The sequence below is a fragment of the Chelmon rostratus genome, chromosome 8 (genome assembly GCF_017976325.1).
Source record: "Chelmon rostratus isolate fCheRos1 chromosome 8, fCheRos1.pri, whole genome shotgun sequence".
NCBI classification, from domain to species: domain Eukaryota; kingdom Metazoa; phylum Chordata; class Actinopteri; order Chaetodontiformes; family Chaetodontidae; genus Chelmon; species Chelmon rostratus.
The window spans coordinates 3,306,418-3,561,731 of NC_055665.1; the positions used below are offsets into that span (position 1 = coordinate 3,306,418).

A 255,314-nucleotide genomic window follows, 5' to 3' on the forward strand; every position below is an offset into this window, starting at 1 on the left:
TCAAGTTTAGCAAGTCGCTACCGAGGAGCCATCTCTATTTCATCTTGACCCAGGAAAAACCCTGAGAGAGGACGGATGTCAGAATTTAGGAAATTAATGTGAATGTTTGCAAATGCAAAGTGAACACACTTTGCATGTGTTTGGTCATGCATGCGGATGCTCGGTGACGCGTGGACGATGAGGCTGAAGTGTCAGACAGTGATTGAAAGAGTGTGAGCAGGGCCGACCGATCAGCGCGTCAAATCACATCTCCCACTGTGTCGGCTCCATTAAGCCTTTTGTTCGCTGTTATCTTCACGGGGCGGCCGATAGCCGAGGACAATGTGCTTTCTAAAAGAATAGAGCGTGCGTTCTTTTTTTTTTTGCACTCAGTTGCAGAAAGTTATAATCCTTCCTAGACTTGCTGCAACTTAAGGGAGCTTAAAGTGGAGACATTCAGAAAGCTTAGTCCTTTTCTTCCTGAAGTTCTGATGTTCATCGTGTGTCACGGCGGCACTTCACAATGAAACAATCACGGCAAAGTGCAGATCCAACATTTTCTCAAATGGACCAATTATAGTGCTGTAATCTACATTAGTCTTAAATTATAGCTTTAGCGGGAAGCCTGGACATTTGCTTGACATTAGAAAGAGGCTTCCAACTTGATGCATTGTACTTTTAAAGGCTGAATCATGTTCGCATGAACATGATTCATGCGAACATGACTGTACTGTCATGTTCGCATGTACTGTCAGGTCTTTGTTGAAAGACCTGAAGGACGGATCGATTTTGCGACGAGCGGGAGGTGAGAGAGTTGATTGTCGCCAGCGCGGCGAAGGCGTCTGACCTCGTCTGTCTTTTTGTTTCGGCTGATCCCACAGTGCAGCTCTGTGGAGCATCTTAAAGGGGCTCGCTGCTTTTATCCACAGACACTGAGTTAACGACCTGATGAAGTAGCTCCTCTCTGTAATGCCACACAGTTCTAGACTGTGATTACACATCAATGGTTTTTGTTGCACAAATACGTTGTGTTATGATTTCATTGGGCTTTTGTCACGGAAAAGTACAGCAGTAGTATTATGTAACATCCTGCGTCTTTGCACCACTTCCTCCCGTAAGCGCATTTAGTGGAATGAATGATCCATTTGTCTGCATAATGATATAATAATGATAATAATGTGTTATATGACAATAGGCTTGCAGGTTATGTAAGCCACCCTCTGGCAGCCATATTGGAGGTTCAGTTCAACAGCAACAGTGGCTGCAAACAGCTTATTGTATTGCTGCAGGTACAACTCTCAATTGCATTTGAATGCTAGTATCAACAGTTTCATCACATATGCAATAGTGTATACAAGTTCATATGTGTTTCTCAGCCTTACTAAGATGCTGTATGTTTGGTTTTTCCATTCCTCACACCTGTAAGCAAAGCCAATGCGGGTAGTGCTCGATTTTTAATGTCCAGTGCCTACATGACACAAAGGCCAAAATTTATAGCTTGCATCTTGTTGTTTTCTGAGGCCACGTTGTGTAGTTTTGTAGTGGTTCTCAGCTCTTGCGGGGAAAAAGACCAATTCTAGTCCCCAAGCAAAGGTATTTTGATTTGTAGCCATGCTAGTAGAATGGCTCTGGATAGTGCAATACCAGCTGTTTGGTTAATTAGCCATATTTGGTACAAATATTCACATATGTGTCAGCAAAGGATGCATCTTACTGTCTTTGGTGTTTTGCTAACTTTTCACCCAGCGCCAACATGAGTCTAACATTCATGGTTCTGAGTGAAACATCTCATCAGCCACCAAATATCTGCATAACTAATGAATTCTTCTTAGTTTGTGACTATATAGGACTCGTTCCCTATTTTCTTTTTTTCAGGTGACTATACACTAATGAAAATTATAAATACTATATCAAATGTATGCCTATAGATCCCCCTAAGGAATTAATAGACATCATGGAGTCCATCAATTCCTCATTATGGACACATTGAAAGACATTACCCAGCTTACACCATTAGTCACTTGCCAAGGGACAACAAAAATAAGTCTATTCACTGATATTTTTATGTATTTTGCAATGAAAATCTTAAGTTTCTCATGTTTCCATGGTGGGGTTTGACTAATATCTGGAACAATCATCATCATTGTCATTGAGCATGGACATGTCAACGAAATTTGCATTGCAACCCCCGTGTTAGAAACAAAGATAAAAAGAAAGGTAGGAAGATAGTAAAATAAAATAAAGATAATAGAATAAAAAAAGGTTCTTATGCAATGAAAACATTATTCGCTGCTTTAGTAAATAGGATGAGCCTTAGATATGATTTGGCGTCTGGACATATTTATAGTCCACTCAGCTCATAGAACTCTTTGGCTCAGCTTTGAGCCAGAAAGCTAACGTTATGCTAGCAAGACTCAAAGTCAATAACAGTGCATACGACTGACAAACATTAAATATATTTGACAGTACGTTTAATTACAAGATTAACTAGCTACCCAGTTTTGTCATTGTCCCCAAATAATATCAAGATTTTCATGAACAGATGATAGACCGCGTGTACTGTCAGCTGCAGCCTGAAGCGAATGAGATGTGAGATGATCACCTATGCGATGGAAAGAATCAGTAAGTTGAGAGGGGCAGTGTACTTCCTGCAGCTTCTGTGTTCCAGCCTGCAGTTTTCAGATGTCTGTTTTTTCCCAGGTCTGACTCAGGTGGACGCTGGTATCATCACTGCTGTGTCTGTGAGTTTAAGTGTGGCTTTAAACAGATTCAAGACCAGCAACACTGCCTTGCTGGTCTTGAATCTGGTGACTAATATCGGCCCCCAGACTCCTCAGCTGGCATCGCTAATCGTTTCTCCCTTTCCTTTCAGCTCTTCTTTCTTCAGCTGCATCCCAGTCATCAAAGTTGTCATGTTGAAGAAATTTTGAAGTCACTCATCGTTGTAATTAGGTGTTAGCTCGTTAACGTGCCGCAATAAATTGCAATTGGAGGCTATGACTGTGTCCCTGTTGCTATAGTTACTTATTTTAGATACAGGCTGCGCATTAATTTAGAACGGTGAACAGACAGTTTGTAGGTGTCTGTTATCAGGAATTAATAGACACCCTGCAGCCAATCAGAAACAAGTATCCACCCAGACCATAGCATAATTAAATTAAAGAGTTTCTGTGTAGTTTCACAATGTATTGCCTGTTTGCGGTAGTCTTTTTCTCCTTTGTGCTCCTTCTTTCCTTTGCCTCCGCTCGGCGTCCTTGCCCCGAGGTCGTGGCAGCGAATAGGACTCCATGGTGAGTACATGTGATGGGTCAGCAGACACAAAGCTGCAGTATTTTCTGCTCAGAGGAGACCAATTTTCAACTCGAGCTCCTAAAAGATGAGGATCCATTTGCTGCAAAAGTACACAAAAACATAGGGAAAACAATTATCAAGGCCTATGAACACGTCCTGGGTTTACAGAGTTCATGAAACTCTGCGTGCTGAGCACCTCAGCAGAGGAGATTCAGAAAGTTCATGTGATCTCTGTGACCACAAACATGCACATATGGTCTTATAGTCATATATTTTATATTCTTCCTGTCACAGTCACCATCCTGTGCTGTTGTCTTCATTTAAATAGATGTTAAATCTAAATTAGCAAATTTTAAGGCTTTACAGTGTGTCAACATAAGTTCTGACGTACAGCAAGAGTAAATACAAAAAAAAATCCTCAAATCTTTGTCTCCTTCAGATCCGTTTTGTACATACTTGGATTGTGGAACTGTGCCGTCTGTTTCAGATGTTAATTTCCGTCACTTTACTCCTCTGCACTCGTATCAGTCAGTCTTTTTTTCTTTTTTTTTTTAAGTTCCTTGACAGAAGCTAGATTACTGTGGGCAAAGCTAAATCCAGATGTGTCAGCAGCAGCTGAGCTGCTCCTCCAGCTCCTCGCTGAGCTCTCTGCTCGCCATATATTATGTCTCAGCCCCTGTGCAGTGTGGTATCATATAGAAAGAAGACTTTGATGTATCGTTTAAATTAGAAACCTTAAAATGTTATTATATCAGAACCATTTTAGATCCTCTTGTTTCATATTTGTGCGTTCTGTATTTGCCTGTCTGTGTCATTGCTACCATATTATTGTTGTATAAAAGACTCACTGGAACGACTTAGTATCGCTGAGTGTCGTCTTTATTTAAAGGACAAGAGAGCATGATGCAATAAATCCTCTGAGTCCATCTTGATGCACAGAGGAAACAGTTGCTGTTGTTCTGTCACAGTTCTGTACTGTTGTTCTGAGGAGAAGAAGAGAAGAATAAAAACAAGAACTACTTTCAAGCAATGTCCAACTTACAAGTGATGAACAACTTTCAAGTTCAGATCAACCTTCAAGTAAGAGGCAAAAATCCAATACAAAATACAAAATAACAATATAAGAAAAAATAGTGAAATAAAAATAAGAACTAAGCTATACAGGATAAACATCTGAACCACAGGATATCCATCTGAACTAAACATTCGAGCAGTTAAATATGTGCGCAGTAGTGCAGTTGTGCAAAGTAACAGTGTGCAATAGTCGAAGGAGAAGCTCGATGCCACACATGTAATTATAAAAGTGAACTGTGGGACGAGAATGCTGTATATGTTACTGTTAGCAGGAGTAACCACAAGCCAGCCAAGGCAAAAAGTTTGAATTCTAACCTTTATTATCTTATTATGCTGCTTTGTGAAGAGAACAAGTTAATGGTAAGAATACAAGAAAAAGTGAAGAACATATAGAAAACAAACCTGCAGCCAAACAATCATTCAGTAGGTTGTAAATCTGTTGTCGGTCACGAATCTGTGAATTACTTGCAAATGAGGTGTTATCTGATGCCGCAGCAGGGCGGCGGCTGTTGAGGGACCATCCTTCCTGCTCAGTCACTTTGCATACGCTGAGCAAAATCATTAGCCGGGTGTTTACAATGTAAATGCATGTCATCTGAAGGCTGTATGGATTACTGATGAGCTGCTCACTTACTGCACTGCGTGACACTCGAGAGTTATTTCACGCTGCCGGGGTTCAAACTGAGGCGCGCAACAGCACAAAAATGACAAAAGTTATGTCTCCCGTCTCACTTTTCCAAGTGCAGGTCAAGCAACGCTTAATCAGGAGATTAAATGAGCAGCAATGGTGCGACCCTGTGGCGCAGGTTCCCATTAGCAAGACTGACAGCAGTGTGAAATCTGCTGCAATAACAGCAACCTCCCCTGCTCTCTGCACATGTGCAGTTATTAGCCCATCCGCTTGTAATAGCTTAACGATTACTGGCATGTCGCCATTTGTTATTCAGGAGATTTGCTTTGTTGACTCATTTGGGAGGAAACCGATATGAGTTTTTGATGCAATTACTCATCATTAAGGATTTGGTTGCTGTTGTTGTTGACTCTTATGAAGGGCTTACCCAAGGGGAAGATTAGGGCGGAAATTGTTTTTGTTTTGTTTTTTCAGGACAAAAGCAATAAGTGTGATGGTGAAACAAGTCGGGGGGGCGTTGTTGCTGTAGTTTTGTTGACAGGTTGTGGGAGGTAATGACCCGTCTTTGGCCTGTAATAACAGGGGTATTAGAGGTAGTGGGAACTGTGGGAGGAGATATGACTTGGCTTCAGAAAGTTGTTGTTTTCTGCAGATTTTATCATCGAATGATACAAAATCCCGCAGAGCACAGGTGAATCTCAGAGGGTGCAGCACGAGATGATCTGACATTAATGGTGAGAGTTTAAAAAAAAAAAAAAAGATTTCACCGTTTTCTGGCTAAATGTCGTTATAACTGCCGTCTCTGAGAACATCTGTGGGGACTGCCGGCGGACAGCTGGCTGCTGACAGACATCCATCATAAGACCACTGTAAGTTAAAAGCATGAAGTCATCATTTAGAAGCAGAACAGCTGGGAAAAAAGGAATATTCTTTCCTAATACAGTCTTATTACTGCTCGCCAAATTATCATGAGTGTTTCAGATGTTTGTTCCAACTGATTTTGCAACATTTCAGTGAGCAACGGGTGCCATTTACACCCTGAAACACAGCCACTGACATGCTGATGAGATACTGGTTACGCCTTTGTAAAGTGAAAGTATTATTTACGGTAATATTCCTTTCTTCAGCTTGGATCTTTATAAGAAATCTTATGGCCATCAGTTCGAATTGTTTCTGTCAGTTTGGTATGCAAAGTGACTCTAAATACTACAATACCCATGAGCCTCAGCCACAGTTACAGAGCTGTGCATCATCCAGCACCATCGTGGCTATTCGGATTTCACAAAACTACAATCTGTAGCTTCATTTCACCACCACCCAGAATAAATCCTCCCACCTCATAACTCCATTTAAACCTCTAGAGAAAGTTTAATCTTTAAATCACCAAATCTGCCTTTGTATAATTGTACATACATACAGTCAGCTTTTATTTTGTATTTTATATTTCTCTATTTCTTTTGCTATTTTTTCCAAGGATTAATAAAGTGTATCTTATCTTTTCTTACCTTATCTTAAATCTTTGCTTACTGGCATTCTCTCTAAATAAATGTGTGTTTACCAACTTAAAGTATATTTATAATTGTGTGTGTGTGTGTGTGTTTTGGGGCGCATGTAGTACTAACGTTGAGGGGATGTAAATCTGTTTATGTGTAAATGTTAATTTTAGGGTGAAGACTTGGGTCTTTAGGTTAAGTCAGGGTTTGTGTGGAAACAAGTTGTTATGGTTACGTTTCAGGTAAGTCTCCAGAAAATGAATGTAAGTCTATGTAATGCCCCCAAAAGTGATGGAAACACGACTCTGTGTGTGTGCGTGTGTGTGTGTGTGTGTGTGTGCTTTGCAAGCCTCAGCACCATTCACACTACACATATAATTAGTACTTTAGTCACACCATGCACCCATTTAGATTGAATAATTGGAACTGAATAATTCTGAAATGCAGACAAAAAGCTGCGGTATGTAAAGGTTTATGAACGAATTATTCCCCCTTGCGCGCCCGTCGAGAAATACGCCGGAATGGAATCGTCGCAGAGAACAAACTTAAATGACTTTCCCCCAGGACAGCATTTCAACAATCCTCACTCATACTTTTCCTCCCTGTTCAACTGAGTTCGCCGCTTTCGCCAAATGAAGTCTCTGACTTTATTCCTCCCCCCGCCTCTCAGATGGCTGCCTGCGTCGCAGGCTGTGACAGAGCACACACGCTGCCAGCAGAATGTTAATACGGCCCCACATTACTGGTGAATAACGTCATAAAATCATTGCTCATATTTTTATAACCACATTCGACTGTTGCTGCAGTTATTAAGAAGTCAGCCTGGAGGCAGACATATTGCCTGAGCTGCAGGAAGAGGGGAATGATTGCTAATACAAATTTACTCCCCCAATGTCACCTGCTGTTTGGACAAATAATCCTTTTCCTGGTGGATGTGTCCCTGGTGGAATCATCTCCGATGGCTCGAGATGTTGAAGGAGGATGGAAAATGCCATGCATAACAAATATTGATCCAGCAGACGGGTGATCAATAAGCCGTGATTAGGGGAAGAAAAAGGCAGGTGAAGCACATGAAGGCTTGTCCACTCGCTGACGTGCCTGCAATCCGGAGCACGTCGGGCTATTTTTACTTCCGCGCGAGCAGCCGCGCACCGGCGGTGACCCTGGAAGATGAGATTACGGCGGCGCAAACACTGACGCAGCACGTGCACAGGTGCAAACAAAGGCAATTAAACACGCACGCCACAATCTGATAGATAAAAAACGGTGTACAAACAGGGGGAGCGGCCTCAGAGGCTCGGCTCCGTCCTTCGCAACGCCGCCGTGACCTTTCGGAACATTCCACGCCGACAGAAACAGAAGTAAATGATTAGCGGCTTCCCGGGATGAAGAGGGATTACGCGCTCAGAGCTGCTAATCAAATGAAAGAGCAGAAAAATTGTATTAGGTGGGAAAAATAATTGAGTTAGAGCCATTGAAGGACGCCGGCGGCTGCAGCTGAGTACAGTATCGCACAAACACGTCGTCCTTTGTCTCGACGCACAAACAGCTCTCGCTGGAGAAAACCTGTAGAGTCACAAAAGCAAATAAAAAAAGGAGCTGTCACATGTTTCTGATCCTTCATCAGTGCAGAATTTAAAGGAGACATTTACTTTTTTGGTCGATGAGAAGATCGATATCATTCTCATATCTGTCCGTTAAATATGAAGCTCCAGCCAGAGGGTGGTTAGCTTAGCTTAGCATGCAGACTGGACACAGGGGCAAACTAACCTGTTTCAGATCAAAGTGTGTGAACAGGAAGGTGTGGTTTTATGGGGGTTTACTGACGATTAAAGCCAACATGTGTAGTTCCCACAATGTGAAACTATCCCTTTAATGGGGGAATTGTTCTGTACAGCTTGTATTTTTTCATATTGACACTTACTCAAACTGAAGATTCAGCCTCGTGTTTCTTATGATTAGCTGGTGAACTGTTTTCTCCCAAGAGAAATGCATTCGACGTTCGAGTAAAATCCGTTTTAATGCATTCACACTTGATAGGAATGGTCGTGTTTCTGCCCACACATGCAAATTCTTTCGGCAATTAAGATAATTTGGAGTGTCGGATTAAGAGTGGGGGCATCATCCTCCTGTGCCCCCGTTCTTGAGCACCGTTGCTGCTTGTTTTTGTTGTCTGCAGTGTTAAGATAACTGTGTTAGCAGTGAGGGGGGCCAAGGGGCTGGAGGGAGATTAGGCTGGGAAAAAAAAAAAAAAACTGCAGTTCCTCAAACAGCCACTTGAGTCTGGCTCAATCCACAACTTTTATTAAAAATTCACTCATTTAAAATATAACAAGGCTTAAATTTATGCAGAATTATGTGCATGAACGCTTTGAGTGACAGCTAGCCGCTAGGTTTTAGCAACCAATCTTCATTCAATTCAGCCACCTGAGATCAGATCAGATCAGTCAGATGCTGCCAAGATGGCGCCGGCCGGAGTCACGGAGCTTCACAGCGACTCTTCGGGAACCTGTGGATGACGTCATGGAGACAACGTCTGTGTTTTGTGCAGTCTGTGATAAAATACTATTTAGCAATGTATTATGAAGTTTTCAAAGGTTTAGTCTTGTGCTCTCAGTATGAATTCTCACAAAAACTTTTCCATCCGAATGACAAACTGTTCATGAATAAAAGTAAACACAGCGAATGTTCACCCTGATGAATTCCTGAACAAGGCTTTCACACACAAAACCCTTTTCCTCCGCCGTCAGTTAATCACTCGTCACCCTTCCCCCTCTCCCTCGCTTCTTCCTCCTCGCGCTCCTCCTCCTCTCTCGCTGTCTTCTTCGCTTTCCTGTCCTCTTAATCTCCTCCTCGCCCTCTCCGCCGCTCCATCTCGCAGTCGCCCTCTCCGGGTTCGTAATGGCTCCTGTCATCTGAGAGGATGTGATGAGGGACGGGGGCAGGAAGGTGACGTTCCCCGCGGCACCGAGTCCACCCGGTTCCTCCTTTTTTAGCACCTGACAGGATGTGCTGCTGTTAAACTCCTGCTATAAGTTGATTTTTTTTTCTGTTCTGACGTTTATAGCCAGTCGAGTTCAGATCTTTAATGGCTTTTCAGTGGTTCAACGAGCCAAAAGCAGCAACAAAAGCCACATTAGTTAAAGCCTCCATAGCTGAAAGAAAAATAAAATTTAAATGGATTTGCAGTCACATACACAGTTTATTCAGTATGTAACTGATGCAGTTTACTGTTTTTGCTGTTTGCGATCATCTCCATAACTGAGCTGATGCACGACTCCCACGGGCCTCCGCAGAAGCTAAACACACCTCACAAGAAGCCGTGAAAACCTCCATGTCGTCACTCGTGATTTGACAGATTGCTGCATTGAGCCTCAACGTGACCTCCAACGAGGAGCCTCCGCCTTCGTCTCCTCTTGTCTGTTTTCCTCTGCAAAAGCTTCAGGACAGATTGTCCTTTAATGGGAAGCACTGAAACAAACCACCACTGAGGCTTTTCTTATGTTTAGCATATTTACATTAGCTTTATCATTCAGTATGCACAGAATAGAACAGAACGGTGGATTCAGTGCATGCATGTACATAATTTAAGGTTATATGAGCAACAATGGGCAGCTGCTGAAAAACAAGAGAACCTGCAGCACAGACACAAAGTGGCACAAAAAGTACACAAACACAGCAGTCAGCCACGAGTCAATCAAGTCCTCCGTCTTGTGATCACGCCGGTGGCGACGCCTGTCAACATGACGACTCTCCGCCTCGTGAGCACTCAGCACTCACATCCATCTTCAAACCCTGCCTTCATATTAACGTCAGCCACGCACCTGTAAAGCTTAGTGGCGTCTGGAGCATTATCCCGTTACCGACATCTGTCCACAGACGGGCGGGCAGGCATATAAACACCTGGAGAAGAACTCTGTCTGCAGGTGTCTCCAGCACTCACAGCCCTGCTGTCACGGTCCACATCCTCCAGGAAAACACGCGTGATCTTCTGATCCTACACCGCTACAGTTCGGGTTTGGTTAGCTTTCGGCACAAAAACAGCTTGGTTAGGATTAAGGAAATGTCACGGTTTGGATTAAGATGAGTGGCTCGTTAAGGTTAGAGGAACTTCGCCATCGCGGTCACGATAATCAGCAGTTAGGGAATGATCGCGGTCACGGTTAAAAGAAACCAGCGTCTATGTTTTGTTGTCCGGACTCTGTTCCTCTTAAATAAAGTCCGCCTTTGTTGTTGCTGTTGTTTTTGGGTAATTGCTGAAACGACTTACGATCTGGAGAATAATAAAGGAAAAAGAGGAACCACAAGCCATCGCCTCATTCCTCCCGCTCGATGGGAGCAGGTTCCTTCAGTTTAGAATTAAAAATGGAAAAGATCTGGCGCGTGCTGATGCTGCCTCGAAGCAGAGTTGTTTTCCTGCTTCTCACACACACACACACACACACACACACACACACACAGGTGAAACAGTTTATCTGATTGAAGTTGCCACAGTGTATTTGCTGTGAGTTTGGTTCACTCAGGTTTTGTTTGCCCTCAGGAAGGAGACAGTTCTCAGAGAACTCGTCGGCACAATAAACTTTATTGAGGAGGTCGAGCTGCCGACCTTCCGTGACACCACGAATATTGTTGCTTTGCTTTTTCATCAAATGTGTGCAGCACCAGACTGACTGACCAAGCAGCAGCGCCGCCGCCTCGGTGGTGGAGATCATGTCCAGCAGCTCAGACGCTGATGTTCACATCATACCGGGAGACGCCATGGTCTCCTGCGTCTGCTGACAAAGGTGCAGAATTCATTACACCAAATGGGAAAAAACAAAGCCAACAAAAAGCTCCCAGACTTTTTTTTCCCCCCTTTTCAAGCAGCTGACATCAAGAGTTTTCCCATTTGGCTGCCAGAATCAAAACGGTGCAACAGTTCACGATGAATTCTTTCCCTCCCTGTTTTCCCTTTGCGAACCAAATAACTGTAAGATGCTCTGAACATCATCAGGCCCGAGCTCAGCGCTGCAATCAATTGTTCTGACTGTAATCAAATCTCCTCACAGACGTCTCTTAGCACGACACAATCAAAGGTCCTTCACGGCTTGACGGAAGAGTCTTTGATGCAAACAATTAAAAACCCTTCTTTTGGCGACGTCTCTCAAGGACAGAGACCAGACGCTTCTTCTTACGTCTGGCAAAACCAGAGCTGCACGATGGCGAAACGGTGACTGTGTGTGTGTTAAATGGCTTGCTCCTTTGAGAGACATTAACAATCTTTGCTGGGTTTAAAAATATACAGCGGGGTAATTTCAGGAGATGAAAAGTGGCTCCCTAAAAGCCTCTTCCAGAGATCACAGAGACCTGCATTAATGACTAATTGTATTGTAAAACTGGTAATTGTAAAACTGAGTGGAAGGCAAGTTATTATGGGGCAGTAGCTTTGCATTTCTTAAATAAATGGAAATGATAAAATAAAAGCCAAAGGAAGTGGAGATGCGGTCTAAAAGGTGCTTTAACAGTGACGTCAGTTAGCGAGCGTTGAGAGGCCGAGGCGGCTGTGTGAGCTCGCCTGTTGTCAGATAAATGGAGCGAATCCAAACGCTCAACTAAACATTTAGTCAATGCTACAGTCAACAAGTTTGAGGTTTAACTGACAGACACATGAAGTTCAGATGAACTTAAACTGTTCCTGACACAAAGGCCCAGCTTCAGTGTAGAGACTGACGGTCGCTGTGAGCAGCAGGCTTGCAGTGACGACGGCTTTGCCAGATGTGTGTTTCTAGGAAGAAGCAGGTAGCTGCGCCTCTTCCGTTCAGGCAGCAGAAACTTTTAAAACCCAGTTTCCAAACAAGTCTGGACTGTCTGTGGAAGTCTGTGTAAGACACAAATAAAACAGAATGGGAGCATTTATCCATCCTTTTTTTTACATAAACTCAACTGAAAACAGCACAAAGACAATATATTTATACTTATTTACTTATTCTGAATCTGATGCAGCAACATGTTTCAAACACGTTGGGACAGGAGCAACAACAGACTGGGAACGATGTGGAACGCTCCAAAAACACCTGTTTGGAACACCACAGGTAAACAGGTTGATTGGTAACAGGTGATACACACCATGTGTATCACCAGGTGTGTGTGTCGTTGCTAGCTAGCACACAGCTAATGTATGGTAACGTAGGGTTGGCAGACCTGGGTTTGCATCCTGCACTCCACATTAAACAGTCTGTGCATTCCATCTCGTAAGCACTGACTTCTCCAATGCTCGACCATCCTCCCCTCACTGAAACCAAATGTTTTACTGTCTAACCGGCACCAAACGCATCAAACTTTCAGTAAACTGTAGCAGAAAACCTCATCAGTCTCAGCGTAAAGACCCTCTGATTTTCTAGTCCAAGGCTTTGGCTACAAGTACAGTTTACCTTTCCACGTCCACTTTTGTCTGATTTGTGAGAAGCCGTCGTGATTTTCCATTACAGGCTTGTCATTTCGTCCAGTCAGGTTTTATTGACTCTCAGCATCACAAAGCTCTTCAGTCTCTGTGCTGTCAGGCTGCTCCACAAACAGGCACCAACTCTGTTTACAGCCCAGACTCTGAATCAGCGTGGCATTAATCTTCTTTTGTTCTGTTATTGTGCAACACACACCTACACACACACACACACACATTAATGGTCAAAATGAAGTTTGATTCGTCCTCTTCCTCATTGCTTGTCTCCACTCAGACCGGAGCTTATAAAATCTCACTGCACCTCTGAGATCACACATAAATTTACATTCTTCCAGGCGAGATTTACTCCATTAATTTAGATGAAGTGTGCATGTAAAGTGCTCTCATAGCAATGGGTCAGAGCGTGGTTCACCGTGCTGCATCGATTTACTTTGTACATTTCATGCATTTTCATTTAGAGCAGTTGTTCCTAGTGGTGCTCCTTAACATTCAGAGCCCCGCTGTTTTTTTTGTCATTTTAGCCATTTGATCAGGAAACAGATTAACACCTGGGGTGCCAGGTGAATACAATTAAAGTGCAGCTAACGACCTGACAGCACAGAAAACCACATGAAGTCAGGATGGAGAGCTAAGCCACCAGAGGTTATTGGAATGATCACAGTTTGCCTGGGAGATATGTTGCATCTGCATGTGTGAACTTCTAAAAGCCAACCTCTGCATTGTTGGTCCAATCAAAATAATACATGTCAGTGATAAAACCACTATTCTGAAAAGCCATCATATCCAGTCAGTCTCTTTTGGCTGATCTGTCACTCAGCTGCTGTTTCCCGTGTCTCGTCTTTTCTTTTTATTATTGGTGCACGTGTCGTGAACAGGTGCATCAGTCCTGAAACACACACCCACTGGACGGTGGTGCGGTCAGCAGTGACCGCGGCGTCACTTGTCACTCTACGGGGTTTCTTTAAGAGCTGCTTTGGAAATGTGCAAACATTTAATCCTGTTTGCAGAAACACTCGTAAAAGAAGGTGCAGCGTTCTGGAATGAGAAGCTCATAACTCAAAATGCTCAAAGCTGCTAAGATCAGTTTTTATTGGGAACTGAGACGCAGGCTCTCACACGTCAACGCCTGATGCTAAGAAATGACTCCAGCACTCTGTACGTTAGCTTTATGCTAAATCCCGTGAACAGTTGCTTCTACATTGAGATAAAAGCCTTCAGCGTGTTATATGTGTCTGCAGAGTCTATGATCCTGCCTTTCCACGGCTTCGTCACTCACTGGGCTGCTCGTCTTTACTCCTCGGGTTCAGGCTTCGTTGCTGGAATATGTTTCAGTGCCGATCACTCACTCAAAAAGCAACCTGTCAGCAGAATTTTCATCATCTCAGAATATTAGCTGGCGGTGGATGTTTGTTCCTGAGAGTTCTGACAGCACAAAATATCACAGCTGATTGGTTGAACCGCTCATTGGAAGCGAACCTCATCAGCCTCCTACAGATGTAGTTTATTTTCAATTTGTGCTACAGTATGAAGTGGCGAGGATTACAAAGACTGGCTATTTGTAAAAAATGGTGGAAGCCAAACAAACACACAGATGACAAAGGCAAGAAAATCAGAACCTCCTGCGCAGACTGCAAGCCCAAACCTGATTTTGTAAAGAGCCAGACTGGAATCTGTGCGCTTTTATCAAATCTGGACAGTGGAAATCAAATTGTTGGCTTGTCTAGTAAAGTCTGTTCAGAAGAATGCCGTCACATTAGAAGTAGGCCTCGTTACAGACCACATGAAGGGGGTCCCTCAGATGACCTGAAGGCCTGAGTCTGCCCCTCCTTCAGCCAGTCCTCGTCCTCATCGGCTCATTAATTCAAAGATTTCCAAGGCCGTCTCTTGGAAGCTGTCTCCAAATGAAAACATGACAAAGGCGAGTGTTTAACAGAGAGAAGCTGCTTCCTGAGAATACTCACCCCCTGTCATAAAGAGCATGTCAAGGCCTCCGTGGCTTCATGTTTTTTATATAAGATTAGATAAGATATATAAGATATTATAAGAAATATAAATGTTCTGTCTTGAAGACAGACTTTAGATGTTGGTATATGTTTGAGTAATCTGTAGAAACGTAAGTGTGAGCAGTCACAGGATGACTGACAGCAACCTGTGATTTTATTTCTTATAATGCTGCTTAACTGTTTTAAGGTTTTAAAGCCTAAAATTGTGAACCAGAACTCAAAGTGACTCACAGCATCAAGCTATTTTCACCAGAAGTTCACCAAAACTGATTTTGCCTTTCAAAGCTCTGCATTGTCTCCGTTAGAACGAGCTGTCCCGGCTTCATTTACAACACAACAGCATCACCCGTGATTCACTGCACTGATTGGCGGGAGGTGTGGCCGATCGTGCCCCCTCTCGAGCCTCATTCAGACCGCCGTTAGACACTCGTCAAACACTCGCTGTGTGTTCGTGAATGTTCGCGCGTTTGAAAGCGTCACATTAACAGAGGTTGATGATGTGTTTACTGAGGTCAGGTAATTTGCAACTGCCAGCCTGAAGATGAGGTGTAAACATAAAAGAGATTTACAAGAGCCACAGGGAAGACTGTGCTAAAGAAAAGTAAAGTACATTAAATATATTATATAGATAATACTTATAGAACCCCCAACATACCTGAAAATCAGCTATTCATCAACACAATGCCTCATTTTCCAATTTGTGTTCATCAAACTGGAATTTGAGCCATCAGTGAACTGTGAGATCACTGAAATCCTTTATTTCAAAGTGGAAGTTTCACTTTAAAGAGTCACATTTTGTTCTTCTTCTGATAGAAATCACCTCTGAAGTGGACTCAGGAGGTCGTTACCAGCCGACCGCGTGACGAGCTGCTGCCTCAGGAAATCACATGGCGAAAACGACACAGATTTTCCTCCAAACGCGAAGAAAGCTGCACTTTTCTTATTAAATCTGGTCCCAAACGTCTGTTTCCCAGTCGTTCGAATGTCGGGCTAATGTTTCACCCGACAGGTGTTATTATAGTAGCTGCAGACCAGGTGACAGGTCAAGGCCCGTATCACACACAAACACACATTTACATTCACACAAACCAGTAACAACGACAAGGGCACAAACACACACACACACACACACCACCCTTCCATTCTTCATATCCCACAGCCTTTGATTCCTTCTATCTTCTGCTCCCATGTGCGACTGTTTCTCCCCAGAAGCTTTAGGGAGAAGAGAGAGAGAACTCCTCTTTATCTCTGACGCTTGCACAAAACTGGCTTATCATGTATGCATTGGAACAAGCCTCAGGTGTGATGGGGGCAATAAAAAAAAAGGCCACAGAGAAAAGGGGTAGAAGTCTATGAGGAGTTTTATTAAGCTGTCAGAAAATGAAGAGACGGGCCTGTGCACTGCCGTTGACCTTGGTCTGACAACAAAGTGCGATAACACCTGAAAAGCATATTTTTGAACGTGCTCCGCCTCATACAACACGTTCCCAAAGGCGGCGGTGTTGTGTGGACCGCCATGTGTGTGTGTGTGCGTGTGTGTTCAAGATGCATTTTTTATTGATCTTCAATAGACGAGAAACACAACAGCATGAAACCAAAGTCAAAGGCGTGAAGGAGACACGAAGATCCAACAGCATGAATGAGTCGAGATGCGTTCGCTTCCCCCTGATTTCTGGTTTACACGACTTTTCTCACTTAACAAAGTAACACTAGAAGACTCGTTAAAAGTAATAATTTGTTTGATGTAAGTCACTGAATTGTGCCGCTGCCATGATTCTATTCGTGTTCTTATCATGAGAAGAAAACGTCCTGATCCTTTTCTCATTACCACGAGATATTTTAAACCCTACTGACACATTACGGCCAATTACTTCCTTTAGAAACGAACAGTTGTTATATCGCAGAACTTTTCTCATCATGGCTTGATTATGTTGGATGATTTCCTTTACAGGAAACTCGCATGTGGTGTTAAAAAGAGGAAACGATCCAATCAAGGAGAGAAGAAGCGTCGCCTCCATCCATTATTTATATACCTGCTTATCATTATATGTCATTCAAACATGACAAATACCTTCGTAGTTCTGCTCACAACGCGTCTGACACGACGCCATGATTTCTCTTTGTGATAAATTTATGTTCAATAAAACTAAATGTTGTCAGTTTGGTTTATTGAGAGTAGAAGAGTCAGTTTGCTAAGTTAGAAAATACTAAAACAGTGAGAAATCCTGTCAGGTGGCGTCATTAAACTGCTGAACCTGCAGCAGGTCGGATCTCGATCTTTGGCGTGAATCAGAGTTTTTAGTTCGTTTCTGTTGGTCCGGTCAACATCAGACTGTTACTCAGTGGACTTCCTGGATGTTAAACTTCACACAGCTGTTAAATAAATCATCACATGAAGACTGTGATTGCAAAAAAACTAAAATGGTGCGTTTAAGGCCAGGTAGCAGGGTACCATGGTTGTATGTCAACCCCCCTCTCTCACCTCTGTAGTCACTGTCTCCTGTAGTAAAGACAGAAACACAAGTATTAGTATTACTGAAACAAAAGGTTTTTTTAAAAAAAGGTAACACATAAAGGTAATTCATTTTTGACTCTACCTCTTTTTTTTCTACCCCCTACCCGAACCAGGGTTTGTATTCCCACCCCGCTTTTATTGGTGCAGTTGGTGAGAGGCAGGTGTAGATGATGGTAGTGTGGCAATCGGCAGTTACATGTGGCATCTAGGCCTGTGGTAGCATTGTAGCAGCTAACAATAGCTAAAGCGGTGGTAGTATGATAGTATCTTAGCAGTTAGCATTGGCAGCTAGCAATTAACATTAACAGTATAGGTAAATCTAGCTGTATTGTCTTCTTCTGTTCCTCTTAGCAGGTAGCGGTTAGCACTTAACATTAGCTAAATGGTAGCATCGGAACTGTATTGTCTTCTTCTGTTCTTCTTAGCGGTTAGCATTAGCATTAGCATTAGCTAAATGGTAGCATCGGTACTGGCCACTACCTGGAGCATCTCTGGGTCAGTTGAACGTGGCGGTGCTGTTTGGATTGTGTAGGAGCAGTGTGAACTGGCACTGGGGGGGGGGGTGACTCTGGGACGCCGGAGTTCACCGCCTAGCCTCCTGGAGGTGTAGTGGGACTAAGTAGGCGAAACACTGTTGAAGGGAGGTTTCCACCTGATGACCCCCAGAGACATGTTAGGAGTCACTGCTCTTTGGCAGGTATAGAGGCAGATTAGAGCTCCAAGGTTCTTCACTGAGAATGAATCCTCTTTTTGAGCACAAGTATCTTGTGTTTAAATTAACTGGATACGTTAATATATTTGTACGTCTTTTATGATGCGATTTCTTTTTTCGGTGTTTACGACACTTTCTCACTTCGTTTGCTGTCTGAAAACATTCGGCTGTTTGTTCACATGACTCTGTTTTCTGATGTTTTCGTTCTTATTTTCTAATATGTCCTGAAGTGAGGCGCTGAATGTCTTCTCTGCCCTGATGAAGGTCAGCGCGCTGTGAAAGAACCACAACAACAATTAAATCAAGTCCAGGACGAAGTCTGATATGCTGCGTTCTATAGATGCATATATCAGTTGTCAACAAAAACAAGCCAGAAAGTTAAGATAATTAATAAAATCCTTGAAATAGATTAAACATTTTCAGTGAGAATCAAGCTAGAAATAAACATTTAATTATGCTGCTATATAAACAGATGACAAACCCCACAAAGGAAGCAGACTAAACCAACCAGCGTGTCCTTCCATTAATGCCACAGCGTTGCGGCGTCCTCCCACGAGCTCGAGCTGCAGCACACATCTGCGTCACATATAGAATCTGGCAGTACTTTTCTTTCGGGGCTGGAATCTACAGTATGTTTGTTTACCATCAGCATCGAACGAATCCAGACCTCCGATTTCTCCTCTGTCTTTGATCCGCGATGCTCCGCACCGAGAAATTCTGATGACGACGGCCGATGTTGTCGGGCCGCGCTAATTGTTTCAAGACCCCGGCTCGTCCTCGGCGCGGTTTGAAATCCGCTCTGCACGTCGACGGGGTGACTCAGACGGGCTGACTACTTATCTCTGCTTTCATCTGATCCCTCCGCTTTAAAGTTCTGGATATTTTAACGGGTAATTTCGCCCAAATCACCAAGCTGCAAACTAGGCCGCATTCCATCCCTCTGAATCAAATGTATATGATTCAGACGGATCTGGTGTCATCTTCCAACGCACAAACACAAAAAAAAAACCCGCTGGAACCACGACTGCAGCATCAGCGCCAAGTGAAAGTGATAAAATCAGCTACCAAGAACAGGATGTCAGGCTGAATTAATTAAGTGATTCAGTGCCGTTATCAGGCTGCACGAGCGGCATCAAGCCGCGAGGACACTCGGTTTTACTGCGTGTGCTGAAAGTTTCAGATATCAGTCTCAAAAATCAGAAATCTCAGTGGTAAATATCTGAAAGCCTTGAAACGCACCCTGAGAGCTGCCTGCATGGCTCAAAAGCACCAGCGTGAAAAGATGAACACGTGGTTTTGTGTCATGGATGACCTGACCTGTCACCACCTGACGACGTATCGTTTTATTTCTTGTGCAGGTTGAACTTATAGGCGACGTGTCTGCACACGATTCCTCCTGCAACATCGACGCAAAGTCAAAATGGTGCCCGGGAGGACCCCGGCCTCCCTTTCCAATTAAGAGTCGGGGCCATTATTCGGGACGGGAGGCTAATTTAAGTCCCCCCTCGGTGTGTCAGCACATGAGGGGCCGTCTTGTGTCGGGAAAAACTTCTCACCGGTTTCACTCCCACGCTGCTCGCCGTATTTAAACATTCACCCCCGCGGGGGCTCTGCCTCCCCCAAATAACTCTCAGACTTACTTGAGATCAAGTTATGAGCAAGCACCGCCCCTAGGTTCACGCACACACACACACACACACACACACACACACACACACACACACACACCTCTGACTGAACCACATGTTCTTCATTATATCGAACCTCACGCTGGCGAGCCTGGGGCAGCTGTGGGAGTCTGTGTGTGTGTGTGTGTGTGTGTGTGTGTGATAGAGAGTGTGGGGGTGAGGTAAAGTGGGGGAGATTAACTTGCATTGGGGGGCTTACTGAGGATGTGCTGAGAAACAGCCCGTACCTACAAATTATGTGTGCGTGTGTGTACGTGTGTGAAGGTGTGTGTGTGTGCTCGCATGTGTGTTTGTGTGTGTGTGTGCTCTTGTAGGCTTCTTCTATCTTTGTACAGACAAATTTGAGTTTTACACCTTGAATGTGAAACATTTTTCAGAAAGTTACGCCGTCTTCTTCACTTTCTTTTAATTTCTAGTTGCGGGTTCAGACTGTTTTGGCTTCAACGGATAAATTCACCCAAATACAAAAACTTTCCCACCTATGTCCAATCGTTTCGATCCTTTGTATTAATGTGTGAGTTCTCCGGCCAGTCGGTGGCCTGACGAGACCAGGAGAGACTGAGTTAATGTGCTCAGCAGGAGACGGAAATATCAAATAAGTTTCAAACTTTTAACTCTTGTGACTGATGAGCTGTTTCTGCTCTGAGAGAAGAACAAGACCAAAATATCGGATTTCACTCTTTTAATTACATCATCATTGCGCCCTCTTCTTCTGTGTTTCCCTACAGGAGAATCGTTGCCACCTACTGAACCAAATCCTAATAATCCTTGTGGGTGGAAACAAGCATTCATTTGCATTTTCATGATGCAGATTTTCTCTAAATTTGGTTAAAATTTGCTCGACATTTGGATGGAACCTCAGTTGGTGAGTGCTTTAACTGTTCATTTAAAAATATTAATTAGCGCCGCTTTAACTTGAACATTCGTCGCCATTTACAGAGCAACTTCCTGCTTCACCTTTGACCTTCTGTGCTTCTACCACAGTTTTACAGCTTTGATTATTTCTGACATTTCAGCTCTGACTTTTCGTTTTTCCCTCCAAATCGTGCAGCTTGGACGATCTGGATAAACTGTCGGCTCGCTTGCATTATCGTAACAGACAGAAACGACGGCTGAACCGACAGAAATAACATCCAGGCCGGGACGAAGCTGAATGAGGCTTCACAGTTATGGTTATGGGATGTGGAGCGCATTATGTCAATGAGGGTCCTCACTAGTATAGTTAAGTAAAAGCACATGTGTTCTTCATGTCTGCGTGTTCTCACGTGTCGCTGCGTGTGAGAACATATGGAGAACACAACATGTGGATACTCGTCAAAGCGTGTGTGCACTGTGCACATGCATGTGTGTGTGTGTGTGTGTGTGTGTGTGCAGAAGGTATCAGGTATGGCGTTTCAGGACTCTTACTGTATATTTTACAGCCTGCAGGCAGGAGGTTCCTGTTACGCAGAGCGCTGCTGCTTTTTATTTATTTACTTTCGTGATTCTGCCTTTTTTTTAACCAGGAAGTCTCCGCTGGGACTCGGGGGGTTGTTACTTCCAGTCGGCTAGCGGGCGAGAGGTCAAACTAAAGTGTTTTTACTCTGTCAGCTTTTGGTTTAATTACCCCTCTGCTGTGCCCAAAAAACCCCCAGAAGTTCTGGTCCTGGCTCAGACTCGCGATTAAAGACGCGTCGCCTCCAACGCACCACCTCCCATTGATAACGATCATCGTCAGCATTCGAGCTGCGAGCTGAAGCGATGGGATTAGTATTAATTATAGTAGCTTCTTTTTTCTGATCATATGGTCGGATGCTGTGGGTGATGAAGATAATGATAGGATTTTACTGCATGAACGTGGTCCACTTGAACCAGCCCAAACTTCAGTTAACGACTCACAGTGGGATGAAGACCCACAGAGGGGCTGAATATGCAAGAAGAAATATTAGATTTCATAATAGAGGGGAGGAAAGAGAGGAATCAGGTTCACAGAGGATTTTTAATCTGTATACAGTTCATACGGCAGGGAATGGTTTTAGTGTGGCTAAACAAGGTCAAGGTCAAGGTCAAGGTAACTTTATTGATACCCGTAGGTAGATTTGTTTTGCAGTCTGGAGAGGGCATCTCAAACATTATACACAACATTCAGAAACACAGGACACATACATAAGACAGATTAACAGCAGACATTGACAGGTACTCCCAGCATCTCACTGATCATGGTTAAAAGACTAAATAAAATAAATAAAAGTCATTAAATATCACTAAAAATGCCAATATAAGACCTGTTAAGAGCATGCTAAGAAAACGTAAGAGCATGATCCAAGGGACAGTAAAACAATGATAAATAAATAAGTAAATAAATAAGTAAGCAAGTTAAGACCACATTAAAATAGGACAGACCTCCTATTTAAAAGAGAAACCGCAGCAGGAACAAAGCTGTTCCTGTAGCGAGTGGTCCTAACTCTCGGGACTATGAATCTCCTTTTAGATGGTAGCAGCTGGAACTCACTTGCCAGGGGATGGGAGTCATCAGTGGAGATGGAGCTGGCCAGTCGCTGTACCTGCCTAGTATACAGCGACTGTAGGCACAGCTGTGACTCCCCAATGAGCCGACCAGACCATTTAATAATCTGGTTCAGTGAATTCCTTTCTTTTAAGGACAGGTTTCCAAACCATGACACAAGTGAAAAAGTTAAAACCAACTCAATAAAAGCACGATAAAAAAGTGTCATCATGGTCCTATCAATGTGGAAGCGGGACAACTTCCGCAGACAGAATAGACGCTGGTGTCCCTTCCTGCTCACAGCTTCACAGTTTAATTTAAAATTCAAAGTGGAGTCGATGATAGTCCTTCAACATTCATCAATAATCATATTTTACCTTCATGTCAGTGTAGCGGATGCTGAAAAAACAGAAAAGATATGATTTCTCTGGTAAAATAAAGGTGTAAAAGTGAAGAAGATATATATATTTAATTAATCTCAGATTAAGAAAACATCATCTTTCAAGATTTCATTTTAAAAACAAAATAGTGATAAAACACAGAGCAGAGTGTCAATCCTGCACACCGTTGTTTGAGGCTGCTTGGATGAATCTGTTTGAAACTGACATCTTTTCAAGTCGGCTGGACACCGGATGATTGACAGCTTTGTTCATCAATATGAATTCTCCGAACTGTAGTTGGTCTCTGCTTCAGATTTTCAAACTGGAAAAACACACAGCAGCTCTAGAAAATGAAGAGAAGTCTGAAGCAAAAAAAAAGTCTAAAGATGAAGATTTATGAGGGGCAGGTCGGAAAATTCCAAGATCAGAGTGAGATGAAATCAATACATAAATATAAAATACATTAGTTATATAATTAGATCAATATATGTAAATGGTCAAATGCATGTGTTGCTGAAACTTACTGCACTGCACTTGTGATTGTTTCTGCACATATGAAAACACAGTTATTATTATTATTTTGGAACATTGTTACATATTCCTGTTTTAATTTTCTGTACTTTTATTTTGGCGGGTTTAATATTCAGAATTAATGTCTATTTTACTTTAACTATATTCGTATGTGTATATTTACACTACGTCTTCACATAATTTCCCTTCCGGGTGAATATAAACTTATTTTATCCTACAAATGCTGATGTCAACAGATGTGTGATGAGCCGGTCTCAGCCGTTAATATCAACCCTGCCAATCAGACATCAGGTAAATAATATATTTGTAGTATTGATTGGCGATCGGCAGTATGTTTCCCTCACATTATTGCACCAAATTGAAAAAGCATCCATTCACCACAACCCTCAACACTTTATTTAACTGGATTTTTCTTAATAAGCCTGATTCTAATTGACAAACAAACAAAGTTTGCTGTCGATAAACTTGTTTTTCCCTTTAGGTCTCCCTATTTGTAGTGTTGTCATGTCCACCCACTGCAATGGCCCACTTCTGCTACTGTAGCCTTTAAAGTTTCATCTAATCTGACAGTGTTTTCCAGCTACTATTGCACATTCATGAATTCACGCCAACAGTCCCACCGCCATCTCCCCCCGGCTCTCAGTCAGGCTGGGTGGTTCAGTCGTGTCGTGTAATGCAGCTCTTTGAGGAATCTTAATTCACGCCACATTCCCTCCCAGTGACATGGGACGGCACCGGCGATGACAGAGGGGGGCCCGGAGCGGTGATGTGCGGCTTAAAGTAGCTGTCACGCCGATTTGCCGGTCAGGATTCAAGCCTGTGTGCTGCGTCACCGCTGCTGTTATTAGAGAGCTGCCTCCCAGCGGGGAGTAAGCTCCTTGAGCGCAATGAGGCCCAGAAAGTTTTAGCCGAGCTGATCAGTCTGACTGTACTGCCACACAGAGCCAAAGGGCAGCAACTGTGTCAAAGTAATGAAACAGAGAAAAATGACTTCAGAGTCCTTGCTTTTTTTTTTTTTTTTTTTGCTGTGTTTAAAGGATGAGGCTGTGATTATTCTAGATTTCTCCAATTTACATTTTCAGAGGCGGATTAATACAGTTTTGATGCTTTAGTGGATATTTCACACAGCTAGAAAGAGATGTGAGGCTGTATCAGAATTAAGGATTATTAAGATGTAGTTTTTGGACAACAGTTTGGAGAGGAAGCTACGTCAGGCTTTGCCCACATGTTAGACATTCATTGTTGCTTTGGGAGAAAAAACATGGAGCTTCACCAGTCTGATCCTCTCAGTCTAAATCCTAAATATGACCTTTTATCACACCACAAATATCACTTTTCATTAACTCTGTCCTCAAGATGTCTGTGTCAGCTGTGTCAGGTTGGACAGCCTTACAACCTTTGATATCCAGCTAATAAACAATTCTCTCTTGATGTTGGTGATAGTAAATGCACCCTGAGTAGCTCGAAATACAGAAACCATCCAAAACAAACAGCTCTGCGATGAATCTACATTTGAGGAATGCAATAAGTCATGAACTTGTGTTGGCACTGTGTCAGAGCGTGTTGATCTCTGTGACTGACATTTTCCAAACCAAAACTTTCCTGACAGTCATCAAGTCCTCGAGTGATAGCTGCCTGCACAACTCTGGAACTGCTGACGGCTAATTCAGCATGCTTTAATGCTGCCAATGTGCCAAAATGTCAACAAACACAGGCTAAAAGCAAGGCTAAAGTCTCAGCCCACGGTGTGAGTCCACGGCAGCATCGCACTTCCTGTTTACATCCCGGAGCATCATATGAACCGTAGTTCAAAACTGAAAGAAGCACAAGAAGAAGTAATAAAAACTGGAGTTACAAAACACTTTAATGTGACCTCTTTATTTAAAAACCGCAGTAGCAGAGTGACCAGCTATTCTGAAAAGAACAATCTGCGGCATATCTGGCTAATACGTGTAGCACACTGCAGGGCGATGTTTTAGCACAGCTGCTCCCCATCGGACAAAAAAAATACTAATTCATGTAGCGACTCTGCTAAAAGCTTGTGCAAATAGAGAGAAGAAACTACCAAGAAAGGCCGGAGGTTCAAAGAGTTCAGATTCTGTGTCTGAGTGAATTCAAGCAGTTTGTTCCTGACGTTTTCAGCCAGTAAAACAGAGCAATGTAACCTCTGTTAATAGAAGCACTCAGTGCTGCTCATGCTAATGTGCACATTAGCTGAGCTGAGGAGTGTGTGGACACCGCAGGAGGTTGTCGTGTCACCTGGAAGCTCTCTGAACTGACTGACAGCATCATGGTGGCCCCTGCAGGACTCACTTAAGGCCCTAATCCAGCCACTTTCAATGTAATTCTCTGCATATCGAGCTCTGTAGGTCCCAATCAGGAAGCAGTGGCTGCTCCGTCATTCTCAGACAACTTGAGTGCAGCAAGTGAACTGAGGACGGCTACTGGTCGAGTGTGATGAGACGCCTGAACCTCGCTCACACAGGTGAGGTGAACACAGAGAGAGGAAACCTGGAGCTGCACCAGCAAGTCAGTCCACTTGTTCACAACAAGCATCATCTCCTTAACAAACAGCTGCTTCACATTTCATCTTCACACTTGAGTATTTATCACACCGCATCACGTCACAGAGATACAGTCATGGTCCGGCAGTCAGACCCCGACTGGACTCAGGTGTGATCGTCTCGTGGTTGTCTCTGCTCACGTCAGAGGATGAACTTTCACAGCAGCATTGCTTAATAAGATGCACAATAAGACATCCCACGAGAGAGAAAGGACACCTTTTCACATAATCAATCACATTTCCTATAAAAACGTTTTTCGAGTGATGCAGCAGTGAGAGACGAGCGGGAGAGGATGAGAGGAGAACAGGCCAACAGCAGCATTGCCAAGTTCATCAAATGCAGAACAATCCTGCAAATGCATTCATTTTTAGTTCGGAGGGAGCTCAGATGAAGCCCACCGACTCACTCTGGGAGATTCTGTGTTCAGTGAGTTCAACAATCATCTGAACAATCAGACTTTCTCTCAAATCTCAGCGTTTTCGCCGTGAACGAGCTCCAAAAGCTGAGATGTTACAAGACGGGAGGAGTTAAAGGGAAACTTTCTCTACAGAAAACATTTGCTGCAGTCGGCTTGTCAGTCACAAACACATAAAGTTCAGAACACGACTGATATTGAACCAACTATAACATATTTTTTTTTAAAAATTGCATCGACTGCCACCGGCTGCCAGGACGAATCAGCAGCAACAAACTGGACAAATTTGGTTTAAACCTGTTTTTGTGTTGTTGTTGTGATATTTCTTATGCAAACCTGGAGGATCTTTTAGCCCAAACTGCAAAAGAACAAAGTAAAACAACTAAAACTTTGAATGAAGTGAAGCCTGTTAACCAGTTCAGGGAGTTTTTCTTTACATATATATAAAATAATGGTTTAAAAAAAAAAACAGCAGCATGGCTCGTGTACAACAGGTACGTCCAGGAAAAACTAAATCTGAGTTTAAAAATTCAATTTGTGATGGAACTTTCTCCTTTAAAACTCAGAAACATGCAATTTTTCAGATGCATGGGGACATAAACTTTGGGTGAAAGTCAATTTGCGATTTTAAAGAAATGGTCGTGGAAGCCAAATTTGACTGGCCTCATAAATACCCAACCCACCCTTTGCAATATGGCGGTCTATGTAAGCACCACCATCATCACTGTTGCTGCCCAAACTCCACCCGTCATCCACCTGCAGGCTCCAAATCCTTTGAGTGGAGGGAAATGTCTTATCGTCACTTTAATACAACTGCTGCGTGCGAGCAGGCCGATTAAAATAACTTATCTGGAAGAAATAAAATCTTTTCCCCAACCTTGAAGTACAACTTTATGTATGTAGTGAAAAGCTGCTTCAATCAAGGCGCGCCTGTTTAAAATTCACGCCTGTGGTGCACACGGCACCAAGCTGCCGCTCTGGTTTCAGGGGAGGCCAGTCGTTGCTGTAGCGCAGGGAGGGCTGAGACTTTTAACTAGATACTATGGGAGCTTCTTACCAGCACTTCCCCACCCCTGCAGTGTCTTACATACATAAAGATGTGCTCTTAATGACTGACTGAGTATTTTTAGACTTCCCTAGAAGAAGAATAGCATGTCTGCAGTCACAAACTGTGAGCCTGGAGTAGAGAGGAGGAGAAGGTACCAGAAGCAGTGAGCAAGTGATCTTTGCAACATCACCTCAGCACCGAATCAATGTGCAAACTCCACCTCGTTAGCGTGCGGCTAACTGAATCTCATTTGTACCTCAAACTCTTAGAAATTACTTTGTACCTCCATGTGGTGATGTGCGTGTGTGAAAAACGACTTTTTAAAGAAGACACATCAGGGGTCACAGGCTAAATTTTGTTAGCATCTCACGTAGCATGAGGGGAATTTTTGCAGCTTATTCTGAATTCAATGCAGCAGCATGCTTCAAAAACACCTGTCTGGAACATTCCACAGGTAAACAGGTTGATTGGTGACAGGTGATAATATCATGATTGGGTATGAAATATCATCATCACTGCAATATCATCATCCGTATCACTCAGCCCGTCCTTTATTTTCAGCCAGCTCTCAGCAAAAAAACAGCTGTCGACTTTGCAAGCAGCCCCTAGTGGCCACAGTAATTATGACGTGAACGGGTGATGTAGTATAATGAGCATGAAAGTCTGGATATGGAGGAATGTGAGGTGGATGGATGGGCCGAACAAACCCAGGATTTACTTTAACCCACATTTTTTTCCTAAACCTAACCAAGTAGTTTGGTGCCAAAACGTTCAGTTTCACAACGTTAATGATGTGAGGAAGGTCCGGTCGTTTAAGCTCTGCCGTTTGCTGTTGTGATCAGTGATCCATGTGGTATTTGGAGTCACTGTCCATCCAACCATTCAGTCGTTTACTCACGTACGACAACGTACTGCTTTTTATGAACATCAGATGTAAAATGTAAAATTCCTGGACTTGATCATGAACGTTACAGGGATGTTTCGACGCACCGACCTCTAGTTTAAACAGCAGTTCCCGGCTTCTTTGCCTTGCGGTTCCTTAAAGTAGTGATATATTTAATATTAACTGCACACGTGTTTGGCACGATGGCTGTCACAGGCAGGCCCCGTTTGTTCCGAGCGCTGGTGGTGACCCTGTTCGCATCAGAGCTGAACACATTCACGAGATGAAACCAAGCTTGAGCAGCGGAGGCGGTGGGCAGCGTGTCGGTGGAGGAAGAGGAGCTGCAGACATGGCCGACAGCTGCTTTTTCAGCGTTTTATCCCGCGATCTCACCACTTACAGAGTACAAGACGCCCGTGCATCACTTCTGGTCAGGCTGCATGTTTTTACTGTAGAGTTTTCACTGCGAAACTTCTCAGACTGTTGAGGCCAGAAGAGGTAAAACGATCAGGTGATTTACAAGACAAAGGCAAAGAATGAAGAAAAGTCAGGAGTAATTAAGATAAATCTGTGCAGCAGTTGAATGTTTTACCTTCTTTACCACCCCATTAATCATCGCGCGCCCCCTCTGAAGGGGTCTCGACCCCCATGTTGGGAATCACTAGTTAAAGCGCAAAGCTTACGGTGCATGTAGCGGAACTTGTTCATGGTCTTGTTCGACACTGCAAGCTCCAGTGTTTGCTGACTTTGGTTCAGCGGGTTTCTTTCAAACAACCCCGACATATACAAGAGTGCACGCTGGAAGCAGCTGCAGGTCCATTTGTATCTCCCTTCTATTTACATTCTTTAGGTTTAAGCTATAGCTCAATTACTGCACTCCTCTCATGTGTGCAAACTGCAAGTCACTAATAAGTCATCTTAAGTGTTGTTTAATGGCCTGTACATAGAATAAAGGCCATCGTTTCGGCCGATGCTGCCGTGTGTTAATTGTCCTCATGTCTCTGACACCGGATCAGACGGGCTTAGTTCAGGGTCGTGGTTTGCAGAATTACACCGCTACCAAAGTAATCTCTAGCTTTAAGCCCAGGAGATTTATTAAAATATTCCAGTGAATATAACCATTCTGCATTCAAGCTGGGCGATATGTGTTGAAATGTCAAAATATTCTATTCTGGCCTTTGGCTTTGTTCTTTCCCCAGAGTCTCGGCTCATTTAAATCATTACAAAAACCTAAGGCTACCTCTGCACACCGGCCTTGGACCCGCATGTTGCTGCGCATTTTCCCTCCCACATAACTAATTTCTGGCATTTACTTCTGCACTGTTATGATTCTACTGATTGTTTGCCTTCTGGTCTGTTTGTCTTTGTGTTTTTCTCATTGAAATGAGCAGTTAGCATGATTTTTACTGCCCTCATAACACCGAGCGATCATGTATCTGGACAGGCTTGATGTGTTGTCGATTAATTCCCGTGACTCGACCGTCACGGGGCCAAACTGCTGAGATTTCTGGCCTTAACTTTCTCTTTGGAACAAAAACTGCTACCAGTGGCAGCAGATGAGAGGTTTCATATGTGGGTCTATGTGTTTTCCAACTAGGACATTGCAGCAAACCTAACAGGGAGAACGGTGCAGCGAAGGTGGGGAAGCACACTGATGCCAGAGCTTGAGCAGCTGTTTCAGGTCCAGTAGCTTGTTGTCTGCAGCGTCTGGCTTCGCAGAGTGAAAACATGTTATTTTCACTGTTAATTGTGTTGAATTGGTCAAATACTTTATCAGTGTGACTGCTGCTGTGAGAGGTCTGTTACTGTATGTGCACAAAAACACTTGTTTCTTGGCTGTCAGTTGGTCAGAATTTGGTTTTCTACACTCAAACAGCTTAAAGATGACAAGCAGTTACATGTTTGCACCAAACAAACTGAGGGGACTGTGTCCAAGTCAAAGAAAATAAATTCATTCAAAGCACATTGGCATGCATCCTCAGAAACACTTGATTTTTGAGTGTTCTGCTCATTAACGCTGCTGTTCCACAATGCAATGCACAAATATCTATGAACTATATCATTTAGAATAAAAGCAGATGTTCAGAGATGCCGCCAGTGCTGGAAACTACTGCTAGTTAGCTGGACATGTAATGCAATAAGCTGGTGATGCTTAAGGCAAAGTGTTGTAGCTTGTTTCAGAGGGTGGTGTTGAGGGTGTTGGTGCAGTTCTGTGCATTAGAGTACTCAAATACTCGGATTACTTTTGTTACTGTTTTTTTTTTTTTTCATAATAGCTGATGGATTCACAGTGTTTCTGTCTCTTTCTGACCTGCAAATTAGTGGAAGGTATCCAGTCTTGCAATTGTGCTCACGTGGAGCTGAGCTAGCGAGATGGCAGAGAGGACAGCCTTTACATCATAACAGTATTTGCATTATTTTGAATTTGTTGGTGAACATCACAGTGAAAGAGAAAATGTGAGTCAGCTGCAAAGAGCTTGACTTCAGACCTGAAGAGGCAGCTGCAAGCTAAGGCCAGCTGCAGGACACTCAGGTACCCTCAGTCTCTGTTACTGACATGCATTATACACGAACAATGCAGAGACCCGTCTGTGAGAACTTGTGGTCAAAACTCCAGATGAGACCTGGCTCATGGACTGATCAGAATCCATTCCTTACATCTGAAACAACTTCTAATTTCAACATTCAACCCTTTTTATCTGAATCTCCTCATTGGAATAAGGGTTTCACTTTTCAAGATTAGCCAATAACCAGGATCATATAAAGAAGAATTCTGTCATATTGTTGGATGGATGCATCCTTGGACTGCTGAAAAACATATTGATCTACAATTGGCTTTTGAAACCTAACAGTTAAAAACTTCCAGAGCAATTCAAAGAAATGAAGATAATGAAATTGAGCTCGGAAGCTTCAGCAAACGGAGAGTGAAGGCGAGTCCTCCTGGACATTCACAGTCCAAATCCTTTCAGTTTCGGAGACGGATCATTGATTACCAGCATTTGAGACGTTCAGGTAAATACGTTTGTAAAGTAATACCAGCTGCTCTTAAAATAACTCCTGACCATGAAAAGAAAGGAGAAATATTCTCAGGGGAAACATTGCAGTCCATTTCTATTAAAGAAACAATATCTTGTGCTGCAGGCTTTAAGGTCAGAGACAGACTCCTGGAGGAAGTTAGAGCTGTGTCCTCTGCTGGGTGATTCCTCTCTTTAGTTTCTCCTTTGTTCTCTCAGACCTCTGACATTGTCTCAGTGCATCTCCTCCCTGCTTTGTCCCTCATGAAATTCAATTCACACACCCCCAACACACCCTCTGCATTCACCTCTTACTCTTTCCTTCTTTCTGTTATGAGTTTCTGCAGCTCTGCGTCCTCATCAAGCCGACTGCCTCATTAAATCCTCTGTCATACGAGTGTAAGAGGCTTGATGCTTCCAAAAAAAGGGCAGGCCACAGTTTGTTTTCCTCCCATAAACAGAGACCCTTCAGGCTGGCAGGAGCTGCAGGTCAGCAGCAAACACAGCGCTGCAGAGTGAGGACATTATTTGTGAGGATGCAGCCTGTGTGTGGGAGGGAAAGGTTACCAAATCCATACAGAATAAACACACAAGACCTTTAATGTATCTCAGTGTTTCAGCGCTCCGGTGAATCAGTGGTGTTTGTTACCAAAGTGGATGTTTTTCTCTGATTGAGACGGTGATGTTGTAATGTCACAGCGTCAAAGTGCTCTAATGCAAATGGTGTAAATATGACCCTAAGTTGTAGCAGTTAATGTGTTTTGTTACCAAAGGCAACGACTAAAAGCACGACGAGTAAAAGCGTCGTAATTCAGCAGTGTGACAGACTCAGCGGCTCACTCTTTTTTCAGGTCTCTGCTTAAAAACACACTTCTGTGGTTTTACTGGATACAAATCTGTCAAATTCTGAAACTTTACACTTTGTAGCAGCACTGCAGCTCAGACTCCTGCAGCACATAGCAGAATTATAGAGGCTTTCTAACACTTTTAGATGTGATCAACCAAAGCATCAACTACGGTGACAAAAACAACTCCCCTCAAGCTCCATCACTCTCTCAAAAAGACGTCTCAAAGTGCTTGATGGTAAAGTTACAGCAGAGAGATGTATGAAGGTTTCAGGTGTTTATTCTCAGTGAATGAAATCACATTCATGTTATATCAAAGTTAAATCTCAAAGGCCTTGAAGATTTGTTATATACTGTACAATACGTCTTATTTCATAGCCACGGAGAATACCTGATTACATCCAGTAGAAGACTGTGGATTAGACAGACAGAACAGAATCTGTAGGAATTATGTCCATATTGGACAATTGTGTGGCTCCAGATTTGAGTCCAGGTCCAGTACAGGAAGTGATGTTCACTGTCCTGTCCTTTATACAGTCATGGCACTAAGTGGTGAACCTCACTCCATCCTCGCAAAGGTGTGAAAAATCCAATATCTGCAAGCTTATCTAGATAATTGTAGAAACAAAAATGTCTTAAAAGGATTTTGGGTGTGATTTTATTAGCATGTTAGCTTGACTTAACAACTCCAGTGCAACAACTCTGCAGACAGCTCCGGCTGAACAGCAGCTAATGGGTTTTTGCTTCCAACGTTCACACTGGAAGAACACAAAGGCTGCTCTGCAAAGATTTCTGTCAGACTTCTCCTCAATTATTCACCAGAATTGGTTTCTGAATGCATTTAAGGCAGCAAATAGGCCGTAGTTGCTGAACCATCCTTCATTTTGTTGTTAAAAAGTCTGGTTTTAATAGTTGTTCTCGAGGTTTGGGAGCTTTAAGCCTCAGCTAATCACTCAGCTGAGCAGTTATAGGTAAATAATGCACAACTTGGAGGCTGCTAACTTGATGTGTGGTTGCTCTACGTACATATATGGAAGAGAAGATCACCAAACACTGAGCTCCAAGGATTTTACTGTAGAACAAACATGTTGACATGGTTATTAATTGTGCACACACACACACACACACACACACACACACACACACACTGATTATATATCCCTGATTTCAAAATGTCAGGACTCTGTCAAACATAAATAAAAACAGAATCAAACAGATTCAGTCACTAACAAACTGTTTCCTGACCACAGTTTCCTGAAGTGTTCCTGAGTCCAGGTATTAATCTCCTTCATCCAATCATGTGTTCACAAAGTGTTGAACCTCGCTCCATCCTCGCTGTGAACCACTGAGCCTTTCAATCATGACACTATCACCTGTTACCAATCAACCTGTTTACCTGTGGAATGATCCAAACAGGTGTTTTTGGAGCGTTCCACATCTTTCCCAGTCTGTTGTTGCTCCTGTCTCAACTTGTTTGAAACATGTTGCTGCATCAGATTCAGAATCAGCAGATATTTACAAAAATCAATGAAGCTGATGAGCTCAAATATTAAATATAATGTCTTTGTGCTGTTTTCAGAGGAGTAAATGCTCACGTTCTGGTGATTTTATGTTTTTTACGCGGCATGCCAACAGCCTTCAGTCAGCTTGAGCCTGTTGTCAGTCTGTGGGAAGAAGCTGGAAAATCCAGACTTTGCAGATTTTAAACCTGGAGCTTTGCTGCCGTGAGGAAACGGCTCTAAACCCTGAGTCACTGCGCCACCCAGGCTTTTAATGTGTTAGACAATACCGAATGATTCAACTGTTTGTCGACCGCGCCTGCCACCGCGGATCACAATAGAAATCCTTGCTCACAGCGTCAACAAACGCTGGAGCGCTTTGTCTCCGCGAAGAGAAGGCACAGACTTCCAAACTGAACCTCGACTGGTGCTCCAGCGTCATTGGCCATAGAAGTTTTCCTCCTTGGCTTTTTTAATCCTTGTGAATTTTTCAAAAAATGACTTACCATTTAAAAAGTAGAGTAGCAGTATTATGGGATATCCAGCGGTCTCTCTGTGCCGCTGCTGCAGAGTTAGCTCGAGATGATATGGATCCATAAAATCCTCTTGTTTAACACAAAAACAAAGATGAAACTCTTGTTAAGCATGCACCCGTGGGTGAGTTTCTGCACCGCTGAATTAAATATGAGTCCCCTCTCTCTCCTGGAGGAGCCTCGGTCGCGTCTCTTCCGCTCACATCCTCTTTGAAGCCGGTAATATTTGAGGAGGGCTAGTCGGGGTTGCAGGGGTTTGTATAAGATTCTCTCTGATCGCTTCCTCATCGGGGAGCTGAAACTTGTCACTTTCTGACAGGAGGTTAAACTCAGAGCACTCCTCATTTCGCTGGAGGCTCAGCTTCATTTGCAGGCGGGAGTCAGCTGATGTTGATAAACCGTTATGCAACTTCTCGCCGACCGTTCAGCAGAAGTGATTTCCAGTTTTCAGCAGTTAATGTCGGAAATTAATCAAATGAGCTGAGTTAGAAGGAAGAATTAGCCGCTCCGAGGGAAGTTTTCCCCTCTGGTGGTTATTTTCACTGTTTCTCGCTCAGCAGTCTCCTCATTCATTGTGATTACTTATTAGACTCGTCACAGAGGAGCTCGACTTGCTCAGACGTTGAGAGCAGAGCTGTTGGGGTTAATAGGTTTGGTTCAGTGAAAATGGACCTGATATGCTCAGACGGGCGTCACGACTGATGTTTTCCAGCTGCGCCTCTTCCTCTGTCTGAACGGATGAGGCTGGGCGGTGGATGACATGATCCCTGAAGCCACCGTGCTGCGTTCAGGCACCTGATCCCCTCCAGGCAACAATGGAGCCACATTCAGAGCATGATGCATCAAGAAAACCAATCAAGTATTGAGAAGCATCATAAAAGCATGGAAGCTCTTATTAGCAGAGACAAACTCAGACTAAAGGATAGAAAAATGCCTTTTATTGCTGCAGCTGTTTCGTGTTCACACTGGATATTAATACACATGAAGTCTTATGGACTGACAGGTTGCTCTCTCATTGGTCGTTCTGCTCACTTTTTTAATGAGGCACTAAAGAGTTTGATTGACAGCTTTCGCACCAACTTTAACAAAACAAACAGGCCAACTGGGTTAGAAAAAACTGTGAAATCGTTTTAAAAAGGTATTCATGGATAAACAGCACACACTAAGTTATATGTTTATGTATGAACTCATCGGTTATTATCTTTGCCAGTGCTGGAAAGTACATTTACTCAAATAAAATGCACTCACTGGTACTTGTATCTCACTTGAATATGTTGATTTTATGCTCCTTTATACTTCTACTGATTCATTCCACCACTTTTCTTTGATGGCTGTAGTTGGTTACTTTACATACATATGATCAATTTATGAAATGCAGTACTTCCAACAGACCTCGCTCAGCTAACATTAAAATGCCGTTCTGTGGTAATAATCCAATATGTGCACGCTGGCACTCGAGATTTACTCCCCCATCTCCCCTTCCCCTCATTCCTCTCATCATGTGCAGGAGCACATGATGAACACAGGAACAGTGTTGAGTGACCACTTTTGTTTCCCACTTACAGGTCTGTGAATGAAGTTTTTATCAAGCGTTGCTCAAACAGGAGTTCATTTCTTGGGAACTATTTTCAGCGGCGGATTAATACACGTTTGGTACATGGACAGGAACATATCAGTGCGGCTCACTGATGTGTTTTTAATCGTTTTTGGACAACAGTGGATAAACAGTATATTGTTCTTTAATAAAATCAAAGGATCTGAGTATTGTTCTACCTCTGGAAACTTTATCACCTCCTGTACAAACAGGACAACATGTAAAGGACATCAAACAACATTAAAGCACACAGAGGTGTTTTTACGAGCTTCATAGTGATATTTTTCAAATCAGCGTGCTGTGAGAGTCACAGGATATTCAGCAGGCTTCACCACAATTAAAGTGATGTTCTGTGTTGTTGTTGTTTTTCAGGATGAAGGACTCTCCAACATCTACAGATGCCTGCAGCAGAATCAGCAGACGTGTTCCTGAAAAGGTGCAAAAAGTCTATTATCTATAAGCCTGTCTAGATTATTAAAATGATCTGAAGAGGAATTATTAGAAGTACCACAGCAGCTTCAGTTTAAAGTGATCACTGTCTTCAAGAGGAATGTGTTTGCTTCACCACCGTCTTCTTGGCAGGCGTCAGATTTGTTTATTGCAGAAACAATAATGTCTTAAAATGATTGTGGGTGTGGTTTTATTAGCATGTTAGCTTGACCTAACTCCAGTGCAACAACTCTGCAGACAGCTCCGGCTGAACAGCAGCTAATGGGTTTTTGCTTCCAACATTCACACAGGAACAACACAAAGGCTGTTCTGAAAAGATTTCTGTCAGACTTCTCCTCAATTATTCACCAGAACTGGTTTCTGGATGCATGTAAGGCAGCAAATAGGCCATAGTTGCTGAACCGTCATTTACTTTATTGTTAAAAAGTCTGGTTTTAATAGCTGTCCTCAATGTTTGGGAGTTTTAAGACTGAGTGACTCTGCGCTGACTGGTCTGGCTTTCAGCTGCAGAACTGGTTCTGACCAATTCTCTAAGCCCGTTTTCCAGACCAGGAGTGAAGCCTGTTGGTGCTGAACACAGAGCGACCAGAACGAGGACGCTACGCTGTTTTCACACACGCCGACGATACTCGATACTCTTCAATATCAGCCTACACTGCACTCTCTCTCTCAGCTCGTCTGCGATCACTGCTTGATGTTTCTTTGTCTCCTGTGTGTTGAGTCCGGACTATAACATTGTTTTTTTAGTTCTAAAAGCCTGAAATGGGACTGACTTTGACTTCCTGAACACAGCTGACGAGTGAAGGTAAAGGAAGCTAATGTTTCTCCAAAAGTTCATATACTTTATACTAAAATTGTGAAATATACAGATGCTGGAATTGGGTTTGAAATTGTCGTTCCCTAAAACATCAGCAGTGAGCAGCAGGTTTTAAAGGCTCCAAGAGAAATGAATCGTCCTTATCCAGCGCATCACTTCCTTTGCTTCTGTTGTTTGTGTGGAAGAAGACTCTCTGGTTCATTTCTGATTCTGCACAGATTTATTTCAGTCATATTTTTATCATTGAATAAATAAAACTATCAAATCGTAATCACAGACAAACCAAATCACAATGTATCAGCTTTCAGTGGCAGTGCGTCGTGTTGTTTACATGTCTCTCTGTATTGCTTTTGTATTGATTGCGAGCCGTGTACGTACACGAGAATCGAACCGTCTAATGAAATGACATCTGCGCTTCTTCTGGTGATATCAGTGAAGGAGGCAGTTTGATTTGATAAGAGGGATAACTTGAAATACGTGTCAGTACTTCCAAGTGATGCTGTGTGGGCAACATGTCACTGGAAGTAAACCAGTTCATGGCTCCAGTGACTGGGAGGAGTCGGGGCCAGTTGGAAGTAGCCGCTGCTGCTCGTGTTGACCATCTTGTTAACAGCTGTATTCTGTGTTTTGAAGACTACAGATGTGATGTCAATACATCAGGCAGCAGCATAAACATCAGTTTCCTTCAGAGTAAAGTGTGGATGAAGTTATTTAGAGGTTGTTTTCGACATATTTTGTGCAAAATGGAGACACAAAGACAAACCTCTGCACCTGCAGGAGCTTCGACAGACTAACGTGAAGCTATGTGGCAGGAAATGTTTTCATTCTCACTTTCTCTCAATAAGCTGTCACTCCATTATCACTATCACTGTCGCTTCTGTATTCATAAAGCTGAATGCAACATGTTGGTGTTTGTTTTCTGGGGTGTGTTGCAAAGCATTCTGGGAAATGTAGGAAATCCCGAGCTGAAGGAAAGGTGGCACAACGAAAAGAAAATGACGAACGATTGTTATTCCTGGAATGTCACCATCAGATATGTGAACCCCGGGCTCCTCTGGGGCACCACGGAGCTGCCTAAACATCAAATCTCTGTGCATCTGTGAGCCTCTCCACAATAAATGCTGATCAATGGCGAACAGGTGGCTGACATACCCGACTTTATGAATATGGATATGAGTAATGTGTTGGTCTGGCTGCATTTTCTCGCTCCACAAAAAAGGGGAAAAAGAGCCCCGGAGTCGGGAAGAAAGACCACGGGAGACAGATTTCATTTCCCCACACAGAGGCGGTAAAGGTCAGTCAGAAGCCCGTAATCAAATGCATCATGTGCCACGTCCTTGTTTCACATATTCTACGTGAGTGGAAAGCTGATCTGGAGCTCTGTGGTTTGACAGCATGGAGCTGGTCATCCCTGTTTGAAGGTAAGGCCCCGATATGTGGCCATGTGGGGGAAACATTTTCAACATTTTACCTTTAAAGGAGGCGTCTGAGATTTCAGTCCCACTGCATGACACGCTTCTCCATCTTTGAATTAAACAGAAATCACATCCAGGTCCCTCACCAGGTGCAGCAAGGTGTCGGTGTCTGTTCACAGAGGTCTGACTTTCAGCCCAGTGTGAGACAGGCAGCCGTAACATTTTGGCCAAGGCCAGCAGGTCATTATCTTGTTCTCGGGTTGTCTTTGGAGAGTTTCAGGGCGGCAGTGATGTGTCCTCTCGGTCCACACACACACACACACATATTCACACTCAAACACACACAGATGCAACTCAGCAGGATGTTTTTTTCCTCCAGGACTGACCTGTCCTGCACTGCTGTGTTGTCCTCCGTCACCATGCTTCCTGCATCTGGTCATCACACAGATTTCTAGACTCGACCCTCCTTCATATAAGGCATTCTTTAAAGGGTCAGTGCAGTCAAATTGCTTTCTGTTGCCTGGCCATGTAGAAAGTTTTGTGATTTTGGTGTCTCAAACTCGTGCTGTCACCCCAGTGCAGAGGAGCTGAATGGAATTTTATTGGTGTGGTGAACAAAACAGAGAAAAGGACAGTGCAGACGTCACTGTCAGCAGTTTTCATAAGGATGATTTCTTCAAGCACAGCGTACACCACTCAGATCCTTTACTCTATTCTGAAATCTAACAATAACCATTCATTTCACAATTTGCACAACAGAAAGAAAAGACGTAATGTCCTTAACATGTCATCTCGACTGAAGAATCACACAGTGCAAAGCTTTAAGATATACAAGTTTGTGATGCTGCAAAATGATGATTTGTAATTTGCAGAAATCCCAATTTACTGGTCACAATAGAATAAAGAGCCCCATTTTCGTCATGCACCTGCTGTTCTGGTGCATGTATCATAAAGTGTGAATGTGCTGGCTGAAGTTTAACATGGATCAGATGGTGTGCTGGTTAATAAATATACTGTCAGTCAGTCACATCAGCGGTCTCATCGCTCTGAGCCAATCACAGCGATGCAGGATAGCAACAGCTCAACAAATGGAACGACCCCTCTGTATGAGTTCATATTGAAATCATAATGGTGAACACACAGCACCTCACATCTGCAGCCGGAGGCAGTGTGAGTTTTCACAGTTTATTAGCACAGAAATTATTGAACTGAATAATAAAAAAATGTATATTCCAATATCCATGTGTGTTCAGAACTGAATCTAGTAGACACATAACATTAAGGTCAAGCACCGAAACTCGCAGAAATGATGCTCCAAAGGAACGAAGACATCAGCGGGAAATGAAGGCAAATAGTAAAGTTATTTCTAAAAATGTTCCCATCACAGTTTAAAGAGCAACTGGGTTCAACTTTCACCTACTGTACTGTGCACCACCCTGTGTGCCTCGAAGGATTATCACCAATAGTTTCAGTTTTCCCTCCAAATAAAGTGGTTTAGATGCTGCAGCTAAATGGCTTGAATGATGGACAAAGAGACATGAAAATAAGATACAATCTGTAATAAATCATCGGCATGTTTCAGCCATAAAACAGCCTTTGCACAAGTGAGGGCTGGGCAGAATGTGCTCACTCTCCAACACTCAAACTGGTCCTCACAGATGTAGAAACACAAGAACACACAGACGGACACACACAACTCATAAGTCAGGATGTTTTCCCTCTGCCTCCTCGCCCACCACATTATAAATCCTCCGTCATCCCCCTCCTGTACCTGTTTACCACATCCACGAACTCCCAGCTGTGCACACATAAACACACAGCCCACCAGCTCATTAGCTGACCCAGGGCTTGACTCCTGGCCTGCTGTGAGTCTCTGTGGAGCAAAGGTTAAAAGGTAAAGGCTCAAGGTATCGCCGGTGTGTGGGACAGATCTTAATTCAACTCCCTCAAGAGCTGGCGTTTGTCCATCTGCGGCTGCCCCGACAGTCCGACTGCCTTAAAAAAAGAACGTAAAAAATGACTTCTGATGGTTGAATAATCTTCTGAGGGGAGACTGCGAAAAGAAAGATGTCGCCATCTAAGACATGCCACCATTTTGATATCTGCAGCCGTCTCACTTTGCTCCGCTGCTGCACCAGAGATTCACATTTCAAATGCCAGCAGGCACGCAGGAGTCAAGGGGGGAGCTGGCAGTGGGGGGATATTGCGGGAGGGCTGATTTGATCAAGCAGCAGGCGGCCACAGTTCACCCCCCTCGCTCCTCACCGCCCCATCTCTCTTCCACAGAGCGAGGGAATAAAAGTGACAGAGTGCAATCACTGTCTCTTATCTGCCAATGAGGAGAATGGGTAGGGATGAGATTGAGTGACCGGCCGGCTGTGGCGCGTCTGCCGTGTCAGCCTTATTGAATTATGAGTCGGCAGGAAGTGGCATGTTATGAGCCGCACGGGGGCCGTTGCGAGATATCACGGGCGTGGATTCGGTGTGAGGCGACGGGGCGGAAAAGCAGCAGAAATGAAACCTGTCTGCATGTAAAGTTCATGATGTCTTTTATGGGGTAATGGGATTTGAAAAGATATTGGATTGGGCGTGATGAAAAGATGAGCTACAGCAGGCTGCGGGTTGTTTTATACATACGGCGGCGGCTGTATTGGAGGTCCACGACTCCAATATGAGAAACAATAACCGTGAGAAGCTAATTGTGTGTTAAATTGCATTCAGCAGTATTTGAACAATAGAAAGACTGCTGAAGAGACACAGCAGTTTTAGCAATTAGTTGCTCATTTACACATCTAACAGACACGGAATAATAGAAACATCACACTGGAGTTATTCATCCAATGAATATCCAACCTTTTCTCCTTTTAGCTCGGGTTTGGTCTCCACCAGCACCTGAGAAAAGCATCTTTAGCTGCTAGCTGCTCTGTTGCCGTGTGTCTGCATGCAAATAGAAGATATGGGGAATTTCTAAGAATCACATTAACTGTGTCCAAGTCAAGTCTTGAGTCTTTAGCCAAACTGCAGGTCCAGATGGAAGACCTTCAAGTCTCTGAGTGCTGGAAATCTGCCTCTGGGACTTTACAAGTCCAGTCAAGTTTTTGGGCAGCCGAGTCAGTCAGGTCACAGCCGTAACTCAAGCGCTAAAGCTGCATGAATCAATATCTTTAGTTCAATAAATGGCTAATCGTGCAGTTAGCCTCGGCTCTGCAGAACATTTGAGCGTCTTTTAGCTCATTGGTTTGGTTTCACATGCCTCAGTTTTTCTGATGTATGCCTCATAATGCCTGCTCAGCACCAAACAGCAGACAGACAAAGCTGGGGAACACAGTGGAGCATTCGGCTGCCGAGGAGCCGTGCGTTCCCCTTAGGAGTTTCTGCAGACCAGAACAGTTAAAGGGGTCACGACTCCAGATGAATGTCAGCATTGCTCCGCGTCAGCTGGAGCAGAAGCATAAACAGACACATTTACCAGAGAAACTTTATGAGGTGATATCTGTGTCGTGTTTACGGCTTGTTCCACTGCAGCAAATTAGCAAAAACTCAATCAGTCCTAACTTTTATTACTTAAATCTGACTTATCTTTAAACTAATACAAGCCAGCACGTCATCAGCCCGACATAAAGGAGCTCTGCATTCGTCTGGTTTAACCAATTAATAAATATCTCCACATGTAACTTAATTAAAATAGCAAATTAAGGGATTTAGGCACATTTCCATTCATCAGGTATGATGGACAGCAATGAGGGCAGCCACGTAGAAATAATGTGTCGATGCCGAGGTCGTAACAATTAGACATTTTCCCATTCTTCCACCATGACATGAATGCATCATGAGCCTGGGTGAGATAAAGGAGGTAAAAAGCTGCACAGAGCTGCAGACTTGCTGTTTTTTATCAGTGGGTTTGGCACAATGCACAGACTGTCACGTTGCACTGAGTCACTTTATTCTATGCTAATATTTCAAAATATGCTCATTGCAGGTTTAAGTGCTGCCTTTACGTCTGGCTTTTTTAAACCCCTGCTTACATATTCAGATGTTATTTGTCAAGAGAGGCTGAAAGCTTTGTGTTACCGCTCTCCTTTTTTTCCTTCCCTCTGTCTTTTCCTCTCTCTTTTCCTTCCAATCCTTTTTCCATCTCCGTATTTCACGCTTCCGCTGTCTTCTCCATCTCAGCAGCTTAACTCATGTGACTGACCCTCATTTGAGCAAGGTAACATACAAGGGCAGCGATTATCAAAGGTGCATTGAAGCCGGCTCTGCGGCGCAGGCCTGGGATTTGCAGAAAATTACACAGCAATAAAACAGTCACCGTATTGCTATGCAGATATATATGGTACAGGGGACGAGGGCGGTATTATGGCTGTTGAGGTATTATATGAGGGAATAGGTCGACTACAACAGGGGCTGTGGCTGCGTGCTCTGCCTTGAAATGAGCTCTGAGTACAGGAGTCACAGCAGAGGGCAGGATACAGTAGAAAGGAGTCGATGACAGAGGCGTTTTCGCTCTGCTGTCGTGAAATCACAGATATCTGCTGTCTGCTCTAATAAACACACATCCAGAAGCATCATGAGTGTAATCCTCCAACATCAGCAGCTGAGAGGGAGCTGCTGTCACTGCTGGCATTCAGGCTTTATTCCCACAACTCTCCAAACTCTGTGCCAGCATGAATCATTACAGACGCAGAGGACGAGGACGCTCTTCACTTCTGTGTCATGATGTCTTTTTCCATTTTTCATTGTTCTAGCTGACATTTCTTTCTTTCTTTCTTTCTTTTTTTGTTGCAAATTATTCACTTACTCGCTCCGGTTCCCAACTAACGGATGAGACGAAACCTAACGAGACATTATGGATTTTTGAATATCAAATAGACCAGCAACAGCATTTATTATTAAATGAAGAGTGCTCTGATATCATTATAAAAAGCCTGACATCCAAACAGCGCTGTGCCCACCCAGAAATCACATTTCATGTGTACTCCCAAGCTGAGCGCTTTGAAGCGATCTTTGAAACGCAGAAACAGAGTAAAAGTGAAAATAAATCAGCCAGAATTGTCTAATTTTCCTTGTTGTATTATATCAGAAGCACAATTTTTAGACAACCGTCGGCTTTTTTTAGTTGATTTGCAGATCAGAGTCGCGCACTTACAAGAAGGCCAGAATCCTGCGATGACTGATGTGTTTCACTGCTGCTTTACTGCTGACAGTCATGTTATTATAATTTATGATCATCAAACGCAGCGTGTGGCAAGTTTCTGCTTTTTCTTGAAGTACAGATGTGTGGGAGAACTGTGCAGCTCAGTGTGAGAAAGTGCGACTGCAAAGATAATAATAAAGAGATATTAAGACAAATAAATAAATGAAGGTTAGACTGTGGGGACAAATGTGTCTGCAGCCTTTTAGCAGCCAGGAGGGAAACACGTTTAAAGTTGGAATGAAATGAAATTAATTTTCCACCTTGTTGCTAATTTTCCGTTCTATAATACAGACGTAGATAAGAGTAAATTAAAAAAATATATTTTCTTCAACTTTATTATCGAAGTCCTATTATAACCTATTATACCTGCACTCTGTCAGAGCTCTGTTAAGTTACTGTTAATGCAAACAGAAAATTCTTCTGCCACTTTTTCACATTAAAAGCATTCAGGTGGTGAAACAAAGGGTGGCTTTTATTGTGAAGGAGACACAGAAAATGCAGTTTATTTGTCACCACAGCTAGCGATCGTTCAGCAAAAATGTATCTGCTGTTTCTTCTCATTTATTTATTTATTTTGCAGTACATCAGTTTTAATATTAGAGGGAGTAACAGCCGCAGTGAGCTGTTAGATGAAGAGCTGCAGGTGACAGGCTGCACACATCCCACTTTCCAGCAAGGTAACCAGCTTTAACGGTGTCCTGCTGCTGCTCGCACCGTGTACAGCATGAAATCAGCTTGCAGTTGGGATTATTATGGGCTGCCTTCTTTATTAAAACAACACAAGTTTGTTTGGCTGCACCGTCCACAGACACACCAGCTGCTGCTGAGGTCAGTGTTTGCTGCACCCAGAGTTCTGCAAAGTGTTGCATTCAACAGCACTTCCTGTGTCACAAGAAGGGTTTCAACATAAAGATGCAGCCATGTCATCTGTCTGCATGACAAAGAATAGCAAAGAAGATTTATCTTACATGCAATTTAAGAGATTCATTTGCTGTCTTGATGAAAGTCAGATATGAAAATGTGATTCTCATATGTGGTAGCAGATGGTTAGCTTTGATTAGCATGAAGACTGGTAGCAGAGGGAAAGAGCTAACCTTGTTTTCACTGTTTTTGCACAAATTAAACAAACCATATACATGTTAATTAGTGAGCTTTAGAGATGCTTTGACAGTGGACAGTTAGCTGGTTCCCCCACCTCCAGGCTTTATGCTAAGCTAAGCTAACCATCACCTAACAGATGTGCATATGTGCCTTAATTGTCCAGCCATTCATTTGAAACAGTGAACGTGCGTTCTGCCCAGAGAACGATGGACTGTTTGGTTTCCTTCGGTTTAAAGCATCACACACTGAAGCCAAGTTGGTAGTTAAATCTCTGCTCTCAGAACAGCTGATTATGAGAAAAGTCGTCTGTGGCTACAGCGTTTTTATTGAGTACTTTGAAATGAAACACTTCATATGCTTAATAAGTAAAATAAATATGCGTGGCTCCAAAGCAAATCCACAGATGTGCTGAAAGTGACCCCTTTTTAAAGGACCTGGCACTTTACCTAAAAGACTGCCATTAGTGTTGGGTTCAGAGAGATTTATAGTGACTCATGGTCTATGCTGTTTTATGGGTCTTTCCACCAGCCAAGAACGGTTTCTGTGGGGAAACTCTGCTCTGTTAGATGCTCAGAGTCACTTCCTATTGGGTGGTATCATGTGTAGGCTTAACATGGAGCTGCCTCTATGTTTGTTTGACCCTTGACCACGATGTGCTTCTGACCCACCACCACCTTTCAAAGTTTACGTGGAGGTTTCAGTTTGATGTGGGCTTTTGTCTCACATGCTTCCTGTATGTCAACATGCTGTATGCTTCCATGGGTGTAAATCTGGTGGTGCTTTGTTGGACAGTGCTGCAGTGAAGAGAGAAGTATTGGTCCTTGTTCGTACAAAGGTCAGATATAAAATGACTGTCTCACCAACGGGAACAAGAGATTAAGAAACTCTCGTCTCTGCTGATTTTAGAGTTAAAAAAACTTTCAACAGCTTTCTTGGTTTGCTGCTGTTTTTCCCTTTAGATCAAATGTCGTGTTCAGCAGCGGACACAGTTACTGTTCTACCAACACGGCCTCCTTGCCTGACCTCCTAAACCCTCATGTAAAAGGTGCGATTAGAGTTGAAATTAAATTAAAAATTCACATTGTGTCATATTGTGCACCAATTTAACAATATGTGCTAGAGAAAATATGATGTGTGCTTACGTTAACTTGAACCAACCAGTTTCAACCAATAACATCCTGGCATCTGCCCTGTGATGGCTGCAACTGCTGCCACACAGCTGGTATAAATGTCGGTAACCCTCCTACACTCACCTTAGTTTTCTTTACATTTAATTACTCATTTAGTTAACCTTTTTGACCTCATGACATCCACATTGAACACACAGACAGGAAATACATTAAGGATGACACATAACTTTTGGTTTCATACAACACACACGTATTTATTTAGCATAAGTTGACAGTACAGTAGTTTCTATTTGTAGCGTGCACATTTAGCTTCTGTACAGTCACATTGCACTTTGTCTTGAGTACTGATGGTTTGTTTTTTACCAGTGTTGAGGTCTCGCTGCAGCTGGAGGGACATCGGGCCAGACCTGAGCAAAAGGCGCGACTGCCGGAGCAGACCTGTTAAAAGCAGGAAGTGGCCAGTTGGGCTAAACCAAGTGCCTGCAGCATCCGGATGTGATTTCGAATGTTTAGTTTAGGATTTTTCTTCAAATTATAGTAGAGGCTTTGGTGTTTTTGTATCAAAATATCCTTGCTGACAGACAAGGTGTCCTGTTGTGTGTTATTTGTAGTCTAGTTGGTAATGTTTGTTTCTTGTTTTCCCCTTTGTTTCTCAATGGTCTGATCAGCCACTATATATGTTCCCCTTTGTGTGCAGTTGGTTAGGTCTGTTCTTGCATTGGTTAGGTCAGTAGGTCTGTTTTTGTCTTTATTATGTTAGTTTGGCCTGTTCAGTTAAGTTCTGTTCAGTTGACCTCTTTTATGGGTCCAGGACTTTATGTATTGACTTTTTTTTCTCATAAATAAATCCTTTTTTTTTTTTTTTGGAAATCCACCTATGTCTCCTTATGCCTGCCTGTTTGGTCCCTCACACGCCCATCAATGCACCTTCGACTTTTAGCAGCACAGAGCTAAGATTCATTAGTTAGCTCGCTAGCAGCGCCATGGGGCAGGAACAGTAGCAGTGACTAACCCTCCACCTCCTTTAGTCTGAGGGGTTACGTCTCCGGTAACAGAGGTGATTAAGGAGGCGAGAAGTCCTCAATGATTGAATGGAGGCTTTAGCATCCAGCTCTGAATCACTGCAATGCTACGTGTTTGTTACGACACACCAACTTTCCACCATTCAAATGAGGTTTCTTCCAATATTACATGCCACCTGCCTGTTCTGCTGCCTCTGAATACGTCACGATACAGAAGATAGATGCGCTGGAAATGCTGATCTTTAAAGACACGGCAAAATTATTTTATGACAGTTCAAATAAAATAAAGTCTTGAATCTTTCCAGGGGAGCTTTTAATATAAAATTGTTTGGAATAGCCGGAAGAAGAAGTGTGCGCTCATGAGCAGCGTTGGAGAAGAGCGCCACCTGCACAAACGTCATGGACGGAGATTCAGCAGCCGCCACGTGCTGCCCACACTGTTTGATTGACAGCTGATTTCTGTGGAAAATAAGCAACAGAGATGGTGACAGGAAACGAAAAACAGCACAAATAAAGCAGGATGTCATGGATTACCTCTTCATAAAGGATCCTCATTTCAAACACATCCATTCTCATCAGTGTGACAGCTGCTGATCTAAGTGCGCCAAAGCCCGCCTGCCTCAATAAAGGTTAAAAAAAAAAAAGAAACACGCAATGTGCTTCACCCAATCATCACACTGCTGCCACTTCTCCTCCTGTGCTCACTTTTTTCCTGCTTGCTTGTTTGCTGTTTTTTTTTTCCTCCACAACAGCCTGAAGAAAGCGTCAGGCTGCCGTGATGTGTCAGTGCGCCTGTCACCTCGAGGTGGGGGGAGTGAGGCGGGGGCACTCACAGTCACATGCAATACTGCATTAATTGGTGTCACTTCAGCGGGGGGAGGGGGGTGGTGTTACATTAGCCCCTTCCCCTCTTTCTCCCTAACAGTCTAATTAGTCTGTCTGAGCTGCAAATACGCCTGCGTGTGTGTTCGAGCATGAACATAATTGTGTGTGTGTGTGTGTGTGTGTGTTTGTGTTGGGGGGGTTGTAAACTGGTGGGAGCATGAAGGACAGAGGGCTTTACAAGAGGGTGGCAACAGGGGCAGATGAAAAATGCCCTGATGAGTTCTGGGTCATCAACACCTTCTCTGCTGCTAATCAGCACCATGTTTCCTCCCCGCTCGTCCCCACCGCTGCCGCCGCCGCCATGGCTCCCTTCTGATAAACATCAGCAGATCCTTCAGATTCCAGCTCTTTGTGTTTCTATAAAATAAAATCATCTGATCATTTCAGAGCATGTCCACAGTGATGCGGATAAAATGTTTTAACATGTGAGCGAGCAGGAATTTGCAGCCCCGCAGCAGCAGCCAGCGTTTGGTTATTGCCTAGATGAATTCTGTAGCAGCCTGGAAGCTTTCAGTTGACCCGTCAGTACTTCAGAAAGGAGCTCTAGCAGCGACTTTTGGGAAGGATAGAAATATAGCTCAGGAATTAAAGAGGAAAAAGTTTCCTTTGATTGAAACGCAGTCCCCAAACTCCTAAATAGGTTCCTGTAAAAGTTCCTGCCATCAAAAAGCCATAAAAGTGCTTGTTTCCATCAAATCTGAAGACCTGTGAAGACGACAACACAGACGTTCTCTGTAGTTTTCTGTCCCCTGGAGATGAAAAGGTAAAAACACCAGGAGGACTGTGTCTTCATCTGATCTCGTTGTTTTTCTGCTTTAAACAGTAACCATGGTAACCACGTTAGCAAAGTTTCATCTTTTACTCTTGCTCAGCCGGACAGAAAACGTCTGAACATTTTCCAATTTTCCCACATTTCGGTGAACGTGTCAATAAGCTTCCAGGGGTGTGTTTTATGCAGATGTTTGCACATATTGTATTGAAGTCATTGCATTTATTATTTATGCAATCAAAGAGCGGGAAACATCCGGATGTTTTGCACAGAGCAGCCTGATTTATTGCTTTCTCCTGCAAACTAAAACTAAATTAAAAGGCAAGAAGCGGCGACATTGCCTCAACGTGAAGTCATGAAAATTAGCTTTTCAACATATTAATCTGAAGCACAAATAAAACGTAATTCAGAACTTCATGAATCACAACCTGACGGATGCGTATACAGATTAGATTAGAGCCTGCGCTCATGTATCAGCTTTACTCTGCTTCCTGTGTTTGTGGCGTAATTGCAGATAATTGGTTTTATTATTTCTTATCTGCAAACGTGTCTCTGCTCCTGGAAGACGATCTAATATCCCCGCAGGATTCACTCAGGCTTCACCTAAATCTGAATCAATAAATCAATTACTGCACTTTCCCTTTCAAGGTTAACAAAGTTTCTACGCAAAGATCCTTCATTCAGGAACAATCATTCAAAGAGCCAAGCAGTCATGTTTTATTGGCTCTGATATTATCTTGACATTTTCTTGACATTATTTTCTTGAAATTATTACCTTGACATTTTCTTGACAAACTACAACGGCTGCGTTCCGCTCATCAGCGCCGCTCCCCCTCCACAAATGGGAGCTTTGGGTTAACCTTTCACGGGGAAAACTGATATGGAGGGCTGGAAAGATTAGGCTTTTAATAACTAGGCCAATATTTGACACTAGACGTTCTTCGCAGTGCAAAAAAATATCGATACTGCTGGTCATTAAACAAATGGAGAACAAAAAAATATTGCTCTCGGACCAGTTCCCACTCGAGAGGTATGGCAGACGGACGCAGTAAAATATTTAATCACCGCTCTTTAAAAGCTCAGAGATTTATTCACCCTACACTGTAGAAGGCTGCAAATGGTGTGATCTGATCTGTTTAAAATACAGCCCTTGATCCACCCAGGGCAAGAGAGCTTTTCTGGCTCGTTTTGTAATGTGACTCGCTGTTTAACTGCCCACCAGTGATAGAGAGAGAGAGAGGGGGGGGGGGGGGGGGGGGTTAGGGAGCCAGCAGGCAGTGGAAGGTCAGCCCAATGTGAGCTGCCGAGCCTGGCTGGTAAACATCCCCGGGGAGAGGTGTAAGAGGCCGCTTACCCAGCCTCGACCCGGAGCCCACCAGGCACAGCTCTGCAGATGAGGCTGGGGCCGCGGAGCGAACCAGCCGAATCTCCCACTAACTCCCACTAAAAAATCATTCTCATTTGTTATTCACATGCCCTCAAGGGCCCAGCGCCTGCCTATCGACATCCACGCCAGCTTCTCTGTGTCTGTAGTACCTATCTGACTGCGGAGCTGGTGGGTGGACGAGGATGAGTTAATGCTTCTCTTTGAGGGACCTCGCATCACCTTTGATCAGGAATTTCACAACTTTTCATACGCAGAACAAAAGTGCTCCCAGTACGAAACGCACGCATTTTGTGGTGACCTCGCGAGGTGAGATGCATCATGTGTCGCCGCGGTGAACCCCCGGGCGCTCCGCAGCTGCCGCACCATGTGCTGTTTCTGCGATTGTTTACTCGGATTTGATGGATATGACGGCGTAATCCTCGTGACGAAGCAACCGCCGCAGCGAGCCCCGGGCGCTGCTCCTCGTGCAGCCCGCTTCGTTTGCGTGGCTGTAGTGATGTAAGCCGCTAAGACACAGCCCTGATGACGAGCACATGACGAGGTCGCCGGAAAACAACGTCTAGACGCGCTTCTTAACTGACAGCCGCTGTGAATGAGAGCCTTTGTTTACTTACATGAGACAAACCGCAGAGTTCTGTTTTCTGTCCTATCAAAGAAAAACTCCTCATTGTGATTATGATGATCGGACTGGAAACGAAACAGCTGAGCTAAAACCAAAAAGGTCGAGGTCCAGTCCCACAGATCTCATATCGAAGTTGTCTCAAGTACTTGATGCTGATGAATGACACTATAATTTGTGTTGTATCTAACATGTAAAATTAGTTAAATACATCACCGGTGAATATTTAGCAGATTCGCCCTGCCTTACATTTCTTCCGAAACACATTTCCTGTTGCTTTGGTCACATAAATGTGATCTGAGACAGGCCCGATGGAGAGCAATTTGTGTGATGATACCATGTTCACACTCCAGGACACGCCACTGTCCTACCCACAGTCAATTTTATCACATCAGGTCCCTGAATCTGCACATACCGCCAACTGTGCCTCATTAACACACACATATATATATGCACACAGACACACACACACACATTATATATAAAGAATAAAAAATCTCTCATTCACAGCTATTTGATAGATGCACTGTTATATCCACGTTAGACTATTTCTTTCCATGTATTGCATCAACTTCCTGTTCATTTTCCCATAGACACCTATGCGTCTATGTAATGTCGGCGAGTCAGCACCTCACGACTTGTACCTAATGCTGACTAACTCACAATGCTGGAAGTACTGTGTCCTCTATGTAGGCAGGTAGAAAATAAGGCCATTACTTTACACATGTGAGAGCCTGTGTTCAGCCTATATATGGCCCTGATGACTTGTTTTACATTTAAATTTAAAGGGAAAGTTTTATAGCGTCATCTGTAGCTTGTAACAAAAAGATGCTGCTGCTCCAAGTTTTACTATATTAACTGTTTTTATGTGTTTTTTTTTTTGTGAATGTGTTTCAACAGCAACCATTTCTACATGATAATCACACTGGATTGTGATTTCATTGCACTTTATTCTGTTTATTTAAACGTCACGTCTGAATATCTGATTCGCCACGGCAGTACACTGCTGACTGCCCTCTACTGTAAAAAACACACTGACTGTGGATCAATAAAACCCAAGCTATCCCTTTGACCACACCAAGCTGCCATGTGCAGATACTGCAGAAGGAAAACAGTTTGAAAACACTGGCACTGGATGTTAAAAAAGATTTGCATTGCACGAAATCTGAGATTTTGCAGATTCATCCAATATTTAAGTTGCTGTCTGATGATAGGGGTTGCTGTGACAACCCCCGCCAACTAAAAGAGGATAAGTTTCTTTGAATCACATCTCAAGTGTTCTTCCATTTTTCCTCAAGTTCTCGGAGATTTTTTAACTTATCGTTGGCCAAACACTCGGTAGCTGTTTCCATTTGTTCTGAGCACTTGAGGACTTCTCCTTCGTGCTGACTTCGACTTTGAGATAAAAAAGTTCATTCCTGACCTCGGAAACAGCATCTGGCAGAGCAGCCTCACCACAAGGTCCACTCAGACCAGCAGACGTTCTGGAGCGTTTGATTGCATCACACTACGGACTGAACCTTGTGGTGACTGCTATGACAACTGCTGTTTCCAAGGTCAAGAATCAGCTTTCAATCAAAGCATGAACGAGAATCATTGTGGGGCTGAGAAAAAAATGGAAAGAACATTGTGTGATACCATCGAAAGCTCCAGAAGAGCTGCTAAACGGACCTTATGTTGAGATCATTTTGTTCACGAGGACAAGAATCGTCAAGAACTTTCAGTTTCTTCACCTTGTTAGAGTGAGGTCAGAAACCCTCGCTGCTGTGGGCCTCTAAACCCCAAAGAGACCATTCAAAGCTGTGCATATAGAGTTGACTCGGACTGAATCTTCTGCTTCCCTTCTGTACAACACTGAAAGTCACCTGCTGTATATGGAAACCTGCATCCATTTGCGACAAGTTAGAATTGTGACTCGGATTTCCCAGTTCAGTGCCAGTTCAATGTGTGTGTGTGTGTATGTGTGTGTGTGTGTGTGTATGTGTGTGCGCTACATGAAAACTTTCTGCTGTGTGTGCAGGTGATCGGCTCTAAGCTCCTGTGAACTCTGGGCAATTCTCTGAGTAATAATCCCTGAAATCCTGGAAACCATCAGGCAGATCCACCAGCGCACACTAACAGAGGGGATGTGCAGACCGCTGCTCCTCTTCCTCTTCTTCCTCCGTGCCCCCGCCCCCCTCTGCAAGCTGGCTTTCTTCAGATGGGTAATGATGCTATTTGGGAGGACAGCCTTGATAACTCTGCTGAGATAATCTGTCGTTGTAATCCTCTCTTCTGTAAATTGGACCCTTCGACTGCCAAGGCAACGGTTCTGTGAAGTGCTTTTGAGAGACGCTCTCCCACAGATTACCCCACTCGTTTCCCATCTCATCCCCCATTTCAGCCACTTTCATGTTGTCATTTTCCTGTTTTGTGTATTGCTTTTTTTTTTTTTACAGAAAAGATTGTGATCATTTTTAAGCACAGCAGTTTTTTTTTTTTCCTCTAAAATCCAGTTTGAGTGTTTTACCCTTATCGTTTCATGAATGTCCACGAAGTTAGGGACACTGCATGAGGTGGCTGTTTGGAAGATTATGATTGCTCATAATAATCAGCATGCCTTCAGGCAAGACTGTGTTTTGTGATGTTTCATGTGCAACAGAGGGGTGAAAGGAAAGAGGCTGTATATTGTACTTTGAGATGATGATGGTAGAACTGCATAAAAGCAGCTCTCTTTGTCCTCCAATATCGTTCTGATCCTGCAAAAGAGAAAAATCTGAGAAGAACTGAATAATTGTGTTAAAAATATAAATACAAGCTGTTACATTCATTTTTCTGTTTTGTGGTTTTGTCAGAGGGTTTGTGTGTGTGTGTGCGTGTGTGTGCGTGCATACTGTATATACTGTGTATAAAGTATATACAGTGTATACTACTTGTATATATACACTCAACCAAATATGTGACACAAAATGTAGGCATAAAAAAACATCACTGACGGCCTTAAAATCCAAAACAGCTGATTTCAGGCTACAAAAATAAAATCATGATCCTCATTAGTCACCATCTTCATCCTCATCATCTTTATTCATATAGTACTTATACATGCTGACTTCTTCCCCTCCTACCAACTTCTTTGATAAAAATGTTTTCTTTTCCAAAACGAGCCACAGACTCAGTCGAGGAATTCACTTCTGGTTTTAGTCTTGTTGTATTAAAAACATATCAAGGCTCTGTTGAGGGGTGTTTGCTTTGATTGACAGACCGCCTCAGGCTCCACATTTAGATTTTACACATTTACATATAGACACGATATATCAGTGAGCAGTAACCACAAACTCCAGGCTTTACAATCTCAGTCGATACAGTCAGTCCTGGGGTTTGTGATCTGAAGGTCGCCGGTTCAATCCCCAGACCAGCACGATAAATCTGGACGTGAGAGTGAAAGCGTTTGCCCTTCCCTCGTTACCCCGGCGGAGAAAACATTAAGCAAGACACTGAACCCGCTCCAACAGACCGGACTGGGGTTGTACTGGGCAGCTTCCAGGTGTGAGTGTGTGCTGGCAGACACAAAAATCAGACAAATCATGGCCTGCTGCTTCAGACACCCATGAAATATGGAATATAATACAGGAAGTCCAGTGTGAGTAACAGATTGGCCACAGCAGCAACTTTTGTATCCTTCAGCCTGACAATCCATTAAAACATAGCAAACCATGGCTGGGCTGTTACTGCAGCATCTTGCCGGATGACAAAGTTGAGGCAGGTTCATCCATCTTTCTTTCCAGGTCACCCTGAGTCACCCTGAGTCCTGGGCATTGACACCGCAGCTGGATCGCCTGACAGACTCGTGCTCTGTCACAAAGGACTGCTGTTGGTCTGAACTATGTGAGCGAGTTCCTGAGAAAATCTAACAAATCTACCTGGTTAAGTAAAAGCATTTAAACAACCAGAGCCTTGTTGTGCTTTGCCCTGCTCAACACTCTACTTCTCACACCATTTCGATGCTACATCCTGCACGCCTTGCTTAGCCTGTGCCTGCTTCAGTTGCTGTTCAGTGTGCACACGTGCTGCAGTGAAAATCAAACAATGACTGTTGTCAGATCATGGAGAATCTCAACAGGCTGCAAGGGTTTGATACAGATTTTGGACTGAGATACATCAGTTATCTGCTGTTTGGTTGTTGACATCTCCAGATTAGTCATGTTCTGCTGATTCGTGTATGCAAATGATCATTTTAAGGGTATGAATTGCCAATCTGTGTGCATGTTACTCCATTGCCTGGTCAGGGTTAACTCTGACCTTTACCCACGTACCCTTTCAGTGCATGCTAAGAGACAACACACAGATCCATGTTCTGTATTCTGCCTCTCACTTGGCTCTCCGTTCCCGCACCTGCCTGGTTATTGATCCGCACAGGGTCGACTCCCTAATGGTGGAAAGACCTTCCTATTCTAGTGATAATAGAGGAGTCACTCCCCTCCTCTTTTGTAGACAAAAACTCATCTCTTCAAGAAGCACCTCACATCAACGTGTCCTCCAAACAGTGACTCATATCCCTTCACCACAGCTTTCTTCTTAGTTTATTCTCACATGTTCTCATCAGAAATCTCTCCATTTCCTTTCATCATCCTGTAGCAGCAGTGTTCTCAGGGTGCTGTGGTTGTGACCCTTCACCTTCTCAGCACTCGCTTCTTGTAATGATAGAGATCTACTGCAGGAAGCTCATTCAACTGCGGGCCCCGCTGGAATTTGTCAGCCATGGGCCATCACTGCAAGTGAAAGTGGATGACTGAAAAAAGAAAGGCCACAGGGGGAAAGTGTACAATATAGTATTTTATTAGGTGGAACATTGCAGCACAATAGTGATGTATAATGCAGGAGCACTTTGGAATGAAGGATATGCAGTGCAGACTTTATTCCTTTTAATGGAATTAAGAAAAACTAAGTGAATGAAGTGTACGCAGTATATCTGTCATTCTAATGTGCTCCCGCCTTTTACCTGAAGTTATAATAGTTTGTCACTATCCGGTGAAAACTACATATCACCAAATCTCCTTTTACTTTGGAGCACACCAACCTCACTGTACATTACATTATGGATTACTGTTTTGTCTGGTGCCACGGACCATTCGGGACTTTAAAACCAGCACTTTGCACATAAAAAATGTACTATTTCTTTCTCATTTCACCCAAAATATGTTCCTTTGCAGGCTGAATCAAAAATTAAAAAGGGCCAGAACCCTATTGTAGAAACAATCAAGGAGCCCAGTTCAGGAAAGACTTGCAACAAAATGCAGCTATTAATGGGGCAAACGCAAAGACTCAGCACGCTTCGAACTCATAACGTCCAAAGTATTAATACCAGTTATGAACAGCCACACTTTGGGGCCACAGTCATAACCTCCTCCTGGCTGAATCACACAGCCTGAGTTCTCCCAAAAAATTCTGTGTCTTTGTAATCTTGACAAAATGCTTTGCACAAACGCAGATAATGGTCCAAACTCTTCTTAAAAGCATGCATCAGGTTGAACTCAGTTGTGTGAATGAAAGGGAGAATTTGAGAGTTACTTTCACAGCTCTGTGCGCTTTGTCAGTCGTTGTATGAGGTGGGCATTATTACCCAGTTTGGGGAAGTAACAATTCAAAAAGCAGCAAAAGAGGATTTAACAGTACCTTCACTCTCAGGCTTTTTTCCCAACCATGCCTTAAGGTGTAGACCATTAACACTGACTATTTCTGCTGATGAGCTAGTTTTAGCTATCAATGTGACGCAATAGCAGCTATAGCAGGAAGTTAGATCAGAAATACCAGAAAACAGCAACAAAAGGGGTTTTGAGGACCTACAAGTGCTGCATATATGACTAATTCAAAAGCACAGTGGGAAAATTACAGCTGCAAGTTCTGTCCCTGCCTTCGCCGTCTGCTTTACATTACATACATTTACAGATTCCAGTGATCTGTCTCGACATCGGGGCATGCGGGTGACGCGTCCAGCGACCAGCTGAGGAGAAGCAGGGCAGAACAGCACATTTCCAGCCTCAAGGTGAAATCTGGGGATGTGTGTAGCTCAGTGTCACTGAAACCCATTCATCCAGGTAATGTTGGTGCGTGATGGTCAGGAGGCCAACAGCACCACGGGTCCCTCGGGGCAGAGAGTCACACTCCCACCCAATTAAACACTCATGTTATCTGTGCTTTATGAGATGCTGGTGGGCAAACTGTTACACTGAATTCATGTGCTAGAAACACCAGATAAACAGCTTGGACCATTTCTGATTTCAGTCATTGATACACCGATTGTCCCCAAAAAACACCCTTATTGGCAGCAAGGGAGCTCTCTGTCAGCCTGTGGCAGTTGCAGACTCAGGATGTCTGTGGGGCAGAGGTGAAAAAACAAAACAGGGCACCAGCTGCATGCAATGGGTCACCAGCATGCAGAAAACTGTGATGCATGTATGGTGAAACAGTTCCAAACCCTTTTCTGGCATGTAGGGCATCCAATGTATGACCCTGCATCACATTTTCTCCACTGGAAGGGGACCGTTCTCGCACACTGGGCCACTGTGGAGGGCAGTTTCATGTTATATTTACTATAAGGGCACCCAAGAGGGCACTTTTCCTGCATTTATTCCACCAGTATAAAAAAAAAACAGAAAAATTGTGTTTTTCATGTGGCGAAAAGAAAAAAAGAAAAAGCATTGACCACGTGCATCGGGCCAGCTCCTGGCTGAATGTCACAAGGTTCCTCAAGATGTGTTCACTGACACGAATGCTAACCACATGCTGGTGTTCTAGCCACAGAGCAGTGCAGCTCAGGGGCCTTGTGGTCAATGAGTGTGTCCTTCAGCCAGAGACTGGAGTTCAGACTGCAGTGTCAGCAAGTGTCCAGTCTGCTGGGTCCTGCTGGGGTGTCCTTGTGTCAAACAGCGAAGCTCTACCATGAACATAACATGGAGTGAATGACAGAAATAGTTTTGATCATTCACAAACAAATACTTTGGCGTTGGCTCCAGGTTTTTTTGTTATTTCCATGTTTGTGAAAGACACTACAGTCGAGCTGCGGTTTGCATTATGTTGGGGCGAAGCTGAAGCTAATTTTGAGGCAAATATCTGGCTCTTTAGCTGCCAAATGCTCCCATATATGTCCAAAAGCTAGCTGCTAACCTTGTTTATCTATAGCTTGGTGCTGAGCAGGAAGCATAAAGTTGGTTTAGTAGATTTTTTTCTGAAACATCAGCTGCATGCTGCTGGAAATAAGGTGAGTCTGTAACAGTAAAGCTGCAGGCCATAAAACCAAAACACTGAGCTGAAAGATGCTAAAAAGCTCTGAAGAGCTGCGGGAGGCTGGAGTCTGGTGATAATTCTCTGTGAATTTCACATGATTTGCTCCACATTGTTTGTATAAAGTAATTGATTTATTATTTTTGGCCTGTTTACGTTCAGTTTTTAATTTAAATTTTGTTTTAATTATCTTGTTATCTTGAGACGTTAAACCATCATGTTGTGACCAGGAGTTAATGGTGTCAATATCTAAAGATAACAAGAGATTGTTATAATATTATACGTAGGCTTCCTGCACTCTCAAATATCATTTCTGAGCTGTTCTCCTGTGGGATTTCTTCCCCAGCCATGAACGAAGCAGTCTCATCATCCTGCAATGATGAGATGTTTTAAGTCACCCGAAAACAATATTTGATACCTCAACATACCGTTATAATTAAACCGTTATCTTGAGATGCTGGCCTTTGTAAAATAAACACGAGCACCATTTGCTGTCTTGGGACAATAGAATAATGATGATGCGGTAACAGCTTGATATCTGGAGACAACAAGATAACTGAGTCATAACCTCCAGACAATGGACATAAAACATTACTAGCAATAGAAAGCACATATGCTCCGGGGATTCATTCATTTTCAGACCATTACTAAGATTATCAAAGTATTACTAGTCGTAGCTGTGGTAGTTTTGTTCAAACAGAAGGAGCTTAACGACCATCTCTTCCAACCATATGCTACTGTTTGATGACTTAACACAAAATCATTGGTATGCAACAGTGGCTACATCGACTGGAAGGGTATCACGAGAAAGCACCGACATCTGCGTGAGCTGGTGAGGTGCATCCAGCTGACGTTCTGTGACAGCAGAACATTTCAGTCTGAGGCTCAGTGTTTTGGCAGTGATGGGAGAAGTGGGAGAGAATTCCAGCTCCTCCTGTTCGGCTTCCATTTCTCCTGAAACTCACCTTTTGACATCAGCTCAGATGATAAACAAACAACCAAATCTCTCCTAAGCTTTGTTTAGTTGAAAAACCTGCTGGGGATTATGAATCCCAGTATTGGATTAAGATCACACAGACAGCGGATACACACAGCGTATCGCTAATACAGCCAAATGGCTAGACATGTTTCCAGCCTCTCCTTATGGCTGCTTGTGTAGTGAAGTCACCACTTCTTCATCCTCAGCTGTGAGTGATAAATACGGTCAACCAGATACTTGGATCAGGAGCATTAGGTATGTTTTACTTCCCCTCTAATGGAACTGGAAATGTAACCTCGACATCAGTGCTGCCGCATTTCTATATAATGTGACGACTACAAGATTTGATCTGTGTGCAGTCTGTAATGGGTATGTTTCAGCTGTTTTCATTTGAAATGAAACCATGAGGAGTACCTGTGGACTTTTAGCTTGAATGTAAGTGTGTTTACATTCACGTCAAGTGAACAGGACTTGTAGCTCTTTGTAAAACATATCCATCCAGGTTTAGGACAATGCAGCAAAGGAAGGATCTGTTATGTACAGACCAAGCAGCAACCACTGGGGCAACTTGAGGCTGGTTCCAAAAGCGAGTCATTCCCCATAGACCCCCATATTAAAATGACCAGCTTTACAGCAGAAATAAACATGTTTGCAGCCTGGTAAAAAAAAAAAAGATTTCGGTCTCTATAGCTAATTTCCATGTTCGTGATAACCTACAGGGGTGAATTTTCATGTAATTCACTAATTTAAATGACATTAAGGCTTAAACCTATGCATAATTATAGGCATGGCCGCTTTGAGTGACAGCTAGCTGCTTGGTTTCAGCTTCATGCAGCCTGCTTCAGCTCCACCCACCCTCCACCTCTTTGCCCATTTTTGGATTGGTTTCGTGGAGTCAGCAGCTGCTGTCACTGAGAAACCTGCGTCTAAAACTATGTCCGTGTTTCCTACAGTCTGTGGTGCAGACAAGGCAAACTATTAGTTTTTAGTGGCCACACATTTGAATGTCCTTGGCTGTCAGTCGCCTCTTTGACTCCAATGATCATGTGTCTCACTTGCCAAGGACGAGACAGCCCAGTATCCAGAGGATTTACACTGTGTTCATATTGGATGATTCTTCGGAGCACCACTTGTGTCCAATCTTCTGTACCAGTGCAGGGAGCAGTGTGTTCTTATTGTAAAGAAAAAAAAAAAAAGGTGAGAAATAAGAGTTTCGAGCTCAGGGTGGTGGAGAGGAGTCCGACTGTGCTGCTGACAGGAGTTTGCAACCCATGAGATGTTTTTATCCGACCATAAAAACACCTTTAAATGGGAAACATTTTACTCCACTCTGTCAACATTATATATATTTGTCTAACAACATGTTCAGGTTCTGCATTAAAGATATTTGAGGTTAATACTGACTAAAATGTTCAAAATCAAGACTCCATCTTTTTTTATTATTGTTATTTATCACCAACTAGAAATATTCCAGCTGTTTTGTGCATCATTTTCTACAAATCTCCCCAAAATTCTCCCTGAGATATTTGGCATCTTTGGAAATAAAGTTCTGTAGGTTTAAACAAGATCAACGCTCCTTCTCAAGCTTTACCCAAGGGTTTTGTTTGCCTGACCTCGTCCAACATCAACATCCTCACTGGCAATGGGGTCGAGACCAGACTGAGGGCATCACCAGATACCAGCTGCCTGCTCATTTCACACACTCATAAACTGCAAAGGAGTTAAAACCAAATATTAAAAAAGATGAGTGCATAGGTCAATCTGACTTTCTTTTACAACACAGTCCCACAAAACTGAGGAACAATATCGCCTCAGAATATTTTAATTATTGTACAGATCAGCTGGTGTAGATGTAAACACCCTCAAACTGAAGCTGACATTTACCATGAAACAGCAATTTGATTCTGCATATTTAAGTGTTTTCTGTAAATACAGGAAGCTCAGGAGGGACTTGTCAGGGATATTGATTAGTATTCACAGTAGCCAATAGCTCTGAATGTGCGTTACCCTCACCACAGGATGACAGTATTTACTAGTTCAACATAGAGAACAGCCATGAGGACAAACTCTTGTTCAGTGAGCTAATCCAGTAGCATAAAGGACACTCCCAGTCAGAGGTGAGCAGTAACTGCCAGACCAGGGAGCCAAATCAGGCGGAAAGATTTCCAAAGTTGCATTTTTGCTGACTTCTTCACTTGTGCGCATGAAATCGTACATTTTGTAGCATTTTCCAGGAAAAAACAAACTCTAAAATGCAATTCAGAATACCTCCAAAATGACCTCTTTGTCTTTAATGGGCCAGATACTAGCATAGAGGTGATGATCAGCGCGAGATGTATGTGATAAATAAAATGCTTCGCTCCAATGTCATCGTCATTTTAAATTGATTATGATAATTTCAAAAAGTGCATTGCTGTCTTCTTTCCTTCTACAGACTGCAAAAGAATTCAAATAAAAAGCTTAAATCTCCTTGCATGATAAGGAACACATGCACAACATTGCACCGCGGCAGAATAACAATGTCTCTCTGTCGGCTCAAGTTAGATACATTTACAAAGACACAAACAGGGATTACCACACAATATATGCATACCCTTCAGCCACATACACATATTGAAAAGTTCCAGAGTGGAGAAAGACAAATTGCACATAATTTCAGTCCATTTGCACACGCCATCAATCCAAGCTACCTCATATTGTATTCTATCCCGGTGGAATAGCATTAATACATTTACATATATTAATGATTGTTGACAGGCAGGGATATGCTCAGCTTCCTGGTAAATACAGGTAGATATTCCCTCTTGTTTATAGACGGTCTTTGCAGTCCTGTGAGAGGACGACACTAAAGCCTTGTGGAACATTGTCATCATTATGCTGGATTCAAAGCCCACACCTCTCCCTCTCTGTTCTTCAGATTTCAGTGCTTTGGCTCGCTCAAAGAGACCCATGGGACCAAACGCAAAATATATAGCTTGTGTGTGTTTCTCATAATTGCCTCTAAGGTGACGCAAGTCTTCGAGCCGTTCCAGCGGGCTCCAAAACAGGCTGTTTGAATTCAGCCATTGTGCTCACACGCTCCTCCCTCAGCACAGGCATTTGTTGATGTACTGCAGCGTGATTGTCAGTCCTGACTCACAGGAACATGTTATCATGTTTGGTGTTCAGGTTGCAGGCCGTGTGTTAGGGCATTCCACAAAACGTACTGAAGAAGTGGTTTGTCCAGTGATCGCATCAGCAGTTTATGGCAGGTTTATCATCATAATGATAACCTGCAAATAGCAATGATAATTCATGAGCAGTTAAAGATAATGTGAACGTAGATTAAAAGCCAGATATGATATAAATACTCACCGGAGCAGATAAATGAATACATAAATAAATAAATCGATTAATCCATTCTTTTGACATTTCTACCCATATTTTCTTGTTTTATAGTGTGTTTTTCCTGTTCCTGTACAGAATGAAGACACTTAATAGACACAATCTAGGTAATCCTCAGTGCAAAATGACCCATATAAGCATTTTAGAGTCATAATAATAGAAATAATTGTTATTATTATTATTGTTAAGTAGTCACATCCTGATAGCGTATGCCTCTGTCTCATAGAGCTTAATTTCCATCCAAAAAATGTAGCCCTAACCTTAACCCACTCCGATGATGTAGGCATTGTCATGCTATCACAACCGCATCAGAGCTGTAGATGCTGAATTCAAGATTCAAGATTCAAGATTCAAGAGTCTTTATTGTCATTGCGCATGGCAATGAAATTTTCATGCCAACAAGACAAATGTCACTGCACAGTGGTTAAAATAGTTATGTGATCATGTGTTATACAGTATAGTGCAGCACAATTTAACTCAAAATATGGACAGAAACCTCAGGAAGATGTTGAACTTTTTATATAAAAATGAGAGTGGAAGAGGAATTCTTTTAAGAAATCTGCTACCTGGCCGAGACTAGTGGAAGAGACTGAAATCATCACTAATATTCAGTCCTGATACTTTACCCAGTATCATAACCCTCCCGCTAACAACTCCTCAGATTTGGAATATCACAATATACTGGCCAGAAAATAATACAATATTAACCAATGTGAGCAACGTTTACAGAAAATTGTGTAAAAATATTGAATTAAAACATTGTGCACCAGAGGAATGCTCATTTCACCAGAGGGAGTCTCTAATATCCCTCAGTGTCTTGCAGGCTTACTGCTGCAACTTCCGTGTTCCCATGCAAACGAGTGAGCAGCAGTCTGAATGATGATGGAAACCCGCAGCATTGCTGCCCTTTTCTAACCAATTATTGTGTTCGAATTTTTCCACACCTCTGTTGTTTTTGCTGGATGCGTGCTTTTGTGAGATAAGACAGCAAGAGGAAGCGAGTTCACTCTCCTTTGTATGCTGACAGTCACAAAATAAAGTAGATGAGTCAAATCTTCATCACAAATGTAACTCCTTGAATAAGCATATAATAAAAAAATGAATGGAGAAGATGAGGTAAGATTTAAGGAGATTTATTGGCAGAATATTCAGAAATGTAATATAATATTCATAGTTATGATTTGGTAAGTGTATCTGTACCTGATCAATCATCTACAGAGGGAGCAGGTCCTTTTCCACAGATTCCACCATATTGCACCGCCGTGTTTCTAAAAAAGCCCAGAACAGACAAACACTGGATTTAAGTCATGTTTTTTGTGGCAACTGTAGTTTTTACTGCAGTCTTCAGTTGGCTGCAATCTGCAACCTCACCACTAGATGGCATTTCAACAAATATGCATATTCCCTTTGGTGCTGACAGTTAGTTGAGAAGACTGATATTGTCTGTATGGTAAATTTGATGCTAAAGCCACCAGGTCATTAGCTCAGCTAAGTATAAAGACCTTAACCTCTATAAAACCACAACTGGTCAGTTTTTTTCACTTTTATATGAAATAAACTTACAAGCTGTAACATATCAATCATTGAGCATGAGAGGTGCAGCCAGGAGAGCTGTTTCCCCACATTTTCTATCATAATGATCAATTGCCTGTAGCTTCATGTTTACCATGCAGACATGAGAGGGATAAATCAAACTCAGCAAAAAGTTTTCTTTAATAATACCAACCCAGAGTAGCTTTTCACATGTAGAGGTCTACAAGCACCCGACCCCCAGGCTCTTAAGGTGTTTGAATTCAGGATGCAACCACTACTCTGCTACTGTGAAGAAAAGGAAGAAAATTCAAAAGGAGAACAGCTTGTCAATATATCAAGCCGCCTTACTGCCAAAACCCATACTGGCAAAATATTGTGGTGAACTGAGGCTAGCCAAAGATTTAGCAAGTCCACGCGAATCATGGCACGCAAAGCTTGTGTCCTCTTCCTCCCCTCGAAAGAGCCTCACCACAACAGGCAGCATCGCGCTGCCAAGAGAAATGACTGGAGTAAATCTACTAGTGTTGAGTCAGAGCCGACCGAAACTCACAGCTATTTTCCTGCGGCTTGAGGCCAAAGAGGAATTTAATGAACAAGCATGACCTGAAAAGGAGGCCATCTTATTTATCTGACTACCAAAGTGGCTAACAGTATATGTATCATAACCAGTGCAGACAATTGCTGCAGGAGCCACTTGAACTGCTGCCCCCCCCCTTTTTTTATAACTTAGGAGCATTTTGACAAGAAAGACTGACTGAAATGGAAATGCAGTAGATGAAGGCTATGAATGAGTCAGTGAGTCCACGGCCATCTATTAGATTATCATCAAAGGCTGTTGCAGAGTCAGACCAAATGCTTCAGCACTGCCATCTCTGCACAGGTGTCTTATTAGTGTTTCTGGGAATAGACTGCGCACCACCATCACCGGCTGATTAACTGTTGTTGGTACACTTTGTCCCTGCTTTTCAAATTGTATTCAGCTTCAATTCTTCGTAGGTCATTCATAGTACACAGCAGCTTCCTACAGGAACATGATTGATTTGAGAGAGACAATGTAAGTATGCATCATATATATTCATCTGTACAGTTCACGTTGTTGTGTGCAGTGTCACAGTGATTTGTTGTTTAACCAATACCGTAAATTGATTGCCAGAAAATGAAAAATAAAAGACAATGAAATAAAAAATGAAATGAAAAATAATTTTTCAAACGAAGACGCCAAACTCTTCTGTAAATCAGATGTTTACCAAATAATACTAACTTCACTAATGATGAAAATAACAGTTAGTTGGAGTTCTAAAGGATTGATATGAATAATAATTATAATCGTTTTAATTATAATAATAAACTATTTGTACCTGTCATAAAGGAATTGCTGCTCAAAGTGCACTACAACGGAGAAATCAAATGCATCAAATCAAAGTATTTCACATGAAAAAGACATAGAATGAACATAAAAACAGGGATAGAAAATTGATAAAATAAGATAGAGGATAAAACCTGCTTGACAATAATAACAAAAACTGACAAACAATAAATAAACAACAGTTGACAAAAACTGAACGATGACTGAGAATATGAATAGCCAGATTTACAAATTACTTCAGCATAAAGTAAAGTGTAGTTGTTGTAATTCCATGTACTGTAAAGATAAAATAAAACTTTATTAATCCCATGACAGGCAAATTAAATTGGTACAGACAGCAATGTGGATTACAGACATAAAAAGATCAATAAGACAAATAAAAAAGACACAGAATTAGAAATAAAAATAAACTATATATGTATATGATATGCAAAATATGTACATTATATATAAATGAATATACTGAATTGAAAGTGTAAAAAAATATATTAGTATGCAAATACATGATACCATACACTTCCTAATATGGTATAATGCAATATAATTTACAAAAGAATAATGTGGTCAATGTAGTTTTGAATATTTCCTCCAATAAAGTCAAACTATGTGTGTTTAAATCCCCCGTCCTGCGCTCTGATTGGCTGGCTACAGGTACACGCGCCCTGATGTTCTGGCATTGAACATCTGGGAGAAAAGTGAGCCGAGCGGGGCGGGGCGCAACACAAAAACTGAACAATAAACCAATCGCAAACGACACGATCCTAACGTCGCTCCGTGATTGGGTGACGTGCCTGTCAAACTACCGCGTGGGGGCGTGGCTTGAGCGGCTGCCGAAGTGTTGTGATTTCAGTGTAGCTCCAGTCTGTCACAGCAGTGAGGGGCGCCTTTTCGCTGCTCTGGCGCTCTGGGATTACTAACCGTTTCACGATAAAAACTCTTAAACTAACTACTCTGCCTTCTTCACCGCGACTTTACCGCTTCGTCTCTGCTACAGTGTCTGCTCTGAGAGACAGCGACGGGTATTTTTTCCTCAACGGACCCACGAAGGAAACAATACGGTAAGAAGTGGTTCGCTTGCTAGTTGAGGACTTTAACGATGCTGCTGCAGCTGCGCTTACTTTGCTCATTAGGAGTCTGATGCTCCAAGTTTACCTCAGCGGAGAGATTATTTCACCGCGTAGAGGGCGTCCAAGCCTCTCCATTTAATTTAATCACGTCAAAACAACGTTTTTTGACACGTTTAATACGCCTGAACTCTGCCCAAGTTGCATTTGCGGTCCGGAGACACCGCTTGTTTTTCTCCCCTTGGCTGTTTCCGAGTCCTGAACAGCAGAAAATCTCAAACCAGGACCAGCGAGCTGCTGCGTTTGGACACAAATTCGCATGTTTATGTACGATTTCATGCTTCAGACCTGCAGCACTCACATCACGTTTCCGCTCTCTGCTGACTTGCTGCGAGAGTCCTCAGCAACTTGTCCCGCATTAGCGGCTGATAACGCGTCCCTCTGAGTGGCATCTTGCCCGGGACGCTAATTGAATTTGGATAGCCCGGTTTATTTTCCAGCGGAAACAGGCCAGGTCTGTTTGTGTGAAGAAAAGCGACTGGCTTTCTTTTACTGGCGGATAGCATTGGATCAAATTGATCTCGCCGATGCCTGGAAAAGAAACAACATCTGCGTTAGTGTGGGATCATATTAAAAGGACGCGTTAGATTTTACCTGCACAATAATGCTTACTTCATCTGCAGTTTTGTGTTGGTGCCAAACTCGGAGGGAAAGCGATGAGCTCATTGTTCTAACAGGTTTCTGTTTTGCACGCAGACTGCCAGCAGCAGCCTGCACGCTTGTGTTGCATACGATGCGCAAAGACATTAGAAAGCTGTGTTTTTTCTCCCGTAAGGTTCCCTGGAGCCGCTGGTGGTTATTTATGTTGGAATGGGTGCTCAGAGCTGCTCTTGAGCCATCCTCTGCTGAAGTGGGACCATGATTTGTCTCAGCCTGTTGTGCATTAGCCCTCTCATCGCCCCTCAGTGGGTGTTCAGTTTCAGCTGAGGCTAAGAACATTTCAACAATAAATAAATCTCCTCTACGCACAAACAGAGACAGATTACACCACTGCTTTTTCGATCTTGGCCTGCTGGCAATGTTACGCCTGACTCGAAGGCATCTTAGACCTTTTTTATTTCTCTCACATTTGGCCCTAACCTTGCAAAAGTTTTGCAGGCATTTTAAAAATGAATGTTCTGCTTAAGGGTGACTTTGTGTTGATCGAACAGCACAGGCAACTTTGGCTCGTTCAGAATGTGCTTCTTGTCTTGGCCGCTGTGGAGAAAACATCACGCACTCCTTGTTCCAGTCAGATGTTTAAGTGGAGGCTGTGTGGTCAGGTCTTGTGATTTTTCTTTTCCCTCGTCCCTGCACGTCTCAGCTGCTGCAGTGATATCACAGGATGGGGAGGCCGCTGATGGCTCGCGGTTTCCTACCACAGTTGTACAGTGACTTAGCACTCTGCGCTGCTCGGAGGACACTGCGATGTGGTTTCAGGTTATTTTATTTGACATGTTGCTGGTCTGCTGACAAGGAGAGGTGCTGCTGCCCTGCAGGAGAAGTGAGATGCTCCAGTCTCTGAGACCGTCTGATGCTCCCCACCGTGTCTGCCTGCACTCCTACTTACACTATATATAGTGCATACAAATCTATATTCAGCCCCCGTTTGTGGCCGTCTCCCACGCTCACAAACAATCAAGTCCTCTCTGTTGTTTTTACACAACGCCATTAGGAAAGTCACATTCTGCTGACGGGTGAGTTACAGTCCTAAATGTGAGAGAGTGCACAGTAGCAGCAGAGCATTCATTTCCCCGTCACCGCTGAAAATTGCTCGCTCTTCGTCCGGCTCTCATTTTCAGGCCCTGATAGGTCCGTCGCTCAGTTAGCATGGTTAATGGTGCATTTAGCCCAGTTTGTAATTTTATTTCCGATTTCCATTTCGGCACTTGCTTTTAGTTTGAAATGACAAGAGGCCTCGGCGGAGGGGCCCCGCGTGTGCAGATGGCATCTTCCTAATGGGTCCTCAGGGTAATGATGGTTGAAATAGGCTCCTAACCAGGGGCTGAGGACCGTGGCCCTTGGGGGACGTTCAGCAGGCCTATTTCCATTTACATCATCGAGATAAAGTGCTCAATATCAGGACATAGCTACATATAACAGCCCCACACACACACATATATACACACACTCAGTTTGGATTGGTCAGAGGAAAAAGCTGAATTTCAGTAGGAAATATGAAGACACGATTCATAAAATCCTCAGGTGAACCTGAAGTGGCTGAATTGCTACACTCACGCTCATTTCCCCCCATTTCAGGCTCAGCAGAACTTGAGAGCATTGGATAATATTTTTTGGGCTATTGTTGTGGCACCTTGACAACAGTGATTTGTCTGAAGTGTCTCAGACCTCGAGCACATGGCGGCATTGTGCAACTGCCGGCGTCTGAAGAATGGGCCGGTGCAGCGCCGTGCTTCAGGAAGCAACAGTTAATCTCAGCCCCTCATCCGCGACATATGGGACTTTGTTTGGCCCTGCACCTGAGAGAGGCACCGGTCTGTAGCACCTCATATTTCATTTTGATAATGGCTGGTTACCCGTGGCAACTGAGCAGCCAATAAGAACCCGGTTTCTTGAAGTGGATAGTGGAAAAAGGGGGAAGCGGGCGGGTTATAAGGATGTGAGCTCCAAGACCGTGTCCCTCCCCTTCACCCCCCCAGCCTTTTCCGACTGGTTGTGTTGTGTCCAGTGAAGGGTGTGGGACCCCTGGGGAGTGAATTATTACCTGTCAGCCCCGCAGGCTCCTTGTCATCCATAATCCAGGGCTGACACAGCACAGGCCGGTCCAGGCTATCTGTTGAGACCACCGGGCCTTGGCCTCCAGGTCTGGCCCCGTTTGGCCACCCCTAGCAAGAAATCACATTAACATGTTGCATCAAGCGTTACAAATGCACAGGTTGAGAATAGCAAGCGGACTTGCCTCTTACCTTGTGCAGCGTGGTTGAAGTGGGTCCTCCATCACTGTCCTGACTGCATGTGGCTTTTTTTTTTTTTTTTTTTTTCAGTCGCTCTACCAACTGAGCAGAAATAACTTCTTTCATGTGCTTAGAAGAAAAGTTTTCCCTTGTATTTTTGCTGATTCAGTGCACAATATCTCCCAGGTATAGTTGCCTAAATTGCATTTAAAGTTAATTTACAGATTGCCTGTGGCCGGCACATAAAGTTATAGTGCCAATTTAGTTACATCTGTTTCCCTATTATTGTTGCAGCCTTCTGGAAGTAAAGGTGAATACAGTGGATGTTTTCGCTGCTCACAACCTTTTCTGCCATTAGCCCAATCATCAGCTATTATATTTGAACCCTTGGCAGGCTTTGAATTACTTTTGATTCCAAAAACAGGCGTGCAGTGGCTTCCCTCCTGCGGTCCCGGTGTGGTTAGTGCAGGACTGGAAATTATAGCCAAGCTGATGAGTGTGTAAATTTTGGGAGGAAAAGCTTTGAGTTCAGTGAAAGGCTAGAGGGAAGGAGAGGGAGAAGAAGAAAAAGATGGCGGGAGGCGGCAGACCACAAACTGGACAAGTGACAGGCCTCGGCCCGTCCGTCCAGACTGGCTGTCTTCCTGTGGTTTTGTCGAGCTGCTCTTCAGAAACGTTAACCCCTTGTCGAACACGGGCTCGGGCTGCGCTTGCCAACCCGCCTCGGCCACAAGCGGCACTGGATGGCTGTCTTGTTGCGCTTCGTGAAGCACAGTGGATGGAGTCCAGCAATTAGAGGGAGAAATATAACCTGTAGCTCTCAATGTCAGCAAATTGCCTCAGATTTATATTTTTTGGCCAGAGAGCGTCCTCTGTCTCATGAAAGAATCTTTGTTAAGGAACCTCTGTTGCTGCATGTTTTCAGGACTTTTCTTCTCCTTTGTTTCATTTCCATGTAAAGTCATGCACCGAGGTTTCTGTGTGTTGTTTGTGGTCGTAATACTTGCAGATTCATGCTTCATGTCTCCGTCACTCCTGTATTAGTTGCCCTTTAGATGATGAAGAAGAGAGTAGCTTTTCATTCTATAGCATCCCAGACAAACACTCCTTGACTTGTGTAACAAGGGGGCTGTGCATGCTGCCCACCGGGCGGCTTGGAAGCTGCATGCACAACAAAAAGGATCTCTCTTGAAAGGGAAGAATATGAATCATCCAGAAATGAATCCTTGTCGTTTTTCATGCATATTTCATGTGAAGAAGTAGCTAATGCGGCTTCATATGTGCGTGGATTTTCAGCGTTTTAAAGGATTATTAGCTGATGACTAAGCGCAAAGATCCTCCAAAACTCCCATTCAGCTGCGTCACCCACAATCCCCAGAATCCTGTTTATTTTAAAAACCCGAACACTCAGTAGCATCATATTAACTCCTGAACGATTAAGATAATACAGACATCACAGCACTTTTCCTCTCGCCACCATGGAGACGAGAGAAACAGAACTTCCCCTCTAAATCCGCTTCGATTCTCCTCGCGCCTGTGTTTAATGGGAGGAAACGACTGAAATAAGGCCACGAGCGTCCCTGTAAATAGCATCTGGCCATACGTACCAGTTATTGATCGTTGAACTCTGAGTTGGGTGGGCTGGGGGGTGGCAAAAGTGCATTGGTTTGTTGCTCCAAATGATCTCTTAATCACTTCATAATGAGGGCAGACCTCCCGCATCATTGATTAGCCAGCCAGGCTGAAAGTGGAGCAAATCACCCCCCGGACTTCCCAATCTCCCGTCCCGCTTGCCGGTGGTGGAGAAATGAGACACGGCCGTAAAAGTTTGGGTTTTTTAGCAGGAAACATTACAATATTTAATGATCGTCACAGATTTTGCCAAATCGTTTGTGCCTGTAACTGCAATAAAACGTGAATTCACTGAAACTGATCGTAAAGCTCCTCATCAAACTAATTTATGTCACATGTGTACTCGGTAAATTTTAATCAATTATTTTTACTCAACTTGTGTGTCGTTATTCAGGAAGAGGAAAAGACTCGATGTTGGAGATATTGCAGCTCACAGAATGATCACTTATCACTGTGTCGATGCTATTTCTGATTTGTTTTGAGTGTTTAATTGATTTGCTAATTGCTTAATTTAGGTCACGTTTTTTTCTGTTTCTGTTTTTGTTTGAATTAGACAGCACTAGAGGCGCCTCATGCTGATACATGCAGACAGGTATAAGACCAGCACGCACCTGGCTGGGTCTGTTTTTTGCACTCGGAGCAGAGGAGGCAGCCGTAGCCGTGATTGCTTTGTTTGCTTGCCTGTCTTTGATAAATGAAGAACCGGAGGGACAGCAGGCTCCTCACCTGGGTGCAGTCGTAAGGTGCATCAGTTGCATTCTGATTTCAAGCTTGTTTGATTTTAATTATGACGAATGACCACTACGGATTGTGTTAGTTCATCGTTTGCAGTGTTGCAAATCAGGATTTTGGCATCAATGTGATGAAGTACCTTGATTTGCTTCCTGTTATTTTTTATCCATCTGCTTCTTATCTATAGTTGTGTACTGCGTTTCCATGCAACATCACCCTTTTCTCTCATCTTCATCTTCAGCTGTGTGTTGATGTGGGTTTTCTGTGCTTCGTTTCCTAGAGATTGGCTCTCAATCAAGTGGTGTGGGTGGCACCGTAGCGTCCTTTTCCTGGGATTTTCAATTTGTGAAGTTTTCTTTTCTGTTAGCGGAGTTATTTCTTTGCCTGTTCTGCCATGGCGGCTATCACAGCCTGTACTAACAGCCCAGTTACTCTCCTATTTCCTCCAAACAAACGGCTGTTGTTGCTGCAGGAAATGTAACCATCCATCTTTGTGCCAGAGGTTATTTCCCTGGAAAGACCCACCAGACACCCAGAGCCTCTCACCACCTCGCTCTGATTTGGTGTACAGTCTTAAAACGAACGTCAGGCACAGCATGTCCCCCTGAATCCGAGGGTCTCATCCCAGAAAAAAACATCACATAACAATAAAACAACCAGTGATGGAATGTAACTAAGTACATTTACTCAAGTACTGTACTTACGCACAATTTTGAGGTACTAATACTTGTACTCTACCATATTTTGGAAGCAAATACTGCACTTTTTACTCCACTACATTTATTTGATGACTTTAATTACAAGTTACTTTGTAGATTCAGATTATTAATATAAAATATAGATCAACTGGTTAATTTTGATGTATTGTTGTGCATCAATCATTGTAATCCTGCAATATGATATATGTTTTTCTGAAATTGGCCACCTTCAATGATATTTTGCTTAAGTAAGATTTGGAATGCAGGAGTTTTACCTGTAACTGAGTATTTTTACACTGTGGTTTTGCTACTTTTAAAGTAAAAGATCTGAGTACTTCTTCCACCACCGAAAGCAACACATATCCTGCCTTCAGTGACACAGACTGGAATCTCACAAGTGATGGAGTGATGAAATCGAGAGAAAATAAGTGAGCCAGACATGATAGAAAACCAGGTTGGCTTGATTTAAGTTGGCTGATGATGCCTCAGAATTCGCTGTCAGCCGCGTTTGTTTTGGCTCGATTTTCAGGCCGTTCGTTGGTCTGCTGTTTAAATGCGAGCGAGTTGGACAAACTTCTCTGCCAGACTGTTTTAGTTTAGGTTTGATTCAGGAGTCAGCCGCATGCCTAAGCTCCTGCTTTGTGCAAATTTAAGATAAGAAAACTTTTTTTATGTCGTTTTAATGCAGGTAGTCGTGTGAGGGCCGTCTGTAGAGGCTCTGAAAGTCGTGTGAAGTTGTGACACGGAACGATCCGCTGAAGTTTAGACGAGAGTCAGCTGATCATTTTCATTATTGATTGATATGTCAGTTACTTTTTGATCTATTGTTTGTCTATGAGGCGTCAAGAGCTAAATGTGCTGTCTAATAACTACGTTTTGATTGACCTGAAGCTGAAACACTCAGCTGATTTAATTGATTAGTCGATCTACAGAAAAAGAACAGCGTTATAGATGCACTGATTAGTCTGTCAATTGATAAATGAATCATTAGTTGCAGCCCTTTCTTCACCTGCCATGTACAGATTACAGTTAACATATAAAAAAAGCAAAGTTTGGCATTGATGATAATTGATTATTTGATTCTGATTATATTATAATTTGATTTCTGTGTGCTCGTAGGGTGAAATCCTGCAGAAACACACTGAACTGCACTGAACACATTGTGCATAAGTTTTGTGAAGAAGTGCTGTTGTTGGTAAACTAGTCCTCCTTCCTGAGGCCACAGAGCAGATCTGCACAACAGGTGATGCAAAGCACTGCGGGTGAAGAGTTTTTGGCAGAGTGCGACCGACGGACTGAATATCTGATCATACTTTTCTGGGTTTCTTTTTTGATAATCCCTTGCACAGCAATTGTCTGGCTTGTCACATCTTGGCTAAAGCAATTAGGCTGACTGCGGGAGGGAGGGGGTCTGCTGCTTGGATACTATAGAAGTAATTCTGAGTTATGATCATGTCTCATTGTTGCTTATTGCAGTTTTTCGAAATGAGAATTTTTATGGTCCTGAAACGTGAAATGAAGCAGGAAATTAAAAACCTAAGATAAGCCCTTTTTTTTCCTGTCCTCTTCATCCAAAGTTGCTGCCTTCACACAGTAATGCCCCATCAGAGCCCATTCCAGCTCTGCACACACTCCGAAGGTGACAGGTATTCACATATTTAATTTATTTAAGCGTTCAGAGGAAGTAAGCTACTTTTTCCCAGAGTTATCGCACGTCTTTTAAAAACCAAATGGGCTCTCCTCTCTTTCGTGTAATGTGACATGCGTGCCTTCAGTGGGGGACCGAACTGCATCTAATTCACAAACTTTCTAAAAATAGCAGCGCTGTTTGACCTTGTTCCTTGAAACGCCGGCCAGGTCTCCTGCACGGCACCGCTTTGAATGGACAGCATGAAGTTAAACTTTACAAGCACTGATTTCAAGTGAAAGGTTCATTGATGGTTCATGAAACTCAGATTGGATTCCCAACTCTTCTTCCTCAGGCTCTCTATCTGATTTCCTATGCTTGCACCCTGCGCTCTGCAGATAGGAACTGTCGTTGATTTTCCGCAAACCACAATCTGCATACCTCTGTGCTTAAATCTGAAAGGTGTTAAATTTAGAACATGCTGTGCTTCTTTTAAGCTTTAACCTGAATCCCTGCCTCGATGTGTATAAAGTGGTTAAGTGGGGGTTGGATGCAGGCTGTTTATAATCTATACTTTAGGTCTCACGCTATTATTTGTATATATTTTAGTGGTCACCATATGTGCAGTGAATGTTTGGCTTGGACACGGTGTAAGACAAGTCTGCTCGCCTACACTTAGCTTGGTCATTTTCCACAGTTTCTCAGAACTCCGGGCTTGTTTCCATCGAATCGAGGCTATTTTTAAACCGGTCTTTGGGGGGAGAGTGCGGGGGTTTATCGGGGGGTTTCAGTTAGTGTCATATGAATCCAAACCGGGCAGCGGTCCAGGGTGAGTAAAACACACCTCCTCCTCCCCAACAGTGCCCTGAACTCTTCTCATTGACAGACAGACACACACACAGAGAGAGAGAGATTATTAACCATGTGTTGACTCACTCCTGTGTGTGTGTGTGCGTGAGAGTGTGCGTGCGTGCGTGCGTGTGTGTGTGTGTGAGAGATTCCTCATAGATGCATCATGAGTGTGTCTTGAACGACTCAGCACCTTAATCAGATATTTTAAATGTATTGATTGTTAACTGAAATCTGAAACTGAATCTTTTAACTCTATTTATGGATAAATTTACAGATTATTTTTAGATTAATCTGTGTAAAAAAAAAAAAAAAAAGTGAAAAGTATTGACCATAATGTTTGACAAGCTGCTTCTTCAGAATGTTTGCTTTGGTCAACCAATACACACAAAAAAAATCAAAGATATTTAATTTGCTTATCTTCACAGAACTGGAATAATAAATGACTTATTTTATGTCTGTGGACTAATCTATTAATAGATTATTGTTTCAGTACTGAAGCTAACATATGTAAAAAAAAAAACTTTGAGGGCAATGATGCATGTTGTAAACAAACTGCTACCTGAGCCTGCCAGTTGTCGCACATCTGTCGTCTTTAGAAATGAATAAATATGTCCTTCCTCGTGGTGGATATGGACGATTATGTTCTGAGTGTGGTCAGTAAGGAAGCAGATGGAAATGATGATGCATGCTTGAGTGTATAATCCTGTCTTTATGTTGTCACAATAGAGATTTCCATATGTGATTGTCAGTATTGGCAGATCTGAAGCATGTTATTGCAGCGTGTTGAATATCTTCTGCAGATGAAAAGGGTCAAGTTGTTTGTCAGAAAATTGGATTCGAGTCAAACTGTGATCCTCCGAACGCGAGCACAATCCCAGAGTAATCGCTGATGATGAGTGTAGCCATAATTGTGCAGCACTGTCTGTGTATGTCTGTGTGTGTGTGTGCGTGCGCGCCCACAGTGATGTGGATGACTGCTTCAGGCTGGAAAAACATTTTCATTAATTTACTCGGAGCCTGTTAACTTATTTCCGCCAAAAGAGAGACACAAACACAACAAAACACCTCCCACTCAGTCACACGAGCCACTTCCCTGGTCCAGCGAATGAATCCTCATCTGCTGTTTGATCTCTCTTCATCACGTCCCTGCGTCTCCTCCCTGCCTCCGCCGTCTCTCCCCCCCGAGGGACGGCTCCCGGTGACTGACGGCATGAAAACCAACTCGGGGTAAACAAAGCACCCACCACCCAACCACGCTATTGCTTTAATGTCACAACTCCATGACAGGCGGCCGGGTGAAAGGAATGAGAGCACAGCACACACACACACTTTCACTCTCAGGACATGTGTGAGGCTGACAGTCGCCCCCCAGCAAAACACAGGCAGTCTGCGCTGGTGTGGCCTGTTGCTACAGGCACCACGAGGATGAAATGTCAGGAAGTCCAGTTTGAAGGTTATTGGACACGAAGACACTGCACAGCTGTTTATACTCCTTTAAGGCACGATTTTACAACTTTGCAAAGCAACAATTTTCTTGTGCATCTTGATGCTTGCAAGGTAAAAATAAACTAAACGTCACAGAGCTCACCTTGTATAGACCCGTGCTTGTGTTTGCTTTACCAGTGTAAATATGCCGATTACCTCTTTTGATCCGTCCGCTGCACGTACAGTCTATCCTCCTTCCTGCAATATTTCGGCCTGGTTCAGGAAGGCAGCAGCAGCCTGCGTCTAGCTGGTCCGTGGTGCATGTAAATATTAAGTAGCGAGTTATACATGGCCTTCACAGCGCGTCGGCACATGATGCTGCTCTCAAAACTTTTGCAAGGGCCAACTTTTTTTGCTGGGTGACCCATCGAGTTGCAAAAAGGTTCAAAAACTTGTTCAAGTGCAGCTCAGGCTGTTCTAAAAATAGGCTTTAAGAGTCCAGCACCAAGTCAGACTTTCACCTTCTTAAACACGTCACTCATTTGAAATCAGATATCTGCTTTACCGGCATGACAGAAAGTGTAACGAACAAACTTCAAAGTCACTCATTGTTTTTGTCAACCATTAAAACAAAGTCTGTGTAGATCTAAGCCGCTATATCAAATATAGATATATACACCTAATTATGACTCACCTGTAAATTAACATTATCAGATGATGAAATCCTGACCGACCTTGATTTTCCAATTTCCAAAACTGTGCTTACAGAATAATTGGTCGCAAAAACATGTGTGAGGGGAAAAAAGTTTTGTGCAAAGAGATGTGGAATTACATGTAATCAAATCTCTTGTGCAAGATTAATTGACAGTCTAATGGAAATCATGAGTCATTTAACAAGCACCAGCACCCCCACCATGATCAGGCGCACTTCCTGCAGCGTATGTTTGCTGCTCGTCAGTCAAAGCCCCTCTGATGTGCAAATTCAACGCGTAAGAAAGCGAGAGACGGACGGCTCTGTGTCCAACATGTGCAGGAGACGCAGGTCAGCTACTGCGTCAAGGCGGTCCATTCACCGGGAAGATCTTTCTAATTAGGCTATGTTCTTTTAATTAACCAGCCAGCATAATGTCTGTGTCCATTCGTCACCCCTGCTTTGCTCGGGCGGAGCCGGGTGAATATACCCTCTTTTGTCTCCTCGCAGTTCCAGAGGTCCCTGCTTCCTATTATACTTCCTCATTGACTGAAATGTATTTTTTCATCTTCTCTGTTAGATTAGCATGATAATACCCCATGGAGGGGAGGGAAAGTGGTGAAGAGCTATTGCGGGACTGCTCATCAGATTCACTGTGTGCAGGACCGTGGTTATTATCATACTGAATGCACCATCAGTTAAACTAACAGCCTGAATTCCGACATTTATCTCCAATATCATAGACCGACTGTCAATTGCATGGGGAGCACAATGGCAAATTATGGGTTATGTCTTGCTCCTTGGAGTCTGGATCTTTCCCCAGTGTAATTATGCTATGCTAATTCTGCCCCCCCATGCACCTCCCATGACAGAAACAAGGCTTCCCAACTGTTCGGATGTCACAGACCTGGGTGACGTGAAATATGAGTGAATAAATGTGTTGGTTTGCGTGCTGGCGGGTCCCACGACACTGGAGCGCTTCCGCTGTTTCTCCCCTCAGCTCTTGGGCTTTGAGCGGGGGGGCTGTGGCGGCTCAGCTGGAGCTTGTTGCTGCGTTTCCAGAGACGGGGTCGGATGCAGGTCAGGCCACCTTGAACTCCTCAGCTGGATTTATTGTGTCGGAGGTGGACAGGGTCAGGCCGCGCTCCCCCCCTCCCACCTCCTCAGCACGAGGAGTTTGTTAGCGTCGGACACGGAGCAGACGCCGGCAGCACAGACAAATCCCTGTCACGCTCTCTGAGGAGAACCTCGCCGGGGTCAGAGGTCATGTGTTAAGGGGGGCGTCCCTGTGGCATGACCTGAATACTGATTGATTTTCTTGAGTGGGTGTCAAGGGAGAGGGCCCCGCCCGGTGATAGCAGGGAGGGGGTCAAGCCACTTACCCCTACCCCATGTGGCGATGTGTAGGGAGGGAATGTGGCACAAAGGAAGGGGAAAGACACTCAGAGTCACAACATGCCCGACTCTTCTGCTTGACTGTTCACCTCAGATGTGGGGGTGTTTTCACTTTCCCTGAAACAAGACACGAGACCACATGTTTCCCCTTTAATAGACAGCTGAGTGGAGGGAGGGCAGCAGCGTGGCGTGTTTGCCAGATGATCGCTGGGCTGCTGGCACAGAAGAGGCCACACTCCCCCACTTTCTCTGCTAGATTTATTAGTTGTTGTTCAAAAATGCACAACCGTGGTGGCCACTGACTATTGACCAATCAGCCAGTTAGAGCGTTTCGCAGTACGTTTCTGTTGACTTAGGGCAGGCATCTCAAACCGGTTCCATAAAGGGCCGCGTGGCTGCAAGTTTTCATTCCAACCGAGGAGGAACACACCAGGCTGGAATCAATTAATCAGCTGAGTCTTCAGCTGATAACTAGGTGATCCCTTGATGTTGATTGGTTGGCCTGATGTGCTCCTCCTGGGTTGGAATGAAAACCTGCAGCGACGCGGCCCTTTATGGAACCGGTTTGAGATGCCTGACTTAGGGGCTAAAGGGAAATTCAATTTTCATACAAGCTGAGTCTTTTTTTTTCTAGTTTTGGCCACGTAATAACGATGTTTCAGGAAGATAATTGCTGGAACGCAGTGACAATGCTGAAAATAAGTTAGACAGGGTAAAAATTATTACCCAAACTTGACGGGTATGCCGGGATTGTGAGCAGTCTCAGTGTCTCGGTTACCTCCAGATTAAGTGCTTCAGATAATTTGGCTGAACTGTTTGCTTACAGCGTTGTTTTCTGTTTGTTTGTTTTTACCTTTTTTTTGATAGTGCCGCTGAAGAAAGACAGGAAACCTTTTTGTGGCTTTATTGTAGCGATTGTTGCTGTCTTGCTAGATCTAGTCATTACTCTGGTGAACACAATAGGATCCTATCCGATAGATATGACAGTCAAGACGACGAAAAAGGCTCAGAGCGGTAATAAAACTGAATTTTCCATTACACAAAGTCCAAAAGTAAGAAACATAGACAATAAAATAATGGCAGACTGCAATACACAAAAAGCAAAACCACAAAAATCCAAGGTTAAGATGTGATGTAAAAGTCTAAAATGTCAATAAAATGTGTTAAAAAACAGATAAAAGACAACATGCAGTACGTCACTGGTTTCAACCTCGACAGTAATATTTATTGTTGTTTCCTCCTATAAAACTGCATGCAGCATTGGACTGAAACCTTATCTTCTTCTTTCTGGGTCACTGTTTTGCTCTCAGACAATAAGTCTCTACATTTTAAAAGATGTTTTTTACCCCCAAATAGTGCTGAGAGGTTTGACTTCTTTCAGAACTGCTGACACGATATTTGAGCTGCAGGCTCGGGCTTTAGTCTAATTTTGATGAATTTCCAGAGGACAGCTGTAATTATGAATAAAAAGTTCCTCCTTATCCAGTATCTGCAATGGCATGATGCCATTTAAATGTCTCCCATCTCCTCAAGTGAAATAGAAAAAGGTCACAAATAAGTCTGAAACCGAGAACTCATCATCACACTCAAACCTGCGTTTTTCCCTTTCGGGGGCGGCAGTGATATTTGAAGCCGATTTGTTTCTGCTTGAAGAAGCACCAAACTTTACAGGAACATTGTGTCCTTTCGCTAAACCCCTGAATGAAGACATTAAAAAATCTGACATTAAGTCTGATCCAGACTGACTTGCATTGAATCCATAAAATAGCCCCACTTGTGTGTGTTTGCCTGATCAAGTTGTTGATTTCAGCCTCTAACAGCTTGCTTTCCAGCACTCAGTCCATCCTGTTCTGAGCTTCTGCAGCATTGCAGCGTAGTTTGTCCTCAAGCCAAAAAAGAAGCCTGAGACTTTTTCCTCTTGGATACAGATTGTTATAAGTCATGGGTGTCTTTTAAATTGATTGAACAAAAACGAAAATTTAAGAAAAACTAATCATTTATAAACCCTGTTTTTTTTTCTTTCTCTTCCTGAGTCTTTGGCAAGCGGCAGGAAGGTAGTCTCACACAGCCAGACCTTTGCTCTAACACTGTGCCCGTGCCGGAGAACGCTCTGGCTGAATCCATTATCACGCTGGTATAAGGGGGAGAAAACCCTTTAACTTGTTTGTATTTCTTTAAACCAATCATAATCATCTTGGGGGGCGCTAGGCCCAGCATGCAGCAACGGTGCCTTTGCAAAATAGCGTCAGGGAACTTGTTTTGGTGGAACGTTTGCATGTGAGGAGGTGAGCCCTGCAATTAAAACAGCAAAATCCCTGCAGAGGAAGCAAACAGGCCTTCCTTATTGTTCCATCCAAATTTTTGTTGAAACTTGACTTTTTCACGGCGCAGGTTGCCAGCTCGGAGGTTTTATTGTTTCACACGGCGGTAAACGGTACCGCGTCACGCAGATGGTGGAAGGGAAGGACTGGAATAGTCGACCGATTGTCGGCTTATGCCAACAGCTTTACTTCATGTGAGTCAGACGAGTAGAAAACAGAGCCAGAGTCACAGGACAAATTCTTTAAATACTGCTTGCCAGGAAAGAAAAAGAAGTATTAAGAAGTTTTTGTAAAGTGGCTGACCAGTTCATTGTCATGGTCCTGAGCTTTGGATGAGCCCAAAAAGCTTCTAAAGCTGATCCTCAGACCGGATCAGGCACCCTGGAGTTTTGATCTGGGCTGATGAGCGACAAAATCTTCCCACTGTGGGCTCAGTAGATGAATCAAACTGCCGTCAGGGTAGTATTAAGAGGCTGGGGAGGTGTGTGTGAGCGCAGGGGGAGATTTGTTTTGAAGATATCTCTCCCGCTAGCCCTTTTTTCCACGTAAACTCCACCCAGCTGGTGCATTTACTACATTGAAATGAACAGTCAACAGGTGTTGCTCAACACAGGGCTCGTCATTCCTCCCCGAAAAACACATGTTATCTATTCGTGCATTGTTAATGGGGGCTGACATAACCAGAGAGGCTGTGGTATCCCTCCGCCTTGTATCCATTTACCAAATCAATAGTCATTCCACAAGTGTGAGGTTTGAGGAGTCAGTGCCTCCATAAACAATTCTGCAGGTTACGTAGACTAAGAGCTCGCTAGCCCAAGCAAGAAAACAAGCAAAACAAACATCCGGTGCAGCGGTGCAGAGGCCAGGCGCTGATTTGATTATGCCCTCAGTTGTGGTTCCAAGTTGCAGATTTGAAGTTGTTCGCGTTGTGTCGAGTCGAGTTCGAGCCCGGACTGGTCAGCGAATCATTTCTACTTTTACATTCTTCTCACAGAACAGGTTAACTTAACACTATAAAAGATCATTTCTTTGGTCAAGACTTTTTATGCATAATTCAAAATCTAACTTAAGTGTCCTCTGTTTCCTGCCCTCTACCTGCTAAACTGCGAGTGGACGATGATGATGATGATGATGATGGAAGCCACGTTGGCACGACTCTAGCAGATGGCCAGCTGATCCTTCTTGGTTCTGCAATAAAGCACAAACGCACTCTGCTAAATTAATCAAGATGCATTTAGGGGCAATTTAGTGGTCTGGGAACTTTAAGTGCCTCAGAGATAGTCTGGAACCTCTGAGCCTGCGCTGGTATTTGTTTTCCACAAGCTCTTATCTGTCTTTTTTGATGTTTGCTGTTTTTCCCAGGCAGTACTGCAAATTGTGAGCACAGACCCATGTCCATCAACATTTCACTCTATAGCTCTGAAACAAGAAAATAATGACCATATGCCCAATGGTGTCACGCTACCCAAGATCTGGCTGTTATTGATACACAACACAGCAGTCGTACTTTCCATCCTGGGCTTGTGGTCCTTTTGTCAAAACAAAGAGAACTTGAGAGCCTGGAGGAGAACGCTAAGCGGGCGAGCCGGCTTTGCCGTAACCTTAACTGAACCTTCATCAGCATGTGGCTGCCAGCTGGTGTGCTCTGTAATCCAGAGGATGCTGCCTCTGCAAGTCTTCCCGGGCTCCACTGCTTGAAATGTGCTCAGTTTGAGGTCAAAACCTCCATCATCACCATTTGTCAGAATTAGTCTTTGAGCAGGTCAAGATCCAACTAGGTCATTTCATTCCAGAGCAATAAAGCTTAATAAATCATTATGGCCAGCTGCAGTATCTTCAGGTTCAGGTATGGAGAAGCTGCACAGGAAGTTGCCATTGCAGAGATTTTCCAGAACAGTGGCCAGGTTAATGATTTTTTTTTAATTCCAAAAAATCCTAATGCTTACTGTGAGCACAGAAACCTGTCTTTGATAATGCATGAAATTGAACCCATGATTGCTTTTTATGCTCAATGTTCAATTTAAAACTTATGAGCAGGAAATTAAATACATTTACTATATGTTCAGGACTCATTCAAAACCAGAGAAAATTGCTTATCAAGCCCAATGCGGTTGTCACTTATTCAGAAATGCACTTTTTTCATATCAGTTTGCAGATAAAAATGTTTTTTGTTTTTTTTTGTAATATTGTTTGAAGCTTAGTTGACGTTTGTGCTCTGGCAAGAAGGTGAAAACATTTTCCTGGGAGCAGATTGCCGGAGCAGATTGTGAGCGGAGATGCCATCAGCAGATTTGGCTAGTTTGAGCTCTGAGATTTGTCAAAAGATTCTGTTCACTTACTGCAAAAGCAACCTGTTGTCATGCAAACATCAGCAGCCATGTCTCCCCCCCAGAGTTCAAAGCAAATTGGTTCACGTTTCGATGTCACACTTTGGTGTGATGAAAGCGTGTATCCAGTATTAAACGTGTGTCGCAGTCTGTCATTGTTATTCATAGTTTGGACTTCTGAGGGAAGACGCAACACGATTTCTCTGACTGCTCTTAGAGGCTCAGGTTGCATCGCTGTCAGCTGTCCTGCATTATGTCACAGGCAGACACAGATGTAATAGTGATCTCTTATTTTTCCTTCACAGGTACACTGACAGCTGCTGTCTTAACCCGCCTGTATCAACCTGCTTTACTCAACCTGCTTGGTGGATCACTATTTGAAAGCTAAGGTACAGTACAAAAGCTTTTTTATTTCTTAAGTGGATCCAGTGTAATTAAAAGTTGAAACAGATTTGATTTGGGCAGACCCGGAGTCTCTGTTGACCCATCCATCGAATGCAGTATTTAGACTGAACTGGATGTAATGTGACAGAGCAAGGTCTGCTTTCAGGAGGCATCCACAGAGACCACTTCATTAATGGATACTTTGAGGAAACGCTGCTGCTGGAGCAGCTTTTTAAATTAGATATCGTCTACTCAATTACTTATCTGCTCATTTTAACCAAAAGTCAGGAATTGGCTTTTTAAATATTTGGCACACTTTTTTGAAGAACTTTTCCTGAGCCAAGGACAAACTTAGAGAGTTAATGTGACAGCATTATGCTCACTGTTTATTATGCGCCGTTATATTGTTGATTACCATTTTAAAGGCCCTGAAAGCTTGATTTTTGATGAGAAAGTTGTGGTTACTGCATGTGAGAGAGCTCTATGTTTGCGTATCTGTCTGAGCTGTTTTCTGTGGTTTGAAGTTGGCGAGGCTCGATTGATGACATCTGAAGAATCTGATGACAATTTTGGGGTTGTCGCCTCATGTTGCAAGTTTACTGTCGATCAAATCTTATCAAGCTTCATTTAATTCTTAATAAATAATATCTGAGCATGTGTTTGTCTGACTAACTGTTGCTGGTGATTATTTAATGTCATACAGAACTGCTTAAAGATACGCTGTCGTTGTTACTCTTCACACTTCAAACTTGGGCCCTCCTCTCTGTTTCGACACCATCAGAGCTTCTACGTACACTGCTAGCTGCTACTGTATCAGCAGTACATTCGTTGTAGTGCAAAAGCCGATACTTAGCAAGCTAAGCTAGCCATCGGCACCTGCTTGTCCAATAGAAAACACACCGCTTCTGCATTGCTCGTCATCCCCATCCGCCCCTTCAGTGCACAGAGGGCTTTCTCTGCTTGACGTTTGGCCTTCTTATATTTTCATTTTCTTGGGTCTGTGTCCGCCATCTTTGTAGCTTCCTCTTGGATGTGTGCTGCGTACGGTTTAGCACCTGGCCACTACCTTTTTATAAAGTCCCAACCTCACCTGGAAGATGTTATTGGCGAGGGGCTGCACAGCATAAACAAAAAACATATGCTGATATAAGTTTGCAGTCTTATCCCCCACCCTGACTTGTATTTCATAGTTATGTCTGATGTCTTTCTTTTTCTTGACATCACAATTCCACTGCAACATCTGTCTATATGTTGCATGTTGCAAACCAATGGTCTGAGGATGTAGGGTGTCATGCTGCACAGATAATAAGGTTCAAGACAAACATGTGATATTAGCTGTATGAACAGCCTTGACAACCTACGATGCTGAGTGATCGGTGAGCACATGGCATGCTAATGATGTGCACACACCCGGCCTGACCTCTGTCGTGATGTTGTCAGGAAGTCAAAGCGGGAACAACTGCAGAAATACATTCAGAAACCTGTAGAATCGCTGAGAGGCTATTGTGTCTGGCCGGGCATTTCCCCGGTGAGCTTGAATGCGGACAGTAGAGGACAGGGCCAAGGAGCGCCGATGACAGGACGCCTCATGGGATGGCTGCAAACAGATGGCTGGCCAGATGCAGGCCTGCTGTGACCTTGAAAGCATCTGAAGGTAACACCAGCAAAAATGTCTCAAAAACTAGCGACAGTAGACAACGCAGCGGACTGACGGTGCTCATGTTTGGTAATTTGCTTCTGTTGAGCTCTTCTGCTGTTAGACTTGTTAGAGTGCCAGTGGATGTTACTGTATTGCATCAGTGTGACCACGCATGCAGTTGATTCTCTTTGGTTTGCAGCTCATCAGAGAAGCCATTGTAGGCATGCTCTTATTCCATTTGTTTTGCCTCACACTGTTCAATCGCAAGTGAACCATGACTGTAAACATACAAAACAAACAAAAGTTCTGGCAACCTGTCGCGCCGCAAAGTTTGAGAGTTTGTTGTTGCAGGAATGTCGAGTTATTCAGGTTAATTGATAGAATTGTGGCGTATTATTTTTTTTTAATGATTAATCCACTGATTTGAATTTGAATGGCCTGAACATGTGTTCGGTCTCAGGTGTTGAGTTGATGGTCGTGGGAGAGTTTTCATGGCTGATCCTCTGATCTCCTCAGAATGTTTTGGGCCAGCCCCCGCTGGTTTGCACCTCACTCTCTTTATTTATTGGCTAATGTGACATTGACAGGTCACAGATTTGTTGAAGATGTAAATTCCTACAGGTAATTTCCTGAGTAAATATCACAAAATGAAGTGCTAATGGAAGCACTTGACCAGACGGGGTTCTTGGGTGGGTTGTTGGAAGAAGTGGGACTGTTTTGTTTTTTTTTTTTAAGTCGGTGAAGTTTACACAGTCACCGGCTGAACAGTAGTGATCTTTTGTCAATACTGGGAGAGATACATTCTTAATGCAATTTAGGCAGCAGACTGAAGCAAACGCCACCGGCAGCCTGATATTGTGCAGACCTCTGGGGCTTTGAGCCCAGCAAAGGGAGAGGCATGATCAGAGCTGGGAGCTGGATGGTGCAAGCGGGGGTGGGGGGGGGGGGGTTGCGGCTGTGAGAAATAAGAGGAGATGGAGGAGGGTAGAGGTGTCAGGCGTATAATTGGGGTGAGGAGATCTCTGGGGTGGATAGAGGGAAGCTTTATTAAGACCGCTCAAGTCTGATGTGCTTGCATGGCCGCCGAGCTCTTCCTCGCACACCCACGCCTATGGGCCAATCTTCCATTTCCACAAGAGACTCTGGAACAACAAAGGGATGAAGGGCAAAGTCCTCAAGCTCCTTTCAGTCACAGATAAGACAAAAGACCCCATTACTTGAAAAGCACTGATGGGGAGGCAGCAGTGTAGCACTGTTTTTCAAAATCAAGGCCTATTGTTCCTGTTCCTCGCTGGTGAGCTAAGTTGCTATTACTTATTGATCGTGCTGTCGTATTGCATCCTGAGATTCTGTAGATTTTGTGACTCGGTTGCACTTCAGTGAGACGCCTGCAGTTCGTTCAATAGTCTGCCCTAACTGGTGACTGCTTGATAACCTCCCTGAATTCACTGACTCTTTGTAAAAGAAGATGCTAAGAAAGGCCTTTTCTCTGTGCCTGTTTGCTTGAAATGAGACTTTCTTGCGTTCGCCGTTCCACTGGCACATTTAGACACTTGACAATCACACTGTAGCTTGCTTATATGATGTTTTAAATGAGGGCCAGCCAACGCATGGCTTGAATACGTATTGAGAGCAGTACATTTATTAAATATTTACAGCCTAAAGTGTCAGCAAATATTGGAGCTCGGGATGGATAAGAGAGGAGTAATCGCTCTTGTTTTGGCTCACAAGGGAAAACAAACTTTCCCGGGTGACTTCCCCCGTGACTGATCGTATCAAGCGTGATGCTGAGATTAGGAGCTTAACCGCTTTCTTTCCCGACTGAAATGCTACTTTGGAGTCAACGAAGTTCCCGAATCAATAATTGAGACCTTTGTCGATGCCTGCTTCCTTGACTTGGGAATCCTGAAAGCGTCTCACAAAAGCAGATTTTTTTGAGTGACACAACAAAGATTGTGAGTTGAAACAGGAGGCGGTTATGTGGAGAATTAGCGGCCCCCCTCAGTTCTCGGCCGTAAATTGGTTTCCTCGGAACTCATGAAAAAGGGGGCTGGAGGTCTGTTCTCTGCTTCCTTAGTAGCTTGTTAATCCCCCCCAGCTCTGGCCAGAGGGAGAGCTGCTTGCACATACACGGCCCCTGTGGAAATGGCGCTACTCCTCCTCCAGCCCTCTTCCGTCCTCTTTCCACTCGGTCCTGCAGGGCTTGGCTAATCCTCTGCCTGGTCATGGTGGAGAGATTGCAGGCTTTTTCAAAGCCCTTTGCTGGCCGGACTTCAAAGTTACAGGGATACGGGGACTAGGGGAGGTGGGAGAAAATGAGGTCCACCGCAAGCAAAGACTGCGAGGGGTTCACCTCAGCTTTTTCCAGTGCCATTCCTGAGGTCATCTTCGTGGTCTCGAGAGAAAGGCTTTGTTGATTAGAAAGACAGGTCTCTGAGGATCAACTGGTGGCGATGCATGCAAAGCTTTTGGGTCTTGCTGAGAATGTGCTTTGTTCTGTCAAAAACTACACTGCATGCACACATATTACACAATATGCTTGTGCAAAGACAAAAAAAACATATAAATAGCATGAAACACAAACAGGATGCAACACATAAAACTGAAGCATGGCTCAGGGTTAAACTCTGAAAACTTGCACATCTCTATAGTTTTTCCTTCCTGTTTGCAATGTTTGAACAGTAACAGGTCTGCAGCCATGTTTTTTTTTCACAAACTGCTGCCAAAATTCACAAGGCAAGGAGAGGTCGTTACCACTGTCAGAAAAGTTCATTCACTTCAAACATTATTCAGCCGAATGGCCGAGAGTCGACTTGTCCTCAGCGCTGATTTATCAATCCAGAATTTTTCTCTAATTTGATGGAAGTTTCTTTGGCTGCTGATATATTTCCAGATAAGACTGAGTAAGATTGCGAGTTCATGCCAGATGAAGAAAATTCTCTGGTATTACACTGACTGTTTGCTTGGTGCCACATTTACAAACACTAAGTGAGATCTGACTCTGGGAAGTGAGATAGGAACTGAATTTGGAGGCTTTGAGGCTTCAGTTATTAACGCAGACCTTGCGTTGTGAATTTCATCCGATGCTCGTCTTAATTTCACGTGCTGAAATGGTGCAGCATCGGCTGTGAGATGCGGCTCTTGCAGGTAATTAAAGTTCTTTAAAATCCTCAGCGCACGATTGCTGCAATTTGCATCAAAAGTCTTACTCCTTCTCCAAAGTTATCACATTATACACACCATTTCAGTTCCAGTTTGACTTAGACTTTCTGAGGATATCATTGCATATTGTGAATATTCTTCCATAAATAAGTCCTCCTCCTGAAGTGCTCTTTATAACTATCTTTTTCTTTCTCGCCATTTCTGCTCTTTGATGGTGCCAATTTACAATAGCAACAAAAAAGGAGCTGCAGCCTGAAGTCGGCTGTGATGGTGCCCCAGATAGAAGTGAGACAAAGAGTCGTAATGATAGAGGAGACAAAATCCATTAATATTAACTTTATATGAAGGTACATATATTCACCATTAACTAGCTGCTTATTAGTATCAAAATCATTCTTGATACTCACATTGATTGTTCAAACATAAGAATACAAAGTTACCTTTATAATTTTAGATGTTTTGTTAATAATTCACATTTCCATTATTGGACGGGCCAAGAATCTTCATCTCTCCTGTGGTCAGCTTTCTATCAGATATTGTGGAATGAAAATGTACATTTAATGGATTCCTCTGTTTCATTGTGTGCGTGCAAAGAGAGACTCAGAAATGACCTCCTGTCAAACATTTGATTTAGAACGAATAATGATTAGAAAGATTAGAAACTGTTCATAATGTAAATACGACCATTACTCCTGCTCTGTGTTTTTATATGTGCGAGTCTTGAACGCTATTATTCAACATGTAAGTGCAGTGTAATAAGTTCTTTGTAATGACTGATATTCTGCTGCTAATAAGCAGTTAGTTAATGGTGAATATGTGCGCCGTAATGTAACGTGTTACTCTTTTGAGTAACTGCTGCAGCGTGCTTCTCTTTTTACACTTTCTCTCACCATCTCAGCACAACTAATCAAGTGCGTTGATCAGTTTGACAATCCAAGAAGTTCGCTCATTTAAGTCTTGATTAGAGTGAGGCGGGATCGCACATTTCTGGGAGCTTTCGAACTTCCCATCTCACTAGTTCAACAGACTCATCTGCATATGCAAGGCGGTGATTGCTGTAAGTGGACTCCTGGGCTCTGGGATTATACATTATTCCCCCTCTTGATGTTCAGAGTGTGCCGTCGATAAAGGTGACTCAGACAGACAGTTGTGCACACACACACACACACACACATTGTAGCGTTTGAGCGTGAGTCAATAAGCTGTTTAAAGCTTCACCCTGGGGTAACCCTTCGTAAAGGTTAGTTAGCTGTAGCTCAAAAAAGGAGGATTATGACATTAACTATGGCTTCCTCAGCAGCAGCTGTTATTGACTTTTATCTTATTTCACTCAACTTAAGTTATTAGTGCCGCTTCCTTAAAATGGATTGCAGATGATATCGGTGCGCTCAGGGTGCAATCACACCTGCAGTTTGTTTGCCTCCGCCTGAACCGTAGCAGAAAAGTTTGCTTTGTTGTGAACGCTGACCAGCGGCTGGTAAACAAAAGTTGTGAACCTGCCTTTAAGCGCCGTCTCAAAAACGGGCTTTGAAGTGCTTTCTCCTTTTAAAAAAATAAAAAAGGAATTAGGGCTTTAGCTACTGATGATTTTCATAAATCTCTGGTTTAGTTTCTCCATTTATTGACTAATCATTTGGTCTAAGAAATAAAATAATAAAGCATGCATTACAGGTTCCCAGTGCTCCAGCTGAAGTCTTTTAGTCGCTTGTTTTGTCTGATGAACAGAATCCAAAGGTGATAGGAAATGAAGAAGAGCTGCAAACCTTCACTCTCATGTCTGCTCATTGATTAATTATCAACATCTGTCAGCTGATTAATGATCTTCTATCGCTGTCAGTCCATGTTGCAGTAGACTAGACTCAATCAAAAAGTTTTTCTGATCAACAATTACTTGTGTAAATCACTTTTTCAGCAAAAATGCCAAATATTTGGTGATTCCAGCTTCTCAAACGTGAGGATTTGCTGCTTTTCTTCATCATATATGATGATAAACTGAACGTATTTGCTTTTTCGATCTTTGATTAAACAAATTAAATACATGATCTTGGCCTTTTGGACATCATAGTGCACATTTTCCCCTAATTTCTGACCTTTTATAGACAAAACCGTTAATGGAGAAAATAATGGACAGATTAATCAATTGTTGTTAGTTGCAGCCCTGCAGCAGACTATTGAGTATTTCCTGTCCAGGCTGTCAGGCCACTTGTCTCATCCCCCACAGGGCAGTGAAGACGATGTTGAAGACTGACTCTATTGACCATAAAGCTGGTGGTTTACGGGTGCAGTTGATGCAGTATGTGGTTATTGACCACAAGCTGTTGCCATAATATAGATGGACCAGTCTGATTAGTCGCACTGACAGCAGAGCAGCGGAGCAGGGTGATCTCCTCATACCTTTTTTTTTTTTTTTTTTTTTATTAAACCAGTCAGGAAGAGCCAGGCGGATTTTTGCTGCATCCATTCAGGTAGTTTTCACACCCACCACCGCGATTTCTTTCACTCTGAAAACGATTTGATGGAGGTGGTTGTTGATTTGGAGATGTCACATTAGCTTCCAGTGAGATTTATCATTTCTTTTATTGCTAATAACATGCTGTGCCTGCTGCAGAGCACGAGGCTGTTTATCTGAGAGCTCCTCTTATTTCTTATAATTGATGTTTACAAATTCCCTAGGTGGGGCATTAAGGAAGATTGCTGTATTAATTGCCATCGAATGCCATCTTTAAACGGGTAATTGCAAGCTGTTTGCTGGAATGTAGATGTGCTCAATTTAGGTTTAATGGAGTTTGTTTATTGAGGTGCTGGCCGCTGACAAGTCAAGATGCTTAAATTGATGCCCTCTGCTTTTAAGGAATCAATGTGGCTTTTTCTGATTGTTGCAGGTATAACAGCCGCAGATTTATCTGCCCATTATTTTTTCAAACATAACACATCAGCCGGCGCTAAAATGACAAACAGCACCTGGATCAGATCTGACGTTCTGTGCACTACACTAAAGATGAGTTTAATTATTGATTATTCTGTGCATTATTTTTGGATTAATTATGCAGAATGCAGAAAAAGGCCCATCAGAAGTACAAAGACGCTAATGTGACATGTTCTACTCTTTTCTGCTCTATCAAACAGAGAAAATTTGAGAAGCTACAACCAATTTCTTGAAAAGTATTGATTTTCAATACCATCTCGATACCACAGGGAAACATTTACGTGACACTGAGGCTGTAGAATTTTAGATTTTTCATTAAAAGCTTCAACATGACACACGAGGTTTGACTTTTCCTGGTTAAGGAAACATTAGCAGCACTAAAACCTTTTTTAGATCAATGAAAACAATTTTCTGTGCACAAGTTCAGAAGGCATTTTTGAGTGCAAGTAAAAAACAAAACAGTGAAATCTAATGCAAGTAACAAATGTGAAAATTAACAGGCCATATGCAGACTTGCTCTACAGAAATGTGCAGCTGTAACCTAAACAACAGCAACACAAATTCAGGGAAAAGACAGTGTAATTAAGCAGAGTGAAAATCAAAGGAACAAAAGGTGGGTCACAGAGTCGGCACAACTTTTCTTTTCTTGGCTGTTAGCAGAGAGCAGCAACATTACTGCTGCAACCAACACTCAAGTGTTCTTACATTAATTTACATTATGGACAACTATATTCTTTTTGAGGTGCAATTACTCAAATTCAAAAGGCTCTTAAGTGAAAAGAAAAACAGTGCAAAGTAACAAATGACACTTGAATTAAGTCCACTTGAATTAATTGCTGTTCTTATATATGCAGACATGATGTACAGAGGTGAGTGAGAGCGACACCATTACTGCAGCCTGAACTTTCTTTGCAGCTTTCAGATTTTTTGCCGGGAACACCAGCATGTCAATGAGCTCCTCTGTAAGTCTGACTGCGAATGAGCGCCGACGTGCCGAAGACACGTTCTTAAAGCTGAGCCTGAAGTCGCAATGCACAAATACTTCTTAGCAACCTGTGCGAGGTGAGGTGAAGTTTCCTCTTTTGTCCTCCACCCTGTGAGTGGGTCCTCTTCTGCACTGAGTTCAGGCATCTTTTCATGTGCTGTGAACTCATTTTTGAGTTCTGCGTCTGCATCCTCTCCTCCGGATGACGCTTCCTCCCCATGTTCGCTCTGTTTTTTCTCCTTCAGATCTGTTTTAGTCCTCTCTGCTGGTTGTTTGGCACCTGGAGGAGGCGTTTGCTGGCTTTGGCCTCCTATTTCCTTTAAATGGACATTGTTCATAAGATTTTGTTCAACCTCCTCTCTTCAGGTAACAAAGCTGTCCTTGAGTCTTGGGTCAGGAAATGCGGCTGTGTTCAGTCCTCATATCTTTGTCTGAGATCTCCAGTATTTTCTTTCAGTTGATGTTTTACGTTGCTGTCACTTTCCTCAGCTCAAAGTAGAAAATATCTTCAAACTTAGGCTCAGGACAGAGGAGAGAGTGGTGTGTTTTTCACCACAAAGGGCTTCCATGAGAGAGCTGGAAGTCTAAATTTTTAGGCTTGAGGTTCCATTTCTTCCAATCATCGACCAGAACTGCACAGACCACTTTCTGCTGTTCTAGAAATCTGTCCATCATTTCATACGCTGAGTCCCAGCGTGTGGACTCGTCATGGATGATTCTGTGCTCGGGCAGTCCAAAACCTTTTTCTTTCTTCTTCAGCAGTTGGAACGTCTTTGGTGACCTGCTGAAAGCTGACACACGTCTTAATCCGGACTCTTGTGGGTGCAGGTTGTGCCCGAAGCCGGGGACCCAAGTGAAGTCCACCTGAAATGCTCTCTGTGCTGGTCCACAGGAAAAGAAAGGTTTCCCCTGAAGATGCTAATATGATATAATGATATAATATCTTTGTGTCATTGTGCAGGGCAGGGAGTTCTGTGTACATGAAATAATTCCTTGAAGGTAGGACATACCTGTTATTTCACTGCTGAAGAAGTTGTCTGAAGTCAGGTTTCTCAGCAGGACACACAGAGACCTGATCCAGCCATGCGCACTCTGCTACAGCACTTTCACTTTCTTTGCTTCATTTGAGTTTGCATCATACTTTCTCTGTTGTTCAAACACAGAAGGAAGGGCGGACTGTGAGAGTGTCAGCTCCCCTCAGCATCTCTCTGCTTATACAAGAGAAATATCACACTTTTATTTTAGAAACATTCATTTTTTCTGTTGAGATCGGGCCTTTAAAAATTGTTAAGTTATCTTTCTCATCTTAGAATTTAAGTTAATAGTACCATGTGTTATAAGAGCTTCTTAGTTACTGTACTGACCATAGTCAAAGTATTTTCCTATCACCTGAAACTCTGTTGGGCTGTTGGCCCGACAAGAGGACAGCACCCAGAACAGTTTACTGGACCAACTTAATGCTTCAGTGATGTAGAAATGGGAGCTGTCACTAACTTTCTTTGCAGAGGTCGGCGTGGTGGTCCTTTGCTAAATTTGTTGTGTTTGCACCTCTCGTTAGCACCGCTCTGTAGCATCGGGCTCGCTCATTTCCTTTGTCTTTCCTTGTTTGCTCACCTCAATGCAAACTGTTCCCCAACAGCGCTCCATCTGCTTTCAAAACCAGCTGTGGAGGCGCGACACTTGCCATCTTTAATGAGCTAACACCATCACAAAACTGAAATGACGAGTCAAGTGCAGTGTCAATACTGCAAAAGATTTGTATTGAAACAATTTAACATATTGAAAATCATTATATGTTGAAAAATTTATCCTTTTGACAACACAAGTTTCCTATCAGACAACTATTAATTAATTGGCTTAGTGTTTCATCACTAATTTTGTGTCTACCAGCATGCGTGCAGCCTAGCATGTGACTTATTTTACCCTTAGATGAGAGTTCAGCAGTGTGATTGTAAAGCATGCAATCAACTGCCATTCATGGGACTTAAGTGCATGGTAATACATTCTGAGCCTTGTGGGACCTTTTCCCCGCTAGAAGTGTATATTTATATCCGTATGAACCTATAAATAACCCCCTGGTTTTTCATTTCTGCTCTCGGAATGAATGCAATTATCTTGATGCCTTTTCAGAGCAGCCTGACTTGAATTAAGCGGCCCTTTATCATGACCACCCTTAGCCCGTGACCGCCGCTGTGACCGACCCGTGATAGATGACTTCAGTATGGTGGCCGACACAGGTGGACACGTTCACTAAATCTCCCTCTGTACCGAGCCCCCCTAACTCCCGCAATTTTCAATAATATCGACCGTGTCGTACCTCTACGCGTGTGTGGGTGTTTGAAATTTGTTCATCTTCATTCATGCCTTCTCAGCGGGCTTCGCCCCTGCACTCAATATCCAATTTCTGCCCGACTGTGGGATGAAGAAACAGACCGCCCTTCGTACCCTGAGTTTCCCGACGCGCCGGTGCACACCTTCAGCGGGGCTGATCCACGGAGGAGGAGGAGGAAGGGGGGGTTAAGCACTCTCCTCATAAGCACACACGTGTCTCAGAGATCAGGGGGATGAGAGTGGGCGGATGGGACGAGAACAGGAGGCGAGGATGAAGCAGTTGAGAGGGTGAAGAAGGTGATTACTGAGGGCCGGCTTCACAGAAAGTGACGCAGGGGAAGACGGATGATAGATTTTTTTTTTCTTTGCAGCAGAGCCTTTTCAGACACACACACACCTTTATCAGTCCTTTCTCCCCGTTTGCGGTTATTTTCAATCACTCCTTCTGCTGCCTCTTGGAGCCCATCGTCCTCCCCCATTATTTGTTCTGTCCCCTCTTGTATTTCTTTTCACCTGTCTTATCACTTCGCTCTCCACCTTCTTCAGCTGTGATTGGAGAACACTGAGCACCAATGATCCAATCTCATCCCTATTCATATACTCCAGTGCACTCTCTCGCCCCGGCCTCCACGTCACCCGGCACCGAGCCCGCCGCCTCTGCTTTTTACCTCTTTGTTTCACACATTTTGTTTAGCTTTTAAGTCCTCTTTTTACTTATCCCACTCACTTGCCTGCTGTAAAAAAAGTTGACATGGCATCACAAGCGAAAGGCTTGGTAAGCTTTTTAGAGCCAGTCACGGTGCAGCATTCCCCCGTCGTAATTACTGCTGAAACAAGCAGCTCTGGGAAGTTTCAGCGCTGGTGGACCCGTCATTACTGACAATCTCCCAGCCTTTATCTGCCATAGCTAAGACGCTCTCGCACCGCGGGGCTGTGATGATTGCCTTACTGAGCTGGGGGAGGAAGACGGGGGGGGAAAAAAGAGGATGATCAGAGAAAGGGAGCGGTGTGCAATTGGAGGTTATTCATAACCGTGAGAGAAGTAGCGCCGCAGCCGAAGCTCCTAAACTGAAAAAGTGTCTCAAACCAAAAGCCACTCAAATCTGCCAAACAGCCATCTCGGTTTCCATGGTGATTCGACACTCCCCAGCTCCAAGTGCAGAACTTCAAATCTATTGCACTCACGCTGCCCTGTGAAGCGTGCTTTTGCTGAGGTGGTGTCCGGCGCTCGGCTCCCTGCCTCCTGTCGACGGCGCATTGTTCCTGGCCTTCAGATCGAGTCGTCAACACTCTTTTCTGCTCAGTCGCTTACTTTCCTTAAGGAGTGTTTGCGTCTGCTGGAAGCTTTTTCCTGCTAAAACATGTGTTTTGTGCCACACCTCTGGGTAACCAGTGTCAAACCAGTTCTATGAAGCAACTTGTGCGCAAGACTGAATCTGTGACATTATATTGACACTGTGGTCACATGTTTGAGCTTAACTGTGCAGAATCATGTTTGTGCACAGTTTATGTGCTATCACAACGGGCTGGAAGCCAGTTCTAGGCCAATATGCAACTTGCACAGTTACTTTCAAGGGACAGCTTGTAGTTAACTTTTGAAATGAAAAATACTTGCATATTAATATCTTCCGGATTTGTCATTATTGACAACATTTTTGTCTCTTAGGCATGTCCGGAGGGGCAGTTTAAAGGCTTTTCTTATTCCTGTTCCTCTTTCTTTACAGTGTAAAAGGAAGGGTGACTCACATTGCTTTAAAAAGCTTTAAAGTCCTAACAGCAGAATTCTGGTCCCGTTTGTGGTCAAAATGCAGTTTTAAAAGGCATTTCTATCATTCAGAGGAAAAGATGAATTTATTTCTGCCATTGAAATGACTCACCAAATGTTAGCATAGTGGCTATCAGTCCATAGCAGTCGCCCAAAAGCTCCGGAAATGTTTTCTGCTCTAGACCAACCAACTGTTATCACTGGCCTCTCTGTAGCATACACTCTACCTTCTGTGCTCAGTGTTTGTGCTTCAGCGTTCCATGAAATAGCTTGGCTAAATTTTACAGGCCGGTGTGTGTGTGTGCGTGCATGCGCGTGTGCATGTAGATCCATTCGGCTCCAAACAGGCGTGGAAGTGTGCTAAAAAGGGAGAAGGGAGGAAACTGCTGGCAGGGAGCACCTTTGACGCAGCGGGTGGAAACAGGTGTCGTAAGCTACCTGCCTGCCCCAAGGTGGAAACAAACTGGTTCTTGAGAAAGCAACATGGGGAATGCATGGTTTCATTTTTCCATTCCCTCAGTTGGAAGAGGGTTTTTTGCTTCTCAAAAGCACCAATCTTTTATAATTTTGGCTTCATAAAAGCGCAAAATTCAATTTGAAGCCGAGTTTCAGCACAGTGGTCACAGACGGTGGTTTGGAAATGACCCGTCATTGCAGTTCCTCGGCTCATACCTGGACTGCAGGTGCAGGATTTTGTGTGAAGAAAGCACTCAGTAGTGTGCAACGGGTAGGAACCCAATGTTCTCTGTCCCTGAATAATAGTATGTAAACTAATATATAGTATAGGGACCAGAGTTTGTCTCATGCAGGTTATATGTGCAGTCAGAAGTGGCAGATTGGGAGTCTTTTCTGTTGTGTTGACTCTCTACTCCAGCACATTACAACATGAATTTGAACATTGTGAGCTTCAAACGTTGACTCCCAGCTTTAATTTGCAGAACATGCAGCCAGTGAAGTGAATTTAGCCCGTTTCAAACAAAGTCTCCCAACTTTACAGGCCATTAAGTTAATGAACAGTAACCTAAATGTAAGTAAAGTCATCATAGCTCACAGTCGGTTGCAAATCTGTCACATGTGTTCAACCCACGGGCGTCAGCAGAAACTCGTGTCTTCTCTGGCCCGTGTTGTCTTCACTTCTGGCTTGTTTTTGTGGCTTTGTCTGCAGTCTGGTCTCGCAGCAATGAAACACATCACCAGTCGGATTGAGGTCACGTGACTGACTCAGTCAGTGTTTGGCAATGAAAAATCCCTGTTTTGTCTTAAGTTTAGCATCGTTGTCCGGATGTGATTTGCTAATACTGTGGGAAAGTGTTTCAAAACGGGCTGCAAGTTCTACACTGTGCAGCCAAGATGGATGTAAACACCCTCAAATTAAAGCTCAAGCTCAGCACTTTAACCTCTTAGCCATGTTTTCATTTCAAATTCAATTTTCTGGTTTACAGAGCCATACAGTGAAAACACATCACTGTCCTGCTGCTCTCTCTGCGCTGTATACCCTCACTCACACTTATCGTATGTTTGTTGCTGCGTATTCCTTTGGGTCGTGCTACCAGTTTTAACATCCCTGGCCCTCTTCTAGCCCATAATCTCATCAATTAGTCATCACTTTCTTTCTATCCAAAGGTCATATGCATTATTCAGACAGTGGATCTAGTAGCAATAAAGGAATATTTTAAAATCCAAACGTTATTGCCATTTTGTCTCATTTTACTTTTGGTTAGGAGGAGTATGTAAAAGTGCAGCATGGGAGTTTTCTGTGGGAGGATTTCTTTCCCTAAAAGTTGCACTTACAGTTTCTTCTCCATTCCCAGCACGAACTCGGATACGCTCTCCAACTACCTACATAATACCGAGTCAGACCAGGCCGACGTTTTCTCAAGGGCAAAACCTGAATAGGGAGTAGCTCTAGTGTTCTGTTGACGAATGAAGCTCATCCATGCGCCAAGTTCAACAAGTCAGCCGCTCTTCCCTGGCCGCACTCCCCTTCAGCCTTTCTTTCTGCACGCTGGTCTATCTCCCCCCCCTGCTACTGCACTCATCTTCTCCCCTTTCAAATGGTAATGGCACTGAACCATGCTGGAGCTCTTCAGCAAGAAGTGAACTCTCTCTTCTGAGAAGAGAATTTATGGATTGTCATGCAGTGTTTTTAAGGTTTGGCCCAGCAGGCGCTGAGAATTTTTCCTTGTGGCCGAATCATTTTGGCCACAGTCTCAGCAGCTTACCGCAATACACCACGGGTCTCTGGCTTTTGTTATCATGCATAATGGAACAAAATCCAGCTTCAGTGCTCTCTCTGAACGCCAGCCCCCCCCCACTTTTTGCTCTACAAAAACCACTGATGATATGTGGGGGATGTTGCATGGCTCCTTCATGCTGGTGCACTTACGACCGTCCAAACTGTCACATAGTGAACGGATGAAATTTGCCTCTTGAGCAACATAAACAACTCAATCCTCAGTTGTTCACCCGCCCCCCTCATCAAAGCTCGTTCAGCGTTTAAAGACCAGACAATGACGATCAAAAGCTGAGCTCCGGCAAGTCCGCTCTCTTCACGTGTTTGGTTTGTGGGAAACGTGCGCATGATCAGCCATAAACTACAGAGAGAGAAGAGTCATAAATTTGCATGCGACTGTCTTCTATTGTTTCATAGTTCCTCAGCCATTCATCCCGCTGTCAGCGCGCCAGCCAGATATTAAAACGGGTGGTATTTTTCTAATATTCAATAATATTCACCACAGATTTTTAACATTTCTTTAAAAGGTTGTTTATGTGACATTTTTCCGTTCATAGTTCATTTAAAAACATATTCTTCACTTAAACATTAGGAAAGGGATGGCGGAGTGGAGGGGCGATGACGTGGCTGCTTTGAACGTGGTGCTTTCAGGGTACATGTTATACATCATACACCACTGTGCAACTGGGAAACTGCATGTTAAAAAGCTCTAAACTTTTTAGGGAGGAGGAGTCGTAATGATGCACACTCAGTCACAGTGTAACACTGTGACTGAGCATGAATCGCATCGAATGAAAGGAGGCATTTTAACTGAGCTTACAGCACAAGTGGAAAGCCTTACTCTATCACTGTTTTTAGTGCACTTAATGCTTTAATGGCTTTTTGTGTATCATAGTTATCAAATATTTGTGTGTGCTCGGCAGTCAAGGCTTTAAATCACTTCCAGGTGCTTGAAGATTTTCAATGATGCAGCAAAAGCAGTGGCTTCTCTCAGGACAGCAAATATGAGATGCATTCACTGTACGTTGGCGAAAGGTTTAAATCACAAAAGATTACAATAGTAAAACGCAAACACAACCGGTCAGCCAAAGAAAGTGATGTCTCTCTCATGGCACGATCTTGGCAACATTGATCCTAAAAACAGTTAGACCAGTTTGAGGGCGTGGGCCCACTCCATTAACATCAAAATGAAAAGCTTGTCGTGAGTCGTTGTCGAGCATAAATAACGAGTTTAGGCTTGTGTTGCGAGCCAGCAGTTAAAGCAGTTCTTGGCCAGTTACCAAAGCTATTCTAACATGCAGCACCTGAACGCCATCGATTGTCGGTTGATCGGTTTCAATCCCCACACTCAGATCAATTATACGGATTGATAATCAGCTTCTCCCAAGCAGCATTTCATAAACAAACTCCTACTTTATTTATTTGTTCTTGGGGTGTGAGAGAGGCCAAGACAACTATGAGTTCATGTAGAGGAAATGCAAAGTTCAACAATCCAGCGTTTATTCTTGGAAATAACTGAACTGAACAAATTGGGTACAGAGGCGGAGGCTGTTGGGAGAGGACGAGCCAGACTAGATGACCATCTGGCCCTCGCCGTGTCAATGACCCCAACTGATACGCTGTCAAGTTTTTTCCTGTAAATAACTCCCCTCTTTACGGGCAGACCCTTTGCAGAGCCTCAGATCTTGGTGGGAAAATGCTCGGTTGTAAACACTGCGTGCTTGATTGCAGTTGCACGCTTGTGTTAGCGTGTGCGCGTGAGTGGATTGCCTCTCCGCTGATTGTGTGCACGAGTTGATTGGCGGTGGTTTGTGTGAATTAGCGAGGGGAGGATGGAGCTACGCAACAAAACTGAGGCGGAGAGTGGAATCGTCGACTGCCAAGTTGTGGAGTAGCACTATATTTAAAAAGTGGACTGAAGCTTTCGACATCGCTGAGCTTTTCCTGAGGCCTTTCGCTGCACAAAAACAGGAAAAGACAGACAAGCACCAACACAGATCCTCTCAATACAGATCTACCCCAGTTTGGCACCTCTCTAAAATGATCCCCTCTCGCTCCAAACCTCTTCATTACTCTCTAACAAGCCTCTCGAGTTGAGAGTGTTGTGCGTTCTGGCAGTTTCAGGCATTTCTCAATAATTAAAGCACAGGGTTAAGCAGCACTAGCTCGCCTCTCAGCTATTTATTTTTTCCTGTCGGGGGAGTCCGTTGGGGCAGCAGCGTGTTCAGCCTCAGCCTCGTCTCCCGGGGCATTAAGGCTGCTGCAACAGCGTGTCACCCCCACTGCATTTCAACATGGCAAACACGGCTGCTCCTGCAGCCTCCAGGCGGATGATCAAAAACCTGGCAGCTGTACCATGCACCATGCCTGAATAACTTTTTTTTTTTTACCCCAGCTTTGCTCTTTTTTCATATTCATTGTGCATTAGCGGTGTATAAATAAGTAATTCAGGATCAATCAGCTGAAACTTGGCCATAAGGGAGGCTCTGGGACTTTATAATAGACTCATTTAAATAGGAGGGCGAGTGGCTTTGTTTTTTAAGGTTTTGTCAAAAAACATTCTCACTCAGGCTCCCAGTGGATTTGAGTCTTAATTGAATGCTGCCTTTAAGCAAATTGTTCATAATTCATGACTTCATGGTGATGAGAATGGAAGAAATCCTGTTTCTACAGCAGACGATGTTTGCTCGTCTGACTGTGCAACGCTGCATTCATCCGAACGTTGTCTTCTGCACTCGCCCCGACCCAGCTGTGTTTGTTGTAAGTCACTTCCTGTTATTTTTCCCTCTGCTCCTCTCCTTTGTACCCCTTCTTTTCGGCTTTGTTCTCTGCTCCCCCTGTCATTACTCTGGCAAAAACCGCCCCTGAAACACTTAATTGACTTTTCATTGACACGAGCTGTAATTGGCTTTTAATCACCGTTTTACATCTTGTTTTGATATTCAAATCAGCGGCTTAGAGAAAGGGGCCTCTTCAGTGCCGCGCTGTCATTCACTGTATGGAAACTCCAATAAGCTGCGTTTGTGCCACCTCTTGAGGTACAAATCTGAAGACTGACATTTTAACAAAAAGAAAATTACGTTGCACAATAACATACAGTTGCTCACTTCAATGGAGGAAGCTGTCAATGACCTTAGGAGCAGCTGGAAAAACAGTTTTTTTCTCTGCACACACACACAACTGGACTAAAATGAAGAAACTGATGAGACATGCGTGCGGTATAGGGTTACTAAAAAAACGAAATAACTTTCAAAAGAAGCATTAATGAGAAACAGTCGCCGGCAACAATATATATACAAAGACGAAGAAGGGAATGGATGTGTGGGTGATGTTTGCGGCAGAGTAAGACCTCTTACTTTCTCTGGGGTAAAGAACGGGTAGCCCAGGTCCAACAAACAGCCACCACGTCAGCTTCAGGACCTTCATCCTGATGGACAACGTGGTGAACGGACTCATTGACGATCAGGTACAGGTTAGCTGTGCTGGCTAGCTAGCAAGCAGCACAAAGTTTCATTTGGTTACAACCCTGATTTAAAAAAAAAAAAATAAAGAACAGAATGCTAACTGCTAATCCTCTTTGACATTTACTCAACTGAAAACAGCACAAATTTAATTAATTTATAATTGATTTGTTTATTTGAATGGGACAGTGCATATTGATGAACATGTTAAAACATGTAAAGATGACGCTAATTTCCATCCGCAGTCCCATATACATAAAAAACAAATTAAGACAGTACATTTCACAGTAAGAAAAAAGGTTGCAATATAAAACAAGTACTAACAGTGGAAAAAAAAATACAAAGGCAATATATTTAATGTCATCAGCTTCATTGATTTTTCTAAATATCTGCTTATTCTGAATCTGATGCAGCTACATGTTTCAAACAAGTCGGGACAGGAACAACAAAAGACTGGGAAAGATGTGGAACGCTCCAAAAACACCTGTTTGGATCATTCCACAGGTAAACAGGCTGATTGGTAACAGGTGATAGCATCATGATTGGGTATGAATCATCCTGGAAAGGCTCAGTGGTTCACAGCGAGGACGGAGCGAGGTTCACCACTTTGTGAACACATGATTGGCTAAAGCATTTTATTACATTATTACACATTAGCCAATCATCAGCATTACTAGACCTTGCTACAGGCATGCTGCATGCTTATTGGCTCATGACCTTTAAACCTTATTGAGATTTGGTACAGAATGTCGAGTTTCAATAGTCGTTAGTACAGTTCAGTCGCTGCCATTGAAGCACTGAAGTTTAGTTCCCAGCAGGACACTTGAGACACAAACATCTTGGCTCCCGGTGGCTCTTTGTAGCAGCCACCAGTATTGAGACGCTCACACCTTTTGGCTGAATGTGAATCAAGCTGAACTGCAGCCACCTGGACACAAACCCTTCACCCCATTTGATGTACATGACCTCAGAAATCACCCCCACCTCTGAAGCGTCACATTCTGCAGTGAAACGTATTCTTTCTGTTCAGTGACATCAGTTTCTCTGGTGGCTGTTGAAGATAAATGTTCACAGATGTGTTCTTAAATAAATCAGAGAAACAAGCTGCTCATAATAACTTCAGATCTTGCCTCATAATAATTACATTTTCCTCGGTATCAATTTTACAACATTCTTTCACACCAGAAAGTCTTCTAGACAAAACGCTGAGTATGAAGGAACCAAGAAATCCTGCACCATTGATCCCTCGTACTTATATTATTTACAATGTTTTGGTCCTCAGACCTTCGTCCGGTCCATCGTTTTCTACAAAGGTTAACCAGTGGATCGCTGCCTGTATGTTTCGAGCAGAAACAGGAACTCGTGAACACCAGTGAATGCATCATGACTGCACACATTTTAAAGGCCTTCAGCCAATGACTTCGTGGAAACATGGACACAAGCATGTGCCAAAATTCATGATAAATTGATCCTAAATGGAAATAACATAAAGAAAAACACACGGAAATTGCACTAAACACTTCTTTCACACAAACCATGGCATTACATGAATAGTACCACTGAACGGCCAAATGATGGACAGCCAGATTTTAAATAAGTACGTATGGCGTGCCAAGCGAAGACATGTAGTGATTATGCCATCAGTCTCGAAATAAAAGGAGTGAAAACTGAGCAAGAACAACTTCTGGTCCAAAGGCTCAAGATTAATGTTCTAATTTAGGAATGCATTGTGTTACGTAAACATTGCTTTTGTTCTTGTGGTTTCACTACTGGTGGGGAGAAATATGTATATAGGTTTATTTTAATCGATAGGGTGTTTTAAACACGCTGTGTTTGGCAGGTGGCCACATCAGGCATGAAGATGCGCGAGTGCTGGTCGATAAGTCAGGGTCAGTCTTCCGCCTCCGCTCGCTGCTCTGAAAGCGGTTCCCACGCTCTTTGCTACCAGCGGGGGAAAGATGAGCGTATGCATGCATGCATCCTGTAGACGCCATCAGTTTGACAGAAACAAACTTTTTTTTTCCTTTTCCTTTGTTCCGACTGCGAGCATGGCAGCAGAACCTGGGCACTGCTGTAAGATGTCCACAAACTCGTCGACTTCAGGACGGCCTGTTGTTGTTTGAGCTTCGCTCGGATGGCGAACACGTCCGATCCCTCGGCGCTCCCGAGCTCCGCAGCTCAGTAGCCTTTTCTCACATTAGACAGAGCGCCACAGGAGACGAGGATTAGCATGCATGAGTATTTTTTCACTTTCTGCCTCTCTTTCTACTTTTTACTCCCAAGTCTATACTTTTTTGTCATCCCACCATCAACCCCCTCTCCTTCCTCCCCCTCTTTGTCACTTTCCGTCACCGTCTCTGTATTTCCTTTCTTTCATTTTGTCCTTTTTTTTTACTCTCCTTTCGCTCCTCTGTTTACTCTCTCTGCTCTCCCTGGTGGCTGAATGATCGTGAGTGACGTTTAGCAACTCTTCAGCCGCCGGGGAGGCTTTGGGAGGGAGCCCGCTCTTTTTAGAGCGTCCGTGATGCTCCCCAACAAATTGTGACACTAAGACGAAACGTAAGCTGGCAGCCAGCGTGTAAACCATTCAACTCCCTAGACCTTAGACAGGTTTTTTTTCTCCGGCGCTCCATAAGACTCATTCCCCTCTCCTTTGACTCTCCCCTGGCATCCAGCTGGAGAATAAAAGTGTTTCTTTTTCACTCCTGGAAAAGGGAGGAGAAGCAACCTGAAGGCCTGCGAGTTATTGCACTGACAACGCCCACGACTACCCCTCCACCTTCCTCCAATACCTTTCCTTCTTTATAAGTAAGTCATTTAATTAAAGAATTGCACATGGACTCGTTTTTTTCACTCCTGGAATGAATGTGGCCGCACATAGATTATTAAAAACTTTCCTTCTTCAGTTTTCATATTAGCTGTCATGACCTGAACCGCCCTGAATCCTCACTTAAAATCACAGCTCTCTCCTCACCTGAGCAGGAAGGATTCATTTTCCAATCCACTCGTCCGATGTGATTAATTTTGGTTGAATTGTGAGGAAGGCAATTATTATTTCAAGTAATTTTAGGTATTGCTTAATATTCAATGGTTACCCGGGGCCATTCTTTATATACTATATTAACTATACAGTAAATCATGAAAAATAGCAAGGCTGGAACAAGCTCAGCCGGAGAACTGATTAAGAAAAGTGTTGCTCACAATGGAACGTCTTTTGATTCATGTTAGTGGTAACACCACACACCCTCTGCGCAATTTCACTGTTGCATTAACTCATTGGTTGAACAGCCTCTCATATTTAGCTTCAGCAGGTCTCCTGTCCAAGCCTTCATTACCGATGCCCCATTATCTGAGCGTCTGCCCCTCTGAGGCTACGAAACCAGGCCGATAACGAGGCCTGCCATTTAAAAGGCCACAGTATTCTCACTGTGTCATGTCTCATTACAAACCACCGCAAAATTTGTTTACACCCCTCCTCCGGCCTCCTAGCCCTCTTATCAAGACCTGTTTCTGCAAGAGCCATAGCAGTCTAAAAAGCCCTCATCAAAGAAATGGGTCTGAAAATTTCTACATTAGAGTGAAGTGCTGTTGCAGTCTATATTTTCCTTCCTCTGCTGCCCCCTCCACAATGTTTTTTAGCGAGATCAATCTTGTTTCCGCACAATTGCACAGATTGTAATCTATTCCAGCTAAAAGGAAAAAAAAGCTGAACTTGAAATAGAGCCATTCATCACAGAGTAAACAGCATAGCAGAAGGGCAGGGGGAAGGAGCAGGAGAATGTTAAGAGAAAACGCTCGGGGTAAAGAGAACAGAAAAGAAATCTCCACTGGAAAGGCAAACAAAACGGCAAGTCAACGAAAGCCGCCGCCGTTCCCCGCTCTCCTCACGAGGATGTGACATTTAAGAGGGAGGTGTCTTGTCTTTGCCGGCCTAATTAACATTCCACAATATGCCAGCTGGAGATGGACACCCCGCCAGTGCTGTTCCCCTTTTCACCCTCGGTCGTGTTTGCCCATGAAGTCTTTTACTCCCTCTAAATGTAACTCTCAGTTCCCTCGTGCCCCGAGGTCTTTATTGTGTGACGATGCACACGGGCTCTGCCAGTGTCGTCTCAAATGTTCCACTGTGGTCAGTCTATTTGCCGTTGCCAGAGGTGTCAGGCAGCGGTAACCATGGTGACAGTGTTAGGCCTGAATCGTCGGAGGTGTCGGAGCCCCGGGGGCACCGCAGATCTAACTACAAGAATCTGTCGTGCTCTGTGCACTTTCTTTGCCAGGTTGGTTGCAGTCCTTTGGCAAATGTCAAACAAATGTGTCACGAGCCCATAACCTGATCTCAGGACAGCAGGACAGCAGGACGATTAAAACCTTTCTCTTGTGGACATTGTCGTGGTGTTTTTGCACTGCACTTCCCAGAGATCCGTCCGACTGTGCTGGTGGTTGTGAGACGTCTTACTTGACTCACCGTTATCGTTGCTGCTCATGCTAACCACTCAATTGCGGTTAATTACTTCAAGCTCCACGCTGCTTTTGCTGCATCTCTGAACAAATGTACCAAAATGATTCAGAGAAGAAGAAGATGCTGAGAGCTGGAAATGGAAAACCTTTCATGAACTGGCTGCAGATCAACTTCCTATTATCACCTGTGGAAAATACAGTACAGGAGTCTGGCATTTAATTACTTGCCTGCCGCTATTTTCTACACTAGCCGACATCACCATAAAACACATTTCACATCCCACATGCCAAATTTCCACGCAAAATATTTCTAAAATTCCACACAGACAAGAACTGGCATGGCCGCTTCATGTTTTTATGTGTGCAGCCGTTTTTATTGCTGCATCTGAGAAACCAATAAAAACATCTGCATTCGCTCACTTCCCATCACCGCTGTCCGCAAGCAGCTGATAATTTTAGCGTGCGAGCACGAGGAGTTGCGTGACGAGCAGGACAGCGGGTGCAACCGGAGGGAAATTGCAGACAACAAAGGGAACGCGGCCGGTGGGTCTGTGGAGTGTATTATTGTTTTCTGCTGGTACGTGTGCTGCTCCGTGCAGTCACGACTTTAGCATAAAATGTATTAAAAGTAGAGAACCCTCACTGATACATGGAAAATTAGAAACTACATATATAGAAAGTGGGCAGGCAGCAGGGAAGAGAGGAGGAACTGAAAATAAGCCCTTTTGAGAGCACAGAAGGAGGTTCACTTTTTTCTCCTGTTAATAAAAAAAAATACACTGGAGTTGGTTTATGTATCTGAAATATGCTCATTATAGAACAGAAATTTGTCGCAGACTAAATATAAAAAGACCTTCCTTTTTTATTACATAAGCCTGTTGACACATCTCGCTTTGTTCGGCGTCTTTCTGTGAGGATAGCACTTCGGAAACGAGTGATGCACACATTGTTAGTGCCAGCCTTTTTTTCTAACCTCAATCAAATGATACAGCATGACGCTGTTCACCAGATTTGATTTAGAAGTCTCCAAAATAACCAGAAATGCACCGAATAAACAGGCTTCCTCCTGGTGTCAGTAAGTGTGTGTATGCTGTATTGTGATTTATTCATCACCTCGGTGTTTGGCTGCTTATCAGCAGTGCAGGCGAGTATTGAGCTCGCGGAGATGACAGAATTGCAGAGCTTGCTGTGCCGGGCTGAATCTCTGAGCCTGGAACAATAGACGATGAAAATGAGAGTGGCAGCGCGGGGTTGGGGGGGGGCGTTGTCACTCGTGTGAAAGATAGATGCCACACAGAGCTCGGGCTGAAAGTGGGACAGCTCTCAGAAGGACGGCCGAGAGACAGGGGGGCCAAGATACCACGTCTCTCTTTCTAGCTTGAGAATCGGCGGCCTGGGCAGATCTTTCAAGGACTGATTCAGCAGTCCTCCCTCTCTGCTTCAGCTCTCTGAATGTGCCAGTCTGATGAACGATAAGCATGAGTGGTTTGGTTTTGATATTTGAGGCCCCTCCCTTGCTGTCAGTTCAAATGCAACTCCAATTTAGACTGTGTGCCTCTGTGCGTGTGCGCCTCTTGCTGTAGGTGGAGATTTCCCCCACTGGTATAAAATCCCAGTGACATTTGACCGTCTTTGATATCCTTGATTGTGTACTCCACCTCAACTAAAACACAGCCTCTGAGTCTGTGCTGGTCTCTGTGGATTGTCTCCACTGATCAATTCCTCAGCCCATCTGTCTGCAAGGCTTATTCACAGGGCCGCACAGTAGGCGAGACGAACCCTCACGGCAGGAGTCTTCATTAAACCGATCCCCCCTCCTCCTCCTCCTCCTCCTCCTCCTCTTCCAGCTCTCTCCAGGCCCGGGCAAAGTTAATGAGAAGATTCGATCAGCTGGCACCCCCACCTTCCTTGGCTCCATCCCCTCATCCCGGCCATTGTCTTCCTCCCCCGTCAGCTTTGACTCATTCACATAGCTGAACGGTGGCCAGTCAATCCTGACCTCCAATCCTCCGTCTTTAATAGGAGCTGGACTCGTTAGTCGATGTACGTTTTGATCTGAGCTGCAGCCCTGCTTAATTGAAGAGTGTCCCGTTTTAATCTAAATGATGCAGAACGTTTTTCACCTCAACAAAGAACACAAATTCTGAATGCTAAGACGATTAAAGCTCCAAAACAAATGTCAAATACACAGGAAGCTCAAAAACCTCTGCATCGTCGCATAAAAGCCCGTATCAGTAGAACCCCATCTCTGCCGCTGTGCTGTTCTGTGTGTGGGAGGTTGGGGGGGGGGGGTGATGGTGGTGTGGCTCAGTTGTTCTGCCAGAGAAATGGATTTGCAGTGATGGATGGCATCAGTGGCACTGTACAGGTCTCAGCCTGTTGCTGAATCACAGCTTTAAACTAATTTCGTGGGCACAGCGGAGCCGTTGTGCTTTGTGCCCGAGCTCGGGACCTGGCTCATCTAACCACCCTGCCGGAGCTTGCATGCCAATTACCCCCACCAACTTGCCAAGAAGAGCAGGCAAAGCCAGAAAATAAAGAAGTATTTGCTCACTTGCTGAGACAAACACTTTGCTTTAGTGTCCTTGTTATTCAGTGCCGTAGGTAGCAGGGGCGATAAGGCGGTGTAGTGTCCTACAGACGACCCCTGAGTTAATTTGATTATACCCGTCGTGGTGATTTTCCTTTCCTGTCCTTATGTTAGCATAAGTGTTCCTCTTAAAGCAGCAATTTCTGCACGACTCACCGCATCTCTGACATCTTGACATCTTCCAGTGTTTTATAAGTAGTGTGTAGGCTTCAGATCTGTCTTCAAACTATCAGGCTCACTGCACAGTTTACCTTGTACGTGCTCCGCAGAGTGATGGAAGAACTAAACTGAAGGAATGTCAAGAAGTAGTTTCGAGGGGAAGAATTAATTTGGCTCGAGGCATTTTCTCATCACACCTTCATTTTTTTTTTTTTTTTTTTCATTTCTCGGAGAGTGTTGCACTTTGTACAGCTTTGGATTTGTCATTAGGAGTTGGGGAAATGTCTTGAATTGAAGTCTTGCTTTTAACCTTCTTTGTGACAGATGATACAGCTGATGAAAGGATCACGAGTTGTGTCTGGATTGCTCTTTTTAGTTGGCTATAATGGAGCATGCATGGACAGTATGTGTGAATGGAAAATTCCAATTCTCTAAGGTCGTAATTTGCTGTTTTTGCTGCAGCAACCTCAGATAATGAGCATAAATTTGATTTCATTCAAGCTGCTTTCAGTCATGCTGAGCACAAACAGCTTACAGGCGTGTTTGTTATGTTGTCGGCCACATACTGTACAATGCAGCCCTGTTGGACAGGGAAGCGACGGCGACGGCGACCGATTCTGCACGGCTCTCAGCAGAATCACATGGCAGTCTGCTCTGCGTCCAGCAGCAACACTCTGACATGGTCAAACCTGCAGCAGCAGTGAAAGAAAATGGGGAAAATCTGTGCTCCTTCATGGTTCTCCGCCCCCTGTCTGTTCTCTGGGCTGAGACGGCGTGCTGGAAAAATGGCAACGTGATGCCGTGTTGCTCATTCGCCTGCCGCAGCCGTAAAGGGTTGCAGCAGTGATTCAGTGTCACACTTGGAATCCTGACTTTTTAACCCCTGTGTGGTTCGAGCCCTACAAACACGTGATCCTGCGTTTCCTGTAGAAGCACCTCTTCATTCGACCCTCCCCTCATGGTACAGATCTGTCCAACTCCACTCCCCCAGCATTTTAACTTTCTGTTAGTCTAAGCCTAAACCGAGATAACTCTGATGATCCTGATCGTCTTCAGGCTTTAGAAAGCTCCTCTGTTATTCAGGCTGCTCCTTGTGACTAATAAGCTGATGTTTACGCGTAAAATCGCTCCCTTTTAATGCTTGAACACCACCTTACGACAAAGGTGTCTCAGGAATGTAAAGGTGCTGCCACTAGCTGTTTGTCACAGTGTTTTTAAGGTGGATTCATCGTTTAACATTGGTAAAACCTTCCGGTCTCTGAGGACAGGCTCTATTGATGACCTGTCCTGATGCAGGTTCTGTTCGTAAGGTGATACAAACGTTAAACTGACAGTATTGTTCTGCTCGTATCTCCCTGCGCTCCCCTCAAAAAATCCCCAGCGATCTCATCTCTCCTCCCCTTTTCGAGTCACGGCAGCAGTGTGTGACCTCGGACCTGTTTGGGTCTGCAACGCATTAAGATGAATGCAGCCGGCTCACTGTCAGATGATGAATTGCAGGCTCCAGGGGAGGCTCTCTGCTATGTAAAAGAGGCGCTTGCAGACATGGCACTTTCATCAATCAGAAGGGGGGGCCGCTGTAATGTTGTTACACTGCAGAAGGTGGAGCCTCTGTTCATATGCGGCAGACTGATCTGGAGACAGAGCCTTTTCTCTTTTTAAGTTATTTGGATAATGCTCGCCCCCCCTGTGTGGTATAAGAAACCTGACTTGGGAGTACATTCATGAAACGGGTTGGCAGATAAAGTCCTTGTTTTGGGCTTCATTCAGGGTTTCCCCACTGTAATCACCTGTCCTCACACTCAGGTAACATTGCCATACCTGCCCTACAATTTTCTCGTTTCACTCAGTTGGCAGCATCAAGGTCTCCATTAAAGTGACACCTGGGATCTCACGTTCACAATTCTGCACAAAAACCCAGCAGAGGTCCCTGACAGCGAGCCTGCCACTGCTTAGTCAGCGCTTCAGACGGCCTGGAGATGATTTTGGGCATGGTGCAATGCCCCCGGTGGAATGATGGTGTGTTGCAGCCGAGTTGATAGCCTCCAGTGAGGGTGGAGCAGAGAGCTTCACGGGGCAAATACGGATGAGCAAGGCTGGTGTCACTTCCAGGTGACAGGTAGAGAAAGCAGAAGAGGGCGGGGAGGTTTTTCCTGCTTTGTTTTCCCCCCTCTCTCCTGTCCTTCACACTTACAGAATTTTCTGAGCTTCCTGCCCAGCAGGTAACTCCCACCTGGTTTTCTCAATCGAATTTAGAGAAAAGCTGGATGCCGAGAGCTGCATGTCGGACCTCAGAACTTTTTGAAATGAAATGTGTTCATGTAATTGAAATAAATATAACTGCCTGGCTGCCAAGTATTGAAAGTCTAGTCAGGTTCTTCTTCAGTGTTGTTTATTCTTTGATCGGACATTTCTTGACCTAAATCGGAAAATTAACAGAGTTTGCCAATTTCAGTATTTCATTCAGGTTCGAGGTCTTGCATTGCTGCTTGTCTTTAGTCACGAAAACACATCAGAAGCAGAGTAATTGAAGCTAAATAGAAAAAAGGAGGTTTGTAGAAAAAACAATGTTTTTATTTTCAATTTTATATTGAAAGAAATAGAATCAGTACAGGAACAGCTTTCATATTGGAATGAGTATTGAAAATAATACCCAGCCTTAATCTTAATAAATATTGTTAGAACATAAAATGACATATACTGTGACGGGAGGCTCCAGCGTTCCTCTTTAAACACTTGCAGATCTCTCTCCTCTACGAACGGCGCCTTCTCTCCTGTTTTTTTTTTTTTTGTGTTAGTTGCTGATCTCCTCCCAGAACCCGCCGTATCTCCACCTCTCTGTTCTCCCGTCTCTCCCTTCCTGTTGCTACCCTCTCATTCTCTCTGCGTGTGGTCGTCGAGTCGTGGCAGTTCTTGCGGCGGGAGGTGTGGTGTAACCCCGGCTGCTTTGGCAGATAAGCCTCAGCCTGCCCACCTGCTTTCCCGCTGCTCATCAGCCAAATAGGACTTGCGCTGTCACAGGCATTCGCTCGGCGGCGGAAGGTTGCCACCTCGACGGATCCACCGCAACCGCCTCGCCGCCTCCAATTCTCATCCCTGGGAAGTATGGAGAGCATCCAAATCTCCTTGAAACAAACAGCAAATGTGAAAGTCTCCAAAGAATTGAACCATTGACAGGGAAAGTTGCTCCCTGTGTCAGTTTGTGTGAGATGTTGGAGTTTTTAATGGGTTTTCACTTAATTTCACCAGGATAGACTGCTGAGATCAGGATGTCGGAACAGATTATTTGACTAATTGTTTCAAACATTTCGGTGATCAATTTAATGGAATCAGCTTCTCAAACTTGACGATTTGCTTCCTTGTGTGTATAATTTTAAATGCACTCTTTTTGGATTTAGAAATATAAACTCTGTGATATAGACCACATCAAACCCGTACAACAGCATTTAAATTACATCGCATGGTCTAACCAGAGAGTGGCAGGGCAACAAATGATGCACTGAATAAAACATTTGTAATCTGCAATTTAAAGTTATCTAACGGTATAAAAACTGTAGTTTTAAGGAGTTGTGAACATAAAAGCTTTCTTTCCGAAACCTGCATTCGTTCTGGGAGTGGATGCAACTAAATATCCTGGGAACCGAGCTCGTATCTTGAATTTGATGGAAGTCAGCGGCCAAAAAACTAGTAATAGACTTATAAATAGAAGTGTGCAAGAGAGGCAGCCTATGTTTGGTCATGAAGCAGGTCAAACTGGGCCTTCTTGGTGTACTTTTACTTTCGAGGCCTTTGCATAGTGGCATTAAGTTTAATGCTTCACAGCCAAAAAGGGGATCCAGTCCAGGACTACGATCAGGTGTTGTGTTTTCAGGACAGCCTTTGTAGACGCACGCCTCTCAGGCACTCGTGTGCACGCAGGCCTTCAGTGCCGCGCTTCCCTTTAATTGATTTGTTACTGCTCTAATGACGGTTATAACATCAAGTTGTCTGCTCTGATGATCCAATCATCGTGGCTGTCAGAGAGGCGCTCCCTCCCCCAGGCACATCCTGACGTGGAGCCCGAGCTGCGGATGCAGGAAAGCCAGCTGCTCGGCGGTGGATTTGCGGCGCCGAGCCGAGCAGTCGGAGCTATATTTCTGTGCCCTGAGCCAAAGGAGCGATTGCCTGGTGAAAAGCGTCATGGTAAAGGTCAATAAACAGTGGCTCGGTTACTGCGTGGCAGATTGAAAAGGAAATTATTTTGTGGTGGAGGCAGAGAGGTGTGTGTGTTTGCATGTGTTGTGTTTATCTGTGTGTGTGTGTGTGTCGAGGCGCAGCCCCGTGTCCTGTTCTTTCCGTCGAGGGTTTCTCTTGGCAGCGAGTCTTCCAGCTGACCTGTCAGTGTTAGTCAGCCTACAGGGCTGTGAAATGACCCACCGCAGGGCTCACCTGGGGCCCTGCAACCTCTTTCAGCTGTTCCCTTCACACTGTTGCTCCCCAACTATGTTTTATTCCTTCTTCCATCTCCACTCCCCCCCCTGCTTTATATTCACTCGCCCTTTTCTGTCTCTCACGTAAGCAGAATCGCTCACTTTCTCTCTTTCCTCCAGAGACTTAATGTTTCCTGTTTGGATCCTGTTTGCAAGACTTCAATAAGAATCACTTAATGTAGTGAGAGAGGAGAGTCGGACCCCTGGTTTTTCATAGACCACTGAAAGCGTTCCAGGAACAGGAACAGCCTATCTCAACGGCTCGTCTTGCTTTCTGTGGTTTTTGGCCGTGTCTGATTCTCTTCTATTATGTACAAAATGAGAGTGCCAAGTTTTTCCTTTTCGTTTTGTCGCTTCAGTCCTGCAGTCCATGTGTTCCTTTATCCTCGCAGTACTCAGCTCCCGTCCAATCCTACCTGCAAGTTTAAAGCCCAAGTGTTTTGTCATTTGTGGAGTTTGATTCCGGAAGCACATCCGTGGCGCTCTGGCCCAGCACCCCAGAGCGCGGTACTTTCCTCTGATGGTGGAGAGATGGATGATGGAAAGAGATTGATCCTCATGGCTCAGACATCAGTCAGGCTGACAAATGGCAGCCCCAAACTTGGAAAGCCATTAGCAGACCGAGGCAGGAGTGAAGCTGGGCCAAGCCCCGCTGATTTCCATGAGTCTCCCTTCCAAAGCGCAGGCCCGTGCCAGGCCACGACACGGCGGCGGGTGTTAGCACCACCTCATGTCCGTGCTAGCCTTCGCCGCCACCAGCCAGCATGTTGACACAGGGCCGGGCCTCAGTCATTAATGAACAAACCCTCCAAAGAAACATGAAGGGTCGGCCCGTCTTTTCATTTCACTCGTATGACTCACGCAGCTGGCGGAGGGCTCTGGGAGTTGAAAATGCGTGCTTTGATTGGCATTATGAATTTACCGCCCAGTGTTTACAGTTTGTCAACGCTGATGTCATGATTCAGACTGGAGTTTGGACAAAGTGAAGCAGAGGTTTTGGAATAAGGCTCCTGACATGCACATGTGCCGAGTTAAAGCGCCCGTGAAGCCGAAGTTGTTGCCCTTTGATACCGAACGTTTTCTCCTCCAGCCTATATCTCCATGCTCTCCTTTGAACAGCTCGCCTTCTCTCGCTGGACGCGCGCCAATTTGGATTCATATTGATTCGGAATCTGATTTTCACCGCGTGGACTTGGGAAAAATAGCTTTTTTTGAGCTTCTCTTAGAAAACCAGGTGAGAGGTTAGCTTTTCTGCCTTTGACTGAGCTCCGCAGAGAAGAAAATGTGTTTGGTATACATCAGCCACTGCTGTGTTTCTCTCTTTGCGTCTTTGTTTTAGCAGCTGCTTTTGTAAAGGAAACATCTTTTTTTTTTTTTGTTCAAACAGAAATAAAGAGTCAGTCGGGAGGGAGGGCAGAGGGGGAGAGAAACATTAGCTCGTCTAAACGCTGTGCCAGAACTCCTCTCCTGCGATTACTGTAAAATAACACTGAATATGCTATGGCGTGTTTACAGGGAAAAGTGGTTCTGGAGCAAATCCTGAGAGAGAAGCCCGATTGTTGAATTTACCTTTTATCAACAAAGCAGTCGGAATTATATAGGCGACGATCGTTTGAAGACTTGAGCTGAGGCGGCGCTGCTCTTATCTGCGAGAGATTGGAGTGTGGGTGCGGAATGGACTGGTGCAGTGAAATGTTGAGCTGTAGATGAAGGGGACACTGGCGCCATTTCTTAGCGAGCTGGTGAACAAAGCAGATACTGACGTTGACTGGTGTTTGAGTTGAAAGTAGTTGCCTCTTCACGGCAAACATTGTGTGTGTGTGTAGCACTCCTGTGTTACACCACAGTGACACGCAGGTGGGGGGAGAGAATGCCGCCCTACAGGAAAAGTCACGACGCACATGTAGATGTAACATGTGGAATGTGGCCCCGACTCTTCCTCAAACCGGCCGCATTTGTTGACGAGTGATCGAGTGAGGCGCTTCAAACTCAAACCAGAGAGGAAAACCGCCTAATGTGGATTAACTTTGGGAATAAAAAAAACACTTTTGCGCCTTCACCACACGTGGAACGCTGGAAATGGTGCATCGAGTAAGTAATTATTTACCATTTCTGTCTTCTAAGTCTATGAGCTTCTGAGCCACCTTAACCTTTGACATTACCTGAAGTGTCAAACTTTTGTCTCTCATTGTAGATCTTTTAAAAACACCCTTGATTACAATCTGAAAAGTGCCACCATGGACTAATAGACCTACTGTAGACTTTTCTTCTTTCCACTGTGACCCTCAAGGAGGTATATGGACATAAAAAACAACAGAAATAACCAGAAAACAGTCACTGTTAATGCGCTGTGAAGAGCGAATACAATACAATAAAGAAGAAAATAATTAGAAAATACATATATAAACTGACCTAAAAGTAGTCTTCTTCATTTTAACAGACTTCATTTCAAGTTTTAACTCTTAACACAATCAAAGCAATGTGAAGTAAATAAGAATAAAGTCATCATCAGAACGAGGTTGTCATCTTGAACAAGACGTGCACAGTCTGGAGACGCAGTCACTTAAACATCTTTTATTAAACGTTGGCGGATTATAATCAACACACCTGACTTTACACAGATTACTTTTGTACACTAGAGTTAACAGAAACAGATATTTTAGTTTCAGACAGTCTGAAGCTGCTGCGCTGAGGTCGTTGCTGAGGCGTGACGTATACAGGTGGCGGATTACCCTGAACTTTATTCAACCAGGATGGTCTTTGAGATGGAAATCTCCTTTTTTGTGATAGTCTTGGCCTGAATGGCAGCACGTTTGTTACACAAATGAGCACATGCTCTATATGCTGAGAGAAGAGGACTGAGGACAGGAGGAAAGATGGGGAAGTTACTGAGGGAGAAGCATTTTAAAGGAACTGAACCACATATTAAACAGGAAAGAAATTTAAAAAAGTATTAAAACACCAGAGCTCCACTTCCTTTTCTGTCATTACAGCGTCCATGACTTTAATAATTTTCAAGGAGATGAAACGGCCGAGCTGACGGAAGAACTGAAAACATTCCTCAACTGTGAAATACAACTTTATTCCAAAGTTTTCGTAGCATTAAGTGGCTTCAGTGAGTCAATAAGGCCACGTGCGTCTGTGGTGCTTCAGACTCCCACTGATCAAAAATGAAGCCAAAACAAAGTGGACTCGGGCGCTGCCATCTTCAGGCTGGTGCTGTCACTGCACAGTAGTGACCGGGAGTTGTGGTATCAAGGACCCAGACTCGACCGCTGGTCAGACAGCTGTCAAATCATCACATCAACTTTTTATAGCATCAAATAACTCATTTAAACCAAGCATATCAGAAAAGTGAACATGCATAAGCATGGTAAGATCTGCTTGAAATGACAGAAAGCATCTCCAGGCAAAATTTATTTGATGCGTTCTTTGATTTTTTTTTTAGTTTGGCCTGTGTCCCACCCGCTAACGTGGAGACGGCCGGGTTTATGAACTAGAGCCAGACCCCCCGGGACAATCGAGATGTCATGTCGTCCATCTTTCTATGCAGCCGTCGCTTCGGACATTAACTCTCGCTGCAGTTATTACCGGCCTCTTACACGTGAACTTTGACCTCTATCTCATTAACCTTTAAAGATGTATTAAGTATCTTGTTAAAAATGAGAAACGGCATCATTCTACAAACGACTTGTGGCCGGATTGTCGCCTGTGGTCGCCCGTTGGAGGGATTTTAAGGCAATATGAAAGCTCATCCACCACCGAGATGCCTTGTTTACTGAAGAGCTCTACACACCTGGAAATGGGCAAACGGTAGTTTAAGAGTGCGGCTGTTGGGGGGGGGGGTTAGCGTTGACAAGGCAACGGGAGCTCATTATCTCGCCGTGTATGCTGGTCCACGGCGCGCCATTGATGGGTGCCAGAGAGTTTGGAGCAGACAGATGGGGTTGCACCCTACGTTTCACACAAAAGACGATTGAGCAGGAATAACACGTCCATGGAAATGACATGTCGGCGCTGTAATCCTGGATTACCTGTCTGCCTCGCTCTCCTCCTCCATGCGTGTCGCGCGTTCCACATCAGACAAGATAACAAACGGTGGCTCAGCCTCGACTGCTGCGAGACTTTGTTTGATCTGTATTGTCAAGATACAGAATGTGTGCAGCGGGAGCCCAGCTTCCTCACTCTGCCTCCGCTCATCCTCAGCTGGCCAGTTTCTGTGACAGGAAGTGTGATGCAGGGACAGGTGAGAGCGAACGGTTTAGGTAGAGGCTGAAGCCAATGTGTTCGAGGTCATGTGGTCGGCATCGTGATTGATACACGATTACTCCTCATATCTGGTTGAGTCAGTGATCGTATCTGCTGTACTCGGGTATGCAAACTAAGCCTGCTGCAGATATCATCTCCAGTGACGTAAAGAAGGCACGCATACGCAGAGCTGCAATAACAAAAGATCTGTTTTGTTTAAGGCGCATTTCAATATTACAGCAACAGTTGTTCTTCTGCACACCTGCATGAACATTTTGAGGAACACGTGCGTCCATAAATTACTCTGAAAGAAAAGGACAAGAGAAGATCCTGCACTGTGTAGAGGTCGTAACTACAACATTTTATTATGCAGACAGCCTTGGGGCAATCAAAAGATGTTCTGTACATTGAGAAGAAGTTTTAAATAACTTTATTTAATCATTAGTCACATCTTTGTCCAGAGAGGACAAAGAGACACATGCAAGAAACAATGACAGCAGTTCAATAAATGTTAAGTTAGCAAAGAATACAAGTTAAAAGTTTTAATGTGTGCAGGTCATTTTCTGTTTAAGTACTGGTTGAATTGAGGCACCAGCTCAGATACCAGCCAAGCTGCTTCTCTTGCTTTCTGTCTCCTGTTGGATCTTGTCGTCTTCCGTTCCAGCACTGGTTGTGCCGCGACAGCTGCCTCGGCTAATTGGCACGAGTTACAGTCGTGCCAACTTTCTTTTATGCAAACTTGAGTAGTAGTAGTGTGTAAGCTGTGTGCCTCAAGATCCAGTTTGGTGCCATTTATTCTCACGATCCCCTTTTAATTTAAAAATGTAATTCCACGTAGCTTCTTGCAGTTCACACTGATTAGAAAACATCTGATTCAAGTAAAGTTTGGAGGAAAAAAAGAATTGGACACCTTTAGCCTCAGTGTGAACGTGGCCGGAGAGATCTGCATCAGCAGCTCTGAGGGTGAGGACGCTCCTCTGAGATTGTCTTGGACTGCTGCCACTGGTCAGATTACAGCCACAGGAGTCTGGAGGAGAAAAACCTCCAACAAACAGACCTGACTCGTGCATTTGTTAAATCCCCATCCTCAGTGTTTTATTTCAAGAGTATAACAACTTCTTTCCTGAGAGTTTGCGTTGTTTACATTTCCGTCTCTCAGCAGCGAGGCTTTCTTTGCAGGATGTGTTCTGCTGCCGGTGTTTACTGAGGGGTACGTCTGTTTGCAAGAACTGAGTGGGAGAGAGGGATTTAGTGCTGTTCCTGTTCATGATTTGCATGATTTTGGTTGCGAGCGCTATGGCAGCCTGCAGAATTTTTAGTCGCATTTAGTTGGCACAAATAGTCGTGTAACTCAGAGAGCAGGCAGATATTTGACATCTTGAGTTCCTTCAAGAGGGTTTGTTCCTCACTTGAGTCTATCATAAGCAAATGTCAAATCTTTTGTGTAAGGTTACAAAAAACCTTGCAGGAGTTGATGAGCGGTGGTGCGCTAACAATAACACTGCGGCAGGCGAGACTTCCACCACTGAACCACCAATGCGACAATAACACTGTGATTACGGAAGACATTAATTAAATCTAATAGGAACAAAACATGGAAGGATTGACCTTGTAGCTTCAAAGACCGATCGAGAAAATATAACCTGACATCTGTAATTTGTCTTCTGATTGGTTCTATAGCACAAAGTAGTGGTGTGTTTATTTATATATTATTTATTGGATGGTGACAGCTGAAGAGAGACAGGAAAGGGGAGAGAGAGGGGATGGCATGCAGCGAAGGGATCAAACTTGGGCCGTGCCGATAAGGATTCAGCATTAGTACTCAGTGCACGCTCTCTACCAGGTGAGCTACTGGGGCGGAGTGTCATATTTTCTTTAGATGTGAGGAAAACAACCAGAGCTGCAGAACAGACAGAGCTGCAACCAATAAATAAATTCAGCCTAAGTGTAAAGTATGTACCTACAAAGACTGAGACCAGAACACTCACAAGCTGTTTTTATTGTTGGTGTGTTTAAAACTATCATCTGAAATCTGCAGACGTTTGTTTTTTTTGAGTTCACCTTAATGATCTATGTTAAGTTTGCTGAGGGCTGGACAGCTTCTGGAGGGCTTTCTGTTGCTCCTCCACAGTTGTTGTTGACAGTGGAGGGAAATTCAACTATTTCCCCTTTTGAGACACTGAAGGAAACACTTCTCAAGGTGTTAATTATCTCCAAGAGCACCTTTACGTCTTGTGTAATTCGCCACATGTGAAACCGATTGTGTGCTAAACGCAGAAACCGAGCACTCAAGGAAGTCTTGATACGAGCAAACTGAAAGGCAGAGCGTTTCCTCTCTGTCAACATATGGAGCCCATAGAGGTGCCGCATCTCACGGCTCTGCTGTTCCTGTGTCAGCTCACGTGACGTTTACTTTTGACATTTTCCAATTTAGCTGTCAAAGTGACGTGAAGGACGGAGAGAGAAAGCACAAATATATCAACAAAGCAGAGCGCGCGCACACACACACACACAGAGAAACAACTGCTTTGTGAACTATTTGGCCAATAGCATCTAAGAGATTCACCAAGGCAAATCAGATATGAATACACATTTATATTTATGTGTCTCTCACAGTGGGAGGTAGACAATTGCTGTAATTGTGAAGCAGGAGGGTGACAAGATATAAAAACAATGCCAGTCTGTCCACATCTCACTCATACACACACACACAAACACACACACACACTCAGAGAAATGTATTTGTGCCTGCAGAGGAAAGTATTTGTATCCTCGCGTTTGCATAAATTTAAGTTGAGGTGAGGGGAAAAAAAACGAGTCTTTCAGTATAATGTGCTCTTTAATAAAGACACAGGTTGGCAGATTGGGAGTGTCAGTGCATGTGGCATACAGCCTCTTCAGGTGATTTATGAGCGCGCTGCGAGGCTATTACATAATGGGCCCCGGTCCAACTCAGTGAGGGTGATAAGAGCGGCCCACCTCTATTGAAACACTGCAGGTACAAGCGTTTTGTTTTAGTGGAATATCACTGCTTTTTGATAAAGGAATTAAGTATGAGGGGAATCTAATCGTGTTGTCTGTGCTGCCGCTGTTGCTCATCTATTAGGTTAGTATTTGTGCTTTTGTCCTTCAGAGTTTGCAAGGAGCGTTCAAGGGAAGACAGCGTGGAATGTTTGCATCTTCACTGAGTTTCAACTTGTAGACCTCCCTTTATTGTGTAAACAATATTATGCATCAGTTATACTTGCATGAAGCAACCAAATGAAAAGCTTTGGAAAGTTTTTGAACCCCTTGAGGACCCCCTTCCTCCACCTGAATTATTCCTGCTGCACTCAGGAATCATACTGCAGAAAGAAAAGGTGCAAGGCTGCAGTTTCCTCCCACTCTTTGTGGCTTTGGACCTGGCCTTGTGTTTGCAGAGAGAGAGAGAGGGGAGAGGCCGACACCGCGAGGCCGGAGTTCGCGCCGCAGAGCGCCTCAGCCGAAAGGCCAGTTGTCAACCGCTGGCGGAGGGGAAACCGACGGGGCATCAGTCCGAGCGGTTTGGAAAAAGGACGAGTCAGGGTCGCTTTCAATTAGCACAGCATGTCGTCACTGCAGTGAGCCACCGGCTGAGAGGAGGGGGTAGGATGTGGCCGAGGGCTTAGGGAAGGAGAAAGGAAGGAAAGCAGGTACAGACCTTCACAGACAGAAGTGAAAACAGAAAGACAGAAAGTTTTATAGAATTGATGAGGAAGAGCTTGCCTTGTGTTAGCAGTTTGTCTGTATTGGAATTACAATCTAATTGCAGCCTGGACAGATCAGAGTGCATTAATTGATGCCATCTCTATTTGTGGTTATGTGTTCTTAACCCACTGGCAAACATTTGGGTGAAATCTGCAGGCTTCTTTGCTGCTTTATTTCACCTGCTTCAAAGTCTCTCTGCGACAATAGTGTTGAAGTTCATATTTTACAGCAAGCCAAACCTCGCAGTGTCAAACACAAACAACCTTCATCAGTTACTGTGTCACAAGCTGCACATGTGAGTCTAAAGCCGCGGGAACTTTGCCCAGCGATGAGGAACTCAGTGCATTTCCACCACTAGTAACAGTGTCTGGATTAAGTTTCAATGGATATTATTTTCCCCCAAGAAGTCCCTCCTCATTGGGTAGAACCTTTGGGGTGGGGCTTGCAGCACAGAAGAGTCCTGATTGGTCTCACAGCATTTTTATTGAGGCATTATTTTTAAGAATCTGCAGGCAGAACCCAGTCAATCATCTGTTCGTTGTGTGACAACGTGGAGTTACAGAAGAAAGCATTGACAGATGGAGTCCAGACCTTATTGTTGTGTAATAGTACGCAGAAATGGAGTGTTAAAAACAGCTGTTGCTTCATATGTCAGAGGACTGATTTGCCTAATCTTCGCGGGTCTTTAGACCACGTTGGAAATGCAGGCAACATCAGTTTTAGCCTGATTCTCCAAGTTCGATGCTATTGTGCTTTCTTCACAACCTTTTTGTCTTTCTGGTCACAGTCTTGAAGACATCTAAAGGCCAATGACAGCTCTTGACAGCTTCTGAATGCTGGATGAATGTCTTGGCTTCATTGTCCTTCGGGATGACGTGCCAACAGATTCCGGTCTTGGCAGTCCAACAAAACTCCATCTTTAGACAGTTATTGCTACAGCAGTAGAGTCGAGCAGATACGAACTTTGTCAGATGTGAGGGACTGACTCAGAGCTGCCTCCCAGCAGGATGGAAGAGCGGAGTAATTAATGGGTCTAATATTCCACTTCATCCTGACGGCCCCTCAAGAACTCATTTGTGACAAGAAAGCGTAAAGACCCAGCTCACTGTCAAAAGTACTGATAAAGACCAGTCTCCTTATGATTCATGACATGCGATAAGGGGTCCAGAAAAGCAGGCGCTGTGTTGGCGAAGCACTCCATCCCCCATTACTGATGACATCATTATGTCAGAGCTGTGAGATGGATATGGACGACAGACTGCAATGCGGCATGATAGGCCTTTCTTGTCATTTCTACAATTGGGCCAATCTGGTCTTTTTACGGGCTTCTTGGAAATAAATCAGTTGTTTCCAGAAGTTGAAGACAGCACATTTATTGCGCTAAACATACCAATGCATGCTGGGACTGCTCTCCCCCGAGGATGGCGAGAGCCAGCAGAGCAGGATGCGACTCGCCGTGGTCTGCTGGTGCAGAGGCAGGCTGAGACAAATAATGCAGCTCCCTATTTGGAAGGCATTATACCCTCTGAAGTGTGAGGCTATTTATGTTGAGTGTGGGTGTATGTAATGAGTGTGGCCATACCAATGTGCCAATTAGTCTCATACTCAGAGGCTCAAACATGCATGCCTGCCTCGCCACGTGTTGGGCATGAAGACGTGATTTTGACAGAAATAATTGTGTCTGTGACGTTGATTCAGGCCTTGAATGATTTTCCTTTTTGAGCGTAGTGCCAGTTTTGATAAAGTATTTCAAAAATGTCGATATCAGAATGGAAAATTCTCCAAAAAACTTTTTGACCATGAGACGCTTATGTTGTTAATTGAAATTTAAGTATAACAGCTTCCCACAGACTGCCAGTTTAGTCCTGATCAATTCTGCAATAAATATGTCCTTAAACTAAAATGCATCACATTTATCATGTTGGAGGTTAAACAATGACACTAAGTGGCCGGTAATTACCTTTTAATCAAAGGCAAGCATCAGTCTGGAATATTGGCAAACTAATTTCAGTCTAAACTGAGTTAGAACAATAATTAATATATTAGACATTTAAAGTTTAACAGCACTTTGTATGGAAGAAAGTATGTTGATGGATATATCTGCAGATTCATTTAGCAGCTTTACCTTTAAAGGTTTGGCCCTCAGACTCAAATGCCACAGCTCTGATGTGTGTTTTTATTAGTTTTATCTCCAAAGGACAGCGGGGAGATTAAATGGAGCTCAATCTCCCCCCACCTCTACACCCTTTAGCAAATGGTTGTGTTCACCAACACGGTCATTACGCACATTACATGAAACCTGGAGAATAGTGGTCCTTATCATGTCATGTTTTCCAGATAGGGATGGCTAACGAGGCAAATGTGGGAAGGGGAGGGGGAAATGGTCTCAAATGAAAATGGGAAATAACAACAGTGTCTTCTTCGGTTAGCAGTGCGGTCAGTGCGGCTGAGTTGTTTTTTGCTGTACACAGCTGCACTGCAGAACGAGGCCAGCAGAGAATTGAGCAATTTATTAGACATTTTTTAAAGTAATCGGTAGTCAGTTGGACTTTGATTGAATTCTTGTTTATTGCACGGATGCAGGCTATTCTTTCCTGAATTGTGCACTCCTCTCAGAGGAGGAACGTACAGTCCTAATCTGAAAAGTCCTTTTTTTGAAACAGTCTCTGTGGATATTTTTCAGCTGGCCTGGCTCCTCTACCCTCGCACTTGTCAGGCCCCCAGTCTATTACATTCTCCTCCTTTTCTAAAAGACGGCAATTAATCTAATTAGTAATCAATCAGCCGTTGGGCCTCCCGCCTCCTCTCTGCTAATGGAGGATATGACAGGCCTGGACCTTGCATTATTAATACCTCCATTCCTGGAGCCCAGGGCCCCCCTGACGCCTCCAGCCAGGGGCCATTGATCACTACCGCGACCCAGTGAGCACTGCAAGGCCTACAGGGAAACATGCAGAGCAGTGGGAGTGGAGATGGGAATGTAGCGTGTCAGTCTGTGTGGGATGAATCTGTTTACGGGGCTTTAGCGTAAATTTGGTCAGGGAAGGATTTTGCTAAAATTCCCCAGGGGAGGTTGAATAGATGCAAAAATCTGAAAAGTGAGATGTCGGCGTGGTGCTTCGACAAACAGTCTGTTTTATTCCACCAGCAGACAAACCAAGTCGCTGGCTCAGTAAGTGCAGTCCACAGTGAGGAGACAACAGTTAGCAGGCGAACCTCAAAACTCTGAAAAAATTAGCAATCCACAAACACAATTAGCAGTGTAATGCTGGACACTAAAAACTTGATTGTTGCTGAATTAAAACTGCTTCGGGCTGCGGGTAAAGCGAGACAAAAGGGCTTCATGTGTGTCACTTGATCCACTTTAATGTCCACTTCAACAGTAGGAAAACTGAGCACCGACAACAAAATGTGACGCATGCATTCTGGCTGATTAATCGACTATCAGCTTTTCCTGCTCCTCCGAAAAATCTGCTATCGGTCAACCTCCAGTCTGCAGGGAAGTGTACGTTGGAAGGAGATGAGGGATTATATGAGTGGCGTTAATAGGAATGTTGTGCTCCGAAAAGCTCGTTTGGTTAATGGGGCTCACCTCAAAACTATTATGGCAGGATAAGGGAGCCTCTCTGTGGGACTATTTCTAGAAAATTAGATTAGAAATTAACACTGGGGCACAATGATCGCAGTGTGGCAGTGAAACAATCACGGCAACATTATCCTTCATCTCCCATGCGTTATATGAGCACCCTTTCTAATAGCCCCAGCAGCTGAAGTTACCGAGCTTCATAACAATCCCACCAGCTGATCTCATTCACTAAAATCAATATGGAAGCTACTTTTTGCAGGCTGGAGAAAACAACAAAACCTCCTTGCTCGTGGTTTGGCTTTTACTTTTCGCAGGGCCCTCCTGTGTCCTCTGTAACTGAATCCGCTAATCATGTTAGTTATCCAGTCTGCATGTTGTGTTGGAGGACATGCTGTTAAGGATAATTCACAGCTTTCTGAGGAATCTAATCATGTCCAAAATCCAAGGTTTCAAGCAAATTTTGATGAAAAATAGCTTATATAGAGGTCCACATATTCACCTTTAACTAGTAGCATATTGACTCTTTATTAGTTTACGTGTTAGTTGCAGCCGTTCGTGTGCAGACAGGTGACAACTTCAAGGAAAAACCTAAATAAATGAGTAGAGAAGCACGGCAAATTCAGATGCTGTGAAGCATGAGGGATCATTGGATGTTTTTATCTGCATGAAATAATGCGAGTCATATGCTGCAAGTCTCACAGTCCCCCAGACCTCTACCTAAATGAACACCTATGTTAGATTTCAGGCCTAAATATTAGACAGCACCACCATCAAAACACCAAATAAAGGAGTATTTTTTTGGAAGAGCGGCGTTTGTCGCTCCAGTCTGTGGTTCATAAAATCTGTGGCAAGGAGCATGACAGCTGCTCTGGTGACTCAACACCTTACTGAGACACTCCAGGAGGTCTTTGCTTCAATTTTGCACCCGTCAGTGAGGCAGTAGTGTAAAAAGAAAAAACATTCGTATTAACAGTCTGATATTGATTTTGACCTTATCTCAGAGCCCATTTGATGGTGATGATTTTTGACAAGAGAAACAGCTGTGGCCTGTCCGCAATGTGACCGATGTGTGGGAAGGAGAAAGTACGCGGTCAGAAGTTGTGTGTAATGGAGCCTAGTAATCTTCAAATACAATTTCAGAGTTGACATCACTCCCTTTACTCCACCAGGCCACTTCCCATGACTAAGACGCGGTGTCATTTGGCACGGCGGCGCTAACCTTTCCACCGACCAGCCATGCATTCTGACTTTGGCGCCGCCCCTGTCTTTGCACCACACAGGTTAAGTCACCATGTGCCGGCGTGCCAAGGCTGTCACACCACTCTGCTTAATTTGCAGAAGGCTGGGCTTGTTAAGTGTTTACAGGCCTTCGGTGGCTTTATGAAGCCGCGGTGGGAGTCGGCGGCGATGCTGAGCTCACGGCAGCTGCAGTCAGCTGCTTCATTCAGGAGGGATTGGGAAAGCAATGCAGCTCATCTGCTGCGCTGTGCGAGTGAGTCAGTGAGCTGGACATGCTTTATCCAGAGCAATAGGATGTGAGGAATCACTCTGGTCACAACTGCCACCCACCCCCGCCTCATCAGTGTGGCAGGAGGGTGTAGATGTGTGTGTGTCTGCGTAAGAGGTGAGCTGGGTTGCAGAAAATCCGTGTTGATTGTGGTTTTTCTATAGGAAGGCTGGTTAATGGATGAGGGTACAGGAGGTGAGGGGAGCTAACAACAGAGCAGTGCTGCACAGACATGAGTCTACAGTTTACATGGGTGACGCTCGGGTAACTCAGACTGGGGCTGGAGATGTTTTAGGTTAAGATGTGTCAGAAATGAAACGAAAACATGCCGCTAATAGCTTTCTACCACGCTGGCTTTCATGCTCTTTCTTTTTTGAGCTTTTTCCTTTGCAGCAGACGTCCTGATGTACATTAGTCCTGCTCCTATACACGGTATTTTCTCCATATTGTCAGTTATGAAAACAAGTGTCCACGCAGTTTACTATCAGTGTAGGCAGGTTAAACCACACGGTGCCTTTGGTCTGCAGCACAACTGGTGACACTTGGTGTATATATACACAAAGAACGTAGGCGAAGTTTTGGAGATGGGAACTGAATAATCATGAACTCCTGGCTTGTCTATATTTGTTGTCAGCATATGGAGGCTTGAATGCACACTTTGGTATCATGTTTGTATATGTTTCAGCAAATGTACACTTAATGTTTGAAAAATCCCAGAGCCGTACTCCTCCCTGTCTTTCCCTATCGACGCCATGTTTGGGCCTTTAGCCCAGCACATCTGGCTCTATTTATGGCCTCCCTGCTTGTGTTAGCTGTGATGTTATGACAGCAGAGTGACTGAGGAGATTACACTAAGACCCCCTCTCCACTGGGGCTCCGCGGGTCAGCGGCCCCGTTTAAGCAAAAGAGACAAACGCCTGAGGTTCTTCAGCAGCATGCGTGCAGCGCAGCTGTTCCTCTTGTGTTGTTGTCCATTCTCATGCTTTCATGTCTGTTTGCTCTCACAGGAAGTTTTTTGTGAAGACTGAGAGTTCTTAGAGGGGGAACCTCAAAGGGGGTTTCAACCCCTGACACCCCACCAACCACCCCATTTTCAGACCTGCCCTGCTGAGGTCACTTCCTGACAGAAGTGGGAGGAGCTAAAGTCGGTGGATTGGAGGATCGTTGGTGACAAAACCTGTCTGTAAGTTAAATTTTGATTCCTTTTTTGTTTTTTATTTTTGGATTGTGCACACCTTACACGCCACCTTTTCAAACTCTTTGTTTTGTTTGTTTGATTTTTTTGACCTCATTGTGGTTTTGGGAAATGCAAAAACACTTTGATCAATACAGTATCTCAAAATACTATTAGTGTGCAACTCCAGGAATGATCCATATGTTCCCTGAGGAGGAAAAAAAGCACAAACAAAAACCAATAAGAACCGTCAACGAATATATATTTTATGTATGTGCATATATACACGAACACACACACAGGCATACATTGCTAACTCAGTCTGCTTCTCTGCAGCTGAAACACAACACACCGGCCAGTTACAGCAACCTCAAAGGGTCAAAACTCGAACTCAAAATTCCCAGTGGGTTTGAAACAGCCACCACGAAGCGCTTGCTGTGGCCAAAGACATTCGGCGCCGGACAGCCAAACAATGAGCTAAAGCTCGGTATAAAACTCTGTACAGCTGGAGGGAGGTCCAGATTCAGGCGCTAATTCTCTGCAGGTTTAACATGGTCTCTGTATACACTGTTAAATATCATTATGGCCACTGTAGGTTACCAATATGGTATTTTGTGCAATTTTAGTGTATCAGTCATTTTAATACCTTCACCAGTGATTTTTGTGTTGATGTGAACTTCATGTGCATGTTTTGTTCACACACTCAGACGCAGAAATTCCACTCAATACTGTGAGTCGTTGAGACGACTGTAGGAAATAATGACATATTTGTGTGCTACAATTTCAAGTTCACGCCCTACGAAGCTCAGATTTGCCACAATTATGGAGAGAAAGCTGCCTGCCAGTTAATGGCCTTCCCCTATTACACCCATACCTGATTGTGTAAGCCTGTGGAGGTCATGGTGTTGAAGTGTTTTTCCAAAGTGGCAAAAAGACTCTCGAGTGCTTTCGATCACAGATCTGCCTCACACACCCAGGTAGGCAAACAAACAAGCAGACATGCTTTATGGAACAAAAACGCATTGTTTTTACCAGGGCTAGCTGGGGCATTGTCCCCCTTGAGCCCTTATTTGCAGTGATTTGACAGTACAAATGCTCACGTTGGGCTATCTCTTTATTCATACCCCTTTCAAAGCACCGCTATTGTGCTGTGATCCCTCTTTTGGCTGGCCGTGCACATGTGCAACACGGGACCATTGTGGAGTATTGTGCGTCACTCAAAGTGAATGGAAGCCCACCACTTTTGCGCTGCCCTCTGCTGACAGCGGGGAAACAATACGTGATGGTTCGGTAAGACGATCGAGTGTGTAGGAATGAGGTGTTGAACTGCATCGCTGGCATCATGGCGGCATCGGGGGCCCCGATGTGGACAGCCGTTTTCCGCCTGTCATTATTGATGACAGAAAGATGTATCAAAGGGTGTGAAATGGGACAGAACGGCAGTCAATGCGGGTGCACAGGCGTGAAACATGATCAGACCGCCGTGTTGAATAGAGGTATTATCGTGCCAAAAATGTGAGAGAGGCGGAGGCAGAAAGAGACTGAGTGGCATTGCGTTCATATCTTGTCACCCACTCTCTTGACAATGCAGGCGCTGTGTCCTTCCCACTACAAGCGAGGCATAGTTTGATGCATATTTTGGATGCATGAACATTTGTTCATGGCCCACATGCTTTATAGGAAAATAAGATCTTTGTACGCCAAACCCAAACATCAGAAAGCTCTTTGTAAAACCTGCCTCTGTCTCAATTTGCTCAACTTTCTCTCAAACCTGCGCGATGTGATTGATGGCAACTCGTTTGTTAATATTTTGCACATTTTAGAAATTATTTTTCCATATTTTTTAACAGCACGTTTACTCTGTTCTGCATCTCCCCACCTCTCTGCAGGAGCCTAGTTTTAGCGCCTGTCTCTTCTGCAACCAAATTAAGGGAACATTCCTGCCACACTGAGAATGCATCTGTTTCCGTTTGATTTTGTCTCTTTTTTTTAACAAACTTTTTCCTTTTTTTGGATTTTGAGAGGCGGAGGGAGATTTCTGTCTTTGCATAAAAAGCCAGGATGAGAAAAAAGAGAGTAGACATGCAACACAAGTCCTGGTCCAGATTTGGATCCAGGGTGTTGCAGGCATGTGGTTTGTACCTGAGCCAGCTGAGTCACCAGGATGCCCCTGTGTATATTCCTTGTCTTTGCCCTCTGATAAACTCAAGTTGACCTTTTTCACTGTTCGCCCCAAGGGCTGCAGTCTTTGTCAGTGCCCTTATTTTCTCCTCCTTTCCTTTTCTTCCTCATGTTCCTCCCTGAGAGTTGCTCTTGCTCAATGTTAAATGAGGGCATGGCCACACTTGGATGTGCTGTGACAAATTGGCACAGAGGAGGCAGATGGTGATGGGGAGGAGACTGGTTGTCATGCCATTTGCTGCAGCGACATGAATTGATCTCCGTGCCGCAGAGCAGCCACACATGCTCCACTTGTGTAATCCTGACTTCGGTTACCCCCCGTACGCGCAAACACGCACGCCCCAGCGAACCCTGACACGCATGCCACCCTACACCAGCCTTCCGTCCCCATTAGTATCAATGATGTGTGCAGCGGAGGCGCTTGCTAACTGTCAGAGGCTCTCCGCTCGGCTCCGCTCTGAGAGGTGAAGAGGCGCTGAGGGATTGGACAGAGACACAGAGCTCAGACTAATGGTAGGCTGGTGGCGCTCTGGGAGTCACAACACGCAGCCTACCACAGAGGGACATACCATCACTGATGTACTGTACATGTCAGCAGGCTCCCCATGTAAGCAGGCTGCTGTATTTACAGAGCTGCTGTCTTAACAATGTTTACCCATGAGGCTTTGCTGCAGCTTGACTAAAATCCCCATGGGTGTTTTTCATTGCCGTGTGTCTTCTGGTAAGATCATAGTTTGTCTGACAGGACTGGCATTGCTCATTAGGCTGTGTCCCCGGGATGTAAAAATACTCCCCAATTGGGTTTTATTTACAGCTGAAATCATGTGGGGCTCTAACGGGAGGGGGAACAGCTTCTCAGCTCACAGGAGGCGAAAAAATTCAAAATGAGGAGACAAACTTTCTTAAAGGGCAACAAACAGAAAGAGCTTCACTTGCTAATGTTGGAGCTCTTGAGCTTTTGGCAGGAACCACCACAGGTCAGGCTGATCAAGGCGTAGCTGGATGTCATGGTGATGGATTCACATTTTCAGTTCCATTTGAACAGTGTGTGAAATCGCTTAAGTGAAAATCTACATTGATCTGAATCGCGCTCAGTTGTTTACCTGACAAATTAGCAAGTCGTCTCCTCAAGGCCTGGATTTTAAATCCGTTGTCAAGTCTACAGATAAGATCGCAATTAAATTAATAAGATCAAATTATGAATTAATAAAAAATAGTCAGTACTGATATAAAGATATGCAAATCGGAGTCATCCTCATGGCCCCTTCACAAACTGCAGCTTCATTTGACGATGCTAATAGTAACACTGGAGTCTCCTGTATTTGAATTTCACTGTTTATCCGTCAGTCTCTGCTTGCAGCTGACGTCTAACTGGTTGGTAATTGGCCAGAATTGTATTTTAACATCTCAGCTGTGATTTATGCTATATTCCCAGTAACTCTTTGCACTCTCAATACGAGTTTTCAAAGCCAAGCTTGCAAGATTTGGCCAAAAAACATTTGGTAGTATGTCTGAATATCTGTTGGCTGCCTCAGTAAAGCACCGCAGACGCTAATGTATTAAAAATCAACTTGCAACCAAGGGTTTCAAGTCGCTGCAGCAGTCTTGTGTAATTGGTTTATTTTCTACACGCAAATGTGAGCGATGGCAGCTTCTGTTTGTAGCTGAACAACACAGTCGTGAGTGAACGTCACCGACTAGTAAAATCATAGAGAAACGATCGGCCCGGTCCAATTATGCCTCCAAATGGAGTTAAGTGTAAAAATACAGGCTTTGGAATAAAGGGGTTTGTTAATGGTTCAGATTCTCTTTTCATTAAAAACCCGCGCCCGCTCTGTGGGCGGGAGGATGGGATAATTGCTGGCTTTAGCTCTCCTCACCTGGAACGTGACAGGATAACTTTCCCACGGTGCTTAATATTCAGCCGACCTGCGAGGCCTAAGCAGGGGATATCGATCAGCAGATGCGATGCATTCGCTGCCTTTCTAGCAGGCATCTGCGGAGTCATCTGTGTGGGAGCTGTGATGCCCCCTCAGCACCTCAGACCGCCAGAGAAAAGATAAAAGGTGCATGAAGAAAAGCGAGAGAACGCGAGAGCAACGTTCTCAAATGGTTGCCGCCCTTTCAGGATTTTCTTCTCAAGCAGTGAAAAGAATGATTTTGCTATTGATCACCATTTGAGCTGGTATTCAACAGTGATCTGATGAGCTTTATAACTGCAGGGAAAACCGTATCGACATTCCTCTCAAACATGCCTTTCAGACTAATATTCAGACTTCAAAGAAACTTTCTGCTGACTCTCACGTTTATCAGCGGCTAATTATCCTCACGTGGGCCAGCTGAAGTGATGCAACTTCCCGGGGCTGGTTAAACTAGCCAGCATAGCAAAAAAAAACCCACACAGCATGCAGTGTTTTATGATATGTCCACATGCTATTCGACGCTCCGAGATGCTGGACAGGAGCCAGTTTGTTGCAAGAACACACGCAAATGAATTGCGTGTCAATGCTCGAGCAGAGACAACAAGCTGCAAGGAGAAAAACAGCCCTCGGTTTGTGATAACAGCTCTTTCACTGTCAGCACAAATAATCTGCAGGCCTCACTCCCCAAAACCAGGACTCGTGTTTACATTCGCCATATTCATAGAGAAACAAAAAGCTCCCAGAACATGGAGTGCAAAAACAAATGTGCAGCCCAGTTTAAATAAATCATCTCCCTGTAATGGGAAAGAAATCCCTCTAAAAGAGCATAACTGCTTCTACAGCGTCAGCAAACATGGCTGCAGCGCTACTGCACAACACTCAGACTAAACATCTGTGTCAGGAGCAAGATTCAGGTGCTTTTCTTTAACCTCAGCCCCCTCGTCCCCAAGGAGATTCATCCCAGCGCTCAGGTTTGGAACATTTAGCAAATTTGGGTAATGAGGGCAGGATCGCTTGAAGCTGACGTGAAAGTCAGGAAGCGCTCCGAAGCCGACTCGAGGCTGTTTATAATTACAATTCAAATGAGCAAAGGGTCAACAGTTTAATCCATTTGTGTCTTAACCAGCACGTGAAGGTCAAAAAATAGTGAGTGTTATTGTAGGGTTGGTCTGGAATTAGGCTTAATTTATGGTAATGTTGTATGCTGTTGAATAATGTTTACTTTTGGGCGAAACCCAAATTAATTAAATTCTAATAAAGTTCCTATAATTACCCATTAAAGTTCTGTCAGTTTCACCCTTCAGATCACTCCTGTGCACATTAAAATTGATCTATTTGGACAGTTGGCTGGGATCCAAAATAGCTGCATGAGATGAAATCTGATCTCTTTTTAGCGTTTGGCTGTTTGCACAGACGCGCTCTCGCTGCACGTGCTTGCAGAAGCGTAGATTTATTTATTTGTTTTTATTTTTTTGTGCCAAACTGAGGTGGACTCCAATCAGCTTCAAATTATTATATAAAAGCAGCGGCTATGGGTTGATGAATACAGTTGTAGTTTGTCTACATCAGGCTTTATGCAGACACAATTTGAGGGCAGCAGAAGGGGACAGTCTTCCTGAATCACAGACTTGAGGGTGCGAGTCTTCTAAATGCACTCTTTATCCAAACAGAGTGAGAAAACTGTGTTATGGATAGTGTCGGGATCCAGCCGGCTTAAGTAGATCAGAAAGCCTCACGGTTGTGAACCTCAAATTTTTTTCGAAAGGCAGCAGTAGATGCAGCCATCTCAGGCCTGGCCCCAGCCAAAAGACCCGGAGGCGAGAGGCTCAAGCGAACCTCAAAGCCTCGTGTTTTTAATGACAGAATGTGCTCCGTCATTGGGAAGACTGATTAAAAAGCCTTTGTGTCAGGGTGCGGGCGGCAAGAGCATATGGCCAAAGGGCTTAAGCGCAGAGAGAAGACATCTGCATCCAAATCACCGAGACAGAAGCAAGGAAATGAAATCACAGCGATTAAAGTGAATCTCGTTCCTCTTCCGGAGAAAAGCCTCATTTGTGCATAACAGCAGTCGGAGTTTTTAATTGTGATATAATGGAACGCTGTTAAAGGACAGGTCACAGTCTTTTATGTCAGGTGTGACAAACAGGTGTGCTTGTTGTGATCACTGTTCCTGTTCATACTGGCCATGAGGAGATCTCTTCCTAACATGCTTCCAGAAGAAGCTACCGGAGCCTGTAGATTTAGACTCCCATCGCTTCCACTGGAGGCACATCAGGATGTGATCTATTCATGGCCAGTGTAAACAAGAAGAATGATTACAGTAGCATAAGCTTATTTTATCTGGCATTTAAAGGTCCAGTGTGTGTGGTTTAGGGTGATCTATGGGCAGAAATGGAATATAATATTCCTAATTATGTTTTCATTAGTTTATGATCTCCTGAAAATCAGGACTGTGTTTTTATTACCTTAGAATGAGCTCTTTACAAATGCAGAGGGAGCAGATCCTCTTCCACAGAGTCCGCCATGATGCACCGCCATGTTTCCACAGTGGTCCAGAACAGACAAACCAAACACTGGCTCTAGAGGCAGACACACGTTTTTCACCAAAGGTTCTCCCACGTGCTTGGAAAGGGAGTTGTGAGGCAAGGGGTTTTCAGTTGATTGCATTCTGCCACCTCACCACTAGATGGCACTAAATCCCACACACCGGTCCTTTAAATTGACTTCTTTGTTTTTGAACACTTTATACTCACCATGTTGTAAGATTAGTGTTACGACCCAGCCTAGAGGAGCAGGGATGCAACCTAAAAGAGTACAAAAAAAAGACCAAACCTTGTCTCCAAATCAAAATCACTTTCAACGAGGTACCAAAAATCAACCACAAATTTATTACTGAACAAAAAGAGGCCTGATTCACAGGTGAACAGCTACAATAAAGAAAAGAAAAAGAAACACAATAGTGCAAATATATTTACAGTGCAACAAAGTTAATAAAGTTCAAGTTAGTCAAAACACCACAAAGAGCTATACAACACACAAAGCTACAAAACGAGATGTGAGGACAAGGCTTGTAGTAGTCAGCGCCAGAATCAAACACCACTGCTGCCAACTCGAGGTTCCACCGGCAACTGGGGAAGACTCTGGTTTAAAAACTCAGATTACGCCATCAATCGGTGTTCGGAGGAGGCAGGACCAGCACAGCTGCTACAAAAAGAGAGAACACTCACTCTGACACAAAAACAGGGACCAAACAAAAAGGACAACATAGGGACAGCAACAAAGAACAGAACAATACGGCCAAGGCCGTAACAACTAGTCTCTCAAGAGTCACAATGTAATTTATTAAGACGCTCTACAAGGTTACAAATTAGCAAAACAGTAACAGGGTTGTGTTATTCTAGTTTAATAAATATCAGAGCACCTGATTCAAGTTACCAGTCGTCTTTCGTTGTGCCCAAGTGTGGATATATATTCACAGTGTAAATGGTGTGTATATTTAAAGTGTTCTTTTTCTTAAAGTCTTTCAGTTTCCTTTATTTCTGCTCAAAGTGAATATGGATTACTTCTGCAGTTCCTTTAAAAACACATTTGTTTTGATTTTGGATGGCGGCCAGGCCACAGGCCACGAAGCTGAACAACGTTCAGGGCACCAAAAACATTCACTCAGTTTAACAGTGTACATTGACGAGAGTGAGTGTTTATGGGTGTTGGATGTGTGCTATGATACTCTGTCAAACACTCGCACAAGCAAACATGAAAACGATAAGCTGCAAATGTTCTTCGACATGCAGTTCAGCGCCCAGGCAGACGGCTTTTTCTCGCTCTCTGAAGCTTTCAGATTTATTTCAGGGCACCGTTGCACAGTCCAAATGTAACACAGCAAAGTTTCTTAATTCTGAATGAAAGCTGGGTTATTCCAGCTTCATGGAGGATATTCAACACTTTTTTTTTTAATTATTTGTGTTAGCGGTGTTGCTTCAGACGTACCGTTGGGTAATAACTTTTTTAAGATCAGAGTGCAAATCCAAATGTACATTGATTTTGCTCGAGGTACAACAAGTGTTACCGCAAAATACATTCCTGACCAGCATTTAAAACTCTGCTGCTGATATATCTAAAAAACTGAATAAACAAACATGAATAAACTTAACAAACCAAGACGCTGTAGTGCATTAAGTGTACTTTTAAGCACTAAATCTTCATGAGGAATGCAGATTTATTCCTTTGCTGCTAACCTGCAAACCCTATCACTGTCCCTTTGGATACAGGACTGTTTTTTTTAGCCTAAATTAGCATGTGAAGACTTCTCAGAAACTTTACAGTCATAGGAGACCCCAGAGAGGTCGCAAAACAAACTCCAAGCAGTCTGTCTCACTACCTGTCTCTCTTTTTACCTTTCCATTTATTATCCTGACTCTCCGGTCTATGTAGACCAGCCTGAAAGCTTGGATCTCCGTCTCAGTTTGGCTTGTTTTTTGTGTCTTCTAGATTTTACAGCTCTCTGAACAACCTCATTGCTGTTCTTTTCAAGAACCACGGAGGCTCGTTCGCAGTGAAAAATATGCAGCGATTGAGCATCAAGGTCATTGTGGCGGAGGATTTCTCAAGAGGGCTGAAAAGTCATCTGCAGCGTGAGCAAATAAGGCCACCGGTGACAAATTAAAGTGTCGGCGGCTGCCCTACGTGGCATCACATTTCCTGTGTTGTTCAGTGATAAGCCCGCCGCTGATATGAACCAGCAGCACAGGGCCGTCTGAGAGGGCTGTGAGGACAGAGGTACAGTAACAGGAGACCCAGGCAGATACTTGTCTCTCTGTATTGATTGGGCCAGACGTCCAGACGACTGTAGCGGCCGTTGACACAGGCAGGCAGGGCTTGGCGGCCGCCTCATCCTTCATCCCCTTCGCTGCTGGAAGGAATTGTTGTGAAAATATGACATGACATACTGTAGCATGGCGCCAGCGGATAAAGGAATATGTTTCCGGGGTACATGCATCCTTTTGCTATCTCACATTTAAAGAAACCACGCTCCATCATGTCAGTCAGACATTCATGCAGCTTGAAAATGCACACAGTGTTTATGTTGGACAGCATGCGTCCTTGTTTTTTTTCCTCCTGGCAGCCACAGCTCGGCGGAGAACTGCACAGACAGAATGGCTACCTGCGTATGATTGCTGTGTCGTAGTGGTTTGTTTTTGCCATTGTCTGAACACACAGCTTGATGAATCACATAACTTAATAAAATAACTGATTTTACAGATAGAGGGTAGAAATCACTCCTGCTCTCCTTTCTGCCTTGCTGTCATGATGGTGGCCACTAGTTTTGCATTAATTCAATGGAATACCATTAGATATCCATCTACACAGACCTTATTTTGACTGGACTGGGCAACATGACCTTTGTGTTTTCTTTGTTACGATGGTGGTATTAGATCACTGTATAAAAAATAAAAGGGATACTCCACTCAACACGTTATTCTACCTCTCTTCACTCAATTAACACTGTACGGCGCCGTATCTTACCAGAGAAAAAACAGATGTTTATTGGCTCCAAATAGGAATGATAATGAGGTGTAGACTTACATGTGTTTTGGGAGCAGTAACCTGCCCCATAATGTAGGTTAATTAGTAAATGTAATGTGGTTCATTCTCAGACTTAAACAAAGGGTAGGATTGGACATCTCAACAGTATTTATTTGGCAGAAAACCCAAAGTATATTATGTAAGTACAATAGTCAGTGTTCCACGGGGCATGTCTATCCAGTACATTTACATACAGCAGTGACGGACACATACTGACGCAGCAGAGGAGGCTCTCCTGGAACAACAGGCCAGCTGAGCTTGTGTTGCACTATGAAGGGTGGAGATAACAGACTTCAATGAGGCTGAGCGTCCTCCAACATCGCTGCAGCACGTGGGTCTACAATAGATGCTACCGGCCACATTAGCGGCGGAATGTGCTAACACCAAATTCAACCGGCTGACAAGACAAATAAATAGCAAAGCGACATAAAGATGACAAAACTTTGAAGTTTGAAGTTGGCATTGATCCGTCCTGCAGCTTCAGTTTTGAAGTGACTCCTGTTTTGTATCGGCCCTCAAAGCAGTCCAAAGTAAAATGAAAGAGATTTCCAGTTGTTGTTGTGGCGGCGTTCCATCATCTTTCACATCTTCATGTTTTCGAAGTCTGAGTTATTCATCGCAGTAAAAACAGCTTTGCAAAATCCACGTCTTGGCAGAACGAGACACCGATGATGGTGACGAAACAGGTATACCTCCCGCCCCTAATGCAGCCAATGAAGTCCTGCATAAAGCAGTAACATCGGCTTTGTACCATTAGCAGAGCAGTGAGCTGAGCCAGACTGAACAACCCACATTAGGCCTCCTCTCCTTCTTAATCAAACCTCCACACGTATTGTCCTGCACCTTAGCTCGCGACCAAACAATCATTCACTGCGGGAAAGCGCACTGCTACTTATCAGTTTGCAGGCTAGATAGCTGATTAGCTGCTCAGGTGCATATAAACGCACCTGCAAATGTCACTTCATGTCTTACTCTTCAATCAGTTGTGAATAATTCAACCCTACAGCTGGTACAAACATCAGAGAAATGGCTGCAGACAATTTCATATATGTAATCAGAAACACCACATATACGGACCATGATATATATATATAAATATATCCCACGAGAAGCACACACTTTCTCTCGCTCATATACGCAGACACATTCAGCCTCTTGTCAAGCCAGCACAAGAGTAATGGCCCCAGGTCTCCTCCTGAACACAGACTAATGAGAATCTCAAACCCGACAAGCAGAGTGCATTTATCACGCACTCACACTTAATGACACCACCACCCAGGCTCAACAGTATGCTCATGCCAGTATCTCGCCCCATTATAGACGGCCCCGTTTGTCCTCTGGCTTTCCTGTTATTATTATTATTGTTATTATTAGAGCTGCTTGGTCAAACCTACCGGAAGGATGAAGAGAGAGGAGGAGGAGGAGGAGTGGGTGGGAAAGAGTAGAATCAGAGTCAGCGGTACGTCTGCTAGCCAAAGAGAGCTTTTGTTTTTCCTCCCCTGTCTTATTTCTTCCTGTCCATCTTTTTTTTCTTCCCCCCCCCCTCAGCCCTCCCGGTGTGAATTGGTCTATTCTCAACTCCTTTTATTCTCTTTGTGTCTGCTTCACTCATGTCTCTAAAAAACCTAAAATGCAGATGAGTGGAACACTTGGGCTCGGGAATGGCGACGAGTCGACAGATGAATACTACAAGCGCTGCTTTGATGTACCACTACGAAGGGTTGTTTTTTTATTTGTAGGGTGACATGGAGCTTTGCACGAGGACTCTACACTTTACAAAGTGTCTATCAAGGAAACATGGATTTTCAAAGGATTAGACATCTGGCAATGGATATTAAACAGTATATTGCTGATATTCAGTGATAGAGAGGGAAATGACTGCTTCAGGTAGGATTCATATATTAACATATAACTCTTTCTCATAATCTTAAATCAGAAACTCAAGCTGTGAGACATACAAGGGCTCAGTTCAGTAGTGACTCATGTCAAGGTAGAAGTAATGACATCTTAAATACAATAACCTTATAATCCTCAGTGTTCATTGCAGTGATCTTTATGTTGGAAGAAGGGAAGAATAATTTGAGCCCTAATTAGACGGACGTCTAAGCAGGCCCTGCCGCCTCTAATGACTGTTGGGGTTTTAGACAGAGATAAGAGCTTATCCTCCTTAAGTGCTGGAAAGGCTACATTATCTAAGCTGAGATCCGGGCCGTGCTTTAGCACACGACTCAGGCACACGCAGGCAGCCACAGCCAGCCAACAGTCTAACTTAGCAACACTTCAGTGCTGCTGAGGCGGCAAAAGCACCACGATGTCAGAAGAACAATGGACAACAACAGTGATTGATGCCTCTGATGCGGCCTCGCAGAGTGAGTCGGATTAGATCTGTCAGGCTGGCGACTGGGTCTCTTGATTCATCGTTTCATTTGTCAGTTCAGGAGATGGGTTTCTCCAACTCCTGACGCCGACATCCTTAGGCAACAGGTGCAAGCGCGAATGTTTATGAGCAAGATCTTGTCGATAGTTATCTAACAACTTTGTGCATCTGTCCAGATCATGTCAATGCTGTGTCTCTTTTATTTCATCAACCTAAAAAACTCATATCCCCCTCCACCAACATGGCTACGTATCGTGTGAACTTTACTGTTCATTAGCCCAAAACATCTTCTTACATTTATATAATATCCTTACTTACAGTCCCGTGTGTTGTGTTTACTGCCCCTGCAGAGGACTCAGTCTTTTTTGCACTTATCAGGCTTGCTAACACCACCAGCAGCTATGCAGTGTTACGTTATTTCTATTTGGTGCAGCAGCTGCTACCCCGTTCGAGTGGCCACCATCCGAGTCTTGCCTGTTTCCTCACAGTTAGAGAAGAACAAAATCATTCGGCTGAGTGATGCTTTCAAATCCAAGCAAACGTCAGTATTTGCAGCAGATTAATTTCAGTTCTTAAATCTTGAAAAATTTCAGTAAGGCTGCATTGACACACTTTTTGTTGGCAAATACAGGAAGTGCCGCATGAGGTTTTACAAACAATAAAATAGAAGATGGATAAACAGAATTGCACCACCATTTTTGTTGCCAGTTAATTTGTCCATAGCAACAGAATCTAAGATAGATTAAGTGTGCCAGTCACCGGAGGGCGGAGTTTTCATTTCTGTACGTCATATGTTTGTCTCATTTCACGAGTTTTACTCATCATTAAAGTTATTCAGGACTGTTGATAATTTGGTGCTGTCTGCGACGCTCTGCGCCGTTGAAGCAGGAGCTGCCAGCCTGACTCTGAGTGGTGGAATTGATTGTCTGGCTGCTTCCAGACCAGTGAGCTGTGAGACGCTGTCATTCCCGTCCTCCTCTTCCTTTTCCTCATTTGGATTTACTGTCTTTCCCACAGTCACTGTTCATGTCCCGTTTGTCTGTTTCATGCCCCAGCTCCTGCTCTCCTCCGCCATAGGTGGAGCCTTTGATGAGGTGAGAGGAGCCACGCACTCCTCGGTGTGTGTGCTTGCTCATGGCCGTTGCCTTTTCTTGGGAGAGATGGAGTTGTTGGAGCCATAAAATGAGATAAACTGAGCTTGAAGGCTTCTGGGTCTTTCGCTGTGTGTTTAGATGATATCATCAGTGTGAGACAGCGGTAATAAAAGTGAGGTCAGCTGCCACCGTGGGCTACTGCCCTGAAAGGTAGCGGTGTCCTGATAAGACCGCTGTCTCTTTTCATCTCTCCTCTTCAGGCTTCTGGTGTGTGATGAAGCTGACGTGTGGATGTCGGGCTTGAGCATAAAAGGCGTCTAATAATTGGATGCGTGCTCTATGCACGGAGACTGTTTGTCCCAAAGACAATGATAAAGTGTTTAATCTTCCCACGAACAGCGAACCACACAGGCATGATGGTGCCATTATCTCGGCGAGGCACTCTCGCCGAGAATCCTCACTCTTACCCTTGATTTATATTTCCCTTTATCAGCATCGACCACTCAGATTGCAAAAATCATTCATTTTTAAAAGCAGGGCTCGCTGCTTTTGTTCTTGTTCAACTGAAATTTGCCAAATGTACTTTTACGACACGTTCCCTCGTAGCTTTTCTCCCCCGTCTCCTCCTTATAGTCTTGTTGGGGTAATGTGACAGGGATGGATCTTCTGGGTGACGGCTGTTTGATTGCCTCTGCTAACAAGGCATAAAAGCAGAGGAAGAATCTTCACAGCTATTTATCTTCCTCTAATCAATTCTCAACTACTCTGCCTTCCTGTGTTTTTACATTTCGAGTAGAAAGCTCCATTTCGGCACACTCGAAACTGTGACCTCTTCTTTCGTCAGGGCTAACAGAAATAATCAGGAGGCCTCCTCATTGCATCATCGCGAAATAAAAGACTTCACAGTGAGTGAAGGCAGCGGTGATCAATGTGGGACCCCAGGTATCCAATGTCTTCTCCCTTCAGAGCATGTAGAGTTCCCTCATTTGAGCGAGCCAAACTTTGGAGATGCGCCACTCATAATTCACTTTTCGTCGAGGGGGAATAAAAGTTCCGGTAGATTGATAATTCATGCAGGATGTCTTTCAAAATGGGAAGTGCAAAAGAGTTTGAAATGCAAACGGTGCAGCAATCTAATTGGTACCACAGGGGAGATAGAGATCAAAGAGCCGCCGTGTTAATAGAGAAGTCTCACTCTCTTTTTGTCCGCTGCTGAGTGAACGGACACAAAGCCACCGTGAAGTCCTCAAAGCGGCGGTCCTCGGCTGAAGCATCCTCGGCAGCGGCAGAGAAAAGCTTCCACTGTTTAGCACCTGTCAGGCTTTGTATGGCTGCGTGTTCTTTGCATCTGCTGGCTCTGACCCTCACAGGGCTTTCTCTGCCCTCGTACAGTACAGTACAATATATATTTATTTTTTGGCACTTACTTTGAGAGTCCTCACTGTCCTGCTTTCTTATGTGATGAGACCCCCCCCCCACACACACACACACACACACACCATACGGTTTATTGGTTTTTATTTTAGTAATGAAGCTGCGGCACAGACAGCAGCTTCACAAGCGTTCTACGCCTCCAACTCCCTCTTCAAGGTTAGCTGTAAGGTCAGTACCCCGTGTTGCCATTTGAACAACAACAAGTCTAATTGTTGTTGTCATTTTGGCCGTCCTGGCGCCGTTCTGCTGACGGATGGCTTCTTTATGCCTCCCAGGACTCGTTTTGAGTGTTTTCCGCCTGCTGCACTGACAGCAGAACGAGGGTTTACCAAGTCGGTCCTCCAGAAACACTGTGTGATCAAAGTTTTAATTAGATATATTGGCGAGTATTCATGCATATACATATGTAGACACACAGAAAAACCCGATCTGATCAAAGGGCTGCAAACAAACCTCTCAGCTCTGTGCTCTTCCCGTCCCATGAGCTTGCTTCTACACCTGAGGGGATGCAGGGAGTCCAAGGGACTTCACCAAAGCCTGCTTTGCTTTGACTCAGAGCCCAAACTGAGTGTCGTCTCTTCGCTTTAGTTTGCTCTGAAAGCTCATCTCCTGGCAACAAGAAACATTCACATTCACTCTCCCTTTTTTTCTCCCTTTGCTATCATCACTTGCAGCTCTGCCATAAATATTTACACCTTGTATATGATTAAACATTTTATCACCATATTTTCATCCTGCCTTCAACTGTTGAATGTCCGCTGCATGCGGCTCGCAGTGTTGTCAAGGTAATGTAAGGTAAAGTAATCAGTTACTTTACCATATAATACCATGTAATACTCTACTTATTACAGGACTTTTGTGTTACTGTCACCAAAGTAACTGCAAAAATACAACTAATGTTTTATTTGGCTACATGTTACGGTTTTATTATGGTTTGTAATGATAGTAATATCTAACACGTCTTTATAAAAATATTTTTTCTTTATTTTTACAGATTTCTTACATATTTTCCAGAATTTTTGCACTTCCAAAGACATTCTTGTTTCCTTTTCTATATTTATTACTTTTGGGAGCAGCTGCTACTGACCCAAATTCCTCTCAGGGATCAATAAAGTGTTCTCTGATTCTGCAGATTCTGATGTTACACTGCCAACAGAGTGGAAAGAGTCTCCTTTGAGTGGAATATCCCTTTTATTTCTGTCATACTGTCATATAACACCGTCACCATAAAAAACAAAAAATATACACTGTTGTATAAATTTTAGGTCGTATCTCCCACCCCTCATTGACTGCAAACAGTCATATATTACTTTAACTAGTTGCTTTTTTCAGGCGTGCGCCTCAACGCTGGTGTCTAGCTGTGCCTCTCTTCATGCTCTTGTGGGGGTCAGCAGTTCTGTGTGAATCATGACAGGCTCAGGCAGCACAGTGCTGTGTAAAGCACGCTGGGACAGATTATATCAGCAGCGTTTTAGCATCAGAGCAGGCGACAGTGTGCAGCAGTAGAACAGGGGTGTTGTACTTCCATAACGTGCATGCAGATAAATCAGTTTACAGGGGAGAACAGGGGAAATACCTGTTCATGGTTTAACAGTTGTTGCACATCGTCCTTACTGATGTTTTTAACTCTTGCTGCTGTCTTTCGTTTTTCATGATGCATGAGATTGCACAATGTTGATTTTGATTTTTGTACACAGTTGTGTCATGTAGCCTCCCCAGCTAATGAAATGACACAGCTGCCCTCTGTTCAGCGATTCCTTTTGCAGCCCCACTCGGTGAAGTTAGGACACCTTCTTTCCCACCTCTAAACATTCCTGAGGGATCGTCCCCGAGTCGATAAGTTGGCTGACTTCGGCTGCCGGGTCAGATTGGAATCCCTTAAATAGAAAGGTGAAAATGGAAACACACAAAATACAGAAAACAACAACACTCGGCCTGCTTTCCCCTCCTGCTCTGCATTTCACAGCAGTAGCCTCTGGGGGTATCCAATTATGACGCCCTTGAGGGAATGACAGTGCTTGGATTTCTGTCAATACAGGGTTCAGGTAGTGTTTCTCAATAACATTCTGAATTATTGATGACAGAGAGATTGAGAGGAGAAGGGGGTAGTTAACATTCACTTTTATGTATGAAGAGGAGAAAGAGAGATGAGGGAGACGGGTTAGCACAATTGCTGCCCGGCATATTTTAAAGTGATCTGTTTGATTGGGTGACCCCGAGGTAAGACTCGTTTGAAAATGCCGCAAGAACCACCGACGACCGAAGGTGCATCCTGACTGACAGGGACGCTATAGCCAGGGAATTACTGCCCTCTCTGAAGATGAATCTAAATAATTAACAGACGGAAGCAGACGAATGAAGAGGACTCCACCGGCGTGCGCCTGATCCTTTTCCGCTGGTAGCCCTGTGGGCTCTTTTTCGGCCATTGCAAATAGACATGAAGACGATGGATGACGCCTGCAGCGTTTTAGCAGATCGATCAGAGAACCGACTCACTGTCTGAGTCCTGCATAGATCCCTCTGTGTGAAGTCTGGCCAACTCACTGTCTGTACAGAGAAGTCCTGAGAGTGGGCCTGACTGGAGGCAGTGCGACGTTCCTCTGAGAGCGATACCCAAACACAAAGCAGTGGGCGTTAGCCAGCGATTTCGATTTTTTATCCAATACTGGATGTTCAGTGAGAAACCAATATTTGCGTCCTGCCACATCGTATCAGCGCAGCGCCAAAACCATTTTCAGAAGTTTTGTTGGCTCTTGCTGTCATCTTAGTTTTACTTTGACATCAGTCCCTTGAAGATCTGCCTCGGAAAAGCTCAAGTACAAACCCGCGTCTAATCTGTGGGGATTCTTCGATGAGGACGGAGTAGAATAGTCTGACACGGGGTGACAATCGATGGCCTCTGCGACAGGACAACCCGTCACTTGTCTGAACTGTGTGGCCGCTGAGGTTAAAGTAGCATTCCCCTGGGAAGAGCCTGAGTGGCATTGATGGCGAGGAGGGTCCCAACCTCCCCTGACAGACACATCTCTTCCTGGTTGCCATCTTGCCCTCTCTCTGCCATGGCACAGTGCCGACACTGAGAATGAGACTACATTATCCTGACACCAGGCAGTTGACATACTAATCCAAGAACTAAAGGACTACAGGGACCATTGATTTTCTATTCTTGGTAAAAAGCAAGAAGCCAGCCATCACTCCTCTTCGACCAGGGATGCTAATGGACTTTTTAAAATGTTGCCACGGAGATCCCCTGGAGTCATTCTGTTTTTGCCACTGCAGGACCTTTGAAATACACCGAAATCCCCAGCTCCTTTATCTGACATGTTTGTATTCAACAGCCCTGCTTAGATGTCTCGGCTGTGTCAAGTGTTTATACACAGCATCTGCCTGGTCAGTGACAGGTAGCACTGGAAGTCTAAACTCTAACATCTGAATCACGAATGAAAGCAAAGTGACATATAACGCCATAAGGCTACTGATATTGTTTGTGCCTGTGGATGTAGAGGTGTTGAACTCGGAATTTATTTCTTACAGACCTTTTAACTTAGATACACGCAAGTAATTGGTGTTTTTAACAACCTTGTTTATCTCAAGTATACCAGGAAAAACTGTCTTTGGAATAATCCGCAGAACCCACAGAAAAGGTTTGAAGCAATGTTTTGAAAGAAAATTTGATTAATTTTTTTCCCATTTGGGGTCCTCGCTCTAAATGTTGAACACCGATCATTTCATTTATCATCATTTCACGGATATCATCAACTAGAAAAACCAAAAGCGCCGCAGGCGGCTGTGAAGGCGTCGTATCTTGATAAACTGTAGTGATCTTTTAGAGGTGCTTTTAAAGGCATTCTTAATTGAAGCCAGGTTGTAACTACACTAGAATGAACTCATTTGCGGCACATGTACTGCCCGTCTGAAAGCCGGCCCATACAATCCACCTCTGTCCTGTGAGGGTTGTTCTCTCAATTATTGCCCAATGCTCCTTGATCCCCGTTCCAATTTGCCGCGACAATGTCTACGTGGTTAGCCATTGGAAATCTAATTAGCAAAGTTTCTCCTGTCTGAGGGGGTTGAGTGCAGAGTTGAAATGACTGCTGGGTAAAGGAAAGAATGGCTGCAAACAGATGATATTTCTTGTGGAAAGACTATCGGTGGTCAGTATTCGCTAACGACTGAGGCGCATTCCTCAAGAAATTGTATTTTTTTTTTTACATCATCTGTTATGTTTGAATGTCAGCTATGGCTGTCGACTTTGGGAGGGATGTGAGTAGGGGGGAGGGAAGGGATAAACAGCTCTGCAGACCGTGATGTGCTGTGTGATTCATGTCATGGGACTGCAATGAGACTGGTGGTCTGATGGACCTTTCAAACGCAGTGTGGGGAGGGACAATACGACTCAGTCCTCTACAATGAAATGCTTGTCTCGCAACGCACCGTTCATATCATGTGTTGTTTTTCCTCCTGTCACATTCAAATTCCCGTGTGGTTGTTTTGACAATAACAACAAAATCATCAGGCAGGTTTGCACCGGACTGGAAGAGCCAGACAACCGGACACTGTGTTATTGTTGTCTAACGCAAATGGAAAATGAATTTTTAGTCCGAATCCTTGCAGTATTTCATTTTTGAATATGTGTGGTGTTATACACAGCACCTTTAAAGGTCTGTGCTTCTGTAAAGGCATTTTTACACCATAGTAAAGAAGAGTAATTGTTGTTCCGGTCAGCGGAGTAATAAATGGAAACAGTGATGTAAACCGATGTACCTATAAACACCACAAGCGACACCACAATGCTCCATCTGTTGATTTGCATGAATTATATAGCACCATTACCCTTCCAGTATATTCTACAACCAGGCTCTTTTTTTGTCCTGTTTTTTGCTCATGTACCTTTCTTGATTAGTACTGTCTGTGTTCCATTATTGCAATTATTAAACTTAAATATTGTGTCCTTAAACATACCTTACACTTACCACCTGGTTGCCATATTCATGGTGTTATTATAGCAACCAGCATAGGAAGCTGTTTTGTAATGGCTGCTGACCGAGGAGGCTAATGCGGCTAATTGTGTCTGAAATTGTCAAGGAGGCGAGGGACATGCTCACTCATTACGCCGGCCAGTGTGTACCACAAATATGTCAGAGTGGAGGGTAGTGGGGCTTCAACATTTTCCCAGCCGAGGGGCTGAGAGGTTTTTAAGTGTGCAGAGGTGTGAGGTGAAAGTTACACTCTAATCTGTAGCTACCAAAAGCAAGTGGATTAGCCTGACTACCAGTGAAGCGCTGATGAGGTCGAGCAATAGTGGAGCGTGATTCTGCATTATGCTTGTGCTCTGCTGTTTAGTTGTGTGCAGCAGGTGTTGCCAGAAAATAGACGTCCCAAGGGTGGACAGGTGCACGCTGTGCAGTGCGGTTGATTGAAGATAAAACTGGACTTTTCAGTGTGGCTTTTTGTGGGCCCTTTATTTATCCCCAGCCAAAGCCGATAAAGACCAAAACTGTTTTATTATTTAATCCCATTTCTGTATTAACGCAGTTGCAGACTCCATGTTACCAATCTGCAGACACAGCGCTGTTGGTTAATCCAAATGCATGTCAGATAATCAATGGAGCGCCCCAGAAACCCCTTTCCTCCAAAGAGACCCAACTGCCAATGTCTCCCAGATGGCTTAACGAGTCCAGTTCATTAAAAACAGAATGATCCGAGCCCTCCCGTCCAAACCCTAGAACACAGAGGGCAAACATAAGATGGGATAAGCGGTGGCTTATTTCCCTTCGACAGCTGTCAGCTCATCAGTCGTCCACTCTGTCCTCAGGCTGCACAGAAAGTCAGGAACTGATTTGACTTTAGGTTTAGGTTTAATTAAGAAAGCCCAGAATTCCAGAGGGGAGGTGCATTGTTGACACGTTTACACGGGAGCTCGGCGACAGCAGGTGCGTTTCCGCCGTGTCCATTTGTGTCGAAAAGGTCAAATTGGAAGAGCAGCCATTTTTAGTCCGGTTGTTCTCTCGGGATGATGCCAGAGCTTGAACAGAACTGAATCAGAGTCTTAACCTTTAATGCCGGTAATGTCACTCAGATGTCTGTTGCATGTTTGAGCCCAATTAAAATGTCAGGATTCTGCTGAATGTAGTTATTTACCAGCAGGTCAGTAAAATATCACAAAAGCAGAACTAGTGAGGCACCACGAAATGCTGTGTTGTAACTAGCACTGGGGGTCTAGAAGGTGTTTTTTTCCCTCCTTCCTTACCTCCCCTTTGCTGCATAACATCCTGTTTTAATGTCTCCACACAACTAATGGGATTATGTTGAACTAATAAGATTATCATTTAAAGTAGGTGGTATCTTATGAGCAAATAAACAAACAAAGAATCTGATGGAGCATTCAGTGGTTCTACCACCCGGTAACCCTCGTCAACGTCTTTTCTTAACCGTTAATGTAGCTCTGAAGGTGGAGGATCGCATTCTGACACAGCGTCTCTCTTCATTGTTAAAGTGTTTGACTGAGGGCTCGTTAAGTTGTTTTTACATCACCGCAGACCTTTACTCTGACTTGGCCGACTCTCCTTTTTGTCTCATTCCCCTCTGGAAAATGGCCGAGGGCCCCGGCCGTTCGGACTAACCGGTTCTTCAGCAGGAGGTTGTTTTTGTTGTTCACAGAGACGCCGTGTTCGTCTGCCTGCGTCTGTTTGGTCTGCTGCTCACTGACACGTGTTTCTAAGTGTTGTAATGAGATGGCAATTAATTCTTGAGTCCTGAATCTGATCTGGCCTCGAGGCAAACCCCCCCTGTTCTTCAGGCTTTCCCTCGTAGCTCGAGCGCACTCTGTTTCTGGTGGTACAGCTTTAACTGCTCTAAAGTTTGCTCAGGTTAATGATCCAGCCATCAAGAGACTGCAGCTCTGCATGATGTGTCTCTGCTTGCACTAGAAGTGAGTTTCAGGGTGTATGACTCTTTTTGCTTAAGCTGTTTTTGCATCATCATCATCATCATCATCACCACACTCTGCTGGCTGCCTTCCTTTAGCTAAGCACCGAGGTTGTTAATAAATGATCTCTGCCTTCCTTCCTCACGAGGATATACCGTTCGTTCCCTCGATGTGCTCCCTGATGTTCTTCGATGGCTGTCTGTACACGTTCATGTCAGGAGTGAACTAGTTATGCAGCTTGTTTGGCATGTGGGTCTCTTGCATGGTGTTTTTTAGCAGCTGTTTTGCGGGTAATTTAAGCTTTGACGTGACCAAAGTTTCTTTCTGCCCTGAATGTTTTTGACATTTTGAGGATTTTTCATGGATTTGTCTCTCGCAGCGATGTCCCTATAAAATAATCTGTTTGTTCAAACGGCTGTCCTCCTTGGCAGGGAAAAAAACATCCAAATCTCGCCGCATGAGGCTAATCCATCAGGTATATTGTCCTCATATATCGCCTCAGGCGGTCCACACAAGCTGTTGTAATTCACAAAGTAAACACAAGCAGACACCCGCCCACTCCCCTCGATTTATGGCATCGTGATCATCGCTTGACCTCATTGCTAAATGCAGCTTTCTCCTCTGCATGTAAATGAAACAGACGATTATCAATATTGATGACAGTTCGTGTCTCTGTTGAGTTAATTTTCTGCTCCCACTTAAAACCAAGTGGCCGAAGCCTCAGGCCAAGCGACACAGTGCGTAAACTTGGGACGGCGTGTGAGAACCTCTGTGGAGGTCAGTTGCTCTTAAGAAGTTGGAGGTGAGCGCAGACGAATCCCTCTGCCATCCATCCGTCCATCTGTCTCCTCCCTCAGACATCAAACAGATGTGGAACTTAACATGCGTGCACCTCAGCCTCCTCTTAATTATTCCCCATGTAAACTTTTTGTGGGAGAGCTGCTCTCAGGACTCCTTAGTCAAACCAGTGAAAAAGGTAATCTGTGACTTTGAATTCCTGCAGGTGGCTGTGGTTGCAGCATCTCCTCATCATAAGCTGTCCTTGCTGACTTTTGTTTGTTCTGCATTTCTGTGGCATCACTTGTGAAGGACGCTCTGCGGTATTGTCACATCTTTATCTTTGACTTTCCTGTTAACGAAGTTTGTTTTCAGCAGCGCTCTTTGTCTTTGTTCAGCTACTGTTATTATGCAAAGCAAACCTTTGGTGTCTTAATATTTCAGAATGAATGAGCCACTTCCTGTTTATCGACTTATTCCTGAAACCCTGGGTGCGGATTTGACGCCAGATGTCCAGAACAACAGATGCAGCGAATATAATAGCTGTTATAGAGTGCTGGCGTTTTCCTGTCATGGTTTAGTTCTTCAGAACAAGCTTGTCTGACGACGTGGCTTCGCTGTGTGTTTTCTTAGACGTGGGCTTGCTTGGCTCAATAAGTGAGTAATTGTTTTTACGGATAGGATAGAATATATCGGCTATTTTACGGCTGTGGATTTTAAAATGACTTCATCAGAAGGGCCCCTTGAGAATACTTTGCTGCCTCTGCGCTGAGACTCGTGTTTGTTGGTTTGTCTGATTTTATTAAATGTGCTGGAACACCTGGCCACGGTGCCGCACAACGGGTGATTAGATTTTGGATGAATTTTTTTTTTTTTTTCTTAAACCATGGCTTTCTCCGCTTCCTAGATTCAAAAGAACCTGGCTTATGCATCCCATGTGTAAATGAAAAATAATGTATTTTTCATTTATTAAATATTATAGCAACAATAATAAGAGAATACATTTATATGTCAGTTTTTTGTACATATTTTTTTTACTTGTGCTTTATTTTAGGTAATTTATTTTAGCAGTGTAGCTTAATGTGTCCATTCTACGTCAATTACGTTTTATTTCTAAACCACTTATCACGTGAAGGATCATGGAGAGCTGTAACTGATCCCAGCATGCACTGAGTGAGGGGCCATGCACACCTGATCCCCGTTCTATCGTAGGGCACAGAGAAGCCGGCCACGTTGTATCACAGTACAGGCAGTTTAGAGTTGTCTTTTGGCTGTGAGAGGACATTTTAGAGAGAAGCTAACCTGTGGATTCAAACCTCAGACCTTAATGCAGAAAAGATAAAGACGCTGTTTAAATACACACACGCAGGCCTTCAACCCGAGCGGTTAATGCTACCACCAGGGCCCGGTGTCGTGGCAAGTGGAGTGAGATGTTCTCCGCGGTGTAGTTGAAGGTTTAATTGTGCTAAGTCACCTGTGAAAGACATTGGTTGGTAGTAAATGAGGCAGTTGCTCTGGTGGTCAGGGCCCCAGCGGCCTGCCTCCTCTCCTGGCTGCTTCCTTTCTCATCTCTGGCTCTTTCTCTGACTCTATCGCCCTCTTTTTTTATGTGTGTGTGTCCTCACTCTGGCATCTGGGCGGTTCAGCGGACCCTCAATCACATCGCCGTATTCACATAAGGCATTGCATGCTAATAAGAACTTAGCTGCCAGCAGCTAGCAGCATGTATTCGCTGTGTGTTGGCTCAGACATGCTAGCCGTCCTAACCTTGATGACCTTGTCTGGTTTTAGGTGGGAGGTGGATCTGCTGTGGGCCATGTGTTTCTGGTGAGGCCTCATCTTCTGCCAAAATGAGGCTGACGCCCGGCTCGCCTCGACCCGTCCTGCCAGCCATCCTGGCTTTCACCTTAGCCGCCTTCTTACCTCAGCTGTCCTCAGGAGCCACGCCGTTCCCCCAAGACCTGGAACCAATCAGCACCGTGGGCAGCGAATGTAAGTTCGGTGATCCTTGTTGCAGGAGTAGATGTAAAAGTAAACCGAGGGTCACTAAGGCATGGGTATCTGATCACTGCTGAACACAGCTGAGAGAGGTGGATGTGCTTACCGGCATGTTCACAGCAAGCAAATGAGGTTTATTCAGCTGCTGGCATTTTAATTCCTTCAGTTCGGTTTTGTAGCCTTAGTGTGAAAAAGGGTTTAATCCAAAGCTTGACTTGGAAATTAAACTTTCTTCCCAATTTTCACTGTACAGGAAGACGAATTTAGGCTCATAGCTGCTGACCTGTAACTCTTAAACTTGTCAACACTAAAAATCTAAATCTATTTAAGTTGAAGACAAAAGGCACATTGATGTGGACCAAAGAAAACTGTCTTTACATATGACTTGAGGCCGGGCATACAGATGAAATCAGTGTCACAGTGTCAGTGTGCTTTCACTCCCAGCATCTTCGGTTCAGTTAAATCCAACTCCGACTTGTTTTCCCGCTTGTTGTTGTTGTCTTTTAGGCTGGCATGAAAACTGTTAATTAAACTCTGGAGGCGAACGAACAGCCACCAGAATGAGATTTTCCTCTGCAGGTCGATGAGCCGCTGACGATACAACAGTCGTCAATAAAGGCTCATATCTCCCTTTCCTGTATGTGACTGCAGCTTTAGAAGGTGAAGCTTCAGCGCCAGCCGTTAAGATACGGTTTTGACATCTGCGGCGCTCTCAAGACACTGCTACCTCGGACCGCCCTGGGGACCCATGAGTGGCACCCAATCACTGGGGAGGTCCACACAAGAGGTCCAGGCTACTAAATGTAATGGCCCATAATTGATTTAAGAGGTGGCTGAGACCATGGCCCACACACTGTAATTGATCTATCTGGAAGAGAGTAACGCAACCATTAGCAGAAATAGCTGCGCTAATAGTGCTATATGTGGAGCTCCGTCCCAGGTGTAATGAGAGCAATTTGTCACCTCTGGTTCCAGCAGGTGACAGTGTGGCACAAGGTCCCTCACAACTCCGTGAGACGTCTATTATGAATCATGGTACTTCATCAAGCTGAAGTCAATGAAATCATACCTTCTTTTGGGAAGCGGGCAGACGACTCACCTCGGCTTCTCGTCTTTTTCCGACAGACAGTGTGCTGAGTGCAGCGCGCCGAGCGGTTTAGCTTCTGAAGGCACGTAAAGATGTGATTATACTGGAGCTGCTTGGAGATGACACTGCCGCCTTATTCGACCTCACATATTCAGTATTCACTCTTCTCCCCAGAATTTAATCCTCGGCAGGATGCATATGCTTCATAAACCGTGTTCTGATCATTGGTGTCAAACAGTGTGATGTGGGGGGGGGGCAAAGTTATGCAGGTTTTTGCGGCAGCCGAGGACTGAATCAGACAATTTCACTCAACATGAACTTTTGATTTAGAACATAATAGGTCTCTAAAAATTTCCACCGATGGCAACACTTGTGAAATTCTCTCAATATTATTTCCTTTTTTGGGGGGGGGGGTTAACACACGATGGTCCATCTCATCTCTGTAGAAACTAAAACAGTAGTAGTTGCAGATGCATGCAGATTGCAATGAATTAATGACAGTGTTTTGTTTCATAGTAACCATATACAGTTTACAGACTGTTTCTCATGTGAATTAGTATATTGATTAGCACAATGAGAGGCCTGCATCGTTCTGTACCAGGAGCACAGGTGGCAAGTTGAGATCCAGGAAGTCCAGTTTGAGTAATACCGCCGTTATTTTACAGTTTGTGAGGTGGCAGAGCACAAAACAACAGTTTAAAATGCTGAAAGAAATGAATGACAAACCTCAATCAGTAGAATCTGACCGTTGTGACTGTCATATCGGCCAACAAAGTTGCAGGCTTACCTTGTATTCGGACCTGCAATGATTTGTTGCTGTTATTGATTAATCTTCTGATGATTTACTTAATAAAAAAAGGCCCCAGGTGATCAGATCTGACCGACAGTCCAAAACCTGATGATATATTTACTATAATTTTAAGACAAGGAAAGAAAGCTAATTGTCAAATTCGTCTTTTTTGCTTGAAAACTTATTAACAAAATAGTTGCAGATTAATATTCTGTCGATTGGCTAGCTAATTAATCGGCTAATCGTTGCAGCTCTGGTTGAAAGGTGCTTTGGTTGAGTTTGAGCTTTCGTTCAGGATGCATCTTATTGAAAAGCAGCGGGCTCATTAAAACCACTGACGAAGAGGAGCCCGTCTGACGAGCCAGGTTTTTCTGCAGCCTGAGGACGTGGGATCCCGCTTTGTTTCAGTCTTCGACCAGCAGCGTGCGTGTGCTCCCAGAGGCAGCCATCTTAAACAACTCTGGACACCGTCACCTGCTCCTGGATTTCACCCTGAGCTGTGCCCCCCCTGCTGCCCCCCCTCAAACTTTAGAGGATGTGAAAGTGCTGAAGAGTAATTAGAAATCCTCATTTGCCAGGGGGGAGGATAGCAAGGCGGGCCGTCGAGCCACTGGGAGTCTCTTCACTAGACAGCACAGCAAGGACCAGCGCTCAGCCAGACATTAGGCATTTAAATCTTTAAACAGTCGATCCGAGACCGGCGGTTAGGGGAATGTACGGCTCCCTGTAGAGAGACTAATTTCAGATTGTGGTGTATTTCTAGCGGGGATTGCTAATTCAGCAGCAGCCCGGGTCAGCTGGGAGGCTGGAGGGCACTTAATACAGTACTTTACAGATCCGGAGTGCCGTGGCCTTGAGCTGAATCTTTGCTTCGTTTAAAAAAGAGGAAGCAGCAGGGGAAGTGTTTGTGATGTGGAAGACAGCCTGGTGTCAGTATTGAGCCGGCCAATTTCATTTCTGCCTGGAGCATCCTTTTTTTTTTTTTTTTTTTATTGAACATTTGAAAGGCACGTCCATGTACTGACTGGCTGTCATTCTGTTATTTAAAGTGCTGGACACCATCTCCCATTGTTTAGACCGATAGTTCCCTCGAGTGAGTCAGGCTACTGTTTGAGTAGAAAAAGGCACGATGGAATTAAAATGCGCAGGAGGAGAAACGAAGCTCAGCTGACATTATATCACTCCCTCGTTCTGTTTGCGCCACATCTCTCAGTTCAGCCGATCAGCTTTTTTGTTGCTGCGTGCACACACCTTCATTTATGCATGAATATACCTGTCTTCTATTGAATGACATGATTAATGTATATCGCCTGCAGCAACAGACGTTATATATTTTTGTCCAACCACCTGCTATTATGTGTAATACAGGTTTTTCCGGGTGGTTTTGGTCAGGTTAGGGAGTTCAAGCTGCATTCACGACGATAATAAGTTGTACTTTTCGGACGTCAGAGACAGATGAGTGCTATTTAAATGTGGGTTGACCAGACAGGCAGATTTTCCAGCGAGATGGTTTTGATTCGCGTCCTTGTCCTCACTTGGCACAGTCCTCAGATGTATCCGCTAAGAACTGTTTACGAGGAAGGGTTTATTTAAATCAGACTGACTTCTGTGACATGATCAGCTAATTTGCAACTTTGGATGCTATTTTTTCCCTTGCTCGTCCACCTCCACAAGTGCACATTAGCATACCGTGTATGCTCTGGATTTTCAGAACAATAGGCCAGATTGCAACCTTGGTTGTTCTTAAACTGCAGAGATGTCAGGTTTTCCTGAGCCGCTGATTCGTTGTGAGACTGACAAACAGCACTGACATATGACAGCTACGAGTGAAATACATGTTTTGGCTGATATTTGCATTATTTTGGTATTATGAGTGAATATTTTCTTTTCCTCTCCGTCTCTCTACCCACGCAGCCTCCCACCTCTACCCCAGCTTCCAGGGACTCATGTCGGACAATGACACCGTCCGGCTGGGCCTGGACTTCCAGAGGATGCTGAGGATCAACCACATGCTCTACATCGCTGCCCGGTCAGTCGTCACCGCTCACCTGCTGATTTAAGATTACAAAGGATCTGATGTAGCTCCGAGTTTACTGAGGGTGACAATCTGACGTCAAGTCCAGTTTCAACATTTTCGCTCTGCATCAATCTTTCAATTATTGTTTAGTTCATTAATATTAAAATTTCTGATCATGAGTTCTCCAACCCCAAAACTTCATCTGAGTTCTTAAATAGCTTCATCAGCAGCCAAAAACCCCTGAAGTCCATTTGATTATATGACACAATGAGTTGTTTGCTTCATCTTTATTCAGTATCAGTATCAGTAAAGTCAGTTCAGCTGCTTCTCACACTGATAGCTGGGCGAGACGTGAGGGAGAGAAATGGACAAAAAGTAAAAAAAAAAAAAAAAGACACATGCTGATACCAGAAGCAATGAGAAGAGGTGATTTTAGTTTTTATTACAAATTAGAGGCTATTTGTCTGAGAAACGTTTGTACAGTTTCAATTTCTTTTGTGAAAACTCCTTTTCTTTCTGTTGTGAGCACTGGTCAAACCTCAAGTACCCAAACCTTTTTCACTGTGGAAGGTGTCCAAGGCAGTGCCTCCACGCCAAACTGCTTTCATGTTTCCGGCTTTTCTAGTGTGTCTCTCAGCCTAATTGCTCTTTGCTCCCCTCTCGATCAAGACGCCGAAGGTTAATTATCTAAAAAGTACGAGGTCGCACCTCCTCTGCCTATTTTCATTCTGCAAAATAAATTCTGCTCCACTCTTTGGCTCCGCGTCAAGCTCTGCAGTGCTCTCACTGCCAAGAACCCCATCCAGAAAGGTATGGAGCTTCGTAATGTACCTAAATGGACTTAATATTTTCCACAGCTGCACGCAACGAAGTGCATGCCTCGCTTCACAAAGTGATTCATGAGGGTTGCGTCGATAGGTGGGAAACTTTTGGAATTGGGAAACTTTTGTGAGGTTGAAAGTTGAAAAGCAAAATAAACATTGTCTGTTAATCCACCTTCCGGCTTCCTATTGAGGGACACAGAAGCTTTTTCTTGGGGAGCAGGTTTTGGTGAACTGGTTGGAAGAGGCTTATGGAGCTTTGCATTCAAAAACCATCATGGCTGACAAAAAGCATGTGCAGAAGACCCCACTAATGGTGCCTCGACTCTCCATCTCTTGCAGGGACCATGTGTTTGCCATCAATCTTGCCACTTCATCCGGGCAGATAATCCCACAGCAGGTAGGAAAGTCTGTCCTCAATCAATGTTTGAAGTCCCCCTCCACTCCAAAGTCTGTTTCTTCTTCTTGATCCTGCAGTTGGATGTTTGAGCTTCGCCGTGCAGAATGATGTATGTGCAGTGAGTTTGACACTGTTTTCACATTCATCTGCTGAAAGTGAAAAGTTTCTCCGTGCCCTCCGAAAGTCCACTTTTCAACAGTTGAATTTGATTTATGACATCACAAATAGTTTGGATGTGAGTCCAGGTTCAATATTCGGCTTAAACTGTCAGCCTGTACTGTCAACGCTGCTGCCGGTAAACCACACACACCCTGAACGCTGACAGGTTCACTCATGTGCAGCATCAGCGTCCACTGAAGTCTGCAACATGTGCAATAATGTGATTTCAACCACTGTCTGTTTTACTCTTTATATTGTTTCCTTAGTTATCATATCTTACTTTTTTTACTGATGCTTCTTACTATTAGACTGTCCCCTCTGCTGCTGTAACACTGTGGGATTCACAAAGGATTATTTTATTTTATGTTACACACACAAACACTGAGAATGGACTTTTCATTCAAGTCAGAGACATTTCCTGTGAAACTTTTGAAATACAAATATTTGCATGCTATTAATAGACTAGACAATTCCGGCACCGCCAAAATTTTGACAGTGGCACGAGGGGGCTGCCACTGTTTCTCAAGCCTGGTCCTGGAGTACCACTGTCCTGCATGTTGTAGATGTATCCCTGCTCCAGCACACCTGATTCAAATGAATTGCTCGTTATCAGGCCTCAGCAGAGCCCAGTAACGAGCAGCAGAGCAGGGCAGCTGGTGTAAAATCCCTCTTTATTTAAATTTTGTGGGGGCTAACCCTTTAAAACTGAAAAATAGAGGCGGGAAGAGACGTTTGTCTACAAAAGGATCCAAAAATTACGTGTCTCCTATTCACTGTTTGGAGTTTATGGCAATTAAAAAAAAAAATTTAGGCGATTTCTCACTGCCTCTCACACTCTAGCTGATGACATCACCCACTCTAGGGGCAGAAATTCTGAGCGTTTTTTGAGAGACTTTATGGTCTTCAGATGGTCAGGGATCGAAAACCGTAAGAGATATCAAAAAGTGAGCCGAGGTTCATTTTGAGCAGACAAATTTATCTACGTTTTAAAGTTTGAATGAAGTCTCTAGGAGAAAGTATGGCGAGGCAGCGGAGACTTGAAAAAGGCTGAAATTTGAGGAAATTTCCCCATTCATTTCTTATTGGAAATTTTTCACAGTTTTTTGCGAATAACTTTGTGAATTATTAACGAATCCTGTCCCAAGTACAGAGCACACCATTCCCGATCAAGCCGCACGTTTGATATATAGTTTGCGAGGGTTTTCTAGTTATGCGCCGAAATTCTGGCCGAATATGAAAAATAAGAAGAAAAAACACGAGAGATTACAATAGTGGCTCGTGCCACTAATTAATTAAGTCATAGATTGAGGAGTTTTTAATGAAGGGAAAGGAGTAGTTGTGCGTTTAAGGATTTTAACAGGATAATTTTTCTTTAATATTTGGGTCCAGCATATAACCTTTCTAGATTTGTGTGTTTGAGTTATTTTGAACATTACTCTGTTTATTTCAGAGATGAACTCATACTCCAAAGCTCTGACATTAACCAGTGTTTGCTCCCTGTCGATCCTTCAGAATCAGGGCCAACGATCTGTGAGTTACCGCTGGAGATTTGGAACGATCCAGCCTGACTTGACATTTTTGTGCCATTAACGTTAAAATAGGTTTTAGGATTCTGTGGGCGTTAAATGCACGAAAAATACAAAATCATTCACGTTGCTGAAGACGGGGTTTTGATTGTGAATAGTGTTTTTCAGGACAATACTTTAGCTTAGCTCACCTGTGCTAAAGGATGCCAGGCAGTGCGATTCAGCTCTTGTTTTTCTGAACCACGCTGTGTTTTCACAGGAAAAACTCTCTAATGTGTGTATCTCATTATTTTCCCTTCTACCCTTCACCTGACTTTTCATTCGAGTATTAAGCAATCTCTCTTCAGACGTATATCCAATACAAGTGGAGCGAGGCTCTTGTGGCTTTTTGAAGTGCCACGCTCCCTCCTATCTGAATCTCATTTGTCAAACATGATTGCACTTAAATAAAATCCCTCCGAGGCCCGGACTTTTGTTTGCTCGTATTTAGATTTGTGCTAAACACGGACTTTCGTTCTGATAAGGCCGTCGCTCCGTGTCAAGGAGATCTAAAGTATTGATTCGGGTGTAGACTGTGGCCCAAAGAAATGAGAACTTCAGAGCACCACAGTGTTAGTCCATCTGTTCTCAGCTGTGTTATTTGAGAAGTTAGATATTGAATGTTTGTATATGATGCATTTCTTAGGCATTCGCTCAAACCTCCACTGCCTCCAGTGTGACAGCAGGAGCTGAGTGGAACATTATTGAGGACTGGATCCATATTCTGCCGTCACATTCTCACTATCCATCTGAGCTGGATCGTTAGTCTGTGACTGACTCGTATCACCAGAATACGGTGCCTCTTCTTCATCGCAGAGCCATTCCTTCGCTCGGGCTCATTTTTAAAGCAGCTCTTCATTTTTCACACCAGGCACTCATTCATATTCTGCCCTTCACTGATCTCCCCAGGCCTGGATGGCCATAAGTAATTATTAGTAAACCAAATCGAGCGTGGACAAGGCAGGGACTATTACCATACTGCTGACTCCTGCTGAACGGTGGCAGAGATGCTCCATGCGTGGACCTGGAGGGAAAAGTGAGTCTGGAGGAGTCTGTCCGATACAGATCAGAAAACTATTGATAAGTTAGTCCTCTCTAGTCTGACTGAGCTTATTGAGAGTGTTTTGTGGATAGATTTCCTCATTTTTGACCACAAATGTGACAATGAAACAGGTGAAAGATGTGAAACCATGTGCTGCTAAAGGCTTCTCCCCTTCAAGGAAAATGCTTTTTCTTATCGTTAAGGATAAGAATCCATCCTGTTCATTAATATTATCAGTGCTGCACTGGCTGACAGGTTCCTTTATGACCACCACGATCACAGCGACTGTAGTTTACTTTGAGGAGAGCTGATGTAAAAGCTAATTTATGTGTATTAGTCCTCAAAAATCCCCAACAAATGCATTATTTACCTCTGTTTGAATAATATCTGCTAACTACTGTTCCGCTGTTTCAGGAAATTACTGAGCCTTTTTAAAACATATTAAACTTTATATTTAAGAGCTATTTGCTTCGAGGTATGTCTGCAGAAAGATCCAATAGGCTTTGGGGCTAAATGCCACAGAAACGATCGGAAAATCAGAAAATATTGAGAGTGTGACTAACGCATTGTTGGTTGTGGCCTTTTCAAGGGATTTCTTGATAATGAGAAAAATATAGAACAACGCCAGCCTTAATCCTTTTATGCATTCATCATACTGAGTGCAGTGGAAATGAAATAATTGAGGCCCTCCATGGTTAAACTGCATGTCCTTTCTTCATCAAGTGGCAGTTTTCCTGTTTTCCCAGCAGGAAGATTGCACTCACCTGTTGAGAGTAGTTCTTGATTTGACTGCTGGACTGAAGGCGCTCTGACAAAATGAGACCAAGAGAACAAGACAAATTGTGTTTCAGGGGCTTATGGTCCAGGTGGAGTGACCCCTCGGCTCCAGTGAGCCGAGGTTGCAGCTGAGAACACCTGCAGTCAAATGTAAGACCTGAACAGCAATAAATACATACGTACAAATTTTAAAAAATTATAAAGGGAGGAAATGTGCAAGTCTCTCCAGCTTTGTGCAATGTTTTTTTCTTTCTTATGACAATTTTTTCAGTTTTTCACACATTTTTTCCATTTGGTGGAGACAAGGACATACTGAAAAATAAAGTGCAGAAATACAGAGAATAATAAAAGGTATTCAAACAGCGAATGCACACAGAGTAATTCAATATCTCACGTATTCATATCAAAATATGTGCAGACATCTTGGTCTAAGTGTACAGACTCAATGACGAGACAGTAATTAAATGTATGCACTTTCCTGAAAGTTTAATTAACTGTTATACATTTAAAATTATTGTAATGCTTGCATAACCCTCCACAGGTATAGTTGAAACTTTTAGCTGTGCAACACTCAGAACCGGCAGAAACCGAAGCCTGTCGAATCAAAACTGGAGCTAAAAACTGTCCAGAAACATCAGGAGTACCAGATCCCAGTCCTGCTGCACTGCTCCAGCACGGAGAGGCCATCCCATAATATCAAAGTAAAGCTGATATGCCACCGAGTGAGACTTCAAGCTCCTGTCTGCTTAGATACTGTTGACGAAAGGATCTGCCGAATTACTTGAAACTGAAGCGGAAGCGTCCACAACCACGAGCTGCCTCGGTGGTGTTTACGAGCGCGGAGAAAATTCGGATCAGTAAATTATCCGACGGGGGGATGGGAGCACATTAAACCTTCAACTGGCAGGGCTTGTTAACAAGTCGATGGATCTTTTTCTGTAACGGCCCACTGGATGACTAGCACAGATGCAGGAAGTGTGTGTTGGTGTGTGTGTGTGAAGACGAAGGGCAGGGCTTTAGGCCTTTTCGGCTAATTGGGGCTAATCGACTGCTCCTTACGTACGGCAGACAGCGAAGTAATGCGAACATCCTTTGCAGCGTGTTCTCGAAGATCCACACTTATCTCGCAGTGATTTTTATCACTGAGGAACCACAACGTCGAGCTGCCCGCTGACGAGCGGCGCGAGCCGCCGCAGGCGTTCCTGATATTTCTGTTTGTTTTTCTTCATGACAGCTTATTGAAGTTAATGAGATTTTCATCACAGCTGTCTCGTAATAGCACTTGAACGATTGGGAGCAACAAAAAGCTGGGATGGTGAGAAACAGCTTGTCTTTGAGCTGACAGTTGGCTGTCTGTTCATCTTTCAGAAACTGACTTGGAAGACGAAGGATGTGGAGAAGTGCACTGTGAGAGGGAAAAACAGCGTGAGTATTTTCTCCCAGACACGTTCTCGCTTTTGGTTTTATTTCTGACTCCTTCGGCTCGCTTCCTTTGCCCCCGCCTTTGTTTCCTACACAGCGAAGTTTTGTAATAAGCAAAGATGTGCAGGTAGCTTATCAGAATCAGTGGCACATCCATCAGGAGGCGACAGACTGGGGCTTTCAGCATAGCGTTTTCCTCCCCAGAGCTACTGTGAAACCACAAGAATGAGCCTGGGGATTGCGATAATGACTGTAAAACAGAGACAGTGTGTGTGTGTGTGTGTGTGTGTGTGTGTGTGTGTCAGCCAGTAAAATGCTCCGTCTACCTGCTGCAGCTCCTGTTTTCATTCTGCCATGGACCTGCCAGACGCCAACATGGACCCTGTCCCTAATGTACAATAACATCAAGTTGTTTCCCCCCCCGACAGGATGAATGTTACAACTATATCAAAGTGCTGGTGCCACGCAATGACGAGACGCTTTTCGCCTGCGGCACCAACGCCTTCAACCCCACCTGCCGCAACTACAAGGTAAGATACTGTGCTGCCGCGTGCTGCCCCCTGGCCTCGATTACCGATAAGAGATGGTGTTGCAGCTGTTGTGAGATGTGTTCGGCCCTGTCCTTGTGTGCTGTTTCAGTTGTACCCTTTTACTCAAGCTGCTACTGGAGATGACAAACTGCAAAGTAAACTCGTATCACATGAGAGCCACGCTGGCTTCTCGCTCTCAGAGTCTCACACAGATGTTTCATACGTCACTGACAACCGCAAAATGCTGCATGAACTCATAGTTTTAGTGATGAAGGAATGTGAGGAATTATTCCATATATAAATCTATTCTATTCTTCTATATGTAGATATATATATACTGTATTTAGACCTCCTGTAGGTCCTGTAGCACTCAGGCACTATATAGGAAGGCCTCCTCTGAGGTTTTTAATGTAAAATTAGGCTGGATATTCTACAGCTGAACAGTAATGGCATGTTATAATGATAAGAGGAAATTTGAACAGTAAAATGTGAAAGATAGCACAATATATTATAGACAATCAAATAAAAACACAAGTAAAATAGATAAAATGTTTAACCTGAATTAAGGAAAATCAGGGTCATAAAAGAGTTAACGTGATATAAAACACTTTTACTGCAGTGAAATTTCTTTTTGCGTATCTGCCAGGGCTGCAAATACACTTACAGAGATACAGTACATCTGTGTAAGGCTTCCAGAGCCTGAACACGAGATAAAATAGTGTTAACACCACTCTGAAAAGGGCATCTACTATGAAATAACACCTACACGAGCACTGCTGCGAGGACCGGTCAAACCAGGCCGAATGCAGCGTTTGTTAACTATAAAAGACATTTGGCAGCCGGCGCTTGAGTTTGTGAGATGAGCTCAAACTGCGGTGAAAATAACAGGAAAGTTATTAACTGCATAAAAAAGGGACAATCGTGTCAACCTGTTCAAAGTGCAGACATGCAGAGAGGAGCAGCCGTCTTAAGTAGTCGTGTACTTGCTGGACATCTGTCCTACTTTTCTTCTTTCAACGCTGGCAGCAGAGGTGGATCAGACACCAGGCAGCCATCGGAGCTGTGAGAGATCAGCGGCAGACCTGTACCGAACACACGTTGCGAAACGCTGCCATATTTGTGTTTCACGGGGCCCGCTGACTTCAAACGCTCTGTGTTGGTGGAATAATATGTCGGCTCAACAAGGCAGAGAGAGCAATCTGTTGACAGAACACAAGGTATGCTGATGATGGTAATAACACAACAGCTTCTTTCACACCTCTGAAACAACAGAGCCGAGGGAGGAGATGAAATGGGAGGAAGAAAGAGACGAGTGGGACCGGGGGGAAAAGAGAGCGGGGTCAAATCCGTGCCTGCAGCTCGTTTCTATGGTTTTTCCATCGCTTCAGTGATAAATAACAGAGAGCTGCTGGCCAAGTGAAAACACTGCGCTCGACAGAAAAGCCACAGATGCCATTTGTTTAAGGACAATGCAAAGGTTAAGCTCCTCCAGTTTGAGGTCTGTTGAATAAAAACCCAACATGACATTGTGGTGGAGCCTCAGAGGTGACATCACAGGTTTGGACTGTGATTCACAGCAGGCCATTAGAGGAGGAGGGAGTACACGTCCTGCAGCACAGACCGTAAATCTAACAGCGTGGGGGGACTGAAATCCAGAGGGGAGCTGAATAACTCAAGACCCTGTTTTTCACTGGGTTTTTTTTTTTCCAGAACACTGACCTAAGAACTGACCCAGTGGTCTGTGTCAAGTCAGACAAGGGTCCTTCTGTGGTTTCATATCAAGCAACACTACGGCATCATTTAAAGGGATTAGCGCAAGTATTTTAATCCTGCTGTGCACAGCAAAACAATAAGAGGCAGTGGTACAGATGTGACAACCTCTGACCAGGTGATGTGGTGTGGGTGTTTTCCTGTTTACCTGTACTTCAGATTAGATATTACACATGCATAGCCATATGCCACTTTTCATTCATATCTATATGCTACCCACAGAGAATGATCCTTATTGTTTGGATGTTTATATTTTTGTTGTTGTTTTATCTTTTGGATTTTATTTTATATTTGGACTCGTTTCTACTTTATACCGCAGCTGCTGCACAACAGTTTCCCTGCAGGATGAATGAAGTTCAGTCTCATCTCATCGTATCTTTGCAGATGAAAAATGATTACAGAACGATATAGTTTGAGGAGAAAGTGCTGGGCGCTATCACAGTTTTTTTTTTAAGATGCATGTCGTATATGTGTGCACAATGAATAATTAAACTGAATCCAGTGCAGGACGGAGCTGCAGAGTGCAGTTCACATTCAGGACTGGTGTTTAATGTTTCTTCGCTAATGTTATGCTAAGTCCTGTCCTTGGCAGTGGCGCTAGGTTGCTACTGTAGGCAACAAGCTAGTTGGGCAGGCAAGCTATCGTTAATGTCTTACTTTAGAGGACAAACACGCGTTAAATCCATTCCTCACACTTATGCTCCTGTATTTATTCATCTATCCAAAGGCAGTGAGAGAGGCACAACCTGAGAGCAGCATCGCTGTTACCACAACACCATGCACACCACCTCAGCATGTGGACAAACCCAAAGCTCGACAGGCGTAGTTACACCGCCTCGTTACGGCTGCTGAGATCTGATTGGACAGTCGCTGTTTGGGGGAGGGGTGTAGTAAAGTCAGTTGAACTCGATGTGAGGGGGCTGAGGGCTCAGACTGAAGGTACCTGGGTGGAATCATGTCTCAGGTGTCCTGTATGTATGTCCAACGATTGATGCAACGTGTCTCGCTGGTAAAGAGCGGCTGATTTACACAAAACACACATTCTTTCTCTCCGCAACCCCCAGCTGTGCCCCCCCCCTCCCCTCGTCTTTTTCCACAGCTTGGAAAAAAGCAGAGGAGACTATCCAGACAGCTGGAGAGAGAGCAGGGAAGAGTAAATCATATGAAGGAATCTGTCTCTGGGACTCCATGAAAAGTCTGCAGAGGACAACGAGGGATTGATTGACAGGAGTCTGTGTGTGTGTGTGTGTGTTGGTCAAAGACATGAATGGATGCGCAGCCGTGAACGCTGACCAGACTGCTGAGGCAGCTGGTCTGTAGACAAAAGAGAGGCTGTCGTCAACATGCGTTAGTGATACAACAGAACCTTGAAGCGTCAGATCCATCTGTCTTCATCTGCTCGCTGGGGAAACCGTCCTGCAGTCGCTGAGCAGCTTTGTTGATTCCTCGGTTCGCTCTGACTTCTGAGGTCTGTTTCTTGTGATTAACAAACTGCTGCCTCACTTTAAGTCACGTCACTCTGCAGGCCAGAAGTCTGTCCAATGCCGCTGATTTCTAATCAGATTTCAGAAGGAAAGGACACAAATCTTGTGATTACTGATGAGAGACAATGATACAACCGTGTTTATTTCTGGCTCCGTGGTCACAATCCTGTTGATAAAATTTCTGTGTGACATTTTTGACAGTCAGGATCACATTACTGGAGTTAATCTAGAAGAAATCCTTATTTAATAAGTACTTTTTCCAGTTAGTTTTAAAGTAGAATATCTGATGAAGCTTCTCAGCATTGAAAGCTCTTGCTCTGTTGCAGCCATTTGTCAAAGAAAACATCCATGCATTAAACATTAAGAGTGAGTACCGTGTCAAAGCAGATGTTTACATCATGTTTCCCACTGCTGGAAAAACCCGAGCGAGCTCGCTGTTGTCGTGCGTTCTCTTCGGGTCATTCTTCTTCTCTTCTCCTCATGCGTCTGCTTCCTGTTATTAAGGCCAGACTGGAAAACACATTAAAAGCACTTAGCCGTTGAGCTGCACTTGTGAGCTTTTATTCATGTTTTCTGTGAAAAGCACTTTTCACCAAATCTAACCAAAGCTTAGGTGTGACGCTGCGCAGGAGCCAATTAAAGCAACACCTCTGCAAAATAACACGCTTCATAAAAGCAGCACAAACTGCAGCCTCGGCCTGAACAATAAACAACCACTTGAAGCTTCACAGGAGTTTTATGTAGGGCAGAGCTGTTGTGTTGCATTGCATCAGGTTCAGAGGTGTAAACACACCCCTTTAAGAATCTGAAGTGCTTTTTGTTCGTATGTCTCGGGGCAGTTCTATTGTAAGGACTTGGATCTCTTCTTCTCTCCTCTGGATGACTCCTCAGTCACATGTTCACAGAGCAGCCGTTAACCCGCCACATCTCGTCCTGGGTGGAAATAAAACCAAAATAAGTCCTCGTCTGCGCTGACATTTTCACGACGCGTCGATTCATAATCTCTGGAATAAAAAGCGTCTTATCTAACAAGCAATCAGCCGCTAAAGTGTTCCCAGTCTTTGCCGTGACATCTCCAGTTCTTTGCTGTTTTAACCAAATAGAAACCAAGAACAGTTCAAACTGGTTTTCTCTTGTACAGCTCTGTAATTCTGAAGCGCTTTTTGAGCCATTTTTACTCAGTGAAACTGTCGTGAGCTCACAAACTCCAGCCGGCAGCACAGTGCCATCGCCATATTGTGCAGAGTTCAGGCTAATTTACACCTGACGTCTCTTTGCAGGCCTTAACAACATAAAACAAAGCTCTGCGTGTCAGTGAATTCTGTGCACAATACAAACAAGGCTAACAGCACCGATAAATACTCGTTATTATCAAACTGTATGAAAGTATATGAAATACTGAAGAGTTCAGCCTGCCTTTAATTTACCACGATGGTGTTCCTATTATTGTGTCCACTCCTCATGTATGATGTTTGTATTCAGGGTCTGTAGTGAAGATACAACAATAGAGCAATGCTGCTGATTTCTAATCAGATTTTAAACCAAATTTCATTCTCATACAGCCACGTTTATGTCTGGCTGCGTGGTCACAATCCTGCTCGTAATATTTCTGTGGGACTTTTTTGACCGTCCAGATCGCATAGCTGGAGTTTATTTAGGAGAAATGCCAGAGTCCTTATTTAATAACTTAGTTAACTTAGTTATTGTTAGTTACTCAGTTAAGTGCAACAATAGAGCAGCAGTTTGTGTCAGAGGGGGCAGCACAGCATGAAATAAACCAAACTGTGTGTTAATGGCCTGTCAGTGGGGGGTGTGTGTCACCTTGTTGCTACAGAGGGTGATGACTGTGCTCTGCATGCATTCAGCCTCCACACACACACACACACAAACACACACACACACGCTGGGTTGTGCTTGTTGTCTTACCTGGGGTTTACAGTCGTGTTAGCAGCAGCTCTGAAAACAGCAGATAAACTGTCCTCGCTGCTCGTGACGGCAGGACCTCACAGACGATACATCCAATAAATCTAATCTTTATGATGCATGCGCTGCCCGTCGTAATCACACATTGATTTGGCGCTCGTCCCTTACGCTCAGCCACCGTTCTCAATACATTAAAGACATTTGTTGACCGATTTAAGCGGGCGGGGCAGCGGCGACCTCATCTGTTTACAAGTGTAAACGGTAGCGCTGTTTTCATGTTCACAGCTGTCTTTTATGTCCACTCTTTCTGTCGGGTTAGCTTTGCAGTTCTGTACTTGGCCTATTAAAGTATTCCTGTGTACTGTGTCCTCTCTGACTTAGATGTCCACGCTGGAGCAGGAAGGCGAGGAGGTGGTGGGACAGGCTCGGTGTCCCTTTGAGTCCCGCCAGTCCAACGTCGGCCTTTTCGCAGGTGAGTGAGGCAGAGTGAGCCAGAGACTGTCCTGTGTTTGAAATGTCACAGCGATGCTGATCTGCATCAGTCGTCTCCTCCAAGAGGCTTTAAAGTAACATTGATAGTTAGATTTCATGATTTTTATCATAGATTTTAAACAGATGAGGCTGGACTAATGCTCCTCATACTGTTGTTCACACTTTTTGTATATAATGTGCATAAATACAGTACATATAGTTTTTTTTTTGTATTCCTTTTTACAGTCCATTTGTCCTTTATTCCTGCTATTGTTGCTGTCCATATTAACATAATTTCCCCAGCGTGGATCAATAAAATTATATCTCATTTCTTTCCTTATTGAAGGAAAATAAATTTTTCTGGTAAAAAAAATAAATAACTGTGCCAGACTGGACATTTGCTAATTCAAATCAGGCAAATCTGCCTTTAGAGATCATTTCAAACGCTGCAGTCTTGCATGATTGGATGGATTTTATTGGTTGAGCCAATCAAGTCCACATTTGAAAACCCTGAATTTCACCAGTAAATCATGGATGTTTAAAAGCATCATTTATTTTATTATCTAAGGTGATGTGTTTAAAAAACCAGGCCAGGTTTAGCTCTTTAAATACAAATGATGTATGCATCACATTTTTTGATGAACAAGCCTGTTGAACAGTTGTTTTTCGCACTATTCCAGGAAACATTCTGGTTTCCATTCATTTTTGCATTGTATGACAGCAGCAGACTCTTGAAACTTGTCAGTTTAACATTATTCTCATATATATAGAATATTAAATAGAAAAATAGAAAACATAATAATAGACTGAACTACATGTAAACTTCTTCGACATCGTTCCTGGTCTGCCGGTGCTACACGTCCTGCAATTCGGTGCCGGTGCACGAATCGTCACAGGCTGTAATCAGAAGTTGCCCCTTGGTGGACTCTGATTTGTGGTTAGATTTCCTTCACTCATCATAGCAGTGAAGGAAGCTGATACTTGGTGATCATGTCGGGGGCGAGTTCAGGGAAGAGTGAAGGGAGAGCCAGACCTGCACTCAATCCTGCCAGGTTTCCACTGACATTTATGCAAAGTTCACACGGGGTGTTATTAAAAGTGACACATTCTCCAACATGTGTTCTCCTCTGTCTCTTTTTAAAGGGCACCTGTGACCAAAGTAGACTCTGGAAAGAAGTGGGTTATTCTTCAGAATCGTGATCCCTGACAATGTGTCTTAATTATGTTTTTTTTCTCTTTCTCCCAGGTGGTGATTTCTATTCGGCCACCATGACAGACTTCTTGGCGAGTGATGCAGTGATTTACCGAAGTCTGGGAGAAAGTAGTCCCGTCCTGCGTACAGTCAAGTACGACTCCAAATGGCTGCGAGGTGAGCATGCAGCAAGGTGTAATATTTAGCACACGAGCATGCAGTTTTGGCACGATGGTTGCACTATGTTTACACCTGCCGTTAACATGTGCTGGGTGAGCTGATCACAAGTGGACAGCGCCCAAGACGGGTCGAGACCTAATTACTTAGACCACATTCAGAGGCGGTCTGGGACGCACATGGCCGCATTCTTTCAGCAGTATGTACGCAAATCTGTCCTGGGCCACATTAAAGGACCACCTACTCAACTGATGTCGTCTGCATACGCAGGCCGCACAGAAAACACACTGTCTGATTTTCATTTGGTTCACTGTCGTGTAAGTTACATGTTCGGGCTCTCTTAGCTGCTAAGAAAAGCAGCAGATGTTTGTGAACACGCAGTCCGTTTCAGCTGATTTCACCAGTGAGCTAATAACCACGAAACCCCCAGACTCCCTTTAAAAATCAATCAATTTTGAGAGAGATGCTGACTGAGAAGAAACTTAATAAACTTTGTAAAACATTTTATGGCAAGTCCTGAATCATTCGTGCCTTCTTGTAAATTCGGCATTAGATGCTGTATATTAACTTGTTTCTTTCCTTGTAAAAACAGTCAGTTTGCCGCCTTAGTGCGCCTTACCTGTCAATGTTGAGCAGCTGTTTGAATAAACTGAACCAACTCAGCGGGTTTTCCTATTTTATTGACAGTAAATATGTCAAATTTTACAAATACAATAAACAGGAACCAATATAAGCTCCTTCTTTGTTGCCTGTGGAGAAAGTCCCCAGACTCCCTTATAATATCCTGCATTTTTGTGCGCTGGGGCGTTTGGAGAAACTTTATACATTTTGAGAAATGCTGTTTATGACAAAGTCTTAATTATTTAGGCCTTCTTGTAAATTTGGCAAATGCTAGATATTATTTCTTGCTTTGTGTAAAATGCATGTCCGTGTTGGTTTAGTACTGTTAAGTACTGTTGGGCCGCCAGTTAGAAACAGCAACACATTAGGTCTCGGCGAAGAGAAAGATGTGTTTAAATGTATAAAGAGCAGGAAAACTGAGACTGTGGTCACTCGAGACACATGTGGAGACGCACTATAACGGCAGGTGTGAACTGACGTACTTAGAGCGGCACACCTATGATCAGATTGCCCCAGAGCCACATTAATGCCAGGAGTAAAGAGGCTACATGAGGTGATTGGTGTCGACTTGTGGAAATAGAAGGCTTCATATTCCTCTGACGTGTCAACATCTCAGTGAACTTGGGTTGGGCTCTGATAACTGGTTCCAAGTCTGTGAAATACCAGGATCCACAGAGCTCAGAGGATAACAAATCCCTCTTCACATCTTGTATCGCTGTTTGCCCTTTTCTTCAAAACACTCAGTGAGAAGGCTTCTCACCTTTAGCCGCCGCTCACGGCTGCAGATTATTTCAGATGTAATGTAACGTTAATTAAGTAACTTGGTTCATGTTTGCTGGTGTTTGTACTCAGCCTGATGATTTGTTAGAGAAATAAACATCACTCTCTGACACCGCTGTAGGTGAAACAGTCTGATTGCATCACATCAGTTTCAATTGTCAGAAAATCTCCCCAGTAAGGCTGCAACTAACAGTTACTTCATCTATTGATATGCCTATTAATCGATCATCACCATGCGGGAGTCATATTCCTGTTTGTCCTCGTTAAAAGAAGCATGTCGGTTCTCTTACTGTTGTTAAAAGGGGTTCGGATCCTTCAGGATTTGTTGTGTTTTGCCCTGTTCCTCTGATTTCATTTTTACCCGTGTCACTCCTGCAGGAAAACCTTCCAGCCTCACACAATTAACTGATTCTCATAATTGCTGCCTGATAATTTTCTGCTGATCAATTAATCGACTAATCGTTTCAGAGGTGCAGCCCCAAGTCTAAAAAACTGCTCCTTTTATACCCAATCATGATACAATCACCTGTTACCAATCAACCTGTTTACCTGTGGAATGATCCAAACAGGTGTTTTCGTGTTGCTGCATCAGATTCAGACTAAGCAGATATTTACAAAAGTCATGTATGTATTCAGATTAACTCCAGCCCTGTGAATTACTGCCTGTCTGATCTCCTTGATCTTAGTTATCAAGGTGTTTCAGCTCTGCTGTTCCAGTGCCGTGTTTGTTAGTTCCAGCTCGTCTTCCTTCTCCTCATATTCAGGTTTTATTTTACAACGCAGTCCCTGCATTTCTCTTGGACCTATTTTCCAAATTGAGCATCTGTGTTTACTCGCTCCTCTCCCCGCCTGCTCACAATACTCTGTCATGTTGGAAATCAGGCGTCACCGCCAGCGCGTTTGTCACATATCTTTTCTTCTCGTCTCCCACAGAGCCCCATTTCCTCCACGCTATTGAGTACGGGAACTATGTGTACTTCTTCTTCAGCGAGATCGCGGTGGAGTACACCACTCTCGGCAAGGTGAGGGGCTCGTTTCAGACCAGATGCTCACCTGGCTTGTGGTTTGTGGCGTCGATGCTTCAGTTTCTGAGTGAAATGAAGTCGATCACTTCTCATGCAAACAACGCACCTACACGGTTTTTCCTCATTCTTCCCTCAGTGTGATTTATAAATGAGTGTTAAGGGATTTTCTCCTCCCGCCCCCTCAGGTGGTTTTCTCCAGAGTCGCACGTGTTTGTAAGAATGACAACGGCGGTTCGCCGAGGGTGCTGGAACGTTACTGGACGTCGTTCCTCAAAGCCCGGCTGAACTGCTCTGTCCCGGGCGACTCCTTCTTCTACTTTGATGTCCTGCAGTCGCTGACAAACGTGCTGCAGATCAACCACCGGCCGGCCGTGCTCGGCGTCTTCACCACGCAGGCCAACAGGTTGGCATCGGTGTCGTTGTGTCTTCACCGGAACATTTTGTGGTTGGAGGTGGAGTCAGGACATTATTACTACAAAGTACTCACTGATGGGACACTGGATGGGAATTTGTCTTTAAACAGTATCTTTGTATAGTTGTGTGTCTGCTCTTGTTTTATCTGATCCCAGAACAGCCACAGATCCAGAATTTACTTTTAACATAGCAATAACACAACAAACCTGTATTAAGTTACACACATGTAACATGAACCAGTTCCTTATTGCATGCACATTAGTTGCATGCTGACTGTTTACTAGTCATTATAAAGCACTTATTAATGCCTTATTCTACATCACCATATACAACTACAAGGTCATTAACAGGTTCTCCTCAATAACCTTCTAATTACTGCTTATTGATAATAAGTAATCATGTTGGAAGTAAGCATGAATTACTAATAACCTTAACCCCAACAATAAGGCATTATTACTTAAGTAAGGGCTAATAAATATGCTAATAAGCAGCTAGTTCATGGTGAATATATGCACCTGGATGTAAAGAATGACCTCATTTTTTCTGAATTATGTTTTAATTTAATACTAAATCAACTTTTTTGAGTCAGCATGTTGCACAGAATTGCAACTGTCGAGAGACAGGAAAATAATCAGCAACAGTTTTGATGATTGCTTAATCATTTTAAATAGTTCTTGTTCAAACGGTAAATCGACTGCATTTATATGTCTCACCACTCAAAAGGCTTTACAACACAAGTAAGCATTCACACACACACACGACACAGCATCGTTTGAGGTTTAGTATCTTGCCCAAGGACACTCCCACATGTAGACTGCAGGGGCCAGGGTTCGAACCACTGACCTTCTGATTGGTGGACGAGCGCTCTGAGCCTCAGCCGCCCGCAGATGTGAATATCGGTTGGTTTTCCTGGTCTTCTCTGATGGTCGGCTGAATAAATTGGGTGATTCTTGGTTGGACGACACAAGTATTTCACTATGTCAGCTTGGCCTTGGAGAAATTGTGACATTTAATGGACTAAAGGATTATTTGAGTAATCGAGAAAACAATCATGGCGTAGCCTGGTTCTCCACGCCAGTAGTAGTTTTACAGCTTCTAATACCACCTGTAAGCTAGTCGCCTGCTGTTATGGACAACTGACATCCCTGATTCTGACACGCTCACATGCTGGAACATCGCTAAAGCTAAGCTGTTCAGACACAAGCAGGGCTGCAGTCACTATCACTGCTGTCCAAGTCAGCCAATGAAAATGACTCTTTGGGATGCATAAGCGTTAGTATGACCACCAGCTCATGCCAGCTTCATTAAGATAGGAAAAAAAAGGACATACACAAATCAAGTCCTGTCTCCCAACATCATATATAATCATTATCTGTAAAGTGATCGATTCAAATGTCTGGTTTCCCTTTAACAAGGTTGCAAAGTGTTTTAGCAAGAATAAAAATGTTAGAGAGAAAGTGCAGAGGACAAGGATACCACAGGAGTAATAAAGTCATATTTCCATGTGCATGTGATGGGCTGTCAGTACATGCTGGATTCTCAATGCGACTTGGACAAGGAGCTGAATTCCAGACCTTTGTCTCATCCTCTGTAACGTCGTCTTCTTTTGTGGCCCCTTCAACAGCATCACCGGCTCTGCGGTCTGTGCCTTCTACATGGATGACATCGAGAGGGCCTTCAGCGGCAAATTCAAAGAGCAGAGGAACAGTGAGTCAGCGTGGACACCTGTTCCGGAGGAGCAGGTCCCAAAACCAAGGTAAGAGACTCGTCTTTAAATAGCAAACTGTCACTTTCCAACAACATGTTTTTCTGCCTCTGACAGTGAAGTTTTTGCAGCTGCTGCTGTTATTGTTCTGCACAGACACGTCTGAGCAAAAAACAAGCAGTCACTCACGACACCTGCGTTTCCCTCTTGCTCGTCCCCGGCGACAAACAGCTGCCGGTGTGTTTGCATCTGTCCTCGCTGATCTCAATTCACTCCTCATGTTTTTTCTCCCTCGGCGCCGTCGCACAGGCCGGGATGCTGCGCCGGCGAGGGCTCGGCGGCCGCCTACAAGTCGTCCACCACCTTCCCGGACGACACCCTGACTTTCATCAAGTCGTACCCGCTCATGGACGAGTCCGTCCCCTCGGTCAACGACAGGCCCTACTTTACCCGCACCACCAGCAGGTAGGAGGTTTGTTTAATGGATGTTAACGGTGTTCACAGGAGCGTAGCGTCAAAATGACGGCAGCGCGGTGTAGGTGAGCTCGGCTCATTTTAGCATCCACACACATCAGCGGTTTTATATTTAACACTTTTAATTTCCCAAAGCTCTTCTAATGTCTTTTTTTAGTCCAAAACCCAAATACTCATTTTACAATGATAAAAAACAGAGAAAAGCAGCAAACTCTCACCTCAGTGAAGCTAGAACCAGAGAGTGTTCGTTCTTTTTACCACTAAAACGATTAATCGATTACCAAAATTCAGATTGCCTTTGCAGAATGTCTGCACTTGCACAACAGGCCTTAATGAGAAAATGCCCGGCTCTTCCCCTTTAACGGTTACTATGCAGGTATTATTTTCTATTTTCTATTGCAACATAACACACCGGCAGTGTTTCCACACTCGGGGTGTGATTAGAATCGATGAGGGAGCTCAGGTGGAACACACAACCTTGTCTCTCATTAAAACCCATCGGATTTGTTCAGCGGTCGATCTGAGCCACATCAAAGACGAACCGCGTGGGGAGGAGGAGGGGGTCTTCCTCGAGTGCTGACCCGACCTGCAGACGCTCCTCAGAAGGGAGGAAGTCTCACCTGTGTGTGTGTGTGTGTGGTGACATTTTAGCATCCGCTGATATCACATGATGATCGGGTGAATGTTGAGTCGTTGATAAGAGTCACAAGTGTCTCAGACAGTGCAGCATAAACCTCAGACATGGACGTGCACACCGCTGATACACATCACAGACTCAAACACACAGACACCAGCAGTATACGGGAGCCTCCTCCGTGCTTCCTGAAGCAGAACCAGGCTGACAGCCAGCCAGACACTGCAGCAGCAGCTCCACGCTGGGGAAACATGCGCCGCGACGCATCTGGCCGCAAAAACATCACATCTGCCTCGCCTCTCCCCAGAGGAGAGCCGGATAAATGAAATCTAACCAGAAGCACATCACTCAATGCTACAGAGTCATTGCAGGGACGTGCCAGTCGGGTCCATGTGGGTAAACACGCCGGCCTCCGCGGGACGGTCCGGGAGGGACTGAGGGAGGAGTGAGGACGGAGTCTAGAAGGGACGTGATGCCAGAAAAATGACTGGGTTCGTTAGAGGGAATTTGTTTGTTCAAATCCCAGGGCCGGAGAGGCAAAATGCAGGCAGATGAAATGAATGAGTAAAGCTTATCCCTTTGTCAACAGCCACTGGACTCAAGTTGCCCTTCAGCACAGCTCTTAATCCTCCGCCGCTCCAGTGGAGCCAGCAGTCGACGGCTGTGGTGATACTGGGCAGCTCCCAGGTGTGGCTGTGTGGAGCTGGATGAATATGAAGCAGGGTGGCGCTCCAAAATAAAGCAGCACACAAGCAATGGGGACTCGAGAGGAGAAAAGTGCGTTGAGGAAAGTTGCTAAACAACAGGAAGGATGGATCGATCGAATTGGCGTGGGTGGATGGGTGGATGGGTAGATGAATTAATAGGCTGAAGGGATTAAAGGACGTAGGCGATGGAGGAGAGGAATGGTGGGCTGGTAGATGAAGTGATTGATTGCAAGCTGATGCTTTATACAATGAGCTCAGTGTTCGCCCACTGTTTGTTTTGTTTACCATGAGAAATCGACTTTGACAAAACAAAACGACGACGCTAAGATGCTAACCAGCACATTTGGCTTTGTCAGTGAAGTGACAGCTTCAGTTTAGAAGCTGCTCAAAGGAGATGGGTTACTTTAAGTCAGCGGGTGTCTTGATTGTGCCTCTTCTCCACGAGTATCTCAGGACTTTTAACGAAGGTGCGCTCATGTTGTCGTCTCTCTTGTTTTCTTTATGCAGATTCAAGTTGACCCAGATAGCGGTGGACACGTCCGCGGGGCCCTTTAAGAACTACACTGTGGTTTTTCTGGGTTCAGACAACGGCCATGTGCTGAAGATCCTGGCTAGCACCGAGGGGGCCAACGCATCCTTCAGCACCCAACTCCTGGAGGACATGGACGTCTACAACCCCGACAAGTCAGATGTGTCATTTGTCTCCTTAATTGTTCTTCCTCTTTTCTCTCTCTCTTCATTTCTTTCTCTCTTCGTCCTTTTCTTGGTATCTTTCTTCCCTTCTTGCTTTCTCTCCTCCTCCCTGTGTTCTGTCTTGATCTGCCCTGCCCACCCACTCTTTGGTCTATTGTAACACTTTGCATCACCCTGTACAGCTCGAGGGGCTGCTGTTTTTTTCTTTCTGTGTCTTCTTTTGTTTTCTGGCTGCACAGCTTGTGAAGTCTATCTGCACGGAGTTCGATTCGCAGCCGGCTTTCTGTATAATTTTCAGACTGTGCCAGTCGTCTGCAGCGCTGATTTAAAAATGAAACGAAATCGAAAATGTCTGATCTTGACAGTTGGTGTTTTTCTGTGTTCCTAGATGCAACGTGCGGGGGGAGGACAGGAGGGTGCTGGGTCTGGAGCTGGATCGGGATCATCACGCGTTGTTTGTGGCGTTCTCCAGCTGTGTGATCCGCGTGCCGCTGAGCCGATGCTCCGACTACAGCACCTGCAAGAAGTGAGTCACCTGTAGAAGCAAAGCTTCCCCTCCGCCTCGGGGAGGGGTTGTTCATCATTGCGCTGAAACAATTAGCAGATTTACTTGATTAGCTTCATATCACTGAACTCCTGTAAGTCAGAAAACAAAGAACTGCTGCTCAATCACTGCTCCACGTGCGTGTTCAGGAGTTATAAGCTAGCTTGGTTTAGCATCCATAACGCACTGGTGGTATTAAACTCACCATCTGGCCTGAGAACATATCAGGACTCCCCAGGAGGAGCTGGAGGACGTCTCAGTTTACAGCTTACTGCCACTGCAGCCCAGACCCTGATGGGCATCAGGTCCAAGGCTTTAGGAACTCGCAATGGGAGATTTTCTCTATTTTCTGGCAATTTATAGATCAAAATATTTCTAAAATAAATCTATAGATTCATAAAAAATGTGAATAATTGTAAGTCACAGTCCTACACCGGCCAAATCTTCCATTTCAAGAAGATTGATGAGGTCCAGTTTGAGTCTGAATGAGAAATAAGATTGAAAGTTCAACCAAAAAAAACGCATCGAAACTCAAGAAAAGCAGGCTTGATGTCCTCTGCAGCCACCAATTTAAGAAAAGTGTCCCCTCACGATGCTGTCGGAGTCTTTTGGACAAAAGCCTGTCCCAAATAGCAGATGTTACGCTATTATCTGCCGGGTACATGCAGTTGGTTGGGCCCCCTTTCCCAAAAAAAAGCACTCTGAGGTTATTTGTGATGTTGGCAGGTAAGTGAGAGTAAGATTAAACTGAGCTGCGGGGGAGTCTGGTGTAGCTGCCATGTAACAAATGCTGTGGTTGAAGGCCAGGTTGAAGATTTCTATAAGTTGATTCTTATCCGATTCCTGCCCGAGCTTCCTGTTTGAGTATGTGATCCTTCCACAGCTGCAATAAGACGAAGCCTTTGCAGCGTGCATTCTGAGAATCTTTCTACAGTTAGCATGCTAACTCATGCTAACAGTCAGTGGTAAGCAAAGGAAAATGCTTGTTAAATGTGAGAGTTTCACATGCTGTGCACCATCTGCTAAATGTACAGTAATCTGGTGATGGTAAATGAGTGTCTGCATGCAGCAGGTCAGCCATCAGATTTATTATTATTATTATTATTATTATTATTTATTTGGAAATTTTGCAGAACCACATTTCTTATTCAAATTCATGGAATTTGGGTTTTTAGACTGCTGTTCGGACTCATTTGAAGACGCCGCTTTGGATATTTTTTTGCCATTTGCTGACATTTTACAGACCAAATGGATAATCAATGAGCTTGAAATTAAAAGAATTGAGACAGGAATGGTAAAACAATCATGTTCATGAATAATCATCAACTCACTGCCCCATAAACAGTCGCCACAGGTCACCGTCTGGTGAAACTTCTGCAAACGGTTGAGAAAAGACGTGTGAAGTGCTGCTGTCGAGAGGCTGACGTTGCTTTTAGAATAAGTTTATGAGCTGAGCGCAGCAGAGCCTTCAAGCGCCGCTTTCTGTCTGCAGCCTTTTGTTTTGTCAGGCATGTTTTAGCCCCAGTTAATGTTCTTGCTCTCCAGCTTCGGGATCTATTTTTGGGGCTGTGAGGAATGTTGGCCCCGTGCATCTCCCCCCTTTTCTCCACCCAGAGGGAGGATTTCTCCTCGGCTCCACCAGGGAATACGCATGCCCCCATAGCATGCTAGCCCCTCATTGCACAGGCCTGGAGAAGCTCTCAACATCGCTTAGTCATAAATTGGATCCAGCTGATTGGCTGGGAGCCAGCGATGGTGGCCGCCATGTTTTTTTTTTCTGAAGCTGGAGGGGAGAACGGAGGAAAAGGAGGAATGAGGAGAAGGTTTATGGGGCAGCTACATCCCCAGATCCTTTTTAGAGACCAGAGCTACAGCACACCTCATCCTGGGATTAGGGGCCCCGTAAGCCTCATCAGCACCGGCCAGGAGGTCAGGTTTCAGCTGCCATATCCTCCTTTACCACACCAATGAATCTGCCTCCCTCCAGATGAGATTTAAACCATCGCTCAGTTGTTCTGCCTCCATTTTCTCTCACTCTTGGCTTGTTTCTCTCTCTCCCCCTCTCCCTCACTGCATCGTCAGGTTTCCTTTTTCACTCGAGGCCCTGCTGCCAATATTAGGTTTCAGAAAATGCTCTGTTTTCAGCTGCGGCTAAGAACTGTATGAAATGGGAGTTTTAATAAAAAAATACAATAAAAGGGCAGAAGAGGCCCCAAACCCTTAAAATCTGTAGACCCAGGGATTTTTAACTGCAGCGGATATTTCCTTTGTTATATTAACTTAGTGACTGCTCTCAGAGAAAAGAAAGTATTTTTACTGTCACTCATGAAGTACAGTCGATACGGACGATTTAAGGCGTCTGTGCCTTATAGGATCATTCTGGTGTATTACAGCTTTGGCCTTGATCTGCCAAGACGCCATCGCTACAGTGAGAGTCCAAAAGGGCAAGACTCACAGCCAATCAGACGACAGATTTTAAACTGAATAATTCAGCAAAACACATCTTCTCCTTCTTCTTTTTCTCTGGGTTTTGTAGCAGAAACAGCTGATCAGTCACGTGAGTTATGTTCGTTACATCCAAACTTCTGCAGCAAAGGTGTTTCCATCTCCCATTTAGCTTTTTAACACTTTTTAACGAGTGTGCAAACCTTTTCGTGAAATTAAGGGCATGTTTTTCGAGTTTTGCCCTTTTCTCCTAATGACAAGAGTCATTATTCCTACAGCCACTAGAGGGCAGTGTCATCTGAACGCAAACATATACTCACCGGCCACTTTATTAGGTACACCTGTCCAACTGCTCGTTAACACAAATTTCTAATCAGCCAATCACATGGCAGCAACTCAATGCATTTAGGCATGTAGACATGGTTAAGACGATCTGCTGCAGTTCAAACCGAGCATCAGAATGGGGAAGAAAGGTGATTTAAGTGACTTTGAATGTGGCATGGTTGTTGGTGCCAGACGGGCTGGTCTGAGTGTTTCAGAAACTGCTGATCTACTGGGATTTACAGAGAATTTGTTTCAATGCCACAGCCGACCTGAGTATTGTTGCTGACCATCTCCATGCCTTTATGACCACAGTGTACCCATCTTCTGATGGCTACTTCCAGCAGGATAACGCACCATGTCATAAAGCTTGAATCATCTCAGATTGGTTTCTTGAACATGACAATGAGTTCACTGTACTGAAACGGCCTCCACAGTCACCAGATATCAATCCAATAGAGCACCTTTGGAATGTGGTGGAACGGGAGATTCGCATCATGGATGTGCAGCCGACAGATCTGCAGCAACTGCGTGATGCTAACATGTCAATATGGACCAAACTCTCTGAGGAATGTTTCCAGTACCTTGTTGAATCTATGCCACAAAGGATTAAGGCAGTTCTGAAGGAAAAAGGCGGTCCAACCTGGTACTAGCAAGGTGTACCTAATGAAGTGGCCGGTGAGTGTATGTTGTCATTGGAGTCTCTCAACACTTTATTTTGAGGTTAAACCGAAAGTAACCTCACCTGAAATGTTGATAATAATCCCTTATTATACGGGAAAGCTCTGTGCGCACGACTACAGTAAGTGCAGAAGGTCAGAATTGAAGTCAATCTGTAAACTGTGGACGTTTACAATGGAAACTTTCGGTTATAATTTTACTGTTCGCTTTCGTTTTCTCGAATAAGTTTGAGTAACCTGTTGGTTTGTTTACAACCTGCCTGACTGCAATAAACAGGTTCATCTGGACGAGAAACATGAGCAGCACGGCCACAATCAGAGATCTCAGACTTTATATTTGTATGTGAGTGACAAACATTATAAAATAAAGTATTTAGTCATCTATTTAGGTTAGAAGATTTTCATTTTTCTCAGACAGCTTCTTTGTGTGAATTTTTGTGACTGTTTTTGCTGAAACCGTCTCCAGTAAGTCGGCTCTGTGTTACTCCCAGGATATTGGCCAAATGACAGCTGGAAGTTATGAGCCCCGGCCTCAGAAGCTGGATAAATCCCCTCTCCTCTCTGCCGCTAATGGATATTCCTTTCACACTGTGGCTGCAGGCAAACATACACACCTATCTGTTCATCATAGCATGACAGAATATGAGCAAGAAGGTGGGCGACACGTCTGAAGTTCTAAAGAGTAACGAGGGACACACACGAACACGTGTCATATATAACCTGCAAATATGAGAACAGACAGGGAACACTTCAGCTGAAACCACAGCTGGACGCGAGCTGCCTGTTTTCCCACAGTGCTTTGGTGCAGAGGTTCGCTCCTGTCAGGTAACCGTAGAGGAATGCGGTGATGCAGAGGAGAAGAGAGGCCGAATGGGGAGAGAGATGCGTATACCTTATGGCAAGTGAATGAATAATTTATTAAACTGGCTCTATGCGGTGTCGTATTTTAGCAGCCACACACGAGGGCGAGAGTCATTTTAGGACCTCGATGCCCAGAGGTCCTCTGTCAGTCTGAGATGCTGTGAGAGAACAAAGGGGGGAAAAACATGTTTAGTTTGTAACTGACTCAACCCGGTGGTCATTTTACAAACGCGTCGGTTGGTTAAATATTCCTTTAAGTATCTTGCATGCATGATTTTTGCTGTATTTTAGTGGCATTACAGGATTCTGCAGAGTTTCACAGACTTTGACAGGATGTGACAACCTGAAAAAAGCCTTGGCTCATCGTGACTTTTGACGCGAAATGACTCGAGCCCTCAGGTTTGGGTGTGTCGTGTGCAGGCTGCAGTTTTCTGCATCCTCATATCAGCCACACTTCGGGATAATAAAGCTAATCACTGTTATTCTTCTTCAAATTATGAAAGTGGTGGAACAAGTGTGAGCAGGACGGTCAGTCCTCACCAACAGAGGCTTTGAGACACTTGACATGAAGTATTATGAACCACAAAGCCATTGTCGGGTTGAATAAACACTTCTTGAGAGTCTCAACAAACAAACAAAGTCTGTGAGCTTCACTAAATCTGTATGAACTGCAGAGGATTTGCATTATTATAGAGAGAGTCCTGCTAAGGAAACATCTGCATCGGTTGTTTGTGAAACGCCTATAAGCTTATCCGTGTGTTTAACATCTGTTTGTGAATCCTGGCTGTTGTCTGTTGGACGAAAGGCTGCGGCGTTGTTGGGAGGAGGTCGGCGTGCACGGGTGGGTCAGCAAAGCGTGCGCTTTCATGGTTTTAGATCAGAACGCAATTATATGGGTTGTTTGAGAAGACGATGACAAACACTATTTTCCCATTTTGAAGGATGTGTTGTTTCTTTAATTCTGTACATCCCTGTAAGTATGTCTGTCGGGTGTTCTTATTATTGTTTTTCTTGTTGTTTCCATAAAAAAAAAACAACTGAAAAGAATACCTGCATACAAACAGTGTGAGCGTCATACTTTGCATGCATTTGAACCCGGTTCCCAGCTGCAGGCTGGGTATAGGGAATAGCTTCTGTGTTGATCTCCCTCTGTTCTGTTAGAGCGACACACTGATGTGCTCTCAGTGGGATTTCTCAGTCATGTTTACAGACTGAGGGTGAAGGTGGTGCAACACCTGCACGCTCAGTTCAGATAGTTGCAAATGATTTTAGATATTTAAAGCAGGTCACAGGAGTCCTCATTAAAACTTGAGTGCCGTTAAGGCTTTGGTTTGACATGACGCTGCACCCAGCAGCACCAGCAGCACCAGCAGCATCAGCAGCACTCTGCAGACGTTTGTTTGTTTGTTTGTTTGCTTTTACCTGTGTTGGCATTATTCAGTATGACAGGCTAAAAACATCTCTAAAGTGACTGTAGATTGGCAGCAGATAAACATCATTGTTTGTCAGTCTTTTGTCAATGTGTACTTTGTGCTCATTATGTTGGCGCTGCTGGGTGAATATCACAGACCTGCAAAGAGTTCGTTCTGCAGCGCGCTGAAAAAAATACTGTTAATTCTCTCGCTGACGCCCGGTGTTGTTTCGCAATTACACGGTGGCAGGATGAAGACCGAAAGGATCACGCAACTCATTCCGCAATGCGGGATTAAAAAGCGCAGACTTAAATCAAACATGAGGCAGAGGGACTGACAGCAGATCAGTGGGAGAGTTTAATCAACAGAGCTGACATGTGTGGGTCTCAGAGTGGAGGGGACGTACTGAAAGTTGGGATTCTGCAGGGATTATGGACTGCAGGGAATGTGACTAATTGCTACTGATGCTGTTAAATGCTGAATGCCTTGAATAGAGGAAGTGCACAGTCCAGTCCACACAGCATGTTGTTCTCTTAATCACAAAAACAGACACCGTACTGTTAGTAGGAGCAGGCGATGGACTCGCTGACTGTTAACATGAGGCTGGAAAGAGGCTGAGGATGAGGTCGCTCACGCTGTCAGTATAACTGCACTGAACACTGGAAGTGTTGCTGATGCTGACCTGCAGCCCTAAAGGTCCAAATGTAAACAGAAGAGTTTAAGAAAAGCCAAAACTCAGTATATAATTATAAAGAATATAAATTCTGAACGGGTCTTCAACACCTCTCGGGGAGGGCGACAAAAACATTAACCAACACAACAACTCCGGACTCACTACACACCTACACCACACATGGACACACGCACTTTATCTCACACACATCCATATGCTGGACTCAAACCGACTATTCCACACTGCTACTTTGCACATCTATCTATCTATCTATCTATCTATCTATCTATCTATCTATCTATCTATCTATCTATCTATCTATCTATCTATCTATCTATCTATCTATCTATCTATCTATCTATCTATCTATCTATCTATCTATCTATCATCTATCTATCTATCTATCTATCTATCTATCTATCTATCTATCTATCTATCTATCTATCTATCTATCTATCTATCAAAAACGCATTGTATGTTGTTGCAATGGACGCTTTAAACTGTGAGCAGACTCTGCTGAAACTTTAAAAAGGATTTGACATTTAATTTACTAAAACACAGGATAGTTTTGAAACTACTCTTAATCTTTCTCTGATGCTGTTGAAGGTTTGTTTACATCATTTCTGGTGAAGACAAAAGAAAAACAATTATGATCATTTGGGAAACACAAAGTCCAAAACTTAGCGAAACTCCTCGATTATGTGGGAGTAAATGCTAATTGATATGGTCAAATCAATTATGGATTGAGCCTTTAAAGCCTGTAAGAGAAGCAGCAGTGTACAAAACAAGCTCTGTTTTTTATTCCCTTCAGTTCAATAAGAAAACAAACACAAATCCACAGTCCAACTCTATTCAAAGACTCGTCGGATTGTGATCTTCTCGTCTGTCTTTTTCTTTGCATTTATCTCTGTTATGGACTCGCGGATATGTTGGTTAGCCAGTGTTTGCAACTGAAAACGTAACTAATCACATATTTTATCCATACTTAATAGCACTGTGCAGATACTTTGACGCGCACGTTGCAAAATGCCAACCATTATCTTCCATTCATAAAAAGGCTCAGACACTGCGTTTAAATACCAGCAGACTTTGTGAGCAAAATTTGCATAAAAACAAGATTATGGGCGTTTGTAAAGATTTATGCTGCAAATTGAGCGTTCACAATAATGTCTCATTTCTCAATTAGAGACGCTTGGTAGACGATAACTGTTTGTGCAACTTTTCCCCACACTTCTAATGAGAATGCAGCGATTACATCTTCAATTTAATGTGTTTTTTATGTTTTTCTCCACGCTGCACATGAAGCTCATTTCTCCACCCTGCGTCCAGGCAGAGTTGAGGAACGTGGCGGGTGCTGTTAGGTCGGCGGCGGCGTTGTGCCTCGTCACACGGCTGCGCTGCTTCCATCACTGACCGCCTGTCCGTCTGTGTCTGTTGTGCAGGAGCTGTCTGTCGTCACGGGACCCTTACTGCATTTGGCTCAAGTCGGGCAGCTGTGCCACGGTCTCACCTGGCTTCAAGTAAGTCACACACACACACACACAAACAGTCAGTAATAACACCCGCTTTATGCTTATTATAGGGGAGAGCATGCAGATGTCATCGCAGCCGTCGGTGCTGAGTGAACGTTGACTTTGAAATCAGGAAAAGCTGCTTCGCCGCTCGGATGTGTTTGCACGCTTTGACGTGCATTCACCGAAACTGCACATTCATCCCACTGTGATGCGCTGAAGTACTGATGTTATTATCAGATACTGTCTGCTTTCAGTGTTATGACTCAAACACTTAACGCTGCCCCACGTGGCGTTTGATTTCAGTTCTAAATATTTGATGATTTTGACAAACGTAACTCGGAGAGCCATGATAGCATCTCGTGGCTAGTTTGTTTCAGCACAGTTACTGTTTACTAGAGTGCTCTGTGGAGCAGCTAGGACGACACACTCATACAAACAGCACATGTTACAGCTGAGTATCTACATTCCTACCATACTGAGCCACCGGTGCCTAAAGCTGTTTGCATCCTATAAGTCATTGAAGGCTCTTTAGCGAGGGAGCTCTGGACAAACAGATATTTCTGTGAAGGTGTCGTATATGGACGAGCTTCAGGTGCAGAGAGTGATTGCGGCCATAAACCAAGAATGGCAGATGTGAAAACGGTGAATCACAAACTCGCGCTGTGCGGCCGAATGTTGTTCAGATGCCGGGGTGTCCAAAGAGAACAGATAATGTGTATAATGTGGATAAAATGATGACATCTAGAATAGTTGCATTGATGGATCGAAGCAGCCAATGGTTTGAATGAATATTTCACTGAATGTAAACATCCCACAGTACATGCAGATTCAATAAAGAGCTGGAGCGAGCACATACATAAAGAAGATGCACATCATACTGTCAGACGGGGGGAATTTTCCCACCTTAAAGCAATTGAAGTGGAAATAAATGGGAAACTGGATGTTCAGGGATTAAATATATGTAATATATCTGTTGCTGAATCTGTGAGAGCTGTTCTAACACCACTGGTTTTGCCGTAGCCAGGAGTGCAGCATGCCTCAAACTTTGAGCCCGTTAACGTTGCAGCAGTTTTCTGACTAATTTAATTCCTCGTTGAACCACCAACGGACCGAAGTGTGCAGATTTGCTTTCTAATCAAAGCGCTCCAGCAGGAGGTTTCAGCTGTAAATTCTTCTCCGGACGAAGTTGTACTAATTAGCGAGACCAGCCACTGTGGTGCTCGGTCAGTCTGAGAGCACATGGGTGGAGACGGCTACTGCATTATTAGTTCTCTAACTCAGAGTCACAGCGGACAGATTTGTAAGTTAGTCAGTAACGTGTAGCCAAGCAGCCGCAGAAGCAATAATCTTCATATCCCCTCCAGTGACTTGTTGAGCGCCGTTCGCATCAGCTGGACCTGCGTTTATAATCAATAGCTAATCTAGAATTAGACAAGTGGGCAACATCAACATGATGAATATCTGACCAGCACTTTCTGCTGAAACACTCGGCTGGTCCCATTTCAGACCCGCAGCGTGTTTCCATCTTGTTTATTCTCGAGGTGTTACGCATATAAAAATTCAAGGAGAGTCAATCAGAAAATAAAGGACATAATTTACTTATCTATTCGTTTGAACTGGTGGGGAGCAACCTCGAGGCTTGGAGATACTGACCTGCACCCTGCGGTGGCTAACGCAGGCTTTACGTGAGTGTGTGTGTTTGGGGGGGAGTGGAAAACATCATGATTTTTGGGTTAAGGTTAGGGTAAAGCGTGTGTGTGCGCTGTCAGTGTGATATTAAGTGCATTGTTTATATTAATTTCTGTTGTAAAGAAGAGAAAAGGAGCCATCCAGAGCTCTGCCTCTGGATGGGGCGGGTCAGTGGAGTGTTTGATTGACAGCTGAGCCGGCAGGAGCGCTCAGACAAAATGTAAACAGACTCGTGCTGTGCTTTGTTAGCACTGATGCTGTAGAATAAACTAAATTCAGCGTCTAAACTGTCCCGTCTTCACGCTTGCAGGCAGGTTTTTATGCCCTTTAGCTAATTAGCTGCTGTACGTAGCTGCTAAACTGACGTTATCAGCGCGGTAGGTTGTTTGTCCGGTCACTCATTCAGAAAGCTAAGGCGCGGTGAAAGACGTGTCCATGCTTGTAGATAAGAAGGAGACATTATCTAAAAAAAGCTAATGTGGGCTGACGCTCAACCTCTTTGTGTTTAACATCTGAGCTGTGAGGAATCAGAGAGGAGAAAAGCACAATATTGAAAGACAGCTCTGTTCACATGCAGTTTGGAATGAGATAATTTGATTGGCTATTTGTGAGAAATGTGGTGCCATCATGAAACCAGAAGATTTTGCACAATGCACGGAGCTTTAATGCCAAAAAATGCAATATAATCCCAGTCAGATGTAAATGTGCATGCAGCGGACCAGTCATTTCCTCTTCTAAATCTTCCTCCACATTCGCTTTCTTTTGCTGTCCTTTCTTCTTTCTGTCACCCCCTCTCTCCCTCTCTCTCCCTCCCTCCCTCAAAGCTCGTGTCATAAAATCAAAAGTGATGTTCGGCTGCATGTGTTTCAATCACGCAGCGGTGCGCCGCACTGTCTGGAAAATGGGGAAGAAAGATGAATAGGTGGTTGGATGGACAGATGGATGGAAGGATGAATAGGTAGACAGACAGATGGATGCAGTTAAGAGTAGAGGAGGAGGAGGAGTAGAGGCAGTTAAAGGTACTATTTTCTCCTCCTATGTGCCTCCTGACAGTCAAGGACTTTGTGTGTCCCTGTGTGGTTGATGTACAACCTGTTCCTGAATCACCACGCCGGGTGTTTTTCCTCTCTTACCTCTATGTACATTGGTTGTAAACTGTGTGTGTGTGTGGGGGGGGGGGTTCTATAGACTGACATCCCACTACACTTGCGTTGCCTCTCCATCACACACACACACACACACACACACACACACACACACAGCACCCCTTCCACTGTCGACTGGCTTCCAATAGATTATTCTGACGGCTGAAAATGTGCAGACCTGGAATTATTGCATATCCTCTGCTTGGCCACCCAGACGTATTACTTTCCCTGGCCTCGCACGGACAGAGGCTAATGGGATTTTTTTTTTTTTCTTTTCGATGCATGTGTATTTTGTGCCCTCTTATATTTGTGTATTTGACAGTGTAATATTTGAGTTGTATTTAAATCGTTACCCCTTTTTGTTTCCTGTAATCATAAAGCGAGGACCTTTTCCAGTGTTTTTCAGGATTTTTATTTCAAAGGAAAGCTTCAACACTTTGGAGAATACGATTATGTGCGTTCTTGCTGGTTTTGTTTGCAGAGTACAGTCACTTCCTGGAGTCAACCAGCTGCTTCCATCCGCTGGTTTATCTTGGTATAAAGACTAGAAACAGCTGGTTGTCAATTCAATCCCGATTCCCTAAAAGTTGGAACACTGTGTGAACCATAGAGACAAAAATGTTGTTGAGCTCATGTATTAATCTCCTTTATCCAATCATGTGCACACAAAGTGGTGAACTCCTCGCTGTGAACCACTGAGATATTATCACCTGATACCAATCAGCCTGTTTACCTGTGGAATGATCCAAACAGGTGTTTTTGGAGCGTTCCACATCTTTCCCAGTCTTTTGCTGTCCCTGTCCCGAATTGTTTGAAACTCAGCTTGTATCCGCAGCACTCACTGTATTGTAGCGGTGACCCTGGTTCACGGCACAGAAAAGCATCAAAGCTTCCATAGAAACTCAGGTGTTGGTTGGCCTGTAGGGGGCAGTCTTCGCTCTCGCCCTAATAAATCCCAGTGCAGCGCTGGGCCCGCTGTGCTGGCCTTTGCATGGGATGTTAAACTGAAGTCTTGACTCACTGAGGTCATTAAAGATCCCATGGCACCTATCACAACGAGCAGAGGGTTCTCCAGTGTACTGGCAAAATTTCCCAAACTGGTTGTCTCCATCTGGTCACCCAGTCATCCCCCAGTTTAATTGGCTCAGTGTTTCCCTTCCTTCCAATTCAAACTGATATATGGGGGGAAATGGCTGCTGTGCATCATCCAGGTGGGTGCTGTGCATCACCCAGGTGGGTGCTGCACAGCGGTGGTGGTTGAGGTGAGTTCTGGAGAAAGTTTTGTAGGCTTCTTTTACGGGAATAGTTTTGATATTTGGGGAATCTTGTTGGCTTTCTTGCAGAGATTTTAATGAAAAGATTGATGCTACGCTATCTGTCCAATAGACTGTGAGGGGGAACCAGCTGAGCTGGTTCGGTCCAGCGGAAACAAAATCCGCCTGCCAGCACTTCTGTTACTAATTAACACTTTAAATCGCGTTTGTTTAATATGTACAGAAAGTGAAAGTTTCCCCATTTTACAGGAGGTTAATGTTCCAGACTGTTTCTTGGCGAGGACCAGTTACTTCCTGGAGTCTCCACCAGTTGTCCTGTTCAAGCTGGCCAAGAAGTAGCTGAGCTGACGTGCAGCTGGCTGTAGCCAACGTTTTGTTCCTTAAATGACCGTTCCTGTCAGTCAGTCAGGCGTTATTTTCAGTTTAAGCTGTGCAGGAATGAAATCTCTGGACCTTTTGAGTGCTGATTTACTCATTTTCTGATACTTTTCAGAAAGGTTTTTGCATCCAGAGAGGAGGAGTGTTAAATCTGATTATCTGCTTCCTGTTGATGCAACATTGTGAAGACACGGGTCATTTCATCAGTTCAAAACAAGCGGGAAGTCCAGTGGTTAGAGACTCTCATTTGTGGAAGTTTTTATGCATTGGAACTTTTCTTTATGCCGCCTGGTGCATGCTGAGATAATCATTAAAGATGCGCTGCATTGAGGAAGTTAAAGTAATGAGATTTAGATACAAAGTATGTTTTGGTTTATTAAAAATGTCTGTGTCATAAGGCATGAAGAGCTGGCAAGCAAGATGAAACAGCACTTTTTAATCTCGTTGTGACTTTCAGGACTGAGTTTTAGGGTTAAGGCTGTAATTAAGATTAGGGTTAGTTGTGTGGTTTGAGGTTAGGAGTTAGTATCCGTCACTGGAAGGCCCTCGTGAGTACAGTAAGACGAGAGAGGAAGTGCCGATGTGGCTTCACGCTGGCAAAGTGCTCCGAGCTGCAAGCTGAGGTTTGATTTATGAGTCGGTGTTTAGCGTGCAGGACCGAGCCGCGCTGGAAACCAATGGACCAGAACGTGAGAAAGATCGGCCAAAATATCCTGTCCAGACTCAACTATCAGCCCCCTGCCAGAGAGAGAGAGAGGGAGAGAGAGGTATGGACAGACGAAAGAACAAAGGAGATGAGAGGAAGAAAGAAGGGTTGAAGGAGGAAAAGAAGCTGAAGTAGTGGAAGAAAGGAGGAAGCTAAAGAGCAAGAAAAAGATGGATTAAAGGAGGGAAAAGTGAAGGAAAGACCAAAAGGGACAAGAAGTAAACAAAGTCTGAGGAAAGAGAGTGAATTTTATTAGTCTGATCTCAAAGTTCAGGACATCTGTTTTTCATTTAGCCTCTTCTATTCGAGAACAGAAACCGTCTGCTCGGCCTCTAAAGAAACATCAGATTTTCAACCTGCGTTAAGTGATATCTTTATACGTGGGTATAAATCATTGAAGGGAGGCGAGGAGTGGATGGTGAAAGGAGAAAGGGAACGAGGATGATAAAGGGATGGTGAAGGATGAACTGAGCCTGACCAGAGTTTGAGATGAAGCAGCTCAAAAGTCATCCTCCTCCTGGGACTTCCCGCTCTCTCCGTCCGCCTCTTTCTCACGTCTCCCCCCTCACATCGCTCTCTCACGGACCGTCAGTCTCTTCCTTTGCTCCAGTCCTTCCTCATCCAGGGGTGGCATAAATTTTAATGAGTGATTTGTGGCTGATCGCAGAGGGAGCAGAGGGGGGGTTCGCAGACCTCCTCCTCATTCTGCCTCTTCACAAATTGAAAGATTGCGCGGCTGGAAGCTCAACTTCACATTGTTCCTGGGCGCTTCGGTTTATGTGTCATCCATTATGCATTTGACATAATGACTGTCGTCAGCGCGATGCCAAAACAAAGGACAGCCAAGGACGGGGGACGTAGGCAGATCCCGGAACAGTTACATCTGTGCCAGGCAGGTTAGAACACCTGAAAAGAGGGCTGGCGCTTGTTCTTGTCAAAAGAATCCAATGAAAAGACCAAAACCAGGATTGTGTTAGTCCTTGTCTCAGGACTCTCCTGTCCTGTGTGTGTCCTCAAACCTTTCAGAGCCGCTTGCAGTTATACATTCTGCTCTTTAAAGATGTTTAAAGCTCCTGGGTCATAGTGCAGACCAGTATCAGCCACAGAGCAGGTGTGGTCACATCAGGAAGGTTTATGTGGGATTGATTCAAAATAAACTTCAGTGTGTGTGTTCATTGTAGTGAAGAAACCTTAGTTTAGCCCTCTGATGTGTTTTTGGACAACAGTGGAGCTCAGAGGAGGAAGCGCTGGTAACGAAGCGCTAATTTGTGCCTGTTTTCTGTCGTGATGCTGGATGGAAAGACCAGAACTGCACGAACTGCGACCTTTTAAAAGTTTTCTCAAAATAAGAAGGGATGACAACGGCCCAGGTTCCAGTCGCAGATATCAAACATGTTTCAAATGATGTTTATGAGAAGCACGTCCAGTCAAACAGACGATTAATGAGTCGTTAAACTCCACATATTGCAGGATTTATTCTCCCGACTGTCAGCTTTTGTCCGATGCATCATGGTGCCAAATCATAGCTATAATCAGCCCGAGAATTAGAATTTGGAAATAAACGGCTGAACGTCACGTCAGATTTTATGTCTCCTGCAAAGCTCTTTGAACGGCACATAAAATGATCGTGTTTCACATCAGTGTGTTTCATAATTAAACACTGTCGGGCGGAATGTTGCTTTTACTCTGCAGATCTGAGGCGAAACATTTGAGCTTTCATGTTTTTAGGCTGGAGACACATCAGCATTCGTGCTGCTCTTCATGTCGTCATCGAGGCTCGTCGTGAAATCATCGCGTTGTGCTCTCATCTGCAGCTGTTAATTTGTTGTGGCCTTCAGTGGGTCCATCCATGTGACGTGTTGTTCCAGGTTTAGTCAACACTGCATTCATTAAAATTAAAGGCAGAAGCCAGAAATGGTTTCTCTCTGATTTGCTAAATTAAATCAGCAAAGCTCTCTTTTCATCAACGCCAAAGATACAAATGGTGACACTAACGCACTAAACCAGGCGGAGGGGCATTAAGTTGGCTTTGTTTGGCCACGTGAGACGAGGCCTTTAACACTCAGTTAACAGCATTATGGCGATCGAAGATTCAACTATCAAATCGTTTTGTGAGGCAGTTTGTTCAGAGTGATGGAGCCAGGTGCGGGACATGAACCCAGGCTGAACGGGTTTATGGGGAAAACGCAGACAGATGTTGATGTTTGACAGCCAGCAGCTCCTCGTGTTTGGAAAGCCGAGCAGAACAAAATGAATTCTTGCCCGATGGTCGCGTTCCGCGGTTTATTCATGTGCGTGAACACCAGAGAAGGGCAATTATGGCGGGGAGTGCCGACAAGTGTGGCGTGCTTTTTCAAACGTAAAGGTGACCTGTCATCCTGCTAGTTAACAAAACTCTATTTACAAGCTTTGGTTCACTTCAGTTCACAGCGTAAAGCCCCCCTCTGCTCAGAGATTGAGTTTTGCATTGTTGATGTGAGAGGAGCTCCACGTCAGACGGCACTGAGCTCAAGTGTTCAAGCTCATACTTCAGCGCTTACTGAGAGGAGTAAACCACAATCTCTGTGTTGATCGCACCGAAAATGCTTCAGTCCTGATGTTTTGATGCATTCAAAAAGTGCTACAACCACGTAATTCATCGAGCGTCAGTAACTTTCATAAGCCGTCAATTCAGGATGCTGCACTGTCGAGATGTTTTGGAAAAAAATATATATTTTTTTTTAATATTTTTGCTGTATTTTAAATGTTTTTATCATTTTCTATTCATAAATATACAAAAATACAGATGAAAAAGGGACTGTTTCATGTGTTTTAATAGTTTTTAGACAAAAAAAGATATCTATAGCATGAAATCATGCTCTGCTGCACAGACTATTGCTAGTAGGCTGAATTCCTTGTTGGTTTTAGCTTCTTATAGCTAATACTTCAAACCAGTAGTTTCCATGGTGAGGGTCAAGATTATGTTTTACTTTTTTCTAGTTTGTGTGCGTCAGTCAGTGGATAATTTGACCTCTTCAGGGCTCTTGGATAAAACCGCATTGGAGGAAATAATGGCTCTTTGGAACGAAGCTTTGTTTGAAGGGGTCACAGCCGCTGCTTTAAACAACTCGAATATGAAGTCAAGAAAGCATTTCACTGTGATTCATTCCAGGGAAAACAAAGTGCGCGGCAGATACGATCGCACCGTTTATGGTGTGACGTCAACACGAAGACGTGTTTCCATTCTTCACACGAACACCCAGCATCAGCCTGGCGTTCTGTGATTTGATAATCGCCTCCTGTCTTACACCGAATCCATCCGTAAAGGAATTTACTCTGAGAGAGCCGGGGTCTGTAGCGAGCAGCCTCCTCGCAGCGGGTTTTACAAACACACATCCCTAAACCTGACAGTTGACGGCAGAGTTGCGGCTTTAACACGCGCCGAAGAAATTGAGTTGATTAATTCTTTCAGGCGATTTCTCTCCTTCCAGCTGACTTCAGTGTTTCGCTCTTTGGCTTCTGCCTCCAGTTCAGACATCTGATGTTTCTCTCAGGAGCCGAGGAGCACGTTTGCGTTGAGGAATCTCTAGAAGGGAATCAGAAACTTTCTCTCTCACGAGCGCGTGTTTGTGTTCGCGTGTGAGAGAAGTTTGTTTGCCAATTATAGATGAGTGCTGGAAGACTGTGTTCGCATGTAATCTGCGAGCTGTGAGGTTTGTGTTTAGGTTATATAAGGAACTAATTGGTTTGTCTTAGAGTAGGCGTGCATGCCTGCTTGTACAAAGTGTCTCTGTGTGCATGCTGGATCATTACGCTTGTGCGTGTGCAGTATATGAGCCCGCGTCTGTTTCATTTGGTTCATTACGACGTGTGGGAAGATGGCTGGCGTGGATGTGAAGCTCCGCTCGGCTAGAAGCACTTCCGCTCCACCGCGCGTCGGCGCAATCTCATTACTCGCCCGTCGAATGGGCGCGTCTGGATGAGACTTTGATTTCTGATTGACTCCGAGGTGAAAGATGGTGCGACTGTTGCAGGGAGAACGGCGTATCAATCGCAGGCACATTTTCATCAGAGCAGCAGAAAATCAATAATTGTCAGAGTTTGGGTTTCTTGTCACTTTGGAGGAGAGGTACAGAAGACGAATTCAGAGGATTTGCATTCGCACGGCAGCAAGTTCAGAATTTCACAGGAAAAACATTTCTGAAGGATTTAATTTGAGCTTTTGTTACCCTTTTTGCTCAAATGTGCCTCAGTTCAGTTGATTTAAATTGATTTAATCACAGAAACTCATGTGGGTAATGTACATAAGATCTGAATTATAATTCAATTATTTAGACAGTATGTTAGTGCAAGAGATACGACCCCCATTCCAGAAAAGATGGAGCGCTGTGTAAAACATGCAAAAAACAAAATGTATATATGCTTATTCTGCAACAAGTTGGGAAAGATGTGGAACGCTCCAAAAACACCTGTTTGGATCGTTCCACAGGTGAACAGGCTGATTGGTAACAGGTGATAGCATCATGATTGAAAGGCTCAGTGGTTCACAGCGAGGATGGAGCGAGGTTCAACACTTTGTCAACACATGATTGGATGAAGGAGATTAATACCTGGACTTCAGGAAACTGTTGTCAGTAAACACAGTTTGTTTGCAAATGATTGAGTTCTGGTTTTATTTACATTTTGCGCAGCGTCCAAACTTTTTTGGAGTCAGAGTTGTAAGAACAGGTCGTGAAAAGTTAAGCCTGTCTTGAATCTGCACACCTCGGCCTTCCTTTTCTCCAGAAAATCCACAGAAAATCACTTAAAAAAAACCCGCCTGTGCGATAACGCTTCCATCTCTAGGTTCATTTTTTCAGTGGATTTTATCACTCCTGTAGATGTTTTGCGGATATATTTCCCGTGCCATTAACAATGCCGTGGTTCAACAGCAGAAAGCGTTTCCATGAAAATATCAGTGGTAAATGACGGGTTTGGGTGTCAGTCGCTCTGATTCAACACACTTCCCTCCTGACTGTTTTTCACTGGCGTTCAACAATCATACAGTGAGACATTCAGTGCAGAGGTAGCAATTTCACCAGCAGCAGCCTCAGTATATAAAATACAGTGCTGCTACAGAAAGTGCTATGTATAAGGGCAGGAGCCCAGATGTAAAACATGCAGGGAATGACTAACTGGAGTACAAACAGAGGAGGCAGGCCGGGGAAAGTGAGGACGCACAAAAGCAAATTCTAACTTTTCATCACAGACTAACTCCTGGAATCTGCTGAACGACCACAAAATTGATGATATACAACCTTGTAAGAAGATCCAAGGGTGGATTTTCCCTTCAGGTCCGACCACCGCCGTGTCCCGGCAACAGATGCGAGACTCAGACAGTCCGACCTCGGCCAGACACAAAACAAATTCAATTTTGTTGCGGCGCACTTACCTCCCCGCCTCTGAGCAGGCCTCATCAACAAAACCTATTTCGGAAAGATTCAACGAGGTGCTTTGTTAGAAATGGACAGTCAGGGAAATGGATTGATGCAAATTTACTGACGTGGCTCTTTGTCTTTGTTGCTGTGTGTGTGTGTGTGTGTGTGTGTGTGTGTGTGTGTGTGTGTGTGTGTGTGTGTGTGTGTGTTTCTCACCCCTCAGAGGCGGCTTTGAACAGGATGTGGAGAACGGTTACCATCAGCACCCTGATACCTGCCATGGTGAGATGGAAACATTTATTTATTTCGGTGATTCACAAAAGCAATAAAGAGAGAAAAACCACCTCTCGACTGTCATCAGGTCTTCACGGCGAGGCGACAGCAGGCACAAGCGATTGCAGATCTAACGAATTATGATGGAGCATTAAGATGTGTTTATTTGAACGAGGGCAGCGGTTTAGTTCACACTCGACGAGTAGTTTGTCCGCCCCCGTTCACGATCCCCGCTGGAATACTGCTCTCGATCATTCAATCTTAATTAAGCATTTGCTCGTAGAAGTGTTTTTATAGAGACAAAGTGGGCCGTTGTGGCTCCTTTGCATGTGTCTGGGATGTGATCAGAACCACAAACAGGACAAATTCAACTGCACATGCTTCCCGTTAGAAGCGGGACCACACGCTGATGTCGTTTTGAACTTGTTTCCTCTTCTTCCCACAGATGTCCTGGCGACCACTCGCAAGCAAAACACGGCGCTGGACTCAGCGTACGGTCAGTGGACGCGTCTTTGTCCTTGTCGTTTAACTGCCTCCGCTGATTTAGCTTCTCACCGCTGAGCGCTAACAGACTCCAGACACGCCCGAGCAGAGCCAGTTTTTATAGAAACGATCTCATTCTCAAAACGTTTGTGCTGTTTCATTCTTGCAACCAGGGATGTCAGTTTTGGATAATTTTGCTTTTGATGGGCTGACACCCGTCAACCGTTAACCGACTGGTTAATTTCGAGCCGAGGAGCACACTGGACTGCATCTGTCAGTCTGGGTTTCTGTCAGTAAAACATGGCGCTCATCACTTATCCTGGAAGATTTTAATGTCCCGGACAAATGGGAGACATTCTGGTCATGTGTTATGTGTTCATGGACCCTATTTTCCCACGTTTTTGTGTCCAAGTGACTAATGGAGACAACAGTTTCTGAAGTTTTTCCAGTATTGACTGAGAGGACTGCACTGTACGTCCAGTAAAAGTGTTTGTGTTTCCACCGAGAGGCTCAGATTGTTATTAGCTTTATGGAAACGATCCCAACAGAGAAAGACCTTTTTGTGCAGAAGAGTGTAGAGCCGGCATCTAGCTCGGCAATTATTTTCATCAGACATGATGACTGGAGATGGCGAAGCTACCGCTAGTTGTGACGTAGCTTTCGTTTGTTGGTGGTCAGAGCTAGCTCGACTGCTCGTCTGCTCTCATCCTGCTCCTCAAAGAGTTTTTTTCGTGTGTTAAGTTGCAGCAGCTCTCAATAGGCTAACAGGCTCGGGCTCAAGGTACCGAGCTAACTCTGCGTATCCGCTCACTGATTGGCTGCACCAGGGTCTCAATCATTCGGCACACACTGGGTGATGGCGTCCGACCGCCGTGCATCAAACTGTGTGTGAGTGTATGCAATTTAACACATAGAGCATCAAGCATAACCGGTCTAAAATAGTCTCGAATGGCAGCTTACTGTTGACATCCCCGCTTGCAACAGCTGGTTTGTGCGTGTGATTTTAGTTTAGTTTTTTTAACCAGAGCCTTATTTTAGTAGTTTTGGCAGTGTTTCCTGTTGGTAATGTGAACAGTTTACCCAAACACTTAAACTGTCGAGATCCTGGAATGCTCCATCATCACTGCAACAAAGCACACGAGTGGTCAGAGGATTGTTCAGGTTGTAAACGAACCCGGCGTTTATCTAAAGGCACTGATTGATGGTGAAACTGAGAGTGAGCGCCCCCTGCTGTGAGCACAGCACAGTAGGTGTGTCTTAGCAGGAAGTCAGTTTTTTTCCTCATGTTTGACAAATCGGAGGTTTGTTTACAACCTGTCTGATCTGGTCGCTTGTACTCCTGCTCTCCCTTCCTTTGTTTGTGATGATGTTGAGTCAAACGTTCTGATAAAAGCGGCCAAAACTATAAAAAATAAGACCCTTGACGTTAAAAAGATGGAATAGCTCTTTAAATATCCCTGAGCAACACGTTAAACCTCGTCCTCCTCACTCACTGTTGCTTTATCTGGAGAAGAGGGTGACATTTATTCAGTTATGTGCCTACAATGTAAATGTTTCTGCACTTTACAACTACAGAATATTTTATCGAGGCGGCTGAATGGCCACCTCTCCTTCTCAGCCGGTCTGACAGCTTAAACATTGAAGCTATTGTCTCAAGCATCACTCCTTTTGATGGACCAGGAGCTCCGCTGGCCAGGCTGCCTAATGCCCTGTATCAAGAAGGATCATCATCCCTGTCACGTCCCATTACTCCCCCGCCGGCCACACCGCGCAGCCCCTGGCATGGCCGGAATAGAAATAGAAATGCTGCCAAGCTGGCTCGCTCTCAGATAAGATTGAGGAGGTGGTGTTCAGACGATTTTCTAACGCTGCAACATTCAAAACCAGTCATTTTCAATCAGATAGCTGTTGGCCGGCCTCACTCGCTTTTATCCACACAACGAAAGCCCCCGCCTCAACTTTGAGGAGTTTTTAAGACTTGCTCAAAGTCAGATCTCTTTGTCACCGCACAAATTGGGACACAGGGGAGCTAATGGCAGCGGTTGATCCAACACAGTGATTAGTATCATCACCGAGCCCATCGTGCTGGAAGATGTCGGCCATTACGGCTCAGCAGGACCATCCATCCTGCGAGTCCCTCGGCCTCTTTCTCAGAACAGAGGCCACTTTGTCTGCCAGAGGCTTTGGCCCGGACCTCCACGGTCCCACGGTGCCTCAGTGGTCCGCGCAGCCTCCCTGCTGGAGGAATTACCACTCAGTCGGTAGCAAGTCTTGATGAGCAACCCTCCTGCTTAATCCTGCGGGGCTCGCACCACCCTGATGCTTCACTGCACTGTTTGAAGTTCTCAACACGCAGTCAGACTCTGTCTCTGTTGTTTTTTGGTGGGGTTTTTTGTTGCTGTTGTTTTTTTCACACAAAAAGCCTTTTAAGTCTCTGCACTGAAGATCAATTATCAGCTTTCCTAGACAATGAAACACCCCATATGCCGAACAAAGCTGTTGTCACACAGGGGCTACGTTCACTGTTCGAAAGCACACCAAAGGCAGAGATGTCTCTTTCTTCCGCTTCCCTGTCACCCAAACAGTCGCAGCCAGCAGAGGGAAGGGTTTGAGATGAACGCCTGCCTGTGTAGGTAATCAAATGTCCCTCTGTAGTATAATGTGTACTTTATCAACAGTAAAAGAGGACAAACAATATGATGCTACGTGCACACTCAGTCCAACACCATTGTTATAAATCGAAGTAATGATGAAGTCCTGGAGCTGTTGTCCGAGGCGCCGGGGCCAAACACCCCCTGGTGCACGGTTTTAATTTGCCCGGCGCAGATGGCGAACTGACGGGGCACCTCATTCAGAGTGAACGCTGTCAACTGGCTCGCAGTGAGAGAGAGAACAAGCACTTCTCCTCCAGCCCGGGTGTGAGATCTGCAGAATGCTAACATTATGGCTGGCTTATTAGCGCGGGGTGCTCGAGCCAATAGCAGCATGCTGCTCGTAGGACCTCAAGGACAACAGAGAGCTAATAATGCAATCAAGATGTGGAGTGTGTCATCAAGATAAATATGTTTGATAATACGAGGCCCGTGGCGGCGAATGCCCAGCGTGCTTCTTGGCATATGTTTGAAATGATTCCAAATGCGGCCGTCATAATGTTTGCTCGTCTGGCTCAAGGTGACGGAGTTTCCTCAGCTCGGGTGAGGTAGTGGAAAAGAGCTGCGGTGTGGAAAAAAGCATTAGCAGGCCAGCCACCAGTATCTATTTCAACTTATCTGTGAAAACGCTTAGCGGAGTGGACGCAGAGGAGTTTCAACAGCCATGTAAAAAAAAAAAAAAAAAAAAAAAAAAACAGGAGAGGGGGGACTGAAATCAGGTCATTCTCTCGGATCATGATGGTGGTTGACCTGAGAGGTAAAAAACATACGAGTGGACAAAACCTTTGCTGCAGTTTGTAGCCATTTAAGAATGTACTTTGTTAGTTAGTGTCAGCACCTCCTCTGACGAACTGCCAGATGACGACGTTTAAAGAGGCGTAAAATGTGCTCAGGTGTGTTTTTAAAGGTTGTTTTTGATAAAAGCAGTGGAGAGTCGTGGATACGTTGTTCTACTGCTGGAAGGCCGAACTTGCCTGGAGGGACTGAACGTGGGTATTAAGCAGCCTGTAAAGTACACGGCAGCTCTTCATCGTGTCTCTGATTGGTGAATTAAATTCTCTGTGTGCTCCTCATGCTGCTCACTGTCATCACCGGGTCTTTATGTTAACGGGTGACGCCTTCCTTTCCACTCAGGACTCACCCTCATTTCTCTGAAGTTGATTGTCCAGGCTGATTCACATTTCACTAATCACTCACTCTGTTGCCCCCTCCCCTTCCTCCTCCTCCTCCTCCTCCTCCTCCCCCCCTTCGTCACAACCACAGGGAAGACCACACCCACAAGCGCCAGCACAACCTATCATGGGGCGGCATTCCCAAAGGAGGCAGGTGACCCTGAAAGAGGTACAGGTCCTGATGGCCCTCCCTCCGTGGGGGAACAAGGGTCACCTGACTCGGAGCCAATCAGTGTGGAGATGGAGGGTAAGGGGGAGGGATGTCTGTCCTCAGTGAATCTGCAGGGGGATTGCACTGCTGGGCCCCGAACGCCTCATCGTACACTTCTAACCGGACTGACGACTAACAAAAAAAAATAACAAGAAGTCATGTTTCACTCTGGCAGAACAGTCTCCCGTCCCCAGCACGCACGCCTGCACCCAATCAGCTCAGGCATCGCCCTGCGTCTCCATAGCGATGGCACTCTCTTCAAGCAGCTAATGCAAGAATGACGGCGGAGACGGATTCAGATTGTCCGTGGTTGTCAAAAAAACACACACCCCCCTCACAATTTTCGACGATGACAGCTGTTGAATGGCCGCTGAGCAGAAAAAGCTGGTCAAGAAGTCACGTGATGGTGCGCAGGCTGATGAGGAAAAGTTCTTCCAGGGTGAAATGTCACTTTTATTAGCTCACTAACACTTAACTCACGAGTCAAACCGATCTGAGGCAGAAAGCATTGCTTCATACGCTGTGTGCATCATCATCGGCTTCGCTTACTGGTTCCACTGAGTCAAAGCAAAAAGTGTTCGCTATCGCTGAACACCACAGCGCACTCAGCTTCACTAAACTGAGATGAACATGGTGTGGAGGAGGATGTTCTCGTCCCGTTACGTTCCGCCATATACCTCAACACAGCGGCCGTGAACGTGAAAGATTTAATGACTGGAAATAAATACTGCATTGGCTCTAATTAACTCCCCAAATCAAGAAGGGAACCTGAGTCTAAACAACACCGCTCCCATGTGGCCTTTCCTCATCTTTTATTTAGCTCGTCAGCACACAAATATTCCCTCAATGTTTTCCAACACACTGAAAAAAATTCAAAGCAGGAGCCAGGTAGCATCTGTCTCTGTGTGACCGTTCATTTACATTTATAATTTCCATCACCGTGTGAGAGAACGCCGCAAAAGTCATTCCCCTGTGCGGCTAACGCAGACTTTGAGAGCATGGAGCCGAAGTCCTGATGTCAACTTCCAGCTCAGCTGCTGCAACCAGTCGCTGCTGTAACCCAATGAAATCTCTCATTGAAGCTTCTTTGATCTGCTGTTCCCGGGGGGTCTCTGCCCATAATCTATGATAACCGAGTATCCACTGCAGCACTCGATATTAGAATTAGAACCGTTTCATTTAATAAACAACAATTATGCACAAAAACTGGGAGCGGCTCTCCTCGACAAATTCAAGGCACGCTGCTGCTGCTAGTGTGGCGACATGGCGTGAAAACCAACAACTATCAGCTGCGCACAGGTCTTTGTCAGGGTCACAAACACAGACAAACACTGTCAGCGCAAGATTTAATGATGCATCCATTTTCATATCCTGCCACTCAACTGTCCTCAGTCTAGTGAGCCGGTGATGTTTAACCCCGGACAATCCCACAGCCACTAAAAACGTATATTTAATAATGATATCATGGTAGAATAGTGAGAGAATAGTGAAAAATGTTCATCACAATTTCCCAGAGCCCAAGACGATGCATTCAAAAGCCCTGTTTTATCCAACCAACACTCAAAAATATTAAAATTTCTGGAATCTAAGACAAAGAAAAGCAGCAAATCTTCATATTTCAGAAGCTGGAAGCATCGACTGTTGGACATTTTGTCTTGAAAAGCCGATTCAGATGTCATTTCTGCTCTAAAGGTTGGATGTTCATAATGTGTAATTACAGATGTCAGGGAATTTAAGTGAGATTTCCCTAACTTTGGGAATTAAAAGTTCTGTTTTCATTGCAGCTTCCTCCTCAAACGTTGTTAAAGGCGTCAAACCTGTAATCTCGCAGTAACAGCGCAGACAATTACACCACACCATGCAGCTACCTCAATAAATGACATGACCTATAAAACTCCAACCAGCTCTTGAATATTTAATTACATCTTGATCTTTATAGGCTTGAGTCTCATTATTTCTTACATTTTTAATTTGACAGTTCACACTCATACTGATTAACATTACAAGCTTTCAAGAGTAGACGATTCAAGTCCGAGGGGCCGAAAACGACGGCAGGAAGTGGGACATAACGTCTCTGACCCTCGGATGAACATGCAATGAAGCAAGAGCTGCAGAGCAGAAGAGAGAAAGTTTGCCCCCCCCCCCCCCCCCCCCACTACAGACCAAAGCATATCCCTGCAAGGTTAGGAAGAAGATACCATTCATTTGGATGTGATTCAGGGAGGATGAGGCAGTATGAAGCGGGTTTTTGTCCTCCACTTGCTGCTTGCTTGCGCAGGCACCCTGTCAGAAGTCCATAAATCCTCGGCAAGTGAAAGAAGCTTCCATTCATGCAGACAGACTCTCTGGCTGCAATGATGAGCTACTCAGGCTCAAATGAGAAAAGCCCATAACAAATAAATAACCAGCAGGGGCCCCAGCCAGAGAGTTGGACAACAGCGGGGAGGGGAGGGGGCGTAGGATGTAATAGAAACAGCAACGCAATCTATTTCAGCCAGAGACTGTGACGCTGCCGGTTCAATCAGAAGAGCCGGGCGGGCGGGTTGATAAGGCAGCAGACGAGCTGGTGTGGAAGTAACAGATCACAGTTCCAAGAGGGGCTCCAATCTCTCTCACTTCCTGTCCATTTCTCACCACGTATCTGCACCTTCTGTAGAGGCTCTGCAGCTGTGTCACAAATCTCGCAGCAGCCACAAGGAGGGCCAGGAGACATCAGCACGCAGACGGCGGCCAAACATAGAGCAGCCAATCAAGAGAGACAAAGACACCTGAACAAAAGCCACAGAACACTACACAGCGAATACACGCCAAGCTGCTCCCACTTAGAGTTAGCTCGCCAACTAGCCATCAAGCTACCAAACCAGGAAGCGTTAGCATAAAAATACCTCTGTACAGACCAGAGCTGTACATTTATTTTGTTGCACAAACATGGTCGAACTTCGTGCAGACTCGTCATGTGACTGGGGAGTTTGTCATGGTCTGCCTGCACTGACCACGTGTAACCCAGGGTTACACTACACTCAATTTTAATTCTTAGTATTATGTTCAGAAATCCAAAAGGCTCTTTACATCTTAGAGCGTGTTAAATCATACGTACGCATCTAAAAGCTCTCCATGTGCACAGAAGCCGTCATTTGAAAGACGGCGATGAATCTGAACTTTTAAAACCTGCTTGTCTCATAGACGTATGAAACCTGACGTGTTAATTCAAGCAGCAGTTTCCTTCACCAGTGTCACAATACTAAAATCATCCTTTAAAACAGGAACAGTCTGTAAGCCAGTGCGTGTTTGTTTTCACTATCATTTAGAGGCTGCGCAACAAATGTTCACCTCCATTATGTTTGACAGGTAAGACAGATATGACAGCTCAGAGAAGGCCCCCAAGTTCCAGAAGTTCCCCTGACAGCAAGCATCCCTTGAAGATCATACGAGTGGAAGTAAACCACCTGTAAATCCACTCCATCCACAAATGTCAGCGAGATAGACGCTCTGCAAGTCGAAAGCACAAAGGCAGTCACGCGGTTCACACCCACGGCCGCGTTAATCCCGACCACACTCGTGTTTGATTTCACCGAGCTCAGTTATGGACTGATAGAAAGCATCAAGTGCAGTATTGGCTCAGGGTTGGGTAGCTGCATCACATTATGTAAACACCAGGGAAGACTCGGAGCCAGGGGCAGGAACCTGTTGAACTGCTGCTATTTAGAAAATGCCAGCAGTGAGGTTGCAGAACGCCCACCTCTGCATTGTGTGTGAACACACTGAAAACACAAGGCTCCTGGTTCTAGACCTCTCCGGGTTTTCTCCCCCTCTCTCCTGCCCTCTATTGTGGCTTGACCTTTTTCGGTGACTCCTCTGCACATTTAGGTGAGCTAGCATGGGTTGCGCTAAAAAGCCAGGCTAGCAGCTAATTTAGCTGACAGGCACAGGGAGATGGCCGGATAATGGAATCAAGGGAAGCAGCCGTTTTCAGACTCATTAAAACACTACAGGAGGAGAGCAGCCAGTGAACTCAGGCTGAACCTTTCCATGAAGAAGGGCTGGCGTCCTGGGGGGGACATCGATGCCAGCTACTTTTCTAAAGAGTTATTTATACTTCTGAAGACCATGGCAACAGACACTGCCTGTATCATCCAGTCACTGATAGGGCTCTGACTGTGTCCCCTCTAACCACCATCACAGTATCTGCTCCTCAGAGAGGCTTCAGTCCACATCAGTTTCTGCATTTTTATGACTGATATTTGAAGGTTTAACCTCGTAAAAGTAGAAGCAAGCAAAAAAGACGCATATAAAGCCACAGTCTTCAAGCAAAAATCAAAATAATGATCTTACATAATAATGAAATGTGTCAGAATGAATGTCTTAAAAGTGTTCAGTTTTATCAGGCGCTAGTTAAAAAGTAAACACCATCTACCACCATTCAGCAGCGTCAATGAAAAAAAGCATATCAGCCGTCACTTTTTCCAGACGGCATGTGAAGTCGGACATTAAAATATTTAATACAGTCTTTAAGGGTCAGAGCGAGGCTGCATATCCAGAACAGGTTCATTATGGCTGTTAAATAGAACTGCCGGCTGTCCAATCTTATTCAGCCCGTTTATCTGTGTTGACCCTGCCGGCTACGCTTACATGATTTATCCAAAGTCAGCCTATAATAACACACACACACACACACACACACGCACATTTACTTCACTTTTTGAAACGTTCCTGCCAATCTGAACTCCCTGAGTCATAGTCATGGTGTAATGGCATTCATTAAAGGTTACACAGAACTAGGCCATTTTCCCCTGCGCTCCGCTCACCAGCGCTTTACGGCGATTATAAGTGACATCATGTTTGACTACAAAAACACACTCTGCAGTGCGCTGTAAAAACTAAGCTTAAAGGCATTACACATACCCAATGCTTCACTTGTCATACCCGGCTCTTTTAATGGCTCTTTGTTCCATGTCGGCTCTGTGAGGGTGGCGAGCCGTCAGCTCTGAGCGCCACGGCGATCCACGGGGCCCGCAGTGATCGAATCCACCACGCAGCTGTCCCGGCTCCTAGCCCTAACCCCTTACCCTTTGATCTGTCTCATTGACCTCTGGGGAGTATTTCTCCCGTTTACCTGCCTGTCTTTCTTTGTTCCTCTCTTTTTTTTTTTAGTTGGACTAACCCTTTAGCCGTACCTGCCTCCTTTGTTGAATTCTCTCTCACTGACCCTTCTCACCGTCTTTATGATCTGCCTTTCCGGGTTTACAGCTGACGGCTGAAACTGTGCGCAGGTGTGCGAGTGGCCTGCGAGCAGTTTCTCCGTCTCTTAAAGCAGCAGTTCACTCCAAAGACAGCGCTAGGCGACACGACGAGGGTTTCAGCAGGAAGACAGAGCTGTAAAACAAAGATTATACATGTTATATGTATATATGTGGCCAGTGAGGTGCTCAAAAAAGTCCATTAAACAGCCTTTGTTATATAGAGTCTCCTCACTTTTTGTTTGGTGCATATTCTTCATGCATCGGCAGTGATTAAGCTCAAACAGCAGTGAGATGTTTTTAATTTCTGCGAAGCCTGACTTTGGTGTGGACTGTCTCTTTAAGTTGGTTGGTGAAGCCAAAGTCTTCCAGAGCCGCCTTTCCTTCTTGGATATAAATCATCACGGCAACAGTTGGAAGTTTGCACTGGAACCATTTTGCTTTACCAGCCGCTGAATGGCAAATAAACAGCTCTTCTTTTTAAGTTTCTGATGCAAGTGCATGTAGAAAAAAAGAAAAGAAAAAGGGCATCACTCAGTGCATGTGCTCTGCCTGGTTTAAGGGCTTGTGACAAGTTAATCAGATGCCACTTTAAAGGGTTGGTTCACCCAAATTACAGAACAACATATTTTCTTATCCAACCCGAGTGGTATCTAGCCATGCAGATAGCTTGTTAGGTTTATTATTAGAATATTTACCTACAATAAAAGTGACTTGGACTAATCAAAATAGTGAAAAGTGACATTTGAAAAATTCAGCTGCAGTGTGTCTCTCCATTAATCATGGGACCGCTTCTGTAGGAAGCAGTTCCTTTGGATTGTTTCTCAAAAATCTTGCTGCTTTTTTCAAATGCTATTTTTTATTCTTTCATCAGAAACAAACAAAGCTCTTCCATATGTGCTGGAGTAGCTGCAGAGATGTGAGGAAATATGTTTTTTTTATCATTTGAATGAACCACCCCTTTAACCAGCCACTATCTGTTGTTTGAGTGTTTAAAAGAAACCGCAACTTAAAAACCTGACTTTCCCTTCAAAGCACAGGTGTAAATATTGAAGGACTTCATACAGACAGGGTGGTTCTGATTGCCAGATGCCACAGCACGCCTAATTTACCAGTATTCAATCAAAACTGTAATGAAATCTATGCTCTCTATGCATCGGCACACCTGGAATGAAATGCAGTGCTCATTACCACTCGTTTTCAATTGGAATAGATCTGTTACATTACACCACATCACCTTAGCTTGTGTGCATATATTAAACAGCATCCAATTGGCTGAGCACTGAGGTGGAATATTATGCAAATTCCTAATAACAAGTGTACATGATTGAATTCACTCAGTCAACAGCCAAAACCCTGCACGCATACAGCACGTATACCCTGTGTGTGTGTGTGTGTGTGTGTGTGTGTGTGTGTGTGTGTGTGTGTGTGTGTGTGTGTGTGTGTGTGTGTGTGCGCGCGCGCACTGACACACACAATCATGCTCTGTTTGCTAACTATGTCTGTCAGTGCACAGACATCAGGTATTAAAACTGTCACATTCCTGAAGCTCACAGCAACAGGGCAGAGCTGCTCTGCTTTTCACCTGGATTTGAAAAAGGAGAATAATTCATTTGTTCCAATCTTTAACCTCAGGGTGTCTTTCAGGAGTTAAATTGTTATTTTTAGTGTGGAATAAATCTCCAGCATTAGCGGGATAATGCTCGCCTATGACGCCTCGGGCCATTTCGTCTCGTTGGCTTCTCATTGGGATGGAGTAGCCATTAAGGGGACAATTACATGCACTTGTAAGCTTGCAAAAGCAGAAACTAATTAGGGGTATTTGGAACGTCTTCACTTGATGCACAAAAATAGAAGACAAGTTGTTCTCCAGGTTACAAAGTACTTAAACGCACCCTTGAGAAAAGCATGATCCGATGGTAAAGTTAGGTGCAAAAGAAAAAGTTGTTCCTGTGTTCAAACTATTTCATATCTGACCTTGAAAGTGTTGAAATGAGAGTAGCTGTTCCCAGCATTTTAAATTTATGGAGTTCTGATGTCCTGCAACAGATGCAAGGAAATTCTTTCTCAATTGGGCAAGTATGACACTTGAAAGTGTTCAGATTACCGGTAATTGGTGTCATGGAAAAGCTTATGGGTGCTGTATTGTTAATGAGGTCGATTTACGATGTCTGTGGGAGCCTGCAAGGAAAGCAGCCATTTATTTAATCACTCACTGCTTAAGAGAAGTTGTCACTTTTCCTACTTCATCACCTGCAGGAAAAAAAAAACTATTTATTTCCCTCATGCAAAAACCATCGCCAATTAGTAAGACAACACTGTGTAAAACTTGCCTGTTTACATAACCTACCGCGCCGTCTATTTTTAACAATATGGATGCAATCACAGAGCGCGTCTCTTCCTACGGCGCTGTGGAGGAGCGCGAGGGTTGTTCTCCAACCGCATCACAGCTGCCGCAGAGCACCAGGCTTCAAAACCCAGCAGAGTGACGGTCTGTCACTCACCCCATCACGTCTGTCTGTCTCTCAGTCTGCCTCTCTCCCCGTCCCCCTCCTCCTCCTCCTCCTCCTCCTTCAAATCTGCTCCATGCTCATGCATTCACTCCTCCTCTCATCACCTCTCTGCCTTTCATCTCCACTCTTTCCCTTCGCTCTTGCTCTCTTGTTTCTTGGATCTTTGAGTCCTCTCACATTCAGTCCCCTCTTCATCACCACTTTGTCACCAAGGTTGAATTTCATCCCTTCATCTTCCTCTTCACCCTCCCCTCCCCCCGACTGTCACCATCCCTCTCTCCCCTTGCCTCCCTTGCCTCCACTCACGCAGCCCATCTGTCTTTTTACCTTTTGGCAGACTTCGGTATCTCTATATTAAGCCTTCTCTGAGCCGAGACCATGTTGAGTTGACACAAAAATATAATGTGACGATGTTCGAGAGGAGCGCTGATTCTGAAGCTATGTAAACATTGAAGGGAGGTTGTGAAGCAGCCTTAATTATCGCCTCTACTTGAAGCGAAGATTTCCCCCCCCAAAAAAACAGACTCTTTTTTGATTAAAAAGGCTTGTGTAGTTCAAGCTCCAGTCTTTAGTTTCCAGACGCTCGTGAAGCAGTGCACAGAAAGCCAAGTCGGTGTGTACAGTTAGCCAGCACCTCCTGTGCGCCACCTAGCAGCTCGCCAGGCTGTCGGAATGATTCACAGGGTATTAATTTCACTGTGACCACTGGCACCATATGTCCCACATACCCAGTGATTGAGTCACCCGGCCCGCTCATGAAACATGTTGTGATAGGTTGTGCGTAGGCTCTGGATTTGTTTACCTCAGCTGCGCGCTTCACCCCCTGTTGTGGCACTTGACTCATACCCCTCAAGCAGGAGGGACCCCTCAATAGGCCTATGGCCACAGCCAGGGAGGTTGGTGTCGCGGTCCAGAGGGAGTGGATGACTCACAGGTACCAGGAAGCCACAGGGGGGGTGGGGGGGTGGGGGGGGGCAGGAGGCAGAAAGCACACTGAGATGAGAGCAGCCTTTCACCGCTCATTACAAAAGCTGCACGCCGCCACCATCGCCGCCGGGACACTGATCAGTTAGAATCACAAGCTTGGACCCACAGCGATGCTGCAGAGCTGATTGGCAGCTTATGTAATGACACACTCAAAAAAAAAAAAGGCCCAAGAATAAAAGAAGAGATATTAACAGGCTCACTGCAGCATCACTTCTGATTGTGTCTCTCACTGGGATGCAATTATGATTTATGTCTTTTTAATGTGGTCATAAATCAAGGCAATCATAAGAATAAATGGCTAAAAATTGAGCGTTCTTTAATGGTAAGCTCTATAGAAAGTGGTATTTCCAGAAAGATTGCAGTGCGCAACAGTATCTCTCTCTAGGGAAAATGGTAGTACCGCACGAAAATGGATGTAGTGGTACATGATGCTGAGATAATAAGCCTCTACAGCACACCTGCTCAGAAGTCTACTTCCCGATAACGAAGAGGAAAAAGAACTGACCATGTTTCACAGCAGCTTCCTGACCTGAGTAATAAACTTCATGTTAAGCTGTTGGCCAGGGTAGCCTCGCCCTAAAGCATAGCCTGCTTTATCGGCTCTTTTACTCTAAATAGACGATGAACATCCTGATGTATTGCAGGAGACTTGAATCTAGCGACTGGGACCATAAACCCATTAAGAAAATGTTTGGCAAGGTAATAAATTAAGTGAAAAATGGGGTCATTTTCTCACAAGCTTGCATGCAACCAGATTTCTTTTTGAAACCAGTGAAGTCGCCCCCTGCTGGCAATTCAAAAGAATGTAGCATTAAGGCACAGACCAAGAAGCTCTGTCCACTTATTAAACTGCCAATGGTCTCGGGTACCTTTTGACTTTAGACTTCAATCATTTTTTATTTTGTCTCTTGTGGATTTTGATGAGATTTGACTTAGCGTAACATGTTTCTGATCAGATTTTCACACCGTCGATTCCACTAAAATAAAATCCTTTCGAGATGTTTGTCTCAAGAGGTTTGTAGAATCTAATCAGTTTTGAGGATTCGGGTTGTGTTTACACTTCTACGTTATACCTGGCAGGATTAGGTGACATGATGATACTGGACATACCTTGAAACAATAAGGATTTTTAAGCCAGTATTAATCTTTCCAGGTCGCTCTCCCTGAAATCTCTCTGGCTGTTTGAGGCCTTTTTGATCAATATTATATTTTAATCAGTGAGCAGTTTTTTTTTTTTTTTTTTGTACACAGATTTTTCCAATTAGCTGCAAAACCGCCAAAACAGTCATTCCCATTTAAATATTATATCTATATCTTAGTTGAGCTTCCAGAAAATTTACAATATCAGGATATACTTTCTATAGAACTCGTGCAGTGATGAATTTCTGTGAATTTCTCCATAAGAACTTCCCTGAAATAAGAGCTTTCATTATGTCAAGTCTGGGTCACTTCATTCAGAGAAAAGATTTAAATTGGCTCTAATGCAGATCAAATTATTCAGCTGATCTCCCTTATACTCTTCCACCAATCATTCCCATCATCATCACTCTAAATATCTCATAAACTGTCATCAAGCCCGATTTAGACATCATCGTTTTCCATTTTCTTTCCTCGGCGAAGCCTTCGTGAGTCGTTGAATTGAGCTCGTTCGGGAACACCTGCATTTTTTCCCTCCTCTGTGCGTCTCAGCTGTCCCCCTCCGCAGACTAATCAGTTTCACAGAAACTGTCATTAAGGGTGGAGAGAAGGGTCTGACACCACAGATGGCAGCAGCCTCTTGCAAATGAGCTCTGATTATGAAAGGTGGCAGGTTTCACTCCACTTATAGTCGTTACCTTCCACGCCATTAGGCAAGCACACTGCTAGGGTCACATCGCCCAAGGACGTTTACATGGTAGATCTACCTCTGCTAAGTAACCTTGTGTTTTTGGTGCTCTGTTGCACTGACTGTCCCCTCTGCTTCATTTTGAAAGAATTTGACAACCTCATTTGAGTGTATGTTGGCAAAGGCGCCACACTCGGTGAGCTACTGGGTAGGCCTGTTATTTTGGCTCATTCATCATGCCAGGTGCTGCTGCCCCTGATCCTCGCATTGGAAAGCAGAGTCTGTGAAAATGACATCAGGTTCCTGCTGCTGTGCTCCCATCAATATTCAAAGCTCTAACTCATTTCAGAGTTGATTTCTCACTGACTAGGGAACTCTTGGCCTCTGCCAGTCTGAGTGGAAAGGACAGGCCCTAGAAAGAAAGGCTGTATTGATCTATTAACAGTGGAGGAAAAGGAAGCCAAGAGCTTAGTTCAAACACCTCTCCCATGCTGTTTCCCACATAGTGAAGCCCCTGTAAACACAACCTGTCTGTCCCAGCTGCTGCTTGACCTATATTAGCTCTTGAAAATGTTTTTTTGGATTCTGGCTGAGTCAGAAAAGCTCTAACTGAAGTACTCTTTTCTCGATTTTTTCTGTTTTTAAGGTGTGAGGCGACCGCCAGAGCTGGAGAAGACCAGTCACAGTGTCCATTATACTCTCCTGATCGCCTGTGTTTTGGTCGCTTTTGTCCTTGGCGCCTTCCTCTCCGGTTTCCTGGTCTCTTGCTACTGTAACCACGCGGGCCACAAGACCAAGAAGTTGTCGAAAGACCCTGAGGCCCCGATCCCACATGCCCTGTCCCTCCGCAGTCTGGCTAAGCTCAACGGCCTCCTGGACAGCCAGAGTAAGGACGACAAGCTGGAGGTGTCATCTCCAAAGATCTACAACTCGTTCTTCGCAAACAGCAAGGAGCATCACCCGCCAAGGAGAAACGGCCATCATGGAATGACAATGGGAGACCTGGTCCACCCTCACCACCACCTCCACCATTCCTCAGAGCTGTCTGGTCTGCCTACACCAGATTCTACCCCAGAACTGCCAATCAAGAGCATGAAAGCCTTCAAGAACCAGTGGGAGAAAAACCAGAATTGCAACAATGCCAAGGAACCAAAGTCCCACAACGTTGGCTCTAGGCCCAGCTCAGCCCTGCTTCACCAGCAGGTCTTCCCGTACTCCCACGGCCTGTCCAATGGACAGCCATTAGTCGGAGGTCACCTCCATCCAGAGGAACGCAAAATCCATAATGTTGAACGTGTTTTGTCTCAGCAACCCTACCCTGGTTACTCTCAGAAGGTGATGGAGGTAACCTCACTGGATGAGCTCCTGAAGCACATCCACGAGGCAAGCAGCAGCAAGAACTCCCAGTTAATGAGCCCATCGGGTCTGATGGCCAGCGGCGGTGGTGGTCAGCTAGCCTTCACCAACCGCATTCAACCTCAGATTCCTGAGACAGAATCAGCCCCCTACTACAGCTCCTCCACTTTACCCCGGGACAGCCTCACCCGACGCATGGATGTTCCCCCGGACATCCCCCCACACCACCAGTCCACGCTGGAGAGGAGGCACTCCTCCCAAAGGCACTCACTGATCGCTGCAGCCAACAAGATGCCCAACGGAGGCGGAATAGGTGGAGGAGGAATAATCCCTCGCCAGCACAGCTTCAGCCAACGAAACGGCGGGCCCCACCAGCCGCCTCCCCTCCTGGCACGGATGAACTCGACGGGCAGCGCCTGCGAGGTTCACTACCCCCTCATCCCCAATGGGTACCTGACCCGCCAGCAAAGCTACAATGGAGAGCAGCAGGAGGTCCCACACAGGGGTGCTATTGTCCGCCGGGCCTCCTCTCTCAAACCTGACGTCCCTCCCAAGCCCCTGTTCATACCTGCCACATCTCCAGTCAACCAACAGGGAAAGTTCAACTACTGAGGAGGTACTCTCCTGGACTAGAGAGGGAGTCTCCCTCATTGTGTCTCGTTAAAGAAACTTCCCTCTGAAGAAATGCAGAGGGTTCGAGGTTGCAGACCTTCACATGAAAACACAACCAATCGGGTGGCAGCCAGTGTCACTGTGGACGAAAGCCTCAACCAAACTTGTTTTCCCCTCTTCTTTTTGTCCAACGAATATCTTTGTACCATATTGGTATTGCTCAGCTACTTGCTTACTATAGAACTGCTGACTCGGGTGACGTGATGCCACCTCCTTATATTAGGCTGCCAATGTCCTCAGTGTGGATTTACGATGCAAATTAGTTTTTGGACGCGTTGATGTTGGAAAAACTTTAGACATCAGTCATCTTGAAGACTTAAAAGCCAGAGGCTCCTGCGATGCTTAGATTCATGCTTTTGCTTAACCTTTTCTGATGTAGTGTTGGTATCCAATTCCCCACCCGCCCCACCCTCGAATGTGTTTATATTATGCATGTGTGTGTATATATATGTGTGTTTATATCCACACCGTATATGTATACATATACATATGCAGTATATGTTACCTGTGGTGAAAAGTCAGCAAATTCCCCTGAAAGTAGTTATGTCTTTGCCTTACTATACTCTTTCATCTTTGGGCATATCAAACGATCCCCCACCAACACCCTCTAAGAGATATCTTAGGGCCACCAAATCATGCACTTCATCAATACAACCCATTGTCAGTTTGCTAATAACACTGAACTAAATTTGGTCGTGTTGACAAGAGAAAGGAAATACTTCAACAAAGCAGCTATACTCGTCTTCTCTCTCTTTTCTTTTCCCGTCCCAGCAGATGTCAGTTCAGAAGTGACGCAATCGGGTCCATTTAAGTTCCTCGAGAATGTTTCTCTAAGATTGGTGCTCCACAAATCTAGTGGGTCTAACATCCTCTGAAACGGAAAAAAACAAAACTGTATACTGGACCCAAAGAGGACAAGTGAAAAATGCCATGCCATCTGGGATTATGAGAATGAACATAAAAAATAGAATGGACTGCAGTTATTATAATTATTAACTTTGTGGCTATTGGTTGTAAATAAAGGAATAATTACTAGCCAAATTTTAACTGTATGTGTAAATGTGTGCCTTATTTAATAATAGTGTGTGACATGGGGGTAGGGGTTAATGCAAGGGGCTCAGATGGCTACTATGCTACAGTATATTGTAGGTGTTTCATTTTCTATGGTCGTCAGTATGTGTCATACAGTATCCTATTGTATATCTGAAGAGTTTCATTCCAGAATGAGATATTTGTCACCTGTTCTGATAAACTGCGAGTATGATTCTAACACTCACTAACGAATCATATTTTATGTCATAGCTTGAGTATTTTTTAAGTAAAAGTAATATTTAGCAAATTATCATCTGTTATTTTGACAGATATTAAAAAAGAAAACAGATATATGTATTTTTTCCAAGATGGATACCGTGTTTTGGAATGAAACTCTTCGCTTCTCTTTGTTGTTTTTTTGTTGTTTGTTTTTTATCCCAGAAGTGTGAGCCTGCAGGTTTTTCGGGAGTGTTCGGCAAAGCAAGTACACGCAGCCTGAGACTGCAGACATTCAGGTTCAACTGCCTCCGTATTATGTCACTTTCCACTGGGTGTCACTTTCTCTATAGGTGCCATTGTTAAATTTTTTTCTTTTAGCAGCAGCATTAGCTTCTCTTTGGGTTTCTAAAGGAGCAGTTCACAGTTCCTCTTAAGTTATCACCCACAGGCCTGTAGCCATTGTAGAAGGCTAATGGATGGAGCCAGAATGAGGCTTTTTGTTCCATTGAATGTTAAAAAAATCTTTCTGTTAGTTCTTATTCAGAGGAAATAGTTAAGAAACATAATGTGCTACACTATATTGTTTTGGTTTTATGTAAAAATCAGAGAATAGATGCAGGATGAAGGCATGAAACTGAGCTTCTACAATGGTTACCGCTGTAGATTTTGACTTACCTGTGTCACCAGGTGTCAGCTTCAACAAAACAGGAAATGAACAGGAGATAATCAAGTCTCTGTTTAGGAAATATGTGCAGAAGTGCAATGAACTCTGATCCAACAAGCTGAGATTGTCTCTTGGATCGACACCGTCGTAGAATCGTGGTTCCCAGGAGGCCCAACATCTGCTGAGGGTTTCCCTCAGGGACGGTGACGCCGGTCGGCTCCAGGACTCTCCACCGGTCCAGTTTTCAGCAGAGTTACTTTGGCCACGGTTTACTGGAACCGTGATCAATTCTGCGAGAACAGCATGACGTTATTTACTGTATCTGAAAGTGGTGTCTATTGATTGAAACTTCCCAGAGCTCATTTGACCCGATGTAAAGTTTACTGTTCACACTGCAACTCCAGCAAATAGAGGAAAACACGTCCGATTACAGCGTTTGTTGATAGGAAGTTGATTTGGATATTAACAGGCAGCAGAGCATTAAATAGCTTTCAAACAACAAATACAAAACATCCAGCTTGATTTGAGGTCGTGACCGTAATGTTTCATAAGAGGAATTGTGGCAGCTACAGTGTTTGATGAGTGGAAGTGTGTTTTTTTTTTTTTTTTTTTTTTTTAATCTGCCGGTGACAGATTGTATGGGAGAGGGAGCGGTCTCGCCCTCTAAAAGCTCTGTCAGTATTTGATTTGGTGTAAATACATTCTATCTGGGCGGGGTCTCATTGATTCAGTATTATGTTGGTTTCTTTCTGTTTAATTTCCAGGCTACGCCTCTTGAATTACTATGAATTTGGTCTCACAGAATACCATTGTATGTCTCTTATACTAGGAATAAAAATTAAAATACGATGCAAGCGTCTCACTGGTGAATGTGTTAAAATAATCTGTTAAGTCACTGTGGGTGATGCACGATGGGTGGAAGCCCCGTACTACCTCTCTGGAGATTATGTTCGGATTTGTTTCGGTGATGTCAGGCGTTCATTCAACTCTGGTCAGTTTTGAGAGTAAGTTGGTGTTACGTTAGATTGCGTTACATCCACTGAGGACGTCCACTTGTTCATCTGTCAGGACGTCTCAGAAACAACAGACCGGTGGAAAGTTCAGCCATCGGCCAGTGGTTTATTTCTTAATGCAGATCCAGGAATTTTATTTTATGTATTCCAACATTTTGGTTAAGACGTCACTTTGCTGGGAGTTGCAATAAAAGATCAGCATCAATTAAATCAAAGATTAAAGAAGTGTTTATCTTAGCTTGTCCAGTGGGGGTAAAAACACCAGTTACAACTGCTGTCTTCATGATGTCTCAGTATTGTGTGAAAACACAGGGGGCAGCAGTAAGCATATACAGCTTGGTACAACATCATGACGTGAAAAGGCTGGCATACTCCAGACACACAGTTTTATGCTTTATTAGATGGCGGCGAGCCTGTAGCAGCAGTGGAAGAACAAACTCTCTGAGTGCTTCCTCTGTTCAAGGAAAGGTGTTTCTTTTATTTTGTCCACCCTATGTACAACCTGCAGCAAATTGTCTAGAACAGACATGTAATCCAGTAATTACTTTGCACATGATGTTCTCTCTGCACAGTACAGTAGGTGGTATGTATTTATACAATATACAAGTATATGAGTGGATGAAGCAGAACTTCATAATGTTTGGAAATGGAAAATACACGTAGCTTTTGAACTCTGATACAGGCTGTGAGCTTTGAGCTTTAATTCTCCGTGAACATCATCAGAAGTAGGAAAGCATCTGGAGAACATGGACTCGAGTTTAAAAGGCTCTTACGGGTTTGTCCAGGCTTCTGAGAGGGTCAGATGAACTCAAAGTTGGTTCAATAGAGGATCCGTATTTCAAATGTTTGCATCATTATTTGACACCAGCACAGAGTGAATAGTGGTCTGAGCAAACCGAGCTGGAGCACATCTGAATCGAGCTGCTGAGTCGTATTGACTAATAGACTCCCTGCAGACTGTTACATAAGAGATAATAAGCAATCATGGTGTGAGCGCTCCCCTACGGTGAGTGAGCAGGAGGTTCAGGGTCGTGTTGAGAGACATCTTTGCAGGCTTTATGTCTGCTGATGTAAACACTGTGTATGTGAGAACTTCTGGTTCAGGGATCATCTGTCAATCTGACTGAAACAGTCCAGCCCAGACTTACACCAAAGCGTGGTACAGACCCTCTGATCCTCTTGACAACAGTGTGTCAGTGTCACGTTTTGCCTCACCTATACATGGCTACACAGGTGCAGTACCAGCAGGGGGCGATAATGACGGTAGCACAGGACGAACGTAGAGGAGGTCGAGATGGATGAAAGGGTCAAACGCACATCTTTCGCCCAGGAGACCAGGCTTTTTTAACTTCTCCCATTTAACATTTTTAACTTATGTACAAAAGTTACATCACGTACGTAACGTCATATCCGTATACGTAGCATTCTTACGTTCCTGACCTACTTACTTGACCCCAAACATGATCTTTTCCTAAATTTTCCCAAGTAGATTTGGAGCGTAAACCAAACTGTGACGTCACCTCAAATTTCTCAGCAAATGTATGGTGCATGTTTATTATTGCTAACGTGACGGCATAGTGAGAACACTGATACGGTGGACCGGCGGGGCATGGTTGAACTATCAGAGGACTTTAAAGGGTCAGTTCACCCACATTACAAAAATGTTCTCACTTAAAATAAGTTTTATTTTGGCAGGTTTTGAGAATGTTGGAATATTTGTTCATTAGGAATGAGTTGGGATATTGAGAGCATCCATCCATCCAGTTATCCAGAGTAATCGGGACCTTGTTCCTGCAAAGAGATGTCGCTTTTGAATCTCTTCAATGTCACTTTTTGATTCTGTGAGCATCACAAACAAACGTTTTAAAAGCCGAGCACATTGATCCAAACGTACCTGCATGACTACAGTTAAACGAGAGGAAATGTTCATCTGCGATTTCTGGATCAAGAGATGCTCAATTTTGGGAAACAAACCAGACTGGCATTGAAACACTGCTAGAAAAGCACATACTTTCAGTCATCCTGGTGTTGTGTTTAAAGCTGAACTCAGCACAGGCTCCTCCAGACTAAAAGCAGGGTTTGTTGGACACAAATATGAAGAGCTTACAGCAGCAACAAAGGAGAGCCATCAGAGCAGCTTTACTGCCATTTCAAGGACATCAGTGAGCCAAATTTTATTGTAATGTCCCTCCGTTTGCTATGTCGTCCTCCTGTAAACGCATTACCGCTGAGGTGTTCTTGGATAAACCAATTTTGGCATTCAAGCAAAATGATGTTTTCCTCTTAATATATACAGTGAAAGGACTGTGATGGGTGGTGAGAGTGACCTTTTAGCCGAAACAGTTCTCCTAATGAGGTGCTATCGATTAGTTTATGCAATTATCCTCCCCGCAGTCTATTAGATAATCATGTCTGTGTTTGTGTGTGTGTTGCCCGGTGTGTTACGAGGAGAGGAGGTGACGGAGAGATGGAGGTGTTTGTTGCAGATTGAACCCAGGCTGGATAATGGACAGCGATTAGCCGTGGTGTAATTATTGGATTCCAACAGAATGCCAGTCGATGGCCCACAGTTGCAGAGAGGTCGGGCTTTTTTTCAAGCCTGTTTACGTGTTTCCACTCACATGGCTGATGATGAATGAGTGCTGATGGAAATAAGCCTCAGCTGAAGTCATTATTTGATTCTTGTCAATAAGCCTGATCACTGCTCGAGGAAGTCTTTTCACTGGGGTGTTGTTCACCTGATTTGGCTTTCAGTGTTACATTTGAAAAGGTGCATTCAGGTTCAGTGGGACATGACAATGATAGATAAAATCAAAAATACGTACAATTCAGAAAAAAAATGCCTTTCTAAAATATGATTAATGCTGGCAAAGTAATTCGAAGGTAATTTTAATGTTCAGTTCACAGCAAAAACACGTGTGGTCGCCTCTAATTCAGGGATTTCCAGTTTAGAGCTATTTAGCCAGCGGTGCTGCTGCTGCTAACACAGATTTTAACCATCACACTCTAACTTAACCATTTTGAAAAGTCAGTTTTTGTTTATTGTTCATGGTGGCGGGACGTTATGGTTTTAGTGTCCTCACAATGAGTTCTCTCTCTCTTTGCTAGACAGTTAGCTTTTAGCTGATCGTCAGTACAAAGTACTCCAAACGACAACGTGTGATTGAACAGACTGAACTCAAAGTTTGAAAGTAAATTGAATGCAAAGATTCAAGAGGATGCAAACAGACATGAATTCACTGTGGGCAGCGCGAATCGAGGCTGAAAGTTCATCCTGAAGCTTTATGAGTCCACTTCATGGATGCAGGGAGAAGAAATCATCAGAGGAGGTGGAGGAATCATCAGAGGAGCTGGAGGCTCAGGTAAGTTCAGTGAGTATGTTGCTAGTTTGTAGCCAAAAAAATTGTTTCAACTAATTCATTTGAATTAATTCAAACCATAAGGAATAATCCTGAACTAGAACTCATTTGCATTAACTCCACTATTACAACATTAGCAAACGATCCGGCTTGTGTTAACAAAGAGAGCCACAACAGTCCAGCAGCAGCCTGCAAACGGTCAGACAGGCAGAGCAAACAGCAGAGCTTGATGCACTTAAACAGGAAGAGTAAGAGCATGTTGCAGCTGTATGGTCTATATATACAGTTAAATATTCCAAATATTGATTAGAAACTTAAATGTACTCTAATAGAGCTGAACATGTTTTTATGAGCACCTGCTGCCACAGTATTAATACATAATCAATACAAATACAGCATCTTCCAGCAAATACATGAATGAATATTCATTTGAAATGAGAAGGCAAAGATTAATGTATTTGTCATTTATTGTTATATAGGCAGAGGTTGTGATATGAAGATTCACCATCAAGATGAAAAAGGTTTTAATTTTTCTTTGTGATGTTTGTCTCTTCCTTCATCGTCAGAGGGAACATTTCGTCCAGCATGGAGCCGAGTGCGAATCCCCGATTCAAGGCTGCACGTTTTCCAAGTAAGTCCGGCATTTTCACCTCTTTGTTTCTCGGTTTTGTTTTATGGATCGAAAATTGATGCGGTCGCATTTCCCCCCCGGAGAAGTTGTCCTGCAAAATATTGTGATCACTAATCCAATTATTAGCTTTGACCTCGTCTGCACTTTAGATGTCCAAAAAAAGGGAAACAGGCTAAGAAAACGTCATGGTGTGACTGACAGAGAAAAAACATTTTCCAATTACAGTACACGGTCCCCCACCTCCCTTAATCTGTCTGACTGGTGACTCCAAGGATTTTTTTTTACCCCTTCAAATGGGTTTTCGTGTTGTCAGCCATTCCAGCGTGACCTCCTGCACCTTCCCCACAACCCTCTGGCTTTCCAAATATATATATATATCTACAGTGGAATCACGGTATGCACCTCAAAATCACTTTCTGTTCCCCTCATCTGCAGCCTGGCAGCAGCGCGCTGACAGCTGGCATCACAATTCATTATGTCTCTGCCGGAAAAGGCTGCAAAGGGCCGGGGAGAAGCTCTTACCATATTTCACTATCGAGACCTGTCAGTGAAATAATCGCCGGCGCTGACAAGTTGCCATGGAGTGAGTTTCATTTTTTTAAACTCTCTTCTGTAAAACAGGCAGACGTTTGGGGAAACGCGTGTCCCGCTTTTAGGACACGTGTGCTGTTCCTTGTCCCTCACTCGAAGTCACGCTCCTGCCCTCCGTCAGCATTTCCTGGGTTTTTCCGAGGCCCCTCTCTCATTCGTCACTGTCGCCGGCTTCAAAGTGAAAACCAGCATGGCAGCCGTGTCGAACCCAGAACGGGCATGTTTTCAAACTGTATTTAAAGTCTTTATTTGATCTTTTACTGCAGTTGGTTCCTGTGTTGGGTGAAAAACAAACAGCTACTGTAACAACAATGTGTGATTTGGCCTGAGGGGGGCGCCAGAGAGAAGCCGAACTGTCACCCAATCAGAAGGTTTTATGCCATGATCATGTGGGATGGACCATAGCGATGTTTGCTTGACAGTTTTAACATCATTGGCTGATTCAAGATGCTGGTTAGCATTGAGCTAGCAGTCTGACAACACAGAAAGACCAACAAAAGCTAGCCACAATTCTTAAAGCATATCAAAGCTAATGCTACCTAGCTAACAAATGATTAGCTAAAAATCCATTACAATGGCTACAAATGAGTACAGCATGAACAATGAATGAGTGAGGTTAAATATATGCATTAATGGGATCTAAACACCTCGAACAACAGAATTTTTCAGATTTAAGGCTGTTTGTTTACTTCCTCATGTAAATTTTCAACATGGCTCCGCCCTCTGACGTTTGGTGCAGTGTGTCGCAGCCGCGAATTAGCTTCATAACTAAATATGCTTAAACACGACATTTAGCATATTAGCATTCAAATGTTTCCATCGTTAACACTCATAATTAGCACACGAACGTGCGTTACCACCATTTTGGTGGTCAAAGGTCAAAGGTCGGTGTGGTCACACACAACACATTTTTGGGCCTTAATTAAAAAATCCATTTGCTAATTATGACAAAATTCCACACAAATGTCTCATATGATGAAATAATGAAGTGATGCCACTTTAAGTACAAAAGGTCAAAGGTCAGCCTCACTGTGACATCATAATGTTGTGCAGAAACACTTTTCTGTCCATTATTCAGCAGCATCACTCAGGAACAGAATGCAGATTGTGACCATATTTAACTTTTGCTCAGATTGTGCTGATTGTACAGATCTTCAACATGTGTGTGAAGTCTCTACTTTTTACAGTTTGTAGTTTCTTTGCAGCAGCATCCATATTTGAATCACTGTAGTCCTCCACAACCTGACTGGTTGTGCTGATACTGAGCTTTTTATCAGTCCTCTAGACAAAATTACACCTAATACCTTTTATTAAAGTCCTCACTACATATATATTATATGAGTCTGAGCACACTTGGATGAACAGGAACGTGACTTGTTGGTGGATGCATAGTTTGATGTATCGTATCATGAACTGAAGTGTTGGATTAATGGAACATTTGGACCTTCTCCTGTGGGGAGCATCAACATTTACACAACATTTCAGGACAAACCATCCAATAGCTGTAGAGATCATTTACTCTTGACCAACGTTTTGCACCAGTGCAAGTGTTTCTGATGACTGTCAGATTTTTCATTATCATCCCACATGTCATCTTAGATCAGAGGGCAATTTCTGTGTTTTTAATTTGATCTTTTAACTGAGGGACTGAAGTCTACCTCTGTGCTCTGTGCCTTCTCAGGATCAAATGCGAAGGCTGCATTTCTGCCCCCAAGACTCAATTGAAAGGATCTGAGAAAGTGCCTCGTTAAAGCGGCATTAATTTGAGTTTGTTAAACACCCCGGCACGACTTTCATCTCATTTTGTGACAGGAACATCTTGCTGAGGTTGACAGTAAAGGAAGCTTTCAGTTAAAAGTCGGCAGCTGGATCTTTCCCTGCCAGGATGTATTGTGAAAGCAGGGTGAAGGAGCCGGGCAGAACTTTTCTGAAGTCCTTTTTCTAATTAACTTTTTGAGGCTTTGAAGCATCGCGTGTGAAGTGTGTGTCCACGTCTGGGAGGAGGAGGGGGCTCAGATGTCTGCAGTTTCCCTGTAAGATGGCTGTCTTCTTCCAAGGTTAGATGACCCTGGTGTCATCATTGTTATTATCAGTGGTCACATGTTACTAAGTACATTTTACTCTTACTTTAATAATAATAATGATAATAAACTTTATTTGTATAACCTTTCATAAAAAGACAGAAAAGACAGAATGGACATAAAAGCAGATAAAAAATGAATGTAAAATAATAAAAACCCACTGGGTAATGATAACAAGGATGAAAAAAAAAAGACAATGCATAAAAACCACAGAATAAAATGAAAAAATATAGGTAAAAAAAGAGTAGAGTTGCTTTCATGTCACTCTGTACTTCTAATACCTCTACTCCTGCATTAAACTGCCAAATTAAACCATAAAAGTATAAAAACAGATTAAATTAGCTCAATTTGACTTACAACAATAAGATGCTACACATGAATATATCAGCAATAATAAATAATATAACACGTAAAACAGGGACACAGGATCATTTTTCTGCACTGAGTAATTGACTTTGAGGCAGCACAAAAAGCTGTAAACACAGCACTGACATATTATCACCTCACGAGGTTGGGATGGCAGGGGTGTTCCAATTATTTACACATGGAGGGGACGCAGAGCGCTGCCTTTCACATGCAGTCGAGTCTTTGGACACCTGACGATATGAATAGCCTGATAATCAGACAGAGCTGCCGCTTGGTTTCACTTCAGCTTGACATTGTGCTCATGTTTGGGGGGGGGGGTTGTTTTGTTTTGGCCCGACCCACGTCAAGCTGTGATTGGCCAGCTGTGTGGAGGAGAGACAGTCAACAGGGTTTGAGCCTCTCTCTCTCTCTCTTGCTTTTCCACATTTTGTTGCACGACCAGGTGAATGTCACGTTGTTCAGGTCCACATCTGCTGCCTCTCTTCTCTTCTTGAGGATTTTGCTCGTTAGCGCATTATGGAAGGATCTCTTAATGGACGGGAGGGACGATTAAGCCAAAGCCATTTTGACGTTTATGTGGACCCCTCACCTGATAAATCTAACATATTCTCTGACTCTCACGTTTGAGTTTCGGTGGATGAGGCTGGTCTTATTCTTTATTTTTCTAACTGTCCGCAAATCCATCGAAAAGACCGAAACCCACAATGTGATAATCTTTCCCTCACTTCCTACCCCATCTGTGGCGCCTAGCCTCAAACAACAAACTCGATAATTGCATGAAACAGCTGAGCAATGTAATTTTTAGCATCGGTGCTCAAACAGAAGTAAATACCGCCCCGTTTGACGACTGTTTTCAGCAGTTTCAGATGCGTTCGGTGCACCGGTTGAGTGTTTCAAGCAGCCGGACACTGATGTGTGATGGAGTCTAAATAAACTACAGTGTGTGTGTTCGTGGTAATGAAGGAACATGTCAGCCGGAGCAACGGTGTGGCTCACTGATGTGTGTTTCATAGCTAGAGCTCTACGGCTCAGAGGACGAAGATATCAGGCTTTGATGCACACACAGGCCTTGTTAGTAGACGCATTTGTTGTTGGGTTTGGTCTTTAATGGGTGAAAAAATACTAATAAAAAAAAAATCTGTAGAATATTTAACAGCGATCCTTCAAAGTGTTCCTGTTTAACATTCAGTCCCGGCCCTGAACTCTCTCTTACTGCACACTGTCCGGTATTTGCATCATCACTCGCTGCTGTCATGATACTGAAATCTGTCCAATCAGGCCTGTCTCCAGTGTTTGAAGTGAAAAGTGTCCATTCAGCAGGTTTGCTTCTTTCAATTAGAGAAGCTGCGGCTGTCTGAGCGTCAGGGCCGAGCATTGTGAGGGCTTCGCCTGCAAACTCTTCCAATAAATAACCTTTTAATTAAATCAAGTTTTCTCGCAAACACCATGAAGAAGCTTTTTTTTTTTTCTACTGAGCCAAACTGAAAACCGTTTGAACAAACTGAAACACCGGTCAAAAAGCGCAGAACTCCAGCTTAAAACTGGTTTGCAAAAATATCTCATATAGGTCAATCTGAATGTCTGGGTGATATAAACTGATTGGACACGCTGTGCCGTGCCATAAAAATCTGAACAACCACCGGTCTGTCTCTCTGCTTCTGGTTGAATTCAGGAGAAATATGAGGAACATTTGGGTTCAAGTTGTAAAACCATCTGATCGACATGAAAAATGTGAAACCTGCACAGTCCTGCTGGGATCAGATCAGATTGGGTGAGCATGTCGTATAAAGATGGTTTGACGCTCAGAGTTGTGGCTTATTGACAGCGCCATGTTTTTCATTTGCAGGCAGCACATCCTCAGAGCGAAGGCTAGCTCGCTGAAAACAGCAGCCTGTCTGCTAGCCACCGAACCTCAGAAACCTCCCGATGTAAAAGAGTGCAGGTGATGTTAAAAATTCATGACACCACAGGCGCAGCTGCAACGTCAGTGAATCAACTGAAACTCTTTAACTGCAGCTGAAGCTTTTCAACCCAACTGTAAAAATACCAGCACACCATTACGTATCTGTAGCACTTCAGCTAACAGCTAAAGGTGAGGCTGAGCACACCTGCAGAATTCTGCAAGGTGCTCCACAGCAGCTCAGACAAACACACTGAACTAAACTGAAAATGTCTGACCTCTGGGTCAGGATCATATTACCAAAATAACCCCACCGGTGAGCGCAGCATCAGCCTCTGCACACACACAGCTGCACACACTCACACACCTTCTACCGGCCGAGCAGGATAAAGACATAACCCACCTTTACTGCCGAGTGACATCCCAGGTTCACTTTCATTCATAAAGCTGTCAAACAGCTGCTGTCGGTGCCGTCGGGCTGAACCTTTGCACGAAAGAAGGCAAGCCGTGATTGGTCAGATCTCACATGTAGTCTCTCGGCAAGAATTCCTGACTCGCTGATTGACCGAAGTCGGCCGTCATGTTGAACCCTGAGCAGTTAGAGCTTATAGTCTTTACAGCGTGCCTGATGTATGAAGGTGATCAGACAGGAGGGACAAGCTGAAGCTTTAGAGAACATGTTCTGTAAAGGAGGGAAAAACAGCACGACAGGCTGCACAGGAACTTTAGATCTGGCCATTATTAGGCTGATATCTGATTCCAGCATTATTCTGACATCTGTAGCAACCTTATGTATCAAATGCACAGATTAATGATATAATTACAAAGTGGAATTTGAACCAAGGGGGGATTGCAGCAAGATGTGAACCACACAAATTGCTCTCCGTGATCGGCCGATTTCAAAGCCCTCATTAAAGCTTGTGCAAGCACAGACAGTAAAATGAAGGAACACAGTTTGATCCCGTTTAATTTCGCTCATTCGACTCGGTAAGTGGAGGCTAAGTGAGGATTTGCAAGCCTTGAAACACTTTTAGGAGGAGGTCCTAATATTTGCATAGAAATTCACCCAAAGAAAACCGGTCCGACTGCCCACATCCTCGTTATCAGTCAGATAAAAATAAAATAGTGGAAGGAGCAGAGTTATTTTACAAGCCAGGAATAGAGTCAGCAGCTCACTCTCTCCTGCAGAAGGCCTCATAACTCTCACTCCGCTGTTTATTTTAACTGTAAGCCCACGCTGGCAGCCCGCCCGGAGGGTTTGGGGAGGACTTGTAGGCCGCAAACCGCAGCACATTTGGAGGCTTTTAAATGCCCCATAAACACTGGTGGAGAAACACACGGAGCTGCAGCACACACACACCGACAAGACGTCCGTGCGCTGCCCCCCCCCCCCTCACCCGCGGCCCCCGTACCAAACCAAATACCCACTCCTCTTTCCCGAAAATGGCTTCAGTGAAAACTATTACATTTTTCAATCTGATACGCCTCTGCTGCCTTTTCATAAGCATTTCCATGAAAGAGCCTTTTATGCCGAGGCGAACGAGAGCAGAAATTACAGTTGTTATATGATGTCTGGGCTGCCAGGAACATCACAGGGGCTCCGTCCCTCTTATGAAATCCTTCCTAACTGATCGAATGAAGCGGACCCAGCCGGAGCGGATAAACAGTTAACGAACCTTCTGGCTACTGTGAGGCGGGAGTCTGAGAAGGAGCCGATCGAACCTCTGTCACTTGTTTTACTGAGTCATGGAGCTCAGCGTTGATCCTCAGCTGACCCACATCTGCGTCCGGCAGATTCCGCCCTCCGTCTTACCTCCGCCCGACAGGCGGCGACGGCCATTTGCTTCACCGCCTCTGTTTCACCACCTTTCACGGAGGCCGCCTTTGCTGTGTTTGGCTCCACAGGCTCGAGTCCTGATCCTCTTTGTCTGCTCCCGGATTGAATCCTTCTGTTGCAGCAAAACTTAAGTTGATCTTTATCAGCATGTTTTTTGTGCTCTTCATGTATATATGTTGTGTGGGTTATGTTCTGTGTTTCTGGAATATGTTGGCAGAGTGAAGTTTAGAGGAGAATTGAAATCAAATCCTCCAGATTTTGACTGAATCTTCGTGAATATGGCGCTGCAGAGGACTGTTAGCCTCCATCACCAGCTCTGTTACCTCAGGATGTGGAGGATGAAAGAGAAGCTTCCTTCTATGGACACACCTCCAACCCATTATAGCTACGACTATGACCCACAAGCTAACTATCAAATGACATTTATAATGATAGGTGAGGTTAGCTTGTTCTCCTAAATGACATTTGGTTGGATTAATCCGTGCACATGCCTCAAGTGCATCATCAGAAATATTTGAGCAGGACAAGAAAAGAGGGATTTTAACCCACTAACGGCAGATGACAAAGAAATAGCTACGACAGACTGGCACAAAAAATGACCCTTAGCTGCTCCTGTAGCGCCACCGTGAGGTCAAACGTTTAACATGACCGATACTCTGACTTATGACCAAATGCCTGCAAACCTGATCACATTCCCTCCGGCCTCGGCCGTCCTCTGTGTGTCTTGTCTACATTATATTTATTTAGCTGATGCTTCAATCCAAGGCGATTTACAGGAAGAACATTCAAGCATATGGATGCTAAAAATGAGAAAATTGTGCAAGTACAGCAACTTTAGAAACAATAAGAGGCAAAGAAAGAGGTTTTTGTTTGGTTTTCATGGGCTGAGGTGCAGTCTGAGCACATGGATTTCTGCTGTCCTCATGTCAATGAGGAGGTTGTTCCACCATTGTGGATGCAGGACAGCAAACATGTCCAGATGCGTCTCTCATCCACCTCATGCTGCTTTCTGTTACTCACGTTTTTACGTCACGCTGTCCTTCCTTTCAGGCTGGGACTCACCTTGAATAAGGGACAAGTCACAACACCAGGTGAGATGTATGTGTGTCAGTCACATTGTGAACATAATGTCAGTTCAGATATCCAAAAACGGATCACAAGTGGAACCGGGATGTTCAGGCCTCTGCCGTCCTTTGAACTGGTGGAAAAAAAACCTGCAAACCGGACGAGATGATTATTTTCAATTTCCCAGCTTCCACTTCAATCGTGTGTTTCAAATTTCATCAATTTTCTCCGCTCCAGTGACATTGTCTTATGAACCTTAGTGTGACAAGAGGAATTATCTCACTCTGTTTTTCGCTTGTTTATTTATAAATATAACAGTCTTATCAGCTTAAGACAGAGGCTACAAAAGAAAAGAACGTGACATCTCCTCAGACGCCGCAGCATCTCAGAACCTCGGCACATATTCCCACAACTGCTCTATTAGCATATCTACACAGCATAAGAGATAAGATTTTTAAAAAAGCCCTGTTTTCACTATTTATGGAAAGGTCAAAATGCGCCTTCCACATGTAAATAATACAGTTCAGAACAGAATGCACACAAACCAAAACATCCCTGATCCCCCACCCGTCACCAAAAATGTATTAAAAAACAGAAAAATAACAGAAATAAAAAACAACAATAGAACAGAATAACACAAAAAAAGTCGAGTTGATTTCCACAGTTTCTGGATTGATCCATGCTATGCAAGAGGAAACAAGAAATAAATGAAGAAAAAGGAATCTAGTGGAAACAACAAAGGAAAACAATCAATAGATTTAAAATATGAAACTGAAAACCAGCTGCGCTAACTCAGGTTCCCAGAAACAGAATCTGAGAAGTAAGCATTCATTTTTTTGTGTGCGATTTGGTTGAAATGACCCTTTATAATCAGACGATGCTCCTCAGTGTCCCCAGCAGAAGACGGAGGGTGAAAACAGTGAAGATGTTCAGTGCGTGTCGCAGATAATCACTGTTTTTGTTGCCGCCTGCTGCATTTTGTGGCTCTGCCCTTCACCATAATGGAGAGCTGAGGTCAGTGCGCAGTTGTGTGGTATGGTCGGTATGGTTGGCATGCCTGGCACGCCTGGCCCGACGCCTGACCCACACCCCCTGAGCTACAGTAGCGTGAATGTGTGTGTGTGTGTGTGTTCACAATACTGGTTCAATCCAGAGCGGTCGGGCGCGGCGGAGGTCTCGACTCAGCAGTTCAGACACTTTCACCCGGAGACAAGGACCCACCTGTGCTTGTCTGTTTCATGAGGTCTCTGATTTCACACGCGGGCTCATCTGTGCTCACACTCTCTCAGCCTGCCGTAACCTGTTCACCCCGCACCTGTCCTCACCAGGACATCTCGCCCCAGTTCCCCCCCTCTACCGCCTCGTCTCACCTCGCCAACGCCACCTCCCCTCTGCAGGCCTGGACCCCATCACCGTCGTGTCGGAGCCAGCTGGAAATCCCCCAGCACAACCGGTTCTGGGCGCTCCCTCCCAGTCCACAGAGATAACCATCATCCAACAGCTCAGTCTGCACAAATCTGTCCTGCCAGACCAACTGTGTCCATATTAAAAGAGAGAACGGGACCATCTGAGGTCACACTGTTCTGCTGCTGCAGAAGTGAAGAATATAATTCAAGCATTTATAAGTACACGCCCTCTTAGTGTGAAATCTAAACCTTTCCTCTGATGTTTGACCTTTTGAAAAACACAAAATCTAGCCTCTGCTCTTTGACATCATGGTGCAGGGCAGCCCCTCATGGTGGGATTTCACATTTGTCCTCAAACTGAGGGATCCTCTCTTTCCCCCTCTGATAGGTGAAAGCAGCTACAGCCGATGAGCCGACCCTGACGCCGCCGGAACAACAAGAGCTCAGAGCGTTTCGCCGTCCTGTAAACAGCTTTCACTTGTGCGATGGCAGTTTGTGTGATTCGATCTGCCATTGAAGTCACCGCCAAGAGCTTAAAGAGTCAGAGCAAACAAAATGACGCTCATGACTGGTTTTATTTATGTAGGTAAATGCATATGTTGTGCAAACATACTGGATGAATTTCTCAGATATTATATCTGCAGGCAAAGTAATAAGATAGATTTGTTAGAATTTCTTTTTCCAGGAGATTTTATTGACAGCCATAACTCTCAAGCTGCAGTAATAGATTTCTTGACCACAAGCTGGCAGACACAGACACAGAGCAACATGAGCGTTTATTTAGATTCACTCAAGTTTTCTGTTCTTTTCAGGCAAAGATCTGGCTCGTAAAGCAACACTATGCAGCTATTTTACTTTGAAGGAACAGTTAAGATTAATGTCAATAGCTGATAAAATAGTTTACCGCCCCATTCAAGTATCAGACCACGCTCCAGGATCCACGATGCTAACGTTCGGTCAACAGACACTTAAAGATAGATAAAATGTAAGGAATGTAAAAATGACCTGAACAAACACATTTCTCAATTCATTTGTGAGAATGACACCAGTGAGGTTAATGATTGAATCCTGTGGGGATCAGAGGGGGTCATTTAATATCATTCAGAGCTAATAAAAAGAAAAAAGAGACCAATCGTCTTAAAGAAATAAATCTGGATGTTAAAAAAACCCTTAAACGTTAATGTGAAGCAAATCCTTCCAGTGCAGCGCTGGAGGTAATTACCAGACTGAAATATCAACAAAACATCTTGGCTCTGTGCTCCACAGAACACAACAAAAATAGTTTGAGTTTGGAGATAAGCCACACAGTCTGTTAGTGAGTCAGCGGAGGCCTGCATACGCCTCCTGTCCATTCACAAAATTAGAGACCGGAAGAGGACGTTAACGACGTCCTCGGGGGAGATTAATAAATTCAACCAAGAATCATATCAGCCGAAATGTACCGTTGACCCAGAAATCAATGAACTTCTAGGAAACTGTCGGACTCCTACGCTGGATGCTGAGATAACTCTCGAAGAGATCAGGACTGCTATTATGCAATTCCCAAATAACAAAGCTCCCGGCTCGATGGGTTCTGAGCTCTATGAATCATATCTGTCTAATATGGCTGCACTACTTCTACAGATGTTGACACGTTCAAGAGGAAGCTCAGTACATGCTCTAATATAAAATAGGCATATATAACCGTTATATTGAAACACCTTCAAGGATAACTTTAGTTTTTTACAACCTGGACCTTATTTCTAGCATTAAATACGACCATTTACTCACCCAGACAACTTTGGTGGCATTTGGAGCCGTTTTGAAGAAATTAGCCCCAGAGGAGCGGTGCGTATATCCGTATAATGCGGATACCACATAATACAATAGAGAATATAATAAAAATAAAGAAAAACATTGAATGAGAAGGTGTCCAAACTTTTGACTGGTCCAGGCTACATCATGACATTAAAACCAGGTAGTCAAGGTTACCCTGAAGTAATTAAAACCGCAATACTAAAATCATAGGCAACGCAATAATGTGGGCATATTTAATTGGATTAAATGTAAAATACCAACTGAAATTAAGGTTTAAAACAAGAACTTTTTATTTGTGCATAATGGCGATTGATTCAAAGCCTCCAGCAGGTTACACAGCTCAGTCCATAGGCTGGTGCTATTCCCATAGCTGTAGTTTGGCACAGCTATGGTTTGTTATCCCGTATTCGTAGCCGACCACCGCAGAGTTAGCCGTGTTGTGGCTGGCTGCTCGCAGCGCGCGACGTTCGGAAATGACATCATCCACGTCAGAGGTAGTTGTCTAGAGACGCCGGATGTTGATAACATGCCACCACGGGCTCAGAGGGGAATAGCACCAGCATATCATAACAAAATATTGGAATATGAACGAGTTTCGCCGCAGGATATACGCGCCGCTCCTCTGGGGCTAATTTCTTCAAAACGACTCCAAATGCCACCAAAGTTGTCTGGGTGAGTAAATGGTTGCATTTCATGTTACAAATAAAGTCCAGGTTGTAAAAAAACGAAAGTTATCCTTTAAATGTCTTCTTGTTGCCCCATGTCCCTGCTCCACGAGACCTACAGGACCAATCAGGGTCTACATCTACTCTACGCCATCTTTTTAAATGTGTCACGATGTCAAACAGGACTGTGTGGTTATCGCCTTAGATGCAGTCGAGGCAGTCGATCATAATTCATGTTATCCACCTTAAACTGCTTCCGTTTCGGCAACACGTTTGATTAAGACCCAAAACTTGTGCAGTAATATTGAAGCCTGGAATATATTATTGATCTCTGTAGTTGGTGGCATTCATGCTTTAAAAACGGTTACACGTCCTCAGTTCCTGCACATGTTTAAATGGTGTTTTTACCTTTATACTCCTTCCAAAAACTGGATTCCAGCATCTCACCATTTATTTGGAACAATAAAGCGGCCAGAATATCAAAAAATATCTATGCAAGGATAAATTAAAAGCTGGTTTTGGCCTCCCTCAGTTTCAGCTCTATTACTGCTCTGAAAACTCGAGAGTTTCAACCCTCTGGCGCCAAAGCGGACCAGCAGCCCCCCCTTCCCTCCCTCTAATAACTACAACTTCTTGGCTTCAGATTGAACAGGCGGCCCGCGGGTGTACATCTCCTCCTGCGCTGTTCAACAATCCGGTCAAGGTTAAAATTGCATCATACATAACCAGCCCTGTCATTTTAAACGTTTTAAGAACATGGAGGCGAATTCATCTTTTGTGAATTCGCCCAAAGTCTGCACGGAGAGGCCTCCATGCCTTCCGTCCAGGTTCGGATCGCTTCATTTATTCTGTCTGCAGAGATAAAAACATAGTGACAATAGGAGACTTCTATACTGAGGGTAAGCAGGCATCCTTCCAACAATTGCATCAGTCCAACAGACAACCGTCAACGCAGTTTTGAGATGCCTCAAAATAAGAAATGAAATTCTGACTCATCACATGATGAAAATACGTGTGAACATGCTGTACATGACAGGCTCGTTCCACATGATCCGAGCAGCAAGGGGTCAGTCTTTTTTCTAGATTCATCCCTGCAGGCCGTGACGTATTGTCTGAAATCACTGCCGATACATGGAGAGCAGTTCTTATTAAGATGTACAGCACTTCAATAAATAGAATAATAAACACTACGACTGACGACTTATACAATAAAGATTGTACATTGACTCCACAACACAAAAACAAGGCTCCATGCTGTGTGTCCTCGTGTGATGAAGGCCAACCTGATGCAGGTACGCTTGCACATCAGCTCCACTCCTTCTGTCTTTCATATTTGAACTCATGTCAAAGGTTTATAGTAAAACAATAACATCAGACCCTTTTCATACACTGAACATCTCACTCTGCACGCTGATAACAAAACTCTTCATTCTGCAGCAGTGGGAGTCTGAGTCCAGCCCCAGGTGCCACCAGTCGGGATCTTGGAAATGGGATTAACATGGACAACCGTCAGTCTGAACTTGCCAGTGAGGAAAACGTCTTCCTGAAGTTCTGGAAACAACTCGATGAAAGGTCGTCCAACCAGCAGAGGTGACCTGACTCCACGTGTTGTTTTCTTTCTGTTTTGCCCTTTTTGTTTGCTGCTTGTTCTACTGTAATCACATTCTAAATATATTCTCCTTCGCTTATTTTATACATCCTACAGCAGTCACACTCTGACCATCCGTGCACACTGCACATTACTGATCCTGCTAATATTCACATCACATTGTTTTTGGTTTTTCCTTTCATTTTGGTGGCTTTTGTTAAATAAATCACTTGGTGTAACCTAATTGTTAGCTGGTGCCTTCAATTTTTCACACATTTGTCAGTTTGATTGCTGGTAAAGTAGGTTACTTTGCTTATTTGTGTGTTGCTGATCAGGTGTTTGGGTCCTGGTGCACGTTTGGTCCTTTTTTGCTTGTTGCTGTGGCAGCGTTTTTCTCTTTTCTGGGAGTTGGTTGGTTGTGGTCTGGAGAGGGGCGTTGCTGCCCTGAGTTTGTCCTGTCAGGCTTTAGTTTCCCCTTTGGGTTGCATTTGTTTATTCCCTGCGGCGACGTGGTTAGTGTGAGTTGTTTTTGGACAGCTGTCCTGGGAAATGAATGCTCCACTTTTCTGTAAAACCAAAACAACCTAAAAGAGGCTTAAAAGTTCCACTGAGCTGCAGGTGTGATGATAACTCTCAGTGGAGTCGTTACCACGAGCAGCCATGGTGCAGGAAACAGAGTCATCTGATTCACTGTTAATATAGAAATATTGATTAATGGCCTTAGTTTATTTGAACTCTGGACTGTTTATTCCTTCAATTCTACCAGTCGTACCCAGGTGACACCAAAGAGCCACACAGAGAAAGTCAGAATGTAAGTACAGTATCTGCGGGCTAACAAGATAACTGCCGTGTGGCTTGTTGAAGCAGTCAAAGAGTGAGAAGATAATCCCGAACAAATACAGAAAACGACCCAGAATTCAAGGGTTTGTGGGTACAAGGAGACAGATGTTGGCGTCTGATATCCAGCAATTCCTCATGCTTGGAAAGCTGAGCATTACAAAAATGAACTGAAGGAAAACATGGAGCCAAGATGAGGTGAAATTCCTCCTTTAGGGCCAACAAGCACATTTCTCAACTCCTTAAAAGCAGGAAAGTCAAAGGCAACGAGTGCAAACGAGTCCATCATGCTCGGCGACGGCTACAAACACTGCATTTATATTCAGTTTGGCCTGCACATACTGGAACAACGTGGAAATCAGTCTTGATCCCAACCTCAGCCCGGCACAGAAGTGTATGTATAAAGTTATTTTGACACAACTTGCCAAGCGAGCAGAGCGCTGAAGGTTGTTCCTCATCCAAAGTGACTTTGGATGGATTTTTGGCTGACAATCGATGAGACGCTGATTGTGTGTGATTGGATTTTCATTTACTGCTGCTCTGAGAACAGCGTTGTCCCGACACCAAATTCATAGCTGAAGACACCAAACCTGAAGGTAATGATACAGAAGTGATGAGACTGCGATAGCCTGGAAGTTTAAAGACCAATCAGATGCTTGCATGTTATTAACTTAGCTTTCTCTTCGGCTGCACAGTCTTTATCCTGACTGCTAATTCGACAAATCGTGCAGCTGTCACAGTTCAACTCATGAAATATTACTGTCACAACCTTAAATTAAGTCTGATATTTTTTCCCGCCATGATCACACTCTTATTTTGTGACTATATTGAGGTTATAGCTACTCCCATAAGCTCATCATTTCCCTCTTCAACTATTTTTCTAATCACTGAGTGAAGATTAGAGGGCAGTTTTCGCTGCTTTCCTTGCAGGAGAAGGAAAATTGTCTCTTTCTGTATTCTGCCTCTCCTGCGTTGTGGTAGCAGGGCTTATTACTCTGCGGGTCATAAGTTAATTGTTTATGTGACTCGCATGTCAGCGCGAAATATGTCTTCTGCATCCCTGAGAGAGGAATAAAAACCTTGACACAGCGGTGAATTCGGGGAGTGAAGACGGCGAGAAGAAAGTGAAAAAAAATCATAATTGGATCTTGATGGCAAACTGAGTCTTTGGTGCTCATTGCAGTCGTGTCAGAGATTAACCCACAGATCACAGTAATCACCTGCAGCAGGTAACAGCCTCTTTTCAGCTTGTTATGGATGTGTTATTGCACTTAAGAAAAATAAAGCAAACCCTTCAACTCATGCTGTATTAGAGTCTGTACACCGACCAAAGGCAGACTGATGACCTCTTGATCGTGGTCAGCGATGGCAGCGACAGCCGGGGCTGCAGGCCTTTTGTCCATTCTCATGGACGCCATATCTCAGAAACGTCTTCAGATTTGACACAAACGTTCACTTGGACTTAATGACTGGCCATAACTCAAGAATTTGTACGCTAGTTATGACAATATTTGACACTTTGCTGCTTTGTAGGCTTAAATGATGAAGTGATGACTTTGTATATCCAAAAGGTCAAAGGTCAGCTTCACTGCAACATCATAATGTTCTGCAAAAACACTTTTCTGGACATCATTCAGCACCATAACTCAGGAACCAAAGGCAGGTTGTGTCCGTATCTCACATTCGATCAGACACTGAACTAGTGACACTAATCTTGGGCGTCCACCTTGAAACTGCATGTAAGACCTGAATTACTACATTTACAAGGAAGCTATGATTTAGACAACACTTCCTCCTAGAATTAGATCCATGTATTATTAATTTGTCACACCATTTTTTAAAAATCTGGAAAACGTTAACTGAAAACTTGTTTTATTAGTTTTTCCTGCAAAATCCATTTTTATAATAAAATATCTGCTTGCATCATAACAGCGTGATTAATGTAGCCACAGACGAATGGAAACAGGAGACGTTTACCACCGAACATTTAACTCAACCCGTCGTTCATTATCCTTAACCAGAGTGCTTTTGTGGTTGAATCCTAAACCAAACCACATGTGGGACTCAGGATCCGAACCCTGGTGCCAACGTCCTGCACTTTGACCCCTGTTGTATATAAAATATAAATGTAATTAGCAATACAACAATAGACAGAACTCATTGATAAGGTCTGACTGTGGAAGTGCGGCAGGTGCCTTTTGTTTCACTCCACATGGACTGAGCTAATATTCATATGAAGGCAGTCCAGAGGGCAGAATGGTGGATGCTGCTCTGATGGGTGAAGCTGAATATCTACAAACTTTCCTCACATGACTGTGCATCGTTCATTTTGGAAGTCGGATGCAGATGTTGAGCTTTCTGTCTTCTTCCGTCTTCGTGCACTGAAGCGTTCGAAGCTGCGTCTTCTTAAACGTCGGGGACTCCTGTGCGGCTCCGTTTTCGCTAACTTCACCTCTCGCGGCCGCCCACGTGCTCGTGCTGACGGCAGCAGCTTTGAGGCTGACCCGCCCGTGGCTCACGCTGATACTCAATTAGTCCTGGAACAGCGGTGCTCCCATCGAACTAATGATTCAGACTAAACCCCGCTCTCCCTCCCCTCTCCTCTCACTCTTCTCCTCACTCTGAGACATTTCTTCTCCTCCTCCGACTCATTTTTTCTTTAAATTGCATGTCTCAAAATGGCGTCGTCTCAGGATCATTACTGTCGGGGTGAGATTGAAGAGATGACAATTTTGAGGGATGTAGATTTCTCAGTGCAGGCAGTAACAAGTTTAGTCTTTGTCACCCTAAATGAGTTTGGTGTGTGTGTGTGCGTGCATGCGTGTGTGTGTGTGTGTGTGAAATGAAAATGGAAGCCAGGAGCGCAACCACAGGATTGATCTGGAGGACTCACCTCATTGATTTCTCTCTTTGCCACCCATTCGTTTTCTTGTTCGATGAATCAACAGACATGCATCATATGAGTCATGTTGCTATCACACGGGGAGGAGGTGTGACCCGTTTGCTAAATGAATATGTGATAATTCTTTGCACTTTGTGTGCTGCGCACGCAGCACAGTTGGCCTCTTTGTGCTTCGTTTCTGTGCAGGCTTTGTCAGTTTGTAAAATATGTGAGCTTTTCATGTTCACTCCAGACGCGCACGTGAAAGATTTCGAGAAGAAAAGTGAATCACAGATTTTTGTTAAAGCAGGACACCAACCTTGATACACCCACGGTGGGCTCCCTTTCATTTACAAGCTCCACTAATCAATATTTTCATGTTAGGGATCAATCAAATAAGCATGTGGAATATGAAAGGCATTTTAGCCTCCCAGCTCATCGTTTTGAGGCACTTTTATCGAACTGCATGCTTCTGTCTCACTGCCTTCATCAGCTTTGTTTCGTGCAGCAGCAGACGGCTGTTTTCAGATAAACCCACAGCACCAAACTGTGGACACAGTTAGCAACCAGCTAACATGTAGCATATAGCGGCTAAAGAGCCAGAATCTCTTCTGTGGAGGTGGTGCAGACCAAACCAGAGCGAGAGGGAAGGAATATTAGCCTTTCTTATCTTCTGAAGGCCAGAACACAACCCCTAATAAGTGCCAATGTTGCTCATCTGCTGGTTTTGCAAGCAGGCAATTATTTTCTGATATGTTTGCTGTAGTACTCTAAGACGGTGATACATGATGACTTTGTATCTGTGAGCATAATGATTTTTTTGTGCCTTAGTGGCCAAAATCAATTAACGCACCTTTAATTACCCGAGAGTATAATCAAAACTCTTAAAATGTGTTTTCATGATTTTTTTTTTGTTTGTTTTTTTGTACAATTTGTGCATAAAAATCCTGAATGCTGGAAATTAGGGAAAAAAAGTCCAAATATGGCTGAGGTGGGAAAGTTGTTATAGCCATGAAAGCAAACTGCGTCAAAGCGCAACAGACTAAATGCTGACATACATGAAGGGTGAGGATGAAGCATCACTCAGGCTGAAGAGACGAAAACATCAGATCTGTGGACCTGCGAGGAAACTAGGATTCTTTAAATTATACATGAAACGAACATAAATGTCACATGTCCGTCATGTTTTCCATGTGTTGGCTGGTTTTTACGTTTCCTCCATTCAGATATATAAACATTAAAAACATTATCAGTTATTTGCTGGAAAATCTGATCAATCTATCTATCAAGGATAACCATGGTGATGGTGGTCCTGGATCAACATAAACAAATTATCTAGGGTCAACATGGCAACATTAGCACTGCACTCTTGCAAAATGGGCTATAAAAGGTGACACTACAATGCTTCTTCATTTTAATAATGAATTATGCTGACCAAAGCAAAATCAGGCCTCATATATCATCTTTATCTTTTAATGTTAACATGCAAAGAATGTTAGCAATATTATTGCCAAACTTACTTGCTAGCATAGCCTACCAAGTTAGCAAGCTCTCTTTGCAGTAACTCATATAGCTTCAGCTCTATGTAGGTCTTAGGCTATAAAGATTAAAAATTAATGACTTAACGACATGGAGGAAAAGATTTTGTCCCGTTTCACGGAGGATTTTGTTCAACTGTACTAACTTCAGTTTGGAAAACTTATCTTGTAACTCTGGTGAAGCACAGAGGAGTTTTGAAAGAAGCACAGGAGCGCCACAGTGATGATGTCAGACGGCTGTGATTGGTTGAGAACATGTCCCACTTGACTAAATCATGTCGTGCAGACTACGTATTTGTAGCAGCTTCATAGTGAAGGCCATTCACTGGTCCTGCAGTGGGAAGCTATTATGAGACGCAGCGGCAGGAAGTCAGCAATAACATAATAATTAAAGCCATTTATGAGAGTGATCAAAAAACACTGAGGCTGAGCTGTTCAGTGAGCATGAAGACCAGGGATGTCGGAGTGGACCTCCCAAGGACAGCGTGGTAATCTCCTGCTGTGAGGAAGCTGTGGAAATAATACGTTTATTTATGTGGCACTTTTCAAGAACAGAGTGCACAAAGCGCTTCACAAAAGAAACGAGAAGAAAAATAAGAGACCGAGCAACAAACACTAAAAGCAGACAACCAGCTACAAACAAGAAGTAGAAAGAAAGAAATACACAAAACACATTTAGCAAAAGCAAATCTGAATAATTGGGTGTTCAGCTGCATTTTAAAGGTGTCAACAGTGTCCACAGATCATAAGTCCAATGAGAGAGTTCCTTCAGCTTCAAAATCTCCTTTTGTTTTGAGTATGGAGAGAGACAAACCCTGATCAGAAGACCTCAGATTCCTGCTGGTTTTGTATGGCTGCAGCAGTCTTTAATGTTGGCAGATTCCTGACCATGCATGGCTCTAAACGGTATTATAGGAATCTTGAACTGGATTCTGAACTTTATGGGAAGCCAGTGTAAAGACATCAGGATAAGTGTTAGATGAGACCTCCTGGAGGACTTGCTCAGAAGCTTGGCAGCAGCATTTTGAAGCACTTCTAAGCGGCTCATGGATGCCTTTCTAAGGGTGGTGTTACAGTAATCAAGACGGGCCCGAGTTTAGCAATGTTTCTCAGCTGGTAGAAACAAGAGTGAAGCAAAGAATTTAAATACCGGTCAGGACTCAAAGCCTGGCTCATGGAAACAACAAGATTATGGAGACATTAGTTTTAACAGAAGAAGATGAAGAGCAACTTTCCATCACCTTTGGGACAGCGCAGTCTGAGGCTTAATCGAATGTATACTTGAATATCATCTGCATAACAATGGCAGCAGATACCTTTAGAAGTGCTTGTTATCAGCCCAAGAGGAAGCAAGAAGGGCGCAAACAGCATTGGGCCAAGGAGAAAAACTTGGGGAACACCACATGACGGACGTTCAGTTGGTATAATTACCCGAATGGTTCTGTCTGATAGGTACGACGAGAACCAATCGAAAGCTGACCAGAGATCCCCGCCCACTGCCTGAGCCTCTCATTCAAAGCACAGTGATCCACAGTGTGAGAAGCAGCACACAGATCTATTAATACCAACACAGAACATTCTCCTGCACCACCCTGCATTAACAGATCGTTTGAGACTCGGAGGAGATCAGTTTCTGTTGAGTCATAAATGCATATGATAATCGCTCAGTATGCCGCAGCATTGTTAAAGACAACTAAGATCATAATTAAAGATTCGACTAATGTTTGCGATAACAAGGCCAGCTGACGGGGTCACTTGCGTTCACTGAAATCCAAACCGACACACACACACACACACACACACGCACACAATAAAATGCTACATTGTCTCTTGTGAAGCCTTTTTAAATTTGGAAAAAGAAGCACTTCCTGAACAGATCTGAACTCAAATATGTGAGTTTTATTATCAGTGCAGGTCCGAGCTCTCAGCCTGATTGACAGACTGCAAAATGTCATTCTGACACACCCTGTCTGGACACCAAAGTTGGTGGTGAAAGGTCCTGTAAACTGAGCAGCAACAAAGAGATTATTTGATCCTGACAAACTGCAAATCACGCCGAGCCGTCCGTCTGACAGTAAAACCTGAAGGGAAATGATGTGTATTCATCACTCTGCTGCGAGACAATCGTCCCTTCCCACTCCAGCTCCATCGCTCAGGTTTCTCATCGATTCGCCTCATTAATTCAAATGATCTGACACAACAAAACCTTGTTGTGGCAATCAGAAGGTTAGTTAATTCAGATAATTAGCCTCCAAGTGGTCCTGGACCGTTTGTAGTCTTTGAATGGGCTTCTGATCTCCTCCATTTGCACAGTAAACAACTAGATGAAGACAAAAGCATTGAGCCATCACATGAGCTAAATGGCGCTGTGTGATTTCTTCTCAGAGGGGTAGAGATCGGAAATGATGTCATATCCCAAAAGCACAAAGGCTGTATGTGTGTGTGTCCTGGTATATACTGTAGTTGATTTTCTGCAGTGTCCTGTAGGTGAAGGGCCCATAACTCTTCCAGACAGTCACTTTAGTAAATTAAACACTTGTCCAGTTGGCCAGCTCATCAGGGCCAGCATTGTGTACCATCAGTTTGTACTGACTGCCCCCAGACTCCCAGCCAAACAATGTTTAACCGCAGCCATCAATTCCTCAAACACAGTGGCTGCTCAGTTCAGAGAGGCTGGTTGGAGGTGGCTGTCGCTCCTGAAGCAGATTCATAGCTACATACTGACACCCTGTGGCCGCTGGCTGCTGGTGCAGGAAGCCTGACACGCTTCATCAACACATAAATCCTCATTTTTAGCTTTTCCTGTGACAAAGTAGGAAATGCTGTCTGTGATTGTGACTGTGATGGTGTCTGACTCGCGTTGAAGTCACTTTGATTTTCTGAAGCCTAACTGAAGCTGGTCAGGGAGTCCCAGTCGTTCATTCATATCCTACAGAGAGAGACAGAGTGAACACATGAACTGCTGTTACTGAATTTCACAGTAGTTGTACTCTATAATCCAAATTTTTGATTATATGTTGTTATGTTAAACTGGAACAAGACAAGTTTTCTGCTGTAACTTATCATCATGAAGTGAATATTGATTGCACAGCGCAGTGGCTATAGAATAATGACACCATCAGCGTTATGAATGGGTCCCTACAAGCCTCGCTTTCCCTGTGCAGTTCTGTCTGCCAGCGGGTTCGATTGATCTACTCGCTCATATAAAAATCAAAAGAGACAAACTATATCCCAACCATCTCTGTTGTGCAGATTCTTTCATTTTGTAAAAACATAAAACAACTTCATTGTTTTTTTTCTCAGCGCAGACTAAAGAATCTGCTTTCATGTCTCCATCATAGACTAAATGAATGAATGAACTCATGCTCTGTCTCCTAATGATTTCTCCTACTCCCCCCTCCACCCTGACACCAACCCCTGCTACATGTTTGCACAAGGCAATACTCAAACTATATTGTTTCTCCCTATGAAGTTATGACAGTTTAATTTTACCTCGAGTGACACCAAGCCTTCACATCCAGAGCAGGTCCATTCTGTCATTGGCTCACAGTGAGGCTGCAGCTGGCACCGAGGATAGCAGCCCCCAAAAAGAGGATCTCCTTCTCTAAGATCAGATAAATGATATACACACACAGTAGCCATCAGACCTGCAGGTTCTCACAAATACTCAATAATGCCTGAGACACTCCTGGAGATTATTCAGGGCTCCAAATTGGATTAGCAGAGATGCTTCTGCCAGCAATTAGTCTGAGGGAATAGATGAGCTGAAGGAAGCACAAAGCTATTAATTAAAGCTGGAGGGGAGATGTGCCACTGAGTTCATACTGTAGCGATGAAGACGAGCCGCTGTGGGAGAAGAGATGTCAAGCAAAGTAGCCCATCAGAGGAAAAGCCTTGAGAGGAGCGAGGAAATCAATAACGCCCTGAGCTGTGCTTTTAGTAGCCTTGATGGCTGACTTGGACTTGAGTTCGCTTGCAGGAGAGTCTCAGAGAGCCTCAGCATTGCAAAAGTTTGTAAAGTGTGTGGTTGTCATGTTTTCTCACACTTAGTGGCCTCATTAGAAATTTAATTTGAGAAGTCTGTAAGCCGAGCAAGGCGACATGAAAGGCGTCTGTCGTGGGGATAGGGCAAAACCACAGGCTACGAGAATTTGTCTCATCAGTCCACCAATGCAGCTCCCGAGCGATCCCCCGAGTCGAGTGCACTCAAGTCGAATGTGAGCCGCCTGCGAGTGTTGGACATACCTCTTTAAATGCAAATGCAGGGTTACATAACTTTGTTGCATGAGTCTAAGTGGTCAAATGATTTTTCCTTTCTGGAAGTACTTGACATAAAAGAGAGTTTTTAGATGAGAATTACTCCTGCAGAGGCTTAACATCTGCACACGTCCGCCTTCCATGTATTTCCCATTATTTCGTATTTACTGTTTCAGGATTACTTCCCACACTTGTGATGTTTCTAGTAGTTAAGCTTGTAGACTTTTGGAAAACCCTTCTCAGCGCTAGTTTTTTTCATGAAGGAGAAAATACTTGTTATTTGCTTTATAATACAAAACTCGCCGGTGTGCTTTTTTTTTTGGGCTTTATGTAAGAACTCTGCGAGCCAAACAGGAAACATGAAAGGCACCTGTCAGAGGAATAAAGGGAGGTTTGGAGAGTAGAGAAATATTTTCATCTGTGCATTTCTAGCACATTAAAGCCCCATACTACAATCTGTATGCATTTAAGCAGCAAAGCAAACAACGTCTTCTCTCACTGCAAACAGTATTAACAGGGATTAAATGTGCCAGTCATGTTTTCCTTTGAGCTTAAATGCAGCAAGAACGAGGAGTCGCTCTCAGTTACATTTTCTCCGTCTGCATTGATGCTACAGGCACTTACAAACAAACTGACCCTGAAATGATTCAGCATTATGCTCATAAGAGGAATAACATAACTTCTTTACTCAATCTAAGGTCTGTGCTACATGAAATCAGATGCTCATAATGTTTTTTTGGGCTTTTTCAAGGAAATCTTTTGACTTTTTTATTATGAGAAATGCACAACAACAGTTTCGATATTGGCTGGAAGATAAAAATGGTGCCTTTCTTCTCAGTTGGAAAGTGAAAAAAAATATTAAGACAAATGCAGCTTCAAGTGGACACCAGTTGCTGTGTTTTACCTCTGGAGGGAAGGCTGGGTATCGAAACACAATACTTTTACTACAGGGTATCAAAGTACTGAAAACTAGTGCTGAATTTCTGCTGGAATTTGTGATGTGGTTCACTTGCTCTCATATCAAATAGTTCCTAACAGGTCTGGTTCATTTTGTTCAAAGACAAAAAAAATGATGCCATTTTTAGACAATGCTTGTGCTCCTCGAGGGTATCAAAAAGTCTTTTCTGGCATTGATGGTCGGGGGGGTCCTGACATACAGTACAAACAAAGACACTGAAGTAAAGACAAGAACAAACAACAACCAACAAATTAACAGACACACTGACCTTGACAGTCAACACAACCACTAGATGGCCACAGAGAGGCCAAATGCTCCCAGCAAACACACAGTACATTTATCTATATACATATATATACACTATTTCAAAACATGTGAAATGATGTCATGATCGTGTGTTTGAAGAGTTTTTGAAGGTAAGTTACTCCAAACTGAAGGAGCCTCAAACATAAATGCATAACATAAATAAACAAGTAATGTGAGGACCAGAGCTAAAGCTGCTGTCAGTAATGAGGATGGTTGAAATGAACACATTTAAAGATGAGCCGCAGCCACTGAACGTGTCTTCTTATATTTACTTAAAATATATATTAAACAGTGATGAGTAACATCATGATCCACAGAGATGATTATATGCTGTCTTGAGGGGTAGAAGGTTAGTTTTAGATGCATTTTGATAAACGTAGTCAAGAAACTGTGATATGAGTCGTGGGGGCAGTATTGGCAGTGGTATCAGGTGGGGGTTTAGTGGGAAAAACAGCACATTTGTCTTTGTATACGTTTCAGATCAGCAGGAGCTCCTCTCTCAGCATCAGCAGGCACCGTTTGTGGACTCTCTGCTTGTCATCTTCCAGGGTTCACATCAAATCAGCCCCCACCCCCGGGTCCCAGCCTGTTCCCAGAGCATCCGGGGGCACATTTTCTGCTGTGTAGCGCTTCAGATGCTCTGCTGCCGGCCACCCCCAGACTTCTCCAGTCAGTCATGTCCTCTGCTTCCCTGTTGGTTCACCGCAGTCCCTCATTAGTCAGCCATCCCTGGTCAGGAATTCTCTTTTCTGTCTACCAGCTTATTTGTTTCTCTGCAGCAGTTTCTGCTATAAATTGTTCAGCTGCTGCCTTTCTGCCAGCTGGTCTGTCCTCCATCTGTCAGTCAGCTAACCTTCCTTATGTCTCTCAATCTGAGCGTCCTCCTCCTGTTCGTCTAATCTATTAGTTCTCCAGTCTCCCCGCAGTCCAGGTCCCTTCAAGTGGAGAGTCACTGTTGCTGCCAGTCTGTCTGAGCTTGTGTTTGTCTCTGTCTGAGCCTGAGTCTGAACCTGTCTCTGTCTGAATCTGTCTCTGCATGAGGCTCAGTCTGAACCTGTCTCTGTATGAGGCTCAGTCTGAACCTGTCTCTGTATGAGGCTCAGTCTGAACCTGTCTCTGTATGAGGCTCAGTCTGAATCTGTCTCTGTATGAGGCTCAGTCTGAACCTGTCTCTGTCTGAATCTGTCTCTGTATGAGGCTCAGTCTGAACCTGTCTCTGTCTGAATCTGTCTCTGCATGAGGCTCAGTCTGAATCTGTCTCTGCATGAGGCTCAGTCTGAATCTGTCTCTGTATGAGGCTCAGTCTGAACCTGTCTCTGTCTGAATCTGTCTCTGTATGAGGCTCAGTCTGGATCTGCCTCGGCCTCTGCTACCTCTCTTCCATCAGTTATCTGTCACTTTCTCTATATTTTCAGCCTGTAGTCACCGCCCTGGTTACCCTGGGGGGATGTCGGATTGTGTCCCTGGAGGGGGCATCCTTTGGGGACAGAATTTTATCCTCAGACTCCCAGTCCAAACCCTGTCCTTTTTTTTCCTGCCCTCCAGCTGTCCTCAGTGTGTTTCCCTCCTTCAGAGATCACCTGATCCAATCACCTGCCAACCCAGGTGCTCCACAGCCCCAGTGTTATAAATAGAGGCCAGTTTTCAGCCAGTCTTGGACACACTGATTATGTTTCCAGGGTTCCAGTCTGTCACCTGTACCTGTTTTTCTGTTCAATGTTTATAACCTGGTTCCTCCTTGACTGCTCATTATTTACTCAACCTTCTCCAACCTGACTCAACCCTCTTGTTTGCCCGATTTGTCTGCCAGCCCACAGCCAGCTATAGATCTGTTTTTGACTTCTGAATACAGTAAAACCCAAAAACGTGTCTGCATTCGGGTCCAGGTACCTGTTGCAGCAACCAGAAGCGTAACAGAATCTGATAGTGGTTTCAGTGCGGTTAGTTTGGTTTGTTTGACCCGATTTAATCCTCATTGATTATTATTCTACTGTTATCTGGATTTAGATGGTGATGAGCTTTTTCATGCATGAAAATTGTTTATTTGTGATAGTTTGCATGAGGAGAAAGAAACAGATAAGAATCAACATTTGGTGTGATTTTCCCTCAGACCCTGAAAATGATGAAAACACTGTAAGAAATGTCACAAAATTCAGTGTGAAATGAACAAAATAAAATGCTGAGCACGAAGCAGTATGGACATACTGTACATATATATTTTATTATGCCTCCACACCAGCGACAGCTGTGACCGGAGGCGTTTTTCAGGTTGTCCGTCCATCCGTCTGTCCCAGTCTCATTACAGCGACATCTCCGGGACCCCTGGAGGGAATTTCCACAAATTTGGCACAAACGTTCACTTGGACTCGAGGATGAAAAGATTAGATTTTGGAGGTCAAAGGTCAAAGTTTTGGCAGTAACTCAAGAATCAGTATGCTAACTATGACAAAACATGACATTTTACATCCAAAAGGTCAAAGGTCAGCTTCACTGTGACATCATTATGATGTGTAGAAACACTTTCCTGTCCATCATTCAGCGGCATCACTCAGGAACAGAAGGCAGATTGTGACCATATCTCACATTTGCTCAGATGCTGAACTGGTGATGCTGATCTTGGAGTCCATCTTGAAACTGAGTTGACTGTATGGATCTTATTCTGTGCTGCAGGTTGAACATGTGTATGTGAAGTTTTAAAGTTTGTAGCCTCTTTGCAGCAGCGTCCATATTTGAAGCGTTTCAGGTGATTGTTGTTGCACCATGTGATCAGTCCTCTAGACTCCTCTGGACAAATAGTCTCTAAGTGTAGACAGCATGTTTCTTACTGGACATTCCTCACTTAATACTTTTTTTTATTTAAGTCTTGTATATATTAGCGTCTGGATAGACATGGATGTAAACTGCAACCTGACTCATTGGTGGAGGCATTCAGCTGCGAGGTGATAGTTCCAGTTTTGTACATGTTCTGATGCAGTTAGACCCGTCATCTGGTGACTGTGCTTTGGGTCAACATCAGGCATCCCAGCCAGGGTCGATCACTGCTTGTGTACTTAATGGATTTCTCCTCTTGATTCACAGCTTTATTGACACAAGCCAGGCAGGATTTCCAAAATTAAAGGATAACCGAGCTGCCGAGAGGTATCGAGTGGTGATGAGCAGGTTTCAGCTGACAGCTGCCAAGTCGCTGGCATCGCATCATGCAGCGTGTGTTGGCTGCGAGTTTTGGCAATGTGCTCGTTTTTTTGTTTGTTTTTTTTTCATTTCCCTTCAACGCTGTTAAGATGACGATGTGTGGGATGGGTGTATGTGTTGAGGTTACAGCGGTGTTATCAGTTTGTTGATGCCAGTATTGGCCTGGCAGCTAGACGCAGATGTTGGGAAGATATGGTGTCTGCTGCCGATATGACAGCAGCTGCTTAACTGGATGGTGGAAATAGACACCCAGGTTAAAACTGAACTATTGGTTTAAAGGTTTCTCAAGGTTACGTGTTACTATTTCATTGCACTTCTTGCTGCTACTGACTTTTACTTTAAATGTTGATGAACCAGGTGATTACTTTCTCCATTGCTCATTCTGCTTTATTACTAAAAAATGTCATAAAATGGTGAAATATGCTCATTATCATTTGTTAGAGCCAAAATACTCAGTTTACTATCATGTAAGACAAAGAAAAGCAGCAAATCCCGACATTTGAGCATCTGGAAGCAAAAAATGTCTGCTTGAAAAATGACAGAAACCCATGCTGTTGGGAGCTAGCTAATGAATCTTAGCTCTGTGACGCTAAAAGCTAAAGGTTGATTGATGGGTGGATGTCATGATATTACTGGTTATATTTGGTTCAAGTTTACAAAAGCACATGTCATGTTTTTCTTTACATGAAGGAAGCATGACTGGATTTTGCTATAAGAACACAAAGGAATTGATTATTTCATATATTTAGCATATAAGACGTGCGCAATATGCCACAATATAATGTGATCTAAAAGGGTTAGAGAGGCTTTTTTTCACCTTTTAATCAGTTAATTTCAGTAATCTGTGTTTTAGTGTCACATGATGGTATCATGTTTCTAAAACATAATTACTGGTTGCATAAAAATTGTTCTGTTGAACGATCGGCACAAAATATCAGCTCTCAGCAGCTCTTACCCAAAACATTTTGTTTTCCCTCCTCCTCATTATGCTTGAAACTGAAAGTTTCTGGGATTTGTGAGCCGTCAGTTCACGTTCACTGCCACCTTTAACCAGTCATGCACCCCCTGTTGGTTTTGGTAGATGATCAGTATTCACTTGCCTCTCATCCACTTCCTCTGGTTTCTCTGTGTAGCTGCATCCAAACATTTAGCAAGCAGACAAAGGAAATTGGTTCCTAGCCCAAGGAGGTATTGGGGCTTACAAGGTCAGGTAGCAGCTCCTCTGCAGGATTTTTCTTTATGGAGAACCGACAGGAGAGCAGAGGAAATGCTTGCCCTGCAGGAGCTCTGAGACGGGCTGCACCTGCATCGCTCCTCAGTATCAAGCATGATTAAAAATGAAAAAAAAACAAAAATCCACTGAATTGAAAACTGGTCTGACAGTGAGATATTTGACTAATCAGAATGATTCGACTGTGTATTTACTGAAGGCTCAGAACCATCCAACCAAGGGTTTTTGGAAGTTTTCAGTTGTGAAGTTCGTTAGGTGCAGATTGTGGTGACGCAGTGTCGTCAGTCGAACTTAAATCTGCAAGAACTTTACCTGTCGCAGACAAATTCCTTAGATCCAAGCCAAAAAACTGCATGTGACTGAGGCTGAATGCATTAAATCTGCACCTGAAAGACTGATACAATCTGCCCAGCAGTGACTTCTGCTGAATACCATGATCATTTGCTCCACTCAGGGATTTTATGCAAGTGGAGTGATCTTGACCTCGTCTGAGATCAGCTGTGTATTTTTGTTTTTTTCAGTCTCGGTCTGCACTTGGCTTCGGACAGATCATCTTTACATGATCAAAATCCCGTTTTTGATGACAAAAGTTCATTTTCTGGTTCACAGTCTGTCTTTCATCTCAGTGATTAACAGACACAATAAGAGAAAGTAGCTCTTGTAGTAATAGTAATCACATGATTCTGCAAGATTCAGCAGATACAGTTTAAATGCATTCAGAGGGGAATGATCACATGTTTCTTTCTTTGTTCATTTGTCAGACATGTAGTACAGCAGAGGGACAAATACATTCTTATATATCTCACAGCACATGTTCACAGGTTTAGTGCTCATTGAGTACGGCTGTTTAATGCCACTGATGCATACATCTGCTCCAGCAACATGCTATAAATGGTGAAACTCTGCAAAAGTCGGCTCTCATTTTTCTCTGATCTTGGTCTTCTGAAGCATGAACTGAGGGCTGAGAGACTGACACAGCAGCAGCAAGAGCCAATCAGCTGCCTCCGCTGTCCTAGCTGTCCAATCAGCAACTCCTCCATTAAGCATTTAATAACTATGCTGTGTACAGTGTATTATATATGTGTAGTTTCATACTGAGTGTGTGAAATACAGTTTTAATCAGTTCGATTGGTAAAATGCCAACTTTGTGTTCAGTGAAGTCACTCATCATTGATAAAATTACAGCAATCAGGTCTACAATTATTAGAAAGTCATGTTAAGGGAACAGTGCACTCACATGCTGAACTGAAAAGCAAAGAGATAGTCTATTAGAGGATTTCTTAAACTTCTCAGACATCTCTTGATTAAAGCTTCTGTGCAGATGTGAGCGGTATAAATTTTGCAACCAAACAAAATAAGTGTAATTTTCAAAATGTCAATTCCTGACTGAACTCAAGGAACCTGCATTAAGATGGATTTACATTAAAGGTCCAGTGTTTGGGAGTTAGTGCCATCTAGTGGTGAGGCTGTGGATTGCAACTAGCTGAATGCCTCGCCCCTCCTTCTCCAAGCATCCAGGTGGCCTTGAAGTTTGTGAAAGGCGCTCTCTAGAGCCATTGTTTGATTTGTCTATTGTGGGCTACTGTAGAAACATGGCGGTGCAACATGGCCGACCCCGCTGAAGAGGACCTGCTCCTTCTATAGCCTAGATTTAAAAGGCTCGTTCTACAGTGACGAAAACACAACAATCCAAATTTTCAGATTTTCAGACACTAATGAAAACAATTTTAGATATAATATTCCCTCTCTGCAAATACATCCCCCTAAATCCTGCACACTGGACCTTTAAAGAGCTGTGTGCACAGATAAAGAGATTATTGATTTCAGCCTTATTTAAGGAAAACTGATACCTTAAAAAGACGTTCTCCTCTACTGCAGGTGAGCTTTGGATACTGTTCACTATGATATATTCCTCCGACCTGTTAAAAACATCTCGCTACGCATTTAAATGCAGCCAAAGTGAGTGTCAGTTGATTTCCTCCACCTGTTTCAGCACCTGCAGTCCTTGCTAGCCTCCACCAGGTGGAGACACTGCACAACATTTGGACAGTCAGCTGTCAGTTGGCAGAGGACATTATGTAACCTCAGAGTTCCCCCCAGCTGCTCTGCACAGTCACTCTCTGACCCCTCCATGGACTGTCACGTCCTCGCGGAGCTCGAAGGGGAATTTGCATCTGTCAGGGTGAGACAGCAAAGACTCCACAGCTTGTCACCAAAAAGGACACGAGATGAGTGTTTTCTGCTTGAGATGCCCGTCACACCTTCACCTCAAAATCTGCTCACATCCGGCCTGACCATCTTGTCCATCTGTGGCCAAGTCTGCAGCCTACTGATTTCCCATTGGGCGTATGTCTTTGCTAAATACTGTTTGTTATTAAAAAGCCATTTTTTTCAGAATATGTTACTAATCATGACAAAGCATCTTCATAATAAAATGTAAGTATTGTAATAATGAGACAAGGCATATTACAATACCATAAAAGTCACTATGAACTTAATCTTTGACCTCCACTGATGTATCTGTGAGAACATCACTTTACGCATTTTTTTAAAATTACTTCTCTTTAAATTCACGCTTTGTGTTCCTCCCATGTGTTATATGTTTTGCAGACATTATACCAGGGCCACACCTTTCACTCATTCGCTTGCAATATACAGCCTACCTGGAGGATTGCTATGGCAACAGGTTGCCAGGAGCGACGGGGTACCACTACATCTCTGCGCGTGAGTCTGCGGGGATGAGCGGCGCGTCAGGACGACAAGAAAAAAAAAACGAGCAGCAGAGGGTGAGGTCTGACCGGCTCAGTCAGCAAAGACAGAAAAATCACCACTGCGAGGGTTTTTCTGTCATGAAGTGAGGAGCCCTGCGATCTGCAAGGACGCGTCCGGTCGTTCTCACTGTTCCGGTGAAGAGTCTGAAAACAGAACCGTCGGATCTACCGGAATGGAGAGCCACCGCTGACGGAGATTCCCGAGCTCCCCTGATAACAACAGGTTAGTGTTTACACACTCGGTCACTTTCACCTGCAGCCGATGCGCTCACCGCCAGATTCACCTGCACCTTTCCCCCCCTACCCCCGCGCGCGCTCAGTTTGCTCATTTAACGGTTTGATTCTGTGCTGTCAAGGTGTGAAACGTGCCGTGAGACGCACCGGAGAGGAAAAGCATTTTGATGCATCCACGTGCGCAGTGAGGAGTCCAGCTGTGGCTCATACACCGGCTCGTTCCGATCTGAAGCTGATGATGTGCAGATGAGCTGCAGCTGTAGTGTCAGGCAGATTATATTCAGGTTTTACACGTTCATGTAAATGGCGGCTCCTCATCTCGCACTGACTTGTTGTTGAGCGTTCCTGCGTTGAGGCTGCGGGTGTGTCTACCTTTCATCACAGTTGGACTACATGCATTTGGAGGGATCCGGCAAAATAAATTCAGTATGAGGATTCATGTTCTTATCTGCACTCTTTTGCATTTAAACATTTATTAAATGCACATTTGCATGTATAGTAAACTAGAATGGCGTCATGTGTGCACCTCAAAAAATGTTTTTCTAATGTTCACCCCCTTTTCCCCTTTTGCTTGCATTTCTTCACATAAAAATCTGTAACTGTTTAAGTAAGATTAGAGAAAATTAATGTTAAAATGTAAGAATTTTAATTACAAAATAAATATTATGTTATATCTCATTTTTATATAGTTATTTATATATTTCTTAATCATAATTTTCAAATTCTTGCTCAGTTTGATTGAGTTTCTTAATGAAATGTGTACATGTGTTGGCTTATAAGGACTCAAAGGTGTGTTGGTCACATACACAAACAGTGTGCGTAGAGAAATGCAATGTGGAATTCTGTTAAGTCAGATACTTAATAGGATGAAAATTCAACGCAGCAACAACATATATGTAAAAATGTACATTTCTACACATATTTGACCATATTTTTATCGTTAAAAGTGTTGTATTGTTCTGTATTTATAACAACTAAGTGGCCATCCAGCTTTTAATAATACAGGACAGTTTACATTGTGAGGTTTTTGACAACATGCTGCAAATTAAAGTCTAATAATTTCCTTAAATCATTTCATTTCACCTCCTCTGAGGCACTTTGAATTCTCCATAGTCATAGTCACACACACACACACACACACACACACACAGAGAAACTCAGCCGTGCAGGTTCGATCAACTCTTCAACATCACTGGCTTCGTTTCTAAATGTGGCTCCATGTCCTTGTCACACTTTCCTCCTCGCCGTTTTTTCTGACTTTGTTTCATCTCCTCGCCACAGCAGCCGTCACTGATGCCTTTACAGCTGGACCAAAATAACTTGTGCTCTTATATAATGCTGGTCACTTTCTAATATCTGGAGGCTATTTCAGGCCTACGGAAGTGATTATTTCTCCCTGACACATGGCTGCTGATGAGCACAGTAGATAGATAACGTGACCTTCTTCAAACGGTGCAGGGCTCATTTTGAAGTGGAAAGCGTATCTCTCCTAAAGTTGTCGAGGGAAGATTAAATGTTTAGTGTATCTTTGCGTAAAACTGTCAAGAAAAGCTCCAGATTGTGAGCACTTAGTCACAGAGCTGCTGCTGATGTAAATGTTGGGAGTCTTTTGAAGTGCGTTACATAACCTGCTAACAGATAGCAGAGGGCTTTCTGGTCCAAAGTGTGAAGACTCTGTAACCTCACCGTGTCCTTGGAGGACGAGATTATGATTTGACAGTAAACGCTCATGGAAAACCAGCGGACAAAGAAAAACAGCCACGTTCCTTATCATTTCTCACAGCGAGGGCAATGAATCACTGCTGTGAAATATCATTTTTGAGTTTTAAGTGTGATGGATTACAGGCTGCAGATGAGCGAGGCAGGGCTCAGGCTGCTCCCTCTCTGTCTCTCTCCTGAGAGTTGCCTACAGAGGGCTTTTACATTTTTTTAAGACAGAAAGAGACAGCTCTCCTGCCCATCTTGTCACTTCAAGCGGTCTCATAACATCCAGCACCCCTCCCGACTGATTGTCAGTCTCTGTGACGGCTCTTCACGCTTACAGGAGCGTAACCGAAGGACACAACCGGAGAAGGGTCGCAGTTTGGGTCACGCAAACATTTCTCAGAGGCAACTGATAATCTGGTAATGAGCTAATTGATCTAAAAATGACTAGTGGAGCCGATTACCTGGGTCCTATTTTCTTAATTTTGGATGTATTTCCTTTTTGGTTTTGGAATTTCACTTGCCAACAGAACTCTGAAGATCTGGTGACACGGCTGCAGAGCAGTCCATTAGGACAAGCACGTCAAGAAATCAGCCAATCAGAGCTGTCAGTAAATTCTAAATCTCCCATTTGGAGATAAGAACAATGCTGAACGAAAAAATGGCCTCACTGTAATATTACTGAGGTACTTTCTGGCTTGACTTTAAGCGACTGCACTGGACCTTTGAGTATGTTTACAGCAACTTCATTACCAGATCATTTGGTTGGGATAATAACTGAATATGAGGGGTCATGAGAAACTGACAATTTAGGAAAAAACACATTTCTTAGTGCATTTTTTCAGATTTTTCTCTCATGTTTGCCTTTTTCGCCTGTCAATTTGTGCTATTAGTCATGGTGTTAAGAATTATTCAGATGAAACACATATTCTTGATACTTCAGCTGAGCTGGACATGCAGTGGTAGATGTTAGTTCGTTCTGAGTGATCACAAGTGAAAAAGATTGGGAAACCTTAGTTTAGATAAGTGCATCTGACTGCTCATGCTTGCTCTGATAGATTTTGTTTTGAACTCAGTAATTAAGTTTGTGAACAAATAGATTTTCTGTCCAAAGCTACAGAAATAATACATGAAAAAAAAATCCCTCGAAGCATGAAAAACAATCTTGAGCGATCGCACATATGTAACGTTTAAATAAACAGTTTCGTCTGCAGTGAGCGTAAAAAAGAAAAATGATTAAACTGGTTTGTTGCCATCACTCAGTGAGAGACAGAAAATGAAGAACAGTCCTGCTGGCTGCTTTTAGATTGATGAATTTACCTCTAACTCTGTTTATAGAACAGACAAGCCAGCGGTCTTCTCCAAATTCAACATATTATGCCTCTTTTTGCCGGAACAGATGATCCACACAGAAAGCTGCAAGCTGCTCCTCCTGTTCAATCTTTAGCATTTTTAGCACACTTTGGAGAAAAAAGTCTCGTAGTGACTCTGTTTTCACAAGAAAATTGTGTCCAATGCTAAAGAGCAAGTCCAGGCGACTAAAGCTGACTGTGGTGTTGACGTCTTTTCTGTCACCCCCCTGGTCTCTGATGTGCTGTGCTTGCTCTGTCACTGCAGGAATGGTGAGCAACTCAACCAAAGCTGTTGGATTTTTTTTTATGCATTTTTGACCAGTAGCAAACTTGCAATAGTACAAGACTATATCAGGCCAGATTAACCTGCCAGGGGGGCCCCAAGGCAAATATAATTAGCCTCTGGGCCTCGTTAACACAACATTTCAAAGACTCTGCAGGTGCCGGTGTAGCACAGATGTTATTGTACATGTTTCTTATTGTCAAGAAATCCCATTAAAAGTCCTAAAACAGCTGTTTTTTAGTGAGTATTTTCATTGTGGGATTAATAATCATTTGGTGCTGTAGTGAATATTTCTGGCAGCAGGATGGTGCACGTGGGCTCGACTTAAAACAAACTCTAGTGTTTGAGCTCAGTAATGAACGGACGTGTCATCCCGTGCAGCAGTGTGGCTCCAGTGTGTTTTTAATAGTTTTCGAACAATGGGACTCTATGGTACAGAGGAATAAGATCTACAGTATCAGGCTTTGGATACACAGACAGTACTTGTTTGTAGCAGAAATACAGTGTTGGTTTAGTCTTTTAATGGGACTGATTGACAATAAGGCAAATCTAGACTATCACCAGGCTTATCCTTTATGCACAAGTTCATTTAATGATACAGAAATCTGCACCATGTGAGCACAAACTAGATTTTTGGTCCCGCTACAAGACACAGCCTCAAAACGAGCTAATAAAGCAGAACCAGGAAAGCAGGAACTCACATCCGATGATATTAA

The 255,314-nt window shown here is 43.9% G+C and overlaps 1 protein-coding gene across 3 annotated transcripts; it reads left to right on the forward strand.

The window, feature by feature from the left end:
- The first annotated feature begins 65,812 nt into the window (after positions 1–65,812).
- Positions 65,813–215,588, forward strand: sema6e (sema domain, transmembrane domain (TM), and cytoplasmic domain, (semaphorin) 6E). 3 transcript variants are annotated; one of them, XM_041941749.1, is made up of 21 exons: positions 65,813–65,985; positions 82,951–83,034; positions 127,282–127,457; positions 151,536–151,736; positions 155,534–155,648; positions 156,800–156,857; positions 161,769–161,825; positions 162,251–162,352; positions 167,911–168,001; positions 169,247–169,369; positions 171,704–171,792; positions 171,981–172,198; positions 173,834–173,965; positions 174,224–174,379; positions 176,237–176,413; positions 176,811–176,948; positions 184,801–184,878; positions 195,684–195,742; positions 196,179–196,229; positions 200,131–200,286; positions 211,459–215,588. In XM_041941749.1, the coding sequence occupies exons 4-21, from the start codon at positions 151,595–151,597 to the stop codon at positions 212,778–212,780; spliced, it is 3,264 nt and encodes a 1,087-aa protein (XP_041797683.1). In that variant the 5' UTR covers positions 65,813–65,985; positions 82,951–83,034; positions 127,282–127,457; positions 151,536–151,594; the 3' UTR covers positions 212,781–215,588. The 3 variants fall into 3 exon arrangements, with proteins under 3 accessions (XP_041797683.1, XP_041797685.1, XP_041797684.1); XM_041941751.1 differs by lacking the exon at positions 200,131–200,286; XM_041941750.1 differs by lacking the exons at positions 65,813–65,985; positions 82,951–83,034 and adding an exon at positions 115,168–115,298.
- Positions 215,589–255,314: the final 39,726 nt, after the last annotated feature.

Excerpts from the sequence above, each read along its gene's own strand:
- sema6e (XM_041941749.1), top strand. The coding sequence starts at position 151,595 with ATGAGGCTGACGCCCGGCTCGCCTCGACCCGTCCTGCCAGCCATCCTG. Across the intron at positions 161,826-162,250 it reads CTGTGAGAGGGAAAAACAGC|GATGAATGTTACAACTATAT; the intron begins GTGAGTATTTTC and ends CCCCCCCGACAG. Across the intron at positions 168,002-169,246 it reads CAACGTCGGCCTTTTCGCAG|GTGGTGATTTCTATTCGGCC; the intron begins GTGAGTGAGGCA and ends TCTTTCTCCCAG.